The 288,358-nt window shown below is 28.4% G+C and overlaps 2 protein-coding genes across 6 annotated transcripts; one reads left to right on the top strand and one right to left on the bottom strand.

Moving 5' to 3' along the window:
- The first annotated feature begins 61,836 nt into the window (after positions 1–61,836).
- Positions 61,837–132,865, top strand: LOC129971239 (E3 ubiquitin-protein ligase lubel-like). 2 transcript variants are annotated; one of them, XM_056084833.1, is made up of 24 exons: positions 61,837–62,163; positions 91,025–91,092; positions 91,988–92,310; positions 93,620–93,797; positions 94,772–94,884; positions 97,412–97,551; positions 99,190–99,542; positions 101,503–101,840; positions 102,737–102,995; positions 105,742–106,073; positions 107,877–108,581; positions 109,598–109,726; positions 111,253–111,516; positions 113,308–117,330; positions 117,471–117,668; positions 118,746–118,919; positions 120,393–120,491; positions 120,927–121,016; positions 121,094–121,208; positions 124,224–124,342; positions 125,518–125,631; positions 128,008–128,156; positions 130,294–130,462; positions 132,232–132,865. In XM_056084833.1, the coding sequence occupies exons 2-24, from the start codon at positions 91,065–91,067 to the stop codon at positions 132,274–132,276; spliced, it is 8,457 nt and encodes a 2,818-aa protein (XP_055940808.1). In that variant the 5' UTR covers positions 61,837–62,163; positions 91,025–91,064; the 3' UTR covers positions 132,277–132,865. The 2 variants fall into 2 exon arrangements, with proteins under 2 accessions (XP_055940808.1, XP_055940807.1); XM_056084832.1 differs by having other exon boundaries at positions 91,967–92,310.
- A 2,137-nt stretch (positions 132,866–135,002) lies between these two features.
- On the bottom strand, positions 135,003–275,597 carry LOC129972117 (zinc finger protein Xfin-like). 4 transcript variants are annotated; one of them, XM_056086112.1, is made up of 7 exons: positions 275,395–275,597; positions 214,612–214,690; positions 177,419–177,489; positions 147,149–147,502; positions 141,986–142,998; positions 138,611–138,993; positions 135,003–137,073 (listed from the first exon to the last, which is right to left on the bottom strand). In XM_056086112.1, exons 4-7 carry the CDS (start codon positions 147,458–147,460, stop codon positions 135,983–135,985), a joined length of 2,799 nt encoding a protein of 932 aa, XP_055942087.1. In that variant the 5' UTR covers positions 147,461–147,502; positions 177,419–177,489; positions 214,612–214,690; positions 275,395–275,597; the 3' UTR covers positions 135,003–135,982. The 4 variants fall into 4 exon arrangements, with proteins under 4 accessions (XP_055942087.1, XP_055942085.1, XP_055942088.1 ...); XM_056086110.1 differs by having other exon boundaries at positions 275,399–275,597; XM_056086113.1 differs by lacking the exon at positions 275,395–275,597 and adding an exon at positions 275,224–275,304.
- Positions 275,598–288,358: the final 12,761 nt, after the last annotated feature.

Raw genomic sequence — 288,358 nt, 5'->3', positions numbered from 1 at the left:
CTAACTGCAATATTCTAGAAGTTAGGGGCTAAAAAGTGAATTCCAAGTCTTAATGTTGACTGTTTCTAACATCAACAATTTATGTTGCCACATAATAACTTAGATGTAATGAATCTACCCTTGCCTTCCAGTTTGCCTAGAGGAATTCTTTTAAGAGATTTAACCGATTACAAAGAGTTGATATTAACGAGAAAAGAATAGATTTAAATTATTTTGTTTGCATAAGAGTAGTGTCTGTAGATTATTATTGCATTTCTCGATTACACAATAATTTATTTGATAGTAAAAAGATTGTGGTCTGGGTGAAATGACTTGAAGACACATGTTGTCTTTTATGGGGTTTATTGGTAACATCAACAAGAAAAGGCACATGATTACGCCATAGTGTAGAAGCCATAGTGTTACATGATATAATAACATATAAAATTTCCCGGGAGAGAGAGAGCCAAGATCACACTCCCCCTAGTATAAAGTCAAGTACGCTTCTACTGGGAAAAAAATATACTAACATCAACAGGGAGACCACGTGATATTTACATGATTGGCAGCTAGCTCCGCACAGGAAGACCACGTGGTCAACTGAATTCTTAACAGCGTCATTCCATTTTTCTTGCAGTGCAGTCACAGAGCATAGATAACCCATGACAACGTGACAAAATTTCTCAATAAATAAGACTTGTTACATCGCCGATGAAGACATATATGGAAAACCAGACAGCAACATGTGAAATTTTATGACTACCATCACATTTAAATGGATTTAAAAGATAACCTATCAGATTCCAAGTTAAATTTTATTCGCATAGATTTGCATTTTCAATGTCTTTTCTACTGATAATATTTTTACTGTCTATAGAACGAGAGCATACTTGTCTCATTTTTAGAATGCGAACAAATAATTGTCAATTTAAAAAGCAATGCTTAGTGTTTTAAAGTGAGGGAAAGCTAATAAGCCAGCTAACAGCTATGATAAACGGACCGTTGCTTTTGTATTGTGGTCATGTCACTCGGCTGCGAACCACAAGGTTCCAGGTTCTATCCTCACCATAACAATCCGTCATATTGGTGACCTCGGACGATGAACCTTCATACAGTTGTTGTGGCGCCTTCTACCCACAGCAACCCAAAGTCGTCAGATTTACTTGAAGCAGCAGCATAAAAAGCCCGCAGCAACACAAAGCCGTCAGACTCATTTGGCGCAACAGCAACCACTCATCCACCACACGCTCGCCATAACGCTTGGCGCTACTCAAAATGGTATAGGCACACTAGACACAACAGCTAAATACACCACCACTCAACAGCCATATCGTTCGTCTCACCTCCGACTCACTGGAGGGAGAGTCTGTGGTGAAACCTTATAAGCCAGTTAACAGCTACGCTACACGGGCAATTGCTTTTGTATTGTGGTTATGTTACTGGGCTGCGAACCTCAATGTTTCAGGTTCTATCCTCGCTCGTAACAATCTTCCACAAAAGTAAACATGGATATTTTTCGTTTCTTTACAAAATGTTTGTGATAATATTCAGTGATAAATTTGCCTCAAATTTCTGTGTCGTCTTCCGTGGTCTTAATAAAGAGTAATATTGGAGATTGAAGTGATCCTATTCGATCCGGAGGCAGATTTCTGACGACACAGATGATTAAGTGCTGTGACCTAAGGTAATTTGGTTGAAGGAGGCAGTAGGTAGGTCGAATGAAAGCTGAAATTAGCATAAATGGCAAATAAATAAATTTATAAAAAAAATATGAATTCTATGAAGTATTGAAACTACAATGTGCATTTATATTGAATTATTAAAGTAATCTGCATCATTATTAATAATAAATATGAATGTATGTTGGCTTCTACAGGCTAGACATTTTAACTAGAGCCTCCTAAACTAGGCACATATGTTCTTTGGAAGATGTTAATGTGCACTTCGGAGCATTTTTTTTTACTAAAATTGTAGCTAGAATTTTAATTAATTAAAAACTTAGCGGAATTTTAAAGTTCACCCTAACTCCCGAAATATATTACCTAAATATGCCTAATTTCCAACATTCGATTACATTATCGCTACGAAATTCAAACCCTTTTCTTTTTCATCAATTATTCACACACTTCAAAGATAGAACACAGAAGAGAAGGAACCATGCACCCCGGGATGGGAAAGACGTCATGCCCAGATCATGGGAAAGACGCGCTACCCCTATGCCAGGGCGCCTGCTTTAAAAGATGTACATTTTCAAAAATAGATATATAAATGTATGTATATTAAAACAAACTCACAGAAAGAAAATTTAAACTAATATAAATCACTGAAATGCTGATTAAATTAAAGATGTTTTGAAATGTGAAATTATTTGAACTATTATTAAAAGAGGGGCCTTATAATGTACACTACCTGGGTAACAAAATGCCTGAATCTGCCACTGATTCAAAGTCCTAAATATCAATAAATAGGCTAAAAATAACACCGATCGAAGCAAACTTTCAGAGAAACTGTAAAAAGTTTAAACACAGCTAACTATATTATTCTTATATTTACTCTATGCCGTAGGACTTATCTTTTTTTCCGAAACTTTCCTTTCTTCTATTTATAATGAAACTTTTTAATGTCCATTTTACGATTACTTTTTCATAAAAATCAACAGTTACTGCCAACTTTATAACTCAAAAATAAACATCTAATGCGTCATTTCCCGACTGCAACCAGCCACTCTTGAGAGTGATTGATGGCGAACACAAACCATCAAAAATTTTATACCATACCTGCACTGCTCCAAATTTCATTGTGTAATATCTCAATGTGAAAAAGGAAAAAAAAATCCGAACTTCTTATGCAATCGCCTGGTATATAAAAAAATAAATAAAGAAACCATAACTATTTTTGCTGTTTGATGTGCTTTATTTTCAGCTGCCTCTTTTTCAGCAAACCCCCATTATTTTGGAATCGCAAAGAAAGAACAGCCACTATTTGCCTTTTGTTTGGTTTTGTTCCTGGCCTTCTTTTTTCCGTAGCTCCTATGACGTAGAATTTCCACGGAAGGCGGTCAAATCTGTCACAGGAGATTTGTTTGAACATTCGTTAAAATAACAGTATGCCAAGTCCTGTGTGTCTGGAGGATTGCCTAAATGAATAACGGGAAAGCGTGTTTTGTGTGACGTAATTTTCAAGGATGCTCTCCTTCGTTTTCGGTAACATTTTGCGAAAGAAAAGAGTATTTTTTTTTACTAAAGAATACTCTTCAGTCTTTCAGGTATCCAGTTTTTTTGGAATTCATTGCAGATGGGTGGTACTTTTTTAGCACTTCAAATTTCTTTTATTTAGGTTGCCATAAAAGGTAAACAATGCATCATGCTGTTATATAAAAAAATAATTTTAGAAAAAATATAAAAATAAACTTTAGGTAATCATAAATCTATACAATAAAATAAAAAAAATCAAAGTTAATCAAAGAATACACTGTGTGTGTGTTCTTTATTAGTTTACTAAAAAGTAGAATTTGGTGGATCATGATTTTTTTAATGTTCAATTCATAACATAATGCGTTATGAGTGTTTGTTTGAATTAATTTTCCCATGAATGTTTTCTTTTGTTTTCTATAACGTTTTGAGAAATAAAAGAATGCTCTTTAGCATCACTATTTAGATAAAAAAAATAATTTTAAGTGTAAAATAGTAAATATAAACTTTAAGTAATCGTAAATATATACGATAAAATAAAAAAAAATTATAAATAAATTTAACAACAATATTTTTAAAAAAATATTTATACTTTTATTAGTTTACTAAGAAGCAGAATTTGCTTAATCTTGATTATTTTCTACTTTTCAGTATTTAATTGATAATAGAATGCGTAATGTATGTTTGCTTGATGTAATTTTCCCAAGAATGGTCTCCTTTTTTTTCGGTAACATTTTGAAAAGAAAAGAAATTTTTTTCAAATCAAAGATTTCTCTTCAGCATCATGCTTTTATTTAAAAAAATAATATTAGTGAAATAGGAAAAATTATAATAAGTAAATCTACACAACAAGGTAAAAAAGGAATAATAAATAAATTTAGTAATAACAATTTTTTTAAATGTACTTTTATTAGCTTATTGAGAAGTAGAATTTGCTTAATCTTAATTATTTTCTGTTTCCTTCAATGTGTAATTGATAACATAATGCGTAATATATGTTTGATTGACGTTATTTTCCCAAGAATTATATTGTTAAAAATAGTTCTAAGTATAGTGTGTGTAACAGATGTTCCATTTGTTTGATCAAATTTTTAATCTAATCTATTTTGCATTTTAAGGTATTGTAATAAATAAGGTATGTAACTAAATAGTAATTGTTTGACTAATCATTCAATATGAAATACTGGGTAACAATTAAATGATTATTTGCTATGAAAATATTTCGAATGGAATTCACCTCCATAAAAGAATTTTTTTTCACGCGCAACGCTAATATTAGGAGGGGGAAAGTATCAAGCTTTTTTTATCTTGATCATTCGAATTCGAATTTATAATGCATTACATTAATTCCAGTCTCAAAAAGCAGCAAAAATATTCCATTAAAATTTTTTTATTCTATCCGAGCCTTTTAAATCACATAAGAGTTTTTCTTTTGCTTATAATAATTGGACGGTACTACGAACTTTTATTATTAATAAAATTTATCCCAGTTCTTCCCATTCAATTTAGTTTATAGCAATTCTAAGAAATCCATTAACATTTTAAAATACCAATTGGCTTTCATGCTGATTGTTAATGGAAGATAGAAATGTGACCTTTGGAGCTTATTTGTAGCAGGTCCAAATTCACGTTTTATCAGTCGCTGTTATGTTCAGTCACTGATATAAATTCAGTCGCTACTCACATGATTCACTTCCATTATGAAGATATTTTTTCATTTGTGTATCATTTAAAAATACTTTTCAAACGTTCATCGCTCGTTTTTTTAAGTTAAATACGATGTTTGCATTAAGAAAGCGATTTGAATTAAGGAATTAATCGAGATAGTTGAATATATAGAAATATTAAAATGAGAGAAAAATATTCATTTTTATTTTTATTATTATAATATTTTATTATTATAATATTCATAATTAAGTTTTAGTTTAGGTCGGAAGAATAAGAATTAAAAAAGTATTTTTTATTAAATTCAGCTAATTTATTCTACACTTTTGCACTCCCCGCTAATGGCACCTAATACCCTGCATTCCTCACCCTAGTTATGCAACTGAGTGCAGTTTATATGAGAATCTATCTTAGAATAGCTCTATTGACTAAAAAATATTAAAGAAAGTTCTATTTATATCAACATTCTAATTATATCAACATTTCTCTTTTAAGCTAGATAAAAATATGTTTCCAGCAGACTTCATAATTTTAAACCATGTTCAGTTGACGAGGAGAATTTAAGTCTGAAACTTCTCTTCAAACCTCCACGCCACACCAGAGGTAAATGCTTGATTATAATGCATAGGCCATATACATGGCAGTTCTTACGAGGAATCAAGTCCAGAACCCTTAACTCATTGTTGACGAAATCGAAAGGTTACTGCAAACATCACTATAATCTGATACATTAGATGTTAAAATTAAGTGCTGCGTTATTTGGAACTTGAGACTTTCCCCCAAGATTTTTTTAAATGCTAAAAGATTACAGAAAACGGGAACTAACATAATAACAAGTGATAACCTAAAAAATTAATGTTTGAGTTGTATTTATTTTGTACCGTTTTATTTTCAGGATTTAATGAAAGATTAAAGTAAAAAGTCTCTTTTTTTATTATAAAGAAAAATATTATATATGTTTTAAACCATTAGAAAATAATGACGTAAAAGGATTAAGAGATAACTGAAACTGATAGATATCTGTTAGAATTAATAATTTTATCGCTGTCGAGATATGTGTAAGTAAGAACAATAAATGGTATAGGCGGGTAATAGGTATTAATTCTTGCTATTTACCACAAATTGTAATTTAAATATGTTAAAGTGGTAAAAAGCATTAAGAGAAGACACGATTCAATTGTCGTCCAGTAATGATTCATCTATTGTCGTGACGGATATTAATTAAAAAAATAAATATTATAAAAGTGCAGTACATACAGACACATGCCATAAACATATAGATTCCGATTTATTAACGCAAATAAAATAAAGAATTCTAAAGTAAAAAAATAATTTTAATGCGCTGTTTCATTTCTGAATTACGTCTTGAATATTATGACATAAACTGCCGTTTCACCATGTTATTTAATACACTGAAATTTGATTTTTTTTATGAAAACTTTTTCTTTACCTTTAGTCGTGCTCTGCATAGAGAAACTATAATTTCTACTGTCTAGTTTTAATTCTAATCATGGTCCAATAAAACTTTTTTTCTAAATCGTTAGAGAAAAGTACACACTTTCATAACAGAAATATTTTCTATACTATGCAAAAAATTATATTTTATTTCGTTTGAGCCAATAAATTTTGAAGCTGTAATACTAAAATTTATTTTCAGTCTTCCAGTTTTATTAATGATATCTAGTAAAATATTCTCTAAATACAATAATTTCATGAAAAAATGAGTTTCACTAATCTATAATTAAAACTAATCGATTTATGTAATTTTTAAATTTTACACTATATCAATGGATACCTTAAGAAATTTCAGCTAATAAACTCTTATTGATTCTTTGAGGCTGCTGCTGAATGGCCTGAAATAATGAAATGTAAAACCTCATCACTCGTTCCATTTACAACACAGAATGGAATTTTTATAATAAAATACCAGTACTGCAATAATATTTTTCAATAACAGGAGATTGTATAAAAATGTAGATTTCCGAGTCTCTTAACAGCATATTTTTTTTTAATCAAACATGAGATATAATCTTTTAGGTTCTTTGACGGCTTTAATACTCGCTGCTTTGGAAATGAAATACTAAGTCGTGAATAGAGAAGATACCGTACACATAATCTTATAATATATATCTATCAGCTGACTAAATACAATTTAGAAATATCAGAATAACAATTCATATTGGAATCTATCATAAATTCCTACAATCTCGGAACAAAAATTAAATACAGTACACTTTCGAGTATCCTCTTTGCGACTATCCGACTTTCATATTATCCGGCCTAGTTTTCTTTTATCCTAATTAAATGAGGAAGGCAAGGCGTCTATAAAGTCATCTATTAAGAACTTTTCCAAAACCTGAAAACTGTAAGTTTTGACTCTTATCTTAGGGTTACCCTTTTATCTGTGTGATCATTTATCTGTGTAAATAAAATCATTTTGAGCCAATTTTCTTAAGAATTAGGCCTACGTTTTGCATTAATGTTTTGTTTATGTTTCCTGTATTTAGGTTGGGCTTACAGAGTTTATGTGAAAATATGAACAGTTTATATTCTTTAACTTACTTTTTTTCTAAAAAATTCTTGAAACGTGCAGTGCAGTATATAAATATATACAAACGACAATACAGAGCCTTCTATTTTAATTCGACACGTTACCGACCACTGCTTCTATCATTCACCATGCCGCTGCTGCGTTCACATTGAGATAAATGGTGGGCTTAGTACTCAATACGAAGTGAGAAAATACATATAATAACAGTGAGTTTTGGTATAAAAACTTTGTCTTCTGGTATTGGTGGACAAAGAAGAAATGAACTCGGCTTAGTACTCAATAAGAAAAGAGGAAATACATATTATAACAGTGAGTTTTAGTATAAAAACTTTGTCTTCTGGTATTGGTGGACAAAGAAGAAATGAAATTGGCTTAGTACTCAATAAGAAGTGAGGAAATACATATTATAACAGTGAGTTTTAGTATAAAAACTTTGTCTTCTGATACTGGTGGACAAAGAAGAAATGAACTCGACTTAGTACTCAATAAGAAGAGAGGAAATACATATTATAACAGTGAGTTTTGGTATAAAAACTTTTTCTTCTGATACTGGTGGACAAAGAAGAAATGAACTCGGCTTAGTACTCAATAAGAAAAGAGGAAATACATATTACAACAGTGAGTTTTAGTATAAAAACTTTGTCTTCTGGTATTGGTGGACAAAGAAGAAATGAAATCGGCTTAGTACTCAATAAGAAGTGAGGAAATACATATTATAACAGTGAGTTTTAGTATAAAAACTTTTTCTTCTGATACTGGTGGACAAAGAAAAAATGAACTCGGCTTAGTACTCAATAAGAAGTGATGAAATACATATTATAACAGTGAGTTTTAGTATAAAAACTTTTTCTTCTGATACTGGTGGACAAAGAAGAAATGAACTCTACTTAGTACTCAATAAGATGAGAGGAAATACGTATTATAACAGTGAGAAAAGCTTTGTCTTCTGGTATTGGTGAACAAAGAAGAAATGAATTCATAGAACTCCAGCCTATCCGGCTTTTTTGTTATCCGGCCAGACCTTCCGCCACATTAGGTTGGAAACTTGGGAGTGTACTGTACGATTTAGACGCTGGATTGTTAGCAGTCAGATATTATTAGACAATGGTGTAGAAATTATATATATCCTTTTTAAAGTTACATAAAATATATTTTAGTTTAAAATGCTTAATATAGCACCTGCTTAAGACAATGAATCTTATATTCGGAGATAGCTGATTAAACACTGTAGCATCAAGCCAAAATATCTCTCTCAAGATTGGCACCTATCATAAACGTTATTAATCTCGAATTACGAAGGAAATGGTACGATAAAAAACGCCTGACTGTTGACAGTCAGAGATCATCTCATTATAACAAGGCTAAAAGAAATAAAGAAACAAATAAAAAACATTCTTTTATGCGCTTCCCAAAAGAAGCCTTTCATCGGAGGTACTCTGGAAAAGTTCCAAATTTCGAGAACAAAGCTCGATCAGGAAACATTCTTCCCCTCTGTCCTCTGGCCGTAAAAGTCGGCGGAATCTTTTTAACGACATTCGGCGGTGGCATTGAAGACACTTCTAAAATAAGCATTAAGGTCCTTAATATCGTCTTCGGTTACCATCAATTTGTTTCATTTCGGCACGTTGCTCGTTTCATTCCGGAATTGATATCTTGGTTTTTTTGGAAAGATAAAATATCTATTTTACCAACTCTGATAAAGTTCGTACAACCTAATAAAGTGTCTGAAAGTTAGGGTTCTAAACGCTTCTGTTTCCATGTTATATTTAGAACCAGAAATATAAATGAAATTTTGCTATGCATTTTTTCATTGACTTTCTAGCGTGCTGATTTCTGAAATTTTATACTATTTTTAATCAATACTTCTTTGAATGATGTTTTTTTTTTCTTTTTTGTGAAATAATTCATGCTCTAGATTAAAAACAAATGTTTAAAAAATCCTAGTATAACATAAAATATTTTTAAAAAAGAGTTTGAGGGAAATATCGAACATCATGCAAATTTACATGTTAAGCTCAATACAAAATCTCTTCTAAATTTTTCAACAAAAATAAAAAAAATAAACATATTGTAAAAAAACATTTTGGTCGTTCATTAGAAGTGAAGCAAATACCTAGTGATTTAAATTTCTGGGATATTCGATATAAATTGCTCTGAAAATAACAAAAGCACAAAAACAAAACAAAAAATCCATTTATTATCGTTTTTAATAGCAAAACAATCTCAAATTAATTATAAAAAATATTCAGGAAATCGCATGCTTCTTCCAACTACAACAAACAGCGGAATGACAAGTTCATACACGCTATAATGATTGTGATATTTGATTTTTTTTTTCTTTTACAGCTACGTTCCTTATTACGCAATAGTCGTAAAAAAATTGCCAGCAACAACCAATTTATAGTACACCTGTTTTTGAGTACAATTTTTTGTTCATTAAATGTTATGATGGAAATTTCCATCATCATGCCAAGAAGAGTTCAAGTTTCGATTTTGTTCAACGAATACTAAGGTGAGCAGATGTTTCTCTATCAAAAACAGCTGTTAACTATTCTAACAAACATAAAAAGAACATTTGTCAGAGACAGAAGCATTCACCTGCCGCTGAGCAGATGACATTAAACCATCTTAATGTAAACAAAAGTCAGTGTGATTAAGTATGCTTATGTTCACATATGCTGCTTCACATAGACCTCCGATTCAACTTGATTTTCTGCACGTGTTGTTTAAAATAAGAGAAAGATACTGTAAATTTTTCCAGAATGCTGTTGTTAATTAAATATAAAATTAATTAAAAGTTAATCGAAATATTGTTGTTTTCTAGCAGCAACTTCGATGTAATTATCCCATGTGAAATATTTTTATATCATCTTAAAAATCAAAATTTCACCTTTTCAATTATATAGTATCATTTCCTTTCACTTCTTTATCAAACTTTAATATTTTTTTAAAAAATTTATCTGGAACTGAATAGATGAAAACGATATTTTAAACAACTCTACTTTATTTTTTTTCCTTTCTGAATCATTTTTAAAATATTTGTTGGCATCGTTTTGAATTTGTTTTAAATTTATTCCAAAGTTTATTAAAATAAAATTTCAAATGTTAGAAACATTTTATGTATTATAATATTTTATATAAAGTAAGAATTTTCCTTAAGAATAAATCTTTTAAAAAGTCTTTGTTTATTTAAAGGATACGTTGGGATTTCATAAAATGCTATTATTAAATAGAATCTTACTTTTTCACATATGAAGCATATAGTTTAAAATTCAAATATGTATCACAATCAATTAAATCGTAAGCTTGACATTAGAAAAAAAATAAGAAAATTTCATCACGAACAAACTGAATATTTCATTTAATATCATATTAAATTGTTTTTAAATATTTTCTGACGGCATGTTTGTAATGCAATGTGTATTTTTCTTATAGTTATTCTTTTCAAATGCTGATATTCATTTTCCGTTCATATCATACTGTTTTGCTTCAATTCGAAACTTGTATATGTTTCTATATATTGTTTAGTAAAAAATAAATATTCCTCTTACATTTCTCATGCCATGCTTATTTTAATGAAATCAAAGCTTGTATTTGTAAACAGACATCATAACAGTTCGTCAAAATAGCTCCTCAATGAAAACAGATATCATCACCGTCATCAAAACAAATTATTATTATTGACACTTTCGGATCAAGTTCTAAATTCCTAATTAATTTTATCATATGAAATTATATCCATCTAGATTAATTAACATAATCATATAATAGATAGAAAAAATTGTCCACTGCTGGAATACATCAGAAGCGATATTATAGTTGGGGATGTCTTTCTGAAACATTAAAGGCAAAAAAATACTGATAAAAGAAGACCAGACTGCTGCCTCATATGAGCGATCGTCAATCAGATTTATTTCTCCAAATTTAGAATCGAACTCGTTTTGTCACACATACCAGTTTATAAAAATTCCTAATTTTTCTTTTTTTTAAATTTTTTATTTAAATTTATTTATATTTATTTTATTTACTTATTTATTTCCTTTATTTCTCAAAACTTTACTTCCATTTTATTTTATTCAAAATTTAAGAATTAGTAAACTATGAGGTACTGCTTATGTGCTTTAAAAATTTTTTTTCTTTATTTTTTTTAAAACAGATTTCTATTTTTTTTTTCTATTTATTATATCAGCACACATCTTTATGTCTTCTAGGTTAGGAATATTCCTGCACTTATAAATTCTAAATTTGTCGTCATTGTTAATGGAATTTATTATGGTGTAACGCTGCTATTGGCACACATCATATAATTAAAAAATAATATACATTAATTATATATTCAAAGAGACTGATTAGACTTAATGAATTAATTAAATAAAAATCAACATTACTTTAACGCTAACTTTCTTTAATTTTGCAAACTATTTTTATATTCAAGCATATTTTAATTCTGAATTTTCGTCAGAACATAATCATATTTTATGCAAAATATTTTATAGGTAAAAAAAACACTGAATATTCGGAAATTTGTTAATATAATGTATAAGCAACATTGTGTATGTTTACAAAGAAAATAAAGAGTTTGGTCTAAATTAAATAATTTATTCCACATAAGAAAAATGAGATATTGATAAACCAGATTTAAAGATATATTTTACATCCTTTTATTTAATTTGACATGTTTTATGTTCGAAAAATGGAATTTTATTAATAATTAATTTTTATCTAAATTTGATTCAATTCGCGAAATACTATTTAATTATGATTTAGAGAAAAAAAAATGACTAAAAGATCTAATAATATTTGCAATAAAATAGTATGAATAAAATTAAATACTAAAAAGTAAAAAATAAGAAAATTGAGCTTATTTTTTTAGCATAATAAATAAAAAAATTTATTAAAAATTTTGATTCAAAGCAAAATTGCAAAATCGGTAAACTCTGAAAAGTGTACTAAAATGCCATAAAATGTCTCATAGGACATTTAAATATCAATTCAAAATATGTTATAAATGGAAATAAATTTCAATTTTCCCATCACATTTATTTTTGATACCTCACACTCTTATCGTTTTTGCTTTGACCTCATAATAAATGACCTCCGCATTTTTGAAGAAAAAAAAATCTGTTTATTTTCTTTGTATATTTATAAAAAGGAAGCTAAAAAACTGTTTTGTACTATTCATATTGCAAATTTTTTCTGATTAACATCAATCTCACTTCAGAAATGGGACTGAGAAGTTGCTATATAAGTAAGCAGGTTCTCGCTTCTCTGGTACTAATGGTATGGGGCTGTATCGTCTGCATACAGATGTGAGATCATACATCTTCGTAGACAGTGGACGTATATGAGATATTGTAATGGGAGCCATTTTGCACTCACCTAAGAGCCTGACTTATTGTCACAGCGATCTGATGATTCACTATCTCTGGATGCTTGTCAGTGCGAGGGGTGGTTTCGTTTAGGGTTACATATGAAAACTACTTTCATCTTCATGGATATGAAGGTTTTACGATTATTCATGAAAATGTTCTTAAAAATTTCTTTTGGATATCACTTTAACGAAAATCAGACTTTTCAACAAAAATTATTAAAATAAAAACATGTACTGTACTTAACGGTTTAATGCTATTATTAAAACATAAATTACTTTATTTAAATTTTAACTTTTTACATTTTAACAATTTATATATAGTATAAATTGTTAAAATGTCAAATCATTACTATTTATCATTTATGTAAAAAAAATATTCTTAAAACTTTATTAAAGATTGCATTAATTCATTGCTATATTCTAATTTGCTATAAAATTTAGAAAATAAAAATCAAAACACATTTTTTATGTATTTCTACATTAAAAAATGGTTGAATTTTCAACGATTCATATCGAATTTCAAAATGCTGTGTTGCTGTGGAAAATTGGTTATCAAATATAATTCCTGCAAAGAGAAACTAAAAGAGAAAAATGATATGAAAACTGATAAAGGTTAATATTGATTCATTATGTCATCAATACATATAGTATTTTACCAATGAATTTTTCAAAGTTCTATTAAATATTGACGGCAGATTCGAATGATTCTTTAAAAGGATTTGCATGTATTCGAATGATTTTCAAAGCTTTAATGTTTTTATATTTGTCTTATGAAGCCAAAAAAATCTTTTATTCTGCAGATATTTTTTCCCCTTCCCTTCGTGAACTCTCATGAAAAGTTCTTGGTAATCATTTATATCGATTATTTCTCTTCTTTCGACATCATTTAGAGAATCGATTGTTTCGAAAATTGCTGTGTAAGAACTATTCTAAAGTTTTTGTGTTCTAATGGATTGAGGGTTGACTAATGGATAGCAGTAAATGGATATGAGATTTAAACCGCATAATTCTTTTTTTTTTACTTCTCTATATATTTTAGTGCATAACTTTCTCAGAACTAATGTGTGAAATTAAGTATTAAATATATTTTAAGAGAAATTCAGGATTTAATTGAATTTACGTGAGATATTAAAAGCATTCACATTCAGTAAAATAAAATGCAGTTTTCTAAAAATAAATATACATTATGAAAACAACTTACAGACATAATCAATGAAATGCATTAGAATAACATAGTCTAGTTTTATAAAACATTTAATCATAATTTTTATTAGTGTATTGATAAATCTGAAATACGAATCCGATTTGTTTTATGCAATGTTAAATTATTTTCTACAAAATTCTATATTTAAATTATATATTATTTTCTCAAAATTTCGTCTGCATGTTTCACTTTTTTTTTTTTTTTGCAAATTAAAAAAAAAGTAATGAGAAAAAACGCTTCCTTTCGTAATATTATCTGAAAAGTAAATTCGAGATTATTTCCGTTAAGATTTTAAATCAGATTTAAGGAATGATGAAATAAAGTTTACTAGTCTTTATATTTCCAAACATTGCTTTTCTTTCTTATAATGCCCATTGATATTAGAATTTTTATTCGGTTTCATGGTTTGCTTTTCCTGTTCACTTCCGAGCATTGGTTTTCTTTCTATTAATGCATATTGTTATTAGAATTTTCTCCTTCTTTTTTTTTCAGTTTCATGATTTGTTTTTCCTGCCCATTTCTGAACTTGCTTTCCTTTCTTATAATAGACATTTTTATAGGAATTTTTTTTTCAGTTTCATGGCTTGTCTTTCCTGCACATTTCCGAAAGTTGCTTTCATTTCTTATAATGCCCAGCGTTATTAAAATCTTCCTCTTTTTTTTCAGTTTTGTGATTTGTTTTTCCTGCACATTTCCGAACGTTGCTTTCCTTTCTTATAATGCACATTGTTATTAGAATTTTTTTTCAGTTTTATGTTTTGTTTTTCCTGTACATTTCCGAACACTGATTTTCTTTCTTATAATGTCCATTGTTATTATAATTTTTTTTTCAATTTCATGATTTGTTTTTTCTGCACATTTCCGAACGTTGTTTTCCTTTTTTATAATGCACATTGTTATTAAAAGTTTCTCAGTTTCATGATTTGTTTTTCTTATGCATTTCCGAACATTGTTTTCTTTCTTATAATGCATATTGTTATTAGATTTTTTCTTCTTATTTTTCAGTTTTATGATTTGTTTTTCCGGTACATTTCCGAACATTGTTTTTTTTTCCTTATAATTCATATTGTTATTAATTCTTTTTTCTTTTTTTCGGTTTTATGATTTGTTTTTCCTGTACATTTCCAAACGTTACTTTTCTTTCTTATAATGCACATTTGCATTAGGATATTTTTCTTCTTTTTTTTTCGGTTTCATGATTTGTTTTTCCTGTACACTTTCGAGCATTGTTTTTCTTTCTTATAATGCATATTTCTATTAGATTTTTCTTCTTTTTTTTTTTGGCATTTATATGATTTGTTTTTCCTGTACACTTCCGAACATTGTTTTTCTTTCTTATAATGCATATTGCTATTAGATTTTTTTTCTTTTTTTCGGTTTCATGGTTTGTTTTTCCTGTACATTTCCGAACATTGCTTTTCTTTCTTACAATGTACATTGTTATTAGGTTTTTTTCTTCTTTTTTCCCAGTTTCAAGCCTCGTTTTCCTTTTGTAGTGAATTGAACTTTTTTAATACTGGTATATATACAAATTTAGAATATATATGAATTGTATTAAATATATTAAATATCCTATTTAATGGCTTTAAGAGCACGTTTGAACTTAGCAAACATTCTTTTTATATCTGAATTTTTCTTAAATTGTGTGCATAATTTGAGATTGACAAACAATTTTTGGGTAAAACTATCATATCAATAAAATTCAGCAAAACATTCTGCTCAGTAGCGGGCTGATTTTCTTAAAAGTCTAAGGGCTTGCTGAGTTTCGTGGGCTGATGGCGGTTTCTCTTCTAGCTCCTCTAATCATCATTGTTTTCGAGCTTCATATAGACATTTTTTTTATTCATCTATGTTAGATAAATTATTTCTTCTATAGATTTTTAATTGCCTTCCGGTTGATATCAGTTTTGAATAGGCCTCGCAATCAGGAAGGTCTACTGAAATTTCAATGAATCAGGGTCATTTTCTTGCTTCGTTCTTATAAAACTCTCCATGTCTAATTGCTTGATCGAAACTGATCACTATAAACGAATTATTGATCTCTACAACTGGAGGATTTTCTATTATTTATATGGGGAACCGTTCTTCGCTATTTCAATTAGTACAGCCTATTGATCTTTACATCCATGATCTACTATAAGGGAAGACTATTGTAACGCTATTAACTATATTTTACAAAGCTTAAAAATCAAATTCGATTTATTTTGAAAAAATTAAAATGGCTTTGTAAATGGTAAATAAAGCTAAAAACTATTTCAATCAATAAAAGAATTATTCTTATCGTTAAAAGCATCATTTGCATATTTTGAAATGGCGTGGGTTACAAAACGTCTATTAAATGAGAAAAACAAAATTACCCATTATCAAATTCTTGATAATAAAGCTCATAAAACGGAACACAAAACATAAAATATGAAGAGTTAAAAGTACATATTTCATAAATTCAATGTTTATCGAATATTCTATGTTTTGTTTGCTTATTTCCTGTCTCCATACTCATAGAATTTACAGGTACTATATTCCTTATACCAGAGAAAAAAATCAGACGTTTGTCTGGTTCATGTCTCGATTTATTCTATTCTAGTAAAATTATATTACGCTTTATCTGAAAAAAGAATTCTTGTATAACATATTGGTATAAAAATCCTGAAATCCTGCTTTTATAATTTTTATATGGCTGTAAATGTATTTTAGATGCCATTTTCTAGCTTTAAGCGGCATTCATTTTAAATGAAAATTATGTTAATTCTACAATGCTGGAATTTGGATATGATTTCAGCTTTAATATTTGCTAAAAAAAGTTCTATTAATATTTTAATAAGCCAGAATTAGCATCTAAATTTAAACAATTAATAATTATTTGGACGATTTCATTCGATCACTATGGCAAAATATATTAAAATATAATAAATTGGAAAAAATTAGGAGAAATTAGAAACTGTAGTTCGAAACATCAAAGAACAGTAATATTTCTAACTTCGTCTACTTTGATTTTATTTTTTAAATTTGCTTTTAAATATGCAGCAGCAATCATATGGATGCAATGAATGTATTCCCTATCGTCGCAATGCCCATATACATGAATGTAGCAACTAAAACAATGAAACATATTGTAAAATATACAATTTATTCTCATTTAGCAATTATATTTAACTAACATTCGCATGATTCATTATTACAAAATTATAAAGGCATTGAAGTAAATAGAATGAATTACAATTTAATTTTTCCTAATCATAAGAATTTTAATCAACATTTCTAGATTAATAAGCTATTTCAGCATGGGTGTAAAGATTAATGCAGAATTTAATTAATAATTAAATTCTGAATCGTTGTGCCCGTGTCTCACATATAAATTAAATTATCATTTATCCAAATTAAAATCAAATTATTTTAAGATGCTATAGTCTCGTATAAAAACTACAAACTAAATATTCTGTAGATTCTAATTCTTTAAAAAAGTATATATCTGAAACGGAAAATACCATCTAATTAAATTGTTGCTAAAATAAAACAAGTTTTAACATAAATGTTTATATTTTTCTATGATAAACAACAATTTTAGAAATTGTAGTTTATTAATTAATCTAATTAAATTGTTGCTAAAATAAAACAAGTTTTAACATAAATGTTTATATTTTTCTATGATAAACTACAATTTTAGAATGTCAGTATTCTTTGATGAATGTCGATATATACCAAATGCAACAGTTCAAGATAGAATATTTTATTAGATTTTTGTACATTTTGACCATTGCCAAAGCCAGCCGTCAAGCTCAAATAAGCTCTATGGGAGTCGAAAGAAGAACAGCCGAAGAAGTGAAGCATTTAAGAGGTTAAATATAGATATTAATAGTTTCGAAGGAAATTTCAATAATGATATGCCACAATTTTTTTCCGAAGAAAGGTATTGAAGAGGAGCTGTAGCCTTCATACTGAATCCCACCCGAACAACACTAATTTATTTATATAGAAAGGTAGGTCATTAAAATTATACTTGAATATCTAGCAGCAAAAATGTTACGAACGTCAAAAAGAAAAGTTTTTCTTGTTGAAATTGGGGATACATTCTGTGAATTTATTTCTCTTAAAATTTATGATACCAATTAAGGGGTTAAAATATACATACCCCGAGTATTGATCATGGTCGTATAAGTATGTTGTCGGTTGTTTTTATAATAGAAGAAGGCAAAAAACGGATATTATTACAAGCTTTAAAAAGAAAATTTACTCGTATTAAAATTGACGTTATCATCCGAATACAAGATTTATTGATATTGGCCATGGTCATATATATGTGCTGTCTGTTGGCAGTGGTTATTGAAATAAAAAAAAATCAATGAAAATGTTGCGAACTTCAAAATGAGAATTCATTCCTGTTAAAATTGGTGATACCAATTAGGGTTGAATATATTATCCTGATGTTGATCATGGTTATACATATGTTCAAATATGTTGGCGGTCGTAATAGAATAGAATAATGTGTGCAACAGAAATTATAACCACCTTTAAAGATTAAAATCCCGTGCTGTTAAAACTGAAGATACCGTTCGATTATAAGTTCCTGTTGTTCGGGCATATATATCTTCAAAGTCTGTTGGCATTTGTTGTTGAAATAAAAGGATGAAATCAACGAAAATGTTACGAACTTCAAAATGCGAATTTATTCCTGTTCAAATTGGTGTACCAGTTAAGGGGGTTAAATATACAAATACCTAATATTGAGCGCAGTCGTACAGATGTACGAGTAAGTTGTTATTGGAATATGTATGAGTATGTTGTCATTGGAATAGAAGATTGAATGCAGCGGAAATTATTATGAGCTATTACGACCTTTAAAAAAGAAGATTTCATCCTATTAAAATTGACGATATCGTTCGAATACAAGTCCCTGATGTTGACCATGGTTGCATGCATGTCCAAAATATGTTGGAGGTTATTGTTCAAATTGAAGAATGCGATCAACGAAAATGTTATGAACCTCAAAATGAGAGTTTGTTCCAGAAAATTGGGGATACTAATTAAGGAGTTAAATATACAAATCCCTAATATTAAATTATGGTCGTGTAGATGTCCGAATATGCTGGTGGTCTCAATGTGTTGGCGGTTGTTACTGGAATAAAAAAATCGATTTTTATAAATTTGCAAACACAAGTGATTTCTGTTATTGAAATAATTTTTTTATAGTCTAAAGCGCGCTATTCTATTTTAGCTTCAACAATATAGTATTTACTCATGCTGTAACTGAAACCTTCTCTGAATTGCATCATAATATGCTTTAATAATAAAGCATAACGTAAAAGGTTTCATTTTCTACCTTAAAGTAATAAAAATTATTATTATTTAGCATTCACTATCAGTTCACTCTGAATATCGATGGTTCCTAGTGTAAATACGAAATAATGATATTTAACAAATATATCGATCTTCTTCGGATGTATTCGGTATATGTCGGCAATTCCAAGGATTCGGTCATTCACAGTAACAGATATATACCAAAAGAATTTAAGCGCAAAAACAAGTAAAACGAAAAATAGAAAAATTCAGAAATAAAAGCAATGAAATATGTGAAGTTCAACATTCGTCTTCAGTCAGTAGATATAGACAAGGGTTCGAAATAAATGAGTCCTCTAGCGATTTAATCTCTTTCCGAAATGAGTTCCTAGGGTGGGAGGTCGTGTGGTCAATCATCATACTAAATTACTTGTCATCATGAAATAAATGATGAATCCCTTATGAAATCCACGCCATTTTCTTTTTCAGACGTCTGTTAAAATGTTTGCTTTTGAAATCCCATAAATCTATAAAAATTGCGTCGATTGAAGACAGAAATGACAGAAGACAAATTATTATTTGACAAAAATAATCATTTCTATTCCACATCTGGATTATTTGAAACTGAGATCTTTTTACTAGCCATTAAATATATAAAATTTGGAAGCAATTTTAGAAATAGGACAAGAAAAATTTTCAACTAGTGGATAGTGGTAATTTTTTTTTTCCATTTTAAAATTATGGCTGACAGATTTAGCATATGAATGTTTAAAATCAGTATGATGTTTTGTTATTTAATAATAGGAATTGAATATAGCATTTCACTACTGTGCTGTAAATCACAACAAAGCTTTCTTCGAAAAAAATGTAGGAAAACGGAACCGATGATAATTGGTCAAAAAAATACCAAGGTATTATTATATAATCAGGTTTTTTTTGTTGTTGTTATTGCCCTAATTATTTTTAAAAACATCGAAACTATTATTTGTAGTATAACACAAAGAATGCGGTCGTATTAAGCTCTGTAGAAGCTTTTAAGAAATGTAATATTCGGTGTTCCTTTTATCCATCTAATCATCGGAAATTTTGTTTCCTTTATTTATTTTTATTTCATCTTAATGTAATAAAATATAAACAAATAAAGGAAACAAATATCCAATTTAAATGTAGCATATGTCCATTTTTAAAGGACATAAATTTCAACAAACTGAAATATTAAATTGAGGATGCATTCCATCGAATGAGTTTCAATTCTTAGAAAAAAAAGTATTAATTAAAGATTTATTTATTATTTTTTTTTGTAAATAAAATTGCAAAAAAGTTACAGATCTTTTCTAACGCTTTCTAAATATTTAAATGCTTAATTTGTCTGAGCTGTTGATTTGAAAGTCAAGACACGAATTGCACCAAAAAATACATAAAATAAAAGAGAGTACTCTTGGAGATTAACATAGAGACTAAATGCATAAATAAAACAGAGCACAGATCTGCAAACAACTTTCAAAAGATTAAAAAATTTTTTAAAAAACTCACTGAGAATAATGTTCCAGCATTTCAAAATTACTTGATTTTAATTTCAATATGTCCAAATACATGAGTGCACAGAATTAGACAACACTGAAAATACACTTAAAAATAATGAAACATTCCAAAGTGGTCCTTATGTAGTTGCCTATTTTGCTTATTTGATAATCCGATTAGATTCGATGCAAATACTAATGTAGTTATATAGCATTGTAAGCCGAGCGATACATCCAGACATCCGGAAGGAGCGAGGTATTACTATAGAATATGTCAACATTTATCTGACCTTTGACTTTAAATCCAAGAATTTGTAAGAAGATTAAGTTTTGTCGATCTTAATATAGAAAAGTTAGCAGAAGCTCTATACGTCTTCTTAATGCATAGAGTAGTAGAAATCAGTAAAAACATGTACTGCATTCGAGCCTTATGCATGCTGAGCCTGACATCATCCACCAGATGATGTTGTACTCAATGGAGAAATTATGTGGAAGATTAAAAAATATTCCTTCTGAATGGAACGGGATTTAAAATTACAAAGTAAGCTCACAATAAATTTGCAAGATTTGAAAATTATATACTTGTCCGACAAAGCAGAATGATCTCAACTGCCGAAATAGACGTAATGTATTTTTTATCCGAGTTCTAATTTGGCTCCTTGCCAAATCAGCAAAAAAATAAAATTCCACTCAGCTGATTATCGATGTAGAAAAGCTTTTAATTTATGAGACAAAATAATTAAAAATCAATGAATAAAAAGTGTTTTGATCGTTCTTGATGTAAATATTGAAAAAATGTCTGAATAATGATCTTAGAAAAATTGAAAAAGATAACAGAATTAGAATGTCAAATGCCGGAATTCTAGATGCAATTTTTTAAATTTTTTTTGCAGAAAATGAGTAAATTTTAAAATTTTAAAAAAATCAATAAAATTAATCACTGGTGCAAAACAAATTTCTTTATAATGAAAATTATTTTTCTCTTCGGATGTACGCCGATTTTTTTATACAATCATTAAGAAAAATATTTTGGGGGAAATACGCATGAAACATCGTCCGAAACAACCTGAAATACTAAATAAAAAAATTTTGTCTTAAATTTTAAAATGCTACTTTCGAGTCACGTTGAACCCCTATGATTATTACTTATGCAAATTTCACGGGAATCTAATTTTGCATTGAAGACACATACACAAAAATGCTTAATTTATATAATACCTTCATATCAAAGTAAATGAGAAAAAGGCTTTTAAAATAAAATTTTTGATGTCAAGATTCTTGATTTACAATCGCAGATTTTGAATAACGATAGAAATTTTCATGCCTCTACTTTCCACATAACGGTTCTGGTCTTACGATGAAGTAAAAGAGGAGAAAGTGGGAGAAAATGTGTGGCTGACACCGGCAAGAGGGTTTGTGTTATTAAGAGCTCCGATGGGAACTCCGAGAAATGAGTTTAGATTTAAGATATAATAAACTCATGTTGCTAAGAAAAGTGTCAGCGCTTGTTTGAAGGCAATTATCGACACAAATATTGTTCAGAAAATCCGTCTGTGATTTGCATGATGAAAAAATCTGACTGGTTCAATAATGGATAAAGGCGCTTTATTTTACTCGAAAACGATAAATTTACAATAGCAAAACGCACCTGAAGAATAAAAAGAATAACACTTGAAGTAAATAATAAGTAAATTGCAGTAATAAACAATGGTAACAGCAAAAAGGTCTCAGAGAGAGGTTAAACTGAGCTTAATTGTTTAACGCATTAATGACTCGACCATTGACTGATGACTCCCATCTGCTCTATCCATCGGCTTATATTTATTTCCATGACAGGTAAATGAATATTCTAGAGAAAATATTGGATCTCGAATCCTAATAAAGCTATCTTCAAGATTCTCGAATGTTCTGGGCCCATCATTTTTGTCGCTAAAATTCGCAAAAGGATGCCAAATTTGTCACCAAAAGTGTGACAAATGCTGATGCGGTAAATTTTCAGTAACCATTAGACATATCCATAAAACTTTTTTACTTACAAGTAACTAATTGCTCAGGATAGCAATATTACAAATTCTTAATAATATAAAATACATGAAAATTAAATAATGTTATTAAAACTAAATAGGAGAAAGAATTACATGAAGCATTTCTAGATATCTCATACCAAAGCAAAAATTGCAATCTATATAAACCTACTTTTAAATTATTTACAGTAACATAATGACACAAATACTAAAAATTAAAAAAAACTACTTAATAAAGAAATTTAAAAGAAATAAAATGAATTTTAATTATCCTTTAACTCTAAAGTTTCAAAAAGTGACGGTAAATTAATTTTATATACCTTGCTTGGAAGTTTTAAATGTCATTAAACATAAATGACACAAACATTTGCCAGATAAATTTATAATTTTGAAGATTAAATTAATTAATTACGAAAACTTTATTCATTTTTACATATAACGTTATCAAAAACCAGCGTACTGTAATGTAATGCAGTAATATTTCACAGAAAGCGCATACTTTACTACACAATCCGTGTGCTAAGTAGTGATTGAAGATTAATTATCTTGTATGGAACGGTTATGAGAAATTCCATGAACATCAAGGAGCGACAAGCCGAAATCCGAAGACACTGCTGGAAAATGATTGGAATGCGAGAATTCATTAGTCAACGATTAGTCATGAAATTTTGCATTCCAATTCTCAGACTTTTTTATCTAAAAAGAATGTCTTTTTGACTTTTTTTTTATTTCAGGGAGCTAGTAAAAATTTTATAAATAATATAATTATAAAACAATATAAAATACTTTTTTTGTTAATGAAAAATAATTTCTTAAAATGCTATAAAGATTAACTTTTTCAATGAATAAATTTTTCATATGAGAAATTAATTTTTAAGATTAAAAAACTAATTTTATGCTAAAGTAATTGCTTCCTTTTGATGCTGGTAGCATTAATCTTTCAAATTTCATTTAGAGAAATAAGAAATTTTTATTTAAAAAATATTTAGGATTTATTTTTTTTATTTTTAAAAAGTATATTTAAGAATATTTGTATAAAAACAATATAGATATTTTTTACAAATTTTAAATATTAAATTTTTATTTAACTGCTTGATTTTCAAAATTCTCGAAGATTTTAGATATATTGCGTCATCCAAGATAAAAGAAATTCCATACCCCCCCCCCCCAACAAAAATCACAATAACAGCTCCTATTCTTAAGGGATTGATATAATGGAGGACAATATATAACTAATGGATATTATTACAATTTATGCAAAAAGCAATCCTGTTCTTCCTTCCTTCAGGGTTATCTACTCTAACGGACAAGGCATACTCCTTTATTATTCTGTCAGTAACTTTGAAAAAGAACGGAATCCCTGAAAGGATATTTAGGCGATCCGTTTATTGCTTTTCTTCAACGGTCGTTTGGGGTTGTTCAATACTAAAAGAGTTAATATTAATATAATTATTTTTCTATTAATTTCGTCATTCCTTTTTTTCAGAAGGCATGTTTTAAATCAGTAAAAATGCAAGATACATATCAAAATTTAACTTAATTATTTTTCCCCACAATTTCTCAAAGGTTGAATAACAAGCTTTTCTTCAGTGATTTTCATTTAACAAAATTTCTTACTGGACACGGTAATTTCAATTACTATCTCAAGAAATTTGGATTATCGAACACTGATCTGTGCTCTTGCAGCGTGGGTGGAGTTCAAAATGTCGAACACTTGCTTTTTGATTGCTCCAAACTTACTGAAAGGAGAAGAGATTTTATTGTGGATCTCGATGCCTGTAATATTGTTTGCACCTCCGCTTCATGTTTTGGTCGACCACAAAATGGCTTGTTTCTCATTCTGTAAATTTATTGCCTTTGCTGCTTCAATTTTTAATTAGTTTTGTTGTTTATTTTTTCCTGTTGTCTTTATCCTTATTTTTATATGTACATATTTTTATCTATGTATGTAGTTGTTTCTACTTACTTCTGTAAGCCTTGTGCTGTACTTTGTGGTGCACAAGGATTGACTTATTATTAATAAAAAAAAACCTAATTTTATAACTTACAACGCATTTATCTGTAGAATGGAAAAGGAGATGACATCATAGTACAGAGCAAAATTGAGTAGTTACGTTCCTTCAGGGAATACGACGTCTTTTTAATTAATTTGTTTAATGAAGACGCTTTTTTTACTGTATTAAAAATAGAAATATTTTAAATTAATAATTTATACTGATTAAACAGATAAGCTGGGAAATGGTATGCGGTGAATTCCAAACGAGTAACAATGTCTAAAAGTAATTGTCTTTATGAGTGCTTTATCAGATACGAGGACGTGAACTTCTACCGAGAGGGAAAGTTCATGCATCTATCTATATTGTATGATCAAATATTTGATACATTTTATCAATATCGTGACAGATATCAGACATCTCATAATTAAATCTGATACAAAATCATTAATAATTTGATTAATGCTGTTGAGAATAATGATTAGATTGCAATCGATAAATTTGATATCTTCTCGGAGATAAATATTGATCATTTCGCTGCTGACACGTTATCAAAATATTTGCTGCTTCTGATATTGTATAGAATTCACATTAATCCTCTCAAATCATATATCGTGTTTAATCTTTAAAATTATTTTTATTTCTGTCTTTTCTTTGATAAAATTTTTTTAAAAAGACAAAATTTATAAAGAAAATTTCTTTTTACTATACTTAATATATATATATTGGGATTTTTATTATCAAATATTAAAATTTTCTTTATATTTCTTTTAAAAAGTTGGCGATTTCCAAACGTAATCGTGACAATTTTTTATTGTATCATTAATAGATGTTTGTTACCATTTCTGCTATCCATCCAAGATGGCGGACTTTTGGCGAGTTTTTAAACGATTGGCATAATTTTGATGTATATTAATCTTAAGTCTTACCCAACACGTTTATCAAAAAAATAATTTAAAATAATTCGACAGTGTTTTACCAAAATTTTCAACTATGTCGTTAGTTAATTAACAACATAGTTCATAAATCTACACAAAATTAAATCAATACATTTACAGCTTGTAATTAATTAATTAATTTAGATGATATTACAAGAATAAATAAATCGTTTGCAACGTCACAAAAATAAAATAAATCCTTTTTAAGAATACAGAATTAATAAATCTTCTGCACTAACTTATGCAATATAATAATACATTAACATTTTCTGTAATGAAATTAGTTGATATGAAATAAAATATTATACAATCAAATAGATGAAATTTTCAATTCAAATAGATGAGATTATTTTACCAAAATTCCAAACCATGCCATTAATTAATTAATGGAACATTTCATAAATTTGCACAAAATGAAATTAATATTCGGGCAGTTTCTAATAATTAATTAATTTAGATGATATGACGAGAATAAATAAAACGTTTGCAGCGTCACAAAAAGTAAATAAATAATTTTTAACAACACGAAGAATCAGTAAATCGTCTGCAACAGCTTAAACAATATAATAATACAATAACATTTTTTGCAATGAAATTAGCTAATACGAAATGAAATATTATGCGATCAAATAGATGAAATTTTCAATTTAAGTAGATGAGATCTTATCAAAATTCCTAACTATGTCACTAGTTAATTAATGACACAGTTCATAAATTTGCATAAAATGAAATCATTGCATGGATTGCATGTAATTAATTAATTAATTTAGATGATATGGCAAGAAAAAATAAATCGTTTGCATCGTCACAAAAAGCAATTCAATCATTTTTAACTACACAAAGAATTGATAAATCTTCTAGAACAGCTTATACAATATAATAATACAATAACATTTTTCTGCGATGAAATTAATTCATGCGAAACAAAATATTAGAGGATAAAATAGATTAAATTACTCAAGAAAATACCAACGGTGATTATAAATAATATTTAGTTGAGCAAGTTAAGTTTGCGTAAAAACTTATTCTGCGCCATACTTTCTTTATCATAAAGTTAATTGCGATAAAGAAAAAACGCAGCTGTAGATTTTAACCGACAACTTACAGTACTAGCATGAAATGTTAGAAAGAAATAATTGATTTTATATTAGAAAATCAAGCAAGGAAAGAACAAGGTCATAATTTGTTTACTAATAATGGCTCAAACCGGATAAGACTTGCAGTGATTTCCGGTGTACAACTTAATAAAGGAAAACATGTATGGCTTCTCTAATGAGTTTAAACTGTATTGTATTAGTGTCTCTCTGTTTCTGTAGCTTTTAAATGTTTTAAAACTATAGAATTTGATATTAATACTTCTAAAATTTGGATGTTATCCGAAATTCATAAAAACTTTCAACGTTTCTCTAGGATAACCAATTTATTGCAGTTAATACAAAAGTATGTTTATTAATCAGCAGTTCTGAATGTAACATACATGAAATGATTGGATTAATATAGTATCACTTTTATATTCACATATTGACACCTCTATTTGAATCGTAAACAATACATATTACAGGGTTGAATTTGATACGGAACAACATGAAATTCTAATTTTTATTTTTTAGAAGAATAAAAAGTAAAAAATTATCCTATAAAATATAAATTAGACTAAAAATTCAGAAAATATCGTTTGCACATTCCTTAAACATAAAGTATTTTCGAATAATACATAAAGATTAAAAGAATATAAAAAACAAAATAATTCAGTTTCAGCAGAATTAATCAAATTAATAATTTGTTATAATTGATTTTAAAAACATAATAATTTGCTATAATTAATTTTTTTTAAAAATTAATACTTTGTGAACAAATTAAAAGGGCAAAAATTAAGTTATAATTATAAATTAGATCAAAAATTCAGAAAATATTATTTCCATACTCATTAAAACGTAAACAAAAAAGTATATTCGCGTATTGTATTCAGGCTAAAAAATTGTGAAATCAAAATAATTCAGTTTTAGTAAAATTTATCAAATTAATAATTTTTTATCATTAATTTTTAAAAAATAATAATTTTTAACAAAAAAATCAAAAATTAGCCTATAAATTATATAAAAAATTCAGAAACTATCATTTCCATATTCATTAAAACGTAAACAAAAAAGTATTTTAGGATAATGCATATATGCTAAAAGAACATAAAAAACCAAATAATCCAATTTTAGCGGAATTAATCAAATTAATAATTTAATTAGTAATTTTTTTAGTAAATTAAAAAGTAAAAAATGATCTTATAAATTATAAATTAGACTAAAAATGCATCAAATATCGTTTCCATATTCGCTTAAAAGAAAGCAAAAAAGTATTTTCAGATAATGCATTCAAGCAAAAAGATACGGAAAACAAAATAATTCAATTTTAGCGGAATTAATCAAATTAATAATTTAATTAATAATTTTTTGATATTAATTTTTAAAAAATAATAATATTTTAGCAAATTGAAAAACAAAAATTAACTTATAAATTATAAATTAGAAAATATCGTTCCATATTCATTCAGAAATTATCGTTTCCCTATTCATTTAAACGTTAAAAACAAGTATGTTCATATAATGCATTTAGGCAAAATGTTTATGAAAACAAAATAATTCAGTTTTAGTAAAATTAATTAAATAATAATTTTTTATTATTATTAATATAAAAAAAGATAACTTTTTAGCAAATTAAAAGGAAAAAATGATCTTATAAATTATAAATAAGACCAAAAATTCAGAAAATTCACTTCTCAATATTCACTTGAGCGTAAACAAAGAAATATTTTCCGATAATGCATACATACTAAAAGAATATGAAAAACAAAACAATTCAGTTTTAACGAAATTAATCAAATTACTAATTTAATTAATAATTTTTTATTATAATCTAAAAAAAATTAATAATTTTTAGCAAATTAAAAGGTTGAAAACTATCTTATAAATTATTAATTAAGCAAAAATTTTTGAAAATATCGTTTCTATGCTCATTTATACGTAAACAAAAAAAAAAGAATATTCACATAATGCATTCAGGCTTAATGAGTATGAAAACAGAATAATTCAGTTTTAGTAAAATTAATCAAATTAATATTTTTTTATTATTAATTTTAAAATTTAATTACTTTTTAGCAAATCAAAAGGTCAAAATATAGGTTTATAAATTAGACCAAAAACACAGAAAATATTGTTTCCATAGTCATTAAAACGTAAACAATAAAGTATTTTCTGATAATGCATTCAGGCTAAAAGAATATGAAAAACAAAATAATTCAGCTTTACCAAAATCATTCAACTCTCTTTTAACTGGATTCCAGGAATACCTCGCAGAAATTGCATTTATTTATATCTCTGGTATTATCACAAAAATAGAATATTGGGAAAAATTTCTAAACTAGATTCTATTACAGAAAGTGATAAATTATTTAAAAAATAAAAATTCAAGTGACTGAGTGGGTATTAAACAAATCTCTTTCTCGTGAGGAAATTTCTCTAAAAAACGATAGAGGGTCGTAGGGATAAATTGTTGAATAAATGACGTGCTTACCTGAATCATTTGCATTTCATAAATCCTTCTCTTCGTTTTAACAGCTTTTCATCTCCAACTTCTGAAAATTGTGTATAAAGCGAGTTTGGCTAAGCAAATATTTCATCAAAATGACTTGCTGATCAAGCTAAAGTTTCCACAGAAAGGTAAAAAAGAGAAAAAGAATCCAGGTATTACAGCCCCTCGTTTTTGAAAATGCTAATAGAAATTGCATATTTTATTAATGCTGATATGTCAAAAAATTTGCTAATTTCTTGAACATAATGGAAAGTAAATTAACATTAATTAAATAATAAATTATGCACATTTTGTTTTGCTAATGAAATTTCGTGAAAATATGAGTATATTCAAGTATGTGTGTGTAATGATATTTTTTAATCTAGATCATATTAACTACATTCTAAAATGTTCTCTTATTTACTGATTCAATTTCCACTTATTATTTAGTTTACGCGTTCTATAAAACTTTTCACTTCAGCATCTTCACACCCTCCAAGTGAAGAGAAAAATCCTTAACACTCATCACATTTTCACAAAGATACCTAAAATTTCCTTGACTAAATCGACAAGTGTTAAAGAAATCCTTATCAAAATCTCATTGTAAAACCACTGAAGGGAAAATTTTTTCCACTTTTACACTTGTATCGCAATGTAAACGAACGTCAGTTTTATTATCGCTTCTTGTAAATAATATGCCTCCCATGGTGAAATAAATCAAAGTTATAAAATTTCTAAAGTTTTTTCTATTCAGCCGCGCAACTGTTGAGATATATTTATATGTATATATCTTTTTAATATTCTGAATAATCTAAAGCCGTGCTGGATTTTTTTAAAATTCTATGATGGTTTTTTGGATTTTTGAAATGTGGTCATTAAGAGCTCTTATACATGGATTAAAGATTTTCAACATCCACATTAAGATGATCCTTTTTGAATCGATACATAAATGCTTTAAATCATTAGAGAAGTAAAGTTTTTTTGGTTTAGATATTCTCAGATTCGAACATTTTAATACTCTGTATAATCAGGACTCAAACTTAAGAGTCTTGGAAGTGAAGTTGATGTTCAGGCATTGCATTATTTTTGGAAATAGCTTTATTAATATATTCGCTTTCAGAAAAAAAAAATGTAAATATTTTTTACTTAAAGATTTTTTAAGTTAAATGCTTTTAATTTATTTTTAATCTTTCCGAGTTCAGATTATCATTTGATAAAAAAAGTGACTGAAAAGAAAATAAATACCTTAGTATTATTAAATACTAGCCGCCTTTGGCGACCAGCCGGTTCGCCAATCTTAATGTTCGTTAAAATTTTAATAATTAAATATTTTATGCAATTTCTACTTTAATAGCTTCTTCATCAAAATATTTTAAAACTTCAAATTTTGATTATCATATAATTCATTCATAATATTATAAAGGCCTTCAGTCATAACGTAATATGTATCTCTCTCATTTTCTGTTAGCACCCGTAGAATTTATGCTTTAAATTAAAGTGGAAAGAATTTATCTTCAATTAATATAATAATATTTTTTACTGAAACAAAGCATTTTTTTATAATCTGATTACTGAAAATAGAGTCACTCAGCGTTTAAACTTTATGGGCACTAAAGAATATTTTTTTAAATTTATGTAATATCTCAAGAGTTCTTCAACAAAATTTTCTTAGATTCATTATGAGCAGATCGATTCATTAACAATGTTTAAATTTAAATGCATCAAACACTAAGAAAATAAAACGAATCGTTTAAAATAAACGGTTGAAAACAGGTTTTAAAAAAACTACTTAAAAAACGTTGTACTTAAAACTATAAGCATATACATGTTGTCATGGCAACAATCAGAACAGAATGCGCATGCGTGAATTTTCTTCGCCGGTTACGTAACGCAAATACGTGATTTTTTCTACGCCAGTTGGGGTAACGCTATGCGGATTAGAAATTTTTAATTTCCTTTATTCTGTTTTATTTTAATTCAAAAGTACTTCAGAATGAATCTGAAAGATTGATTCATTAACAATGTTTAATTTTAAATGCATCAAACATTAAGAAAATAAGCAGAACCGATTGAAATAATCCGCCGAAAAATTTTAACCCTAGCCTCATTACTGTTGGGAGAAAAAAACAACGGAAGCCTTTCTCGTTTGGCGCTGGGGATAATGGAAGATTTTTTTGGCGGAAAAGTTGGCGGTGGGGAAAATGGAAGATTTTTTTGGCGTTAAAGTTAGTTTTTAATTAATAATTAAAATTCTAATTAAAATTTCAAAAAAAGGGACCCCAGGTGCACATTCCCGACCTCTAAGGTATACATGTACCAAATTTGATAGCTGTATGTCAAATGACCTGGCCTGTAGAGCGCCAACACACACACACACACACACACACACACATTGAGCTTTATTATAAGTATAGATTTAAAATTGCTTGTTTATTTAATTTTAATCAATTAATTAAAATCATTCAATCTTTATTCATTTCTATCCAGATCATGCTATCATATAGGTCTCATAAAACCGTCACCATTCCAAATGACAAGCATATAAACTTGCATATAAAAGCAATTTATTTTGGTAATGCCAAATGGCATGAAATGTGCCAAAAAAAATCAATAAAAAATATAATAGATCTTTTAAATTCTTAGTCGTTTTCCTGAACGTAAGCAATTGAACTTAACATTAAAAAATGCCTCTAGAGCATACTTAATCTGTTGCCAACAGCAAAAGGGAAATAATAATAATAATAAATGAGAAGTTTGAAAATTGCCGCAAAACTTCCACTCTGTTCTCTGTCAGCAAAAATGGAGCCGAACAATCAATATCGCAAACCATTATTTCTGCATGACATCCGGTATGGACTGAGGAAGCAGACCGATGACGTCACGTCGAACTTTCATTGCCGGAAGCTCCAAACGACTTTACATTTCGAAATCAAACCAAGAATTGACAGTGAAAAAGAATAAAGAGACCTTTAATTTTCAAATAAAAGTGATATCCTGAGTGAAAAATAGTTTCAAAGTTTATTTTAGTTCATACCGGGAAATGTCAGTTGTGCTGAATTAGTTAGATAATATGTCTAGTTAGATAATGCATAGATTTCTTTTTTGAATATAGAACTGTAATTGTCTTTTAAATTGCCATGGAAACTGAGAAATCTATAAAATTAGCTTGTTTCTTTTTTTGCTTAGAAATTTGAAAGTTTTTTATTAGTAACTTTTAATTACAATTTTATATAATAATATATTTTATTAAGGATTTGAAGTATGTATCATAAAACGGCTCAAAGGTATTTTTTATTCATTAACTTGACGTTTTTAACAACCAATCTGTTCATAGGGATTACTGATTGCTAAAAATATCAAAAATTTTTGGGCTACTTGGTTTTAATGACTTATTCGGCAAAATATTTTTAAGGATTAAGCTTTCATAAACCTTATGCTATTCTGTTCTTTGTGCCACGCAGTCCTAAAATATTTAATCTATATTTTTATGTATATAATTATAACTCAGAAAAGAGAAAGAAGAGGCAGATTTTCTGTATTTTGCAACATTTTTTATTTATTTTTTTTTATTTTGAAGCCTAAACCTTAATTGTAAGCAAAACAAAGTTTCAAAAATTTTATTAAGATCATATTGCCCTAATAATAACCCTACTGAACATTTAAAAATAAACCGAATCTTCATATTTTGACCATCAAAAATGGATATAACATTAGTAGCAACAATGAAAATGAGTTGAGATTCCTATCAAAAATTAAATGTATTATTAAATGCTTAAAGTAAAATATTAGTATACTTATATTAGTAAAATATGCTTAAAGTATTTTGTACAAATTTACTAAAAAAAAAATTGGAATCATTTGAAAGTTAATTTTTAAGATGATGTAAAAATTATTTTCTTTGCTACAGAATTTTCAAGTTTTACGAAAAAAAATTTCCAAAATTTTTCTTAATTTCGAAGTAATTAAAATTTTAAAAGAATAGCTCCAAGATGCACATTTTTACTTGTCGTAGCATATAATGCAAATTTAATAGCTCTAGGCTAAATTTTGTGACATGCAGACAGTCAAAATATACGCACAGACACACACATATTCATTTGTAATAGTCGTAGAGGTAGGCATCAAGTTTTATGAGTATCAACCCAGATCATTCTAAATATGGGCCTGGGGTTTTGATTCTGTGAAAAAGTCTAAAATTTGATATAACTGATAAGATAAGTATAAACAAAATGTCTTAAATATAAAAACACGATGTATTTATATAATTTTAATATTAAAATATGTCATATTATGTCCCCATAAGGCCCTATGCATAATAAAAAATGAAAGAGTGAACCTTATATATATTCTATATACAGTCAAACTTAGCCTAACTTTGCAAAATGGGTGATTTGCACATGGAACAAAACAGAATGTAAAAATGTGACTCGTTTAACGAATGATGTTTCGCAGAAGGAGTGACGAGTAAACATTGTGACGTGACATGTTGGATTGGCTTGTATCAATTTGTGTTCAGTGTTTCTTTGAATAGTTCTTATATCTGCATGGAAGAAATTTTTGCTGGATACCGTTGTGAAACTCGATTCCAAAGGGTTTAAGCAACTTCATATGGAGCTTTAATCAACGAGTTTTTTATCTCTGGCCAAGATTATGATATTAAAAGTAGAGAACAAAAACACTCATGAGTTGGTGGAAGAACATAGCTAGAACTGATGCAGAGCTTATGAAGCTTCATTCTGTGCCATAGTAAAAGGCTGCGGAAGAGATTTAATCAAGATAGGAAGAAATAATAGATATAACAGGGAAAGAATTTTCTAGTGAAATAAGAAGGATTCTAAAAGTATGGGAAATTATTGCATCGCATATTGAAAAGCGGCCCTCTGATAACGCAGTAACTATGCGTGTTACATATTCATTTAACAATGATTCCGTGTAGTTTTTTTGCCAAATTTTGAAGTCTAGCCAAAGACAGCTTTTAAAAAAAATGATGCATTATAAATAATAAATTACATTTGTTCGGTAAATATCATAATCTAAATCTGTTAATAGACATTTAGCAAACGATTCCTTTTCAGACATTTTATAACTGCTACCATTTTTATTTTGTTAAAATATTATTAAAAAGTAAAAGCAAACGATTTTTTCTTTGATAAACATATTTTGTTAATATTATTTCGTTTATTTTTTGTATAATAGCTGATGATCAATTGTAAACCTTCTGGAATCTGGCAATGTTTGTAAGATACGCTGTTATGTTGAAAGAATAAACAAACCGATGGAATTCTAAATTGCTTGGAGTATTATTTTACTTGTAAGAATTTAAGATGCTCTGCAAATTATAGTTTGAAGCTTAAGAAAACGGGTAGTTTTCTAAAAAGCATGCGAAAGCATTGTTATAAATTTGTTTGAATATTTCTTTCGGAATGGAACACATTGTTTTATTTAGCATGAATTTGGGTGGGAAAAAAATAATTTTTCTAAACTAGTGTTTTGCATTACAAATAAGATTCAAGGACGAATAATGCTCCTTAAGCGAGTTCAATTGCATTTAGTTATTTTATAGAGAACCATTCATTTATAAACATAAAAAACAGCCTTGGGAAATATATTAATAAATGGGATTATACTGATGTCTACTGATGTCTGTAAACAAAAAGAAAAATAACTGCGGGCAACACGGAAACATTTTAAATTAATGTAATCAGTATTAATAAGAATTTATTTTCAAATAAATAGGAAAAAAGAACATAAAATTGAAGTAAGAAAATATAACTATTAGTACAAAGATTTATTTTATTATTACTATTATTTGATATGAGCATGAGCTGAAATTAGAACTGAATCGTTGCCAATTCAGGAATAAATATTTATCTTCGGGCTAAAAAAAAATTAAAATTCTACCTTGAATAAGGGAATTATTTCTTGGATACAAATGCCTGGTTTTTCTGGCCATTTTTTAAAATGACTCGTACAAGATCATGAAGGTGAATTATACTTTATCAACTAAGAACTGGCGAATTATAATTTCTCTTCTGCTTTCCACTTATAACTTCATCCATAATTAATTTTTTATTATAATTTTTTACATATTTCCGAATTATATATTCATACGCAGTAGTTTATAGAATAAAAAGAAAAAATGAAAAAGTATAATCCTCACTGATTTGCTTTCCTATTAAATCTAAAATCGGGTTAATCAGCTTCAAAACTTTTTTGATATTATCTACGAGATATATCAAAATGAGATATATCGCCCCATGTGTCATGTATTCTCTTTAAAATAACGAATCTTCATCGTATTTAATGCAGTTAATTTTTACCTTTACTAAAAACTTATTAATTAACAAATTAATAATTAACTGGTTCTTGTACGTTAACTTTTTGAGCATCCTTTTATCAAAATATAAAAAAATAAATATTCCGTCAACAAATAATTTCAGATTTTAGCTTCATATCCTCTAAAAAATCACCACAAGTTATATGGTATCAAGTTCAACAACTATATCTTCGGAACAAGCTTCAGTGCGTAGAAAAGATATACCTCCGAATACTTGACACACCCTTATTTTGAACGCTGAAGACACCTGCCAAAATCCGGCAACGCACCCACCCTTTTATTTTCAGGGTCTTTGACCCCACCCTTTTCACGAAAATCAGAAATTGCTTCGGTAGGAAACCCCCTTTCTACCAGAAATCGATATCTTTTTAACGACCATTCCTTTTAGCAGTAATCATTTTCCTCCGCTTGTTTCTTGGCAAAAATTTTGACTTGATCAATCTGTTACTTCCTGGAAAGAAAAGTAGTATTTGTTTGAACACTTTTTCCATTCTTTCGTGTTTCGATCAGTTTTGGGGGAAGTTTTGTGATGACTTAAGAGATGACAGATTGAAGATTTTGATGGATTGAGCATGTTGACAATCGCATGCACGTGCTTATAAACAGCGGCGGATTTGCGTATCTTGTTGGCCCAGGAACTGCATATTGTGTGTCCCCTCTTTTAATGAGATGGCCAATAGAATTTCCCATTTCAAAACATTTCTTACAAGTTAATGATTTATTTTAAGTTAATATTTTTATTTTGTTAACTTTGGATTAGTTTAGTTTACTTATTTTAACGTTTCGTTTTTCAGCAATACTAGGGGCTTTGTTAACTTTGGAATATGTTTTCGTTTTTATTTATCTATTATACTGCTCATTTCAGAATCCTGAGAGGATAACTTTTCTACGATTCTATTTCACTAAGTGATGAGATGCAAAAGGATGAAACATTCCGAAACCGGAAACATTCCGGAAATTAAAGTCATTCTTTGACTTTAATTTCCGTCCTAATAGATACTTTTTCCTTCTATTTTTTTCACATGTATGTGAGCATCGTGACTTTTCTGAGCGCATCATTTTATTTTAATTCAATTCGCGAGTAATCAGATTTTACTATATTGTAAAATGTAAACATAATGTTACGAATCTGTGATGCTGCTTCCCAGCATAGCTGGTTCCATAGGAGGTCCCAGAGCTTGGCGACTTTGGCGCCAAAATAGATTATACCCGAAGCATTGAGAATTTTCCCAATCCGTCCAGTAGGAACCGAGTTATGCCTCGAACGTTCCTGATTGGTTAAGAGGCTTCTAGCCCCGCCTCCTGAGACCTATAAAAGGAATAGCCTGCAGCTGCCGCAGGGGTGGTGAACTAGATCGGAGAGTAGTCGGAAGCGACAGAGAAGAGCAGTCGGGATCGACGGTGAAGAGTGGCCTTCCAGAGATAAGCGGAGCAGCGACGGAGTCAAGCTAGTGCTGAACTAAGCTGTGCGCTACTGTCTGCAGTAGATTCTTGTTGTATGCTGCACTTCTCGACTGAAGATAATCATCTTCTGTGTTGTATATAGTTGTCGTCTTTGTGCTGTCCTGTGTGTCTTCGTGTAAATAAACGTCGTTGTTTCATTTTCTACTGTTGATTGAGCGTTCTACACACCATATAACTTCCACTATCCAAACGAACCCCAGGAAATTTAGTAACAATATCCTTTCATATTTCCTCTCACCCCTATTTTGATGAATTAAACCCTCCCTAACGCATGCGCAAAAGCGGGGAGGTTTTTAGAATCCGTTGGCTAACAATAATTCCAGACCGCCTAGTATTTCTGTTTGTACACACTTTTATTGAATCAGACGTTCAGTTTTATGAATATTCTAATAACTAAGAAAATGCTATGAAACATATAAAAATTTGACCAATTAGTGATAAAATATTAATATTATTCTAAAATTTAATCATTCATAGAATTTTTATTTTTTACAAACTTATTTATTTATTAACTAGGAAAATAAATTTTTCTAGACGACTTGTTTTCAGTCCCAGCTAAGCTTATGGATTCTAGGCAACTTCCTAGTTTGAAATCCTCACTGTTTATAAATAAGAAACCTAATCGGCCGATCTATGTTAGGGGGCTTACTTCGAATAACGAATTTTCAAGCTTTGAATATATAATATTTCAATCTTAATACAGTATGCAATTCTGAAAGGTTTTGAATGTAGATGGAATTCAATACTCTTTTCGAAGATCACACTTATAAAGTTAAAATTATATTTTTAGGATTACAGCAGGTACATGAATATGCATTTAGTAATGCTTTATACCATTTAAGTTACTCATTCAAAAAATTGTGTAAAATTTGTTCACTTTTTTTATGCCTGTTAATGTTTCAGAGTGGTAATAATGTCTTGCCATCTTTTCATGAAAAGGACGTCAGCAAACTTTGACTTACTGGATTGTTCAATAAATGTTAAGGGAACTAAAATAGGAACAGAACATATATTAAAGTTTCTTCATTGCATTAAAAGAAATCAACTAGGCTGGTCTCCCCTAAACTTTTTTGCATGCTCTTTCATATATCTAACATAATTAATAATCGAATACAGTTGAGGAATTTAGCAAAGCAATGAACACAAACAAGTTCTCAGATTTTCCCACATTATAGTAGCGTGCTTTATATTATACTAGCCGCCTTTGCCGACCAACCGATTCGCCAATCTTAATGCTCGTTAAATTTTAATAATTAAATATTTTATGTAACTCCTATTTTAATAGCTTCTTCATCAAAATATTTCAAAGCTTCAAATTTTGATAGTCATATAATTCATTCATAATATTATAAAGGCCATCAGCCATAACGTAATATGTATCTGTCTAATTTTCTGTTAGCTCCCGTAGAATTTATGCTTTAAATTAAAGTGGAAAATTGGTTAAATTACGATTAATATAAGAGCATTTTTTTTTAATATGAGAACTAAAAACAGAGTCGCTGAATATTTTAACTTTATGGGCACTAAAGAATATCTTTCTTAATTTATGTAATATCTCAAGAAGTTTTCTACAAAATTTTCTCAGATTCATCATGAACAGATCAATTAATTAACAATGTTTAGTTTTAAATGCATCAACCTCTAAGAAAATAAACACAGCCGTTTGAAATAATCGGTCGGAAACACGTTAAGCCTTCAAATCCAAGTCCGTATCCGTTGAAAATAGAGTTGTCAACAATCAGAACACAATGCACATGCGTGTATTTTCAACGCCAATTATAGTAACACAAATGCGGAATTTTTATACGCCAGTTGGGGTAACGCTATACAGATTAGAAATTTTTAATTTCCTTTATTCTGTTTTATTTTAATTCAAAAGTACTTCAGAATGAATCTGAAATATCGATTAATTGGCAATGTTTGATTTTAAATGCAATAAACACTAAGAAAATAAACAGAATCGTTTGAAATAATCGGCCGAAAATATATTAAGCCCTTCCTCGTTAGCGTGGGAAAAAAACTAAAGCCTTTCTCATTTGGCGGTGGGGAAATGAAAAGATTTTTTTGGCGGGAAAGTTAGTTTTTAATTAATAATAAAAATTCTAATTAAAAATTCAAAAAAGGGACCCCAGGTGCACATTCCCGACCTCCACGGTATGCATGCGCCAAATTTGATAGCTGGCCTGTAAAGCGCCAACACAACACACACATTGAGTTTTATATAAGTATAGATAGATAAAAGCGTATTTCGTATGGTGTAGACAATAGGCATTTGTGTATTATTAATATTAAACAACTTTGATTTTTTTGTTAATAACATGAAAATAAATTTGAATTTTAAGAAGAGATTTAAAACTTTAATTTAATCACAAATTATACCTATACTAATAATAAAGATGAATGTGTGTGTGTGTGTGTGCGTGCGTGCGTGCGTGTGTGTGTGTGTGTCTATGTGTGTGTATGCGTGCCTGTGTGTTTTGGCGCTTTACATTCCAGACTGTTTAACCAAAAGATACTAAATTTGGCATACTTTGGACGGTGAAAATGTGCACCTCAAAGCGATTTTTTTTTAAATTTTAATTAATTAAAAATTAAGTTGAATTTTGGAATTTTTTCTGTGATATCTTCTGAAAATATTATTGCAAAAAATGAATTATACTCCATTTCAACATTTCCAGAAATATATTTTTAACAATATAAGATTAACGATCGTGCGTGTAATTCCTGAAATTTTGGCAATTTTTTTAAAAATATTTTTTTGCTTAATTTCCAACTATAGACTACATTTTCGCCCTGAAATTCAAACCGTTTTCATTGTTTTATCAGCTGTCTCATGTCTTGATTTTTTTTTCATTGCAGAAAGCTAAAAAAGAAAGATTTTTATTTAATGTATGCTCAGTATAGGAGAAAGATAAAAAAAAATTAAGGTACAATATTGTAAAATTTTCAAGGTCCGGACATTTACGTTTTTAATAGTGCCATGATGTCATGTTATTGATCTTCTCTATAAATGTCCAGGTACAAAGTGAGCAGAGCATATGAACGTAATTAAAATAATAAGTTTTAGATCTGAAATTTTGGAAAATCATAAACATGAAGTTATATCTAACGATTTAATTGATTAAATATAGCAAATATCTAGATCTCCCTCATCGGTAAAAGAAGTATTAAGTAATATTACATGACCTTACACTAACAAGGACGAGTTCAAAATCAACGAAACCTCCTATAATATTGAAACCAGCCCTTGAAAAGATAAATCTTTAAACTGGCATTTAAAAACTTTTTTTGCAATAATCATTTCAGAAATTGTAAAATGAAGTAAATTTAAAGTCAAGCAAAAGTACTAAAATTTGTCATACATTTTGATTATTTAATGAAATGTTCGAAGGAATAATTAGTTAAAAATAATAAATCGTGGAAATATCACAATTACTTAGAAATAGACCCTAGTATGGCATGTCATGAATGCTTAGTAATATAAAACATTTCATTGAGGAAATCATTAAGTTATAGTTTCACAATATATTTAATTTTTAGCAACCCTTATTCCCGCCTAACCAGCTGGTCGCCAGAGGCGGCTAGTTTTAAATAAAAATAATTTTTCTCTTCATCCGCCTTAAAACGAAACGAAATATGAAATTTTGAATCTCATTATTTTAGCCCAATCAACAGCCACTTGGTGTATAAGCTATTTTTTGATTTTAAATCTTCCTCAAACCAGCCATTGAAATCCATTGAAACAATTTAACTCGTCTAAATGTGCATCTCAAGGCTTTACATCTATGTAAATTTCCTTTGATGAAAATTGAAACATCTTTTTAAAACACTAGTGTGAATACTTTTCTAAATATGATTAAAGAAATTGGGGGTGCTGGTTGAATCAAAATTTACATTTTTATTTTTTAGCAGCACATTTATTGACCCCAGCAACACAGAACATAATTCGTTACCTCATTTAAAGCATTTTTGCACACTAAAGTACTTTCCTATTTCTAACAGTTTAAAAATTAGCTGTCGAGCTACGATTAAAGAAAGTGTCTTATATACGCGGTTCTATCTGAAAAATGAAAAAAAAAATCATTATATCGATTTTAAGAGAAGTCAAAATTTCTTATCTACACAATTGCCAAGTTTTTCAAAATGAGCTTTACGACACGCTTTTCTTTTTAGAAACTAGAAATACACTTTCAAATAATATTTCACGAGCTTCCATCAATTTCTTTGCACGCTAAAAGTAACAGAACGAGTAACTATTTTATAAACCACATGCAATCCTACCATTACCGAAGCTTCGTTAGGTTTAGCACAATGTTTTTACGATTGTTGCCTGGTTATAATATTCATCTTCCCTTTGCCGTCCATTTACAAACCCGAAGGGTTTTTTTCTCTTTTCTTCAGTTATACGAACAAAGGTATTTGGATGAATAATTTAAGAATTTAATGACAAACTCGTTCGAAATATATCGATAGGTTTTGTTGACATAATTTTGCTTTGTAAATCGATTGTTGTTTATTTTGTGAATATTACGGTAAATGCCAATGCAATATTTTCAATATTAATTCTTACAAACTTTTTACATTTCATTTTGAACGTTTCCAGAATGAATTTTCTTACTTTCATTCTGAATTCTTAAAAATCTAATAAATTAAAAACTCTTTTTTTTTTCAAAGTGTAAGAATTTGTTTATTGTCGTATTTTTTCCTTTCTAACATTCTTTCTTACATTCTGATTTATTTTTCTATATATTGTTTACTGACTTTATCGATTCCATGGTAAATATCAATACTGCATTTTCAATGGTAATTCTTATAAACGATTTATATTTCCTTCTAAGCGTTTTAAGAATACTTTTGCATTCATTCTGAATTTTTAAAAATTGTAATAAATAATAAAGCCAATTTTTTTTTTAATTTACTGAATAGATTCTTTCTGAATTACTTTTCTTAGATATTCTTTAATGGCGTGATCCATTACATGGTAAATGTCAATGCAATACTTTCAGTGCTAATTCTTATAAAAGATTTATATTTGATTCTGAAAGTTTTCAGAATAAACGCTTTTACATTCATTCTGAATTTTGATAAGGACTTTCAAAGGATGTCCAATCATATAGTTGCTTAATAGCCACCAATTTAGGAGATCTTCTTTTGTATGTTAACCACTTAAGAACACAGGTCTTCACAGCGATTTATGTTGTGGAGAAGTAATTCTTCTTATATTTGAAATAGAAATCCGGACTTCCCAGTATTCTGAAGTACCTGATCTTAGAAAGTTAAAGGGTTAAATTTCTTTTTGGCCAAAACTATGTTATGCTTTTAATATGTTCGCTGAAATGATTCAAATTTAATATGCTAACCATCTACTTCATTAGATGACACTCCTTCATTATTGTTTAAATACTGTAAGAAGAAATAACCTTATTAAGAAGATGATTCTGTAATATTAGGAAGCAAGCGTGAATCATAGGCGAATCACGCGGTGGTCATTGTATTAAGATCTCATGCATACTTTCTTGCAATTCTATACTGATCATTATATTAAGATCTCATGCGTACTTTCTTGCAACTCTATACTGGTCATTATATTAAGATCTCATGCATACTTTCTTGCAACTCTATACTGGTCATTATATTAAGATCTCATGCATACTTTCTTGCAACTCTATACTGGTCATTATATTATCTCATGCTTACTTTCTTGCAACTCTATACTGGTCATTATATTAAGATCTCATGCATACTTTCTTGCAACTCTATACTGGTTATTATATTAAGATCTCATGCAAACTTCCTTGCAATTCTATACTGGTAATTATATTAAGATCTCATACATACTTTCTTGCAACTCTATAATGGTCATTATATTAAGATTTCATGCATACTTTCTTGCAACTCTATACTGTTATCATTGATTTTTTGCATACAAAGGAAAATTGCGCCATAGGTTTGAATTCAATATCAGTTCCAAATTTCCAAGAATTTAACTGCCAGAAATTTGCAATGGAAAATTAATTATTGAAATTATCAGATATTTCAAAAATCAGATGAAGTATGAAGCAAGGCCTGGATTACAAAATTGCTTTCGTCTTTACACTTAGAACTCGGAAAACTTCTTCTATTCCTTCAGCCTTATGCACTCAACTTTCAGACGTAGACTGCTGAATGAAACAAATTTGCTGCTTTGTCAATGTTGTCGGGAAAAACGTTTACCGACTTCGTTGTTAGTTCACCTGGTTGCGTTATTCTAGAATACAAAAGCAATTGACGATTATTAATGAATAGTCTTTGTATATCTGGTACCATTTTTAATTGCATAGATCTCGTTGCTCATTTATCTTTCTTTAATGCTGGTTTGCAAAATTTACTCCTTTTTATGTTTATTTTTATTATCCAGAATTTCTTTTATCATAAAAATTTGTTTTGATAAAAATATCGCAATGTTTTTCTTTCACTTATCATATAAAGTTAGTGGAATAAATAATCTAAGATTAGATTTACTTTATCTTGAGAAAACACTCGATTCCAAAACAAGTTGAAATTTCAAAAAATATTTTCGTATGAAACTTTGAAGATAACGGATTTTATTTCCGTTTATATAGCGAAACATAAAAGGAACATTTAAATTGTTATAATGCTAAGAATCAATAAAAAAATTTCTATAGCTTTTTTCAATTAAATTCTTCAGTTTATATAAGAATTTATCTTGATGCATGTGAAGGTTCGATCTGAAATTTTTCAAATATTAATAATAATGTGTTGCAATGGTTTTTATATTAATAACTAAAACCATATATCTTTCTTAATTTTTTTTTCATTAATAGAAAGTTTACATCGACGTATAAAATGAGAATGATTAGAATGTTTCTGATATGATTTTAATATACTTATTTACTTTACTTTAAAACGCGCGTTAATTTAAAATTCAAAGATACGTGTCTTTATATAGGCCAAACTAATCTGGCTCTGATGAAATTTGTTGGAAACTAAAGTAAAGCATTTTATACTTACTTATACAGCATATTACAGGCATTGATAGAATGTTATAATTACAAGGGCTTTTGGAAAAATATCTGACCTTGAATTTTCCTGCTTACAGTAATGATGCCAGAGCGGTGCCATCGTACACTGTAAAAGAAGACATCTTAATGCGCAAGGTTGAATTTTTTCTCCTTATTTGAGTGTGTCAGGTGCTGGCCGTTGAGTAAGAAGCTGTTATAAGTGTTCGTCGGATTTTTGATTTCTCTCAAAATGACTGATACGTACTTTCTTGTCGAAACACGGAATTCCAGTCGGCTCTCAACATCCCTATTCTCCAGATATGGCTCCTTGCGACTTCTGGTTGTTTCCGAAATTGAAGATGTCTCTGAAAGGACCCCATTTTGAGAGTAGAGAAGAGATAATGTAGAATGCGACAACGGAGATGAACACTATTACAACAGAAGTATTCCAGGAGTGTTTTCGGCAATGGAAGGATTGGTGGGTTAAGTGCGCAAGGGGCCTACTTTCAAGGGGATTAGGGGCCCAATTTCATCAAGTAAATAATATATCTTTTCTCGCCAAAGGTCAAATACTTTTTAGACAGCCCTCGTATATACTAATCATATAATATCAAAATTATAAACAGCATTCACTAAATATCTAATAGCCAATACCTAATTTCTAAACAGTTAGTTTCGAAAGTAGAGATATAGATCAACTGCAACCTCAATCCTTAGCATCTAGAGATTCATTAAAAGCATATTCATTAAGAAGATGACATTTGAAGCTTGCAGCGAAGCGCATGGATAAAATTATTCAAATAATCTTTCCCAAAAATTGGATTTGTATAAGGTTTCGAGGCACATCTCTCGATTAAAATACGTACTTTTCTAAAATACATGTTCAGTCTTCTATTTTATATTATAAAGTTCATAAAATTCAGTTGTATGACTTAAAACTGATGTCCCATTTTCTATTAAGCGCGACAACATGGTGTCAATCGCTCAAAGAATTCGCAAAAAAGTCGGCCATCTTGGAGGACTATTAGAAATGGTTACAAATTGCTTTTAAGGCTGTAATAAAGTTAATCAGGATTAACCACTATTGACAAGAAATCGCCTAAAAATTCAACTTTGGTGAACGATGATTATTTTGAAATTATTAGCCGATTCTACATTATTATTATAATTACTGAATTGAATAAACAGAGATTTTTAGCAGCAAAGTCTGTTGTACTCCTAATACCAAAGGCCATTTCTACATATTAATTATATCTTTTAATGATTACATTGTCATTTATATGCAGTTTATTTACGATGATTTTTTAATTGTGTATCGTCACTCTTAAAATGATTAAATGTATGTAATTGCACGCTCAAGATAATGGTTGTAATTTAATAAGTTTTTATAAAGTTGTAGAATATAAATACGGGTAAAAGGACAAAACAATCAAATTAAATCATTTAGCAGATAACTATTTCCTTATTAATATATAGGAAAAAGTTTGATAATTTTTGAAATGAGCAAGCACTTGAAAGTCACTTTCATACAAAAGTGTGATATGAAAAATTACAATAACAAAGAGTTAGGGGGAAAATGCAACTGTATATGTTTTCAAAATCAATTTTTTCAAAAGCAATGAAAAAATTAGTTTAATAATACACTGGTTCAGTCTTTTTTAAACATGCGTTATATGGAAATACTTAAATGAAAAGAAATATGACTATTCTTATTGTTAAAAATTTATTATTTGCAAATAATTATGAAGAAAATTATGCATATGTCATTATTTATATGTACACACACACACACACACACACACACACACACACACACACAAACACACACACACAAACACACACACACATATATATATATATATATATATATTGACATTCAGGAATTATTTCAGATTATTTTTTAAACTTTACTATGTTGTTTATGTGAAAAGTTTATTTATCGCGCCTATTTTTAAAAGCATTAAAAAATTAAAGAATAATCTCCGTCACTTCTTTTTGGATTGTACTTTTAAATTATGATTAAATCCTAATGACAAATCATAGTTAAAAAGATTCATAGCTTTTAAAGCATATGAAACCGTCTACCATTAAAATTAATTTAACTATTCACATCTCTGAGAATGACATTTAGTTAACTAAACCTTTCACCCTCTGTTTTTTGCATTTTGAAATGAATGAAGCGGCTTTTGTAACTCGTGCATATTTTAAAAAGGAGGAGTTGAAATATATGTTGAATGAAAAGATGTGAAAGAGAAAACAGCGGTATATCTTTGCAGTTAAAATAAAAGAAACAACTCCGAAACGGAAAAAGGTTATTAAGTTACGTCATTAGCATAAGCTGAGAAAAAAAATCCTTGACTAATATAGCTCACTATCCGCAGCTGCTCGATTTTCTTTACTGAATTAAATGTCGGATTTGTCTAGATGGATTTCATTTCGAAGCTATTAAAGACTGTCTAGGGTTTCATTCACAGTTTGAATGATGTATTGAAAATATTCTGTCAAAGTATTTAAATAAATCGTTTGGAATTTGGAAGCAAACGATAAAATTATTTTAAATTAAAATTTACATAAAACATTTATTTCTGAGTATCAAAAGATGAAATTAAGATGAGTTATTAAAAGATAAATTTAATAATAAAAAAGTGAAAGAATATTTAAATTTTTAATCTGAAACATCATCATCTGATAACGTTTTGAAACTAATTAAATTTTTGTTTTTATACTTCACTCCTAATTATATAGCAGTGATAAAGTGTACAAAATAAACTGTGTAACATCATTGCTGTAGGTTTATTCGTAAACGTAGTAGCTGAAACTATTAAAAGTATTATTGAAAAATATATTTAAGGATATTTTTAAATAAGCATTAAAATTTGTGAATTAATTATATTAAAATAATACTGTTGTAGTTGAAAAAACTCATTCTTTTCATTTTAAAATGGCACAAATATTGCGTCTTTACAATAAAATGCTTTGAAATTATTAAAGGAAAACGTAAAACTTTCGAGTGATTTTGAATTAAACTGTTCAACCTTTATTTTTTCTTCAATATTTATGATTCAATAAATATGGCAAAGTTAATAGCGATAGACTATTAGAAGTACAACTTTTAAACTTTTTTTAATGTTTGCATATATGGTTTGAATTCAAATTAACATTAATGAATCAAATTAATGAAGAAATGTTTGTGATTGTGCTATTAACATTGAATTCAGATTAACTAGGCCAATGATATTTCATTCGGTTGAATAGATATTTATGAAAATAAAGGGTGTCCCAAAATTAACGCAATACTTAAATTTGCCACCATTCGAGCATTCCATTCCATTTGTACCATTCGTTGGCAAATCTATTAAAAATCATTGCCTTTTAATCAATTTAATAATAATTCCAATCATTTTAATAATAATTCATAACATTCAATAATAATTCATAACATTCAATTATAATTCATAACATTCAATAATAATTCATAACATTCAATAATAATTCATAACATCATTTAGTAAAAATGGAACATTACACGATAGAACAACGTGTGTTCATTGTTGAACAATATTTCAAAAATAATGCAAATCTGGCGGCCACAATTCGAAAATTTGAAAACTGGTCCCCTAGATCGTGTGATTTAACACCATTTGACTCTTTTCATAGGATTGTTTAAAGTCAAAAGTCTACGCCAACAAGCACACAAGCACTAGTGCACGGAAGGAAGAAATACAACCCTGCATCAACGAAATTCAGCCACATTTATTCAAAATAGTCATGGAAAATTTCGACAAAACTGTGCGCATGTGCCAGCAAAGTGAAGGCCATTTATCCTATGTGTTATTCCATACATAACTTTATCCTGTGTACTTAACGATTCAATAAAAATATAACAATGTTTTTAACCTTTTTTTATTTAATTCAAATCTTGCGTTAACACGTTGTTCAATCATGTAAAGCTGTATTTTTACTAAGCTTAAACTATTAGTTGTCAAATGGGTTTTTTTAATAGAGTTGCCATTACTTTACTGCACGAATGGTGGCAAATTTAAATCTTGCGTTCATTTTGGGACATCCTTTCTAAAAGCTGCTGTATTCGTTGACATTAAGATTTTAAATAAATAAAAAAAATATATATGCTTTATTCGTATGCAAAGAGTATAAATATACAGTCTCATCAAAGAATAAATCTCTACAGAATGGATTCATTACGGAAGATAATATATAATAAGGAAGTACTTAGATCTCTAACCTCGTCTTACACAATCCTAACTAGATGATAGATACTTTCTGATGGTTTAGTTGCTTGTGATTAATGTGGGTAACTTTCTCTTGGCCTATGGAGAAAGAAGAAATAAATTATGACCAAGAAAGAAAGCGGAATCAGAGATATTAAGTTCCCATTCATCATATTCCTTCCCTACATGTTTATGCTTAGGTTTCCTCTTTAGATAAGATTGTAATCAATATTCTTAAATGATCTATTTATTGCAAAAATTCATAATGAACATTAAAAAAATTGAAAACTGAACAATGTGCAGATATACAATGCATGCCGATTAAACAAAATAGAAATAGTTTCTTAAAATATATTTTTATTAGTGTAGCCTTGGCGACTTTTTGTAGTAGTAGCCTTTGGCGACCATTTGGTTACCCAGGATTACTTCACACTAAAATTTTTAATTCATTATTTTAAGTAAATTAGTCTTTTAATAACTTCTCCAGGATAAATTTATTTAAGCTCCAAAATTCGACTGTCATATAATTCATACTATAATGGAATTCACGCTAAAGCTTAATATTTCATAATTACTGTACACCAATGGCATTCAGTTCGTTCTCTGAAATAATACCTTTATTAGAGAGTTTGCTAGAAGTTGTGGGGAAACCATTCCCGCTGGTTTAAATTTCATCTTATTATTTGACGCAACTGAAAAACATGAATTTAAAGGAATTTGTCTTCTACAATTTATTACCCATGCAAATTAAACAATGTATTTTGTACGATATAAAAGGGGAAGGAAAAATTCTACTTTAGAGTAAATATTTAGAGTATTGGAAAAATCTAAGAATTTTAATTAGTTAAAAATAAATACATTCCTTAATTTCAATTAATTAATTTTTAGTTACATCCCTTAATTTCAATTAAATAACTTTTCGATACATTCCTTAATTTTTGGATACATTCCTTAATTTTTGGATACATTCCTTAATTTCAATTAGTTGGAAAATTCTAGACTTTGCACATATTTTAGTTTCTTTGAATACATTTTATTATAAGTTTTATCTTTAAAGCGAAAATTTGGGTCGATTTGTCTCATTTTTATTTCCCCTTTTAAAATAAATTAAATTTTTTCTAAAATTGTATTTTATTCGTGAAACTATTCATAAAAGCGAGGTCGATCTTCACCTTCGGAAAAGCTTACAGGAGTTTGTTTTAACGCACTTCTACATTTTTATTATTTGTTTTATTGTTACATTTTTCAGACAATTGATCTTGAATGGATCTCTATTCACTTTAGAATCAAAGCATTTTATTCGTTTGATCAACATGTAAGTTAAAAATGCTGGTTTTCTCTTATTAAGGGACATATACTGTTAAATAGATGTCCAAATGGTTCTAAAAAGGAAAAATTCGAAAATAGATGCACTATGAAATCAGATTCATAAACTTAAATTACCCTACTTAACTGCAGTTAAATGTTCTTTTACTTTTTCACTACTTTTCATCCTTTTTCAAATAAAACTTTTTAGAAGACTGATGTTCCAACCAGTTTTTGTATATAAATACGTTTATATCACAGTTTGTCCTGGCGAAAGATTTAGAAAATATTGAATAAAAAAATTAATTTGGTTTTAACTATGGATCATAGATGGCAGCACGAAACACTTAACAAAGTATGCTTTCAAATGCCTGCGCACGAATTTCAATTTTTCTTATCTGCAGTAGAATCTTTTAAAGATCGAAAACGGAAATAAATTAATACCGGTTTTATTAATTTTAAGAAAAATTAACTTAAAAAAAATTCTAATATTATTTAGTTTCAGGCACAGAGAGAGGACTGGGATCATCCTATTAGATTTTATTGTTTAAAAATATTGATAAAAGTCATGAATATTAGGTAAAGAGGAGATTTTAAAGTAAAAATATTTAAATTTCTGATATGAATTAAAAGTAAATCTAGATTTCTACAGGTAAGATAACAAATGCTTGACATAAAAGAGTAAGAAATAAAAGAAAAAAATTACTTTGTTTATATACATATGTGTGTGTGTGTAATTTTATTTTAAAATATAATTTAAACTTAATTAATTTCCTAATTTTAACTGAATTTAGCCCATATTAACTTCATTCTAAAATGTTCTCTTATTTCCTGATCAATTCTACCTTTTTTATTTAATTAAATGTAACAGAAGCTCTGTAAAATTGCTGAGATCGGCAAGTTTCCACACTCAGAGTGAAGGTATAAAAAAATTGTCAAGCAAAGCTTTTAATAGATCCCTATGATTCCCTTAACTGGGTGGACACGTGTAGAGAAATCCGTTTCAAAATCTCACAGTATATGATCACGGGGATAAATTTTTCAGTAACTTTTCCTCATTTCGCTCTGGCGTCGTTCTGTGTTGAAGTGCTCGTCGCTTCTGCTTGTACATAAATCATGCCTCCCGGAATGGAATAAAACGAAGTTAAAAATTCAAAGCGTCTTCTCTATCTTAGTCTTCTCTAAGCGTCTTCTCTATCACACACACACACACACACACACACACACACACACACACACACACACACACACACACACACACACACACACACACACACACACACACACACATATTACAAAATATAATATTGTTGGTTACAATCTTAAAACATGGTTTTAATTTCAACAGATTTTAAATTGTAATTAAATAATTAAATACCTTTTATTTTTCCTTATACATAGTAAACAAGTAGGAAAATTGTCTGCCATTTCACCGTAGTTCAAAATTACGGCGTCTATCCCAAAATATACCTACAGTTGCTTTTAACAGGATGTTAATATAACTGAACTGAACTGTAAAGGAAAAGAAAAGGCTAGAGTTTCTGCTCCAGAAAAGTTTGCGAGCAGCTTGCTTTCTATTTAGATCCGGTGTGTACATTCTAATTATTTAAGTTAAATACTTGTCCGACATATTCCGGTATCGAAGCTGCCATAGGTGTACCTGTACTGCCAACTGCTATCAATGTTTTGAAAAAAAAATGAAGTAAAACAATATTCTTTAGAAATTCGTTAAAAGATATTTAATGCAACTTTAAAATAAAATCCATTCATAAGATGGCGTAAGGAACACATTGCAATAAAAAAAAGGTCATTCAAATAAATTTTGTAAATAAATAGTAAGTAAGTTACCAAGAGAAAGAAAATTAAAGCTGTATTTTTTTTTAATTTTCTTTCTTGGCTCCGGTATCTTGATCTATCACTTTTGTCACATGCTGAAATCTTTTCATTCTTAGAGTTAAGGTACTTTTTGGCATAAAGTGAATTACTACTTACAAATGTTTTCACTTAATAAAATCAACAACAATACAATTTCTTGTAATTACAGTACTGATGGTTCTTTCTAATTTATTGAACAAAAGAACTGAACTAAGTGAATAACAAACAATAAAAGATATGTATGATAATTTCTTTCAACAGGAATGACAATTGTGATCTTGGTATTTTTTATCAGAACCTTTTTTGAGATTATTGCTATTTTTAATATGTTTTTGTTTAAATTAGTCTGTTGTACTAATAAATATAAATTAACACAATCGCTTTTTCATTTCTTTCAAGCTGCAGCAGAGATTTTTAAAAAATGCACAGTTATGTGATAAAATTAATTCACAGTTACTCCAATGATAAAATAACATTTTAATAATTTCTGTAAATTAAATCTCTTTTGTGTTAACTGATTTGATAACAAAAGCACCATCTGATGGTAATTTAATACGAAATTACTAACAAGACTTTGCTGTTGTGACTTCAGGCACTTTACAGGCCCGCTGACAGAATGATTTAAGCCGAATGAGTGCCTCTTATTTTTTCAGTAGCACCAACTAGGGCCAAGAGAACGATTTAGCTACTTGATGCGTCACATTCACTTCCACAACCCTTTATTACAATGGGCACACTCACACTCCTCACAGATAGAACATAGAAGAAGAACAGCCATGCCCGAACCCGAGTTGCCCAGACAACGGGGAAGACGCGCTAACCCTATGCCAGGACGCCAGCAATACGAATTTGTAAAAATGATATTAATAAATTTTGGAATATATAGACCAAATCACATAAAAATAAGTGGAAAATAATAATAAAAAAATGGACAAGCATTTACTAGTGTACTTGAAAACCAATCAGTGTGGGGGGGGGGGATTGAAACAAATTCGTAAAAGTTGGAAGTGTTAGAAATTCACAATAAGATTCGCAATTGTACAGAATTTTCAATGTTCATAAAGAAAGAAAAATACATGTATAATAAATGTAACAAAAATCCCAATTTATGTTTTGTATTTTGATTTTTTTTAATATTATTTTTACTTCTTTGTATTTGGTTGATTGTTTATGGAAAGTAACAGATAAACATAGTCCAAAATTTGATTTTGAATATGGAACTACATAACGATTATCATTAATCTTTGCTTCTAAATATTCTTGTTCGTATATTCAATGACAGACAGACATAATTCAGAAAATCTCATCATTCATATTAATGATGATTGGGAGCATTAGATTACAGCAGACAATGATAATAATTATTCTGTGTTCCCAAATGTCGAATTTATTATTGTGCATAATGTAAGTAATAAAAATCATAATTACTACTAAATGTATTTTTCTTTTCATCATTTGTTTTTTGTTTACTTTTCTTTCTTATATCATTTGTTTGTTATTTCTTATGTAATTTGTTGTCAAATGCGTATTATGGAAATTTGGTGTTCCAATGACCATGTTCTTCTTTTCTTTCTTTTTTTTTTTTTATTTATTTTGCTTTGCTGAAATTTGAAAAAGAATATTTTAATTTTAATCCATCTGCCATTTCTTAATGATGATTATGTATAATCGGTAGTATATTTAGTAGTATATTAGTATATTAGTCTAGTGTATTAGTCTCTTTGTATAATCGGTAGTATATTTAGTAGCTGTAGGTCAATAAGTCTGACCTGTAGAATGCCGACACTAACAATCATTTTTATTAGTAGTATAAATATAAATTAAGAGAGAATACAGAGACCAAATATTTTTAAGAAAAAATAGTGAAAAAGATCCATTCTTATAATATCAAAATGTTCTTCTGTTAATATAATTAATATTTCTAGTTTAAAATGCATTACAATGATTGCCACCGAATTTTAATGGAAAAATTTCGCCTGCAGTTTCCAGGCTGCATGATAATCGTTTTTCTTGTCTTGAACTAGCAATTCTATTTTCTCCTACTGAAGTAACCCCCGGGGGGACACCTCGAAATGAGGATGAAATGCTTCCGGCATGGTGGTTGGATCTCGCCACCCTGGAGGGTACACTAATAAGTGGGGTATCTGACTCCTCCCATCGATGACGGGACGTACTCCCTTCGGGGAGGGTTGTACCGTGACCGGTGACGGCCCTTAGGACTCAACCACAGTTCCCGCCAACGTTGCTGTTGCGGCGGTCCGGTCATTCAGTTTTATGGTTTAAATCCGTGTACCTTCGCGGCGGGTCGGAGAGTTAGATGGTTGACTTATCCTACTGAAGTTGAAATCGAACTAAAAATTGAAATTTACAGTTGCAAAAACTCATCTAAGTTTTCAGTTTGCTTCTGAAAGTATAAAGCTTACTCAGATTTTTATTTTAACATCTCCGAGATATATGATATAGGCATGATCACCTACTCCAGGAAACAAATTTAAATTATTATAAAAGAAATATGAAGAACAGAAGGAGGAAAATTACATAAGAAAATAAAATGTAGACGCAGGGGAAAGGTCGTTGTTGCAGTTCTGTTATGATACTAAGGAAAAATTCATTATATTTGATGTCACTTCTGATCAAAATGCAGGTTTTTGTAGTAGTTACCCATAATGAGTTTTATACAAAAGTGCCTGAGGACAAAGAAACGAAATATAATTACAATTTAGGTCCGGAATATCTGGAATTACCAGGTAAGATTGAATGATTCAAGATTTCAATGTACTCACGTTTTATGTAATTTAAATTCTAATTATATTCAGTCACTCTCTTACTAATTCCTTTACTCTCAAGGTAATGTATCAATAGTGCAGCATGATGGTAATACGTGTTGTCATTCATTAAGAAAAGAAAATTCAGACTATACCCTTAAACAGCCTTGATATAAGAATCATGGACATCTGTTCCTGTATGTTCAATATTTATATTTGCAATAGTAAAGGTAGTCAGGGCAGCCATCTAAATGGATGACTTCCTACTTTTTGATACCAATAATTTCATATAGCTTCTTTTCATGTATCTTTTCAACTTTATTAAGCATGTTTGACTTTCTCCAGATAGTTAAACACTTGGAATTTCTCTCCAAATAAAAACGAGACTCATTAAAAAAGGAAAATAGATTCCAGCCTGCAGAATCCCATTGACGATAATGTCTGCATCTCTCCAACTAGGTTCAGCTAGAATTGCAAAGTTCTAGAGCACAAATCATTTGTTTCCTCTCAAAAAAACATCTTTTATGCAGTTTCTAGCTTACAGAGATACCTTATAGCTACAATAATTTGCCTTACAATCTGGTCTGACGTCAATCGTGTATTTGTTTTGGCAATCGTTTCCAAAAAAATGGTCTTAAAACTCTGTTATGGCATGCATTTGGCTTTGAATTGGTTGTCCGCATTCCTTACCAATGTGTTTAAACCCTTTCCAGATCGCTCACAATGACGCAGTTGGCCACTTTTAGGTGTTTTCAGATTTAATGCAATGCAAATGTTGGTCCTTGTTTCATTATCCAAATCTTTCGTCACTTCTTCACAAAGCAGCAAGTAATTTCTCATTACATTTCATCTTGCAAAAATCAAACTTTTGTTAAATTATTCATAAAACCCTTAAAATTAGAATCTTAAGCATCTTTTTACACGCTTTCACGCGCGATGAAAAAACGGGTACAAAAACGTGCAATTTTTTTTGTAACGAAAATAACTCTTAATGGATTATGATGACGTTGACTTTCAGTTATCAACTATCAACAACCTATTGGATTTTTATTTATCAAAAATAAACTGTAATATTTTAATGGTTATTTCTATGATTTTCCCTACCAACATATATATGATATGCATCGATTACTGTGGATATTCTTCATACAGAGAATTAAAAATAAGCATGGTATCGTCTGAATAGTGATAAAATATATTCTGAAGTAAGATAAATAAATTAAGGAAACAAAATGATCCACTTTTTACTGTTATGGTCGTAAACTTTTTCTGGAACTTTAAAAAGGAAAGTAAAAAGGTATTCATATAGGAATAGTCTGGGTTTTGAGTTAAAAATAACATTACCTTCAGGAAGCACACATAGTTTCTAATTTTGCAACTCTCTTTTAACGAGAGAATATTTTGCACAAAAAGAGAAAAAGGTTTTTGTTCTTTTCGTGTATGAAAAAAAGTCCATTTGCATCTTTGTGGCCTGATATTTAAAAAAAATTTGTATAATATTGAAAAGGATTTTTTTGTAGTTGTCACATGATTTTCTAGTTAAACTTATATATTTTTAAAAAAATTAATACTAGTTTTGATTTACTTCTGACTACTTATCCTTAAGCAAAATAAAAAGTTTTTTTTAATCCACCAAAACGAATTAAAAATTCGTTTATATGAACGAAAGATGACTATTACATTGAGAGAAAGGTTTTTATAATATTTGTATCATTTACTGAAAATATTCCCATTAATTACTTACTTTTAAATTTTTAATTATTACCTGGTTTCTTAACATTAGATTATTTAAATAATTTTTATAGCAGGAATAGATAGCAATTATGGAAATTTTATTTTATGCTTTACTTAATTATTAATATGGCTTGAACTGTGTCAACCGCCATCTATCGGTTGATTGATGACATAATACAGAGTATGATTTAGTCATTGCCTTTATTAAGGAATATACAAAGATATTACTTATTGCATATTATCCATAGGAAATTTTTTTCTATATATTTATAATGAAAATCTTTAACGTGGGTTTATTTGTTCTAATCTACGTCTGCTTCATGCTGATGGTTGATGCTATCATTATACTTAGTGACAAATATGATTTTTAAAAGATTTGAGCAATTTTCTTAAAACGGAAAGACATTTAAATTTGTAGCACATTATTTTTTCCTAATCAATTATCCCCTTGCAGAACCTTCAAGACAAAAATAATATAATATCTTCTGAGTAATTGAATATCGATTTATCTTTTAAAACATAACTAAAGTTACGGTCAAGCAAATAAATCAAATATGTCGTTAAATTATATATTTGCCCTTATGTTAATCTACATGAAAGCTAGTTTAGAAAGGTCTTCTAATTTCCAGTTGTAATAAAAAAGAACATAACAGTTAAGTTAGCTAAACCTCCAAAAACTACATCGCACAAGTGAAAACACTTGATTCATCATGTATTTACTCAGCGCTTCAATCGCATGCACTGTAAAATTACTGTGAAACTGAATCTCAGACTTTCGAACTAGTTTCGAAACCGAGATTTTGTAACTTGGAAACTGCGAATCCACTATACGCATATGTGTGTTTGCATATTCAGTATATCAAGAACATCATTTTCTCTCATAATTTTCTCTGCTTTAAAATTTTGGAAAATGTTTGAGCTATGTATAAATGAAGTACGTATGCGCCAGATCATCACATGTAGCAAAATGCCATATTTATGTAATTATAGTTCTCATAAAACTGCTTGTAACTAAATGGATTTGGCCACTGAATAAGGGAGTGCATCGCAGATTAATGAAATTCAAACCCCAGTCTTCCAAACAAAGAGCTATTTTTTTTAAAAGATTTCAATTTGTCCAATAATTATTTTAATCTAGTCGCCTTCAGCAACATAAAATAAAATGAAATTCCTCATGATAATTAAACAATGAATAACATCCCATGTTGAATTTCGGTTTGATAAACTGGTCCCGCTTTTATTTCTTTTCGGAAGTATTAATGACGGTTCCTAACCCATGCAAAGGTACATACAGTGCACCTATGAAAAACAATGTCAAATTGCATAAATTAGGTTTTCTCAGAGCCCAAAATTAGATCCAGAAGCGCCTATTATATGCAATTGAATAATTATTAAGAAGCATATTTATTTATGATTGAAAGAAGGAGAAATTGTAGAGAAAAAGCATTAAATTTATTATCAAATTTAAATGATCAACAAATTAAATAGAAATACTTTGAAAGGATGAAAATAGATAACATTAAAATCGAGTTTATATCTCCAACAAAATTTTCTAATCATGATATTCCTCTTAAAGATGGATTGCAGATCATGGTAAAGAGTACCCGGCGGGACATGCTGCCTGGGGGACAATCTACGATGTTTTTCTTTTATGCGTAGAGTCGATATCAAGTGGATCATAATTTTATATGAATAATATTTTAATCCTAATGACAGTTGAAGAATATGGAGAGATTAAAAAGAATGGCCAATCAATATATTTCATATGATCACATTTAAAGCCACTTTTGGTTTTGATACTAGAACATGTTTATATGCGAGAAATTGTTAAATGATTTTTTTCCCATATGGAAGCAAGTACCTATGGAAAGGGACAATATTCAAGCCCCAAGCGCATTACGCTTCCATTGACGTTAAAGAGATTCGAGATTTTTGCTTTTTACCATCTGTTGATTTCAATAAATAAATCTGTTGCCAACTGTTGATTTCAATAAATAAAATCTGATAGATGTATGATATTTGAGGACATAAAGATGTTACTTCTGATATTTGATTAAATTGGATAGATAATTGAAATTGCGATAATGTTTAACGATTTTAGTTGATGATAACTTTAATGCATTAATACAATTAAAGAAAAGAAATAAGATTAGTTAGATAATAGTCAACTATAAATGAAATAAAATAAGTAAATATTATAAAATGGATAGATACCTAAAATAATAAGTAAATAATAAAAAGAAAAATAATAAACAAGTTGGAATATGAAAGGATTTTGCGTTCAATAAAATCCAAATAAAACTTTTTGCTACTTGATCTTAGTATATTAATTTTGAGAAGAGCGAATGTAATAAATCAATTGTGTCAGACAAGGATGATACTCAATGAACATTCTAATGACAGTTTTCCTTCTTTGTAATAATCTAAAATTTCGAATAATGGGAATTTAATAAAAAATGATTGGAATTTTGTTTTCGAATATTTTTATCTTGTATTACAGATTATTAGAATTTGCAATTTAACAGAAGAAAAAAAAATCTAATGATTTCATTTCGGTTGGAATATCAAATGCAATAAAATTTTTCTCTTTCGTTTATGAACTGACTCTGCTATTACACTATTATTTATTTTTCCTTAAATAGATAAAATCCGTCTGCCGTGTAATTTGTAAAAAAAATTATTTTCCGGTCCTGTCAGCCTATGTATAATGGTAAAATTGTTTGAAAATAATAGACAAGAAAATTTAATCACAGAAATTTCCAAAGGCAGCCACATATCTCATGTTCTAAAAAATATAAAAATTCAGCTGCACTGGTGTTTTATTTTTTTTTTCGGAATTTTTTTCTTAAAAAGGAATTTTAAAACTTCATTCACCAGTGTTAAAAAAATGTTTAAAAACTTTAAAAAAATATTAAATAGCAGTTAGAAAATATATTTTCAAAGGAACATGTAATAGTGAGGTAAAATTTAGTATGCAATTAAGATTCGAAATGTATTTTAATATAATTGAAATAAGTGGTAATAATTGCACACTTTATGAGGACATTGTATTATTTCCGTAGTGAATAGCTCTCAAATTTTAGTACTTCATTCTACTTTCCAGTTTTTCAGCTGCACGTGAAAGAAGCTAATGAGTCAGTCTGAACCTCCACTTGTTTTTGAGGTTCTCATTCTACTTTCTGTTGTGTCCTCCTTGAATTTTTGCCAGGCGTGAAAACAGATTATTCATTTTGAACTAAGCAAATTAACTGTATAAGATGCTCGCAGTAGTATCGTTTTTAAAACAAGAGCCGTTATTACCTTTTAACAAGTTCTATTATATCTTTTAAATACCGAAGAGAGGAAATGAGTCACGTCAATGCCTTGATTTTCAATATTTATTGAAAAAATTTACAAACACTAAAAACAGAAAGGAGTGTATTATTTTGAAATATTTGGTGAAATTGATGAACTGTAAATATTTGTATATTTAAACCATTAATAGTGATTCTCAAACACTGCAGATAGAGCGCAGTATTTCACATAGACTTTCTCACATATTGCATAGCACATCAAGTGTTTTTCTTAAAGTAGTAAATATCCATGTTAGACCTCTCCCTGTTTCACCGATTGTGCCCGGTGATTTTTGTGATAATTTAATACATTGGCAACGAATTCGTATTCCATATCGTTTCATTTATGTACCTTGTATTTCTAAATAATCACGCTCACATGTGCTCTGCCAGAAAAACAAATGAAGTCTGTCATTTATGGTTTTAATCCAAAGTGTGATCTATAATTTTTATAATAAAAGTACACGCTAAAAGCAGGCCATTAAGTTTTTTCATTTTATTCAAATCTTAATATGAAACAGTAGATAATATGAAAAACATTCCTGTTGTTCATTTGTGGAATTTTTCTATACTCCTGTGTCATAGATAGGGCCATTGTTATTTATTTTTCAGATTCAGATTTCATATTTATTTTTCAGATTTTATTCGCATTTTGCTCATTTTGTATTGTTTGACACGCCTTATTATATGTAATTAGCTAGGAAATGCAACTAATATTTTATTGAACAACTAATTTCCTATGCAAATTTGCTGTAAAATCTAATATATCTTGTTAAGTCATAAGTGTAAAAGCCAGTGAAGGATTTAATGGATTGCGGAGTCCTTGGCAGGGCACTTTATGAGGTCCCTTTTCTAATAAATTGATTAATTTATTTTCGCATTTCAACACAGATTATATTTATTTTATATTAAAAACTACATTTTATTAACTTTAGGAAAATGTATCGGTTTTTGTTTATCTATTATTACACCAGGCTGCCTAGAATCTATGTTTATATTCAAAATTTTTGAAAGAAATGTTTGGTTTTATAAATAACTTGACAGTTATGGAAATACAGGGAAACATACAGGGACCCTGTACAATTATATTCGATGAAGTGTTACCATTATCCTAATATTTTGTAAATCATAGAATTTATATTTTTACAAGCTTATTTATTTGGTAAATAAGGAAATAAAGTTTTAAGTCGAAATTGGGGCTTCCTTTCACCTTAATCTGCGAAATCGGAAATCCGTCACAGTGTAAAACTTTTTGCTTTAAAAAGCTTTAAAATCACTGCTTTTTTTATGAAATTTAATAGATGAATTTTTTTCTCTGAAGAGTAACAAAAATAATATAAAAGTACCTTTTTGGAATTTCCAAGTTGAAATATAACGTTTATTTATTTTTATTTCTTTCGCGATAATTGTTGATGATAAAATAAAATAGAATAAATTGCCACAAATTGAAATTTCTGATAAAACTGATATCCTTAAAGCCATTGAATAGAATTATTTTACAGAATTATATTCTGTTAAATCATTTTAAAGTCTATTTTTTCTTAATTTCAATGCATTTTATATTTGAACGCGAGTAATATACGAAATAAATTTTCAGGAGAATATGAAACCCTGTCAATAATTTCCTAAGTCATACATTTAAAATTTATTACATTTTTTTTTCAAAACTCGTAATCGATTTTTTCAACATGCTTTCATTTTATGAAAAATTTGCTTCTCTTATTGCACTTTGTTTCACGATTATTTCATCTTAGAATCAATCGCTTATATTCGAAAACTAACATTAACCTTTTAAAAGGCCATTTTTTTTTCAGTCATGATATATTAAAATATTTCTGATTGAGATTGGGTTAAGAAAAGTGTTTAATTTAATTTATTAGATAAATTTAATTTGAATTTTTAATTAATCAAATTAATTAATTAATCAAGACACATCATTTTGAGTGAAATAAGAAATTGAAGCATATAGGATCTTGTCTTACTGAAAAAATTATGAGAACTGAAGACAACCTATATTACTTCATACAAAGATTGAGGAATTTGGAGGTACGTATACTTCCCATGGTCCTAGAAAGAGTTTACACATGATAGCATCCATACATAGTTCGACTATTGGTGGTGACTTAAAGAAGCGTCGCATAAGCCTAATCGGAATTGACAAACGCGTCCCTAACAGTTAATATTAAATGTAATTTAAAAAATGAATTGACCAAAATTGAAGAAATAGATGAAAATTATCTGACTGATATCATTCTGGATAAAATAAACAACAGATGAACTCATTTAAATCTTCATTTCGAGTTAAGTCCATTGCTGTACGTGCAACAAAATCGTGAGTCACACTGCAGTAAGCGGTACCTCGTTTTCCTGAGCACTTTTTCATTCGACTTATCGTCGAGTCCTTCTTGAAGTCGCGCCAATCTAAGTATATCCACAAAACCAAACTACCCAGGCTTCTTGCCTGCATGCGAAAATAACCCGTCTTTTTTTGTTTCTGTGTTTGCTTTGCTTACCTCAATCTTTCGCAGCCTGCAGAAGGAAGGTTGGCACGCTGGGAGGGAGAAGTAGCCACAGTCAAACCATCGACATAAGTCAAAGGTCAAAGAATCGCTCATAATCATCAAACCCTAAACGTGCTCCGTTTTTTGTTGCACTTCGGTCCTAGCTTCTGGAAAGACATAACAGAAAAATAACTTCTTTTTTTACTTTTTTTTTCTTTACTTGTGTGTGTGGTGTTGTCTGTGGATACTTCTACTTATCCAAACTGATTTGACTATTCTGTAATGACTTTGGAGATATTTGTTTTTAGAAATTTTTAGTTTTTTTTATACAGCAAGACGTTAAAAAAGGTAAGAGATTTTGGAAATATTTTTGCAAAATTTTCGAAACATTTAAGCTATTAACAATTTTTCATGTATTCTTAATTTTCATTTTTAATGCGCATTTTATTGTCATCAGATTTTATAAGCATTTGTACATTAAAAAAAGGAGAATGCCACAGAGAATTGCCCTACATCATGAAAGAAAATGCATGCCAGAAATGAATTTTTGTTTGTTCAGCAGTTAAAAGAAAGATTGCGTTTGAGCAGTTTGTTCATAAATTTTTAATGGGTTAAATTAAAGTATATGAAATATACACCTAACTGATTTTTAATAGAGATAAATTATTAATTATGGTAATTTAACTGCACTTTATAAGTTAATAATTGACAAGTTTTTGACTGTTTGGCACTATTTGGCAGAAAAATTCTTACAGTGCATTTTAGTTTTACGATTAAATACTATTCTTTTTACTCGTGAATATTACTTCTATTAAAATAGTATAATTTTACAATAACCGTAGGAAATGTTTTATTCGTTAAATTAAATATTTTAGAAACCATATTTATTACTTTATGCCAAAAGTAGGATTTTTATATAATTTCGTTTTGTTTACTAACCATTGTTATGCATTTATTTTTCATTTAGATTCTCAATTAATTTGTTTTATATTTTATTTGTTGTTCATATAACTGAAGTTTATATAAAAATATCTGGTATCTGATAGTAAAATTTGTATTGAATTTGAAGAAATTTTCATCTAATTATAAAAATTTAGTTAAGAGTAAAAATAGCGGTTCTAAAAATAGATGCTACTGAAGTTTATATTGCTATCAAGTGAGGTTTGGTAACGTTTGATTCTGATGACAATTTCAAATATTTGTTAGAAATGAATTTATGATGCTGCTAAAATATATTGATTGTATGCAAATGACTTTAAAAATTTAATCAATAAATAATTAGTTTTTTAGAATTAGTATTTAATTGACATTTTGATAGAAAATTTTATTTTAAATTAATTGAATGGACGTAATATAAAAGTTTTACTTCTCAGATATATGTTTAAAATTGTAAAAAGTTTAGACAAACTCATCAAATTAATAGGTTAAAAATGTTACTGCAAACTAATTGCTTTAATATGTAAATGTTTATGCACGGAAGACTATGCTAAATTGCTTATGTATCATACTTGATGAAGAATCACTTAATTGCTGCAGAACTCATTGAGTCTAGATCTACATTATTTAGTATGTACTTATTATTTCGATAGTAGACACTCAATAAATAAATTATTTTTCAAAATTTTAATATGATTTTTTATTAAAAAAATTAATCGAAAATTCACTATTTATCCACAACAAATTCGGAGTTTTTCAAAATTTAAGAAATTAATTTTTAAATTATCTAATTCTATTTTCGCTTATCTAATTTTTATTTTTTTTGTCTAAATTCAATAAAAAAATTTAAATTATAAATATATTTTATTATAACATTTTTCATTAGTTAGTCATTGCGTTTACACCCATGCATTTTCTTGTGCATGCATGCTATAGTTTCTAAAATTAAAAAAATATATATATTTAAAACGCTTTATAGATAGACGAATTACAATTACAAATGATCTTGTTTTGGTGTTTCAGATTAGAGTTCCAAACTTCTCTAATTTTTTATTAAATCTGGCACTGAATTTTCATAAAGAATTGTTTGATATTTTCATACCAAAAAACTATCAAATATGAAAAAAATTAATTAGCCATAAATGTCATCAAGTTATGAAAAAATTTAATTGACTAGTTAAAAACTCGTACAATTTAAATGCAGTCTTTTCTTATTTTATTTGCAGCCATAAAAAGTTATTTTGAACTATGATTTCTCTTGTTTTCTGATTCTAATGTTATTGTAACGTTTCGTAAATTTTTATCTGTTTATTTAATAACGAAATGGAAAAGAAAAAAAATTGTTTGGAACTTTTAACTTGATATTAATAAACTGCTTATATTGATAAAATCAAAGACTAGATTGCCACTGATTTATAAATATAACCAATTCTTTACTTATTTGTACAGATGATCTTCCAGATATTGTAATTTAACAGCATATATTATTTGTCAAATTCACTTAAATATAAAATATCTTACATAATATTCCCGGGAAAAGTTTCATTGCATGGAATTTCAATGTAATGCAGTAACATTTAATTTAATTTGAGTTCCATTATCACATCACTATTACCATGCATATATAAATATATCCCTTTAATGATGAAGTATAGCATTTAATGTTTATATTCGAGATAAGGAAAAACTATACATAAATTTTATTTTTTATATTCTTAATATTAAAAAGTATAAGCTAAAATATTATACTACACAAAATTTTAGAAAAAGGCTAAATTAGCTGAGTTTTTTTTTTATCCGTGATTTTTTATTTGATTTTACTTCAAGTGATGATTAATTCTAAGAAGGGTTTCACCTCTCGTAAAAATTAATACCATAGAAGAATAATTTTAAACAATTTAAAAAAAAATATATTTATTATTTTATTTCCGAATTCAATTTGTTGTGCAAAGATCCTAAGTAGAAGTAAATTAACTGTGTTTCTGAAAAAAAATCCTACACTTGGTGACAAAGAAGAATTTATACGCACCTTACCAGAACGTATTTACACTTTCACACATATAGCTAAATAAACAAATTTGATATAAAAAGTAACGTGAGGAAAACTTTTTCTTATTTAACTTTTTTTCTATTTTTTGAAAATAATTTCAAATAATATTTTTATATTGTGCAAAAAGAGGGAAAATATCAATCATGTTCATCAGTTTAATTATTAAGCCTCAATAATTCATTCACTTAATAATACATTTACAGTTATTTTTTAGAAAAATATCGCATTCCAAAATTTATTTAAAGGAAAGAAATTCGAATTCGACAAACGAATGACATTTTGGATTGATGAACGAGAGTTCCAATTTTAAGTCGCACCTTAGTAATAGCATAATGGCAAAACCAAGACCAATATTGTGTAGTGATAAAATGTAGTTTAGATATTTAAGAAAACCTAAGATATTTTTCTTTTTTATTTTTTTAAAAACTATACATTAGTTTTTAAAAATATAGTTTTTATGAATATAAACAGTACTGTTTCAAAAATCGTGAACAAGCAAATATATATTTTAAATTATCTATTCTGAGCATTAGAAAGAATCGTATTATTTTTAGTTTTGATTTTTTTATACTTTTAATAGTTCTCTACAACTTTATATTTTTCTCCTGTCACATATTTTTCTGAAACAGAAACATTAATGCCGCAATTTGCTCCAGATGGCATTATATACAGTCTTATCGCATAGAGCCTAGTCATTTTACTATACCTAGATACCACTTTTATGAATATATATGTAACCATATAATTTTTGAAGCAGAATCGTGGCCGAAGACACTTTGAATTTTTAATTTCGTTTTATTACATCCCGTGAGGCATGATTCATGTATAAACAGCAGCGACGAGCATACCAATACAGAACAACACAGAGAGAAATGAGGGAAAAGCCAATGAAAGATTTATCCCTGTGATTATATATTGTAAGATTTTGATAGGGATTTCTCTACACGCGTCGAATTAGGTAAGGGAATTATAAGGATCTTTTAGAAGAATTTGTTTAGGTCAGCAATTTTTTATCTCTTCACTCGGAGCGTGTGAAACTAAGTATTTTTACAAAGCTTATGTTGAATAAATTAAATAAAAAAAGTGGAATGGAATCAGAAAATAAGAGAATATTTTAGAATAAAGTTGATATGGGCTAAATTAAACTGAAAGTTAGGAAATTAATTAAGTTTAAATTAGATTTTAAAATATCATTACATACATATATAATAATCTTTAATGATAGGCATTAGTTTCAACCAGTTGGCGTATATAATTACACGGTCTGTAGTTTAAGCATCATTAAAACGATGCCATATGGTAATTCAAATATATATTCTTTGTATATAAACTGCGAATTGTAAGGTGCATGGCAATTGCATATATCCTATCAGCTATGTGACAAAGATTTTCTCCTTCAATCTGTATAAATCTACTAGAAATTATTATAAAGGTAATCATCCACAGTCGTCCTCATTCTATGTTTCTTTTCAAGTCAAAAGCACTTTAATACCTTCATTTTATATTAAAAGGAACCAAAAGTTTTATTCAGTTTAGAATAATTATTCAGGTTGCTTCATTATTGTCATAAAGAATTTTTAATTAATTTTTTAATGACAACTTCTTGATGCTAAATAATGAATAAAACATAAGTAATGTAAAATTTCCAAGTCAAATGTTGTTTGAAATTATTTCAGAGACCCTAGGTTTAGGAAATCCTGGTATATAATATCTATTTAATTATTTTGTAAAATGACTACAAATCAATACATTTAGTTTCTTCAGATATAAATGGTTTCGAAACTGTTTCATTTGGCATGTATTAAGACAATGTATTGCATGTGAATCTTATTGTCTAATCTGAAATAATCTTGAAAATAAAAAAAGAGCCACACAACTCACAACTGGCCAATAGAAAGAGATACTATTCCAAAATGCATGATTAAATTATTTTCATGTGACTAAGCTAAACACAAAATAAGCCGTACTCTGTCCGAAAATATACCTGCAAGTTACTTAAGGAATGCACAAACAGCATACAAAAACACCTATACAGCGAAACAATTGTCTCTTAGCAATTGTTCTGTATGGAAGACATCATTTTAATCGACCATTTCTAGAAGTTAACCATGGCTTTCAAAAAGATTTTGCTTTCCAAAATAATCTTGAATTTGCTGACCTGCATAATCAAAAGAAAAAGACATTTTGTTTGTTGTGGTTATTTTTTTACTACAAAATTTTAATTGCAGTCGCAAGATCATTGTGTCATTTCTCAGTAATCGTCGTTTTCTTGGACTTTCTTCAAGATGGTGAAATAGCTATTTTATGTTAAAAGTTATTCGGGCAGCTTGCCAGAATTAAAAACGTAGTTGTCAATCCGTAAAATTTAATTATCTCTCGAGTTATTTTTGAAATCTTTTAACCTATTAACTACTTTTGATTTAACATTTAAAGCCATACTTACTCAATGTTTTGACTTACATGTTTTTAAAAAGATCTAGAATGTGAAATACATTTGCATAAATTATTTAATAATATCTTGTTATAAGTGTGAAATGAAAGAAACCAGACGAAATATTGGTGGAATGTAAGCAAACGAAATTACAACTAATCACATACAATTGCGAAAACCGGATGCATGTATTTGCTTTTAATAATGAAATACAATAATTTCATTAAAAAAAAGTTGAAATAACAGGATTCTAAAAATAATGAAAGTAAACAATTTATGTGCTTCACAGTGCTGGACTGCGGACCAGGAAAAACGCATAAGTATAATGCGACATAAATTTATAATAAGCATACTCCAATACAAGTTTAAAATAAATGTAAGGCTATTGCATAATAACTTAAATCGAAGTGGCGTAATCGTTAGATTATTTCGAATCAAATTATGAAAACTATTTTTTTTACCAGGGAAACATGACCTAATGCACATGACCTTGAATTTTATGCATAAGAAGACTTGATCCTACCAAAAATTGCAGTCTGAAACTTCATAATATTGTTTCAAGTTTGATTCGATTATCTTTATTTCATTAAAAAAATCTTTTTATTTATCTTGCAACGATAATATGTACACAAAAAATGCATTTTTAATATTGTCGAATCATGAATGTATAAATGAGCTGTAAATTATATTGAAAAATAATTTTAATTATATTTAAAAATTAAGAAATAAAATTTAGGCTCTAATTCAAATGTTAAAGTGGTTTAAAAGTGTTTTAGGACTATAATGTTTTCTGAATGTATGGAAGGAAAATTAAAATCGAATTATTTTTATTTGAAAATAAGAACAAAATTGAGAATTCATTTTTAATAGATACCTATTACCTATGAACAAATTACTTACTAAATTTGGTTACTCTAGGTCCAACAATATGCTATACAGCGTCTTGAACGAATTTTTTGATCGTGCCTATTGGAAGCCTAAATTTACTAACAGTACGTCAGTCTCAGAAATTATCATATTAAAAACTGCGCAAAATAAAACAAAATTCGTATAAATACCTTGTGATATTTACAGCAACTTCAAAGTTCATAGCTGTCTGTAGTGAAGTTTATGTTTGGAATCAACGTTCTATTGCCGCTAATTTGTTGCCAATATAGAAAACAAAAAATCAAGTTTTATGAAAATAATAGTAATCTATCAAATTGTTTAAATGTATAAATACTAGTGCATTTTAGTAATTTGATTTTATTAGAGAAAAATTATTTAAAAATGATTTGTAAATAATTATTTAAAGAATAAAGTTTAGTTTAAATATGTTGATTTCAATTAATAAAAAAGACTTATTTTAAAATGAATTTAAAGACTGAAAATTGGTTTCTGTTTAATTATATTTTTCTCCGAATGCGAACAAATGATTTTTATTTATTTATTATTTGAGAAAAAAATATTTTGCATAAGATATTTTTATCGTTTGGTTTAATTTATATTTTTCTCCGAATGCGAATAAATGATTTTTATTTATTCACTATTTGAGAAAAAAATATTTTGCATAAGATATTTTTATCGTTTGGTTTAATTTATATTTTTCTCCGATTGCGAATAAATGATTTTTATTTATTTACTATTTGAGAAAAAAATATTTTGCATAAGATATTTTTATCGTTTGGTTTAATTTACAACTGCGCATTTCGGATGATATCATCTCTTTGTTATGTTATACATATTTTTTTAAATTGGTAGAATATGTATTCATAATGTTTTGCTTTTGATGCGATCAAAATATTAAGAGAATTATGTAAGTCTATGTTTTGTGAAATTTGTGTTACATTTTTTTTTTTTTTCATTTTGATATTCCATTCTAAGATGTCAAAGTCTACAATTTAAATTCGTTGACCTAATTAATTTCCCAATTCAATTCCATCGTTTTTATTATTCAACTAATTCAGTATCAGTTTGAATGGTTATTAAATTTTTGGCTGCAACTTAAAGAGCTTATATTCTTTTTTTATTTAATTTTTTAATTAATTTAAATAATAATTTTAATAATTAAGATGATCTTTATTCAGCAATTTAACTTAAGTCTGAATAAATAGTCGAGGAATATAAGAAAAAGTAAAACAAAATTGAGTATCCTATTTGTTCTTCTATTTATTTTTCTGTTGCTGTCTTCATGTAGTTTCTGATACAATAAAAATGGTAAGGAAAGATGCTAATTTTTTTAAAATATTTATTCTACTAACCTCAATAGACAAACTAACATCTATATTTTAGGTTTTTTCTTAATGTTTAAATAGCACTATGATTCTAAATGATGTGAACTAATGAATGCGAATGTTGCAATTAAAAATAGAAATTTTCTGAAAATTAAAAATAGAAATTAAAATTAAAAATTTTGTGACATAAATATGTTAATCTATTTTTGAAAATCACTCATAAATGATTATCCCATGGTTTACATGGTTGATGAAAACATTATTTTATGGAATCTTTATATTTTGTCGAAGAGGAGATTAATTTGTGGTCTATTTGATATTAATTATGATTTTTTTGTTTCGAAATTACATGAAGATTATCTAGGAATATATTTCAATATTCGGACCGTGGGCACATAAGTGGAAAAATATTTTGATATGACTGATAGCTCACTAGATTTGCTTACACTGCTATCTTTGATAAAATCTAGCCCATAATCTGTGTTTTTTTCTGTCGTGTCGCTATGCCGAGATTTGAATAACTGAGTCACAAAGATTTGGGTTATAGAATAATTCAGTGTTATAACTATATCATAAACAACTATATGTTTATCTATGTTCATTGTAATGCCAACATAGATAAAACGTACAATTGCTTACTTGTACAATCTTTCTCTTTTTTAAATATGATATTAAAATTTTTTGTCAAGAATAATGAATGCTGTATATAATAATTGTTTAAGCGTAATTATTGCAGAACTAGTGAACTCACAATAAAATAGTATTTAAAAAGTTGTCAAACTTAACCTGGTATCAAGTATTAAATCTTTCATAAGATACGCAATCGGTCATTTCATCGCTGTTGTAGTACTTATAGATGACATTGCATCATCATTAAAAATGAGCAAACAATTTTGAAATGACATTACACCCTCATTAAGGATGACCTAACGATTTTGTAATTAATCACATTTAAATTGAGCTTTTTCTCATTTTTATTTTGCAAATGTTGTCTCGAATAAAACCAATGACAGTTTTTAAATGGACAACAACATAGTTCAAAATAAAAATTTTACGTTCTTTAAATTTTATACCATTTTTACATTTTAATACATTACTGTATCTAAAATTTGTGTCATTTCAATCTTTTAAACATGTATTTTTTCTAAAATTTATTACATAAGATTCTAGGTATTCACAATTAACATTTATTTGAATGATTAAGAATGCAATGCGTCTACCCCCCCCCCCACGTTTTGTGATGTAGAAGTTTCGAGAAGGTATGCTGACTCAGATCTCATCCTCGTCGTCTTCAAAAGGACTAGGTCCGTTTCTAAATAGTAATCTTGTATTTCAAAACTATTAGTATTATAGTATGATTCAACTATCATAATTAAACGTTTGGGTCATGTGAGTATCATCGAGAATCAAAAGTTCTCAAATTAGCAAGGAATGGAAGTTTGAAGAGTGTGGTCTTGCTTAGGCGTAACCTTATTTATTTTTCCAAAAAAGATACAGTCATGTAGAAATTATCCGAACACTTCTTATTGCTCTCAATCTATCTGTAATAAAAATATGTCACTTAACTTGAGAGTATGCCTTCTTTAAAAATGTATACACTCCATTCCCAAAAAAGACCATCTGCTTATCTAGATTTGCATAATCTAATATTTAGGGGCTGTTTCAATGTAGTGCAAATGTAGTAAGAAAGTCCCTATTTTCTCATTAAACTTCATTCAAGTCTTCGTTTCTGTTGTTTAGTCATCGTATCTTTAGTCACCTAACGAAGAAACATAACTAAAAAAAATTCTATGTTTTTATTGGAGCGCTTGATTACAGAAAGTAATATTAATAATATAAATAATATTAATAATAATACTCAAACACTTAACTCCAGATATATTATTTAAAATACTCAAAATTCAGCATAAACTCAAAAATAAAATAAAACAAGTTTAAACAAAACAATTTTTGGTGTAGCTGAAGAAATAAAGATGGATATTTATTTTCTTAAGCAATCTTTTATAACTGATTCAAAATTAGAATCATGCTGCTGATTTGCGTATTCAAGTTTCTGCCAAACAATATTTTAAATAATTTTTATGAATGTTTTTAAATTTTTATAATTAAATACTTTTTTTACCAAAAGGAATATTAAATAATAAAAACTAGTTAATCAAATAATTTTCAAGCTTTTAAAAAAAATGTTTCACCAAAGTTTAATCAGATTATTTTATTAACAAAGAACATGCTTTAATTTAACTTTATTCAATAAAGACGTATACATTTATGAATTTAATAATATATAAGTTCATACATTGGACAGAATTTTGCTTTTTTTATATTTGCTCTTTTTGCCTATTTTAATATTTACTCTTTTTTATTAATTAAAGATTTCGCAATACATTTTTACAACAATATTTGGCTCTAATTTCCCTTGAGTTGTTAAGAGACATAGAATCTGTTATATGTGTGTATGTATCAATTTATTTATTTTTACTGTCACCTTTACATTTATTTTAAAAACATCTAAATCAATGTAATACGACATGCTTTATCTTCTATTTGGGTGTAATTATTTTTTATTACTACCAGCGAATCCTTTTGCAAAGTCGAGATGATTCTCTCGTTCTCCAAAGGAAACGAAAACAATATATATATATATATATATATATATATATATATATATATATATATATATATATATATATATATATATATATTATAGCCATATATATATATATATATATATATATATATTATAGCCACATATCTTAAAAACTGCAGAATGAAAACGAATAAAATTTAGAGTAGCGATGTTTTAAGTCTTGTTCCTTCAGTTAACATAATTTTATTTTGTTTTTATTAACAAAAATTTTAGTTTATAGATGTTAATAAAATTATGAAACACATTTTCATATTTCTAAAACGTCTCGTTTATTAAGTATTTTAATGTGAAGTACGAATTATCCTTAAAAAAAATTATTATGCCTTGAAATGTATTGAAAATAAAAGAGAATTCTCAGTGCTTACATTAAGAATTTTAATTTTGAACTTCTATAATTCATCTACTGTTTGCTCAGTATTTATAAAATATTACATTACTATTTTAATCTGGAGAATTCGTATACATATCAAAATTGGGTTTTGTTATTTGAAAAAACTGCATTTTTGTAAATCTAAATAGCAAGATGAACTCTTGCATGAAATTTTTTTATATACTTATAGGAAATATGTATCTGAACAGATATATATTCTGTACATATCTATATGAACAGATATTTGCAGTTTTTTTGGGAGATAATTTGTTTGAGAGTACTCAGTTTGTCGGACTGCATGTCGAATTGTTAAATAATTCCTTACACAGTTATAAAGATGATATAATTTAAAATAATTTTTTAGCAAACTTTATAAGAAATTTAAGAATAAAATTCATTAAATATTAAAATATTATTACTTTGAATGTAATTCATACTGTTCTGAAACTTTTCACGCTTATAACTTATATTTTCTATATTTTTTCCCACACAAGTGTATGAATAAAGAAAATAAGTGGAAGTAAAATAACCTCATTATGTTTAAATGTAAAAAAATTAAACAAGGGAAAAATCAGCATTTTTTTAGTGAAAAATAAAAGAATTATTTTACTGTTATTTGTTTGATTTTGGTAAATGTTGTAAATGAAATTGTTTTCATTAGTTTTTCTTTTGATTTGCTATTAATAATTTAACAGGGATTTACAGCTGCCAAAAGTTTTGTGACCTCAATTCAACCCAAGGTTAATGATTTACACGCTGCCGTGTAAGAAAACATTTAATCCTATAATATGTCACAATGACAGCTGCAGCAACTCGTTTCTTTTTTTAGATTGTTTGCACTAATTCTGAAAAATTGATAAGAATTTTTAAAAATATTCATTAAAATTTCTATAATACTAGCAATTTATAAAATGATATATGGTGAGCATTTAATATGAAAATGAGTTGGAAATTGCGAAGTTCTAAATCACTATCATAAAATAAATTTAGTTAGAAATTTTTTAAATTTTAAAAACGGTTATCAGTGAAATATTTTTAAAATATCAATATGCACGAAAGTCAAGCATTTATTTATAAAATATAAAGAGAGAGAAAATGTTGAAAATTTTAAAGAGCATGACTTCAAGATTTCGATGAATCTCTATGCTTCAAGATTTTCCAAAAATCCAAGATATCATTTTTGAAATTGAGTATAAAAACAAAATGGAATGAGTTATATGAATATGAATTGGCACGTAGTCTTCTCATAAATAAAATATTATAAATTTCAAAATTTGAATATTGAGTATTTCAAATTTTGAAATACTCAAGCTAGATAAATGAAATTTGGAAGGCGATCTGAAAATCAGAACTGTAAACTTTTACCGAGCTTTAATTTAATGCATCAAAAGTTAGGTATCTATAAAGCAAATTCGATTTTCTTCACTAAATTGCGAGACGCAAAATGCGTTATAATGAAGTCATATATAAAAAAATAAATAATATTACTGTTCGTTTTTTTAATCATTCTTCATCGAAACATACAGTGATTCCCAAAAGTGTCTGCACATCTACAAATTTTAATGAAATATTGTTCTATCCACTATTAAAAAATTAATATTTCATAGCTCAGTTCTGGAATATATGAATTAAATCCAGAACTTTTTGTTAACAAAACTTCTAAACAATTTTAAGAAAATACAATTATTTTTTTAATTAGTAATCACGCAGAAACAAGACTTTATCTCACAAAAGTCTCTTTACACTTTAAATAAATCTATATGCATTAAAATTATTACGATATTTTGGCCAATTAGTATTTCATAAGACATCTTGTAGCATCCTACTTTCAAATGTCTACGCTTAGAATGTGCCTGATTTTTTTTTTTTTGTTGTTGTTGTTGTTGTCGTTTTCGCATCAATATTCCTTTATTCTTATATCAATATTGTTTTTAGTTTTATTTTCGTATTAATGTGGTATCCTCATATTCAAACTTGCAATATGCTTTATTAGGCATATTAGGGATTGTCTACGATTCAGATTTCGTAGACAGTTATAAAGGACCAGAGGCGAACATTGAAAACAGGTGTTAAGGATCTTTATCGTAATAAAAATAAAACTATTTTTAATATCCACATTTTCAGTTGGTAGTTCTATGTTGTCTGTTAAAATATATAAATAAAAGGCGTGATTTATTATTCCATCAATAAAAACCTTAACTAATCCAGATGCTAATGTGCGCCCCCCCCTTCCACAGACATAAGAACAGATCCACTCCCTTCTGCACTATTCCGATTTTTTTTTTTTTTTTAAGATTAAATTCCTCGTGTTTTTTTTTTTTTTTTTTTTTTAATCTCCACACTATTATACCCACAGTGGAACCAAAAATGGTAAATTTGCTTTCATCTGAATATAAGAAATTATTCCAACATATTTTAAGCTTATTCATCATTGAATTCGCGAAGGAGAGCTTAAGTTCTTTTTACTTTTTCCTTTAATCTAAAAATCTCCATGCTGAATATCCCTAATCCAGCTGATTTGAGGATTCGTGAAACAGCTAAAGGTGAAATTTGAATTCAAAAACTCTTTGTGAGCTCTGCAGAAATCTTTGTTGCACTAAAACGTGGAATTTTCACAAAAAATTATAAATCTCCTCTTACGTTAAATTAACTTTGATGACTGACCTTTTCTTACCAAATTTTCGATTCGATTTTTATCTTTAAAACGTTTTATCTCATATCGCACTGTAGAACTAATTTAGCAATATACCGAATTGATACAACATATAAATGCTGAAAATTAATCCCTTTTCAATATTCTGTCTTCTTGCATTTTCATTTTTATTAAAAATAAAATTGATGTTTTCCCTAATAATATGAAAAGAAATTCACATGAAGATGATATAAAAAAATATTTGGCTGCAAATTCGAATTCAATTTTAAGATACAGCGCTTTTCCTTTACAATTTAAAAGTGTACGGACACTTTTGAGAGTCACTCTGCGCATTATCATTTATTTAGTCAATTTATGGCACTTTTTGAAATTTTCTATTAAGAAAAGAAAAAATTTCCAATATGAAGCTAAAAGTTTTCTTATAGCCAAAAAAGTATAGTCCAGATTTTTTTTTCACATTTTGTATGTATATGCGATCATATATTCATACCTGCTATGAAAAAAAAACTATAAATATTTATTATTGGTAGTGAAAATTTCTTTTTTTCTTCCTATAATGGTATTTCGAAGAGTGAGATCGACATTTTTGCATATAAATAAGGATATATTGATTTATTTGATATCCATATAGAAATTTTATCGAATGTAATTGTTTAAAATATTTAAGCATTATTTATTAATTATTACTGTGTTTTACATATGCAATGGAAATCGCTATCATATTTGTAAAAAAATATACAACCGCATATATTTGCAATTAGGTTATTTAAATAAATAAACAATGACTGTAAATTTATTATTTCATATTATTTCTGAATTTTGTATACTAATTTAATTTTTTTTCGCTTATAAGTACCAAATTTTATACTGATTTATCATTTACTTCCTTATCGAAGTAGAGTTTTGACATTTTTCTTGTGTTTTCTTGCAGACAGTTGATAGATATTGTCGCTTCTTTAATACTTTCAGAACTTAATCTCCAGTTAATAATAAGTATTTAAATCTTGACTTGTTATGTGTTACGATATTTGGTAATAAATTTGAAGAAAAACTGAATGTTAGACCCAACATTCTTTATCATAATATGAATGAGGATTATGAAATATAAATTAAATTATGAATTATAAATTAAATATTAAAAAGCTGAAATTAATTCTAATAACGTAAATATAATTCCGATAGATAAAAATGTGTATTTTTAAAAATCATTTTTAATTATTAATAATGCTGTATTTGATGAAAATCAGGAGCCGCAAAATATAAAATTCTCACTCAAGCAAACGTATCAAACTCTACCAGACAAGCACAATGAGAGCAACAACAAACAAAAAGATATATCACATTGAATGTCATCTAAAAATACTACTTCCAGAACCCACGTGTTTCTACATCCCATCAGTGTTCCTTTAATAAACGACTTGACGGGGGAGACAAACTTGTAAGTCGATCCCCTCAGATCTGTTGGGTAGGAGGGCATTATTCCCGAGATTCATCCAGACGTCTTTGAACTTTCAGTATTTCCTGCACTCGAAAAACGACAAGCAGAGAGATTCACACGTAGCTGCCGAAAATATGCTCGAGAGGGCTTGTCAGCAAGAGGGAGGTGATTGTTCTTTCAAAAGTTCGACGAAACTCTTAGACACACAAAAGATTGCCCTGATAATTTATGGAACGAATCGATGCCTGGTGGCTGATAGCCAGTCTACTAATGTTAGTTACGAATACGTTAAGTCTTATTTTTATCTACAAAATGGTTTTATTACCTATTCAACATTCAACCAACTGTAAAGCCTGAGACTTCTTGTCCACAAATTATTCTTAAATGTGATTTATAATGCTTATTTTTGTCTATAAAATATATATTCACAGTTTCATTAATGTTAAGACCAAGAACACTTTTTTGCTGCTATTAAACTCAAATATGCCTTATGACGTCTAGATATTATCTAAAAGAATCATTATGAAACACAGGCATCCTATAAAGCATCTTTGCATTTTATAGAATGCTGAGCATTTTGAGGCATTTTTGAAATAGAGAGTCATTATATAGGTATTGTATACAATATCTAATCATTTTATAGATTGACAAATACTGTTTAGGCAAACTGTAATACAAAAATGATCATGGCAACGAGATTATTTAAATCTTAGTTTAGAAATGAAGCGTGTATAAAATATTTTCATAATCTTTACTAGCTTAGCCACAAAAGTTATGAATTTTTATGACATTTTGGGAATGCATGCTCATCATTGATTTCTAACACAACACTCCCAGCAGGTAAGAGAAATGGAATTCTTTTCGGTAAGCATGCCATAATCGTGTTGATTCAACCACTTTCTATTGGCTCTTATTCTTGCATCGGAAGTATTTTTCATACTTAGCCGTTTTGACATTTGCATTCCACAGAATTCCTTCGAAATGTGTGAAATATTTAATAATTTCTATTTTCTCCATTCTGTAGAATGCCTACTTTCATACATTGACGGGAACATATATATTACATTCAACTGGTTATAGAATCTAAAAACCATTTTTTGTTCAGTCACCAAAATGTTTTATGGTGCCTAATTTACAATTACAAAATGTTTTTATTGGATATTTGGTATTCAATTACATCTGCAAACTTTTTTTTTCGTTGCAATCAGTGTGAAATTGCTTTGAGATATCTAGATTTTCTGTACAAAAATATTTATTATATATGAGACTTTCAATTGATTGTAGAGTCTAAGAAATATATTTTACTGTCATGAGTTTCAAATGTGTTTTTTTTTTTTTTTGCCAAATGTTTTTGTTATATTTTCAGATTTCAACTAACTTGAGAATCAAATTTTTGTTTTCATTCAATTTATTTTCTGTTCTCTAAAGTAGTTACCTTAATATTAAGACATTTAAACGCGACATCATCTGCGGACAAAACAATTGTTATGAGTAGTTTATTTACTGATTACTTTATATTTGCATTTTTTTAGGATAAAATAGACATTATTTTAATATCATATTTGTATATCATGCCTTATAATTATTTACTGCATGTTTTACCTATTATATTCTATAATGTTTTATCTAAAAAGAATAATTTTTCAAGATTGTAGTTTAAATTTGATATTTGTTGGATTCATTGTTGGATTATATTGCTCAGATATTGTATTTGCATTTGATAATAAGAGACAATTGTATATCTAAGTTTCCTTTTATTAGTTTCTATTTGATATTTGTTGAATTTGTTATCAGATGACATTTCTCAAATATAGTACTTACTTTTTTTATGGGAAGTCCAAAATCTATATTTTAAGAGATAATAGTTTTTTCAAACCATTGAAAAAATAAATGATACATAATGCTATATTTTTCCAAAATTATTTATTATATTGCTGCATTGATGTATACTAAAATATTTATCTTACATTCATTTATACAGACTTAAAATTTAACACTCCTATTTTCGGAAGTTTATAATGCATACCTGTTATTCATACGAGTCTTCCAATACCCGTTCCAGGGATAATGTACATATTACAATAGGTTATTTAAAGGGCTGAATCAGAAATTAATAATGCATTTATTAAATTTTAAAAAATAGTGTGATGATAATTAATTAAAGTGTTTACGAAACTTTTTCAAAATTAACATTTTCTATACTAATACAAAATTACATTCTTGTAGCAACACTTGCATACCCGAGCAGCTACATTACGATTAGTTACAGTTAGCATTTCAAAATAATTTTCGTTTCTAAAATACAATATTTATAAGGATAATTTAAAATTAAGTACATAAATAGGAGCAAAAAAAATTTACTTTCGCAGATTTGCACTACTTTTCTGAGGTACAATAAAGTTTAGCCTTTCAAGCTTTTTCTTCTTTTTTATTAAGTCAAAGTTGCAACTGTGGACTAAAATAAACACCACAAGACAAGCCATAATGATTGAACAACATCTCTTTCAAGCCATAATGATTGAAGGATTAACTGCAAGACAAATATTTGCATATCATAGTTTCTCTGAATTGAATAAATTTTTATTTCTAAACAAATGATTCCATCTGAATTTGTGATAACCCTTTTAATATATATATATATATATATATATATATATTGTAAATTCAAGCTTTAAACTTTATGTAATGCAACTTAAAGTCATAATATCGACGTAAGACGTTCATATATTATATTATGAAATGTCGATTTTATGAAACTTTTGAATGAAAGAAATTTTATTAACACTTTCATATTATAGCCATGTCTTATGAAAATTTAATTAATTTATTAATTTATCTGCACAGAAGCTAAAATCTTTACATGCCATTGCCCATTTTATTTAATGAAACTTTGTAATTGGAAATACATGACTTGGTGCAATATTTGGGAAAATAAATGCTTTTTATCCTTTTTGAACATCCCACAATTGTGCTACATCTCTGAAATTAAAAAAAAAATTAATAATTACAGTGACACAACATCATGTGTATTTTCAACAGTGATATTTCAAATTGCATCCTTTCTTATTTTGGATGCCTGAAAAGGCCAAATTCTTCTCTACAAGCGTTGGTTCTTTTTTTCTCACAGTGGCGTATTACCAACTGGCAGACAGGACAGGCCAATTGGCAGGCAGAAGGTTGGACAGTTGCTTAAGACCACTAAGCTGAGAAGGGGGGGGGGTAGTAAGAAGGGCCATTAAAAATGGTATTTTCATAGCTTCCAAATTTATAAGTTTGTAGAAATATAAATTCTATAAGTGATGAAACATTAAGATGAATTAACAATTTATCAAACATAATTGGTCAGGTTTCTTTGCTCCTTATAATAACTTAGTTACACAATATCTATAAAACCGAACTTCAATAATATTGTATGCAAACATCGATGCCAGGCAGCCTGGAATCATAGTCTATCTATACTTATAATAAAGCTCAATGTGTGTGTGTGTGTGTGTTGGCGCTCTACAGGCCAGATCATTTGACATACAGCTATCAAATTTGGTACATGTATACCTTAGAGGTCGGGAATGTGCACCTGGGGTCCCTTTTTTGAAATTTTAATTAGAATTTTAATTATTAATTAAAAATTAACTTTGTTAATGACTAACTAAACATTGTTAATGAATCGATCTGTTCATGATGAATTTGAGAAATTTTTGTTGACAAATTCTTGAGATATTACATAAATTAAGAAAGATATTCTTTAGTGCCCGTAAAGTTTAAACGCTCAGTGAATCTATTATCACTAATCATATTATTAAAAAAAATGCTTTGTTTCAGTAAAAAATATTATTATATTAATTGCAGATTAATCATTTACACTTTTATTTAAAGCATAATTTCTACGAGGGGTAACATAAAATTAGAGAGATGCATATCACGCTATGACTGAAGGCCTTTATAATATTATGAGTGAATTATATGACTCTCAAAATTTGAAGTTTTAAAATATTTTGCTGAAGAATCTATTAAAGTTGGAATTGCGTAAAATATTTAATGGTATGACCGGGGTTTAACCCCCTGCTTTGTGCAATTTTTAAAAATCGCCAACAACGGCCTTGCGAAATGTTCAAAAGCAAAGGAGCAGATGTTCAATTATAGTGCATAATAAAGATTGCCAGCTTTGGCTCGTTATCGCAACTTGGCGAAGAAGGGGGTTACGCTCCAGTTCAACCTATTTAATTATTAAAATTTAAACGAACATTAAGATTGGCGAACCGGCTGGTCGCCAAAAGCGGCTAGTAAATAAATAAAAGCAAATACAAATTCATTGAGCTTGCTGCGTTACTTCTCAGCAGGTCCAGAACTTTCTCCAGAAAACCATTGGCATAAAAATGATTAATATCCCCTTTTCACATTCTTGATTGTTTGAATCCAAAGACGACATTTTAAAGTACAGAATTTTGGGTCATTCTTATTGCTTTTTCATCAGTTTTTTTAACGGATTTTGAATCATAGAAATAGTTCAGCTTTGCTCGATTATCTCAGATTAGTAACAACAACATATTTACAGACTTAAATAATTAGCTACATTAATCTAAAATAAATCATTAATATATTTAAAATCGGGTAAGATATGAAATTAAATTGATCATTTTATTAAATGAGACTCCTAATATTGTGTACTACCTAGGGCCGCCAAGTATCTAAATCCGACATAACTTTTTCATTTATTTACTGACTTCTGAGGAATGCAGAAATATCTAGAGAAAGAAGTTGTGTATGTATTCTCTTATAATTTCGAGTTTTACTTTAAAAATAAAATTCTGAAATGATGCTTAAATAAAAATGATGGGAATTAAAATAAGTATTTGATGGTGAAAAAAAAGTTGAGTTATAACAAAATTTTAAATATCCCCCCAATCATTTATTTAACACAAATATTTTAAATATTTTATGTAAAGTATAACACGTCAATTTTCAAGCGGCATCTATTTATCATATGCTATAAACTGTCACTGATCCTCTTATAGTCAAACATTTTCAAAAACCGAGTTGAGAGTATTAATGTTAAAATGTTATTGTATCTAGATTTCAGTGAATTTGATATTATATAAACAATAGGTTACCTGTTGTTAAGATTTTGAATTCTATTTTATAGTATTTATTATATTATAAATATATGTCATAATTTGAATGTTTTTCTGTATGATTTGTATATTTTTCAGTGTTTTGTATTTATGGTTTTTCTATCAAAATCTAATTTTTGATTGAACCTCATCTCACCCGGCATTTTCGTTATCCTCCATATAATATGTACTATATTACTAAGAGTCTGCTGTAACTGAAAATAAATTATATTAAACTTTATACCATTCAACTAATAGAAAACACAAACATTCTCTACCTTTTCTGTTACTAGTCTAATTTCAATATTAAAGAAAGATGGAAAAGACAAAATTACAGAAAAATTAGAGACGCCTCATTTCTCACTTGCAGGCTATTATTGTATTTACTATAAAATCATAATACGATACACATATCTTTTCAAAAATTATATTTAATTCAGGCTGGGTTTGTTACTTAACCTGTGTTATCACCTGGTGGCACAATAGCAATAGGGGAATTGTTAATTTTAAAAAATAAAATTTTTAAAATAAAACTGTTATTTGTTAATCAGTTTTAAAGACTTTTCATAACTATTGAATTATATTCTGTATTTAACTTTAATTTTAAATGTGTTATCAAGTATGTTAAAGAACTGATGCTTTAAAAATATTACTGAATATTATTAATATTGCTGAAATTTGTTTTCATTTTGTGGTATGAAAATGTCTTTAAAATTTTAAAAATCTAATTTTAATCTTAAATTTTAATTATATTTTTAAAAAAATTTAATAATAATTTAAATTATAAAAAAATGAAAGGACCTAATTTTTTTATTTTGAATTTGTATATACTTGGCTATACAAATATTGTATTATTTGGCTTTTGTATATTGTTGGGTATATGTCGGCCATGCTTAAATTTTTCTATATTTAAAAAAATAACAATAATGTAGATATTCATTACTGATTTCAGGGTAAAATCGAATTATTTTTAAAACACATTTTTACTGTAAAATGATGTGCGGAGACATCGAGGAAACCTATTTAAATGGTTCATTCAATTATTGTTTCAGTGAAGTGAAAGACAAATGACGCCTCAATTAACCCAGAAGTAACAAACGAGCAAACTTGTTTATGTCAGCATGGTGACACCAATGCCTATTGTTAAGATAATACCACCACCTTTATTTCTCTCTCACTCTCTCACTTTTTTCTCAACCGTTTTTTGTGAATAAACACTTCTTTACTACAGATGATAAAATATTCTAAATATAACCTTTGCCCTTGAATGAGAATGTCAGGAGTGTGCCTTGACGGCCGAAAGTGTACTAAAAATAGATTCTTAAGAATGAGCTCACAGATATCCTCGGTCAATTTTATAAGATGCTTACAGTCATAATATTTAGATATTCGCAATCAAGAAATCAGACGAGTAACAAAATTAATAATTTCTTTTTTTATCATTTTGTGATGGTGATTTCAAATTTTTTTATGTCTTTATAATATATTTCATATATTATTTATTCATAAATATGAATTTATTAATTCATAGTGTAGAATAGATTCTTAGTTCTCGATAAAAAAATTAAATACTGAAAGTAAATTAAAATGATAACGCAAATAGTTTTAATATATTTTTTGCAATAAAATTTGTTTTCATTTACACATATACACACCATAATTCTTGGGTCTTAGCAGAAATTATTCTCGAATAAAAAAAGAGTATAAAATATGATATTTTATGTTATGGGATTATTTGCAGTATTTTTGAAAGATTCAGGTGTAATATAAATCAGATTTCTTCATAAAATGTCCTAATGTCAGTTGATTTTAATTGCTCTATTGAATTGCTCTTATTTTTCAGTATCATTCATCTTATACTTAATAACTTAACACTTTTATTCTTAACTATCATTAACTGCCATTCTTCATTATTATCATTTATTGTAAAAACAAGTATTTATAATTAAGAAATGGTAGTTTTATATTCCTCTTCTAAAGCTTTTCAACAGTCCACAAATTTAAATTAAGTATTAAGCCATTTCTTCACTTTGTCAAATAATTTGACAATATGAAGAACTGTTATTTAATTCTTTTTCCATCTCCCTTGCTTTCAATTTTCTATCATATGCAAAATAATTATAAATGCCGTACGAAAAAGTATTACGTAAAACTTTCAAGTAATGGCGATAGTCATTTATGATTGTGATTAATTATTTTTGGATATACAATTGTCCATTGCTCTTTTCTACAAGTAAATGCGCAAATTTATCTTCTGGTAATTTGGCAAGTATACGAGTAAAAATATCGGATTGATACCAGTTTCTTGTTTGCTTATTGTTTTCCAAAAATGTATTATGTATTTCAAAGCATAGCTACCAACTTTGTTTTACTCGAATACCATACGTATGCCATATGTATTCATGAGATAGGTAAATAAATAATATTTCTTCCTTAAATATTACCAATAAATATTTTTCAATTATTTTTATTAAATGAGGAATTTATTTTTACATCTTTCTTCTTCTTCTTCATACTTTTGATTTTCTTAGGTAAGCAAAACTTACAAACGGCTATAAATTTAAAAACATTTCTATGGGCGAAGTTTCCAAACTGTTTCCTCCTTTTACACGATAAAGTAAAAAATTTTTTTTATCACAACCGTTTAGAAATATCGAAATTTCATCTTATGTCAGCACTCTTCTCTTTTTCAATCACTTTTTTTTTTCCATTTCAAAATCGAAAACATTTTTTTAGAAATATTTTTAAGAGTTCCTTTTTTTTTTTTTTTTTTACCGATACATTTTTTTGAAATTTATGTTTTTTCAGTAGATTGCTAATTTTTGTATACCTTTACTTACCATTTACAATTATTCCCTTTTTATCTTAAAATGTTGACATTTTTATAAACATTCTTAAATTACAGAAAAAGAATATTTCTTCAGATAAGCCTGAAATGAAACTTCATACCTATTTTTTGTTAACAACGCCATTTTATAACTACTAGGCGTTTGCATGTATTTTAATCAGCAACTTCTATTGGTAAACATTCAAAGTATTTATATAAACGACAATGGTTTGGGTTTTACCAATTTACTATTACTTTATTGCTATCATTTTGAAAGTTTTCCATGTAGAATTATAGAATTATTAAATGTATAAAGACACCAATCATGGAACGCTCCAAATTGCATTTTTGACATTCATTGCTTTTTTCATTTGATTTGAAGAAATGTGCTTCTGAAGCCCATCAGACAGTTTTAGGATGATGCTGCCTCCATTCTATCCCAATTGTCAGTTTTGGTTTCAACGATATAAGAGTAGTGATTTCGAAGTCAATGACAAATAACGGTTGTTGAAAATGACAGAAAATATTTTGATTGGTATATATTGTACCAAATTTTCTCAATAAATGTCATTTTAAAGTGAAAGAATGATCAAAATGCATGCACGCACCTAATAAATAAAATGTTTCAATATTAGGTTATAACTTAAAATCTGAGAGAATAATTAAAATAAATTATAAGAGCTTAAGCTCTGAGCATCAAATTATTTTGGTCCAATATCTTTAAAATAAATAAAACTTTTTTTAATTTATTAAATTCTAAAATTTTAGGAATATTTTGATCAAGATTTTTTTTTAAAAATATATACATGTAAACATGAAGTATATGCTTTGAAACTTAATATTAGAAACATGGAAAATATATTGGCTACTTAGAAAATTAAACCAACCGATTCTTTTAAAAATTATTCACAAAAAAACACTTCTGAATAAAGGCTAAAATATATCGGCTCAGTAAATATGCAGAATGCAAAGACTTCTCCAAACAAACGAATTATTTTATAAGTTCCACGAACAAAAAGATATCTAAATTATCAATCTTTTAGCTCAAACATCTTTTACGCCAATAACTACATTTACGATAACTTGATTTAATCATTATTATATTGTTTTGCCGATCAAGCTTCTTCAGTTCTCGGCACCCTTTCAAATCTCTCAAGGCGCCTTTTAAAACTCTAATATATATATATATGCAAGAAGAACTTATTATTTTTTATAGATCAGTAAAAATTAAATGGCATATTTAAAGTTACAAGTGTTTATTAAAGTAGTTTTGATAAATACAAACATTGGAAATTTAATATTAACTTAGTTGTATTCATGAGATGAATTAGAATTAATTTGTTTTTGCAGTTATTTCAAATTAATTCTAATTCTAGCCTAATTCCCTATAAATGGATTTGTCAATTATAGTGAAAAGTTACGCATTCTGAGTAGCAACAGAAATTTATCTGTAGCAACTGATTTAAATAAAGAAATCTCTGCAATTTCAAGATGATAGTGATTGTCATGAGTGAATGTTATTTTCTAGAGTTATTTTGAGCATTCTATACACCAAAGACCAACTGCCGGTTCATTATATAACTGTCCTATTAAAGCATTCCTTGTAAGCAATTTTAGAAAAAAAAAAAAAAAAAAAAAAAAAAAAAAAAACGAACAACACTTCCTTAATAAATACTGTTTAAATGCAAAATGTCTAAATTCGCCTCTGTGTTGCGGCTATTATGAGTGGATATAAGATTCCCCAAGACGTAAAATCGCGCACTCAGATTACCACTCTCCTAGCATTTAATCCCCAAATGGATATTATTTCCCTAACATCTCTAATATATTTGAAAGAAGAGAAAAGAGTATGTATTATTCTGATATGGAAAATTGGAAATGAGTTGTCGGGAAATGATTCCATTGGTGTGGATTGTATTCGCGAACAGATATAGATTCCACGGAAATATAAATAGCAACAGTTGCAGTGAAGTATATTAAATTATTGCTATATCCCAAATTCCGAACATGAAACCTGTTGTATCATTTTCGAAAATATTTCTGCTCCGCGGTTCGGATGCTCCTGACGTTCGAGCTGGAAATACAAACAAAGTAATCGTTTCGACTTCCGCAAGCAACCTATATTTAGAATGGAACGGCGAGGGTCGGACTGCCCGTCATTGGCACACTTCCAGATTCACGGGAAGAATGTAAAAGACACAACTCTTCTTTTTCATTCAAATTTTTTTCTCTTTCAAAATAAATACAAAAATGAATGAATTGCACTTCAGCATTTTTTTTTTTAACTTTTGGAACTGAAACATCAGAAAATGTTACATTTTATATGTCGGCAATTATATCGATATCGTTGTTAATATATTAACTACCAGATAATATCTATCTGAATAGATGTGGAAGTTAAAAAAAAATTTCAAAATCTTTAAACAGCAGATTTGCTTATCTCTGTATTTTTTTCCCTCTTCAAAACAAATACAAAAATGTTGCTTTTCTTTTGGAACTGAAGCATAAAAAAAAAATCCATTATTTTAAATTGCAATAATCCTAAAAATATTTACTACCAAATTATATTTATTTACTACTGAGATAAAGGTTAAAATCAATTGATGAAGTCAATTGAGATCAATGTTTAATATCAATTGATGGAAAGCTTTCATTTATTTTTACATTTTAAAGAAAAATCTAATTTATGAAATCTCTAAATTTATATTTTTACTTAGATACTATTTATAATTGCATTTTTTCTTCAAAAATTACATTTAAGGCAGGCTATTCTTTTTGTAACGAACATCACATAATGTTACATTCAAAATTAAAACAGACTTATTTTATTTTACAGATTTATTTTTAGACTATTTATGCGTAATCGTAAGGTAACAAAACATTCAAGATGATGGAGGGACAGAAATCTTATTCTCCAAAGGTGCAAATTTAGTAAATATATTAATAAAATGCATATCATGCCAAGTAGAACTATATTAAATTATCAGCTTCTGGGGCCAAATTATTAATTTACAAATAAATATCTGAAAATGAGTCAATTAAAATGTAAATGAATATTGTTTATTTTCTTTATTTCTTCTTAAATATAAGATCCTTTAAAATCAGCTTATAATCATACTGTTACGAAATTTCCGGGGTTCGTTTGGATTGTGGAAGTTATATGGTGTGGAGAACGCTCAATCACCAGGCGGCAGTAGAAAATAAAACAACGACGTTTCTTTACACGAAGACACACAGGACAGCACAAAGACGACAACTATTTATAGCACAGAAGACGATTATCTTCAGCCGAGACGTGCACCATACAAAAGCATACAACAGACAGTTGCACACAGCTTAGTTCAGCACTAGCTTCACTCCGTCGCTGCTCCGCTTATCTCTGGAAGGCCAGTTCTTTACCGTCGGTTCCGAATACGACGACTCCACTGGTCCACGACGACTCTGCACCGTCGATCCCGACTACTCTTCTCTGTCGCTTCCTACTACTCTCTGATTCACGACCCAATTCACCGTCACTCCCAGCTGCAGCTCCTTTTATAGGTCTTAGGAGGCGGGGCTAGACACCTCTCAACCAATCAGGAACGCTCGAGGTGTAACTCGGTTCCTACTGGACGGATAGGGAAAATTCTCGATGTTTCGGGTATAATCTATTTTGGCGCCAAAGTCGCCAAATTCGTCGCCAAGCTCTGGGATCTCCTATGGAACCCACTATGCTGGGAAGCCGCATGAAGGATTCGTAACAATACAAAGAATGATTTGGGACCTCAAAAAATGATGTACTTTTATTATTAGTTCATAGTGATAAATTTAATTTAAATGACCCCTGAACCAGAACATTTTGTGGGAACTCCAATATTTTCTAACTAGAGCACTGACCACTTTATATCCTTGTCTTTCTTTATTTTAACAAATAAATTGTATTGATTGTTCAATATCGAAGGAAATTAACATTCAATGAACAAGTGTATCTTGATAATAATTTACAAAATGTTTTAGGGGAATTAATTCCTGTGATATGGAATCACTTAATTGCGTTTAAAGATTTTAAAAATGTAGTATAACGTGGAAAAAGTAGTAAAATATATGCAGTCTGCACAGTCAGCTGGAATACAAATGGCACAAAGCAATTTGGTTATCCTTGTATTATATATTTTTTTTAAATTCATCTTGTGATAAATTTTTGAATAAAAAAATATCTCTGATTAGACGAGGAATAAAAGTAGAAAAATATCACTGATGGGATTCATATTTCTAAATGTGTAAATAAATTTACAACAATTTATTTTTTAGAATATTTATATATGAATATTTGCTTTCATTTTTCTCGCAGCAGGATTGGCAAAATGCCAAGAAACCCAAGATCCTACTTCTCCCAAATAGAAAATTAATTAAATAAATATAATTTGTAATGCAATATTTCATGGATATTATGCAGTAATAATTAATCTTGGTGTGAATTAGTAAATAATTGTCTACAATATATAATACATATTCAATGTAAATGTAATTTGTTTTATTTAAATATACATAAAATGTATTTAATTCTAAAATAATTTATTTTATTTACATTATTTTTTTACGATTAAAATTAAGTAATTCTGTATTTGATTTTGAAATAATCTTGGTAAACAATACTGAAATAGAAGAGAATCTAAACACAATAAGTTGTTTAGACCATTTAGTAATATTCAAGCTTGCTATTCAGAGCTCAATAACGCGTAAATGTCAAAAAAGAAATTCAAAAGCGATTTTATTTTCATACAGTTAATAAAAAATAAGAGAATTTTATTACCTTTTATTTCTTTATGTAATTTGACTGATTTAAAATGCTAAATTTCTAACGTACATACACGCTCTAGAATTTAATTGTGAATTTTATAAAATTCTTTTAAATTTAAATGAGAAAATTTTATTTTAAATTCTTTCTCTTTCTATATGTAAAAAACTCAGAAAATTTCCTTTCCATTAAATTCAACTAAAAAAGGGGGTTGATCAAGCTTTTCTACACAAAAAGCAAGTATTTGATTCAGATTTAAAGAAAATGAATAATTCTATCGTCCATTCGGAAATGAGGCAATTCAACAAACTAATCAGTGTCCGTTTTAAGATTCCGAGAATAGCATTTTTCGACGATTCTACATCTCTAAGGGATAATAGGCTGAAGATGATTTTATTACGCCTCTTATTTCGCGAATACTCTTTCACCCTATTACTAAATGTAAACACCCCATCTTTCATCTTTCTTTCCTCTCCTTCACGAAATAAACAGTTCCTGGCGCATGTGCAAAGACGCGCAGAGTTTCTAAATCCGAGAATGAATAATAATGTGAGTTGTTTTTTTTTAAATAAGATAAAAATGAGATTCAATTTCATTTATTTATATTAACTCCTTTACCGGAACACCTGTGTTTTTTGATAACTAACATTCATGTTAAGTTTACAGAAATTTAAGATGTATTCAAATTAAATTATTGCTTTTTATTTGATGATTAGTCACTGGCAAAGCCAACACTTGACTCTCAATTACCTTCGCTCGGATTGTATCAGCTAGAAAGCATTTGAAATCTAACTTGTACCAAAGTAATATATACAAAATTTTTCTAAAGAATGTTGATTTGAACCTGATTCTGTCCGTTTCTAACGCTGCAACTTTACCAAACATCAAAACATCTCATGTGTCATGCATCAATTGAATCTTTCTTTTGCGTTCGGGCTTGGGCAAATGTATAAATGTTAAATGAGAACTTATCTAACTTGAGTTAATCTATTTGTTCTTACAATATGCATATACATCTTGAGAGAATTTGTCCTCGTTGCTCTATTATTCTGTTACAGCATGTCCAGAAATGACTAAATCAATCTCTACTAAAAAAAGGAAAAAAAAAAAAAAAGTTCACTGCAAAAGGGCGTCAGATATTTTTCAGTGATTCCAGAAGGAGGAATTTTGTGTATAAGAAGATGTGTTTTTGAAACCTTCATTGATCTTTATTGTCATAAAAAAAGTATTTCAAAATAATCGTGGAATTTACTAGGTATAAAACGATATTTTGAAACATAAAATGACACTCATTGTGATTAAAAGGACATTTTAAAATTTCGTCCATAAATAACTTAAAGATTAAAATTATTGCCATTATCATATGAAAACTGATATCTTGCCGCCAATATTTAATTTCAATTGTCATTACATAATTTAGCATTAAAAAATATATGTTTAAGCTAAAATATTTTCGCAATTTGTCTAAAAAATTTCAGAAAGATTTCGAGTTGTATTGTTCATTTTTTCAACAAACGATAGTGCTCAGCCAAAAAAAAAAAAAAAAAAAAAAAAGTATTTTATAGGCAAAATTTTCTTTGAAATGTTTGTATTGTTCATAGTTATAAGATCATAATTTTAAATTTCATATTACCATAAAAATCTGTATAAAATTAGATTATTTTCCATCGCTCTATATTTTCTAAATTTGGAATTTTTGAATATATTGTTGTGTTCTTTTAAACTAACGCATATGTTTTTATTTATTATTTATTTTCAGGACCTATATTCAATAAGAAAAGTGTTACTTTGCTTTCAAAATGATGCTTGGGAAAGTGGAAGCTCGTCGTAAGTACAAGAATTTTAAATTAAAATAAGTTGGTGCAACTCAGAATTTTAAGTTAGCAAGTTACTATAGAACGTATAGTTTTACATTGCACAACACGCATGAATTAAAACAGTTGTTTTCATTAGTTTGTTTTAGTTTTATTTAATAAATGCTAGAATAATAACATATCAGATATTTTAGCATTTTGTTAAATAAAAGAATACAAAATAAAATTAATCCTATTATTTATCTAATTTAGTAAAAACATATTATCAATTGATTAAATATTAAGTAGGTATTTAAAGGTAAATTTTATTTCTTCGTCTATCATAATTTTCTCACTCAATTTTTTTTTTTTTTTTTTTTTTTTTTTTTTGCTTTGACTGGTTTGGCTTGGTTTAGTTATATTAACGTCTCGTTTAAAGCAACACTAGGGCTATTTTTTTTTTTTTTTTTTTTTTTGCTTTGACATCTATTTTAAAATTTACTAGAAAGAAAACTATTATTTCTCTATTATCTAAATATTTCTTCTTCAAAACTTGCATTTTCATTTACTAGTTGTAAGTGTTTTAAGTTTAGTGTCCCTGTGTTTTTGTGAAAGATTACTATCCCTGTAATTTATCGAAAATTATTATTCGTGTGATTTATAAAACATTACTATTCGTGTAGCTTAGGAAAGTTTAGTATCCGTGTGTTTTATGAAAGATTAGTATCCATGTGAAGTATTAAATCCAAATTAGAATCCATTTATGAAAAATTAATATTATATGTTTTGTGACAAATTATCATTTGTATGTTTTATAACATATCTTTAAGTATTTTAATATTAGTGTTCTTGTATTTTATGACATCTTACCCTAAACAATTTCAGTACAGCTACTTGCATTCTTACAGTTTCTTTCTCTTCATCAACAGCCAACAGGCCCAGAGATGGTCGTCATTGCGATCTGTGCGGTTGCTCCCAGCCCGCTGTGCGGTGCGACAAATGCGGCTGCCAGATTTTCTGTCTGTCCTGCGATGACATGTACCATAGGCATCCAAAGAGGAGGTTCCATTTGAGGAAGGCCGTTGATCCCACCCCGCCCACCCCACAGGCCAGGCCGGTGCTGCCCATGAAAGTGTCCCACATGCCCAGTAGTCCCGGGGACCCATCCAAAATGCCGTTACCGCCTCCCAGGAAGAAAAAGCCAACCAAATCCTTCTTTGATACTTTCAGGAGGAGGAGTCCGTCAGCTGATGTAAGTTGTTACATTTCATCCGAAGTAAAGTAACATGGAAAAGCTTTCGGGTCGTAAATCGTGTTTATCCTATTCACATAAATCTCTAATGACAAAGATTTCAGAGACCATAGTATAAATAATGTATGTAAGGTGTTCAGATACTGCGGCTACAAAATCAAAAAGTTGCTTGTTATGGTCAGGGAAAGTTAAAATTGTTATGAGGCACTGAGCCAGAAATGATGTTTAATTGTAAGTATATAAAAGTATGCTAAGAAATACGTAAGAGGTATTTAGCCTAAAAATCCAGGTTGAAGAGAAAAATCTTCAAAATTGCTTTACAGATTCTCAAGGTGAAATTTATTAAAAAAAAAATATGTATTTAAAGCAATTTTGGGCAAATTATAAAAAACTGGAATAAAAATTTTAGAATGCAAGAAAACAGTAAGATGTCAAACCCAGTAGCGGATTTTCAACTAGGCAACGGCAAATCAGTTAGGAAATTTTTTTTTAGTTGCCAAACAAGTAAAGTAATTAAAAATACAAATTCTATGAATGCTGAAATATTAAGATAATGTTAAAACTTTATGAAATATAATTGGTTAGGTTCCTATATGTTCATTTAGCTACCAGAATATTTATAAAAACTGAACATCTGCTTCAATAATGTGAACAAATGTGGTTACCAGGTGGTCTGAAGTCATTACAAATAAATTCATGTACACGAAATTAATAAACTAAAATGTATCAACCTAAAATAAATCATTAAAATGTTAAAAATGTACAGAAATTTGAAACTAATTGACCATCTTGATAAAAGAAAGGTCTAATAATGCACAGTCATGGGCTATCCGCTAATTTTATTTTATTTCGTATTACAAGATGAGTTTAACTATGAAAATAAAATATAAAAAGTAAGCATTGAATAAAAATGCCTAAAAATATTTTTCACTTATTTATTTATCAGTCAAAAGACGTATAAAATCAGAATGCTTTCCTCTTAAATGGTGTTAAGTAAATGCCACAACACTTTAATATAATGTTCAATGATTACACGGCAATGGCATTGTGTAACCATATGACTACATGATATTGACAATGGAAAGCTTTATGATTGGATGGCATTGACATTGTGGATATTGCTTTGAACATTAGAAAGCCTGAAGTATTTATATAAAATTCTAATCTGCAAATCATTGTGGGTCTTGTGGTTCTAATTTAAGAAGTATTGCTTTAGATAAATTTTCTAGATCTATCATCCAAAATGATATTTTGAAAAAAATAATTTAGATAAAGCAAGTGAATAAATATAGACTTTCTTTAATTTCAGAATAGCCCACCCCTTCCGAAAAAGGAATATTCGTGGACGGATCGTCTGGGAAACATCAAAAAATTCATGAGCAACAGGCCTCTTCCTCCCCTACCGACGAGCAACGGAGCAGATGAGAATGACGAGAAAGAAAATACACAGTCTACGAAGAATGACCTGTCCTTCATACACAAAAGAGGTGATGTGAATTTTGATGTCATGAATTGATGATGAAATTGATGTCATGAACAAAAGCAGTATCTTTTTGTTCTAAAAAGATATATGGGGATTTTTCTCAATTTTTGTTTGGAAATATACCTAGAGTATTTAAAATGAAATGCTTAAAATAAAGTTGGCAGTACGTAACAACAAGAAATCCATTTATCCTAAAGAATTATCCTAATGATAAAACTTTTCATTTTATGATAAAATAAATTTTTCACTTCATGTATCTTCACCTTTGATTTTATGCATTTCTTTCTCAAATATGCTCATAAAATAGGTCATTATTATCATTATTATACTATTGGCGGTGGCTGACCTGATAAGATTAACGGTTAAACAACACCATACTGGCTTAAATAAGAACATAAAACATAAGATAAAATTTAGAAAAAAGGAAACTTGTGTTGAAAACGTGATTGTTTTAGTCGCTACAATGCCTTAACGTCATACTCAGTCATTGATAACAACATGCTTTTTTCCTTTTAGAAGATTCATAATCTTATTATCTCTACCACGGATCTTTGTGTACTAAAAATTATGCAAAAAAATATCGTGTATTATTTTTAAAAAAAGTTTTTTATTCTAAAGGGAATCAAAATTATATTTCAAGCATTGAAAAGTGAAATAATTTATAAAATAAATCAAAGCAATAATTCAGACAATAATAACTCCATCTAAATTATAAAAAATAATTATAATTCAAATAAAAATAAGTCCAAAAAATCAATGTTATAGATAATAATTTAAATGTTATATATTTAAATAAATTATAAAATAAATTACAACATAAATTTAAATAACAATGAAATAAAAAAGGCAGTAAATGAATCATAATTAAAATAATATTGAATTCAAATGACCATAAAATAAAATAATAGTAAAATAATAAAAAAATGGATAATTATTATTATTCAAAATACCCATGTGTTTACCTTCTTTATTTTTCAGTTGATGAAAAACCTCCGCAACTACCTCAACGATCTTTAAAGCCAGCAGAATTTTCTAGAGCTGCTCAAGAGAAAGAAAACCTACCCGGAGGAATACCTGAACACATGCGTGACGTAAGTCATACAGCTCACAATACTCCAATCATATAAACACGTCAGAAATTTCTAGACCTTTTTGGAATACTTTAAAATATGCAATTCAGTTTTATTGACACATTAGATTTTTTTTAATTGGTAGATCATTCTCATGACTTAATAAACAGCAATCACTCAACATTTTTTTTACTTATATAATATGGCCAGTTCTGTATTTTGCTTCATAGAGTACTGTTAAGAACCGATAATGCAATTTGAACTATTTCTTTTTAACCAGTTTCGATTCTGGTCTACAAGTTTATCTACATACCAAATTTTGTTTAATTTTTTTTCTGTATTTTTAATTAACGTGTTTATGTGCACTAGAACAGAAAAGCAGGTAAGTTATCTTATAACCGAAGATTATAATTTATAATTATATAAAGATCTGCATCTTTTGATTAAAGATTTAGCTAATACTTAACTAATTCGTCTAATTTTTTTAGAGATGCTTTCACATATGCAAGGAAATACTGATCGAAATATAATATACAATTCTCTAACAAAACTGTATTCTTTGTTTGAAAATGAAATTCATATCTATAATTTTGATGAAAAAATCTATACTAAAATTCTTTTCTTTAGCTAGTATTTTTTTTAATTTTATTTTCTATACACATTTGTAAGTGTTTGATCAAAACTTGTTAAAAAAAATAACAATTTTGGTCTAAAGACCGCCTACAGATTTAATCCATTTAATTCCAGGCTATCAAACGCTGCTCGTAACGAATATCTTTGTGATCCAATAAATAGAACACATTGTTGCAATAGTTTTAATAAACATCTTGTGGTTTAATTTTTTTTAATTGCTAATTATACATAATTATTAATAATAACCCACAACATTCATCAATGATCGATTCCTATTTTATCGTTAAAGGTAAGCCTTGTAATTGAATTTAAAACAAGTTTTGAAATCTTTGGAAGAATTTTTTTTTGTCACGGTTTTGTATTCATTTTCTTCATAAATATCGAATCGATACTTAAATCATATGCAAACAAAGGTAATCGTAATCGAATACTGTTCTGAATTATAGACAGAATTATATGAACTATAATTACCTAAATTTTTCCAATATTTGTCATCCGTGTTTGAAAAATTCGGAAATCAGCTATCGAATTTAATTTCATGTATAAACAATTTATCGAAGAGAGTAAAAAGGAATTAAATTTCATGCCTAATCTAGATTTGCCGAACAGTATTTTTGAAGATAATATTTACTGAAAAGATATTTTCTAAAGTAGAAATAATAGTTGCCTATATGAGTTGCCAAGCATCTGGCAGGAAACATAAATTTACCATAGTCTTGTTCTTATTTCATTTTAAGTTTTCAAAATAAGTTTACATTTCTATAAAAATTAAAGTTTTTTTTCCTCCACATAAGCTTAGATCTTGTTTATTTTTGCATATTAGCATTTAGATTTTTTACCCATGATTTATATTGTTATGATTTTGAGCTGTTGTGTTCTTAAAACAGATAGACATAGTTCAATACATTTTTTTTTCAGAATACGGGAAATATGAAAATTGGAGATTCTTTGAAATCATGAGATTAAATTATTTTTTATTTTTTGCAATACGTTATTTTTCTACTTCAAAAACAACTAATATCAATACTTCAAAAAAAAAATCAACATTTGTTAACAGATATCAACAATTATCAATACTTCAGATTGATTACTTTTATACTAAGTATTTATAACACGAAACTGTCCATGCGAATATTTAGCAATTCAAAATCTCTAGTAAAATTATTTAGTTCCTTTTGTTAAATTGTTGAAATTAAATAATCAATTAAGAACATTGAAAAAATATTAAAGTCAATACATTAGAGGAAATGAATTTACAGTTTACAATGCTTCTTTATATACAATATTGATTTCAAAACACTATCATTTTCCCCCCTGTCGTTTGTAACAAATTATTCAAAAAATGGTTAGATTTAGAGATTCTTGAAATACTACTACATTAGTTATTTGATTTATATTGATTACATTTTTAAAATTCGAAAGAAAAAAATATGTGGAAGAGCTCCACATTCATGATATTTGCGATATGAAAAAGATAGAAAATTTTTTGATGGAAAAGTGTATATATTATTAATAATATTCATTTTAAAAGATAAACATGGCAATTATGCTACGTTCATCTGCCTCAGAAAAAAAGCTTTCATTAACATGAAAATATTGCAACTAAATAACATTGAGAAAGCTCACATGCGCGACGCGCGTTCGATTTTCAATTCATCACAATATGAATGATGTTTTAATCATTCTCATGATTTAAATTTTGAACAAAAAATGAATGATTTTTGACATTTAATTGGTATTTTGTTTTTTTAACCAAAATTTCAAAAACATTTTATTGTAAATTGAATATATTCACCATAGAACTCAATAATAAACAATCCACAAATACTTTATGCATCAATGTAATAGTTCTTGAAAAAGGAATCTTGACTACATGTATCAAATACAAGATAAAGCAATTTTTTTCTCAACTTAGATTCGAAATGGCACCCTTGATCCTTCACAAATTAATCGCAGCCAAGATTTCAATAGAAGTCAAGAAAACCAATGGAATAACAATAATACGATGGGTAACCATCAGGTCAATACTCTAAACAGACAATTTTCACCAGGAGGGTAAGTTCAATGAAGTATTATCATTATAAAGTATTATAAGGTTCACATTTCAAACAAATCATTGAAGAGGGAATTTTTTTTTCAGATATTACGTTAAATTGCAAGTTTAATATTGTAACACTGAAGTCACATTATGATGTTATTTTAGTTTCATATATTATATAAAAATTTATACTTACAGTTGCTCTTTTAAAACAAATTTTGAATAATTTATATTAATTAAATAGCTAAATAGTTTATTTATTACAATAATATGGAATTAAAAAAAAGGATTTATATAAGAAATTTCAATTAATCACATTTTATTCATTAATTTAGTTCAATTAAAAATTATGTATAATCTATACTTTTTAATTATTTTTTTACATTATTTGAATTAATCTATTTAAATATTCTCTAAGAGCAATCAAATATTATAACCATTTTGCACCGCTTAATTTTCCAAGCATTTATAAAAACAGGACTAAACAAAATTTAGAACTATCCTTTAAAATGCATGTTTAGCCTATATATTTAATTTAGTAAAAAATATACGTGTTCATTTCAAATCAAAAGTGTTAAAATTCCTATTCAGAAAAAAAAAAAAAAAAAATCTTCAAACTCATCAAGGAGAAAATTATAAAGCCATCTACATATCATTATTGATAACACAGTCTCTTTTATAATTTTTGTTCTTAATGTTTACTAAATATCTTTAGTATAAAATAAGACTTTATTTGCAAATTATTGCAATGAATTTTGCTAAAATGTAACTAGTGAATGAATCTCTGTCATCCATAACATGCAAAAATATTACTTCCAAATATGTGATTTTAATGTTCATTATGAAAATAATTATTAATAAAATAAAATTGATTGAAAAAAAATATTTTTATTTTCATTCTAAAAATAGAAAATAATTATCTTTAACAAATTTTTAAAATCGTAAAAAGTGTAAGGAGATGACAGTAATATTCTAAGATCAAAATCATAGTACTAGAATATTTTAAAATCAGAATATTAGAATAGTTTTTAACGAATTTTAGGAAGTTTCTTTCTAGTGAACCTTCCTAATGTTAGAATGAATAGAACAATAATCTCTCTGATTGTCGTTCTATTTCAAGTGCCCCACGTTTTTGCGATTTTTATGTTTATCCCCAGCTTTTTGACAAAAATAACTATTTAAAACCAGTAATAAAAACTTGTTATTTAAAAAATCATTTAATTATGAATGATTTTTTTTATTTTTAATAAATTTCATAGTCCGTCAATGCAATTATTATGGAACTCGTTATCAATTTCTACTCAAGCTCAATATCAGATAACGCTCTCTAGATAGAATCAAAATTCAGTAAAAATTATCCTTGTTGTTTATAATTTAATTCTAAAATTACGAGTATTTCAGTATGAATACTGTCATCTATAACATAAAATTGTAGAATACTATCACCCATAGTAAGGGAAAATCCATAACAATCTTTAGAAATACAAAATTTGTAAATAGAAAAAAAAAAAAATCTAAATGAAAGCTTACGTAATATCTCCTTAAATATTACCGCTTCAGAAGCTATAATCACAGCAGTAAAATTAAATTTAATTGCTTTGTAAAGTGCTATAATAAATAGAAATATATAAAGTATTATCCCCGCCCTTTTCTAGCCCTGGATTCCCTGGTAACAACATGCAACAAAGCGTCAGTGCTACAGACCTTCCAAACTTGCCTGGCATGGACAGTCATCCTGGAATACCACCCATGCATTACCCCCATTATCCGATGAATCCCCATTTACCCCCTCATTATCCTTACCCTATGTACCCCCCTCCCCAGTTCCCTAATTACCCCCAGTATTTCGGGAATTCTTTCGCCAATCTGTCCAGTCAACCCACGACGACTGACGGCGACGTCAGTGACCAGTCGGAGGCTTCGTCCAGGCATCACGGCAGGAAGTATCCTTTCAGGAAAAGGGCGAAGAGAAGCCAGAGTGTGATGGTAGACAGAATGCAATATCCAGGTAAGAAAGATAGGAATCTCAAAATGTAAGAAATGTTTTACTTGTCTAATAAGAAGCAACTAGTTTCTCTTTCAATTTTATTTTTCTGAATACATTGGAGGATAAATAATGGACGAATTCCCCCCCCCTTTTTTTGTAAATTAAATTTTTGTTTCGTACAATAGATTCTAATATTTTTAAAACACTTTTATTGCTCTGTTTTACTGGGAGTTACCTCAGTACGAGAATGAGAAGCTTGAGTGGTTGTTTCTCGCTGAGCTGATAGATATAAAATTTTTGAAAAGTTGGCTACCCTTGCTGATGACGGAATGTAACTGCTACGGGTGAAGTTGTACCGTAGTCGGTGATGGATTTTAGGATTCAGTAATAATTCTCGTCAATGCTGTGGTGACTTCCATATCATTCAATTTTTCTGTATGCCATTGGGAGGTAGTAGTTAATTTGTGTATATTATATTGTGCTGAATGAATCTAATGATGATTTATAGATGTTTCTGTTTTGTTTATTTTATGAATCAAATGATTTATGATATCTAAATATATTTTTTGTATTTTTCTATATATAGATAAATCATGAAGGTATTTTTATTTTGTTTATCAGAAACTTGTTTGTTAAAGGTGATTTTAATCATTTTTTTTTATTTTATGACTCTGGATTATATCTATTATTTTAAGTATTCGGAATGAATAATATCAAAATATAAAAAAATTACCTCAGTTCTGAGCGCACATTCTTTCATTTTCTTGGACATTAAATAATCTATTTATCTTCTGACATACGCATTTAAATGAATTGCTATTATTACTGACTGATGAATACTGATTAATTTAAAAATCTTACACTGAAAAGGCTTAATAAATAATATATTTCATATTTATCATACCTTACATGAAAGATTTATTTCATATTTGAAAAAACTTAAGAAATTTTCAGAATGCATTTTATCAGCAGAGAGTTGAATGTATATCGTATATAGAAATCATTCAAGAGTTTGAGTACAAATCCCTTATTAAAATGGTACAAAAAGCGTTTTGTTGTGGAATCTCATTATATTCGATTCTAGACATATGTTATCAACTTTAATCTTTTTGAAATCCTCACATTATAACATTTGCCATCTTTTATTTTACTAACTGATTTAATTTATTATTTTCACAACATTGATTTTATGATAAAATGAAAATTGGTTACTGCAAACTAAAAATTATTTTTTGATCTAGTCTCAAAACTTTAGTGTAATTACTTTGATACTAGAAAATAGGTTGAAAATCAAAATAAACTCTTTTTGTTCATGCAACTTTACTTTTCAATATTAGATAAAACTAAATATTTTCATTAATACAATGTGTACCACGATAAAGAAAATAATATTTTACAGTGGACAAAAAAAAAGTTTTCCTTTCTTTCTTTTTTCCCCTCTTTTCTTTCTATCTTTTTTTTTTTTTTTTCAATTTTTATTTATTCGACATCAAATGTGTTGTGAGACATGATTGGTAAAATTATTTTATTTTTTATCAGTTTTTAGCATTTTTGATGTCGTTGACATGCTTTATCATTTTACTTCTATTAAAACTACACTTTGAAAGTATTTCCTTATAGATATCATATAAAATACATTGCATCGTCTCTCAGCACAATGCAACGTGGTTATAAAAAAAAAAAAAAATACCAATCGCGCACTTATGGTATTTTTCTTATGGTTTATGGTATGGTATTTTGGTATTTGGTATGATATTTTGGTGCATATTTGGTACATGGTACATATTTTCGAATGACATCTTTGGAAAATTTTAACGCTGAACACATGTCCCCCATGTGCACGAAATACGTTTATCAATCGTATGAAATTATTTTGCCTTAACTGAGCTCAATCACAAAATTTTCTAACAATGCCACCAATTACAATAATTTTAAAATATAATTATTTCCTAATTTCTCTTTTTTTTTTCTTAATTTCCAGGCCAATTCTATCCCTTTGGTCCTTTCCCACCTGGCTATGGTCCTGGTCCATGGGGAGCAGCACCCTTTCCTATGGAAGCTCCACCCTCTCCAGCAAGCTCGATTCGTTCTCTCAACAGAGTCGGGCGCACAAGACGCAGGAAAAAACTGACCAGTGAAGACGACGATGAAGAGTTCTCAATGTCCAGTTCGCCGCTTAGTCGACCTAAGTCATCGTCTTCGGAAAGACCAATGCCTGCCCAGAAATCCCCTTCTAAAGCTCCCAAATCCACGTCATCAGAAGAGGAAGAAAGTGATGAAGAGGATAAAAGAAGTGGAAGGAATAACAGAAAGGATAGGGTACGTAGCATTTATTTACTGTGTATTTTTGAAGTGAAAGTTATTTGGACATAAAGTAACTTATCATATTCAACATAGGAAATGAACTCAAACAAACAGTTTTAGAATATATAAATACTAATTTAAATTATGCTATCAGCAAACCATATAATTGTCTTTGCTCAGCTTTTAATATACGTAGAAGATGGTAATTCGACACATTTTACAATTTTTTTTATCCTATATGCACTCATTTCTTTATTGCGTTTTTATAAAAAATAATCAGGTATTTAAAATTAAAATGGAAGAAACAATAAATAAGCAAGCACAGATTTAGCGATATTAAACATTAGTTCATTTAAATTTCAAACAAAAAATCTTTTAATAAGTATAAATACTTTTGCTACTACTTTATTCATGTGTGGAATTTTAGCTCCATTTTTTTAGCTTGCTTTAAAATTTCATTTACAAAACAGAAATACTGAGAAATTTTACAGATATATTTCTTTATCATTCATTCCTACATTTTAAACTTTTAATATCTGAAATTTTAAAATTTTTCTTCTTTAATATGTGGTGGGTAAGATAATGGATAAGACGAACCATTTTGAAAAAAAAAAGTCTTTATTTCATGTCGACATGTAATTGATACTGAATGTTATTGCCAATATTGGCTTTTATATATGTACAATATATTAGAATTGCAGCTAAGATATATTGTCATAAGCAATATATGGGTATAAAAAAGCTAGTAGGGGTGATACTGGATAATCAATTAGGTTCGAGTCCTTATATCTCTTCAAATATTTTATATGCATAATAAATTCTTAAAAAAGAGATAGAATTAATTACTTCACTTTAAATGGTAAATGAAAATAAATACTCATAGAAACATTACTAGAACTGATTTTTTACAGACCTTGAGGAGAAATTCTGACCCAAGGAGGCTACCTTCTCCAGTTCCGAAAAGTCCACAGGTCGTCCACAAAAAGGTGTCGAAGCACAAACAGCAGGACACACTGAAACACGCTGACGCAGAAAACATTCAAGCGAGTATCAGTAAAATGGAAAGGGTGCCTTCTAGAGAGTCGAATCGTAGCAGGTACTCGGACGCTGAAGATGTACCCAGCAGTCCAATGAGAATGGACCGAAGATCGTCAAGGGAATCCAATGCCGGTTGGTTGAGATTAATAAAATCGTGTTTCTATAGTGCTGCATGAAAAAAAAGTTTAATTCTTTTATGCCAAAATTCAAGGTAACCTTAAAATGTTTTGATGGTACATGCTGACCTGATGGCTGGTTATGCAGAAAAAATTCGAACTGAAATGTCACAATTTTATGATGACTCTTGCATAGGCCGGTTTAGTATTTGTCCCGCCAGGTCGCACATTCTGTCACAAATGAGTTATGGAAGCCTAAAGCGAATAGGAAGAATAAAATAATCCATATTTTATGTTTTTCTTTAAATTCCTTAAATCTATTAAAGGAATTCATAAAGCATCAGAGCACAGAGCTAAAAACATGCTTTATGTAAAACAGTGCGCCTTTTTTATGGTTCTTGCAATGATTCCTAAAAACCTTTAATAGAGTAGAGCTTTAATTATAGGATTGTCAGAATCATTTTTCTGGGATAAAAAAGGAAATCAGCAAATAAAATCTTCAAAAGTAAAAACGAATAAAGAAGTGAAATAATTGATTTTAACCTATATGCTCAAATTTTGATATTTTAATTCATGACAAAATACAGGGTGTTTATAAAGTCCCGGACCCATTTTGATGTTTAATAACTCATAAAATAATAAAGATATAAACAAACTTATGGCATTTATTGATGGAATAACTCATATATTTTCCTTTTCAGGTTTGAATATTTTTACTTTTGTAAATATCGTCTGCGCGTGTGGTTAATTTCAGATAATTTCATTTTCCAGTCTAAATATCTGTACTTTTCTAAATATTGTCTGCTTATTAATTGCATTTTTCTCTCTTTTGTTTTTGGCAACTATTGCAATGTTATGTTTACTTTTGATGTGTTTGTTCTATGTAGTACTTTTGTATGTGATGTTTTATTCGAGCGGATATTAAGGAGAATGCATACATCACAAGAGAAAGCACAGATTTTATGGTGGTTCATAGAAATGAAATCGATAGTGCAAGCACAGAGAAATTTCAGAAGAATTTACCAAAAAGATCCTCCATCCAAAAACAGCATCTTGCGGTGGAAAAAGAATTTTCTAGAAATTGGAAGTATCGAAGATAAGAAACGTTCCAGACGTCCTTGCACAAGTGATTTTGATGTTGAGCGTGTCAGAGAGACATTTTTACACAATCCTAGAATATCTGTGAGATCAGCGGCAACAGAATTGGATATGCCAATTTCGACGGTGTGCAAGGTTATTAAGAAAAAATTAAGACTGCATGCATACAAAGTTCAAATTGTTCACGTTTTGGAACCGAACGATAGGCCTAGGAGGATGGCCTTTGCAACAGATATGCTAAGGAGGATAGAAGAGGCTGCTGATTTTCTGAAGAGCATGATGTTCTCCGATGAAGCATCCTTTCATGTTTCTGGCATTGTTAATCGCCATAATGTGCGCAAATGGCTCTGTGGATGCCGACATGCTTGCCGCTACCTGGCGTGAAATTGACTATCGACTTGATATTCTCCGTGCGACGAAGTGGGCACACGTGGAAGTTCATTGACAAGGGTCATGAAACTTTTTGAGTCTATTTAACCATTTATGTTATTAATTTAAATCTATCTTTATTATTTTATGAGTTATTAAACATCAAAATGGGTCCAGGACTTTATAAACACCCTGTATATATAAAATGTAAACAATATATTATTCTTATGAACATCAAATTAATACTCTATAAGCAAATTTCTGTTTCCCCCCACCCTAAGAAATACTCATGTTACCTAAATTATTCGATAATTAGCACCATTTATTCGGGATAATTACAATTTTACTGTAAAGGGTAATCGAATAATGAATCGCCCGAATTTTGAACAAACCGTATAATAAATGAAAATCTTTTGGAATTTTTTTCCAACAATAAAATCCTCTACTATTTATCACCCATAAAAAAATTTCTTTACTTATTTTACTTAGATATTAAATTTATCGATAAATATTTCATATTAAAATATTAACTAAATTTAATAGTTAAAAATCTATAAAAAATGTTGATTTAAAATTTCCAACTTTTGCTACGCATATAGAGTGACCAGGCGTCCCAAATAAGTTAAATTAATCCCCATTTCCAATTTTTCGTTCCTTATTAAAAATATATTCAAAATTTGAAATAGATACGCCGAAGTTTTACTTTTCTTTTATATAAATAAATAATTTATATCAAAAACTTTTTCTTACGTTTAATTTATTATTATTAATTTCAGAAACTTATTTTATCACAACAGTGTTTTTTGAAGAATTATGTTTCCCAATTTTATTGCACATAGAATGTAATTCCCTTAATATGACAAATTTTAAACGAATCGGTTTGATGCAAAAGTGGTAAAAGCATTAAGAAAATGTATTACTTAAGCTTCATCTCTTCGTACTTTTCAAATAAGTAATATATTTCATTCTTTCCGGATCATATTTATTAATTTATTTAACTATACGGATTTTTATTGATTTACTTTTCGGATTTCATTTTTCCTTCACGTTCCATTACCGCCTCGTAGTATGGGACATATCATGTTGAAAGTCAATTAATCTCATCATTTTGATTTTTCAGTCAATCACTCTATACTCTTACTATAACATAATAATATCAAATCATTCGGAATATCTTTTGTGGCGGGTTGTAAACAAATACAATAAATACTGTTGCAATTTTAACAAAGAAACAAAATATATTTCAAAATCAGAACATTTACCGATTTTGATTTCTGTTTCTATTTTCTAATCAGATGCAAACGATGCAGGCGTGTGGACTCCTTCGTCATCTTGGCAGTGCAAGCACTGCACCTTCATCAATCCTGCCGGCAACCGCATCTGCCAGGTGTGCTGCAAGACTGCCACGGTTGAAGACACTACTCTGGTGTCGAGTAGACCTAACAGTGCCAGTGCCAGTGCTAGTGCTAGTGCTAGTGCCAGTGCCAGCAGCAGAAAGCAAAGCCTCAGTTCAGAGAAAAGTTCCTCTTCTCCGGAGAAACGTCTGGAAGAAGAGGAGGAACGGGGTGTCAACAAAGAGACGCAGGATATGGCGGTGCTCAATACGGCACTGGATGAAGCAGAAAAAGTATATAATATAAATGGAATTCTTATTTTTATTTAACATTTTATCGACGAATAATCTGTCGTTCTCTGAAACATTGAGTCGATGGGTTTAAAAGTATATAGTGACCAATTGTAAGCGGATAGTGCAACTTAGATTTTTCGACACTTGGAATTTCGATCTAGATTAATTAATTGGACCGTTTAAATTGAAAGAAAAATTCTTAGAAAAACTTCTCTCACATTTATATGGAAAAACGTGTTTTATTGTTCAAAAAATTGAAAAACTTTTTGATTTTTAAATGAAAAATTAAGTTAATACAAGAAGCTGAAATAAATCAGTTTCATGTATATATTTTATGTTCTTTAAAATCCAGTGCTAACGATTAATACAGGATATTTTAATTATTTTAATTAACCCTTGGCACTCGGATGGTGCTTTTCAATCTCCATTCAAGACGGTGTATCATTTTGACGTTTTATTTGTTTATTTTTTTAAATTCTGCTTTTTTAAAAATACATAAAGAATGGTAAGAAGATGTAGATTAATTTTTCTGTAAAATTCAATTTAAAACTATAATAAACTTTTTTTTATGACAATAAGCAAGTCCTTGTATTAGCTGAATGATTTTGCATCGAATTACTTTTCCGAGTGAAAAGGGTCAATATGCCACATTCGATTTTCCAATGAACTTTGAACCCTACAAAATATCATGGTTTATTCGCCTTTAAATGATAAGCATCTGACGACTCGAAATTATCTGCATCGTCACTGTGCGGTTAAAATGTGACAGTTTCTTTGTGGCAGTCCAATGATTTTGATATATTTTTCAACACAAAGAGAAAATCTTTAATTGAAATTCAACACTAATTTTATATAAATAACAGTTTTAGTACTATCTGGAAAATATGCTAACCTTTTATTCCCCCGCCGACCTAGCTTTTTCAGAAGGGCTCAATGCGAGATGGCAAGGTGGAGACTTTCCAATGTTTACTAGAAATTGCACTTGGCATGAGTAGAAGTTAGTAAATAATAAAATCCAAAAACATAGAAATATAAAAATAATGCTTATTAATAAACTTATGTATATAATAAATAAATAAATATGCACGAAAAATATAATTTTATAAAATTCATATGACCTCATCAAAAAATATGCGAAGAATTAGGATGCGCATAAAACCATCACCAAGAAAGAAACCGAAGTTTGTAATATAAATTTAAAAAGGAAAAAGATAGAAAACAGAAAAATTATTTTGTACTTAAATAAAAAAAAAATTTAAAAAAAACGTCACAAATAAAATTTTAAAAAAGGAGGAAAAAATGAAAGTTAAATGTGTCAACCACTAGTACAATCTGGTACATATGGAGTCATTGATTTGAAATATAGTTTTAATTTTAAAGATTTCATTCTCATTAAAGACGAAATTTCTTTTTTAACTTGGAATTTTCAATTAAATATAATAATAAATTGAGTTATTTGCTGTGAAATGAAATAGTAAGAATGGGAAAATCAGTTCGGCAGTTTGTTCTAATCTTTTGTAGAATAAAGATACATATGAATACTATCCTAAATATTAATCTATATTTTTAAAGCATGCACTTTTTTCTACTTCCTTGCTCTTAATTTTTCTGCGATCTACTTTAATAAAAAAAAGAAATATAAAATTATTTTATTGTTTTCACTTTTGAAGGTTATTTCTAAATTAAAATTACCTAGTTGAACTGTATGTATCCAAATATAAGAAATTTAACACCTTTTTCATAGTATGAATGCTGAATTAATGATTTTTTGTAAAGTTTGTTTTAACATATTTCCATTTTCAGGAAATAACACGTGGACTCGAAGAACTAATGAAATTAAAAGAAGATTTCAAAGTTCCTAAATCTGAAGAAAAACCTTCTCACTCGTCCCCAAACAAACCTCCAACAATACCAGAAGCCTCTTCCTCCAAACCAGTTTACAAATCTTCTGGTAAACTAAGGACTAGTATATTAGATAAAATCATACCACCAAGCAAACAAACCACTGCATCAACTTCCACATCAACCGAAACACAAACTGGTCCTAATTCAAAAACTGACAGAATCATTGAAGCCAGGAGAGCATCGACATCTTCCACAACTTCTGATGCCTACAACTCTCCAATTGCCCAAAGTCCACAACTTGAACGAATGGACATAGGTCGCAACAGCCAAAAGGGTGCCGTCAGCAAGTCTGGTACACGCAAAGAAATGTCCTGTCAAACTCAACCAGACGATCTAATGGAATATTACGACAGGAAAACTGCTGAGGAAGAAGCCTTTTTAGGCAATGCCAGGTATGGGCCTCGTTACGGGGATAGGATGGACGTTGCACAGTCACCTACTTCATTTATGTATGATAGGGGTTTTGGTATGATGCAGAGGTCCCATTCGAGACAATCGTTGTTCACTGGACGGTTGAATGATTTTGGACCTATGGATTATGGGTTTGGTGCAAGGCCTATGTACAGAAGTGTGAGTCGAAGTTCTTTGACTGGAGACTATCCGGTAAGATATTTATTTAACAATATTTGAATTGCTTTCTTTAAGGGGGGATGTACATTTAAATTCAAATATTCTAAATTGGTTATTTGGTTAATTTGTGGAGAATAATCGAAAATTAAAATCATAATACTGACTTCTGATGAGTTTCAAAGACTAATTATATAATTAATTATTATTTACTTAACTAAATAGTAAACTAATTAAGGAAAATTCTTCATGAAATTATTTAAATATCACGGTGTAATTCAATAGTAGTAAAGTATAGATAGTCAAATTAGAAACAAACATTAATTTTTTTGAAAACATTTATAAAGCTCTTTCGATTAATAACAGAAAATATTACATTTTATCTGATGAAAATAGGCATGCAAATTTTCATTGTTCTCCTAATTAAAAACCTCACTTCGTTTAATAATATTATAACATTTTAGATTTAAAAGTACTTACATCTTTTTCTAAATTTACATTCGCTAGCTATGTGTCATATGAATTTATTTAAAAACCATGTTCTTTTAAATGTTTGAGAAATTTAATTCAACTAATGAGTTTCTATTAAACGCTTTATAAATATTTAGAGAGCATTTAACTCAATAAGATTTTATCTTTTCGCAAAAAAAAAAAATGTTTCTTGTAAAAGATATTTTAAAAGTACGATCAAATTTCTATTAAAAAACAATAATTTAAATATAATTTCAAACTAAATATATATATATTTATTATAATTACATAAAATATCTTTCATATTCTTTTTATTTCTTAATTAAAATCTAATAAATTTATTGTTAAATGTCCTTTAAAAGAATCTATTGTATAATTATGCAATACATTTTAGAAATTTTTTAAAAACTGAATTGAAAATAATATTGAATACTAACTTTAATATAGTAAAAAATTTATTTAATATTCAATAATTTATTATTAAATTCTCAAAAATAAAACATTAAATTACAAAGTAGTGTAAAAATGTACTGTATGTATAATAGGTATATCATTTAAAAAAAATAATTTGATGCTTTCAGGAAGGAAGGCTTTCCGAATTCAGCAACTTGAGAAAACCAGAATACTATCTCAGCATGGAAGAACTTGTGGAAAGACGTCGGCAGGAAGCTATGAGAGTCCAAGGTTTAGAGCTTGTTCGAATGATACGAGTAAGTTCATTTTTATTATGCAGAATGATTGAAAGAAACGAATAGGTCCATTTTCAAAATGTAGAATGCACCTCTTTGTGGACGGGATGAATAAATTCTCTTTCGAAATGTAACTCTCTGTTTGAATGACACGAATCAGTCAATTTTCAAAAGCTGAAAGCATTATTAGTATTATTTGAATGATGTTAGTACATCCATTTTCAAAGGGTAGAATGATCCTCTATCTGACTGATACCTGCACACCCAAATTTTAGAATGCTTGAATGCTACGAATTCAAATTATAGAATGAATGCTCGAATGATACGAATTATGTTCCTTTGTGAAATATAGAATGATCATCATTTATATTTATGTAGCAACATAAAAATGAAAGAAAAATTTTCTTTGCTTATCTGCTTTTTAATTCATGAAAAAAATTTAAAAAATAAAATATTTTTAATTAAGAAGTTGCGAAGAATTTATCTTTGGTAAAAGCTATGAAATAAAAGAAATAAATTCTCTTTCGAAATATAATCTCTGTTTGAATAATACGAATAAGTCAATTTTTAAAAGATAAAAGAATTCTTTGTTTAAATGATGATAGTGCGACCATTCACAAAGGGTAGAATGATCCTCTACTTGGCTGAAAATGCGCATAGAAATTATGGAATGCTTGAATGATACGAGCTTAAATTACAGAATGAATGCTTGAATGATATGAATTCAAATTATGCAGTGAATGCTTGAATGATACGAATTAAGTTCATTTGTAAAGTGTAGAATGATCCTCAGTTCATTTATATTTATGCAAAAACATAAAAACGAAATAAAGATATCCTTTGCTTTTTCTACTTTTTAATTCATGATAAGATATTAAAAAAAATATTTTTAATAAGAATTGGGAAGAATTTATCTTTAAATTGGAAAGGTAAGAGCTATGAAAGAACATAAACTATAAAAATTATCGAATTCTTTAAATTTAGATTAGTAAAAAAAAATGTAAAAAACAAAATTTCAAATACAAATCTATCAAATAATGCAAGATTTATTCAATTATTCTTCACTGTTGCTTCGATGTTAAATCTAAGAAATCTGCATATCATATAATTTCTATTCTTCTTTGAAATGGAATAACCACACTAGCTATTCTACTCAGCCTAATTAAGGCATTCGGATAAATCTGATTGACAGGACCGCCGCGACAGAACGCGGAACTAAGGTTAAGTCGGAAGGGTTATCACTGGGCATATTACAGCCCTTCCCGAGGGAAGCAGGTCCTGCATCGATAGGTGATAGCCGACCCCCATCATTTCTGTATCCACCAGTGTGGCGAGAACCAATCCCTATTCCGAAAGCTCATTTCTAAGATGCCCTCTGGTTGGGGAGGGGGGCGGAGTTTTAAATGGAATAAATGAGCCAGTGATATAAATCCTATATGTTTTTTTTTGTACAATTTTCAGCACAAAAAGCATATAATAAACAAATACAAATTCGCAATTTAAATTTTATTCCGCAATCAAAAGTTCACAATTTGTTTTCACTGCAGGAGGCTGAACAGCAAGGCTTCACTGCCGACGACATCCAAGTCGCCCTGAACAATTGTGGGAAGCAGAACCCTCTGGAATGGCTACAGGAGAACTGGAAGATCATGGTGGAAAATGTCATCGCTTTGTCGACGAGTTACGCGAACGACAAGAAAGAAAATGACATCGGCACTGTGAGCGAGAACGAGGCGAGGGAGGCTCTGAGGTTGCACAAAGGCCATATCTGGGCATCGGTCACGGAATGCGTGGAAACGCGCCAAAGAAAGGTGAATGCATTAAACAATTTTAACAAATAGTTTCGAATTCCTAGATTTAGATATATTTATGCCTGTGAGATCTCCTTTCTTTTCTCCTTTCATATTCTCCTTTTTTATATGAAAATTTAGTAGATTCCAACCATGAAAGGCCTTATGTATCTGTGTACGTGTATGCATCAGTGGACCTTAATTTAGTTTAATTAGGCGTAATTACGCAATGAAGAACCAGCCAAACCAGCTAAAACGAGCATTATATAATTAATTATGAAAAATTAAATATATTCCATCCTTTTGCTTAACAGATCACAGGGCAATGTAACTGAAAAATAAATCATTTGCAAACGCATGAAGATTAGAAAATCCCATTTTTTGCAAAACAAGTAGAAATGTTACTGGAGTTTTTTTTGTTTTGTTTTTTTTTTGTTCATGAAATAAAGATTTATGTTCAGCATATATTATGATTACAAACATACAGATATATTATTAGGAGAATAGGTTTATGAGTGTTCAGTATGTCTTCTTTCAATTAGGAGCTCAATTATCAAGCGAGGAATGATACTTTGACTCAGCACTAATTGACAGTTTTACTTCTTATATTCTGTCATACCATCAAAAATACTGTTTATTTTATGCAAAAAAAAATGTGATTCATTATCCAGAAGTTATATTCTTAAACTCACTGAACAATCATGAATCATTACTTCCCTCTTTTACATTTAAGTATAGTATAACATTATTCCGTCAACAGCAGAACAATAGTTAATGGTTTAAACTGTATATAATATACAGTTAATGAATACAGTCAAGGTATACAGTCAATAAATTTTGACATAATACAAAAAAGCGGTTTAATTATATCCACTCTTTCTGCGCATACATCATTCTTTTTTATACGCTATCTGCCAATTATTGATTAAAAAGATTGGCTTATTGATTTTTAAGCTGTCCCATGATTCCTAATCGTCCTGCATTTATTATGGAAAATATAGTATTCGAATTCTTTCGATTATGTTTTTCTAAAGCAGTTGTACTTCGAAATGTGTTCTTTCAGAATGAACTTACAATATCATGCTACAGCTTTCAATGGTAACAGTCAAATATTTTCATGCTAGATTGTTTCCAGAATTTTGGAATTTCAATTTTACTTTAGATATCATAATCGTTATAATAATGCGATTTAAATCAATTCGAAATCGATCTAAAATCCTAAAGTTATCGATTTTAACAATGCGCTCATATTTCAAATTTCTTATTTATTGAAAATTTTATTTTACGCAATACGACGTTTTTCAACGAATTTAGTGCCATTTGATATCAGAAAACTTCGCAAAATCTGCAAATAGTAATTTCTTGTCTCCTTTTTGGTTTATTTTATTCTAACTGCCAGATTTATAAAATTTTCATTCCTTTTAATTTAAATGAGAGGAAAAAATCAGTGCTTTAAAATTTTTTTCAAACAGTTCTCATTGTACTTTAGAAGTCCGGGCAATTAAAAGCTATAACCAATATTTTATTACATTTTGAAAGTTGCAGTAGATTTACATGAATTTTAAAAAAAATTAATTTAATTCTGTTTATATTATTTAAGAGTCGATAGTCTAAAAACTTTATTTATTAATCTAATTAAAATAATTTGAAAGGATCAAAACTTGTTTTGTATTATGTATTTAAAATAAAACAAAAACGATTCAGAAATTAAAAATATTAATAATTTTCTATATTTAAAAAAAATTGACGTTTAATCTTCTTCAAGAAAACTTAAGCAATTTAATAAATATTGACTTTTTGTTTTTATTTCAGTTTCTGGAACTCAAAGCCCGTGGAAAATTCAGCTCTAAAGATATCACTGATGCTTTGACTTCTAGTCAAGGTGACGTAGAGCTGGCATACGCTAAGCTCACCAAATCTACATCAAAACCTTTTTTAATGAGGATTTGGGGAGCAGGAGAGGGAGCTCAAAACAAAGACGGTGCCTTACCAAAGTCATCTGAATTTATCAGGAATCAGGTTGAGACATACCAAAAAGAGTACAATGATGCAGATGATGTCCAGAGTGATGAACTTTGGGACGAAGAAGAGGAAGATGTAGAGTGGGATGACGACTACGATGAGCAGGAAGATGAAGATGAAACAGAGGACATAAATCTTCAGACATGTCGTGATGATGGCTGTTTCACTTCTGACATAACAACGCCTGATAGTGACAGAAGTGATTACTGCGACGCCTTTGGAACGAATACGTTGGAAAGGAACCTCCCATCACCAGGTAGTGATACATTTTTTGTGATACCTGACACCAAGGAGACAAAAAAGAGTAATGGACTTCTGAGCAAATTGGCAGCCCTTAGAAAAGAGGGTAAAAATCCAAAGAAATCCGCGTCGAAGTTTTATGATGAAGAAATGGAACCTACATCTGATACTCAAGATGATGTTGAAGAAGAAGAGCAACAGAAGTCATATAATCCATTAAATGTAATCAAGAATACATTTTCGGCTATACGTGATACAGTTAGTGGCTCTTCTAAGAGTGAGAAAAAGTTGCCATGTGCTGCACCTGAGAGAAGGACTATAATCGTTAGAGGACAAATTGCTCATGAGTCTTTGAGTGATGATAAGAAGGACAAAGAAGAAAAACCGAATTCTTTTGAGTCATTGAAAGATGAACCTTCAAGCAGTAGAGAAATACCTGGTAAAGAGACTGGAGCGATTCCCAAGCATTCAAATGTAAATACTGCACCGAAAATTGCAGAAAAAACAGAATCAATCTCTAAAGAAATGGAAATTCAGAAAAATATAGCCGATACCGATAACGCTGTTAAAGAAATACGTTCTGCGCTGGAGGCAGATTCTTTAAAAGATTCTACTGGAAGTAAATCGCCACTTTCACGAAGTCCTAAACCTAAATTAAAAGAAATAAATCAAATTAAGAAATCGATTGAAGAATTGAGCTCCACTAAATCTAGTTCTGTACAAAGTCAAAATCTCTCAACCAAAAATAACTCAAAATTTATGAATATTGAAGAACCACCAGCAGAAAAAAGAAAAAGCCCCAGTCCTAGACTTGAAGTTAATTCTAATCAAAATCAAAATCTCTCATCTAAAAATGACTCTCTAAAGAAAATTGAAGCACCAGTAGAAAAAAGAAAAAGCCCAAGTCCTAGACTTGAAAAAGAAGATTCTTCTAATAAAAATATTGACAAACAAATTACAAATGATTCTAAATCGAATTTAAATCAAATATCCGAAGATAGAGCGACCACTAAAAACGAGAAACAAAATCAAATATTCAAAAATACAAATGTCACTATAAAAGATAATTTAATGCCAGAAAATGTAGCTGCAATTAAAAAAGAGAAACAAGTTTTGGAAAGTAACGATAGCAACAGAACTACGCCTGACTTAGCTGAACATCCACCGGTTTTTTCTACCGTAAAAAGTGACAAAACTCCGTTGATTAAAGAATCCGTTGAAACAGAAGAAAATAAACAGGGAAATAATAAAAAATTTGGGCTCGACAAAAAAGAAATTCCAAATGCACAAAAGAAAATTAATTCTTCTAAAGAAAGCAATGTAATTCAACAAGAACAAGAAACTAAAAATGATATTCCGTACATAGATTCTACTACAAATCTTGATGAAGTGTCCGAGATAGTTATTCAACCTTCGACATCTAATGATAAGAATATCTTAAAAGAAATCAAGAAAAATAAAGAAGAAGAATTAGAGTTACCGAATAAGCAACATGAAAAAACTGATCTAGAAAATTCATCGAATAAGCTTAATAAGATTACCCATGCTAATTCCAAACAACATTCAGATAAGAAACAAGAAAGCAATTTTGTTACGAAAGACGTACCTAATAAAACAGCCGAAGCCACCAAACCTATTAATGGGCAGCAATTAAATTCAGTCGAACAAGACCATTCTTCAGATAGGCTTAATCAGGCTTCCACTGATTTGAAACAACTCAAAAACAAGAAACATGAAGAAAGTAGTGCAAATGTCTTAAAATCTGAGGATATTACTGAACCTAGTACCAATGAAAGTAGTAAAAATTTAACTGAAAAAGTGAATAAAAAAGATAATAAAACTTCAAAGCAATCTACTTCAGAGCAAAAGTCAAATTTGAAAGATATAGATGACGCTAAATCCTCTTTTCAAAATAAGCAGAAGTATGACGAAGAAGATAATATGAAGTCTAATTTAAAAACAACTGATCAAAGTGAAAATCAGCAATCACTGGATAAAATCATGGCATCTTCCACTGCAGAGACGAAGGAAACAAATGAATCAAAAAGAAGCTCACCTGTATCTCCACCTTTAGTCTCGAAGGAAAATGCTATTGAATCTGACTCTACCTTACCTACTAGCATTAATTCACAATTATTAAGAAAGCAAGAAAACAATACAAGCAGGGATTCTAATAAAACATCAAAAATTGAAGTTGATCACTCTAATGCCAAACAAGAAGCATCAGCTCTAGTTACTAATGAAACTATTGTTGATGTACCTGTAATTAAACCATCAACTTCTCAGATGGCTGACAATAACTTAGAATCCAATGAAAACGTAATTAGTGCTGGGGCTTCCGAAGAAGTGAGTATGCCCGGTGATAAAAAATCTTCATCTACACAATTTTTTGATGATGAAACTTCAAAATTGCAAAATCTACAATATGGAAATGAAGAAGAAATTTCTATAGAAGGTAAACAGTCTTCACAGCCAGACAAATCTTCTAAGGAAGAACCATTAACTGCTGCTTTAGAAGGAACTAACAGACCTGTCGAAACGACTTCATCGACTGAAACTTCTTTATCTAAAGAAATTTCTGAAGAAAACTCTTCATCATCTGCTAATTCAAATAATTCAGCTTCTCAGGATAATGCTGAACTTCTTCCTCCTTCATCATCTGAAAACGATAAACTTTTGAAAGCTGACAAAAAGAAAACAGCAGATGGTACAAAATCACCAAATGAAAGAAGTACATCCCCATCCATAAAAAGTATTTCACCTACATCCACCGAAACACCAAAGGATGTATCTGCAATTGCTGATGAAAGTCAAGCTTCAGCAAATCAATCAAGTACAGAAATAATTTCTGATAAATCGATTGAATCAAAGGAAACAAGAACTGATGCTAAAGCCGTTCCTTTAGAATCTGATAAAAGTCGGCCCAAAACAATTTCTGCAGATATTCCGAATACTTCTAAAGAAGAAGAAGAAATTCCAGACAAACGCTCAGAATCAACGAAAGTAGATACTTCGAATATAGATTCTGCTTCAACTTCACAGCTAGATTCTATAAAGTCCACTCAGAACTCTGAAACAATAAGCAATGAACATTCCAAAGAATTACGGCAAGAAAATGATGCAAAAATAAATAGTACAAATGATTCCAAGTCTTCCATAAACGACGATGAAAATAGCTCTTATGATTCAAAAGACTCTAAATTGCAGTCAACATCTACTACCACAAAACTGGAAACAGATGATAATAATGAAAAGTCCACAAATGATGATGATGAAGAAGAAGAAGAGGAAGAAACTGAATCATCTGATAATAGTAGACAAAGTAGTTTGGAGCCGCCAAGTCCTGTGGAAGCGCTTAGAAATAGGTTTGAAGGACTAACGAATGGAAACGCTGGCACCATCCGACCTGCAAGCCCTTACCGACGTATGTCCTTTAGGTCAACGAAGGCTGCTATTGCCTTAGAAAGGACAAGGGACACAAGCGTTGAAAAACCATGGTTCGCTCCTAAGCCAGCGACAGAGCAAAAGAAACCTCCACCAAAGCGAAGTATCAAGCAGCAACTGGAAATTGATGTAAGTTCTACATGCAGGTATATGCCAATTCTGTATTTCTGGTTATACAATACAATTCAAAAATTATTCCGTAAATTTTCTTGATTGTCTAACTCATGACTCGCTTAAATATTCTAATGTTCCACAATTCAAATTTTCAGAGAAAAGTGCGAAAAATGGTGGCTGACAGGAAAGTTCGCACATACAGAAAGGCGGAGATCGTAGTGCAGTTGCTGGACTTGAATTTCGAAGAGGAAGAAGCTATCCAAGCAGCTAACGAATGTTCAACTTTGGAACTAGCCATTAGTTTTCTGCAGCAAGACTGCTTACTATGTGCCGGCAAATATCCAGTTTCACAGGTAATGAAAGGGGAAAAAAAACACTAAAATCACGAACTTAAGTACAGTGAAATTTTTAATTCAAATTTGTCAGTTTTTTTTTTTTTTTTTTTTTTTTGCTTTTTTTAATACTATTAATTAAAATACCAATCCTATTTTTGTTAAGCTAAAGACTGTCGTAATAAAATTTTGATTTTATTACTGAATAGTTTTTATTATTTAAATTCACCACATTCTGCGTCCTTAGTGATTATAAGTAAATAACTTTTCTGACATTTATTCGTTCGAAGACTGTATTACTTTAAAATTTATTCAACAAAAAATTAATTCAAAAAATATTATTATTTTTTTTTTAATTTTGAATTTATTACTAGAGAATTATATTGAATGCTTTATTTCACAATAACTATATACATAATACTATTTATCATTAAAATCATTTACTTATTTATTAAAATAATTGCTTTTTAAAATAAGCAACACTTCTTTTTAATTCTTAATAATGATTACAATACAGTAAAAAGTAATTATAATTATGAATTTATTTATTGATTACATATTGGAGCTGTTATTATTAACTAGATATTATTAAAATGATTTCAGATTAAAAATAAATCTTAGTTATTATTTTTAATTTAAAAGATCCAATTTTCTCTTGCATTTTTTTATTTTTAGAAACAGTTTTTCATATTGGAGCTGTTATTATTAACTAGATATTATTAAAATTATTTCAGATTAAAAATAAATCTTAATTACTATTTTTAATTTAAAAGATCCAATTTTCTCTTGCATTTTTTTATTTTTAGAAACAGTTTTTCATATTGGAGCTGTTATTATTAACTAGATATTATTAAAATTATTTCAGATTAAAAATAGATCTTAATTACTATTTTTAATTTTAAAGATCCAATTTTTTCTTGCATTATTTATTTTTAGGACCAGTTTTTCTTCATTGAAATTTTTGGAGAAATCAATTATTTTTTATCGTGGGTCCCTTCAGATTCAGAATACCTTAGTTTTAGTGCAATATCAAATAAAGAACATAAATTCGTATTGAATCAAGAATCTAATTGTTAAAGATTGATTTTATGTTCGTAGATGATTTCCATGGTGCACTGTCCTCACAAGGCCTGCCGAGAGTGCATTCGAGCTTACTTCACAGTTCAGATACGAGACAGAAACATCATGGAGCTCCTTTGTCCATTTTGTAACGAACCCGACATCTTTGACGAAGATATTGCGCAAGACTATTTCAATCATTTGGATATCATGGTAATTAAATCATGATAATCAGGGTATCAGTAAATTAGAGAAATTTAAGATATTGAAAATAGTATTTAGCACATTTTATATAATTACAGATAATTCAAAATTCACTTATATCGTACAATAAATGTTACTCATGTAATTATTAGAATGTCCAATGCAAGAAAATAATCAAGATGGCATTCTGATGAACATTTGTCATATTGATGTGAACTTTTAAGTTTGCTTACTTACCTGCCTAGCCAATACAACCTATTGATTCAGACATTGAAATAAACGCAATGCAATTCATGCAAATGCAAATACAAGCACTACATTAAATAAAAATTAATCAATTCCATTATTAAGGGAAAGGTGGTAACATGATAAGGTCCGGCTTAAATATTCGGCTATTATTATTATTTGTGATGAGATCGATATGCGTTTATGGACAACTGACGACAATATTTTTAATTTGGCCATGTCGGTTTCCTTATTAATGGAAAAGTATCAAGAAACTTCATAAAATACAAAAATTCAAAACAAATTCAAAAGACAAACAAGTGCCTACTGGAGTACTAGTGGTAACAATTATGAACCCTTGAAATGAGAAAAGAAGTAGATATCAGATTCTTATCACTACTGTTCTGAATTAAATCAATTATTATCACATGAAACATCAAAAGTGCCATGCTAGCTTTATTTTGGAATCCACTTCACTTCGATAATGATCTTATATCTGATGATAATTAATAATTTTATGATCTTGATCTGATCTTAATCTGATGATAATTGATATGCACAGTGATGTTTCTCATGGGGCTGCGATGTCACGCGAATTGATTATATTATATTATCTTTTACATATAGCCTGCAGTTAAATATTTAATTAACTGAATTTAGTCAGTTATGCAAAATTTAATTAATACTAATTCATTGCTCGTCTATTTGTATTTCTTAATTAATATTGAAAAAATAAAAAAAAATAAAAAAAAATCTTTTTTTAAAGACAGCTGTAATTTGTAGATGATTTCCGTTTCAAATTAAGGGTACATTTTTGAACAAATTATAAAAATTATAGCTCTGAAATAAGTCTTTGGACAATGGGCATTTAAGGTAAACAAATAAAAAGCTCACTAATAATATATATGGCGTAAAAATTTTTCAATAATTATATCTTAAAAAATATTGAAAATGTAGCCTTGATTTCCAAGCGTTTCCAAATAAAATCAAAATCTAAACTTTTTGTTGTCATTTTTCATTACATTTATTCCAATAATTTTTCATAGTTAAAATGAATTAAAAATAATTTTTAAAAGATATACGAATTCATTTTATTGACATAAATTTAAGGATATTATTAGTCTGATTCTTAAATAAATTATTTGATTATAAATCATGTAAACAGTATTTAAAGCTGCATTGTGATGATTTTTTCCCTAAATATTATTTTCATATCGATAAACTCTTAGTTTAATTAAAACATTCTCTTTATCGTAGCTGAAAAAGTTGGTTGATCCTGAAATTCACGAATTGTTTCAAAGAAAATTGAGAGATCGAGTGTTGATGCGTGATCCCAATTTCAGGTGGTGTTCACAGGTAGATATTTTTTATTCTATTCCATTTTACTTTCAATTAAACATCCTAGATGGCAGCACCAACTATAATACGCAAATCATGTTTGCTACAGATTCGTGAATGATATCAATTTTTTGTACCTTCTGTTCATTTAAATTTTAACTTTTCCTATTCTTGCTACGCTTAAAATAAAGATGTACTTTTTCTGAATTTATGAAACGTACTGACAATATATTTGACTCTGTGTCCATTTACAATACAATTCCACATCCTTTCTTTTAAAATTGTTTAGTTAATTTCGGTTCACCTGGCGTATGTAATTCTTGCAAATATTCTCTAAAGCTTCTAGCTAAGTTATTCTCCTACACTTAGTTGTTTGACGTCAGAGATTTGTTGAATTTTAATGAAATGTTTCGATTTTCTTAAAATAATGCACTATTTTATCCTTCATTGCAGTGTTCTTCGGGTTTCATAGCGATGGAGAATCTAGCGAGACTGGTCTGCCCAGACTGTAATGCTGTTATGTGTGCATCCTGCAGGAGACCTGTAAGTTATAGCATGCCACGAAACATTCTTCTACAGTATGCGTTGAATTCAGATTTGATTATTCTTTTACTTGACAGTGGGAGAAGGAACACAATGGTATTTCTTGTGAAGCTTTTGCCGCTTTGAAAGATGCAAACGACGTTGAAGCTCAAGCTGCTGGATTAGCCAAGCTTCTTACTGAGGATGGCATTGGTAAGATTATATCTTGATTATTTTATTTCCATGTTTAGCCCCCCTCCCCCGATACTCAAGGAATCCATAATGCCTTACGGGATATAATATACCAAAAAACGCTACTCTTGCAGCAGAGTTTGTGCTGTAACCCTTTTTTTAAGTTTTAGCTCTGATGTCTGCAATTGTTCTATTAAGCTGCAGCTCTGAGACCTAATAGACAAGCCGCCACTGTGTCTTCAGTATGTACATGATGCTAATGCACCAAAAATCCGACATCGCACTCCAAATCAAAGACCAAACACATTCCATCTGGTTTAGTTCGAATATTAGCAAAGAAAACTGCCGGTTCATAGCGTCGTCCTCATCATCTGAATGCAGCTTAAAATTATGAAAAGAATTATGAAATTCGCTCAGAAATATCAATGAAATTCGCTCAGAAATATCAATGAAATTTCTTCAGAAAGTGGTGTTAATATTATGAAATTAAATCTTTGTTATAATTTGCAAATGAACTTGATGAAGTGGCATGTTTGAGAAGTTAGGGTCAAAAATTTACTGAATTTACTGATATTACTCTCATGGTATCTCTTCGGACATAACAAACAAAGACAATGGCACATTCTTTTATATGCTCCAAGAATATTTTCTAATGGAAAAAACAAATTCGCCGACGATCCTAGAATCTTGGCTTCAATTCTGTTGTTATATTTTTGGGGATGAGTAAAGAAAGGAGAAACTTCTTTGGTATCATCAAAAGGTGACATTTGGGGAGGCAGAAGTTTGGCTTCATCTACAACAAACATTACATAAGCAAATCAACTGAAAAGAGAGAAATTTATTGTTACAGATACCTCATCTAATTGCGGAAAATGTCGCAAGTGAATAAAAAAATAAATATATGTTAAAAAAAACTGTTAACAATTTCAACATACGAATTATCAAAACATTTTTGAAGAGCATTTAAAATAATCTAAGCTGCTTATCGGCTTTATGAATTATAATTAAGGTGCTGGAAGTCCTTTATGGAGAATGAAGAAAAATATACATTCTAAAAATATAAAATAAAGTTTTGATTAGCACAGCAGGAAATAATAGACGTTTGCTTATACCATCAAGATTTCCATATCAAGAAATTGTTTGGATATATGGATATATGATTTTTTTTTAAGCTTACAAAAAGATATCGAATATTTAAAAACCAAAAAAAGGCCTTTATTTACTTTGAAACAGCTTTTTTTTACATCAAATTAAAATAATTTTAAAATAATTTTTAAATAATTCTTTTAATTCAATGCACACTCAAATTAATTCTTCAATTTCGATGCACACTTTTAAAGATATGTACGCCGTTTAAATATTTTTGCTGAAATTAAAAAAATCATGCTTAGCCTATTTATATTAACATCCCATTTTGATTCAGTATGAAAATAATTGACAAATTGGCTTTGTAATTTTGAAATATGTTCAAATAGGATCATTCTTATCTCTCGGCTCTCCGAGCTTGTTTTCTAATTCAATGAGAAGTTGCTTGATTGTACTTGATATTTTTGCACTGATCTTTGACACAAGAGAGATGTTTGGCAGAAGGAATTTCGAATTTACAATTGTCTACGAGGATGAATACCATCAAGCCACGGTGAAACTCATTGGTAAATAAAATGTTAAAGAGGTGTCTCCATTCTCAATTTTTTCTTTTTCGTTGAACTTTGACTGTAGTAATACATATAAAGATGACAATTAAATAAATTTCCTCGTTTGAAGTCATCTGCCAAAGTTAAAATTTTATCAATGTAATACAACTAAATTCCATATGAAGAATAGAAGGCATAGAGAGATAAATTCCACCCCCAAAATTGCCGCTGCGATTTATTATATACAAAGATTTTTGGTAATAATAGAGTAATTTGATAATAATAAAAGAATTTTGGTAATTTGATTAATAAATTTTTGGTAAGTTGTCAAAAATGAATGTCATATTCTATGTCATTCACTTCTATATGTACATATTTTTATCGACAGAATCCTAATGAAATTTTGCATAATTCATTTTCCATGTGTGAAAAGTATGTTAGTTACTATATAATAAAGTAGTTTACTATGTAATAAAAAGTACTGATTTCAGCACTTTTTGTTACGGCAATGGCGAAATAGTAGTGAAATCTCTCCTCTTTTGCTAGTGATTTTTGATGATTTTTTCTTGAAGAGTTTTTCTCTGTAAATTTTTAAATTTTTGTGTCTTTATTTATTTGAATTTATTTTCACAAGGCCATTAATAGTCTTATGTGAAATTTAATTCATCATCTCTATTAATTTATTTAATTTATTGATCTCTCCAATATTTTATGGCCATGTTATATTATATTATTAATTTTGATTAGAATTTTTCAACATTTTTTTCAAATAAATTTGATAAAAACTATTTAAGAAAACTCGCTTCTATTAGTTACTAAAATTTAATAATCTTTTACTTTTTCGCGTTTAATTTATAATCAATTATTTTAAATATGTTGAATTCCAGAAATAATTTGTTTAAAAAATTATTATCATGGTGCTATTCCAAATGTAGTCAAAGTTGAATTAAATGAATCGATTACCTGAAAACAGTGTATTGTTATCAGCAATATACTTATGCATAAAAAATTACGAAACGATAATACATAAAAAATTGAGGGAGTAATCGCTTACATAATTTCATTTTCATAATTATGAAACAATCAAAATAAATAAAATCGGTTGATAAAAATGCATGTTTTTTTTTTTTTTTATAAACAAGCTAATTTTTTTAAAAAAATGCATTCCCTCAATGGAAGAGAAAAGTAATTTTTCATTAAAAAGCCAATACTTCATGTGGTCATTTCAGAGTTTTTTTAATTCGGAAACAATGCTGATGTTACACGGAATGGACAATTATTTTCTAAATCATTGCTATTCCAGTTCATTAAATTTTTCACAAATTTGATGTCTCTAATGTCATGTTTCCACGCTTTGTTTAAATTGTTTTTAATACAATAACAAGAAAGCGCTTTGTTTCAGATTGCCCAATGTGTCACTTCCGGTACCAGTTGGCAAAGGGTGGATGCATGCATTTCAGGTGCACGCAGTGTCAACATGACTTTTGCAGCGGTTGTTCCAGACCTTTCAAAATGGGACAGGCAAGTTCCCTTTTCAATTTTACACTCTAAACAGACCTTTCTAATAATTAATAGACAGTAAAAGCTGCATATAGTAAAAAAAAAGTTGCTAAGCATGGTGCATGCACTGTTCTCTCTGTTTTCAAACAGGGGTTTTGTAAATTTATGTAAGCATTGTGAGAAATATGAGATAATGATCAATAATAATAATTTTGATGTAAAAATTTAATTAATAAGTGTTATCTCCAAAAATTAATTCTCTATTTAAATTTTAATTAAAAATAAAAAAAATTATAATAATTTTTGAATAAATTATTTATTATTTATTAAAATTATCCACAAATTAACTAAGATAAGAGTAAATAAGAGTAAACTAATAAGAGTAAATTTTAAACTTTGTAATTATATGTAACGGTACATTGTGAGATTTATATCAAAAGGAAGTATTTATCTTCAAATTTTAAATAGTTTTGTATGTAGTTTTTCAATCAAAAGACATTCATGGGAATAGTGAAGAATATAATTTTTTTCCTTGATTCGCAAAATTTAATAGCTTTTTAAATAAATAAAATTTAATAATTTTAATAATTTTAGAATAAGTTATTTATTACTTATTAAAATTATTTCTAATTAATTCTATAAATGTAAATTTTAAGCGATGTATATACTATAAATGTATGTATAAACTATATAAACTATAAACTATACAGGAATACTATATATAAATTATAAACTATACATGACTGTATATTTGTCATTAATAACAAAAGGAAGCATTTCTTTTCCAAGTTTTGAACATTTTGTATTCAGTTTTGGAATGAAAGACATTAATGGAATAATGACGAATGTATTTTTTTCCTTGATTCACAAAATTTTTATGAATGTAAAAAATTAAAATGCTCTATAAATAAGGTAATTACTGTTTCTATTAAAATAAATTCATTGTTATGAATGTAAAAAATTAAAATGCTCCATAAATACGATAATTACTGTTTCTATTAAAATAAATTCAGAAAAAAATTTCTGTCTCAATTTAATATTTTAATAGATATAAATTTAAGCCCTTGAATTGCTAATCTGGTGTAAAGAAATAAGGAATATGCGTCTAACTTTGGATTAATAGCAATGAATTGTTTTATTTATCAAGTGAAATATTTTAATTCAACTTTATCAAAACGAATTAATTATATTTTCAGAAATGTGGTGTATCTGAATTCTGTGCTAAATTGGGCTTACATGCTCATCACCCTAGGAATTGCTTATTTTATCTCAGAGACAAAGAACCTCAAGACCTCCAAAGGTTGCTGGATGTAAGTTTCTAAATATTCTTATTAAAAAAAAAATCTCATTTCGAATGACGGACAATTTTATCCTAATTTCTTTTATTTAAATTTATATAATATGCATGGGGCCAAAGTGAAGCGGGTATGTTTATAAATGCCATCAGAGATAAGAATTTGACTTGAGTATCATAAAATTGATGAAAAAAGGACGAAGAGTATTTGACGCTCAATTTTAAAAAAATCATATTTTTGACATAGGGATTCTACATTTTTTGGTGTGAACTTACATTTTCCTCTTCCATCTCTCTTTCCCTCACGTTCATACCAAATTTGAAATACGCGATCTCATGTTCATACCAAATTTGAAAAACAGTAACGTTATTGAGAGAAAAATCATCAGTTCATCCATCAGTTTCTTTTTACTTCTTTTTGAAAAAATATGAAAAACAGAAATAAATGGCGCGGATTATTAAAATCGCTGAAAGTGGTCACTGCTTAAACAACGTTTGAACTCGTTTTCAGAGCTGACTTTGTATATCGAGTCAAAAAGCTGCGCTATATTTTGCCCGCCCTCGTCCACACTGCATTTAAAGATTTTCAACCATATATATAGAAAGAGTGGATAAAAGTAACTTTATTAGATAACGTCCTTTCCAAAACAAAGATAAATTCTAAAGGATTTCATGTTGTCCGTTTAAAGGAAACATCTTCGAACGATCCATGCAGAAAACACAATGCCCTGACAACTTGGTGCACCAGAGACGACAAGGGAATGCAGATTACTACATTTGTACTTGACAAATGTAGACTTCGTAAGTACGATTGTACTTACGTACGATTATGTAGATGTACTCTACGATTATGTATACTTACACAACCGCAATTATTTTAGGGAAAAGTGAAGAACTTCCCAATTTCAAGTCTAAAACAACTATCCAGTCCCTTCAAATTTAGTATATTCTGGTAAGTGGGAAAGCTACTAGTCAATAATAAAATGGGTATCACACTGTCTATCCACTCAAAGAAGGGAATGAAAGAGTCTACAAGTGCTGCAAAATTTCCTAGTATACATGAGTCCATACACTGACAAAAGTTGGGTATGTTTCTGTTTTCGTTCCATCGAAACTAGAAATCCAGTATAGGAACAACTTGTTAAGATCAGGCCATTGTTTGCAGTTAAAGAGAATGTAAGAATTAAACGAGTGGGAGTGGCCTGCCTAAATCTTTCTCGAATACTCTCTTTTAAATGAGTTCTTCCCTATCTTCCGCAAAATCAGCGCGGGGGGCGGCACCTCGAAATGAAGATGAGATGCTGCCGGGATAGTCTTTGGATCTCGCCACCCTGGATGGTACACGAAAAGGTCGGGGTCTGGCTCCTCCCATCAATGAGGGGGCACACTTCTTAAGGGAAGGGTTGTACCGTGGCCTGTGATGACCCTTAGGACTCAACCACAGTTCCAGCCAGTGTTGCTGTTGCGGCGGTCCGGTCATTCAGCATTTATTATCCATGTGCCTTAAATATAAATTATAGACCTTTATAGTCAAAATTATAGACCTTTAATAAGTCAGAGAACTCTTTGTATGGCATTGGCGTAATAGTTAACGAAATATTACCCTTTCGTATGAATTTAGATTCTTGTAATTTGATGACTCTATCTTGTAATCTTGGCAATTAATGCCTGGCATGTGTTTAATAGTTTCTGAAAATATAATTTGTGTTTTAGGCCCGTTTTTCCCAATAGAATGAAACAAAAATTTGACGCAGGGCTACCATTGTAGTCACAAAATGACATGCCAAATTTGATATATTTAAGTCATTGCAGTTTTGAGTTATCGTGTTTACATGTTTCTAATACAGATTGATGGTAAACCCCTTGTTTGATTTGGCTGAAAACTGCACAGGTGTCTGCACTATAAATGTTAAATTTTAGCCATCTAGCTCTCTTTGTCTTGTAATTATCGTGTTAATTTATATTCGAACAGCCGAACACACAGACTTCCTCTAATGGATTTTGTTCAAAATTTGATAAAACTCTACAAATTTGATTAAAATGTATCCAAATTTCCACCATCTATCCCAAATTGCTTTTGACTAATCTTTATCATAGACAAACAGATAGACGCAATACCAAAAAGTTGTTTTTTAAACTCCGGGAAATATAAAACATGGAGATTCGTCAAAATCTCGAGTATGAGTGTTTTATCAATACTTTCTCGACACTTCAAATACAAGAAAGTAAAAAGGAGAAAGAAGGTAAGGTAAATAAAGGTTCTAAATGATTAGAATACCACGATATTGTCATGGCTCTTACCCTTTAAAAAATGTTCTTTTGTGGACAAAATGCTATTAAAATAAAAGTTATTTTCGCATTTTAAATTAATCTTTGGGCTTTAAATTTTCAGATGAGTAGCGTGAAATATGATCGTGATCCTCCAGAAGGCATGGACTTGAAGAAGACGTGTCAAGTTATGGAGCAGAAGGAGACAGCCGATGGCATGGTGGACGACTGCTGCGGGAAGGAAGTGGAAGAAGGATTTGCGGGTCTCTGCAGGTGGGTGGGGATTTACAAAATTGTTTATATTATAAGAATAGCAAAAACTACATTATTTTTTTGTTCTTCAATAGTTCTTAATTTGGAAATCAAAAATATTGGGGGGGGGGGTGAAAAGTTCTTTAAAATAACTATTCGATCTTAAATAGGGAAAGATGAATTTTGTTCATGTAAAGACGAAATATCACCATTAAAAAATAGGCAAATAAATAATAAAATGAAAGGGGAATTGTGATATTAAATATTTAATATTTTAAAATTTAACTGATAGTGGCATTACTTCAAAACTGTTGTAAGTATGCATTGAATTCAGGTAGGTATTGTATTAGGTCATTATTGTAGGAATTGTGGGTATGAACAAAATGGATGTGATGGATGTGACAGCTTGGATCCCTTATACTAAGGAAATTGAACATTGCTAATTTGATAGATTCTTTAAAACTATATATATCCCAAAGTGACCATTCGTTCAATTAAAAGAAAGCTCATTAATCATTTTAAGTAAAAGTAATTACAATATTTTCTATAAAAAATTGTTTACATACCTAAAACATTTAGAATTTGTAATACAACCGAGTAACTTAACTATTTACTTTCAAATAAACAGGAGAAAATTTAGAATTAATATCTGATATATTAAAATGCAATTATAGCCATAAAATATTGCTAGAATCTTTTGATAACTGGCAATATATGTATTTTTTAAGAAAATTATAGTATTATTGTTAGAATCTAAACTCAAATTATGTGGAAATGTTTATTTAATGGAAGAATGGAGAATTTATTAGTTAATCGTTATTGTCAAATGATTTAATAAGAGCAAAAATATTCTACTACTTCTTTATATATATATATATATATATATATATATATATATATATATATATATTATATTTATATTTATATATATATATAGAATGTTTCTTGGTATGTGCCTATTATATTTTTGTACAATTCTTTATATATATTAGTATTAATGATGGTAAATTAATTAATATTAATATTGGTAATTAATTATTGTCATTAAATATTGGTAATTAATTTTGGTAAATTAATATTGGTAATTAATATTAATGGACAAATATTAGTCGACACCAATTTAAGACTACAGCTTCGTAATCTTGTATTGAGAAATAAAAGTGCATTTTAAAATATATAATACAATGCTCTTGCTTATAAATAATGCTCTTGATTATAAATAAAATATTGATTTTGAAAATTCGGATTATTGATTATTAAACGCATTGATAAAAAAAATTGGAAATATATTGTAAAATCTAAAATGATCCCCTGCAGCTTAGATATTATTCGAAATATAAAATTTCAGTAAAAAAGCATTTGAAGCGTATGAGAATCTTAAAAAAAAAACTAAACTATTTTATGAAGTATCAAATCATATTAATGAGAACGTTGTATACTAAATTTATTTAAGAATGGGTAAAATTATCATCAAAGTGAGATTGGTTATTATCATGTGAGAACATAATGTTGTTTTGGTTTGAGGTTTTCGAAGCCTCAAAATACGTAGGTAACAAATAGGTGATTTATAGCTTTTGAGGTATCAATTTTTCGCTTTTAGGGTTATTAGAAAATTATGCAGAAGGTTGTCACATTTGGAGATTTATCGCCAACTAAAGTTGCAACTTGATTTTCAAGTTATTCATTCTCTGAATTCTTACGAATTGTCTAATTTAAATTAAGTCATTAACCAGCTTAAACCGGTTTGAAACAATCACGAGACTATCAGATTACGCATGCGTCGATATTTAGAAAATCGATGGGTTTTTTTTTTTCCATCTCAAAATTATTCGAGCTCCAAAACTTTGTTTGCCAGCTAGAAAAATTGAAAATGAAAGTTTAAAAAAATTATAATATATATATATATATATATATAAAGAGGGGGAGAGAGGTATAGAGACCGATGGAGAAGTCTCGTGATTTTTCAAATAATTAAAAATAATAATGTTCTCACGTGATAATTTGAAATTTGCAATCATAGATATCATTTTTTTATATATTTTTCCTTTTATTGAGCGATTAAATGAAAAATATTTTATTCTGAAATCTTTTGTTAAAGTTTATTGTTTTATGGAGGAATAAAATATAACATATTAATTTCTGAAATCTTTTATTAAAGAATTCATTATGTGGAATACTTGGGTCAACTGGTCAACAAGCACAAGGTGGATCCTATTCAGATCTTTGATGTCGATGACCTTGAGTTAGTGCTCAGGAGAGCAAACATTCGCTTGCCGTACAAAAAGTACAGAGAAACAGACGACCAGTACAGAGGAAGGTTGGTTCAGGTATGTAAACTTTGTTATTGTCGTTAACTTATTCACTGCCATTTGATATTTTTAGTTATGAATTTAGGTTCACAATAAATTACTCAAATACTTGAATTAACTCTTTAATAGAATTTGTTTTTATTTCTCGTATACGAAGTGTAGAGAAAGTTTTGTAATTATCAAAAATTCGAACTCCAGATTTTGACGAATCTCTACGTTTTAGACTTCTCTGAATTCGAAAAACTCATTTTTGGAGAGTCTATGAGAAAGATAACTTAAAACCGCTTTGAGATAAACGGATGAAATTTGGCGCACTTTCTTTACACCAAATTGTGGATTTCGATCAGATTTTGAGGAAAATCCATTCGTAAGAAGTCTGTCTGTTCAGTCTGTTCGAGTATAAGTTAACACGGTAATTACAAAACGAAGAGGAGATAGATAAAATTAGGTACTTAGATTTTACTTTTATAGCATATCAAATTTTGAGTCAAATCCAACTAGGGATTGATCGTCTGTCGATCTGTCAGACAACTCAAAAATGCAATGACTTAAATATATATCAATTTTAGTATAGGATTTTGTGACTACAAATCTTTGTTTCAATAGATTGGAAAAAATGCGTTTAAAACCCAAATTTGATTTTCGGATACTATAAGATGCATACAGTGAAATAAGTGCCAAGATACTGGCAAAGGATCACAAAATAGATTCATTAAAAATGGTAAATTCATGCCAATGGTTAATATTTCGTAACTGTTGCATGGCAATATCGTACTAAGCAATCTCTGGGATAACATCTTTAATAGAGAGTATGCGAGAAAATTTTAAAGAGACTACTTCCTTTTTTTTTTTTTTTGGTAAAATGATAAGAATCAGATCGCACGATATAGTTTTAACCGTCTTTACAAGGGTAAGAAATGTATCATGGAAAATTAAAATAAAAGTAAATTGTATTTAATAAATTTCAAAGCAATGAATGAACTATAGCATATTTATAAAAAAAAATTTGTTACAAATAAATATGTGTACCCAACTAATTTTTTCTTGATTTCTTGATTCATATGTTTAATTTAATTTTACTACAGAATATTTTTTTAGATGGCAAAATTAATTAATTTCACATAAATTCCAAATATAAGTAATCTAGTTGCTATAATATTGCTGTTGAAGCTTTAATAAAACAGCTTTTAGAATTTGAATTTTTTATTAAATATGTCATTACAATATTATGTATTAATACTAAAAATATATATATTTAAAAAAAATGTAGCCTATTAATGCCCTTGATTACATGAACTGAACATATAAAATATGCCCAATAAATGCAATATGAGTAAAAATTATTGCATTTGAAATTATTCCTACATTTTCTCAGTTTGAAAATCTTAATGTTTTTAACTCCTTATTTGTAGCATTTGAATAATCTTTATTGAAAAGGATAATAGAGAAAAATAACATAAGATTAATAGTTTTATTTTTAAGCAATCAATATTCATAACACGTGAAAGATATTGAAACAGTAATTAAAATAATTTTTGACTTCATTCGTTTTTTATTTACGCATGATTTATACTGAAATCCATTTAAGTATATGACAATTAAAAAGTATATATTTGTTAAATGTTCGTTAGACTGAATTCTCGAAGTATACTAAACTGTACAAAGTTAACGAAAGATTTTTTTCCTGCGCAATTTCTAGTTCATTACGAATTCAAAATATCTGAAACAGATTTTCATTTGTTTACATTTTCATATTTATAATCCTTGTGAATGTTTTTTTTTCCTAGCTTATTGAAGAAGAGTTACCATTAGACAAAATGGACGGAAGCTGATTGATAAAATAACCTCAAAATATTTTTCTACTCCATTCACGAAGTGCATCTGGCGAGGACAGAAAATGCATATCTCTTCAGGAAAGAGATTTACCTAGCCTCCTGTGGCTATATCGGAGAAACAAAAGAAGATTGTTAATCAGAACATTTTTGGAAATCGATTCAAATAGTCTTCTTTCCTTTTTTTTAGATGTTTTCTATTTAAATACTTAAAAAAAACATAATTTGAATCAATATTATAGTACAAAATCTCTAAGCAAAACACTTTTTTTATTTAATAGATATTTCCATTTCATGAATTTCAGTTTTGGGAACTTTTTTAATGCTTTTTGTCTGCTTTATTGTTTTAAATAATCAGAAAGTAATCAATAAATCGTGGGAGGATTTTGTTACGGCGATGTTTTTTAAGGACTGTATTATTTTTGTACGGAATTAGAAAGTTGAGAGAAAATGTGAGAAGTGTTTTTTATATGGAAAATTCTAGTTTTATCCATGCTACTTCAAATTATTGATTGTGAACGGACTCGTTTTTTGAACTTTTCCTGTATCATATTTGTTAGTTATAGTAAAGTTTTTGTTTACTATTTAATTATTTGGCATATAATTCATTTTTTATGTTCCTTTTTTATGACTTATTAAGAGAAAATTTTGAATTAGGATAGTTCGCATGATACATAAAATAAATGCTATTTATAATTTCCATAAAAAATTGTAGTCAAATATTTTAAAGATAGGGAACTATCTTGTCAAAAAAAATATACTATTATTTCTCGCGGAATAATACAATCTTCAAATTTATCTGAAAATAAAGAAAAAACATTCTCTGAATGCTTTTCAATTTTCTTTCAACATTTATATAATTCTTCTAGAATTATTATTTATAATTAATTTTTTAAATTTCAAAATGTTAAATAAATAATTTATATATATGCTGCTGGTAAAACACAACAATTTTTTCCTTAAATGTAATGCAAAAATTTATGCGCTTAATTTGTTTAAATATTGCTGTACAATTCTTGATTTTATTGTATAAATAAGCATTAAAATAAATTATGAATAATATTTAAATATCAAGATAGGTAAAAAAAAAAATGGTACTTTTCTTACAATATAACTAGGGCTAAATACAACACTGAAGGAAGATAAACAAATGCAAATAAATATCAGAAATATACAATTTTCAGTTTTGATAAAGCATTTTTCGTACAATATGGCGCAAAAAAATTATGATTCTGACATCATGATAATACACCATTATAATAAGAAGAGGAAGATCTTCATTTAGGTAACTTTTTCTATCATGTATAGATTGTGCATGCATGTTAGTTTGTTTCGCAGGATTTCGCACGATCGATTTAAGCGTTTTATAAGAAAATTTCGATTCTAAGATTCGGATGAAAGAATGTCAAAATTATGATTTAAAGTATTCTCCCAAGTGTGATCTGACAAATTTATATAACTTCATATATCACCAATTTTTCCGTCACTCAGTCTGGATTGTGCTGAATATTTTGGTCTGATTTAGCTAAATTTGAAAGCAATTAGAAACAAATTGATTGTATTATAAAAGGAATAAAAATATTTTATATATAATTGCAACTAAATTTTCCTAGTTAAAAGATTATATTTTGTTAATAAATAAATACAAATAAAATAAATGCTTGATAAATAATAATAAATGCACTTTAGTATAAAGTTAAAGACAATTTTATTGAGCATATAATATATATAGAAAGTACATAAATTGAACATCTAGTTTTTCTGAAAATATATAACTTTGATACATATATTAAATCACCGGTTCCGCAAAATCATTTGACACATAATGTTTAAAAAATTCTCTCTCTGTATCTCTTTCAAAAGGAATAAATATTCTCTTAAATGCGTCATTTTGAAATAACCTTCACAATATATGCACTTCGCCCTTATTTCACTCGATCACTTATGAAAACATCAATATTATCATCTTACAATAAAATCAATAAATTTTTATATATAAACAAATCATCGCACCACATTTCTGAGTACAACATCAAAATTGTTCCGCACAATATTTCACATTTTTCGGCCTATTTTAAACACAACAAAGAAATGATAATGTTTAATATGAAGAAAATTAATCCAAAATTATTCGTTACTGATATATTAAAAAATATTATACTTTAAATTAGATTTTGACATAAAAGGGATGATAATCATTTTAATTATAATAAAATATTTTTTGGTATAACAGATAAAAAAATTATTACAGATATAATTTTTAGAAATTAATCTTAATAAATCTAAACATTTTTACAGCACGTGGAAATTTATTTTCATGAAAGCTTTGAGTTAAAAGTGTTTATACATCAAGAGCTTCCATGTACAATTATTACCTGAGTAGTTTCATTTTAAAAGATCTAAGACCTACAAAAATGTCAAAGTAATACTTTAATTCTTCACTGTGTTTCACCGAGAAAAAATGATAACTTTCAAAATCATGCATGGCATCTTAAAAATTAAATTTTAATTAATAATTACATCATTTATTTGCAAAAACTCATATTAATTAATAATATTTCATTTGAAAGGAAATATTGATTTTACTATTAGCAATTTACAAAATAAAATAACAAAAATATTAACTATTTACTAGAGAACAGAGAATACCAAAATGTACAAAATTTTGATGCCTAAATTTGAACTGCAATTTATGTATTGCACTTTGAAACATAAATTTTGATATATACACACAATTAAATGGTTATAATAAAACATAATAATTTTTTGAAAATATAAATGGATCAAAACATAATTACAATAGATTGTATAGAAATTTTGAAAAAATAAATAATATTTAGATATGTTAACAACAATTCAATTAGTAAAACTGATAGAAACATCAATCGTATTATAATAGAAATAAATTTAAAATTATTAAAACATAAAATGTGAAAATTCTCTTAAACGTTTTGTAATAAACAATGATTTTATACAATGACAACAAAAATAAAATTTTGATCTTTAAAAAATAATTATTAATTTTTTTTCCTTTCAGCTGATATAAAGGATTTTGCACGATTCCATTTCATATGCACTATTCAAAATAATTGAAAACAGATAATTAAAATTTTAAAAAAAGAAACTGAAATATTTCCATATTTATCTATTATAAATTTTCTTTGACTTTTTAAGATTAAACTGGAAAATATGACATTTTCACAAAGAAATGAATATAATTGCAAAATATATGTCAAATATTTTTGTAATTTATGACAATTTTTAATTGAAATTTCAATGGTTTGTATGTTCAATTATTGTATTTTTTGTGATTCAATGATTTGTATTACCAGCATATCAGCTCAAATCCAAACAGCCGTTTAAATTTATATTAAATAAACAAGATCACAATGTTACTTATTATGAAATCGCTCTTTTAGTTAATCTAATTCTCAATATACTTCACACCAATATAACATCTAATAACGGTATTTTTAAAAAATAAACGAAAATAAATGAAACTTCGTTCCATAAAATACAATCTTCACAAAAACCAACAAAACACTTAGTGTTTGGGACACATTTTAACCAAAACACACTCCAATTATTATACTTTTCTTATATCACAGTGTTAAAATAGAATCATATTTATCATAAATATTAACATTTGTTTCTAATAAAATTTTCCCAACATCCAAAAGTTGACAAAGGTGCGTTAATACAAATATTAAACCTTCTCGTGCTCTTTTCTTTGATGCAAAAGAACCTGATATTCGTGTCTAAACCTTCTACTACATTTCTTACAATGATATTTCATCGCGTGAAGACACCAATAAGAGTGGCGAACATAACTGACATTGTTTCTGAACTGGAAAGTGCGCACATGATTCAAATTGCAACGCTTAGGAGGCATTTGTTTTGAATATTTGAGCAACTTCTTCCTAAAGCATGCGAGGGTCGGACTTAGCCTTGGCCTCTTGATGCTTTTGTTTTTATCACAGATAGTGTCCACTTTTTGGACTGCGTTAGTCTCGGGCTTGTCAATGGGCAGCAGCTTTCTTGGTGCCGACTGCTTCCTGGACTTGCGTTCCCGATGGTCCTGAGATGAGATTTCTGCCACAATGTCATCTGCAGTTCTCTGTAGCGATGGCGGAATAGCAACAGCCACTTTGGACATGGCAGCATTGCAGTGGGCATAAGGCGTTATACCATTTGCCTTCTTTGAATACGGATTGCGATGCAGATAGGGCAGAATTTCTTCTGTAGATGATTGACTTTTGCTGGTTTCCAACAACTGGGACAGTTCTTCGTTGCGGATGAGTTTGGGATCGAGGCTGTGTTTGATGTCACGGCAGCGACTGCAGGACTTTGAGTGGTGACACTTTCGATAATGGCGAATGAAAGGAACCCTTGCGGTGCAGTGGTAGCCACAGTGAGGACATCTTTTCAAGTTGTCGGTGTGTTCTGTCTCTACATGCTTCTCGAGGGTGGAATCGCAGACAGTTTTGAAGGCACATGGTGGACCAGCTTGGCAATGGAGAACTTCTCCCGTGTGGAACCGCATGTGTTCGATGATGGTTCGCTGTTTGTCGCTGTTGAAATTACAAATGGCACACGAGAACTTCTTGGTCTTCTGTGGGGGAGGATCAGGAGTGGCTTTCTTTGCAGAATCAGAATCTTTGAGTTCATCGCGGTGGTACAGTTCGGTGTGGGTTTCAAGCGAAGAACGATTGGCAAATTCGCAACCACAGTGATAGCAAGTATAGTCCTGATCGTTGTTGTTGTCGCTGGCAATATCAGCAACTCCACTGTCACTCGCTGGAAATAAAGAGAAATCCATAAGAAATTTTTGGGTAGTGCAAACATAATCAAGTTTTAAATTTTAAAATAATATTTGACATTAGTTTAAAATTTCATAAAGTATTTATATAAATTTAAAATTCATATAACTTACTTTATGTGAGCAGAATAATTTTATATTACAATGCAAAATAAATAAGATTTCATCTTTCTTAATTTATTATGAATAAGAAAGTCGAAATGCTTCAGATATTTCAAGTAAGCAAATTAAAAACTTATGGCAAACTATTTCAATTTATTTCCGAAATAAAAAGACAAATATTCTTTAATAAAATATTCGAGATGAATATTCAAACATCATCACACTAACTTAATCTGAATATATTTTTAAAAATATTTTATGAAAAAAACTGAATAAAATTATTTAAGCAATGAAATTTTTAAAATATATTTATGCATTAACTATTAAAAACGTTTTATTTCTAAGGCAAATTGCTCAGAAATTCAGAAATATGTGAGATTTGTTCTTGATATAACTAGTAACAAAATATTGCAATATAAATAATATATTCCATAAATAACCCATAGGTCATTAAAAGTACAAACAATTTATCCACATGGAGATTTTTCCTCTCTGTTATTTCATTCATTTGTAGTTTGTTTTAAAATATAACAAACTTCCTAAAGCACATTATCATGGTAGCAAATTTCATGCTTTAAATAGAAGCAAAAGATATCATATGAATTTGTTCACAATTCTTATATTAATTCGAGCTTTCAGAAACATGTTCAACATTTTTTCTTCAGAGAAAAAAACCCATAAGAAATAACATATAAATCCTTTAAAAAAAAGAATATTAAAAGCGAAAGTTTGCTGTTAGATATTGGAACATATTTTTTAATGATAAAGCACCATCAATATCCTACTACTTAATTAAAAAATATTCTGGAATTGGAATTTGTATTTTTATGGCGCAAGAGCCAAGTCTGACCATTTGCATCAAGACAAGCGGTATGTATATATTCCCATATGATATATTAAAGAAAACATTTCCTCAAAGTCAAAATTAAAAAACGTTTTATGCTTGCAAAAACAAAATAAAATAAGTTTAAAACAGGACGAAGATCTTAAAATTGTGACTCCAATTAAGGAAAAAAAATTCCACGAAAATGTTTAAAAACCTAATAGTATTTATATAAAATGGCTACAATTTTTAGCTCTTAAAAATTCAAAGATATCCCTGTGAGGGTGTTCTCCCACCAATTCACGCATCTCCAATGTTAATGAATTTAAAAAAAATCGCATATGATGAGAATGATATTTAAGACAATTGAATTAAAATGTGTAAAACTATAAGATTAACATCGCAATATGATCACATCAATACCCGATCACCAAACAAAAGATGTTTGTGAGAAAAAATTTTGATAGTAATTTTAAAGAAAAAATATCGTTCTTGCAAACTTCTTAATATTTTAATGAATTAACATTTTAGTGGGATAACTGTTTTTTAACATATAATGAGATGAAAGATACTATAGTCTGGTTGCTTACAACTTTGTACAGGTGACGCCAATTCTGGTTTGATATCCACTTTGCATTGGGTCGATGGTGACGGCTTTCTGTTGCCATTCATGACAACATCCGGCATGGCAGCAGTTAAACCGTTCAAATCGTGGGTCCTGAATCCCTGGGGTGCCGGATAGCAGTAAGAGATGCTGTTGTGAAGCGGCATCAAGCTGACGGAACCCTTGAGATCCAATGGAATCCGGGCGTCGAACATCTTGGTGGTATCTGGAAGTGGGAAAGGTGTCGCCTGACTGACGTCTGAATTACCGTTGAGTGATTCCAGTTTGAGTTCAGGACTGGCAATATCGCTGTCGTCATGGCTGTCTTCGGATATTTTATCGAACACATCACTGACGACCATTTCCAAACTAAAATTGAAATAAACAAGTGATTACTATGAGTTATTGTTATAGTAATTCTTTGGAATAATTTCATAGAAATTAAGTTAAAACGCCTATATGTTTATTGATTTTGTTTGATTCGTCAGGAGGTATGGATTGTATAAGATTCAAGAGCATTGAATATATATAAATTTCTGATATATTTAAGACCACAAAGAAATCTTATTAAATTCTAAAGAAAAAACTAATTAGAATTAATTATTAGGAATCTAAATGAGATAAAAGATAATACTAAAATTGGCTAAAATATTTGTTCAAAATCATAAAATAACTCCATAAATGCATACAAATAAGCATTTATTTAAAAAAATTTTTGAAGCATAAAAGTAAATGAATGGAAATTTCAAAATAGCACTAATTATTAGGTTCAAAAATGATACAAAATTTAAAAAAAACCCCTCTGTTATCATTTTTATTATTTCAATTCATCTCCTAAATGTTATCATTTAGTTTTGCTGGAAACATATTTTAACTTCCGATGCTTAATTTAGTTCTACTTCCAAATTTTTCTATTTGCCTGCAAAATTCTTTTTAGACAGATGATTTTTAGCTTAGATATACAAAACAAATATAAATTTCGAAAAATATTTTTGGTTAAAAACTAATTTCTGAATAGAAAACATGATCTCTCTCTCTCTCTATCTATCTATCTATATATATATATATATATTATAAACACAGATATAAAAAAAGCATCGTCTTGTAGGTGACCTTTAACTAAGCTTATTTACTTATTTCATTGAAAGTCTAATGAAGATTTTAAAATAGATTAGAGATTTTATATAAGTCTGTTGATGAAATTTCATTACGGGAATTGTAATTAAAATAATTATATATTATAATCATTGCTAAATAATTAACTTCTTTTACCGTTTGCCTTAATTTTGCCACATATTTTAGCACTTACAAATTTTAATGTCACAAGTGGCTTTTTATTATATCTGTTTCTGAATTTGAACTCAATGAATAAGATGATTTCATTTCAGTCGATACATTTCTCAGTTTTCATTGAAACATTATATATTTTACCACGCCACAATCTCTAAAAATAAAATATAGAGCCCAAACATATAAAAAATAGATGCATCAAGCTGTTTAATTCTTTTTGCTATTTCTATTCATTATATACGCTAACAATTACATATGCTAATAAAGACTAATCATTATAAAAACCTTTCATGCAGTGAGCATTTCAGTGAACTTAAACTAAATGTCTGAGTCATAGAATTAAAAGGCAGCTGGTACATAACAAAACTCGAATATATTTTAACATTTTGAAGTTTTTTCAACGTTTCTAAATATTTTCTTTCTAGAAAAATCCTCTGTTATCTTGGTTTCAGTGCCTCCGTATTTGTTACACCAGAGTTTGAGCTACGTGGACCATTTGTGTGGGACATGCTATATTGCCCAGGTGTCAGGTCGGAGCACATCTTTTTTCACCGTGGGTGGTAATAAACCTTTCCTTGAAGCGGGGGTGAGCAATGCTTTCATAATGAGCGGGTAGAGGTCGTTGAACGAAATAATGGGATTCCTCATGAACCAGCTGCACATTGGGAGGGACTTGCCAACATAATATTCGGAGCTCGTTAGAGCAATTAGTCCTGTTTCATTATATAATGCGAGTGATTGATGCTGCAGGTTGAAATGTGAGGGATTTCTTTGTTGAAATATCATTTGCAGTCTTGTCTCTTATTTTTATTCTTAATCAAAAGAAAGGCGAAAATGAGACAATCTCATTTTTCTTTCTTAACATTATTGAAATTTCTTTAGTACGTCGCTTGTTCGTAAGTCATTTAGTCATAATCATGTTTCATTTTTATTAACTTCAAATTATGAGAAGCAAATATATAACAATACATATATTCGATAATGCACCACCATAAATGAATAAACTTGCAAGATCATAAATTCAATTCGTAGTTGTTGTTTTTAGATTACTGGTTAATGGATTTTAAATAATATATTTTCCAAAAGATCTTCGAAATTAAGATTTAATCAGTCAAGATATATGAGTTTGTCAATAATGAAAGAAATTCCGAAACCCCCCACATAATTTAATAAAACTTTGCACTATACATTTTCAGTTTCACGATAGTTTCATCAAGATGACTGTATTGAAATTTGAGTTTAATTTCGAAAAGCAAAGAAAATGTGATCGATGACACTGTAACTTTACTTCAACCATATGATTCCTGATTCTCAAATAGTGCACCATACAAACATTAAGAAAAATTAACAAATCAACCAAGTCATTCATTATTTAAAGAGTCGCTGATTAAATGCAACATTACATAATTTAACTGATAACAAATATGAAATAAATTAATGTAGGAAACTGATTTTACTCTTTCTTTCGTACCTTGACTAGTATTTTAACAACTTTAAAAAGTCGATTTCATTCTTTTTTATGAAAAAAAGAGAGCAAAAAACGACAGAAAAAATCGGTGGTTTTGTATAATTAAAACTCATGTAAAATATCATACTTTTTTTTATATATAAAATCGGAAGTTAAAAAAAATTATAGACATTATTTTGTAAATTTGGCAAGAAAGCACACAACATATTTCGTTCTAATCTTTTTAATTTATGGATTTTAATATTTAATTTCATGCATAAATTTACCTCGGAAATGAAAAGCATTGTTATGGAAGGTACTAGAAAAATATTTTCTAGAAACTATATTTTGCACGGTGAAAATAAAAATGTATTAAAAACAGAATCTTGAAAACTTAATGGAAAATGGATCCAAAGAAGGAATATTTTAATAGGAATAAATGACAATAGAAATTTGAATATATAGCATTTCAAAGGTCCATTGTTGAAGATTAATTAATAGGGCAATGTTTTTCTGGAGAATTTCGAAGATCATGAACTTTTATAAGTTATTGGATTAACTTATGTAAATTAGAATATTAAAGTAAATAACCTGTGTTTAAAAGAGAATAAAGGTTTCACTTACCAGCAATCCTTGATATGGACTTCAAAATCTTGTGCAAGATCGGTTAAAAATTTGCATTTGGTGCAAATAAGTTTCTTGTGAGCTCTGTAGACATGAGTAAAAAGTCTTTCTGCTTTTGCTACTTTGAATTCACAAATAGGACACTCGAAAGATTTCAGATGTACGTTCATGTGACGCCTTAAGCACCAGCTATCTACACCTTCCCATTCACAATACGGACACTGGAATGTTTTCATCTGCTTACCATTCGAGCCTGAGTCACTGGGCGATGAATCTCGTCGACTCAAATCAATGACATCGTTCCCAGATTTATTGTCATTGTCGTTGGATATTAATTTGTCTACTGTGAAGTTATTGGACCCACTCTTCGTTTGGCCGTTGTTGGAGGTATTGTTCCCGGACACAGCAGGAACTCTTGGTGGTCTCCTCCTTACCAAACTGATATCATACGGATGACCTCTGTGAATCCTCAAGAAATGCTTCTTCACGTGATCAGCTCGATTGAAAAGTTTGAAACAAATATAACAATGGTAGGGTTTATCCTCCTTATGGATATTTTCGTGTCGTAAGTAAAGATCCCGACGATCGGTAGTATATGGGCATTTAGGGCAAATAAATTTCTTGTCACAGAGTTCTGGATCGAGTCTCTCCCTTCCTTGACTGTCCACTGTTGTCTTCAGATTGGTCAGAAGTTGGAATATTTCTTCAAGTAAAGGTTGGCCTTTCCATAGTGAAGGCGGCGCGTTGGGAACACCATGGTGCTTCGCCATGTGCATGCGTACACATCGAGACCATGTACTGCTGTAAGGGCAGTGTAGGCACTGGAATACTTTCGCACTAGTGTGCGTTCCGAGGTAGTGTTCAGCGATTCGGGAAAGAAACCCAACGGCATTGCAGACAACGCATCGGAACATCTTGGTGTCCGGGTTGTAGCTAGCTACTGTGGAATTGTCCCAGCTCAGTTTCTGCTTTCCAAGAATCCATGTTGCATTCTTTGAATGACCATTTATCATCTATCAAAATAAGATTTTAACAATTAGATTCTTATAAAAAAATTCATAAATATGCAAAATTCAAACAATTAAAAACACTAAAAATTGATGATGTTGAACAATATTTTAAAGATAATGAAAGTCTAGAGGCCACAATTCGAAAATTTGAGAATTGGTCCCTAAGATCGAGTAATTTAACACCATTGGATTTCTTTTTATGGAGCTATTTGAAGTCAAAGGACTATGCCTACAAGCCCACAGGCACAAGTGAGTTGAAGTAGGAAATTCAACGCTACATCAATGAAATTCAACCACATTTATGCAAAATGTTCATGGAAAATTTCAACTAAAAAGTGCTATGTTCTAGCAAAGCCATGAAGGCTTTTCGCCCTATGTTATATTATTACATGTGAATGAGCATACATTGTAAACCGAAAGACGTATATTAGTCAATGAATATAAATAATTCAATTCCCATATCATATGCTAACAACCTCATTAACATAAACCATTGATGATATGCTTTTATAAGCATTCGAAGAAAACTATCAGACAATTTTCCTTTCTGATAAGCTCCATTAATTGAATGGAATTTTTGAAAAGTAAGACATATCATGCTTTCTGTCTAAATTTGTATCTTTCTTAAAAGTTACACTTACATCACAGTAATAACACCAGCCTGCAAAAAAACAATTTTTTTTTTGTTTGTAAAATTCTAATTGATTTATATCAGCAATGATGATGCCATTCCAAAATGCAAACTAAATTTTATGAAACACGTAAGGATTTTTTACAAATGACGATGAAAAAATTAACAAAATGCAGTATAATGCATACAGTTGCAACTGTAGTTACTATTAACTAAACACAATAATGCTGTTCATTTACAATATTATGATAACTTTTGTGTTTTTCTTGAAGTCAAGAAGCTTCTTTTTCGGGTTTTTCGTTTATGGTCCACATCACTGTCTCTTTTTAAAGACCAATAGTAATCGGCCATCATGTTAACATCCCACCGTCCTCGATATCTGCGTTCCATCTCCTTTATATCCTAGTGGAATCTTTCACCTTGCTCGTCACTCATTTTTCCTAAATTGTCTGGGAAGTATTCCAAATGTGAGTGAAAGAAGTGAATTTTAATGCTCATATTGCACTCCAAAAGATGATAAGTACGTAATAACTCAGTTACAAGTTATTTGTAATTTTCTTTTTTCTCATTTCCCAAAAAACCTTCTACGACATCTTTAAATGCAACCCAAGCCTACTTCTCTCTATTTGTCATACATTGTTCAAAATTGGAATCTTTAACTAATTTCTTTATTTGTGTTCCATCAAATACATCTTCTTTAATTTTAGCGCTAGACAATTTTGGGAACTTCAATATAAGATACTCAAAACATTTTCCACCTTTATCCAAAGCTTTCACAAACTGCTTTCAAATAAAGCACGGAAATTTAGTAAATCCAATTTGTTGCCCGAAAAGCAGACCTATAACCTTTAAATCACCACATATTGCCCACTTGTGTTCAGTGTGTTTTATTTTAGTTAGAAGCATCTCCATACTTTCATATGTTGCTTTCATGAAAACGGAATGTGCAACTGGAACTGATGCAAGTTTAGATTCGTTATGCAATAAAACTGCTTTTAGACTACTCTTTGAGGACTCTATAAATAGTCGCCAATCATTCGGCTTATAAGGAATATTATCTTCTAATTCATGTAACAAACCAGGTATGTCAGCACAATAAACCAAGAAGTTATCAGATTTGAAAAATGATAAAAATTGCTTTTCTCGATTCCTGTGCCAACTAAACGACGTATGTGTCGTTAGTAAACTTTTCTCTTTTAACCGAGAGCCTAATAATTCTGCATTTTCTTTAGTTAAACCTAAATCACAAATTAAGTAATTTAATTCGGCTTTATTAAATTTTTCAGGTACTTCATTTTTCACGGTGAAATCCAACTGCCATCTATGTTTTGAATTTTAAAATAAAAGGTTTTTTAAATACAATTATAAGTATTTATTCAATATAAATGTATTATTTAATTTCAATAAAGTAAGAGGTTTTCAGAATTTATTTAAACAAATAAACATACATACTTTATTAATTTATCCTATCCAAATCGCAAAAAATCTGTGTATATTTACTTATTTAAAAATTTTACTTTTCAAAAAAACTGTACGTGATACGTAAAAACTGATATTATTTTTGAAATAAGCATGTGAAAATACATTAAAAACAACTATTACTTTTAAAACAAGAAATTGTTGCAGGCTGGTGTAATTAGTTTATCAGAAACAAAGTAGCGCAAGATTAAAGCATAAATAAGGAAATCAGTACTAGGAAAATATGGTAATTTTCAAATATAATCAATTAAATTATAAATTTTCCACGGAAAAGTAAGAACCTTTTAAAAAGGCTTCCAAGAGAAAATATATCTTAAATTTAGTAATTCAGGTTAAATTTAACGTGAATTTACACATTTTAATGAGAAAGGTGATTTTAGTAAACGTAAAGAAGTTACGTATCATTTAACAATAGTTTAATGAGTATATTTTTTTAGATTTCCAGTTCAAAAAATATTTCGCACTATTAATCGTACATATAAGAAGAAAATTTAATGATTCATTAACCAGTTCCAGTACCAAAACAACGTTAAGTTAAATAAGTTTATAACATATTTAATTATGTTTGAAATCAGCATAACTTCCTGAATTAATTTTACTTACTAATATTAAAGAATGACAAACAAAAACAATAACAACAACATTAAGTAGCAAAAATTACAATGGATTCTCCTCAATAATATATAAAACCAAAAGAAAAAAAATCACGTATAAATCTTTTTATATCCGAGTAGTTTGGAGTAAACCCACTCTAGTTTGCTTTATTTTATAAGATTAATGTTCTACTTTATAAAAGAAGCGCAGGGGCTACTTCTTTATGTATATTTTATGCATATTATGCATATTGTTTCATATGATAAGAATTACACCTGATTTTCTGTTCAAACATTATACTTTAGATTAGTTGGAGCCATGGAATATGCAGTCGGTCGGTTACCTAGAGGATCTTCGTTGGAATCTAGTTTCTAACTCGACACCAAATATCAGTCCACCGTGCCCCGATAGACTTTAAAGTATCATAAAGTATGTCTGTAACTTGAATATAATATGCTTAATGTATTGGGTATCCCGAAATATAGTTACTAGGCAACAGAGGGTTAAAAGAGCTTCAACCATCAGTCTTAGAGTGCTGTATGAAGACAAAATTTAGAGCATTTTTATCACTTATTAAAGGCAAATTTGATGAAGGGACATAAAACTATTATATCCTAGTCACCATTTCCACTGATGTAGATTTGGAGATAAAAGGAAGGGTGGGTGGGGAACAAATTTTCTACAGGTGCAACTTATCCTTGCTACACTATTGTATATCTTTATACATCTAAAGATTGACCCAAATTTAACGCATGATTTGAATTTGCCATCATTCGTGCAGTAAAGTGTTGGCAATCCTATTAAAAAAAAAAACAATTGATAGCTGATAATCTAGGGTTGGTAAAAATAGAGCGTTACACGATAGAATAACGTGGTTTCATTGTCAAACACTATTTTAAAAAATAATGAAATTCTGGAGGCCACAGTTCAAAATTTTAGGAATTGATCCCCTAGATCATGTGATTTAACATCATTGGATTTCTTCCTATGGGGTTATTTGAAATTAAAGGTCTTTGTCAACAAGTCCACAAGCACGCGCGCATTGAAGGAGAGCATTCAGCCTTGCATCAACGAAATTCAGTCATATTTATGCAAAATGGTCATGGAAAATTTCTACGAAAGAGTTTGTATATGCCAGCATAGCCGTATTGGTCATTTGCCCTATGTGTTATTCCGTACATAATCCTGCATATTATATAACAATTTAAAGGGAAAAAAGTGTTTTTTTTAAATTTATTTAATTTAAATTTTGCATTGTTCTATTTTGTAAATATCTATTTCTACTAAACCTAAATTATCAACTGTTAAATGGTTTTTTAATAGAGTTGCCAACACTTTACGAATGATGACAAATTCTAATCTTGTGTTAATTTTGGGACACCCTTTAGAACATGTAGAGGGATGGGTTTAAATGCATTATACAGATAATAAATTAAATTTCTAAAATACCTGCGTCGTATCTTGCGTAAGATCCGTGGGGGAAGGCGATTTAAGGGGTGTAGGGGATGTGGATGCCGGTGGCGTGGGTGGTTTCTCTTGCTTGATGGCGAAGTTGAGTGGCAGATCAGGCTCCGCCACCTCGCATTTGAGATCTTTGTACATCTGAAACCTGGCAGATTCGCTGATGGCGGGATACACGAATCCATCCGGGTGGATTGTCGGCTTCATGAAGAAATTGCCGTGCTTCAGCAAGTAGTCGTTGGTGAAAGGGGAGTGAAAGCCGCCAAATTTGGCGGAGAGGAATGTTTCGCTATGCGTCATGATGATGCTGGCTAATCAGTACTTTTCTTTCATCTCAGGAATCTAAAATGAGAATTATTACGATTAATTGCTGAATTTAGTACAGAATTAATTAATCTTTTTTTTAGTCTTTATTATATTATAAAGGAGGAACGTTTAATACAAGAAAATGAAGGAAAAAAACAAAAAAAGATAACTTTTATAAATAAAAATAAACTAAAATCAGAAATGAAATTCAGTTTAAAAAAAGCAATATATATATATATATATATATATATATATATATATATATATATATATATATATATATATATATAATTTTTAAATTAAAATTAATATTGTAAATCATTACATTCAAAATAATAATGTAATTATAAAAATTCATTCGCAAATTATTAAAAATTTAAAATACAATAATTAAAGTTTAAAGTAACTAGAGAACAGATTTAAAATGCACTTAAATTGTCTATTTAAAATTTTTAAAAAGTGAGAAATACATTCAAAGAATAATATGAAAGTACTAATTTTATTGATTGGAAAGTGCTTTTAAAGATTAAAATCACAATGCTATAAGACACTTCTTCAAAACATACAAAAATGTGCCCATTTATAATTGCAACATTCGTACATATTCATTTGAAACCGACAGGTTAAATCTCGTACAATTAACACCTTTAAAACGACGGTACTATAACATTTTTTCTGAATTTATAACATAACCATTCGCTTAACGCTTATTTCTGTAAATCCGAAAAAGATATGATTTAGCTCGCTATAAAATTAAAAAAAAAAAAAAAAATTCAAGAAATGAAAACAGAGAAATTTTCGTGCTGCCATCTGTTATCAGAAGTTTGTACTACATGACAGACAAAAATTTGACAATGCTGCCTTTTTTAAATTTTGGAAAATCATCACAAGGTATCATTTTCAAATAAAAAAATCAATATATAAAAATAAATAAAACCTCAGTGGAAGAAAAACATCTATGCATTTATTAATATTTTTGATGCATTCATTTCTTTTAAATTTCCTTTAATATATCCTACAATTAAAAAAAAATGTATGAAAATAATGACAAAAATTTGTATACAATGCTACTTTGTATACAATAAAATTGCCGCAAGTGGGTGTATGTTATTGTTCAAGATAATTAAATTTTCATCTAAAGTTCTTAAAAATTTATTTTCAATGCCATTTCTAATTTAAAATATAAATATATTTTATAAATTTATATTTATTTACATAGGAATTTATAATATAATTACACATCATCTTAATCATGTTTATATTATTACTTATACTTGTACTCTTTATAATTAATTATACTTATAAATATAATTTAAATTCATACAAGGATACTTTAAAAAATCAAAGTTTGAAATTTTGGGTGCAATTTATAATAAATAAACTCAATGCAGTAAATCAGTTTAATTTCCGAACTTTTAATAAATAATTAAATTTATATTGAAGTGAAATACAGACTGTGAGATTACATAAATAGATTCTAATGTACTTGAGTATAATTATTGGGAAAAAAAACCTAAGCTATGTAATTATTGATGATGATCAAACCTCGAAATGAATGCCATTTTTGTGAAACAAAGTTATAAATCTACTATCGCTTGTCAACAACATGGTAATGTTATAAATCAGTACACCTTAATAAACAGATAAACTCACATTTGTAACCACTTTTTCTTGCGAAAAAATAACTCGATAAACCTGAATGCTTTTATAAAATATTATAAAAAATAAATAAGTTGTTTCTTCTCACCAATTCTGATAAGAAACCAGCTCAAACCAACCCAAATTTTTATTCGATATCCCAACTAACAAACAAAGATATAATCAATTACTCTACAAATTTTACTTTCATAAATCTTGAGGGGAAAAAAATCAAAATAATATAAAAAGCTCTGCTCGTTTCTTGAGAAGACCTCTCTTGTCCCTCACAAGCCCGACTTTATCGTCACTTATATCACAAGAAAGGGAGGGAGAGAGGACATTGGAGAGTGAGAGAAGGGGGAAATGCTTGAATGGCTTTCAGTGGAGAGGGAAAGAGGAATTTCGTAACGGGGAAAGCGAGTGTGTTCATGTGACGACAATTTTCTTTGAACTGTTTTCACTTTTCAAGGAAACATCCTCCTTTTTTTTTTTTTTTTCTTATGAACTTATCACGTTGCTTTTTTTCCCCGCGCTGAAAGTCTCAATTAAGATTAAAGAAAAATTATAACGGGATAAGAGTTAGATGTTGAAATCCACACTTAAGCTATTTAAGAGAAAAAAGCATTATATATAGTATTTTATCTATTTTTTCTGTTTTCCATTTATTTATTTTTTTTAATATTTTAATTAATTTAATTCTGCTTGACTTAAGTGCTGATATAATAATAATAAAAAATTAAAATTAATATTTCATCACTTTAAAAAAAATAATATTTAACTATGCTATTGCTCCCTCTTTTTACTAAATTATTTTTTATTCATTTATTTATTTTATTTTCTCGTATACGTAGTATAGAGAAAGTATAGCATTCGCCAAAGAATTCGTACTCGAGATTTTGATGAATCTCCATGTTTTAGACCTGCTGAGTTAAACGAACCTATTTTTGGAAACGTTCGTCTGTCTGTCTGTGACAAAGATAACCAAAAAACTCTTTGACAAAGATGGTTGAGATTTGGTATACGGTCTTCACACCAAATTTGCAAATTGCTATCAAATTTTGATAAAATCTTCTCAGAGAAACTCCGTTTTTTTCAATAACTAAAAAACGAAGAGAGCTACATAGATGAAATTTGGTGCATAGGTTAAGCATTTATTGTGTAAATGCCTATCAAATTTTGAACTAAATCCAATAAAGGGTTAACCACCTGTCTGTCTGTATTTTTAGAAACATGCAAACACTATAACTCAAAAACAAAATGACTTAGATATATTAAATTTGGTATGGGATTTTGTGATTACATGTGTAGCTCTCTGCCAAATTTTGATTTCAATCGGTTTGGAAAAAACAAGTAAATGCGTCTAAAACACAAATTCGTACAAACAAAAACTACATATAACTCATACTATTTTAGAAGCCTTATGCAAGTTTGAGTACTCTGCATTTCTTTTATTTTCTGTCAATACCCGAAAAAATTTGATTAATTTAAAACAAATGTGATTAAATTTCAACTAATGTAAAAAAAAGTTTTTGCTGAAACCAAGGATATATTTTAAAAATATGAGTAAATAAAAAAAGGTTCAGCATTGAAGTCCCATGTGTACTGCAGAGTATTTTTTTAATAGTTTATGCAATATCTCAGAAGATTACTGAAGTTTTTTCTCCGATACGACATAAAATTTAGATTGCTATTTTATGAAAGCATTTATTAAATATAGCTAATACAACCGATGGTTTGTATATGAAAGTTTAAAATTTATAATTCATTAAAACATTTATTAGATGCACATGCCTAATACTAACCATTTATAATTTAGCTGTTGGTACCTGATTAGAGATGATATTCTCTCTATATAAACTGTTTTTGCGTTTAAAGCTACAGAATTATTGAATTAATAAAATAGATATTTTAAAAGTCCATTGTAACCTTTTATTTGCACTTATTTTTCTAGGAAATGCCGTATTTCATATTTATTTTCTTTCATTAGAAAAATGCTGAAAATTACGCTTATCTAAATTTAATATGTATTAGGATTTAACATAATCTTTTAATTTCAGTTTTTTCCAACGTGTTGGTAGCATGTTGATGAAACTATTTTTTTTTTTCCATGGGAACACAACGTATTCGTGTAGATTAAATTTTATTTTTATTTTATAATTATATTTTTGAAAAATATAATTAAAATATTATTAAAAAATTGATTAAAAATTTAAAACTAAACTATGCGTCAAAATAATAAGTACCATTGAAAATATAAGTTTTGAATTTTAAGATCATGTAAAAATAATTTTTGTGTTACAATATTTTTTGTGCATTTTCGCGGAAATACCTAATATATTTTGCTGAATTTTTAATTAATTAAAATTTTAACCCTCTAAGTTATGTGTGTGCCATGTTTGGCAGCTATTGATCAAAAGGTATGGGTTATAAAGCGCCAACATGCACACATGCTCATCTTTATTATAAGTAAAGATTACACATAAGGTGCATAAGCTCTATACATCAGTTCTATGTAAGTGAAAGATGAGAAATATTTTAATGATTTAACAACTCATTTTGGTTCTTTTCTTTTATTGCTGCTAGTGCCCTTTCAGACTTATTTAACTATCATGGAACATGAATTCTATAAATTTAAATTGTATTGAATTATGTCTAGTGCTTTCTACAATTATTAACATTGTTTTCAGATACTTCATATTATTCTGTCATGCATCTCTTGGAGTATACATATAAAAGGCGGAAAATGTATGTATATTCCGTTTCTATGCAATCAGATTTCACAATTTTTAAAAATTTGTTTAATAATTAAATACTTAATTGTTCATATTTTTTAAAATTATTTTTTTATCTATTTTAATCTGTTTTTATTCCCGATTTATTTTCCACTTACTAATACAGTTCTTCTGCCAGGAGATTATTTAACTGTTTTCTAATGCATAAATAGCCCATCCCTTCTAAATAGGTAGGATTTTACCATTTTTTTAATGTTTGATAATTAGCTATTTAATTTTCTTTACTGAAACTGCTCTTTAATTAATTTATTTTTTTATAAATTTTTTCTGAGATATTTGTTTATGTAATATTTTGTTTTTTTAACGCTATTGACAGGCATTCTTTTAAAAAATGAATTTTTACGCTTTTTTTTTTTTTTTACATAATTTTGCATATTCATTTATGATTACTACTCCGTTTGTCTTGGAATTTTTTCTTTTCCAGCTTATTTATGTCTTATCTACAACTCTTTTTCCAGTTTATCTACAACTCTTTATCAGCTTATTTATTTCGATTTTTATCTTCATTTTTATGCATTTATTTGTAATTTTTTTCTCCGTTTTTCCAACAAGCATCAAGTATTGAAGTCTGAAAAAATCTAGTAACTACTATTAAACTTCCTCAGCACAAGTTAATAGAACAAAGCAACCTCAATCGAAGTATAACAGCCCTCTGCGCTCCTACAAGTTTGATAATAACTCTTCCCAGAAAAACGCATACCTTTCCACCTGTGGGACGCACCAGGTCATCTTCCTGGAAGCCTCGGATTCCTGTCTCACCCCCCTTTATTTAAATGACCCTCCTCCTAACGAACCCGCATAGTCACGCTATATTGGCCCGCGACATGCACGCAATTAGGACGATCGCACACCAGCACAGTGGGAGGGTTGGGGAAGGGGGGGGGAAGAAGCCCTTATCGTCTACTACTAAATACTTCCCGTTCCAATAACATGTGTCTGTCCATTTTTGTCGGCTAATAGGCTGTACGATGGTCGGTTCATTTAGCTCGTTCTGGTTCTGGATGACAAGAAGTGAGGGGGAAATGGTATAATGAGTTTTAAAATAGTTAAGGGGATTTCTTATTATAGTTAGAGCGAGTGGGAGTCTTGAGCTTGACTTTTGATGGGAAACACAAAATGACAGCATTTTGCTATTAAACTGTATTTGAAAATAATGACCTCGATTCGTTTCCTTCCACCCCCACCCCCTGTAGGTTCTCCGAGAAAATTTTGATTTTGTTTAGTACTTAAAAAGCCAGGTAGTTGGATAATGAGAGTAGTTTCCGAAATTTTAAGTAATTTTCAGATGAAGGAGATGACTCATAATAGATGATATAATACTTCTAAAGTCTTACATTAAAAAAAAAAGAACTTTTCAGTACTTTTTCGATTTTGTAACATATATGCTATTCCTTTTAAGCACAGAATATTTTTTTCAAGCCTTCACTTTATTCATGAATGTAAACAAAATAAACAAGTGAAGTGTACTTACTCATATAAAAAATTTAATTGCAAACAAATGATACGAAATTTTAATAAATTGCTTCAAACTCACATAATTCCTTAATTATTTTTATATTTATTATTACTGAAATTTCATTATTTTTAGGCTCTATTCATGCTGTACGCCTATATATTATACAATATTGTGCGATATTAAATAACATTACGCAGTATTTTACAATATCATATAATATTGTTCAATATTGGTTCTAGCACCGGAATATTGAAAAATGCTACACAACTGCGAATATCACGGGATATTGCATAGGCAATAATTCCTAAAGACTAATTTTTTTAATATTATAAATTCTGGTATAAAGCTATCAATTTTAAGTCGGGAATTATTATAACTTTCATTAACAATGTGAATTATCATAATTATTATAACTCCGGAAATTAAGATATTATTTAAAAATAACTAAAAAATAATTTTCCAATAAGATGCCAAAAATTACATAATATTAAACAAAATGCGCCTAAAGAGGAAATTCGAAATATTTTCACGATTTTCATAAAAGCCGTATAATAGCAAAAAATTTTGCATTCCCCATTTTAGAAATTATAACAATCATTCGACTATTTCTGAGATTTCTAAGCACTAAAAGGAATCTAAACACTAAAGGAAATGAAACTCATATATGTATATTAATGCATCTCATTTCCTTTTGGATTCAATACCATAAGAACTGTTAATTTTTAAAATATTGAAAATACAGCTTACATTTTTTTTGAATATAATTATTGTTAGTAAAAGAAAAAAATGGTCGTATAATTTTCTTTTAATAATAATAATTTTATAAAACCCTGCTAACCATTTTAAAAATAAAAAATGGATATAAGAACAAATTTTATATCTTGGCAATGAATATTTAATGGTTATTAAAAGAAGCAGAAACACTGATTTTTAATAAAGGTAAGCAAGAAAACACGTGTTATGAATTTTTCTATCAAGTTGTCCTTTAATTTCGATAGCAGGTTAAAAAGTAAATCCTAATAATCTTTTTTTTTCTGTTGACCTAAATATCTGTGATTTTATAAAAATATAAAAAGAAGAATCATAAAATACTACATATGTTAAATATTTGTTAAAAAATAATAGCATTTATATAATACAATGTTACTTTATTATTATACTTTTATTAGCATGAATGCATTTAAACTTAAACATTTTACAGTATCTGGTTCTGATTGGTAAAACTATGATCAATTTATAAACTTAAAATACATGTTTATTTATTATGCTTTTATTAGATTTGATATTACATTTATCTTTAAAGTTTTACACTATCTGGTTCAGAATGACAATATTGTGATTGGTAAATAAACTCAAAATACATGTTTATTTATTATGCTTTTAATAGTATGATTATATTTAACTTTAAAGTTTTGTACTATCTGGTTCAGAATGACAATATTACGATCTATAAATAAACTCAAAATTATGTTTATTTATTATGCTTTTATTAATGTTATTACATTTAACTTTAAAGTTTTGCACTAACTTATTCCGAATAACAATATTTGGATCGGCAAATAATCTCAACATACATATTAAAAGCAAACAATTTCAAATTATTTGATCACCATAAGATAAGCTTTATCTTTTCTATAAATAAAAATATTACAACAATTCTTGACATCAAGAAGTATAAATACGTATTCACATATCGAAAACCCAAAAACAGAATCGTTCTTTAAAAAGCAACAAACAACTCATATCCATTCACAATTATGGTACAAGAAAGTGCTTATGAAAATAAATAAATAAAAAAAATCCTTCACGCGCCTAAAAAGAAATAAACAAAATGTTAACGTAAATCTCCGATCGCATTCCTCGATTTGAGCATCGAAGCTTTCCCATTTGTTTTCATTTAAACGGTCAGCCAAGTTCTCTGAAGAAACGGCGGGGAGCAACCGTCTGCACGATTTATTTAAACAAATCCCTCATTCGGCTAAGACCATATTTCCTCGAAAAAGTCAATGAACCCTTTTTACCCCTTTCCTCCCAAGAAGAGAAACTCCCGGTTAGAAAAATGATAATCCCCGTAATTTCATGGACAGGTTTTGGCGGCATGCTGGTGCAAACGACAAATACACAAATTTGAATAAAAAATAATAATAATAAGTCTTATCTTCTTTTTTTTTCTCTCTTTTTTTTTAGTTGTATTTTTTGACAGACAGTCAGCTGGAAATGATGAAAGATTGTTGGTAGTTGAAAAGTTAAAGGATTTTGATATCCTTTGACGTGATAAGATTACTCGCATTCGCTATGGTTTCAGTTGGTTAGAGATAGTTTGAAGTGGTTGCCAGTTGGTAATGAATTCACAATAACTAGACAAATAAATACAATTGCGCATACAGCGCCGTTCTTAGGATTTTGAAGTCACGGACACATGGAGTGGTATCTATAGTCAAGGCTGGATTAAGCCTTCTAAGGCCCTTTGGGAATGCAAATATCAAGGCTATTTTTCCCTACAAACTTTTAAAACCAAATATTTTGCATCGATTTTAATTTAATATTCATACAAGTAATTTTAAGTTTAAAATTTTTACAAACTAAATTATTCAAAAGGCTTTGTTGCAAATCACTTTCTAAAATATTTCAGGTACTTTCACTTTTCAGTATATCACGCATAAAAAATACACAAATGAAATTTAAAAAAATAAATGAAAAAATTTTTTTTGACATAATCTAAATAATATTTAATAAAAGAATAGGGCCAGACATCGTTTAAAATTATAAAACACCGCATTTTCTTAGAATTATAAAATAACATAATAAACTAGTAAATGGTAGTAATGTTCAAAGATTAATTTAAACAATACTCAAATTCAATTTGAATAACTTCAGATTCATGACTTTTATTATTAAATGAAAGTACAAAATTAAATAATTTTCAAAATACTGCACACACACACACACACAAAAAAATAAAAAAAAAATCGAGAATTCGCTTCTTACCCCCAATCCCTACAGTTGTGATAACCGAATAAATAAATAAATAAAATTTTCAATTTTTTTTAATAGATGAGTATATAATTTTTTTGAAATAAAAGAATTCTTATTTAAATAGTAATACATAGCAAACTAAAATATTGATACTTAATTTACTATAAATTGATAAAAATTCAAAAATGACTGGGGTTAAAATAATTTTATTTTCTTAGGTTTAAGTAAATTTGTTTACTGTCTAATTTAAAATTCTATTTTCATTTAATTTATTTTCTGTAGTTGAGAATCATTGTTAAATAAACTGGATTCTATATCAATAAAAAAAAAAATAGAAACGTATAAGAGTTGTATATAAAAATAAGTCCACAATGTTTTTTTCTAAAAAAGACAAAATAAAAACAAATTTTTTCTTTGAAAATGAACAAAATAATGTTAATTTTAAATATATGATAATCTATGTCTATTAATTTAAATATTTATTGGCAAATGATTTTTAAAAATAAAGTAAAACACAATGCTACATTTTTATATGAAATTAAACTTATTATAAATTTCTATAAATACTGAAACACGATCTTTAAGAATAATCAGCACCTAATAATATCCTATTTAACAGTTTAAAAAAATGCCTCAAAAAATTTATAACCAAGCAAAATTATTAATAAACAATTAATTTCAGGAAAAAAAAAAAACTAAACATTTTCTTTTCTATTTATGTCAGTGCAATCGAGACAGAAATTTCTAATCCAGAAAAATGGACAAAAATCTTTTATCTTCAAATTAATTAAATCAAATCATACTGAAGCAAATTTACAGTAAGGCATATATATGATCAACACTTGAGTTGATCGTATGCTTTCTTTAATGTTTTCTTTCCCACAGAAATGTGAGATTCAACAAAATGTTAAATTCCAAAATTTTTATTAATTCACTAAACTATGAGCAACATTACGATTGCATTTAAGAAACATTTTATTTTAAAGACTACACGGCGAGAATTCATTAAGATCATATACTATATTTCAGTAATTCTTAATTAATTCGTTACTGGAATAATTAAAACAATCAATGCCAAATTATTCGTAAATTAAAAATAAATTCATTTGATTCATTATCTAAAGAATTAATTCAATTAACGAGCCTTTATTCGTTAATTAAAAAATCAACTAATTTTTATCAATTCTAATTAATTCTAATCTGTGCTTCATTATTCAGTTTGCAATAATAATATGAAAGGTTTTTTTATTATTATTATTGTTATTATTTCTTGTTTGCTTAAGAATAATTTCAAAATTCTTCCAAAAGTTCGAATTTTGAAACACTAATTTTATATAAAATTATTTTATTCTCCCCTGTAAAATATTTATATTTTTTTAAAAAGATTATTAAACTATGGAATCAACACAGTATAAAAATACATTTGTAATTGTAAAATATTAATTTTCTATTAATTGAATAACATTTGGAAGATCAATAAGTTAATAAAAAGAGTATGTAGATTAGCTGTAAGATCGTTTTACTTAATCTCATCATTACAACTAAGCTATGTTAAATTTGGAAAAAAAAAAAAATAATAAGCTAAAATAATGCACGGCAATATTTCAGAACTGCAGATTTTTTTTGGAGTGTAATTAATATTCGTATTTTTAGAATACAAAAGGGCAATTAAAAAATGTTTGAGCTCAACTAACCTCATTATTAACAAACGATATTAAATTAAAACAAGTTGAGTTTTAATATGTTAAAATAACAAGTAAAAAAACCATTGCTGCAGTCATAATTGCACAAGAATTCTTTTTTATGAATGTCTAATTAAAAGCAAGAATTTTTAGAATAAGTAAGTATAAAAAAAAGGCTTAACAATTTTGCTAAACTAAATCTTATCATTAAAGTAATATTGAATATTAGAAAAAAATGAAATAGCTATAATGATATACAACAATAATTTATACTGCGTTCAAAATTATTTTTGTAAAAAAAGCTTTTATCTATGTAAGTAAGACTAATTGAAATTTTTGTGTATTTGAAATATCATAAGAGAAATAAAAAAAAAAAAATGTTCCAACTGCATTAAATCACATTAAAATTAACAAGGGTTGCTGAAAATGAAAATAAACAAACAAAAACAAGTTAAAATGTCAAAAGTATATTTAAATAATGTTTCAAAATTTAGTTTGAATTCTTCCTACTCTCGTCATTATCTTAAAATGGGTTCGGAAAAAAACAAGAAGAAATCAAGTTTTTAATAAATTTTAAACAATATATAGAAATATTATTATTGTGTTATGATCGCATAAGATTTTTCTACATAAATCTAAATATAATTAAAATCCTGCATTTTTAAAAATACAATAAAAAAATATTCGTTCAAACTTCTCAAAATCTCCTCATTACTATCAAACGATACTCAGCTTGAGGAAAAAAAATCTTTTTCTAAGCTACAATAGCACGTAGTAACATTACTAACTCGTTCAAAAATGCGAAATATGTCTTTTCTACTTGAATTTGTCAAATTAAATTTTTTTTTAAATAGAAAAGACAAAAAAAAATATGTTCGAGCTCCATTTAATCTCTTCAAGATTAAAAAGGGAAGACAAAAATGAAATTAAACAAATAAAAACAAGTTGAAATGTCAAAAGTATATTACAATAATCTTTCGAAATTTATTTCGAACTTCACCCACTCTCATCGTTATCTTAAAATGAGTTCGGAAAAAAAAAAATGAAGTATTTAATTATTTTTAAACACTATATAAAAATATTATTATTGAATTCTGAATTGCATAAGATTTTTCTACATAAGTTTAGGTATAATTAAAAGCCTGCATTTTTGAAATACCAAAAAATACAATGAAAAAATCTCCAATTACTATCAAACGATACTCAACTTGGGGGAAAAAAAATTAAAAGATATTTTTCTGTGCTACAATAACATGTAATAACATTACTGCCGCGTTCAAAAATACGAACTATTTCTTTTCTATGTGAATTTGTCAAATTAAAATTAAAAAAAAAAATAAGAAAGACAATAAGTTTGAAAATACGAAAAAAAAAAAAAAAATCACGTTTTCAATAATTTTTAAACAAAATATAGAAATATTATTATTGAGTTTTGAATCGCACAAGACTTTTCTACATAAATCTAAGAATAATTAAAATCCTGCATTTTTGAAATACCAAAAAAATACTCGTTCAAACTTCTCCAAATCTCCTCATTTCTATCAAACGATACTCAACTTGGAAAAAAAAATGTATTTTTCTACGCTACAATAACACGTAGTAACATTACTATCTCGTTCAAAAATGCAAAAGATTCCTTTTCTATGTGAATTTATCGAATTAAAATTTTTTTTAAAATAGAAAAGACAAAAAAAAAAAAAAAAAAAAAAAAAAAGTTTGAACTCCTTCAAATCTTATCATTACTATGATTGGACTTACCCTACTAGTCACGTGAACGACTCATTTAAGGCATATTTCTGTTCAATCGTTGCTGTCGAAGAAAACGTGGCGAGATCGACAAAACGTTTGAACTTAACGAAAATAGGGGGGTGGGGGCAGGAACTGAACGAAGGAAGCAGCTGGAATTACGAAATGCAGTAGGAGATTATGAGGAAAGGGGAGGTAGTAGGAGACCGAAGCATTAAAAAAAGCTGGTTCTACCTGTAGTAAGAAGAGGAAATTCCTGGTGTTCAGGTGGTAGTGGTACATTTCGCTGTGCACTGGGTGTGTAGACTTAGAAGTCGTAGGTGGGCGATTTGGGGGTGGGTCGCGCGTTCTGATGAAAAGAGGAATTTTCTCTCTTTTTTATTTTTTTCGTTTGCCTTTCCTTTCCGCGCACGCGGTGACAGTGAAGAGAGGGAACGTCGATTCCTTCCTTTCCTGGTAGACGCCTTTTATTGTGGTGTGTGCGTGGAGTTCGTTGTGTGGTGTAGCATGCGCGGGGGTGGTTCAGAAATGCGGGGTTCGAAAGAGGTGAACGCGTAGAGTGGTCGCTCGCGTGTGGGAGACGGGTTATGATGAATGGAATGAAGTGAAGGGAGTGTTTCTGGATGATGTGTTTTTTCACCCGACGGCTCTTTTTTTGACGGTTATTCATATTTTTGTCTTGTTTAGCTGATGGATGAGCTATGTTTTGGTTCTACAGTTGCTAAGATATTTTTTTTAAAATTCGGATAGAATAAGTATTAGATGGCAACAGTAAGAGCTAATAAATTTTAAAAGGCAACGAAAACTATATGCAGAAGATTTTAAATAAGAAAAAATATTAATACAACGGACTTGTGTCATTAGAAATGAAATGTTTATTGCCGAATTCATTTTCACATCCCAAAAGCGAAGTAATTAATATAACAATTCAAATATTTTTAACAAAAACAGTTTTAAAAATCAAAATTTTATATGCGAGATAAAAGTAGATTCTTTTTATTTTATTTATTTTTTACATATTTTAATCTTTAATTCAAAATTCATTAATTTTTCTATTATAAAATTTTAAAATCATTTTTCTATTGATAAATTTTATTCTAGATCAGAATAAAATTTGGTATTCTAGGTGTCAATTGTATGAATCAAAATTTACTGATAATTAAATTCCAAAAAATTAAAATGGTTATTGTCATTGAGAATATACATATAAATGTACAAAGATTGGCAACTCAAGTAAATTTTAAAATCAGTGAAAAATCAGTTACAAAATTATCAGCGATGTGTAAACATAAAACAAGTCAAAGTAAATAAAAGTATGTAAAAATCGAATGAACTAGAAGTGTGAAATAAAGTGTGCTGTCTTAAAAACAAAATTGTTTATATATAAATAAATTTTGAATGAAACTCATCAAAGTCCAAATCCAAAGTTCATGTCCATTTATTTGCTGCGAAAGAAATCTAACTCAAATGTCTTGCTTTGTGGGAAATAAAACCAGAATCTGTCAACAACTTATGCTATTATGGACAAACAATTCTTCCTTTAAAAAAATCTTACCTACAACTACAACCAGAAACAGTTGATTAAAATATATAGAGAAGCTTCTTTTCTCTCTCTCTATCTCTCTCCTTTTTTTTTTTTTTTTTTTTTTTTGACAGTCGTTTCGAATACGAAATGTACCGTTAAAAAATCAAACACGAAATTTCGAACGTTTTGAAACTCAATAAATAAATAAAATAAATAGTAAAATAAACAAGTAATCTTTGAACAAAATATAATAACTTAAAAAACGATATGACTAAGACGAATAAAATTTGATATATTGCCTTTACTGAAATATTTTACTTTATCAAAATTCGGGCAAAATTCCTTATAGAAAAATATGCTTATTTGTTCCTCTGTTAAAAGTGAATATGACGATAATAAATAATTCGCCAATAGCTTGATTAACTGTCGTCAATGACTGTCAGTGATTTAAAAATGAAACTGGACTTTAATTTATGATTTCTTTACTGAAATTTAATATGTGGTCATTATACTAAAATTCCTGATTTATATTGTATTACTGATCCTATCCATGGGAAGATTTCCAAAATACATTATCAATTTTTTTTTTCATTGTACTGTGAAGTAAAACACACACACACAAAAGCCACATTATATAGAGAAACGAGAACATCGAGAACGTTCTCGCAAGTTAATTTTAACAATTCTAATAACAAGAAATCTATTAAATTGCATTTTACAAATAAATTAGAACGCATTCCATAACAAATACATTATTCTTTAAAAAGATTAAACTTTAAAAATCCATTTACTTTATTTATGCTTTTTTTAAAGAATAGAAAAGTTTGAAGTCCTAAATTAACATCAAATTGTGTAAATATTGATTGATTATTAATAAGCAGGTACTAAATCGTAATTTCAATGATTACTAGGTTATTAGATGCAGGCTACGGTTTTAAAAATTTTCATTACAAGCCAATTAAAAGTAAAAGTCTTTTAGATGTAAAGCAAAGTAACCCAAAGCTTTCGTTAAAAAAAAAAAAAAAAAAAAAGGAAGAAAGAAAGAAATCGTTCCTCTGATGAAAATATGAGAAACGTCAAAGCATTAATTTGTATAATAGACTCTTAGAGCGTCTTTTATATAAACAATTTAAAAAAATCGACTGAACCCCTTAAAGGACTATAACTAAAAAAAAAAAAAATTTTTTGTTTGTTTATGAAGAGTCCAAGAACACAAAAAGGTTTATTCGAATACAGTTTTGTACCTTAATGATAGTACGACACTTGAAAAGCTATATTCACTCTTAAGAAAGAAAAAAAAGAAAGAAAAAGCGAGAGAAAAAGTTTTTCTTTTTAGCTTTTGTTGTGCTAAGCAAGGTCAGCGACCGGAAATCACGTGACGTGGCTGCCAAATCTTTCTTCGATACTAATTGGGGAATCTCGCTCTGTTTGATTTTTTTTTTCTCTCTCTTCTTTTTTTATTTTGATTCGTATCTCTGCATATGAGTTTTTACTTTATTATTTAAAATTTTTATTCCGTAACTAAAGTCAAGTTCCTTTGAATTTTTCAAAATAAAGTGGAAATTTAACAATAAATAAAAATTTGGTTAATTCGAAAGAATAAAAAGTAATGTCTGCTTAAAAAACGAATATATGCATTTTTCAATTTTTCATGGAAAGTATATACTTCAACTTATAAATATTCCATAAACACGCTCATAATAATACCTTTGAAATGTTTAATTTTTATGGTCTCAATACCAAGACACTTTCAAAACACCATTAATAATATGTAGCGACAGATATTTATCACCAAAAAACAAACAAACATATATTTTTAAAAGCCACCTCAGATACATATTATATTACAACAAATATTTTTTACATGCTTCACTAGATACATATTTTTTTATTTTATATATGTTTTTATTTTCGTGTGTGCATATTATAGCAGATTAACCATATTAAAAACAACTAATAATTTAAAAGACAATAATCCTAGAAATATAATTTTCCTCACTCGAAAATTAAAAATCAAGTAAATAAAAAAACTAAAAATTAATAATAATAATAATAAAAAGAAGAGTTATTTTATTACAATGTTTGCGTTTTGATTGCTTGGTTACGTTATAAAAAAATAGCTTTTGTGTGTGATTGCGATTGGCTTAAGATTAACAAACAGAATTTTTGTTTAACTTTACTGGGGGGGGGGGGAGAGCAATTGTTTTGATCCAATGGAATTACTTTCTTAAAAATGAGCTTTTATTATAGACAAACAATAATTTTTGAAATGTTATCTGAATACTGAAGTTTCAAGAATACTTTACAAGACAAAATACATAGAAAAAAAATGGATTAAGTTATCGGAATTATTTTGTTGTTGAGCAAAATTTGAAAATCGGAAAAATGGTGCGGCCATCTAGACGATTAAAATAAAAATTATGTGTAAATGAACACTCGATAAAACAGAAATTAAATAAAATCTCTGAAAGTAAATTATACTCTTGTTATTCATTATTCACTGTTATTGTTCACTAACTGTGCCTCAGAAAAACGACCATTACTGTTTTTAACGCAAGCAGTGTAAAAATAGGAAATGAAACGAATTTGTATAAAATAAAATAATACCAAACATTTTTTAAAAGAGGAAAACTGTAGAAATATCGTTTTATTGATGAAACAAAAATATTTTAAACCAATTTCCCGATTAAAAAATTTAAAAATATACGCCCAATCAATTGTTTTAATGGTTATAATTTATCTTAATTATTTCACTTTCTAGCAATAGATCAAAAATTATTTACTTATCGATAGTAAAAGTTCAATTTTAACGAACCTTTGCAACTGCTTAGTTTCCATTACGACTAAATAAGCTATCAATGTATTAAATAATTTAAAAATAAGTTATAAATTTAAATAATCAGTATTTATTTAATGAAATGAGGTAATGTTTTTTAATGCAGATGATCACTACCGAAAAAAATAGTGTTTATGAATATGAATTTTTAATAATGAAATTATGCTCCTCGGGTGACTAACAGATTGGGAAAAGGTGTAAATTACATCAAATAACGGCCTTTTACACTCTCCCCCATTGATTGCATTTGCAGTGACACCTACTAAGGCTGTGAGAAGTTATTTCAGACCAAATTTGTAGGCTTATCAAAATTCATCCAGTAATTTGTTAGTCAATAAAGATTTTTATACATGAGATAAAAAATAATAATGTATTCTACTCTACAGTATTTTTCAACATTTATGAAAAAATATCTAAAAAAATGAGAAATATATATATTTTTTTTCATAAATAAATTTTGCGAAAATTTCGTCAAATCTATATAAATTGCAATAGAATTTTTTCAAAGTTTTCCCTCTTGCAGTTTAAAACTACTATTTAAAAGAATAAAATTTCTTAGCTTCCTCTTGAAAAACCAGTTTCAGAAGCACAGCAAAAAAATTTCAACTTCATGCTCTAAAATGATATTATTAAAATCAAAGTTTTTCAACTCTTTGATCATGGTATGTAATTCATGAATTAAACTCGCTTTTTCGATATTTTCAATGTTTTAATTTCACCATCTAAATAATGGACAAACTGAAACATTTTTTAGGCAAAAATATTACATACTTTTGAAAATTTATTCATATACCGTTTTTATCGAAAAATGTATTTTCTTTTTCTCTTGGACCTAAATAGAATTTAAATGCATCGCTTATTACAGTGGAAACTGGTGAACTCAATTTTATTCGTTCAGAATTTTTTTTTTCTTATGAATTCCATATAAATAAAATAGTTAAAACATTGTAGATAATTCGAATTTCTTTAGCTATTTTAGTTTCAAATTCAAACTAACATTTGAGAATAAAATCGTTTTCGTTTTTGAATTGTTTATTTACTTACGTAAGTTTGGTACATCCTTACTTCGTGCCCTTAATGATTAAAATGGAATAATTGTTTTAGATCATTAATCAAGGATTAGACAGCCATACAATGCATTCAATAAAATAAATAAATAAATAAAAATCAATGTCGATTATTCGTTTTCTTTTCTTTTTTCCCTTCTTCTTCTTCCCCCTTTCTTTTTTTGGGGGGTGTAGAGGGGGAGGGAGATGGGATTTTATTTTGTAGTTGCCGTATTCAAAGTTCTGTAAAATATTATTTGTTAAAACTGCTTATTTATTTCTTGAAATTACTATTTTTCAATTATTTAAATAATTAGTTTTAATTATTATTACATAATATACCAATATAATCTTTTCAATATTACCATTTATTTATTGTTGATTACGTATTATGCATTAAATCAAAATAAATTTTTTAGCCATTTTTAGTCACAAAAATGTCGTTTCTATTTAGATCTTTCGTTTTCCAATTCAAATATTTGAATAAGGCGAATCTTTATCATGGTCCATCGTTTCAAATTAGCGAATCTTCTTTGGTTTCAGTTTTAATGTATTGTTTTCGAATACCTCCAATAAAAGTGCCATTGCACTTCTCTCAGAGAGCCTAATTACGGAAGATAAAATCTTGGGAAAAAGAAACTCTTGATAGGTGTTTTTGAATTCAATAAAATGGGTTCTTTGCACAGAAGACTACCACTTAACAGAAGTAACAATAACAGCAATGTCTGGAAAAACTTGGCTGAAGTCACACGAGGCACATTGTTAGTGTTTTTAAAACTCATTCGGAAATGCGAAAAAAAAAGGAACAAATATGGCTGCTTCTGGCCAGACAGGGTGCGGGCTGAGGTTAGAAGAAGGTCTACTGCTGCTTGGTTTATTTATTTATCAGTTGGCGCACCCTCCCTCAAACCCCTCTGCGCTGCAATTTGGTATTCAGGTAACATTTTGGGCGGAGTGGTTGTTTGCCGGTGGGTGTCGTTTTCCTACTCCTTTTTTTGAAAGGAAGGGGTAGTTATGTCAAGGTTCTTAACTTGCCTGCTGGAGGGGAGGACTCGTGATTAATCCATGTGGGCACGCGATCTTATTTTTCATGCATTCACTCGTTTCCCTAAAGTCGCTCTGAAGACGCAGAAGGTACTGGATGTTGTGGTTTCAAGAGGTTTTACCTTGATGGTGAAATATATTGTGGTATAGTCTTGGTTCGTTTTTGTGAATCAGATCCTGAGCATTAAATTTCTGAATGAATTGAATATCGGCCTCCCTTACAATAGTCATGATCTCAAATAAACAGCTTTTTTATGTTCACCTGTCACATAAATTGTCCGCTCTAAAAGGCCTCGGACGCTGTTTCCTGTCAAGAAATTCCGCCCATTTTTGGGAGACGGTTTGCTTTGTGTTTGTCACAGCACACGCAGGTTGGGATTTTGCACCATTAAAATATGTCCAACAAATTTCTCTGTATTGATTTTTTTTTGTATCATTCTAATCATCATTAGAAAAATTATTGCATAAAGAACATTTTATTTAAAAACACATATTGAAAATTATTTATGTTTTCTTAATAATTTTTAGAAAAAATTTTCAAAAAAAAAATAATAAAATTTAAAAAAAATGAAGAAATTTTAATTTTTATATCATATTTATTCTACCACTACTTTCACTAATTCAAAATCGATCAATCCTTTCATGTAATGGTTTTATTCAAAGCGACTGGCACTAGTTAAATTTTATACAACATAGCGGAAATAATCATTCTATCACATGTTCATTACAATAATGGAATTTTTCTAATATTTAAAAAAAATCTTTCAATTTATTTAATTGAAATTATAGATATTTTAATGAGCTATCTTAGTGTGGCCATATTAGTGTACAATTTTACTTAATTTCAGGGCCATTTAGTAGTTTGTGAGCTTTATTTTTTCTTTGACTTCCTTATACAATTACGATATTTCATATTTTATGTTTAATTCTGTTTAAATCGGATTTTCGTCTTAAACGCTGTTGCAAGCAATGATGACCTAAGGACCGGCTTTACAACCGGAGGTTTCCGTGTTCGATACTTGATAGTATTAAAGATCTGTCTTGAATAAATTGGATGTCCTAGATCAAATATCCTCCTGTTGTTAAGGTGCAGAAGTTTGGAGAGGAGGAGCAGCTGTGGTGTCAATTCTATCATTTAACTGTGATTTAAAATGACAAAAAGAGGGAGTATCTCAGGTATCATCTCTATCATCTGACCACGGTTTAAAATCACAATTGAAATTTAATCACGTAATACTTTGAAATGGAGGTTAATTTAAATAAACTAAATTCTGATATAACTCGATTATTGCATCAAAAATTTGATTTTGACAACAAGTTTATAGATTAAAATAGACCAAATTTAATTTACCTTATTGTGTTTTTGAGTTTTTAAGTTCAAATGCACAAGAAAGAACGGATTTCCCTTTAATGCATTTAGGTGAAAAACGGAGAAAAATCTGAAATTTTCTCACACACATGTTTTTCTTTCACATTTCATTCTCCTAGCTTATTGTTTATTTTAGTTCTCGTTATCACAGATAGACAAACGAAATTCCAAAACTAGCTTTGACAAACTCGGGAATGTCTGAAATGTGCAAAAACCATCTAAATCTCTTAACTGAATATTTAGCCGATCTTATTTCATTCATGGGTATGCTTTTTCTTTAATTTTTCTTACACTTTATAGAAAAAATAATCAACACTCACACATAAGCCACAGCCCGTTTAATGATGAATCAGCATCTCAAGATACGTCTTTAGTGGTTTTACACACCGAAACCCAACTTGACATTGAAACAAAAGGCCCCATTGTTTGCTGATTCTTTTCAAGCCCCTCTAAAAATAAAAAAGGCACGGCGGCAAATAAGAGTTAAGTTGATGAAAGAGGGAGGGGTGAGACAAAGGAAGGTCGGAACGTGGGCGAGGGTGTGCGGAATCCTGTGGAAACGCGGCCCCCGGGAGCGAGGGAGGGCGGATTGAAAAAAAGGACTACCACCACCGCAGGAAGGTCATTGTGGGAGAAAATCACCAGCATGACCATATTTGGCCTCGTTTATTATGCAACAAGTGGTTTCGAAATTTGGACTCGTTGCCGAGCTGAAATGCATTTACAAGGCTTTAAATCACTTCGCGAAAATTACATGCGCGGTCGCTCTTGTTTGGGGGAAGTTGGCGTCGCAGGGTTGGTTGTGAGGAAGTAGAGATATTGTTCTTAGTTAAGATAAGATAGTTTGACACTGCTTTCCCAAACGCTTATAATTATGGACTTTTTAATAATAGAATAATGAATTGCATCAGATGTGGACAGGAAATATGAATCGTAGAAGAATCAGTCCATCGCAAAAGTAAAGTTTTATAGATCCCGCAAATTAAAGCATACAGAAAATTCCATAGCAAATTTGATATGCATACAGAATGTTTCAAAAATCATGAAACGAACCTTAAAAGCAAATTAGGTATGAGAAACAAGTCATTTTTAGATGATGTAGTAATTATAAGTGAAAATCATTATAGATGGCTTTTTTTTTTAAATGAATTTGAGTCATTATAGGAGAAACTTTGAAGTTATATTAAGCCTGTCTTCATACATGATGAAATTTTGAAAACACTTGGAAATTTTTTTGAAATATACTAAAATGATTTATTTTTATGTTTTTATTCAATATTTGCTGCTTTCTGTTCTTAGTCTAGCGGCAATGATTTCCATGCAAAAGATTTTTTTTTCAAAACCATTTATAGTGTTTTAATGTGAGTATTATATACCACTAAAATACAAGATATTGTCGTTTGAAATTTTTTCGCCTTAACATCAAAGATCGATGTTATATTCCATATTATTCTTGAGCGCTTCCTTTACAATACCATATCATTCAAAGATTTCTGCTATTCGTTTGCACGATATGATCAACGGGTTAACATGAGTTCATAAAATAAGTTCCTGTTTAATAATACTCTGTCTTTTTATAATCACCATTGGACAAAGAACTCTTCCCTGTGGTCACCCTTTGCGCAAGTCCATAATCACTACAGTATGAAAAAAAAAGTAATATCTTTAGATGCTTCATTTACTTTTGAAATTTAATCCATCATTTTAGAAATATTCCGTACATCAAGATGGCTTATGAAAAATGCGACTGCAGCCTACGTAACAAATGTCTGAAGAAAAGTCGTCTAGCGACATTATACTTCGCAATCTAATTAATTAGCACATGTACTTTCAATGTTTAGTTTAAATATTAAAGTGGTTATAATCTAATATACAATAACGGATAGACAGTTTTAAATGAAAGAAAAAACTGAAATAAAAATTTATTGAAAAAAAAAAGCGGAGAAGCATCTTATTTCATCAATATCTTCTTAATTACAATAATATATATATAAATTTATTATTTCATGGTTATACAAGAAATATTACATGAATCTAGTTAATTAATAACATATTATTGGATAATTTTTCATTTATATAGTATTTGTTTTATAATTATCCATCTTTAAATTTCTTAAAAAGAGAAAGGTGACTCAGGTTGGAGGATTTTAGCATTCTGTTAGAAAAGACTCAACTCTGGACTGCGAGTTGCGGTTTCCAGAAATAAGTTAATTCAAGTAATACCTGCCATCAATTACCAAACCCCCTTTACAGTACACTAGTTTGATGAGGAAAGAGAAGTTAATGACGAGCCTGATATGTCTACTTGGTCGTCTGTATTTGGATGAGTAACACTCGAACTTGATACTTTACCAAAGTACTCGTCTGGCTTTAAAACGGGACATTAATCTTAAAAATAAAATAAAATTTCTATGTTTATTTAGTACTTAAGTTTATTTTTATGTTTACACTACGTCTACGTTTATTTTTATATTTGAACAGAGTGCTGAACAGACATCACATGATTGACTTAACTTTCTTTATCTTCTAATATACAACTACAAATACCGTTGTGATGTGACGATACACATGCGCGACGAACTTAAAATTAAATTATTATAGCACATTTAAGTATGAATGAATCTAATACTGGATTAGTTTAATGTAATTATATTAACTTTCCGTTTCGTTTCCACAATTCAATGACCATTTAGGAAAGGACTTCGCAACTTAAAGCATGCTCAAAACATGAAGACAATAATTGATACGCCTTTCCTTTTCCAAATTTCTGTGCCAAAAGACATGGGAGGGAATTTATCCATCGACATCACATCTATATATAGAAAACGTTAACGTATGCGGCACAGAAATCGCTTTTATTACTTAATGTCAGATGGCAACCATACGAATTTCAAATAGCTACATTGAACGTTTTTATAGCTGCATTGAATTCAACACTTCGCATAGCTGATTAATGAAGGTACAACGTATTATTAGAAATATTCTAAAGAGGATTTTTATAAGCATTAAAAAATCCATTCAATCAAAGAAAATAAGATATAAAAGAAATCTAGAAATATGCTTCGAACAGGAAGTTTAAACCAGCTGAAAATTTGGCTTCACCGTTGCTATATAGTGAATCACTATGATTTGCCTTTGGAAATTGATGTTCATGAATTTGACATCAATTAACTTACATAAATGGTCTTTGCATAAAGACTCCAAAAATTACCTTTGTAATGATATCAATTTCATTTCGATTTAATTTTTTAAAAATTTTAATAATAATTTTAAATTCTGTTTTATACATAATAAGCATGTTATGATGAAATTCAAACTCATCCATCAAAACATTCAATTGCATGCTTTTGCCAGTTATTAACTCCATTATAGGCTTTTTAATTCCACTTTTAATTCGCAATATATATAAATTTTTTTTTAAGTTTGCGTAATCCAATTATATGCGTAGTATTTGTATATACATTTTTTTTTTAAATTTTCAGTAAAGGGATTCGATTGAACTCATGTTTTTCAATCATATCAAATCAAAAAATTCTTCTCGACAAGTTGGAAGGCAAAGGTAGATTCTTTTACATCTAAGTGCCTATTTGACAACATAAATTGTTGATGTTAGAAATGGTCAAAATTAGGGCTTGAAAATCCCGTTACAGGACCTATCTTCTAAAATATTGCAATTATCGAAAAACTTTAAAATACAAAAATTGTTTGTCTTAATGAGGCTCTAATTTGGGTAACTAGATTGATTTTTCTATCTTCAATATTAAGAAAGTTATAGGGAAATTAAAATCCCCCCTCCACTATTTACACCCCGTTTGAGCTAAATGAGTCCTTTATGAACTCATCTGTGAATTTTGCATTTCTAACAACATATTCCGAGTAAGTTAAAATCGAAATGTAATCACTGCTCTTGTTCACAAGATAACATGGAAAAAGCGTTATACGCTTTTATATATATATAAACTTTTGAACGAATCGTGCTTTGGGGGTTCTAGGGACTATGATCGGTAAAAAACTGAAGAAATTTTCCTTAAGTCTTGTCATGAGAATAATTGCAATGGGTAGTTTTCCTATAGGAATCTACTAAAATAATTTTAGAAAAAAAAAATACATTTCATACTAATCATTTAAAAGCCTAAATGTCAATAATCTAAACAAACCAAATAATATATCAATATAGATATAACACCAACAAACACCTAACTCGTGACAAATGTCAATAACTAAACAATATTCAAGAAAGGCGGCTAATTTTAACATAGCTTTACATATGCGATGCATTTTTTTGTCTAAATTGAGTTTCAAATCTGGAGACGATCGGAACCAAAGCCTTAGCACCAAGTTATAAGGGTTGCTCTGTTTTTGGAAAAGAGTATGCAGAATCAAATAAGAAAAGTTGAATTTTCTAAAACTGACTTCAAAAATATCTGCGTATATAATATTGATCAATTGAACAGAATGCAAACAACAGAATTAAAACAGAATGCAAAGTAAAATGAAGACAGAATTGAAGAAATAGTTAAAAATTTGTCCTGCCTTTCATCTTGATCTTATTTGGTCCTTCATGTGATTGCAAGTTTCGATTCATTGCGGCACGCACTGAAGCATAATTATTGCAATTATGATTGCACACTGAAATTTGCAAGCTAGAGAAGGGGAAATACAGCCGGGGATTATAATGAGATCAACAACTGATGGCGATTTAATGACGCGGAGTTCGTTTCTTTTTAATACAATTTCATAGATCATTAAATTCCCCCTTTTTTTTCAGTTCAATAAAAAACACATTTTTAGGATTTCCTCTTTCTAAATATTTAACCTTCTCCAAAGACCATTAAATGGAGTGTTAATATTGACTCAGTTTCATAACTGAGTCGTAGCTAAAGAAAGGAATTCTTAGCGAATAAAAAAATGGAGAAAGAATATTGGGGAAATTATTTTTTCCGTTATCCATTGTTATCTTGAAAAGAGGACTACAGTAAAATTGAAGGATTATTTAAGCGGATTAACTATCCCCTCTAATATCCCACTTTTCATTTAAACGGACGTTTTTCTTTATAAAAAAGTTATTTCACATGTATAAATGAAATAATCTAAAAATTTCTAAAAATATTTAGTAAAGAGTGAACTGATTTTCTAAATTTTTAGCATTATACAGTAAATCTTAAAAATGAACTGAGGAACGAAAAAAAATTCACCATATTTAACTACATATTGATATTAGAAATACTTATAAGATTTATTTTCTTTGTATCGGATTATGCATATTTTAATTTAATAACAAATTTTCCAAATGAATGTTTCGGATTACGAACATTCATGCTTTTGAAAATAAATAACATCCTTTTAAAATAATAACATTGCACTTTCACGGAACATTTTGTTTACATCATCAATAGATAGGTAAAACTTTTTCCTTCTTCGATTTTTTTAAAGAATTTTTCTTATAGTTTTTGTGATAGATTTAGTAATTTATATCGATCATTCTTGCTAAGAATTTACTCACAGATTTATATTGTAAAAACATAGAAAATGCAATCAACCTCAAGAAATATCGCATCAAATTCTACAGATCGACTGCAATAGTATTAAATATACATATTAGGTTTGTTTTATCTTCAGTAAGGATTAACAATAATTTTGAAATTTATAGTATAAACCTTATTCATAACACTTTCAACAATTTAGAAATACTTGTTTACCGATTCATTTACTTACGAAAAAAAAAATTATTGCGATAAAAGTTTCGATAGTTTGAAAAAATCCATTTTCAAAACAAATTGGTTTTGATAGATAGATATTCTAGACAAAACACTACATCACCAAAAAAAGCTCACCAATCGATCATGTCATCCATAACCATGCACGCGAGGCCATCTACTTTGTGTAAAAGAGGAAAAAATTAGATGATAGTCCCTTTCCTAGTTGTCCAAGGTCCTACCTTTATCTGTTTTTAATAATTACGATAACAAATTAAGCAACAAAAACAGTTCCTTTAATAGTTACTTAACCCCCTTAGATGTTTGAGAAGATTAACGTATGATCCATTTTAATGTTACGAATAACCATTAGGTTAGAAGTGATGCTCTTTTCGTAAATGGAATACTTGTTAATGGTATTGAGAAAATCGGAGAGTCAGTGAAGGTCTTCAACTTGAACATTAGTTTGATTGCACTCATATCAGTTTGAAAACTGATTATTGTCTAATAGTTTTTATTAAATATTCTACAGATCATTAATGGCTATATGCGAAAAATCACAATTTAAGTTGATATGTTTAGAAAAGATAATAGGTTAATTTTCTGTTACGATTATTTATCAAGAGAATTTTAACTAATTTATTTATTAGATTCATGTCTAATTTTGAAGCTTCCTTAGCCCTAAACTGAAAATTACGAATTTTAAATCAAGGTCAGGTAACATTTGAAACCATCATCAAGTATGAGATCATTCAGCGTTTTATAATGTAATTAATATCCATTAGGCTCACAAAATGAAAAGTTTCGGTAGAAACAAGTACCGAGCCAGTGATCCTAAAATCTTGAAGTGGATCATTAGTCGTGAAATGACTGATTTCCTCGGTGAGAGAAAAAAATTAGAGATAAATCTTCATGACTGAAATCTAAAGCTATCATCATGTTTCCATTATTATCGAAGAAATAGGTACTTGTTAAATTGTCTGCTTATTTTTAATCCATAGTTTTAAAAAATAATGTTAATCTTACTAATACATATATACTAAACATGTTTGAAAATGACATCATTAAAAAAAAACACCGACAGTTAGAAATTTAGTAACAACAGCCCCACAATTATCTCCAATATATTATAGGCAATACATTATAGTACAATATAGAATAATAATATAGGTTCAAACGTTTTAAAGAACTTCGACGTAGTCAGTATAGATTCTTACCCAACTTGTATATATCAACAATTTATACTATATATACTTGTTTATATAGCTCGCTTCAAGCGATGTAGAATTTGTAAAACATCTGAAGCAACAATAGTTCTTTTATGGTTCGAATGGAGAGCTTTAGTGTTCTAAGAATCTCTAGCACCGTTCTGTAGCAAACAATCTCTTATTCTTTTATTAGATAGGCTGGAAGTAATACAATTCTTAGTACTTCCCATATTTAAGGCTTAACGATTATTATTTGATTCAAAAGATGACTTTCGGGTACCTTTGGAAGCAACCGCATCACGGTATTCACCACCATATTATTCCATAGATGCTTGTTCAGTAGATAAATTAATTATATAGATAGATATCGATTAGGTTATACATATTCCATAGATGGATAAACTTGTTCATCTGAACCATCAGCAGAGCTAGTATTGCTTCAGGTGGGCGTTCCAGGACTTCAGTATTGTTATAAGATGTATGATACTTTGGAGACAGCATCGACAGACTAAACATTTTTCGTCATTCGTCATTCGCAATTATAGGATTACATTTATTAAAATTCTAATTTCCTTCTACGTATATATCGAATATGGACTCAATATTTCATTCCTTCACACTTATCATCCCTAAATTCGAATTTCATCTCAAATGAAACCACGTATAATCATTTTGAAGTTCTCGAGAATTTTATAGCAAATACTTACTTATACAAAAATAGTATTCGTAATAAACAAAGAAACCATCTACAATAAGAGTCTTCATTAAGATTTATCTTTGAAAACCATTAATTTTATTATCATTTAGTTTGGGTATTCTACGGGCAGTTAGGGTCGTGAAAAAGTATTTCTTCCAAAAATGGACTCATGGACTTTTCGCCATGAAAGATCGAATTATAAAAAGTTTGTCTTAAACAGTAAAATAGATACATTGTCGAAAGGATATTTGCATATTCTAAACTGATATCCTCCGCCCTTCGTACTGAAATAAAAGGAAAGTTTCATTTTGGAAAGGAAACAGATTGTTTTCTTATTTCATTAAGTACTACCTAATAAATCAGACACAAGAGACTTACTTTTGACACACGTCTAATTTTGTTAAAGCTTTAGGTTCATAAAAATTATTATTTAATGTAGATTGCTGTAATTATAAAAGTGTGAAGTCAGATTCCCTTTTTGTTTTTATTCATAACATCCATGGCCACAATGCATAACTTTCAAGGACGGTGCGAACCAGACCGTGTAAAGAAGCATTCCCTTCTGTGTCTGAAACTGAAACAAAACGCTCACAAAAGGAAAGTTACTACTCAAAGAATTAGGCAATTTTTCGTCCTTGATATTAAATGGCGATACAACAACAACGATAAAAAAAAAAGAAAAAAAAATCATAAACAGAAAGAGAAAAATCTCGAGAAAATTTATGAAATCACTTACCCCAACTTGAAGAACTTATCAGATCTCCTTTCCTCCCAAACCTGTGTCACACGACTTCATAGGGGTTAGGCGGGGAGGGTGCAAAAAATGAATCGTTCCAAAAGCGTACATCACCCTTTTTCATACACATTTCCCTAATTCATAGCGCCTAACACAGTAGATAGATACAAGAGCAGAATTTCTGAAGAACTGCCATCCCCCCTTTTTTATACTGTTGTCCCCCAGGGGGGAAGGTTACATGTACCACAAGTCAAAGTGAGTTAAGATGTTCCTAAGGCAGCGCAATAATTATGTCATCTTTGTCGGAGGCTTCTCCACAAGGGGTGGGGATGATGGACGGGGGTGATGAAAAAGTAGTGATAAAAAATCGGCGCTGGAACGGGTGGTGTGGGGCACTGGTTGCTATGACAACAGCTAACAAGGTCTAGAGAATATTAGTGTGAGATCTTTTTATTTTTTATTTTTTTTATAGATATTATTATTTCCTTGTTGAGAAATATATGCGATCGATGAGAGATTTTTTTTCCTTTCCCTACCACTGAATGATTTTTTTTTATAAGAAGTGGGCGATTCTCCTCCCTTTTTAAGAGAAGGGGTGGAAGATCTGAAGAGAAGGGAGGCCAGTTGTAAGTCACAATTCTCCGTTTTTTTTTTGTTTTTTTTTTCTTTTTTTTTTATTGTGTCGTTCCAGGTATGCTTTCATTCTGATTTTTTTTTATATCTTCTTCCCAGTAATATTTCAATGACAAATAGAAAAAAGAAAACTGTTTGAATTTGAAATTTTCTTAAGAAGGACGTTTATTGGAAGAGAAATTATACCTATGAAATGTTGAAATGTCTTTCGCTCATTTTCCACTCATTAGGAAATAAAAGTCTGAAGTCTTTTGAATATAAAGCAGTAATTACTTTTCGAGTGATCGTTAGTTTAAGCGATATAACAATTTCTTTATAAATCATCATTTCTATACATTTTTATTTAATTTGATTTGTTTCATATTTATAAAGAGGATATTTTGTAATCGAATTTTTCTTCATCTCTTGGTGTTCAAGAGTTTTGAGCTTTTATACACTAACAATTAAAACTTGTTTCGGTAACAAGACAAGTTTTAATTTTTCAGAAGTTAATTTTTATCGATTAATTTTAATAAATTTTGATTCCATATTAGTAATATTAACAAAGATTTAGGCAAATTCCGAATCCAGGATTATCTAATATTTCTAACAATGAATTATAAATTAAAAGCTAAAAAGTAAAATCTCTGTTTATAAATTTATTATATAAGTAGAGTTAAAAACATAAAAATTCTATTTATATCTTAATAAAAGCATTTTAATTTTTTTGATAATTTATTTAAGAATTGAATCCAATGAAGAATCGAGGTGCAATCAAATAAACGGTTTTGAAAAACAAACTTATTTTTCAAATACTTAAAAAAAAAAATAAGATATTCAAATATTTTGTAAAACAAATAGTATTAATTTATGCCATGATAAATTTTACTCACATTTGTACCCACACTTGATTGTATTATTGATGGCTCTATCTCTGCGGTTGATGCTGAACTTGTACATAGATCTGGAATAATAAAATTTCATTAAAAAATTATTCAATATAACATTTTATATTCCAATTTCAGAATTAAATTGAAATTACATAGTTTTGTATACTTGATAGACCTAGTACTATTGATATTTCTATATTAAAACAAAATAAAAATTAATTAATAAATTTTACAGTTTTTTTTTTAATGTTCTAAATCAAAATACAGTATTATGAGGAAGGAACTTAAAAATAAGGTTTAATATCGCTTGTTTTATCTTTTCAAATTTCGCATGAACGTGAAAATAAATGAATGCTAGGCAGATTCCCGGAATTCTTTACACAGAATTTGCGTCATTTAGTATCACAGTATCAGGTAATATGCATCGTAATATGAGATTAAAATTTTGAAGAAAATAGAACAACTCGCTGATCGTGAAATTTGGTCAGTTATCTAGCTTTTGATAAAAAGAAACATGAAAACTGTGAATATTCATTTTCAGGTATGTGAAAGTTAAGGTAATAAAGTAATGAGTGGTTATAAAGTTGAGATAATGGTAGAAACTGATGAAGGAAAGTTGTGAAATTGTCCACATTGAATCATACAACGTAATATCACATTTCTCAACTCAAAATTTGAAAAAAAAAATATGTATATATTTAAGCTGGCAGATATTCGATCATCTACTATAAAGTCCAGACCTTGCCCCTAGTGATTATAACTTCTTCTCCCTTCTGAGGAATTTTCCCAGGAAGCAGTCAAGGTGCTTAACACTGACAAAGAAGGTAAAAAGCAATGAATAATAAATTAATCTCGCTGTAGAAATCTACGACCAAAAATTCAATGTCCGTCATTGTAAATGTTTAGATCGACAAGGAAAATATGTATACACTTAGAAGATTGTATGTAACACCAGAAAATTAAACGCCTTGATATATTTACTGAATGAAATATTTCGGTATTGATGAAAATATTTCGGTAAATGCCAAATACATGCAAAATGTATTAAATAATTCGCTATTCTTTTTTTTTTTAATTATTGTGTTCAAAAATAGACGTATATAATTCCAAAATACAGTTTTTTCGAATTTGAGTACGTCTAAAATGAAAAGAATCTCGACAGATTCAAATTTTTGCAGCTGGCAATACTTTCTCGTTTCATTCTTTATATACAAGAAAGTGAAATCAATATACACTGCTATATAGTTTAAAATGATGTAATAAAAAAAATTAAGTGTTCTTATTTTAAAATGTCTTTCTGTTGCAGAGAAAATCACATATATCAATATATGGAATACGCTGCTCATATATCGATAAGCACAATTTTGCCCGTTACAGAGAAAATATTTTAATTCCTTCCTTACCTGTGGCATGTCAATATAATTCATATATCAAATTACAGTGCTTTTAAACTTTTAATCTGAAATTAAGTTATTCTAGAGCCGATGCCACTTTCAGACAAGAGACAGCTTTCGCCGGCCCTTAGCAGAATACTCCATAATAACGGAATTTATATAATTGTAATGTCCAATGGAGTGTGTGATTTTGTTTATCATAAACTTAAAATTTACGGATGCTATTAATAACGAAGAATTAATTTTATGATCCAAGAAGCATTGTTCGTTTTTGTTATAAAGTCAGATCTCGATCCATAAATGATAAATAACCTATGAGCAACAAAAATATTCTGTCTTCTGATTCGAATCTATATAAAAACATATTCTCAAACCAGAAAATGCCGTCGAATTAGAGAAAAAAAAAACATAGTTAAGGAATCTGAACAAAAATAACACTCTCACGACTTTTTTTGTCTTTCTTTTGACTTAGTCATTTTTACTTATTAACTGACAATTTTTTTTTTTTGTAATTTTTTACAACGAAAATCACAGCATCTATTATCCTGAGAATTTTCTCCACGGTATTTTAACTTCCAGTTTCTCCAGCTGTTGAGCAAAGAAAAATAAATCTGTATAAGGACTTTCATAACTGAGCACGTGGGAGAAATTTCAATTACAATAAATACACGAGATCTTCCAACGACCGCAGACTCTGTGTATTTAACCGTCTAGTCTAGAACATTTGCTTGGTTCACAAAGTGAATTCAGACGATTGGTTTAGTTAGCTTAGGGGATGCAGTACAAACATTCCATCCGATATGTCACTTATTATGTCTTTACTCAGTATGGCACGCAATGGTTCGTCTTCGAATGAGAGGTTCTCACAGACAATATAGAAAGTGCTTGCTGGCCACTGGAGATAGAAAGTAAAGGTTCCTTTACTATTACTTTCTCAGAAGGAATTACAACGCATTTGTCTCAGATATAGTTGCAGAAAAATGTTTAATGCAGTTATATGCAATCTTTTTTTTTACTATATTAATGCCGATTATAACATTGTCTTATATCATAGACAAACTAAGGGGAACTTAGTTTTCGCGATTATTAAGTAATTCGTCCAGTAGTTTATGAGTTTATAAATTGAAATCTATTACAGATTAACTGGAATCCCCGGAATTGTTGAGAGCTAAGACAATCTTCATGGTTTATATTTAAATGCAAAAATTACTTTTGATAATAAATAATATTTTTTTGATAATAAATAAATAATAATTTCTTTAATAAATTATTTCTTGATAAATCACTTATAATATCATAATATATAAAATATTTTTATCGTTTGAAACATTTATTTAATTAAATGAAAATATCGTATGACTTTTAAAACCATCGATAGATAAATTCTTTATATCATTAAGTCAAATCAATAGTTGATCCTGATAGTAAATAGTTAATCATTTGCTTTTAAACATTTTCCTCTTAGTATTCCGGTAATAGATCCTGCTTTACTTTCTTGTTTTTTAAAAAAAAGTTATTGTTGCAAATAATATCTTGCACAAATTCTCTTTTAAAACCAATAAAAAAAACGTTTCCAAAAGTATTTAAAGAACTCGAGAAATATCAAAAAATAATGGTAGAGTTATTCAAAGTCTGACAATTGTCTACCAATGAAGTATTTACAATTTCTTTCTTTCTTTTTTTTTTTTATCAAACTCGTCTGTATATATTAAATTTTTCATTACATTTTTGTAAATTAAAAGCAGTTGAAGGGGAAAATATCAAATAAAATTGATATTGCTGAATAGGTAAAGTTTTGAAAATAACGTGGCATAAAAATATTTTTTTCCGAAATAAATTACTCCAAGCAACTGCGGAAAAAAAAGCCAGAACTTTGGTTATTTTCCGGTTAATAGCACACCTAAATAACTTTTGCACTTTGAAAAATCAAACAGGAGCTATATTATTTCTCTTGTTTGAAATAATAAGTACGCAAAGTTTGAATGAATTCCGTCAAATTGTTTAGAAAAGTGGAACATACATATATACATACATAACGCCACAACGATTTATATTTATACTGGAAAGTATATTTTGAAATGAAATTTACGGTATTAGGTTATTTTTTTGGCAGAAAAATAATTAGATGTTTATTGGCATTGTTACAGAGTACAGTAGGACTCAAATTATCCGAACTTCAGTAATCTGGATTCTCAATAATTCAATGCGCTTTAGGAGGGGATGGGGGACAAAGAAAGAAGTCCGCAAACAAAATCTCCTCAAAAAAAAAAAATAATAATAATAAAATAAAATGAAAGGGAAACAATTGACCGTGACTGATATGTCCGAGCAGTGATATTTTTATACAAAATATAAGTGTACAGTATGCAAATAGTATTATTGTAGTGGTCATAAAATTAACAAATATATAAGTAAATCTTGCTCTATGAAATAACTTTTATTTTCTATCATTTGTCGAAATTTTTGAACATTTGATTTTTCAGATCGGATCTGGAGTCAATTAATACGCATACTTTGAAATCTGCATTATCAGTCCTAAACATGAGTTTTTGTTCGGACCAGCATAATGAAATACGTAATACGTTCATAATGAAAGCATACTAAAAAAAAGCTCTTTGATTTCATTTTTTACTTTCGCCATTGCAAGCGTCTTCAGACTTTTTTTTTAAATTGTAGAATGCTGATAGTGTGAAATTTTTTGCATACCTATTTCTTTTATAGCATTTTACATGTTCTTTTTTTTTTTTTAAGTGCAAAACAAAAAAAATTAAAGGACTGACATTTACTAATTTTTACTTTTTTACATATGAAATATTAAAAGAGAACGTATCGGAACTGTTAAAAAATTCTGCCACAAGACTTTGAAGAGTCTCCACATTTTAGACCTTTCTGAATCTAAAAAACACAGTTTTGGTAATATATCATATTTATCGGTCTGTGGATGTGACATCTCAAGAAGCGAACGAACAAGAGAAATTCGGTATGTGGTTTAAGCACCACAGTATAAAATTCTTTCATATTTTGGAAGAAGCCACCTGTTTGTCAATCCGTGAGGATATGAATTTTAATGCAAACGGTTCAAGCCAATGACATGTTATCTTTACATTAAAATGGTATATCTCTATTGAGCATCGTATTTACAATGTCTGGGTCAGTTTGGCGGAGTTTTTTTTTTGCCAAGAGTCAATCTTCGTTACACTGCGCCATGCTTATGGTTAAAAGTAGATGAAGTGATATTAATTAAAATGTTTAAAACTCACCAACAATTGATAAAGCAAATAAAATTGTCTCTAAAAAATTGCTATAAATGTTTAAAAAAGGAAAGAAGAATGAAAGAGATTTTAACCTTCACCGGAAGCTAGATTTTTATACTCGATATAGCAGACAAAGCACTTGAGAAGTGACTTATGACCGTTAAGTATTAAGACAAAACAGGAAATGACAAATACAAGGGGAACAAAGAGATGACTCTTAAAAAATGAAAAAGATTTCGATGGTATATTTCACGCACCAGGTAACCAAGATTATAAATGTAAAATTAATTATGTTCTGGCAATCATATTTAAAAGTGGGACATTCGATCAGAATGTGGTTAACTGTAAAATCAGTATGACAAGTGTGTTCTACCTTCAAAGACCAGATACTTATGAATGAAATGGGTTCTATTCAGGTGAGTCAATTTGGCATCGAATTCTCATATAGGGAGAACAAGCCACAAATCAATGGAACATTGCATGGAATGCCATTTATTTTGGATCTGCAAAATCCATTTTTCCTGTCATGTAGGAAAGAGAAAGGCGCCAAACAAAATACTTTCTAACATCGCTGCATGGAAACCCAGGAGAAATAAGAGAAGAAGCAGATCATGCAGCTACTTCATTAATATAAATTCCCACATAATTCAAACCAAAACAAAAAATCATTACTAAACCCTTTTTTTCTAAAAATCCAAACAGCCAGCGGAAAGAGGTTAAAATTGCAAACTCATGTTTCTTTACTATTCAATAAAGGAATATGTAGAGATATATAAGAAAGCCGAAGGTTTCCTCGAAATTTGATTTCTTATATACTTCAATTTCTCTAACTGTTTGTCTTTCTTAAAACAAGTTTCAAGAAATCATGAGCATAAAAATGGAATAAAAGAGGTACAAAAAATTTATCTAGAATAATTCCTTTCAATTCTATGTCTTATTCCTAACCATAAATAAGGATTTCTTCTTGAGATTAAGAGGTCCCTTCCCTTCACAGAATAAAAATGCTAATGAAATTGGTGCAATTTTGTATCAAAGAAATTTTGGTCATTGAGAATATTTTTTTTCTTAAGATATTTTTAAATTTCTCAATTAAGGTTTTAAAAATTGAAAATTGATGATGATTGTAAACTGCATTCACATTTTGATTGTTTACTTTAAAGAAGAAAAAAATTGTTCAAAATGCCCAACAAAAGGAAACTATAATCATAAACAGATTTCGTGTGCACTTTAGAAAATGAGGTATAAATAACAGAAAAATGTTTTTTTTTTTTCAGAACTTTCTAAAATGAGCATTTCAGTTCTTTTATAAACACTTGATAAGTACTTTTTCTCCCAAGTCTTTGAAGCTATAAACATTCTTTCGGTTTATAGGTGTTTTTCTCCTGAATAATTTTTTTTGTAATACAAAAAATATTAAAAAGATATTGTGGTTTTTTTAATTAGTTTTATTTACTTAACCCAAGATATCTATTGAAATTACAGGATGCAGGTGGCAGAATAACATTTTTTTTATTTCTACAATCTATTATAATATTGGGATGGTTTAGATTTAAAACGATTTTATTGCTCAAAATCTGCTTTAAATACATAATAGGGCATTAAAAATAAGATTATATTTATCAGCATGAAAATTGAAAATCAAGTATCATTATAAAAATGGAACAGTTGAAATTTTTAAAAGTAAAAAAATATATGAATAAATAAATAAATTAGTCAAAGCGAGAAAATGCGTATCAATATTTTTATAGTTAAATCATTTCCAAATCTGTATGAAAAAAGAATATAAATATTTATAGTATATAATTTATAAAAATCTACATTTTATGTCCGATATTTATGCAATCTAGCATAGTGCTTTTCAAGATAAGTAGAAAATTACTATTAACTTTTCAAAATCAAAATGTTAGCTAAAGTATAAAAAATTAAGCAAATTTTTGATTTTCGCACAAAATTTATTTTTACAGCATCTTAAAACTCGAAAGATTATAATTTTAACAATACAAAAATCATTTCCTAACAACCTTTCTTTAATTTTGATCTTTTAAAAAATTATTTTGATTGACGGCTTCAAACATGCACTTTTGCCAACGTTAAAATTATAATTATATATCTAATAAGAATGCGTAGTAATTTGTAGTAAACTAATTCCATTATATTCATATTTTTTTTAAAATTTTATGAAATAAAAGAATGGCATTTTAAATAAGAACATTCTATATTAACAGTTCAACAGCCACGAAAGCCATTAGTAGAGTAAAATAAATTGGTAACCAAATATAGTTAGTAATAAGAAAAAACTGATTTTTTCGCAAACAATAAAGAATATTTCCTATATTTTTTATGTATCTAGTATAAACATGAAAGTGCATGCTCATGCCTAATTAGAAAAAAAAAGTCTAAAATATTCATTATTATGAAAAATTTAATTTTTTTCTTCCTCTTACAAAATTTTGAAAATGAAGATAGTTGTTATTTCTTGTTAGGATATGATTTTTCTCTTTGCTAGTATAAAAAGTTTAGAATCCAAATGCCAAAAAGTTGAAGCTAGGGTTTTTATAATCACAAGTTAAACGAAAATAAAAAAAAAATGTTCTATGACTGAATATCCTCAGGAACTGCAAATCAAAAATGGTCGAACTTATTTGTTTATTGCTTCCTTAGAATTTCAGAAACTACATCTATGAAAATTGTTGATTTAGTATTCAAAATAAAACAATATTTTATCACGGAAAGTACACAAATAGATCAATTGTATCTAATACAAAACAAAATTGGCCACTAACTTTAATATATATATATATATATATATATATTGCTCATTTTAGGAACATAAGTCTGGCACTTTTCGACAATTGTACTTCGCCTAAGAGATTGAGCTCAGAAAGATGAGCAGTTCTTATGCCTCCTCCGCGAATAATCCCATCAATTCATGTTATTGCTAAGTTTAAACATCTCCTACTTTCATTTTTCCTCTTACTTTTTTTTTTCGACTAAATAAATGCCTCCTGGAGTATGCGCAAAAGCGCGAAGGGTTTCCGAATCCGAAAATGAATAGTGCATATAAATAAGTGCATGAAATTTTCAACAATTATATTTATAAAAGATAGATTCTATAAATGAGCTACAAAAGAATAATTAAACTATTACAGAAATTTCATACATACTCACAAATCATATACATTATATGTAAAGTAATACTGAACAATGTAAACATTAGAAATAAAGAGCAAAATAATTTCAGTAATTTCATCTATGGAAAACCAGATGATTAATGGTAAACTTAACGATTAAAAATTCTACAGCTATTAGTTCGTAAATTAATTGTCCTGAAAGCAAAATAAAAATGGATATTGTAGTTTGAAATAAAAATTACTTCTTTCTTTTTCTTGCATAGAAAATTCGAGTAAAACTAGAAAACAGTAAGCATCCACTAAGAATTGAAACTTCCATCTATAAAAAGTTAATCTAATAACCATAGCTTTAAAAAATTTGTCATAAACTGCATCAAATTCATAATAAAATTTATCAAAGCAGTTAGGCATGCATGTATACAGTTGCCGAAGACACATAATGTCCAGTAGCTACGTTTCTGAGCAGTTCGGACATAACGCATTACTTCATAGAGTCGGTCAATCAAACAAACTGAACTTGCTTTCGAGAAAGTAAGCGAAGTGGGCGATTAAACGCATTCGGCAGTGCTGATGACCGATAATCATATGTTTTCACCCTTCCTCGTTCTGCAAACAACAACCTCGGGCATCGAATCACCGTTGACAAACAAAGCAGAATCTTAAAATGTGGGCTACATCCCTAGAAGAATCAGGCAGGATTCCTCCCCAACCCCTCGGCTAGTTCTGTCTTCTCTCTTTAATATAAACTTTTTTTTCTTCTTTTCCGTGTATCAAAGAGCGACATTCTTATCTGTGGGTGTTTGTCTACAGGCTGCCATTATTTCTTAGGCATCGCTTTCGCAATAACAATCTCCCTAGGGGTAACGTCATATCGAGGTCCCTTTTGGCTTAAGAGAGAAAGTTCCCTGTTACTACTCTGCTTCCTTCTTTTCTTCAAGCGACACAAGGGATTGGTGGAAGAGAGGGCGAAGAAAAAAAACAGAAAATGAAATGTGTCGACCAGTCTTCCTTGTCCCTTAGAAAAAGGCCTGGTACGTTTCCGTAGTCCTTTTCTCTTTTTTTCCTTTTCTGTCTTCCCTTTCTGTCTTGCCAGTTTTTTTTTTGTTTTTTTTGCTTCTTTTTTTGCTGTTGTATTATATTCTCCACTGACGGTGTTTTTCTAAAACATAACCCTTTTCGAGTGGGGGGACATTCAACAAATGCGTTTCTGAAACAAAACCAGTCCTTCTTTGAGGAAGCACAAACAATTCGTTTCTCTCTCTCTCTCTCTCTTATTACATGTTATTAAAGTTGATGGGTGTGTTTGGTAAAAAAAAGTTTAAGTTTTTTGGAGGAGAATGGATATTTGGGATGGTAAAACTTCAAAGGTCAACCACTCGGGAGAAATTAGGTTCTGGTTATATATTATTAGTAAATGAAGCAAATCAAGTACTTGAAAACTCGTTTTCAATGATACTACTACAAATTTTGTTTTAAGACTAGAAAAATTTCGTATGTAACAAGTTGTTAAAGAAATTTGATTTTGTGAGTCTGAAATTAACGAAAAGCGTTCAAAAGGTAATTCCGAATTGTACTTAAAAAATTGAAGGATGTCAGAAGGCCATGCTGTAAATGGAAATTTTCTATTTTTGCTTCAAATTTATATTGTAACACCATTTTTAAATAATTTCATATATAAATCGCTTGTATTTATAATGCGTTCGACGGAAAACATCATTTGTACAATATAATATGGAAATCTCCAAATTTTTAACCGTTTTCTATGGATATGGTTATTTTCAAATCCTGTTAAACGAAAATAATATTTTCTGAATGTTCTATCATAATTAAGTTGTCTAGAATACTAAAACTTTAGCTCTATTTAATTCGAACTCAAAACCAAAATTTTATGAGTAAAATTCACTTTAATTTACCTATTATTTTCTTTTAAATTGTGAATTCCAATATAAGTGCATTTCATATTAAAACGATTTTACTCTCTGCATATTTGCAGTTAATTTGATGGAAAATTTCATTTTCTTGTCACATGTTAATATATTGTTACAAAACTCATGACGCTATCCTATCTAAAATAGTTGATTACTGCCTTTACTGTTTATTGATTATTTTATCAGATTAATATATTTCACGACAAGAGATAAAAAACATTGGACTTTCTTTGGAATATTTATAGTTAGTTGTATTGTCAAGAAAAGAAAGATATTTATCTGATATTTAACGAAAAAATAAAAAAATAAAAACTTCGATTATTGCAATTGGTAATCTTATGAAAATCTTAGATTGTATTCTATAAAATGAAAATGCTAAATCGATTGAATAAATAATAGATTAAGGGAATTTCCAGAATTTTTTTTCACTGATTGAATTTTGCTCATCAAATATGAAAAACAAAAATGGAAGTTTCAAAAGATTTTAGCATTTAGTAAAACTTTTAAGACAAATGCGCGCTTTAAAAAAAAGTATAAAAATCTTTTTAAGAAGATATTAGAGCTATCTATAAAGCAATTACGAAGAAATAACTTCAAAATGCCAAATTTGATTTTATTGAAAATCGTGTCCCGTAAGTAAAAGAAAAAAATTAAAGAACGCAAAGAGGAAGTTTCAATCCAATTTTAAGAGCACAGAAAAATAAAATCAACGAACAAAAGGAAATACTTTTAGACACATTTTATTTCATTGTAAATGTTTTACTTTTTCACTGAAAAAAATATCGCAGTAGCTTAACTTAGCAGATTCATTCATTTTAGTTTGGAATTATTACTTATAGCACCACATTTTGAATATTTAGAATAACGGAAGTTGTAATAAATTCATTTCATTTCATAGTGCGGCTATCAGAAAATTCAGAGAATTATTATTCAAATTATTTTTAAACCATATATCTAATAAAATCATGATCATAACTTTCATGAAATGTCCTTAATTGCTTTTCAGCTAATCAAATTTATATTGAAATTATGTCAAATATTCATATCAATTAGTAACGGCAAACCAATTGCAATTCAATTGCAGATTTTTTAAATAGCATATAATAATATAATAGTATAATCTGTGCATCCTGATTCAAACTTAAATAGAAATAACTTTTAGAAATGCATCCATAGTTTAATTAATATCATCTATAGTTTATCACATTAATATCACAAACTTTAATATAAAGGGAGATCGGTAAAGTTCTTTTCAGGCGTTTAAATTTAAAATAGCGTCTCGTGTAACAAGAGGAATGACGTGTACCTATAGTAAAAAGACAATGCTTAATTTATTGAGACAGGTTATAGCGCCCCTAGAGGCGAAATAATGAAGTTACGAAAATAGCTCAAAAATGAAGATCAGACAAAAATGTACGCTATACCTTAATAAAAACATATAAAAATGTTTTATTGAATTATCTGTAAAATTTCATTTCCGATTAAAATTATGAGCTTTCTATGACTTGAAAAAGGATTCGTCCTAAAATTGAAAAATGTGTCATCAGAATTCTTCGGTTATTTTAATGATTAATTTGAACATCTATGAATTTCTTTATCTTAGGGCACTTTAAAGCACGATTTAAGAAATTCCTATTAAAAGTAGAAAAATTGAAACGACATAAGTTTCAATATCTATCGGAAGTACTTGATATGTCCTGAGATTTTTATTAGTGCTAGCTAAACCTATGTGATATTTTTACGTTTCTAGTAGCGGTCATAATCTCTCTCTTTTTTACTCATTTGTTTACCATACTGTTTTTATATATCACCATTAAAACACACTTTTTTTTCATCATGCATTCTATTACAAAATCTTTTGATTTCAATTTCCTGTATTTGCATTTAAATTTGCTATAGATATTTAAGAAACACAGTATACTATCATAACAATTGCATACTTATCAGCCTTTATTATCATTAACAAAAATTCGTTCATTTATTTACCCTTTTGCTTGAAGAAACTACTCGTTTAGAAGGGTAAGTATACTTTATACTGTAGACAAAAAAAAAAAAAAAAAAAAAAAAAGACACAGAAAGAGAAGCATATTAGCTTTTTAATTCTTCTTTTCATAAAATCGACTTTCAGGGACCATTCAATGATCCTAATAGGATGATCCTGGCAGTGTAAACTTTCCTTTCTCTCTCTAACCAGCTTATCATTTCGAAATTCAATATCAACTGTACAGCTGAAAATTTCCACTTTGTGAGCTCTCCTGGCACATTTCCTTGTCGCTCTTTCCTTACACTTTATTTTTTCGAAAACAACTATCTCCCAAATAATCCTGAAGGGTCGAGTTTTACTCTCATACTTTTTTTTTTTGTTTTAAGCTGCTCAGCTGATCTGATCAGCCTTATTTTTTTCTCTCCATCCCCTTACTCCCACATCCTCCGGCCAGACGAGACTCAGGGCGAAAATGTACGGGTAGAAAGATCTCATGTGGACAAACTATGCCCTCCCCCTCCACCCACGGCAGAAACTAATCCAGTTTCTTTTGATTCTGTTGCCCCTCTTCATTTTCCCCCCTTTCGTTATTTTCGTTCCTTTCTTTTTTTCTTCTTGTCTCCCCTTTTTGTCCTAAAGCGAGCGATTCACGATCAAACAGCCGGAGTTATGGAGCACTTTTCCTTCTTCTTCTTCATCTTCCTCCTTCCTCCTTTTATCCCCGAGCAAGTGTATGAGATGTTTTAAGAAGACGAACACCCGAGGGGTCTTCCCAGTCCTCCTGCCGAAGACATCTAAGCGCAAATGGAGAGTAAAATGCCCCATCCGTGCCTCGCTATTACAGCAGTAAGTCCGCGCGTTAATAGAGCCCAGTTCTAGGGGACACATGCAATGTTGGAATAGGTTTTTGTAAGTCCTTCTCCTTAAGTCACTTTATATTTCTTTTTATTGAGAAATCTGTAGAATTCAGTAAAGACTGAAGATAAACGCTGGAAAGCAAAGTTTTACGTAGCTAACGAGTGATTCTAGTAAGGGATAAAAAAAAAAGTAAAGAAAACGTAGAGGCACTTTTGGGTTGTTTTTTCCAGCAATGGGCAGGAAAATGAAAGGTAAAGTTTACATCAAAGGGGTTGAAGGTAAAATAACTATTCCACTTAACTTTTTTTTTCTTCCATGAATACGTTTTACAAAACTTTTTGGATAAAAATCATCGAGGAAATTTAGTTAATACGTGATACAGAAATTAGACTGGGGTAGATAATTAGCTAAAAACTAGTTATTAACTAGGGAATGATAATTGCTACAAATTGATAATTGTTCCATACAAAAGTATGAAATGGCATTTAAAAAAGAAGTTTCAATATAAAGTTTTCAATTCTAACGTGGATGTGGAATGAAATACTTCATCCATGTCTGGTTATTACAACAATATACTCCGATTTTAATTGATTTCCCATTTTAAAGAAGACAAATGATATGTGGTAATAGATTTAAGTATGTTTCGCACCTCATATCTCAACAAATATAAATTTATCGAATTCAGTAAAGACTGAATAAAGGCACTGGGAAACAAATTAAGAAATTAGACGTTAGTAGGAAGATTATAATCAGAGATAACAAAAAGGTAAGAGCACTAGTTGGTTATTTTTTTATAAGGCAATATGAAAAATAAGAAGATAAAGTTATCTAATGTAAAAGAGATGATGGGTAATTTAATTATTCTATTAAATTTATTCTGATGTGAAAACGCTTCACTAAAAGTTATTATATAAAATTCGCAGAAGAAATTCAATTCATATCTGTTTAATATGAAGGTAACTGTAGTTATACAGCTAAAACTTAGTTTTATATTATAGTTATGTTTTCTTAGTACACAAATAAGAATTGGGATAAAATGATTCAATCGGAATAAAATTGGTATAAACAGTCTTTTTATTATAGCAGTAAGTTCGTGCGTTTATAGAGTCCGATTACAGGAGACACATCAGTACTGCCACATGTTTTTGTAAGTCCTCATACTTAAAATCACGTTACTTTCTTCCATTAAGTAATCTATAAAGTTCAATGGGACCATGAAAAGTATTGGAAAATAAAGTTCTAGATAGCTAATAGAGATTTCAAACAGGAATAATAAAAGGTCTAATTGATTGTTTTTACAGTAAAACTTTAAGTTCTGAGGATGGTAAAAGAAAAGTTGACATTAAAGGGAGAGAGGGAACTGAGAAATAATGATTTATTTCATTTTATTTATTAAATATTTAAATATATTCTATGGCATGCTGTATATTTTTCATTAGTCTTTGATTTAATCCCTTCATATTTGTTGGGAAAAAATCAGATAAATTCAATAAAGTTTGATGAAAAATTTCGATGTATATTTTTTTTGGCAATTAAAGAGTAACTTTAATGAAGTATAACAAAAGATATAAATAGACTTCTGATTGTTTTTCCAGTAATGATAAAATTGATATAAAAAGGTTGAAAACAATTTTATGCAAGCTTAATTTTACTGAAGTATAACAAGGTTTTCTTTTTCACTGTAACGAATGACAGAACACAGGAATTTTTATTAAACAACTTGAAAACTATGCAATGGAAATTAAAGTGTTAACTAATTTGTGCTATGTTACAAAAAAATATATGTTCACAAAATACAGGGCTGCTGTAAATTCAAGTTTCGAGGCTGTTGATTTGACACCTTGATTGATAAGTTCCAAATGCAAAATGCGGCAAATACCGCTGATCTAGAAATTTAGAGAAGGGAATATCGGTTTCAATGCCTTTCTGCTACTTGAACACCATGAAATGGTCTCAAATGAATCCTCTTGTATTTTCGAAATGGTGAAAACAATACAGAAACAGACAAAACTGAAATAATAAAACTATTTTCATTTCTTATAAAATTAGATAAAATGCGAATTATTTTTTCGAATAAAATTTTTTTCAAAATCAAGGGGAAAAATTACATTTACATATTTTTAAAAGCCGATTACAAAAAGCATATGATTCGCTTTATTATTACTTCATTCGAAATGGCCTTAACTATCATTTGCCAGAAAGAACAATAAAAGTGTATAAAACGAAATAAAACAATAAAACAAAAATGGAAACGTACTTAAAAAGAAAAAAAAAGAAACGTATGCTTCAATGAGAATTCCTTTACTTGATCGATTCAAAATCGACGAATTAATCTTTATATATATTTTTTTATTTGTTGGATTTCAAATATTTACATCCTTTGAAATTGAAAATCTCTGAAAAATTAAAATCAAAAGTTAAGTCAAGAGAAATAAAAAAGTCAAAAGAGAAAAAATTTTCAAAACTATGACAAATTTATGAATTTTGCCTTTTCAAATTTCGAAATAGATAAATATTTTAAGTAAGAAAATATTTGATGTTAAGATTATAATTTGCAGTAATATTTCTTTAACTTTCTCCTTGAGTCAGCCCTTTTAGTTTTGAAAAAAAAAGGAAAAAGGAAAAGAAATCTGATATCTGATTCATAATCCAAATTTTCTTCCAAAATATGCACTTCTGGTATGACTAAATTAAATAGGTAAAATTAAGAAAATAAGGGAAAAGCTACATCCATGAAATAAATTATCTAAAATATTTTAGTATAATATTTATTCTGTATCTCAAATTTAGATATTTTCTGAATTCTTCTTCTTTTTTTAATATTAAAGAATGTTAAAAAAACATATCTGATAAAGTTTTTTGTGTCCCAACATATATGTTCCATAATTTAAATAACTCTCTTTAACAGATATAATTTGAAGACAGGGAATTTCTATTCTAGCGGTTGTTGCTTCAAGACTAGTTGCAAAGCCTGAATTCGTGTAGCATTTGAATGTTTCAAGAGTAACAACAAACACTGGTTGTTTTAATCGATTCATTGCACATACCTGTATATTCTATTTTAAAAAGACAATTAAGCATTCTTTCCTCTCTGAACTTTCTTACTTAACTGGTCGGAGCACGTTTAAATTCAGTTAATTCCATGAAAGTAATTTTATTTTAAATCGTCACGTATGGCAAATGTTTTTTGAAATCGAGTTTGAAATTCTGAAATTTCCAATTCGAAACCGCGCCACGTGCCACCCCCTCCCTCCCCCAAAGATTTGATTACAATAATTCATAAATTTGTCATAGTTCTGAAATGTTTTTCTCTTTTGACTTTTCTATTGTAATTCTAGTAACTAACATCCAAAGATGTCTTCTAAAGACAAATCCTTCGATACTGTTAGCTTTGACTCGGTTCTGTTTATGGATTATAATGATGAAAGTTCTCAAGCTATAAATAACATCTTCCATACTGTCAAAAAAAATTTCGGGTTTTCCTTTCTTTTAAAAAAATGGTGTCATTACATTTGGGTTATCACTTAGATTTTTTTTCCTTAGAACAAAAAAATAAAGAATCTGTGATCGGACTACCTTTTTTGCAGAATATGAAAAAAAAAAGACCCCTATATTATTAAATTAAAATTCATCATAATTTCGGATAAAAACGCCTACCACATATAGTAAGTCCCTACTTTTTACTTTTTTTAAAACACACTGAAAATAGTGGTGTAACCCAGGAAATAATGTAGATCGAATAAACATACTTATATTAATTAATACTTCAATTTACTCTTAGGGAACCAATAAAAAATTTTATAAACGAATTTTTAAGATAAGGACGTAAATGTGTGAGAATACTGAAACTGTATGTCTATAATCGCATTGAACAGTTTGTGAATATGGTACAACTTAAAAGCAGAAAAGCAGATAAGTACCATACCAAAAATGATTATTTCAGACTTTACGAGGTCTAAAGAGGTTAAATTAATTCAAATACTTATATATAATTTTTCGATGATTGCAATATCTTTTGAATGAGCACTTCATCTACCAGAGAGTGAAAAGTATCAACATCCTGAAACATCAGGAAAATGATCAAAACCAAAACTTCCTCTTCATTTGTTGTGAATGCAAATAAGAATGTCACTTTAGCATTTTTTTTCCATCTTGATGCAACAGAAGACTAAATACTTAAGAAATGATGATTCAAAAGAAACCGCAGACAATCGATGTTCACGAACAAGGAATGATAAGGTTTCATTTCTCATGAATAAACGAGTCAATCGATTCCTCGTTGGACAAAATACATGGAAAAATATCCAGAAGTATACCGCAAAGAACTTCAAATTTTTATGCGAAAAAAATATTTTTTTTCCGTCAAAAATTGATAGTCGTTTTAACTCAGGAGATGGTTGAACAGGAAAGAGAGAGGGAGAAAGAATAAAGACATCCATCAAATCAAATCTACACAATTTTAATTGCAGTTATCAGAAACGTTATCATTTCTTTTTCTGTTAAACTGGAAATTGGAAATTAAACATCTAGTTATAAATACTAATAAATATTCATGCAATGATTAGTTTAATACTAGTAATAGAAAAAAAATGATTACCAAATTATCTTTTCAATCCATGTGGATAAAAATGATTGTTATCACAGAAATACAATAAACTTAATTGCGGGTCTGAATACAAAGTGATGTTCGATTCATTTTCTGTCGTAGAATCAGTAAGTCAATCGTCATTCATAGATATTTGTTTTAAAGATATCGACATGCTAAATATCAGCATGTTAAATTACACTTTTTTCAATGGTGCTTTTAGTCGATATGGTAAAATAACACTTCGTCTAGATTTACAATTTTTTTTAACCTATAAGGTTGAAATAAATTGCAGATTTATTGATGGGAACATTATAATAATATCTAATGAAGCGGAATTTTTGTGAAAATCATAAAAATATTTGTTTGAAAGTTAATTATACTATATCGTTTTTTCAATTTTTTAAAATGTTAACAAACTTATTAGATTATGTTGCTCATTTCAGCCGATTCAACACATTCAAAAATTTTTAGCTACACTTATACTCAACACATTCAAAAAATTTTAGCTACAATTATACTTACGTTCATTATTAAATTCAGCAGTGCACATGGTATTTTGAATGCAGCAAGATTAGTTTAAAGTTTTTAAATTAGACATGAAAGGTATCAGATGACGAAAAGAATGCAGAAAAATGTAGGAAAATAATTTGTTTGACAATTCTTCATATCTATATAAATCCTATTTACAAAAAAATACACGGTAATTGTTAAGGAACAAAGAGAATTTTAATTGAAGCTCTATATTAGTTAAATCAAAAGCACTGGGTTGGCTTACATTAAGAGATTTCTTCTTCGTGGATGTTTTTATTTTGGAAAGAAAAAAACCATTCTGATTTGAAATAGTTCATTGGTATTTACATAAGAACAACTGATTTTGGAAATTATTTAATTTATTAATGAGCAAACTTTCATTCCTAATTAATTTTCTAGCTTTCAGATCATGAAGAAACCTTTGGACAGAAAAATTGGCCGTGGAAATTCATTTTTTTTGGTTCATAAAATCTTCAAAAAAAAAGTTTAAGGATCTCTGTTTTAGATATTTTAAGACACAAATATCTAACATTAATCGAGAAATATATATATATATATATATATATATATATATATATATATATATATATATAAGTTCTTTCTCATTTCTCCATCAATTCATAATTACTTTTATGTATTAAAGCGAACCTTCCTTTTATGTAACCTTCATTTCCTTATTATTTTTAATTTGCAGATCACTACGAAACTTTTAAAAGAAAAAATTGATCAAATTGGACTTGGAAAATTTTTCTCCGTCCCTAAAAGGATCAAGAATAGAAAAAGTGTAAAGTTCAACATTACACTTTAATCATAGCAGCATTCGCCTAGAAATACCGAAAAACAGTTCTTAATCATTTCTTCATCAATTTTATGAATGAAAAACAGATCGCAGTCTTCCCAGAGGTAATGGACCCCAGGAATACCTCCTCGTTGAAACAGGAAGTCAATCAAACAAATGGACCTGTATCGTTTTTGCCTGCAATAACCAAAGCGATGGTACTACCATAATTGGCGACTGGTAATAAATATTCACGGATCGTCCCGATGAATATTAATTATAGAAGAAGCATCGAACAAGTCGAATGGGGAGGGGGGGTCGAATAAGGTAATCAGGCGTGTGATACTCACGACCCAGAATTCCCTTACCTTGTCAAGGTTGTCCGGAAATCGGCTTCTTTGATTCACATCAGATCCGTACCCAAAGGCTCGGCCCCGCGTGAGGTCGTCCCGCAAAGGCTTGCCCCGCAGATTTCACCTGACATGGTTTCATGAGAGGTCCAGCTGACCACTGATCGTGCCGCGGTCACTCCCATTAGACAAGTCTCCAATCTACCTGATTCGAATGCAAAAATCTTTTGGGGGTAGGTATATGAAATTTAGTTGGGGAGGAAATATGCAAAGTGGTTACTTGTTTGTGGTACCTGGCGCCAGAATATTACAGCTTGCTCGCAAAGTTTCAAGCGGTTTCCCAACTTGTGGATGGTTTGCCACATAATGGCGTTTTTGGGTCAGTGGGAAGTTTCTGGGTACGTCCCCCGAGTTTTGTGACGTCAAGAAAATTGCAGATTTTCTGTTCTTGATTCTTAGAATAAGAACTTGTCTATCGGAAATCGTTTCATGTTATACACAATTGGTTAAGATAACAACAAGATTTGGTGAAACAGTTTTTCTCTTCCTCCAAAAAATCTGGTAGATACTCCTTTTTTTGCTATGAAAATAGCTGCAATTCATGAATTTAATTTGTCCCATAATAATAACAGCAAAAAAATATTTAAAAAATATAGAACGGAATATTTATTATTAAAAAAACTATATTAAATTAAGCAGTAAATTAAAAATATTATTTCTAATTTTCAATTTGAGCTTTTAGATAGTTTCTGGATTTTATCAAAAATTTATTTTTAACTTGCTATTGCATTCAAATTTTATGATCAACGTTGAGATTCTTATTTTTTTCTATAAGAAATTATTTGATGATGCCTGAAACGTTTTATGGTTTTCTTTTCTTTTCTTTTTTTTTTTAATCTGTAAAATGTAGATTTGGAACCTCGGTGTCGTCAACCACGGATCTTTTGGTGAACCTTCTGCTGTGTTATATATATATATATATATGTATATATTCCCAGATAAGAATATATTTGACGTTTTCAAATTTTTCTCCATGATGTCGTTCATAGTTTTGATTTCTCAAAGAATCAACATGAGCATAAAATGCATCTTGACAATTATTTCCGAAAGCACGTTTCCAAATCCTTGATATGCCATACTGTTGCATTTAAATTGTTTTGAAGCAAACGTAATTGGAGCTTTCGGTAACTTTTCTTTCTTCTTCAGATATATCAAGAACTGGACAAACGCAATTCAATCTTTGACTGAACAATCTTTTTTTTTATTTTTATTTTATTTTTGCAATGGTTTGATATTCAACTAAAATATAACAGTTGATTTCGGTCAACAAATGAAATTAGAAAAATAGCTATAATTCTTAATAATTAGGTTAACCCCAAAATTGAAAAATGACTGATGTCATGGAACACTGATTTTGATTGAAGATTTCGTAATTTTACGCTATAATTTAAATTACAACTGCAGTCATCAGTTATCCGCACCTCAAAATTCACTTACTACTATTATTATGGGACAATGGAGTATATGATTTTTTTTTATGGTTGCATTTTATCCAAATTTACAATCATGCTGAATACATCTTGTATATCTGCAATCGATTCGATTTAAAATTAAAAAAAAAATGAAACACAAGGGGAGACGTTGATCCGAATATATAAGATTGACTTTCTAAAGCTGTTTATTGAATTTTAAAAAAAACATTTTTGAATTTTTAAAAACTTTTTTAATTATTTCGAAGATATTGCGGAAAACCCCAATATATTATATTGCTTTATTAAATTTATTTTCCTTAGTCATACTAAACTAAATATCATTTGTTGCGTATAAAACAATATAATTCAATACTCAGCTTTTCTGAAAAGGTTATACTAAATTTTTTACATCAATGTTTTGTGAAAATATTCATATCACAAAGTTTGTAATTTGGAACTAGTTCACTGTTGAATAATTATACCCTTTAATTAAATCATAATAAAACGAAAATAAGTGGGCTTAAAATTTTTGTGCAAAGATGTTAACGGTTTTGATGCTTAATATTAAATTATTTTATGAGAAAACATAAAATGTCTGACAGAGTACATGCTGTACTATAGAAAGTTCTTCATGTGTAAGTGGAAAGCTAAAGCACATATCATTTAAATGACTGCAATAGCTTTGTATTTATTTAAATAATATTATCAGATAAAAACTTTTTGATATATGTACATATATATATAGAGAGAGAGACAGTAAATATTCTGTTAACACTATTGTGCAGTACCTAACAGCAATTCCGGTATGAACAAATATGAATGCTATCTTGCAATAAACAGACCTACAGAATATTAATGAGCATTATATGCAAATTCTCAATACAATATGCACGTTTCTAGTTTTATAATGTATGTTTTACACCCGAGAATTGCCGAGATGTTCATACTGCTTATTGTTTCAAAATCTTTTTACGTGTTTTTATAATGCTTATTGTTTCAAAATAATTTTGTGCGTGTTTTTCTCGTAAGCAAATAACTTTTAGGAAAGTCATATCATTTAATTTTCACTCAACATTTTGACCTGCTAATTTAATTCTTTACATTCTGTAAGTGGAATTCTTCATTTTTTTTTTTTTTTACTGAAAATGCTGTAAAGCGTTTTAATTTATTTTGAGAGAAAATGGAATTGTTGCTATAGGTTTTTGGAACAAGGTTGTTTTGAATGTTTTCTGAAAAGTAAAAGTTTATGAAATAAAATATAAATTATTTTAATGAATATTATTATTGGTTTCAGCTAACTTCTTACGTGCATGCACGTTTTAAATGAAAATAAAAAAAGTCAAACTTTCCATTTCTGTTGATGTGAAATGGAATTAAAATTTCATGTTTTAAAACCACGAATGTTTCAGAAACATTCAAAAAAATTAAAAGAGATTTTAAAGGGCAGTTTTTTTAAAATCATTATTAATCATATATTTTTTTTTGTTCAGAAAAATATATGATTATTTAGTAATGAAGTTGTGAAATGTTGCCATTCCTCCTTCTTTTTTTCAGGAGGATTTTAGATTAGAATGTCAATAATAAATTTACAGCATTTTGAAACATTTTTTTAAATAAAACATTAAATTTTATTTATAAACCAATAGCTAAATTACTACTTCGTTAACAATAATCATTAAAATTTGTCAAGGTACATGATTTACCACACATTTTAATTTTTAATGCATTATGACAAAAGGATGTAAAGTTTTACATTCGTTTTCCTTAGCATTAATAAAGCTGATCAATCATTTTTCTTATTTGTAAGAGCTTTGATTGATATGACACTATATTATAACTATTCGATAATGTTAAGACTTATGGAATAATTTATTATTTTTAGGCATGTTTATTTATGAGTTGTTACCATTTTTCATAAATAGTTAAAAGTTTTTTTATAAATAACAGATAATTTTGTATAAAATAAATAGAAGGTAAAAAAAAATATTTTCTTTCAGATCCATGATTTCGTGTTCACTATTTTCGTGCCCACATTTTAAAATAAATTCAATTTGAAATTGAAAAATAAAAAATAAAAGTCTAAACTGAATTTTAAACTCGTTTCAAAGTTTGCCACACACTTAGGTAAACTTTGTAAAAATGGATAATAACATATTGAGTTTTAGTCAAAAATTCATTTGGAAATATGATTTTTTTAGCAAATTATGTGTTCAAAAAATGAAATTTAAGAATTAGTTACAAAAGAGAAGGTAATAATTTGCATGAAAATATAGCTTAATACAAATTAATTTGCATTAAAAACTCTATCATAATTAATTAATACATTCAATATGGTTCATATAATGTTACATATTGTTACAATGAAATAATATCATCAAATTCATCAACAACCCTCAGGGGATTTTATTAATTCGCAATACTTAATTTAATTCATTTTTCTTTTCATTACCATATCTTGTAAAGCATTAACAACAAGAGAAAAAAAAAGTCTCGCGATTAAATGAATAAAATGCAATTCCTGAAACTGTATGTCTAGATCACGAATTTGAACAGTAGTTGGGTTGTAAGCGAATTATAAATCTCGTTTAAAGCTATAAATATTCATAGTCCATTTAGACGTTTTATTAATGTATATGCGTTATGAGAGGACGTGCGAAGGATTCAAAGCATTTTTTCGCCTGATACATGAGTAATAAGATGTGTAAAATGACGATATCCGCATGCAAAGGCTGCATTTTCAAGAATTTGTTGAACTTTGCTCACTTTGTAAGCTACACGAGCAAAATAATTTCTGTTGAAAAATATGATAGAACAACAAAAATTTTTAAAAAACCCCAAAAAAAGTTTAAAAAAATGGTATGCCTTAAAACTTTTACTAATCTATGAGAAAAAAAATCCCTTATATTTATATGGTTAAAAAGTCGTGCAAACGTCGTGTGTATATAACCGTAGTGTTGCACTCAAACGAAATTTCATTTATAATTAACACGGTCCACGAATCAAATAATGTTTAATTTTTTAAATAACCCTAATGTATTATTTAGAATGATTTTTAAAATTAATATAAGTGACAAAAGTTATTTAAAAATATGTGTAAAGGAAGCACTTAGAACTTTAAATTTAATTTGATTTAAGAATAATAAATAATTCGCATTTTAATATTGCTTTCTATTTGATCAAAAATGTTTTTAATAAAACTAATTTATTACGGCAGTGTAACTGATTATTGACTAACTGATCGAAAAACGTAAATATGTGAAAAGTTCACATATTTTTAAATAACTTTTTGTCACTTATATTAATTTTAAAAATCATTTTAAGTAATATATTAGGGTTATTCAAAAAAATTAAACATTGTTTGATTCGTGGACCGTGTTAATTATAAATGAAATTTAGTTTACGCGCAACACTACGATTGTGGATGATTGGATCAAAATTTCTGGATTGACGATGATTGGTATTTTAAAATTGTCAGCGTTTTAAATAGCAATTCAAATAGTAAACATTTTGTTCCTTGAAATATAATAATCTCATTTTCGGAAATTTAAATTGCTTTTTAAACTAATGCATATAAAAGTACTTTAATTACTTTATTCTAATGCATCAATAATAATAATATTCCATATTAAGTCATTTCTATGAGTATTTTTAAGTAATATCATATTATAATGAAATCTTTTTATTAAAATCATTATTTTTTTTATAAAAACGAATCACTAATTATCAGCCAAATCAATTCATATACTAAATTTTATTTGTGAAATATTTTGAGGTTGAATGAAAATATTTTGTTTAAAATAAAACAATATATGTACATTCCTATATTTCTCTAAATAATATACATTTGCAACAACTTAAACATTACACAAGAATTTTTTTTCTTTTTTGTAAACGTCTTTCAATTTTTTATTTCATTTTATGCTAATAGCGCAATTGTATATATATATATATATATTAGCAAATGGAATAACCTGTTTATTACATATTCATTCGATTCAGTGCAGAAGGATTGTAAGATAATAGCTCTAAAACCATGCTATTAGTTTAACTGAATCTGAAATTACTTGGAACTACGACCAAGTATAATAAAGCAATAACTTATACTTTTGTTTTAAAAAAAAATCGAAACTTATTAATGCAACATTTTTCTGCACTTAAAAAAAAATGTTTTTATAAAATGTTATCAATAAGATGAAATGAAGCTTTTCTGGACAACTTTTATATTTTCCCTCCAAAACACGCAATAAATTAGCTGTGATCCGGTAAAAAAAAATTCTGTGAGAAAAAATTTTTCTTTTTTTAATTGCTACGTATATTAGTTATTCAACGCAAAAATACTGTAATCGTCAAAACATTCGATCACAAGAATTTGATGTATATCTGCGTTTTATATGTCCATGAGTCCAAACCCCCGGGGAGCACTTCGAAATGAGGATGAGATGCTTCCGGCATGGTGGTTGGATCTCGCCACCCTGGAATGTACACTAATAGGTGGGGGATCTGACTTCTCCCATCGATGACGGGGCGTACTTCTTTCGGGGAGGGTTGTCCCTTGGCCGGTGACGGCCCTTAGGACTCAACCACAGTTCCCCCAATGTTGCTGTTGCGGCGGTCCGGTCATTCAGTTTTTATAGTTTAAATCCGTGTGCCTTCGTGGCGGGTCGGAGAGTTAGATGGCTGACTTGTCCATGGGTCCGAAAGAAAAATTTTCAGAATTGTCAATCTAGCACATGATAACTCCAAAACGCAATCGGTTAAAACAAATGAAATTTCAGAAGTAATTTTATAACTATAATTGCAAAGCTTAGAAAATTTTGGATCAAATTCATCAAAGGGTTGACTGTCAACCAATTTGTATAATTAAGGATACAACAAGACCTACTGCTTATTTGTCGGTCTTTAACGAGTGTTTGTAAACACGACAGACCAAAATATACAAAAAAAAGGAGGACAAATTAAATTTTTAATTAATTTTTTTTATATTGTATCAATACTAGGAGGATAAATCCAATTTTGATTTAGATCTAACTAGTCAAGATCGATCGATCTAAGGTACATTATCAATTATTTTGAGAGTACTAAAAAGCTAAATGCAAAATATTTAATTGTGTAAGCATATATGTGCAAGCATACAAGAATATCTAGGAAGAATGCTGCAGTTTGTTTTATATAATTAAATGATGATTTGGATTGTATAATTTTGTAAATCAGTTCCGATTAGAATCGTTATAAGTAAATCTGTAAATCTAAAAATTACCCAGCTTCCAACAATCTGTAAATCTAAAAATTACCTAGCTTCCAACAATCTGTAAATCTAAAAATTACCCAGATTCCAATAATTTGTAAATCTAAATATTACCTAGCTTCTAAAAACAGTTTAACGGCAATCATTTGATACAAATACTAAGATTTATTTTAAAAAAATTGTTTATTTATATCTCACATATTTACTTCCCTCAATATGGCTTGAAAATCTATGGTTAAAAATTTCATATAAAATCCAACAATCTGTAAATCTAAATATTACCTAGCTTCTAAAAACACTTTAACGACAATCATTTGATACAAATACAAAGATTTATTTAAAAAATTGTTCATTTATATATCACATATTTACTTCCCTCAATATGGCTTGAAAATCTATGGTTAAAAATTCCATATAAAATCCAACAATCTGTAAATCTAAATATTACCTAACTTCTAATAACACTTTAACGATATTCATTTCATAAAAATACTAAGATTTATTTAAAAAATTGTTTATTTATATCTCACATATTTACTTCCCTCAATATGGCTTGAAAATCTATGGTTAAAAATTTCATATAGAATCCAGCGACTGCCCGACAAAGCATGAATCCAGAACCACTTCGCTCCTAGGTAATAAATTTTTAATACCCCTAAGCACGCCAAAATAAAATAAGCCATCAGATGATCAATCCTTCCAATGAAATAATAATTTTTTGATCTATACGCACCCTTCTATTGAAATTCTCAAATTTTATTTCGGATGCGTAGGTGTAGGAAGACCCTGAACACTCATGGCACCGTTTGAGTGACACCTGTATGGCCTCCCCGGTTTTACATCAATGAATAGGCCCATAAAACGACACATGCATGGTGATATGCCATGCAAAGAGAATAAAATCCGCTTTTTCAATCGAGATTTACGAGAGACATACTTTCACGCTGATCTATTATTCCCTTCGATCTGCTGGAGCGTCGGCGTTGGATGAACCTTATAAATTGAGTTTAAGTGTGTCACATGTTGACCTAAGCCTGTTTTCGCTTTTTAAAGAATTTCCCTTTCGTTTTTTTTTTAAATATGCGTCGTTCCAATTTCTCTTACCTAGTCTTGAGCAACGGCGGTTGAACTTGATCTGAATAGCGCAGCGAAGGTTCGGATGAATTTTGAATAGGATCTTTTTTTTAAAAAAAAAAAAAAAAAAAATGAGATGACATTTTTTGTACCCAAAGGGAAATGAAAAGTGTTAGGTTGCGAGAGAGATAAATGGGAGTTTACTGAATTAATGCAGTTGAGTTAATTTAAATATCGTGCTGCATTTTCATTTTCATGAACTTCCCAGTTACAATTGTTTGGGTGTATGCGAGCATTTGTTAAAACAGAAATAATTATTAGATGAAAAAGATATTTAAATTATCTGGGTTGTAATTAACTGAGTGGCATTATAAATTTAAATTACGATTTAAATGGACCAAAAACAAGACTAATAAAAGCAGACTTTGGAATAATTTTATATTCCAAACTCTGAGAAATAATATTTGCCACGCACCAATGGGATTGTCAGTGGATACAAACTTAGATAATGAAATCCTTTGTCTGATTATTCCAATAAATCTCTGATAATCTTATTTTCAGTATAATAATGTTACTTTAAAACTTGAATTATGACTTAAAATAAATAGAAAAATCCCGAGCAAACAGGAAAAAAATATCATGTAGAAATGTGTAAATAATTTTTTTTGCAATTAAATATTGTACACCACATAAAAATTTAGTATATATACAAAGAACAACTATTTTCATTATAAAACCGGAAAAAATATTTCTTGTATTTGTTTTTAATAGCGAATTAAAAATGAGTTGCGATTTGATCATCTTCAAATTTTTAACTCCAAATAGGTGCGTTAAAAGAATTATGTATAAAATTATACAAAATAAGCATATTATATAAGCACAGATTTAATAAATACAGAGTGAAATTGTTTTCATTTTAATATACTTAAAATAAAAATTTGATAGAAACACTGAACGTAAGGTAATTTGAAAATCTAAAAAAAAATGTTTCATATTTTTCGTTATAAATAGCTTCTTAAAAATATATATGGTAATAAAGATATAAGAAGTATACATATAATGTTTGTAAATATTGTAATATAAAATTTCATGTAAATGTAATGAAAAAATTTTGCACATGCGTACAGAAATCTCAAAAACTTAATTAAAAAAAATGAAAAACATGCGCACATATATTTCTATTACAGTTACAGTCTACAACTACATTTTTAAAAGATTATAGTTGGGCTTTGAGATTTTCAAACCAATATATATATTTTTTGAAATATGTGGAATATTCTCTAATTTATGAGAATAAAGTTTAAAAAAAAAGAATAAAATTTTTGAATGACACATTTTTTCAGCTTCCTTAAAAATATAGATTATTTTAGAATTAGTATTAATTCACTAGAAAATAGATTATATTTCATATTCATCAAATAATTATTGTATACTGATTGCAATTATACATCTTTATTTGCTTCTGTTATCATCATATGCATTTATAAATAAAGTAAATTGGTTTTCTCATTTCAGAAATCAAAAATTCCCAAACTAGAAGCTCCAAATCTATCATTTGATTTCTTATTTGTTAATAGTAATTAATGTTTCTGACAGAATGTGTTACTCGAAACCATTTATGAGAATTGATTTTTTTCAAACAATTCTCATTTCATTCTCATCATTTTTCAAATGATGTATTCGGTAGCAAATTTCGATATTTATTTCCCAAAAGCCTTAGAGAATTATCAGATATTCAATTTTACGAACAATGACATTTTTTTAATGACACTACTTTATTCGTGATAACTATTTGTAAATAATTTCAAAATATAAATAAAAGTAAATGTCTATAAAAATTAACTTCTTTCAAACGAATTCTGAACATTCAGTGATTTATAAAAGTATTTGTAATCATTGAACTAACTCAGTTTAAAATATTCATAAAATTATTTCGGATAAATATTTAAGATTGTCCATCCATTATTTGATATGCCTTTCAAAACTATTACCAAATCTGAACAATGAACAAGTGGACATTTCAGAAGATTCTCTGATATAGGAACCAAATTTGGGAAAGTTTTGATTCAACAAGATGTATTACTAAACAATTTTAATATACATTCATGTTTATAGTTTTATTTTATTTTAACATAATAATGATAGAAGGCTGGGATATTATTTATAAACTGAGACATGCGAATGCGACGAGCATGATGAAAAGCGTACAATTTGTTCTGATGGAGAGATAGTTAAATCTAGGGTTACTAAAAAGGCAGGGTGTTAATTCTTCGGTAGCGAGTCCTCATTAAGGAAAGGTTTTATAAAATTTTAACTAAATTTTGAAATTTAATCAGAATTTAAAAATTCTTCTAAATATATTTGGAGAGTTTTTTTTTTTCGTATAAAATTATTTTACATCATTTTATTATTCAAAAATTAGGCCTCTAGTTATATAAATTTGATTTCAAAATAATGTTTTACGAAAGTTCTTTTTTAATGTTTATGTAACTACGTTTAGGCATACATGCGTAAAATACATTTTTGTATACACTTTACCGTTGTTGTAATCAAGTGTAATTTTAAATATTGAATAAAGATAGACAAATCAACCCTAAAACGTTGCATTGCTATGATGTTTCAGATTAGAGGTTCGAATATACTTTAATTAGTTTATGGTCTTACGCATGCTAAAGAAAGCAAGAAATCCATGGAAATGAATTTTATTCACTTTAAATGTCCATTAGCTAACTTCTTCTTTCAAATTTATCATTACTTTTTATGACTACATAGAGAAAAAAATATTGCAAGTTCGTAGCAACTAATATATAATTTTGTGCAATCCTTAATTTGATTACGTTATCAATGATTACCCCAATTCAATCCATCCACTCATCATAAAGTCATAAAAAAAATTATTTCCAAAAATAATGACGACGAGATAGCTCGAGTCACATGTTTACTTTGAAACCGCAATAAATCTTCACTTCAAAGCGACTCACTGAAGATAAAAAAAGAGCACAAAAAATGGAAAATCTAACAAACAAGAAAGAAAAAAATTGCTGCCTCTAAGTGGTTGCAATTTCTATTCCGCAGAGAAAACAATAAATCACTTTATCAGCTATCAAGCCTCCCTGATGCCCAGATTGTGGCAACTCTTTAAATTTCCAATCCAGAGCATGTCCCACAGCAACAGACCCAGCAGTGATGAAAATTCTTGCACGTCACCACCCTTGAGGAAAAGTAATAAACATCTCCTCAGAGAGAGAGAAGAATCCCTTTCCACCAAAAAAGAAGAATCAAAAAGCACAGCAAGAACAAATCAAAGAAGAGTGTGTTTTCGAAAGAAAAGGGTTCGGGCGTCGAGACATCTTTTGAGGGCTTTTCCCAGTCCAGCCCACATTTGAACCACCGAGTGGGTCCTTGAGGTTGACGCCTAGGACACCGGGTTCCTATTACGGATGTAAAGGGGGGTACACTCGTGCATACCAAGTCTAGAAGAGGGGTGTGGCTCCGATTGCACCTTCCGAAGAAGGTAGGGAAGTATCCAGGTGATGCAATGAGGGGATGCGGGAGGGGGGAGGGAGTGTGGCCTCGTAGCTGCAGAAGGGTGGGAGCGAACTGGTGGGAGAAAAGGCAGGTCCCAGAAAATATTACATGTAAACAAGTGTTTTTTCCCCCTGTTAGAATGATTGTGTCGTTAAGGTGCTCATAGAGAAGGCTTAAAAATTTAAACTTTTCCGTTCTACTTATCATCTTTGCAGAAAATATGAAATGTGCCGACTTCTCATGATTGGTACATTCAAGAAAATTAAAATGGTTTTAAATGCTTTTAGTTAAATAAGTTAAAATCATAATTTCCATTTTAATCAACAAAAAACATTTTTTCACGCATTTTAGATTTATTTTCACTGTTAATTATGTTAGCTTTAGAAACAATGGCCAAACTTATTCATAACAATTAGCATTCTTTTGTGCAAAGACAATTCTTTGGAGCAAAGCTGGTGCGAAGACTACAAATTTAAAAATAAATATTAATTATGATAACTATTCGAAATTTAAAGATATTTATTGAGCTGTATGACGGAAAATTCACCATCAAAAAGTACATATTTAATATAAAGAACTGTTAGGTGCATGTTACTGGAAACAAGAATTACTCTAAAATCGAAAAAATGTATCATATTCAGATTCAACCATTTTTCTGTTATTATTATTTGTGAAAATTCTTAACACATTTTTATTTTTTTCTATAAATCAAGGCATTAAAAGTAGAAAAAAAGACTATTTCATGCTTTTGTTGGGAAGCAAATTAAGCTGATGGTAAGTTCAGGGCAAAATTAGACATTATGAAACAATCAAATTTCGATTCTGATTTTTTTTCCCGATGCAATCTACATATCAATCGTTCAAATGGGTGAATAACAGTCAATATTCATCAAAAAGAAATTAGAACGCTACATTTTTCTGAGCAAATGATAACGTACAGCGTAACTAATGCTTTTTACAGAGACGTGAAAAAAATATTTCCTCACCTTTAGAGAATTATAGTCGAGAGAAATTTCGTAGCATTTTAAAGGGAAAAAAAAAAAAACTTACTACATACATCCAAAGCTGTGTTATTCAAAGATTTTAAATAGATTCAGAGGTAAAGGATTTGTTTGATATTTTTTTCTTCTTTTTTTTTTTAAAGTTTAGCGTAATTATGTTATAAGTAAAAATTGTCGGTTGCCTTTGATAAAGAAGTTATTCATCTGTCCCCAGAATAATAGCTGAAAATTGAACTTCAAACAAAATTTCCAAATAATATATCCAAAATTATATTATTTTATGGAAAACAAATATATTCACATATTTAACACATAAATCTAATTTCATAAAATTTAAAAATTGTTTAAAATCTACCAAACTTAATAAAAAAATTTCTAACTATAAAATTCAATTATAAACAAACGTAATAGATTTAAAATAATAAAAATCTGACACTTCAATATTTTAAAATATTTTCTCATATTCTAATGAAAAAAAAAAGATGTACTAAGGATAATTCTCATAATTAGCTAGTAAGTTTGTTTAAAACGCAACATGTTTTCATGGTCCTATGACATGTAAACATACTATCACGTGATTAACATATTATTATGAGCTTTAATGTTCAAAATGACAACATTTCAAATTCTATTAAAAAGTTTAGTCACAAATATAGATTTAATAATTATATCATCATTTATAATTGCATCGTAATCAAATATTTGTAATTATATCGGACCTAATAGAAAAATCTCAATTGAATAATTCAATAATCTTATAAATAAATGTATGCTAATTTTTTATCATTATGTTCACAAATGATATTTTTAATAACATATGTTATGTAAATTAAAGAATTATTAATTTGGCAAAATTTTGATAAAACCACAAACAAAAGGGATAGTTTAAATGATAGACTTACAAAAATTATCTATGCATAATTTTGAAATAAGGAAAATTTGCTTTAAGTTCGAACTTTCAAAAATATTTACACACAAACAACTCAAAGTTTTTACGTTTAAAAGAAATTTAAGTTAATCATTATGTTTTAAAATGATTAAGCAATAGAAGAATAATTTTAATTAACAATTTCAAAATAACAACAACCTGACGCATTGATTGATAACTATCAAACAAAATTTTCTCGGTAAAAACAAATTATTCAATATCCTTCAACAATTTCTTTGAACTTCATAAGTGAATTCAACCTTCAATATCAGGCAAAGAAGAAGAAAAAAAATCATTACATTCCAACAATGCACTTTCCGTATTTTCGACGAAAATTAGCAACTTATCCTTAAGATAAAAGAAAGGAAAAAAATCTTGATTTTGATTTGTACTTGGAAAATCATGAATAAAGATCGCAGTGTTTTACAAATCATAAATTAAAAACAGTTTATAAATCTTTTTTCGCAATATTTAGTAGATATGGCTAGAATTAACAGCGTTAGGTCTTGAAATACTTCATTAATGCTATAATCAAATTGGCTCATTTTAAATTAATTCTTTTAAAAATTGACTTTCACTGTCAGCCTAAGGGAATTTGTATATTGTTTCTATTTTAATTAGTTATATACCGGGTCATTTAAAAGTATTATTTAAATTATTATTAATTTTTAAAAAAAATCTTAGAATGACTTAAAGAAAATCCAGGCAAATATAAATTATTCGATTTCATTTTCACTAGTTCTTTTTGACTTCCAAATTTTTTACGATTTTGTTAAGATAGACGACTAATGGAAAATAAAATATTTAATTTGTCTACATTATTTCCATGGTTTTACACATGCTTTATTAAAAGGTTTGTTTTTTTTTAACTTTTTTATGTAAAAAAAATTAGTCAAAGAAAAGTAAATGTTCTGCGATTACGGTAGTGAAATTTATCAGACGATAACAATTAGTAAGAGATAATCACAGGGTTTAATTTTTCAGACGATAATAATAAAGAGATGACAGTAGGGTATAATTATCTAGAATTTAAAATTCAGTAAGAGGTGATAATAGTGTAACTTTTCAGACGATTATTAGCAATTTTTTATGTCGTTTCTTCATATGAATAAATAAAAATATATTCATATGTATTTTGAATGCATATTAAGATTTCTTTTTAAACTGCAGATTTCGATTATAAAAATTGAAGTATAGATAAAAAAACTGAAACATTTGGGAGGGGGTGGGGCAAAAATTAAGTGAACCTCTTCATTTCCAGTTTCTTCAAAATTTATTAACACGTATTATTAACATAAAAAAACCTTATTCATAATCGAAATATTTCAATAAAATTTGCTGTATTTTTTTGTTTTATTTTCTGTAAATATTCAATTTAATAAAATTCCTGTAACATGCCCATCAAACCGTTCAGTGACGAGAATTGATACGGATATGGGGATATGAGGCGGCGTTCTGTATTCCAATTTTAAATTTATTATCTTTATAAAGCATAATAAATAACTATGGTGGAGAAATTGTATGAGATAAAATGAGATTACCATATTTTATGCCGTTAAAAGGATCATAGAAGGAAATATTTTATAAAAATACAGATATGCATTTAAAATATTTTGCGCGTATATCAAATTTTTTTTTACTTTCGTTTTTAACAGTTTTCCCACTTTATTTTAAATAGGTTTCTATGATATAAATTTGAAATATGTGCTACTCAAAGGATTCGAAAGCATGGAACAACTTCATCTTGACCATCAAAACGCCACCATCCTGCAAATTCTGCTCCTTGCTCGCACAAAACCAGAATAACGAACACACCAAACCACAAACCCGCGTAACTAATGGGTAGGCACTGCCTTCTTCTGTCAGAAACTCTTGCTCAATGATAGAGAAGAAGTGAAAAAAGTGGGCAATAAAAATTATTCCATCTGACCACACTCAATGACTGTAACCGTGATGGGAATGGGTAATCAAACCAAATAAGTATGAAAAGGGGTCACTTGGTGTATTGCGTTAGAGCAAACGGACTTAGATATTCAGAAAAGATCTTCCCCTTATGCATAAACGCCAACCATTTTGCCTGAAATTGCTCAACTAATACTTAGTTTCGGTTTCAGAGGAAGGCTATGCGTATAAAAAAAATTCCGTCGCCTGACCAGGGGCACGCCTGACCTAGAATCCTAAGTTCTCCTCATCTATTTGTCAGCAGAGGCAGTTAACGGAGTTCGTGAAAAACTTTAGCCCGAAAGGCTGAAACAGATAACTACTAGCAATGTGCTTAAGTATAAGGTGCAGTATTCAATTACTTGTTCTTTTTGACGACATATGCACGCAAAGGAACAAAAATGTTCGAATACTTTTTTTAACTTGATGATGTCGCTCCACGACTTCTTTAAAATGGATTTCTTTATGGATGTGATCGAATAAAAATTAGGATACCTGTTTTGTTTATTATTTTCATGAGATAAATCAGTAATGTAACACAAACAAGATATTTTTATACATTTACAGCTCTCTTTAGCGCTATTTTTAAGTAAACCGGCTTCCTCTGCTATGATGTTTAAGTTAACTTCCAAAAACTTAGGCAGTTATTCTGACGACGAAAAGCTATTAAAATATTAAAAAACGATGAATTATCTATGATTTCAATTTACATTTCATTAAACGATAATCTTCTTGTGATTGTTTATTTACAATTTACACAAAATTTTACAAGTGAAAACATAGAAAGAAAGCATTAATTTTAGTCAATATATGCAGTTCCGTTGTTATGGCATGAATGTTTGAAGCATGTATTCACGTCGTCATCTGATCACGGTTCAAAATTACATGGTCTGCCCTCAATTGTATTTAAATGAAAACTCGCCATATGATAATGTATGTGCATTTAAATAAAGAATATCCAAATTACGCTAAATCTTCGTTAAAGTTTCAATATTTAAACAAAACTAAATTTCAAAATAATCTTTTTTGAAGTAAAACAGTAAAATAAGACGTTAACCCTTTTTTGCATGATGATGTAAATTTTCATCATAACATTTAATGAACCAAAAATTGGTTGTTTCTGGCAACTATTTTCAAGACTGTTGCTTAATAAGGAAGGAACGTAGCTGTTAAAAAAATAAATGTCACAATCATTATAGCGGGTTTGAACTTGTCATTCCACTGTTTGTTGTGGTTGGAAGAAATGTGCGATTTCTTGAATATTTTTTATAACTGATCAGAGATTTTTTTGCTAAGAAAAGCGATAATGAGTGTAGAAATTTAGAAGAGAGAGACACTAAAGATTTTGTACTGAGCTTAACATGTAAATTTGCGTGATGATGGATTTTCCATCATATTGTTTTTTAATTATTTTATATTATATATTTATACTTGGATTTTTTGAACATTTTTCCTTTAATATAGAGCATGATTTATATCACTTTGATTTAATTCATGATGATTAAATATATCAATGAATGAATTATATCACTTTGATTTAATTCATGATGATTAAATATATCAATGAATGAATTATATCACTTTGATTTAATTCATGATGATTAAATATATCAATGAATGAATTATATCACTTTGATTTAATTCATGACGATTAAATATATCAATGAATGAATTATATCACTTTGATTTAATTCATGACGATTAAATATATCAATGAATGAATTATATCACTTTGATTTAATTCATGATGATTAAATATATCAATGAATGAATTATATCACTTTGATTTAATTCATGACGATTAAATATATCAATGAATGAATTATATCACTTTGATTTAATTCATGATGATTAAATATATCAATGAATGAATTATATCACTCTGATTTAATTCAATTTAATTCATTACACACAAAACCGTGTAAAGAAGGGTTAACTTTTCCCCATTTCTAACAAAAATGCTTACATACTTTGATAAAAAAGAATTCTAGATAGTTTTTGTTTTGTATTTTATAGATGGCACGCACACAAATATTACAACTAATATCCTTACAGTTGGGAGAGCCTGAAAATTAAATCAATGACTAATAAAGGAAAAAAATGAGAAACTGGACTGAAAATAATTTCATTATAAATACAATTGTAATTACAAAATCACATGCAAATTCGATATATTTTAATCATTGTGGTTTTGAGTTATCGGGTTTACATGCTTCTGAAAGTACAGACCGACAATCGTTCAACTCTCTTTAGGATTTGGTTTAAAATCTGACAGGTGTCTACGCTATATATTGTTACGAAATTTCCCGGGGTTCGTTTGGGACCACTTTTTTTCATTATAGTTTGCACAATGGTTAATGATGTAATAAATAAATAATTTTTCACATTTATTCTCTTCAGTATCTTCGCATGTTACAATGTATTGATAATTGACTTCGCAATTGATCATAAGGTATTACTATTCGCTCAGGACATTTCAGAATTTGCGTTAAAAGTTTGCAATGAAAACCTGCTCAAGACCAGTTTCTTTCGTATACTAAAAGAAACAACAACTTCCAGTATGCGACAACTCCTACCTTTTCTGAAGGGTACGCACACCAAATTGGAAATGACATTAAAAGCATATACTAAAAAGTGATACGGCGGATCTTCAGCGATACACCCACTGAACAATTTCTCAACCTTATTTACTGAATCCAGATTACCTTATAAACAGCTTAAGAGAGAACTATATTTCAGAGGCTTACATCTAATACCATGGAAAGGCAAGATTCCCCCCTCCCCACAACTGTGCACCAGAAAAAAAAATTCTGCAAAATAAATAAAAATAAAAATAGAATTGAGAACTAAGAACTTTTTTTTTTTTTGCGCAGGTATTCGAAAAACAGAACAGGTCCCCCTTTGAAGTCGTAAAACTCTTCGTCTTAAGATATTGTATCTCAGGTGAAACCGCTATTTTGACTTCAATGCACGTAGAAGCAGAAGATTACTTGACATGTTTAGATCTTACACTAGTCGAGAAGGTGAATAAAAGAATGAAAAAAAGGACTGCTTCTATCTCAAAAAGGGTTACAAGTTTTCCAAGGGCACACACATCTGAATTCCCCCTTGTCTGAGCCTCGCTGTGGTGAACCTTAACAACAGCTCAAGAGATTTGGGCTAAAATATATTGCTACGGTTAAGAAACAGAAAACAACAAAACAAAACTCACCTTACAACATCGTCGTTGTCAAAAAAAGGAATGTCGCACTCTTGGGTAGCGTGCCTTGAACTGAAGCTCTCTTCAACAACTAAATAGAAAAAGATAGTTTATTTTAGAATTCATGGAACTCTCAAACAGTATCGAAAGAAACGGATATAATAAAAATATTTAAAATGCATCTTAGTAAAATAGTTTTGAATTCATTGTATTTAAATTATCAAATTGCATTTAAACAGCCAAATTTTATCTCATTTGCTATTATACTGAATGAAACCATAAACATTATAATTAAAAGTTATTTTTTAAATTTATATAATAAAACTAGTGACAGTATTAGGTATTTTTAGATTTATTAATAATATTAAGTGCTATCATATCTAATATGTATAGTTTTATTTGTTGTTCAAATTTCATTTAAACAACAAATTTATCTCATTTGCTATTATATTGAATGAATTAATTTTTTTAAATTTATTTTTGAAAAATTAGTGAAAATATTTTGCTTTTATAGGTTTATTAATATTTTTAAGTACTATAATAGCTAATTGATATAGTTTAAAGTAAAAATAAATCAGATAATTTCTATTTATAAAGGCAATATTTGGTGATTAAAGCTTAAAGGAAATAAAATTCGTAATTTAATTATTTAATTACATCATTTGCGAATCAAGTGTGTTAACTTTTATGATGGAAATTTTATTTTGGCTTTAATTCTTTTGTGCCAAATATAATTAAATTTTACATTAAAAAATAACAATAGAACTAATTTATTAAATTAAAATAGAAATCAATGGAATTAATTCATTACATTACAATAGAAGCCAATAGATTTAATTTATTACATTAAAAAATAACAAAGCACGAAAACGCAATTGAAAATAATTCTTTAATCGAAAATAATATCACACTATTAAACTATTCGTGCTAAATTATTAATATAAAATTATTATAAAAAATTCGTATATAACTTGCGCAAACATAAGAATAACTATTCCCAAATGCTAATAAAATAACTAAGTAAAATACATATATACATACGCTTATGATAATATCATACCAAAATTTAAAACTTTTAGTAAAAAGAGAATACTACATATTTCGTAATATATAAAAAACTAATTTTTTATAGAAAAAATAACTAAATTATAAACAAAAATAAAGTCATAATTGTAGTTATAATTAAGAGTCTTTGTTAATAACAATCTTCTATTAACAATGATTAACATCTCAGTTTAAAATCTTATCATTAAAAAAATATTCACAGCATATTAAAAGATTAGAGTTAATTGATTAGATTTCAAATATAAAAAGTAAGAATTACTTAAAAATATTTTTAAAATTAATTCATTCTCACTGAGATAATAAACGTATCCATCCGGGCAATTTACACAAAAGAATGCGCATAAGATGAAATAGCCTCATCTGTACAGCTAATCACTCGCAATGTTAGTATACAGTAATTGCGACCAGTAAACATAAAAAGACATAAATTTCACCTTTCACTTGAGACTATATCCCACGGGCTAAAAATAGCCAATCAATGTTATAAAAAACAAACACAAACTAAAGAACATCGAATCTCATCTAATTTGTTCTAGTGCATTTTTCAAAACAAATGGTAAATTAAAATTCCTTCGACCATTAAAGGCATATTGTTTACTTATTCAATTACCCAAGAGGCAGATATTTTTTTCGGTCAGTTAGGAAGGTGATAAGCACCCACACACACATTGCTCTTCTCTGTCATCCCCCTTCGATCCCGATGACCAAAAGCGGCCTGCTGCACGCCGAACGGTTGATAGAGTAATCTCGGTTCTGCCAACTGCTGATAAAAACCCTCCATCAACCACAGGCGGAAGGAACGAGATATTCTTCCACGGTGGAAGTCCAAATTTGCCAGAAAGCGAGGTGCCGTTAAAGGAAGTTTGCTGACCAAAGCTAGACAATGAATTATCTCTGTGTATATAAGTCACTTTGAAGAGGCGTTGAATGTGATTATAGAAAATAATCGTAAAAACATCTTATGGATGAGATTATCATAGCTCGAAAAAGTTTTAACAATTTTTCAGTAGTTTTATAATTTTTATTTATTTATTTCCTTATATTGAATTATTTTTTAAATATAACTTTAATTAAATGGAAATCAAAGATTAATTAGTAGAGATAAGGGGAAAAATTTCTTTTTTTTTCATCGATTAATCATTTGACTATTTTACAAAAGAAATTAAAACCAAATGTAGACAAAATGTGCTTTAGCCATCAATTGTTCCCAATTAAAATAAAATTCTTTATGCATTGACCAAAATGTGACTATAAAATTTTTTTAAATATTTAATAAATAATTTTTTAATATTTATTTTTCAAATTTGTATTTTTGTGAAGTCAAATGAGAAACGATTTAATCGTCCGCTGGCTTTTTATCAATTAATTCAATTTTTCCAACGTTTGGCAGTTTTTATTTCAATTTACCTACATTTTCCGAATTAAATAATGAAATTAGTTTTCATTAGCTTATTATGAATGCGTTTTCAATCGTATTTTTAATTTTCTTTCCATTTTAAACATTTTTGTGTGCACATCGGAATTTAATTTTCATGCATGCATTAAATGCATTTTTCTCAAAATTCTTCACAAATTGTGAAACTATGATTTAATCAGTTGACCAATGTTCAGTTGAGACTAAATTTTAAAATTATCGTTTTTGCTTCGCTTAGATTAGTTATATTAATGCTCCGTTATAAAGCAACACTAGGGCTATTTTGGGATGGATATTCTAATTCTGAACTGCGGTCAGATGGCGAGGATGGCACCCCAGCTGGCACACCTCAGAAGGAGGACATTTGATCCGACAGATTCAACGTGCACCAGACCAGTTTACATGACGATTCTTCGATGAAAACTGGTCTCAATCCTAAAACCCTCCGGCTCCAAAGCCGCGATCTTACTATCAGGACGACGCGGCCCTTCCTTTGCCTTGCAAATGATTATATAGAAATCTTATTTCATAAAATTATGTTCATGATACTTATGTACTTCCCAGTTTGTACATAAAAAATAATTTGACTATCTCAATTTTGAAATATCAAAGACCGAAATGCATATGGAAATAATAACAGTAAACTAATTAAATTGAAAGACAATGTTGTTAAAATAATTAGAAATTTTTTAAGAATTTCATTAAGTAAGCTAAAAACTGCAAAATATCTTTCATATGACAATATCTTTATTACCAGTAGATAAAGAAATAAAATCACAAATGCACAGACAAAAATAATTTCACGAATATTGTCTATAAAACTCAATAATTTTAAATTCTGGCAAGATTATATAAAATTTTGTTTCGGAATGAAAATATTTTATGAATTCCGGTCATTCACATATTTTATAATCATCGTATCGAGCTGAATTTTCATCATGCTCAGAGAACAGTAGACGACACATTTAAGGGACTTTAATTCGTATATTGCCAGACGTTGTAAAGTAATTACAAAACCAGAAAATGATCCTCATTTATTGACATTTGAATTTTATTTCAAAATTCATTATTTGACATAATGATTAAAGATAGTAAGAGCTTTAACTTTTAAGAAAGATTTTTTACAGAATCAGAATCGTTAAATTAATTTATATATGCTTAAATATAATACATATATTATTCTGAAAACAATTTACTCGTGTTATTTTTTTTTAAACATGATGCAAAACAAAAATTTTTTTCATTTTTTAAAATTAAAAATCTGTATATTTTGTCATTAAAATCGAATATATCTTTCTTTAAAAAAAACATTATTTACTTAATGCTATTTTAAGGAATTAAAAAGTTTTTCAATGGAAAATAATTGATTTGGCACAAATTAACAATCATCCGAATTCAAACAGACATAGCACCAAAGGAAATAAATGAATAATATTGTATAATTAAAATAAACTATATAGTATAATCAACAATAATTTCAATAGAGAGTTTGCTAAAAAAATATGGGAATTTTATGATACGATAGGCTTCCTAATTAGATCTTCAGTAGATTATAAAAAGGAGATCATATAATATATTGATGCTAAAAAAACAATTTTTTTTATTGTTTACTCGACAAAAAAATTAAATATTACTATTATCATAATCACATTTTCCGCTAAGAATAATCTCCTTTTCTATCGTTTATCTTTGAACTAACAAATTAATATTTACTATGCTGAAAGATAAGAGAAATAAGTATATAAATTTATTTTCCTCTATTCCAAATACTGTTTTATTTTGTATCATAATTCAACAAAGCTCAAAAGAGCAAAGCTTGAGATAACGGCAGAAGTTGTGAGATAAGAAATATTGAAAAGTAAACAAGGTTTCAGAAAAGAAGATACAAGAAAGAATTCATATCATGTTGCGTTTATTTAAATAAGCAATTTTATAATTCAACTGTACCATTTTTATAATAAAGAGGCCGAGATTGGAATGAATGATTGTACTCTAACTCTTATTGTATGATTTGTACGTTAAACATCAATCACAACTTTCAGTGCCATAGAGCATTTAATTTTTTTTTCTGTATTACCATTTTTGTTTTATAATTAACAAGTAAAAAAGTTTTGAATATGTGCTTATTTTTTTCATTTTACAGTTATATCAGAATTTGGAACAATAAATGCTACCGTATTTGTTTAAATTGCCAGTTCCATAATAAATTCACAACAGCAATGGTAAAATGGTTTCTTTTATTTAATACATTATTCGAATGTGTAAAAGTTTCTACAGACTTCGAAGTCATGCAGGTTATTAAATTATAGCATTACGATTTTTTTGTTATTAAAAGAAATGTTATAATTACAGTCAATTGTTTCATATCATAAATGTTTTTAGAAAAAAATGAAATAGTATATAGATATTTAATTCTAACACTTTCATTCAACTTGTCGAAAACACATTTTCAAAACAGAGGCAGAGAGAAATTTGGAAGTATCATTTGAACATAGCGAATGAAAATCATTCAATAGATTGAAATAAATGAACCACACATAAAAGAGAACATAGAGAAAAAGAAAATAGACGAAACCGTAACAAATACTAAAATTATTCTGAATTTCATAGATTTTTCCAGATACAAAAGAATAACTAATAATTGCAAAGATTAAATATTTCGGAATTTCATGAGTATTGTCAGATGAAAAATATAAATTTAAACAATATATTTACAGTTTTCTTGCCAAAGAATTCCATTTCAGATCAAATGAAAACATATAAAGAAAAATATACATGAAAAAATACGTAATTTTAATCCAAAGATAAATATTTCGAATTGGAAAAATTTGTTTAAAAGAGCCTACTAAAAAAACTGGAAATCAAAAAATCCTTGCAGATAAATAAAAAAAAATTATATCAAGGAAATTTTCATGTTACAAATTCTCTTAACACTTAAATGTATAGCGATATAAATCGGCATCGCATGTTTAAAACTTCATATATCTTTATGTAGCAACCATTTCATAATGTTTTTTAATATTAATTTTACCAAAACTATTTTATCGTTTCCGAACGCAACTGAAATCTTTGAGAGTTTATTTCTTTATCTGAGATAATTTTCATTTCGGGCACGCTATCTGAGTACAATTTCATTTCAGCGAGTGTTACAAATTACAATTGTCATCATTATGATGTGGTGTCCTCATTACCACAGAAAGGGGGTGCAGTACCTTCTGAGGATAAAGACCCCCGAGCACCCGAGGGCAGAAGTCTCACTTCTAGCTCATACGAAGATGACACACACACATTCGCTTGCACAACCCCTTTTTACAAGGGGGGGGGCACATTCACACACCTCATAGATACAACACAGATGAAGAACAACCACGCTCGAACCGGGATTCGAACCCGGGACTCCAAGATCACGGGGAAGATGCGCTACCCCTATGCCAGGACACCGGCACAAATTACAATTATTTATATAAAGAGTAATTAAATCATATAGGAAAAATTATTTTCGGATAGAAACAAGGTAAGAGTAACAAATAATATTTAGTAGATTAGTAGAAATTAAGGAGTGATTTTTCATGGTAATGTAAAAATACATCAATATGTTTTTTGTTTTTTTTTTGAAAATGAAAAATAATTCTTATTATATATATATATATATATATCCCATTAACTACAGTTATTTCCTGGTTGATTTTAAATTTTATTTATTAAGTGTAAAAATTCATGCATTTAAGGGTTAAAAAATATAACGCTTTTCGTGGAATATTACGCTGACTGAAATAAAAATTAAAAAAATAATAATATAAAAAAAACGTGCATTTTTTTTTCGGAGAAATCTCAAATTTCCTGAAACAAGCTAATTCTGACCCTTCTAGTTTTCAGTATTGTTTTACCGATTGCAATCAGAAAATCTGGCAACAACGAAATCGTCAACCCTAGACGAATTATTCGAAATATTGTAGTTTCCAGGCAATCGTGCTCGCTCCAGTGGTTCAAAGCACGAATATCTGCTCAACAAGGAACGCCTTGCAACCAAGCAGAAGTAAGATAAAAAGAACAAAAAAATTAAAGAACTTAATTTATAAAAAAAAGAATAAATAAAAATTAAAAAAAAAAAAACCTCGGGTCATGAGGCACAACTATCAGCATAAGTCATAATCTATTTTACAACATTGTCACGTACTCACTTAACCGTTTACCACGCGAAAGGGTGTTTACCATCTTCGCAGAAAAGAGCCAGGGCGAATTTATTGAATGGTCCTGTTTTTTGTAAGTGTTTCTTATTGCTTGTTTTTTATTCAGCAAGATTTGCGACTACGATGGGACGTCAGGTTTCATTCATTCACTGGGTTTCGGTTTAATTTCATGGACCTACGTTTGAATATGGATGTTGGGTTTGCATTAATGGGCGAATAAATCAAGTTGTTGAATAAGGGATTGGTTATAATTGCTAGAACATGACGAAGGCCTTCTCCTCTCGTTAATTTTTCGCATTGAACTCGCAAAATGTTAGATGGAATTATTAATTTTGATTTAAACACAAATATTTCTATTGTATTAATATTTTAATTTTTAACGCTTCTTTGCATGTTGATGGAAATTTCCATCATAATATTTAGTGAACAAAAACATTGTTGTTACTAGTAGCTTTTTCACGACTATTGCATAATAAGGAATGCAGATATCAAAAAAAGAAAAGAAAATGTCACAATCATTATAGTGGGTTTGAACTTGTCGTTCCGCTGTCTGTTGTGATTGAATGAAATGTGCGATTTCTTGAATATTTTTTACAACTAATCTGAGATTTGTTTGCTAATAAAAGCGATAATGAGTGGAGAAATTTAGAAGAGAGGGTCATTGAAGATTTTGTACTGACCTTAACATGTAATTTTGCATGATAGTGGATGTTCCCATCATACTTTTAAAAATTATTTTATATTATATATTTATACTAGGATTTTTTTAACATTTTTCCTTTAATCTAGAACATGAATTAGATCACCCTGATTTATTTCACACACACACACACACAAAAAAAAGAAAAAGAAAGAAAGAAAGAAAAAATCATGCAAAGAAGGGTTAAACACACCATCTGGAATACTACCATGTTACACAAAAAAGAACATCCAGTGGTTTAAGCCCAGACAAAATATATTATTATTTAAATTTAGAATATAATTATTTTCCATCATTTATTTCTTAGTGATAAAATTGACAGAAAAATGATTTATATTGAACTTTAAAGTACTTTTTTAACAAGCGAAAAATTAAGATTATCAAAAAATATATTTCATTAAATATGCAAAGATTTTAACACAATAGCGTGGATTTATCTGATAAAAAAATAAATGCAACAAATACTGTGGCTGTGAAATAGCATTTAAGTAATAAGCGAGGCTCAAGAGGCAAATGTATTAACTCCTAATGTTAACAACACGTTGTTTTACGCTTTGTTGCAGCATTACATTGGTTATCTCCCCCCCCCTTAATACGATGACTGAAATATAACAAAAATTAAATTGGAGCGATATATTTCATATGCATCTCTTAATCATATATCATCTATAATGAAAATATGAGACTTAAAGGTATACTATAAAATGAATTTTATCCTGAAAATTATAAGGAATTTTCCTAATACCAAATAAACAGCTGCCATTATTAACATAGATGTAAACATAGACGATACACTTTTCTAGAAAAGCTTTTAAATTATTAACAAACAACATTCAGAAATTTCTATGCTTTTTGAAACAGATTTAAAATTTCTTTCAAATGTTATCTTTTTATTTTTTTCCCATATGAAAAATAAAGCATTATTTGTTTAATATTTTCAAATCAAAATTGCTTTAAAGTAGTTAGAACTCAAATAGATCCGTTGTTTATCAAAACAATATTTTCAGTTACGAAACTCAGTTATTATTTTCTTACGAAAGTAAAAAAATCTCATCTCCTTTTTTATTTTTATAATAAAAAAATTCATACTTCCTTTTTAGAGGATTCATAAATTCTGTTTATACATTTTTTTTGTCTGAAACGGAATATGTCAAATAACGGCATACAAAAATCACAGCAATAAAAGCAGCAAATTTTTAAAGTACAGTAATTTAATTTATCGTCTGTAGCGCCAATTTTATTAGGATGGGAGATTATGTACATTTTACACTTGAAATTGTTTCAATTGGATTTCTCTATTTTAGAAGAATATAAAAAATAATATATCAATACGATGTCATATTAATATATTATTTTTACAGATTTTTTTACTATAAAAATATTCCAACAAATCATTTAATTTTAAAATGCTTTTACTAGCTTCCCCATCACTATAATCAAGAAATCATTTTTACGATTTAAATGGCATTTACTCCTACCAGGATATTAACTTTCACTTCACCTCGTTTTATGTATTGTGGGATATTACAAAATATGAAAATTTCTATTCGTTAAAGACTTGTAATTAACATTTTTGATATTTTGGGAGAATAATAATAAGAACTTTTTTTTAACGGCGTTTCTCTTAAATGAGTTCAAATGGATACGAAAAAACAACAAACTTAAAGCACACAGAATAATTCTAAGAAATACTCATATAAATTTTAACCACAAACCTACTTCTGACACATAATTTCCCGCTTTCCAATAATAATTATCTAAACGAGATCATACCTGAAGCAATATTTTTCTTGGAAATACATTTAAGAGCCCTAAGCAAGAGACAGTTTTCACGTCACCTCTATCACTTAATCTACAATTATCTTCTGTTATCAGTTATTAGACATAAAAATTACATTCAGATCAGTAGCATAAAATTCTCTGGTTTGAATAGGAAAATAGCATTACCATAACAGGAAATAATATTATATCATATTAAAACCTCATCAAAAAAATAATAATAAATGTAGACTTTGCGTTGACGGAAAAATAGCTTTCGGCAAAAGTCGCTTTGTATATATCTTAAATTATCTGTTTGAATTGTCGTATTCAAGATAATGAAAGTAATATCTATTGTGTTTTGTTTACATTGACGTCGAAATTTACTTACTATTTTAAATATCTTTAGCTATAATTATTGCTCATTAAATAGACATATAAACAATGCATGTAAAAAAATGAAACACTCCTGTTATACCTTTTGAGCCTCATTTTCCCAGTTAGTGAAAAGCAATTAAATTGAAAAGATTGTACTTTAAGGTATGATCTCCTGATTTAAATTGCACTTATTAATGTTTTATGAATAGTGCATATAATAACCGCTGATAGATGCAATTTCAAGATGAGTTTATAGTGTAGAAATAGAGTAATATTAATTGAGGAAAATAACTTGGATACTTTATCCTTTTTTTTTACAGGTGATATTTTCTTAAGACCAGACAAATGCTATTTTTATTGGTTTAAGCAAACCACTATACTTGAATTTCTCAGATTATTTTATCACTGTAAAAATATCATTGAGGGCATTATTTTTGCGAGGATAGATCTAATATATATATATATATATATATATATATATATATATATATATATATATATATATATATATCTTGGATTATTTTCCCACAAAATAACAGAAAAAAGAAGTGATTAAAAATTATCTTTGTTATATAGGCAAATTTCTTTCAAATATGTTCAGTAACTTCAAAGGAAAATAAATAAAATTACGAATTGCAGAATATATGGTAAAGCGCCGAAATAATCGGGTTTTATTTTATTGGCTTATTTTGTTGATTTTACGTTTCTATTCATGAAATTAAAATTTTTAAATTTCACCTTTAATATTTCAAAAGTTATTTCCTTTTTAAATTAGAATGGCGTTTTTAAACATTTTCGGACTTTCTTCATTTTGATATTTTAAAATTGTTTTGTGGTTTTTTTTTTTGTTATTTAATTAATATTTTTGGTCATTTTTATCATAATCAATAATTCTGAAACATTGACTACAACATGTATTCAATTATTTATTTTTCATATCTAACAAGATATGCTTTTTAAACTTAATATAAAACTTGCTTTTTAACTGTAATGCTAATTTCCTACATTTCTTACTATATAAAATTCCAATTTCCCTTGTTTTTAGAAAGTAAGATATCGTAAATGGCACGATATTATTCTGAGACAAATTTTTGTAATACCACTGCTTTTGGTGTTTGCGAATATAAATTTAATATAAGGATTGTATCGAACAGAATGTATGCATTGTTTATAATTTTAAGCTGAACTTTCTTGGGAAAAAATGACAAACACCATTATAACCTAAATTCATCGATATATAAAATAAAAAAATATATTTTGAATTTAACTTTAGATACATCTTGAAGCTCACGCACAGTTTTATGTAACATACTTTTATAAATTTGGAAATAAAATTCAAAGTAAAAATATTTATATTTTTTTTAAAAAAAGAAGAAAACTTCGATGAGTTTTTTTTCAAATTAATTAATTAAATTTAAATTTAAATTAAATTTCTTCTGAAGAAGGCAAGTAAAGATATTTTTTTCAAGATCTAATTTTAATGTTAAATTGTTATACTATAAAAATTTCAATAATACTTAAAAAATGATAAAAAGTTTTCGTGTCAATTAAGTTGTTGAGTAATTACCATGCATGTGAGTCATTACAATTCTTTAAAGTGTTTCTGAATATAACTATTCATATATCATAGCACCGCAATATGATATATTCTGCATAAAACTTCCCAATTCTCAACGATATTTAATCATAATAAATTAAATAACAATTCATATGCTTTCATGATTAAAATGTATGGTTTTAGGAGGAAAAATTTCAATATATATATTTTCTTCTGTAGATAATGACTCAAAGACAAGAAACATATTTTTTTCAATGAAGCTCAAATTTCATTTTATTTTGGGCAAGGCTAATTTGTTCATACTTAAATAAAATAGAACTTAAAGACATCCCTTAAAAATAATTTTTTTAAATGTAGTTATTAATTAATACAAACGTTCGAAAGACATGCTATCCTAAAATATATAGTCAAAAATTAATAAATAAAAGTTTAAATTTAGGTATACAATTTCAGAACTGTCATATTTTCGAGTTTCTGACGTTGATCCAGCAATTTTAATTTCAAAACACAGTTTAAGCTCCACCAAAAATATCTTATTTTGGTGCAGATATTTTTTTCCTCTTAAATGAAGAACTTCACTACACTAAACTTTAAAAAAACACTTTCGAAATAAGTTCTCAGATAGAACTCTTAAAGTAAATTTTCCGAAAACTATCAAGTACAACAACGAGCTTCTAAATTAATAACAGGGCAGTTGAAAGATATAGATATCAACTTTTCGAAAATAACAAAAGTTTTTAAAAACAAACAATTGTTAGAAAATGGTAAATCTTCTGTAAAAGAATCACAAACAAGATCTTAGATCATTTTCCCCAAGAATACGGATGCAAGTATTATGCATGGCATATATCATTTCAGCCACACGGAAGCTAAAATTAAAACACGGTCTGGAAAAAAAAAAAAGTGTAAGAGGGGAAGGAATTAAAAAAATAAAAGAGCAACCTGCAAAACAACCCGCGAAAACTCCTGTTCCATCTCACGGGTCGGAAACTCCCACGCAAGCAAAAATCCAACCCCCATCCTCGTCTTCCTTAATAACAACCAGAAGCAATTAAGAAAAACAAAAGGAAACTTCCACGGCAGGCGTCCAAGGGAAGGAACATGGTCATCCGAAGCCAAAACAAAACAAGAGCCATCAGCACTCATCCATAAGCGAGAATTAAAAGAAAGAATAAACGAATGCAAAGAAAAAAGTGCACAGTTAGCTGTCTTTGCAAGGATCTGAACCCTCTTTCTCACCAATCCACACTTCTTAGCAGCATTCTCACGTTAGGGTACAACAGAAATCATTAAAAGTTCATCAAGTCCCATGTGCCTGAAGCAGACACAGCAAACCTCTTCCTGCCCCCCCCCTCTTTCTCCCAGTTCGTTCAATCGCTAATAGCATACTGTTTATGGGATAAAGGACTAGGGACTTGGAACAGTGGAATGGAAGTTGTTTTTCTTCGGAAGGATGGTTTGTCCCCTCGAAGCCATCATGTCTCAGAGAACAAACTCGTTTAAATAAGTTCATATCGTTGCTACATTTTAGAGGCTATTAATTAGCCAAACCGGTAATGAGGCACACATATAATTTACCATTTTAGAAGCGTACGGCGAATTATTTTCAGTCATCTAATTACTAGTTAATAGAAACTGGTTCTGAAATTATTATGAAGCCTTCACTACATTAGGTCAAGCTTTCATTTTGTTTTAGATGTGGTAAGAAAGAATCATAAGATAACTAAATTATGAAGCTTAAAAAATAATTTCCATTTCTTCTTTCCAGCTTAAAGCGATGTAATATATAATTATAACGTGAGTGCTATTTTGCAGTAGGAAAATTTAGATGTAAAAACATCTCTATTAAAATCTTGCATAAGTATGTTTAATGAACCACAGGCCAATGATTAATTCTCTTCTGAATTTCGTAGATTTTGCATGCAATTAAAGACGCATAAGTATAATAGTCGAAACAATAGGAATTCTAAACTTCTACAAGCATTTGAAAATAAAAGCAATAAAGCTCGAAATATAAGTCAATTTGTGTGTTTTTTAAATAAAAGATTTTCAAATCAGAATCTTAATTTGTAATTCTTCTTAGATTAAAAAAAGTGAATTTTGGTTATTTCAGCATTAAATTTATTATAAAGAATATATGATAAAAAAATTCCGTTTGTATGACGTGACATTGAAATGAAATAAAAAAATAACCATCGGAAGAGGAACGCGATTAAAACTTTTACGGAAAAGTGTTTCCTAAATACTAAAATGTTGAGTCATTTTCCTGTTTTTCTTAATTTGACCAAATGGATGATAAATTTGCGTAAATGCAGTCAATCCATGGGTCACATAATACATTCTGATATTAATAAAGAAAAAAAAATGTAATTATTTACGTGAGAATAATCGTTCCGTAGATAATAATGTTTAAAAGAAGAAAAAATCGACATATAATTAATCTCCAAGAATGTAAAAATAACTAAACAATATAAAAATATATGACTGATTATTGTTTTTTAAAATTTCTAGTTTTAAATCAAAAGCTGAAATGTAAACTATTTGGTGACAAACAGCGCTATATAAGTATTTGCTTAAAATGAAGTAAAATTAATGGACCTGAACAGATAAGATAGTTCAAGATATAAATATTAATAAAATATTGCAGTACATGATATCGTTTCGGAAGTTACAATTTCGGATGCAATACGGCATTGAAAAATACATTTAAATTAAAATTGAAATCTTAACAAACTTAAAGTAAATAAAATAATAATATAACATAGAAGGATTTACAAAAACTAAATCAAACAGAAAATAATTATGAATAAATTAATAAGCAATTTTGTCACAAAATACTGAATAATTAAACACAGGTGACAGCCTAAGATCGCATTTATTGTTTCATTTTATGATTTTAGAGCATACGACTAGGCAGAAATATGTAATATTTATTGCCTCTTATTTGACCAAAATGCTTTGAAATATATATCTCAATAGATATATTATTCAAGAACATATTAATAATGAATATTTACTTTTTATTAATGAAAGAACTATTTATATTTTCTCAAAAGGTGGTATCCTCAAATACAATAATTAGATGTTTCCAATGAGGTCATTGTTGCTCAATTTCTGAAAGGATATATTAAATCTATGGAGATCGAATTATCCCCACTTACTTGGAAAGACGTATCTCCTATGAAAGGAATTGTATCGTAACAGACGATAGCCTTAAAACTCAGTCTTAGTTTCTGCCTCCGCACCTGTCATCCGTGTCATTCCGTTTCCCGAATGTCTCGGAAGGATGAGACAGCACGATTATGGTATGTTGGAAAATTTCTATTTATAATAATAATTTTAATATATTATAATAATAATTTTAAATATATATTTAGCAGTGTAGAGATAAATATATGTTTCGAATCATGTCGTTTAAAATTCTAGGAAAATTTAAAAACACAATTGAATAAAACGTATCTTTTGCATTTAAATTAAAAAAATAAAAAATAATAAAAATAAATAAATAAATATTCGAATTTAAACAAAAAATTTTCATTCTAAATTCTACTACTGCAAAACATACTCACATTAGAATTATATTATTTCTTTAAATGGATAAAAAAAAACAACACAAATTAAAAAATAAATTATTTAAATTTAGAAAATGATATACCAAATCATATTCTCTATGAAATTGCAAACTTAATAAAAATACCAATTCATAGGTTGGAACGAAATAAAAAGCTACTATTTAGGTTATAACGAAGGATTTTTTTTTCTTTTTTAATAAATAGCACGTAACTCCTGAAAATTCTTAGCTCTGATTGCTTTGGACAAAAGGCGTAGTTTCTACGGATCAAAATATTTTCTTTTTCATTTATATACAAATTATGCACCTTCTGTAGAAAGAGAGACAGGCCTCTGAGAGAAAAAAAATTAATAACTGTTTATAAATTTAAAAGTGGAAAACGTTAACTACACAGCAAATGTATTTTGATAGATTGATGGCAGTCTAAATAATGAAGCACTCATAAGTAACAGATGTTGCTTCTGGTTTCTTTCATATTAATTTATAGAAAAATAATTTTTTGAGAGACCACAAATCATGAATAATTCAGAAGACAGTAGCAATAAATTAGTAACTCCAGCCAAAATTATATAACTTATATTAACAATAATTCAGATAAGTCAGTGTTAATATGTTATAACTAAGTTAATCTAATAATAACAAACTTTTATGCCCAGCTACATTTTCACTATTAATTTCTTTAGCATTCGTTTGTTTTATTTCATACAATACAAATTAACAAGATAGACCTATCTGTGAAAATAGAAAAATGAATTAAGATTTTGTAATATTTTATCTACATTTTAAAAGCCTTTATTATATTTATTTAATATTTTACTTCCACTTTTTATTTCTTTTATTTTTTTATTATAATTATCAAATCAAATTTTTTCTGAATATATTGATATTACACAATTTTTTTTATGAAACAGAAAGAATAAATTTTTGAATAATAGAATTCAGAATGTTTCTAAAATTTTAAAATAGAAAAGCAGTTTGAGAAATAATTAATTAATTTTTGTTATTATAATGAAAATAAGAAATGGGTTTTTTTATTCATTTATTGTACATTTATATATTATAAACTGAAAAATAAAAAGAAGGACACTCGATCTTACTCAATTAAAGCATATTTAAACCAATTTTCTTATGATCAATCAATCAGAAAACGTTAATATTTTCATTGAATATATGATTTTAATAATTTTTTATAAATGAAAAGATTTTACTTTATCATGATTTTTCTAAAGATCCGCAATATAAATTGTCAGAAATTTTAGTTATGGAGCTTTTTTAATGAACAATAAAGCATATAAGTTTTAAAAGTTAATTTAAATTCCATCGCATCCTTATATAGACTATAACTCATCAAATAAATTTGAAACTACAATTATTATTTGTGATATTTTCTTTTTTTAATATTATTTATTCAAGATATGATACCTTTCATAACATTTGTAAAGATCCGCAAAGTAAATAATCAAAAATTTTAATGAAATAACTTTTTTTGATAAGCAATAGCGCATATTAGTTTTAAAAGCCATTTTAAATTCTACTGCCTCTTTTTTATATATTATAATTCATCGAATAAATTTAAAACTCAGTTGTCATTATAAATTTTTAATTCTTTTCATTATTTATCTGAGATAGGTTGCCATTTACTGATACCCATGATTTTTCAAATGATTCCCAATATAATTAGAAGTTTTTGCAATAGATTTTTTTAGAAGCAATAACGCATATTAATTTTAAAGCCATTTTAAATTTTCTCGAATTTTTTTATATATCATAAGTAAATCATAAAAAATTTAAAATAGTTATCATTTTTAATTTTTTCATAATTTATTAGAGATAAGTTGCAATTTACTGCTAATTTAAAATGTATTACACATAAAAAATACAATTGCATATTTATATATCATTATCTGTATGAGAATTAAAAATAAACGAATTTTAATTGAAATAAGACAACTTTACTATTTTATTTCCCTCTCTTCGCAATTCCTTCTTTTAAAGTAAACAGTATTTTGCGAAACATATATGGTTCATTGCATGTCGCGCAATACAAGAGGCCGTGTGTACCAGTGCGAAAAATCATTCCCCTACTCAGTAAGTCTTTTTACTTTTGCTTTAAAATAACAAACAGAGAATACCCAAATATTCACCAGAGACCCACCACAAACCTTTTTACGCTGCCAACTCCCTTTTTTTTATTATTTATAAACCACACATCCACTTTAAACTGCTCTTTTTAGACACACACAAAAACACCTGAACTTCCAAACTCCAGGTAGGACCATAGATGGAAGGCAACACACAGGGAAAAAAAAGTTGCGAATCTACTTTCAATTTATTTTGTTGCCTCGCCTCCCTCCAAGCTTTCACTCCTTCCAGAAGAAGAAGCGTTTTCTTTCTCTGTGGTCAGAGTGGAGTTTATTATCCCATGTCGTGGCGCTAAGATCTCGGCAAGATAATGGACGTGGGACTCGCCGGCAGAAAGGGTCGACACTTTTGGGTCTTTGGCCTCAACTGCACTGGGGGCAAGACTTCCTGGCTAGGACGTTACCCGTGTTTTTCGGCCCAAAAACGCATTCCTTGTCACCATGGATGGTGTAACCGATTCCTCGGATGGCTAAAGATACTTCTTTTTTAAGTGCCAATTGGGAAAGAAGGGGTCTATGAGATGGCGCAATAGCTGCTTTCCTTCCCAATTAACAGCGGTTTAAGAAGAGGTCGGAATCAGTAATGATCGTTTGGAGACGTCAGATACATGATTTGTAATCGGTAAATGAACTCTTCGAATAATGACGAAATTGGTCAATTCATACAATGAAACTTAAGATAAATTTAATTGATATCGTAAATCACCAAGCCCAGTTGTAATAAAGTTCTAATATCAAGTTGAAATCTTATCTTAGATTTCAAAATAAAATTGGTTTTATTAATAAAATTTTCCAGGTGCTCACTGGTAATAATAGTATTCACAATTCAATGAAAGGATAACATTGTTTTCCTATGCATATAATTCAAATTAAAACCTGAAAACGACGGAATATCTTTGGCTTTAAAAAAGTTTTTGTTATAAAGTTTTTCTGTAATAAATAATTTATAGCAAAAAATAGAGGCGTCAGTGACAAATAAAGGTTATAAAACATATCGTGTACAAAAAAAAAAAAAAAAAAATACAATAATTCTTCAGAGTAGCATATTTATACGAAAATCGCCTTCAATCTGAGAAAATAATACGTCTTACATCTGTCGACTGTTCAAAATGATTATCATATTTATAAAAGCAAAATTCAAAAGTGAAAACTATTTAATTTCAATTCGTTAAAAATAAACTCAAAATAAATATTAGGAATATGTAGGAAATTACTTTTAATTGATTTGTTAGTGTCTTTCATAAATATAAATAACAATAATTATAATAAATTTAAATAACAATGCAGGTATTCAATTTACATGTAATTACACATATGCAACAAATATTAGAGTATTAGCATAAATTATAGGAACAAAGACTCTTTCGTCGTTCAAAATGTTTGAAAATCATAGAATCTATTAATTTCAGAAAAGTATTATATGAATTTTTGCTCTTTGAACGATCTCGCTGATATCTTTAGGGACAGAAATTAAAATTTGTTTTCAAAACTTGTAAACCGATTACTTTGTAAAAAGTATAAATCGCTTATTCGGAAAGAAAAATATTTAAGTGCGCAATTTGCAGCAGGTGCAATGCCTTCACGATCTCAAGTCTTCAAATATTTCAAAACAATTATATCTTTTTTTTTTCCTGCCGGAAGATTCAGAATTTCTTATCCTTGTGAATATCGTCAAAGAGTAATAACATACATATCTGAATAAATGCTACTTTATAGCGTTAATAAATACTTATTTTATTATAATAACCGGTTATCAAAATGTAGTTTGTCTGATCCAGAAATTAAATTAATAATAATCTAGATTTTTGAATAAATACAGTTTATAGCATAATAAATATTTATTTCGTTTTATTTGGTTGAGGTCATATATACAAAATGAGGTGCATAAAACGTTCTTTTTGCATATTTCTTTTAGAAAGGTATTGTCAAAATTTTCAAATTACATGTAAACAGAAATAAATTTTTTAAATTTTTTGGAAAGTCAATGCATAAAATACTTTTTCTATTATATCAATTTGAAAGGACAAAAAGAAATATGATGCATATATAAAATCTGATGATAAAAATTTAAAAGAACTATTCATTTTTCAAAAGAAAAATGATTATTTAACATAATCTGATAATAATTAAAATTGAATTCTAAAAAGTCTTAATATTAATACTTCTTTTTAAAAAAATAGTAACTACGCAAATAAATTTCAGAAGCATTATATAGTTTGATTTACGTTTTTAGCGAAGTAGTACATCTGTAACAAATACTAAATTTGTAACATGTAAAATGAGCAAAATGTAAAGAAAAATTAAAAGCATGTTATTATCTGCATGCATTATATAATGAACAAACTAATTTTATAAAAAAAATATTAACAGTTTTTTTTATTTAATATTAAAAGAAATAGTTTGGAACAGATCTTGTGGAAAAAAAAATATTACTTCGGTTTAAGAATACTTAATATCAATCAATCAATTTCGGATTCAAAAATGTTTTCCCCTGGTTATTTTTTTTTTCACTTTTTTGAATATGTGTATTATTTATGATTACTAGTTTTCAAGCAGACGCTCAGCGTTTACAAATATTGAAATAGTACATAATGAAGTAGATAGGAACCTGATGTAGTATACTTAGTAAAGGGTTAAAATTACCTTAATATGTCACAATTCAGATAATATGTATTTTTTAGGAAATTATTAGTTACCAAGCTAATAATATTTTATTTAAAACTGCCTTGTCTGTGTACCCCTCCATCAAACGGTCCACAGACAAGGCCCTTGTCAGCTGCCTGTTCGGAAATCCGCCCAATTTCATTCATTTAGCCTGTTTCAAATTTAAATGATTGCGTTTAAAGATACGCATCGGCAGATAGGTAAGCCTCGGTGTTAATTCCATTTCTTTCCAACACAAGCATCTCTATGACACGCATAGCAAAATCAGAAAGCCTAATTTTTATGAGGAATCTGATAATTTGTATAATTTGCGCAAAAAAAAAAGCATAAACATACATTTAATAATGATCAGTGATGTTTTTCCCTTTATTTTCCCCCAAGATGACAAAAGCGTGATGCTTTATGTTTTAGCTTCATAATGAAGTGAAATGAATCCAGTACACATTTTTTTTTACCTCTTTTCCTTGTCCGATTTTGTCCACATTTTAATATAGATTTACAAATTTAATGACAAAACCACAGCCTTAATTATGTTTTACCCGAGGTTTGTGTAGTTAAATGAATGAGTTCACAGAAAAACATAGATGTATCATGAAAAATCATAATCTTCCGATGATTATATGATTGTAATGGCGTATACCTCTACCTATAAAGTCACAATTTAAGAAAATTTAGCCCATATTCTTATTCCTGTATTCATTGCAATTACTACATAGTTAAATGGGTAAATCTAATAGGCAAATAGACATTTCCACACACACAAAATTTTTTTTTGAGGGAAAGGTATTTAGGTAGAATAAAATCATAGAAATTCATCATAATGCAGACGGAGATTCATTTGACTATTTCAATACTTCTTTATTATTGGCATGATAGCACCGGATGGGTCCTGGTCTTCCTTAGAATTCCATTTTATGCCGTCTTATTCTTGGCTAAGATTTTCCAATTTGCCACCTTAATAGTTTTCAAGTCTCTTTTCAGATAGTCAATTGACTTAAGTTTTGGTATCCTCTTTTTCGGGTAAAAGATGTTTTATCCAAAAAGACTTTTTTTAGCAAAAATGATCATTTTAGTACTTTTTCATACAGTTTTATTAAGCGTTCTGTCCATTTGTATCGCTATAAATTTAGCAATACCTGGTTCTTTAAATAGTTCATAAATTTCCGAATTAAGTTTTTCCTCACAATAATTATCATACTTAATTCTACCAGATATGCATCTCAGAAAATTCCTTTTTTAAAAGTCTCTTTATTTTTCTTTGCCATTGCCCATGTTTCAGTAGCGTATGTAAGAAACGGTATTAATAAAAATTTTGTAATCGGATAATTTGATTTTTCTGCTGATGAAATTAGATTTAAAATATTTTTGTTGTAAAAAAAAAAAATCTGTTAACAGATGTGACTTTGTCGCGAAACTCAGACGCCATATCGTCCAATGTGTTCAGATAGCTAAAATTGTTAAAATTAATTTCAATAATACCTTATTAGATATTTCATATACCAGAACATAACGCTCAACTAGTGGATATAATTGAAAGCTGCTCACTTTAAACAAAAAGAAATAGCGTGAAATAATACCGTAAAGACGGCATAATCGTAAATTTTCCCATATTAGAAGCCACCTAATTAAAACAACCAACTGTACTGGAATGAAGACTCGTAATGAACAACAATGCGTCCAATCAAATGCGAATTAAAAATACTAACATCGAGCCTCTTTTTAAATCCCACATTTTTTTTTCCTTTCTCCGACCAACAATCTAAATAATTCGTTGGTAGCTAATTTGTTTCTATTGTATTTCTTCATGGCGATGTGATGGGTAGTGAGCAATCAAGTTAATTTATCACCCAGCTTAACGACATGTTCTGGGTTTCTCATTATTTATATTTTTTTGCTTTTTTTCCATAATAATCCGCTGCGGCTCTTTGCATTGTTTATCTGGAATAGTTACACGTTTTGCACGTGAAATATTTGCTAAAGCGAAATGCACTCGTGCATGAAAAAACGAGCATAAGATACCGATATAAACAAGGAACAACGTTGGTTAGTGGTCGGTGACTTTGAGGAATAAGGGATTTTACCTCAAGGTAGAAGTTTTGATTCGTATCTGGTAATGGTATTTTTACAAAGAAGTAGATTGTTATCCCTATGGGATATCTGGGGATTACTAATAACTAAATATTTCCCTGTGATAAAAATGATTTCCAGTGAAATAAGAGATTTTCGAAAAGCATTTAACAACAAGTAAATTCATGTGTTAAGTTAGGAATAAAAGAAAGAGCTATTCAGTTTTTCGTTGTTAAGTTGCTGTTTAACATAAAGTTTTTAGATCTAATCGGAAGAAATGTCTGAAGTAAATTATCGCTTAAAGTCTATTTATTTTGTGGATTATTTCATGATATATTTTTATAAGTATAAACTATTTATAATTCGTAAGCTAAATTTGTAATAACGTTTTAAAGTTTGTCTCTAGTTTCAAATAAAATAAAATATTGTTTATTTTTTTAACTGAATATTTATAATAAATCATCGGCGAATTATTCTTAAATTGAAGCAATGTTTCGTGGCATATATTTAAATTGTAGCACTATTTCATGATATATTTTCATTAAAAGAAACTATTAAATATTTAATATAAAAAGTTATTTTCTTTATAAATTATTTATAAAAAATTGTTTAGTTCTGATGAAAATATTATAATGATTACCAATAGAAGCACCAATAAATAATGAAAAAATTCTTACTACAGCACTGAAATAGTTGAAATTAAGAATAAAGTAATTCCTCTTCAAATATAAAAAAAGTAAAAGAAGGGAAATAAAGGAGGGAAGAGACATTTGTGAGAATAGAATTAAATTTTCTTATTTAATTGAAATTTAGCGACGATATGTATATCCTGGTATGACTAAAATCTTGAAAATTATTAATGGCGATCAAATATCAAATAATTTTGATATTACCTTGTTAATGTTAAAACATCTCTAATTTTTATTTTAAAACAAAAACAGTATATTTTTTGTTTAGAATTTTTTAAAAAAATATTGCGTTTTATATTGTTTTTATTAGAGCTTAGAACCCAATTCATATATATGACTGAAATTCTATTCTATTTTTCTTATAATCTATTTTATCATTGCCAAATAATAATCATAATAGAGACGATATACACTCATTTCTTCTCTTAAGACAAAAACCGATTTTTAGCCCTTAGTAAATTGTAGAAATTATTAAAGAAATCATTGTACATCAGATATGTTTCAGATTTTTTCTTCAAAAACGCAATTTTAGACAAAAGTTTTTCTTTAAAAGAATATTCTTGAACTTTGATGTTATATTTATAGAAATATTGAATTGCGTAAAAGAATTCTTCGTACCCCAATTTAAGGTCACAATCAAACAGAAATATGGGATCCATGAAAGAGGTCTCTTTACCCTTTAGGGCGCTCGAAAATCCACGTGTGTTGCCTACAGATCAAAAGATAATAATAAAAAAATTAAATAGCACGAAACCCCAACCGATTTCTACTTCTAAAAGTTCTCTTAGAACCGCCCGATTCGCTATTTTTAACTCGTCTAAGTCAAAAGAGGTTTCCGATTCAACAGTGGACTTTTAAATTCGATAGCACCAATTTCCCAGGTCAAGTCGGCCCCAGATACTACAGAGAGCGAGAGAATTAAAGAGAGAAGGCCCTAAGGAAGACGCATGAAACCTCCTTGACCTCAAAAATCCCCGTTGCCCCTTCCCTCTTGGTTGGAGGCAATGTTTTTTCTCATCTAACTTTTTTTTTATTAAGTTGTTGCACAAGCCTTCTTGCCCCAACCCTCTCTCTCCGACTGGAATCAAGGAGTTGCCAGTCTAGCACAAGTAGAGGACTTCAATGGAGGTTCTTATACTCGGGGCCAGTGGAGTGTTGAGTAGTAGAATCCTTACATGGACAGACTATCTTTTTCTCGCTCAAACTTTTTTAGGAGGAGAATATCCAGGATGCATGAATCATCTTTTGACAACCCCCTTCTTTTTCGTGCGTTTGTGACCGATATAGACGCTGTTCTGTCGTGTGGGTGACCCCACCCCGTCCGCTCTTTCATCCCCCCCTTGCGTCTCCCTTTTGATTGAAGGGTAGAGGTATGATGTAACATTATGTATTGAGCACTGTATTGAAGGAAAAATGGTGGGTGGGGTTCTGTTCGGGTTTCGCGTTTTGTGGCAGTGGCGTAGCGGACAAAGCGTTATCGCTAGGCTGAGTGATGAGAAACAAATTGTCATATGTCTCTCGTTCTGTCTTTTTTTTTTATTTGATAAAGAAAATCCTTGTGAATTTCAGGGTTGCGGCGGTACTTCAAAAAAGAGGATAACCTTATTTTCGGTTTTTATTAATAGCCAAATGACCCGTAAGCGGAACGCGAAATGTAAATAATATTATTTTGAATAAGATAAAATTTCAGAGTTCTTTGAAGATAACACAGTTTGAAGCCGAGTGATAAAGAAAATATAGAAACAATAAATAATAAAAAGAAGGGAAAGATAAAAGTTTAAAGTAATTCCCTAACGACGATATTCAGCACGTGTCAAAGGGAAAAATCGTTTTATCTCATTTTTTTTTAAACTTTGAAATGGCCTTAAGTTTGAAAGATTATTAAAAGATCATGCATGATCTAAAAATGAGATGGTTCCTTTTGTCAGCAGTTCTTCGTTAGTTCATGAACAACAACTTTAAAGAAAGGAAAAAGACGCCAAAACTCATATCGTATGCATAACATGCATTAAAGGATTCCTTTATAAGAGTCTAGTCTGCCGGTTTCCCTTGAAAATAAACAATTTATTCTAGTTTTGAATAAGTAGTAAATTTCAGCCGAATTTATTTATGAGTTTCAGTTAGATTTAATTTATTACAAATAATCCTTTTTCATCTTTTTATATCTAGTTTAAACGATTTTCAAAAAATGATGGTATTGAATTAATTTAAATTACTAATTTAAAATAAAAAATATTTCAAGTATGCAAAGCATATATTTAAACAACATGTGTAACACAGTCTGTATATAGCTTTTAAAAAAATTCAGCATCTGGGAATTTATGGTTTTTAAGAATCACTTAACTTTGAACTGTAAACTTATCAAAATACAGAACTTATTTATATTTCTATGTTTCGAAACTAGAATGCCATATTGTGAATACCAAACATTTTAAACAAATTTATTTTAATCTAGAAATAAACTATATAACGCTTAATTAAATTTTTGAAGGATCGCTATTTTTATTGATATATTTTAAATGCTAATAATTTTTAAATATAAAAAAAATATTAAAAATGCACAGAAATTTCAATTTTATAGTACTTTGTTTATAATTTTTCAAAAAAAAAAATATAAATGATTTAAATTAAGTTACTTGATTAATTCATGAATAGTTTTAGAATTACATTTTATTTTAATATACAATAAAATATATTCTTATATAAATGATTTTATAATAATAAAAGAAAATTATTTAACTTGCAAAAATGATCCATGCAATCATTTACGATTAACGCTTTTTATACCTAAATTTAATCAGGCTCAATTTAAAAGATGTAATATTTTTTTTTATATTTTTTACCAATAAATTGCGTTAAACATTTCTTTTGGATAGGGACGATAAAAATTACTGAAAAATAAAATAAAAAAGAAACAATTTCAGTAACATTTAACTTTTGTTACAAAAAATAATAGTGACCAAACATTTTATTAACATGAAAATTGCTATTAGTTATAACATAAAATATTCCATTTTATGAGATGGGAAATAATGAATAATTATTTTATCACAAATGTAACTATTTATTATTACTAGTAGATATATATTTTATATAATTAAAGAATTATGTTAATAAAACAAATGAGCGATATGAACTTATATTATTAGATTTAATACAGTATATAATAATGTTAATGATGTAAAACTATTTCATTGAAATGCAAAAAAGACAAGAAATATTTTATACTCTATTTTCCTCAAAGTTTTATGTTAATTTATACTTATCAGAAGAACAAATATATAATTTGTTGATACTAATAAGCAATCACTATATTCAAATCTTTCTTTTTAATTTCCATAAATAATTTTAATAAAGAATTATAAGGGCCTTTAAATAAGAAAATTTACTGATCAAATTTGAAGAAATATTTTACTTTGATCGTAAATTAGATAATTTCTGATCGACATTTTACTGAAACCTTTTATGCTTCGCAAATATAATATAAATTAATGTGAATCAATGATTCTATCACCATCCAATTATATTCATCTACGCATAGATAATAAAAATGTCAATTTATACAAAAATTCAGAAAAAAAATGCATAAATATGAAATGCACACTTAGTATGATAATATGAAAAAATATGATATGCGTGATAGTAAGAGTTTTTTTACTCAGTAATTTCACAATGTATCAGGTGGTACTATTTGAAAAAAGACTCATTCCTCTAAAGTGAATATCAAGCATATGATTAATGGGAAGTTTATCTGATTTGAATGTAACAGAAATGGTCTTGAACAATGATACCTGATTGAAATAACATGCACAGATATGTCATATCATAACATATACCAAATGCGCTATTGGAATTAATATTATGTTTAGATTTAAAATTTGTAAGATTTTACAAAGCGCAACTCCAACAACTTTAAAATTTAATAAGATTAAAATTTAAATTACTGAAATATATAAAAATATATTCACAAACAAGATTTTAACTACCTAAATATTTATTATTCAATTAATTTAATTCTCAAACTAACATTAAGTAGATTTAACTATCATTGTTCTTAATCAATCAATTATTTAAACTTTGTATTCCAAATGCATCATTCATTCTCTGTTTTATTTTAAAAGTTAGGCTATTATGACGAACCAAAGATAATGAAAAGAAATCATGCACTCTAAGTTAATTTCGATATAGAAAATAAAAATTACCCTATAAATGCACTTCAAAATTATTCTTTTTACAGAAAACAAAATTAAAATGCTCATTTAGTTTTATACTGTATATCAAACATTTACATTAATTTTTATTCCTTTTTCACTGCCCCCCTTTTTTTACTCTATTAAAAAAAGGATTATTTTTAATAAAATTTAGAAGGAATAAAAAAGATAAACATTAAAAATTATGAAGTATTAAAAATACTTAATATGAAGATTGTTTAAAAATAATAATAAAATGAATTTAAAATATATTTATTCATAAATGTAATTTTAAAAATCATAAAATTTATTTTCTATCTTTCTCTTTCATTTTGTAATTTTCTCAAAAACTAACATTTTTTTCAAACATCCAGTTATTAAAACCTATTTATACAATATTTATAAACAAATATTTGTCATATTAATATCAATAAATATTTATTGATATGGCAATGCTGTATCTATAAATAAATAGTTATATAATCAATATTTATAATATATATCTAAATATATCGCTACCGGTCATGTGACCACTTTCTAATCATAATTCCAGTGCATTAACCGCATTTGGCATGTTGTGAATACTTAAAATTTGTTTTTAATAAGAAAAGTTATCGTACTTGATTCTTTTTAGTAAGTAATATTAATTACTCTACATCGATATACATTATTTGTATTGATAATTCTTATGGATTAATGTTTTAAATTTCAAAAACGTGAATGGAAGATGGAGAAGTTTTCAGTCTTTATTTACATTTCTTGTTTTCCACCATTAATACCTTCTTAAAACAATATTTATCAGAAGAAAAAAATTCAAGGAATTTTTTTTTCTAATGTTACTTATAGCCAAAATAGTCTGATTCTCCACTCATTGTCTTGGTTAAAAAACTACCTAAATTAATCCTGAATTTGCATGAAATATCTAGTCACAAAATTAACAGAACATAAATATATTATAAATAACAGGAATGGAATAAAATTTTAATTTAAAATGTTAGCTTCAAAGTAATTCTTCTTGCATAAAATGTGATCATTATAATATATCCATGCAGATGATTTATCTTGAGTGAAAAAAATAATGAAATAAATAATAAAAAATATTTTTTTTTTATTTTCCGGCTTTAAAAAAGAAATTATAGCAATTACCTTTGCATTGTGTCAGGAATTCTTAAATTCATTTTATCTCTTCACCAATGTTTATTTATTGTTAGTCTCGCTCTCTCTCGCCAGAATCCCAATTAGAGTTCAGAATATCCGATTATTTTAGTTTCTTCTGTTACTAACATCAAAAATATAATCACTTTTTTTTCATTTGCCAAAAATATTTCAGCTTTCTTAAAATAAACACTCGTGAATATCATAAATCGTATCATTCTATGCTTATTTTGAAAGAGAAACACCTGCCAAATACTGAATCACCAAACAAGAAAATGTGCATTTTTGAAACACTTCTTTATGTGCAATAAAAAAAAGAAAGAAAGAAAGAGAGTGGTGTATAATTAAAAGTGGGTGTGTAACGTATCGTGACACACAATTCAACCGGGCATCTTTTCTATTCATGAATTTTTATCGTATTCATCGGATGACACATAAAAATTTACGATGTAATATCTCTCTACTGACAACACAGAGCTAATGTTTATTTATAAACGATTACAGCTTATAAAGTTTCTTGATAAGAATGGGTGAACTTTCTTTCACGGAATGGATCGCGTTTTTGAACCAATTGAAAGAGTAACCCCAATTCTTTTTGCTTTTAATAAATTAAGTCATGTCTAAAATCGTGCAGAAATCGAAATAATACCATTTCAAAACTGGGTATTTATATTTTTATGTGTCTTCTAATGTGTATTATTGAAATAGTGCAAGTTTTTAATCTTTAGTATAATTATTAATATTAAATGATATGAATGGAAAAAAAATCTGTGTTTTTATTAAAAATGTTTTCTTGAGCATTATTTGTAATTCTGTTTGTGTCATTTGTATAATAACTAGCTTCATCTTTCAAAGCGTTTACTTATTAATTTGTAATTTTATTTAATTATTTCATAACATAAATTTGAAAAAAAAAATGTAAATGAAAGTGGAATAAACACAAAATAAATCATGCAAATAACTCATACCAATAAGGAAAAAAAAACTATTCCAATTAAAAATCTCAAAAACAGGAGGGGAAAAACTCAAATAAAACTTCAGAATGAAAAATATGGTTCTATAGAGTAGTTACAAAAAATCAATACATTTTCAGAATGTGAACAAGCTTCTTTATTCACTGGAATAACCAATTTCATTTTTTTGCTTTTTAACTCGGAGAAAAATATTATCAAGCTGTTATAACTGAATCACTACATTAGATAATGTCTACAAGGATTTTAAATAACAAAGAGATAATCACAGAAAAAGAAAACTACTGAAAGAAAAACATAGTGATAGCGGCTGATAATTTAATATCATTAAATAGCATATAAATCAAAACTCAACAGTGTCTTCTTTATAGATAACTAATTGCAAGAATTTTCTATTAAAAAGCAACATTAAAGGTATGAAAAAAATCACTTATTGCCCTTAATAAAAGTCTAGCATTATTATCTAGGCTTTTTAAGTTTCAGAGGAAGCGTTTTGTCTCTGAATTACTAAACAGTAATTACAACCTCCATACACGTCTCATTAAATTCGGAGGTTGCAAATCTGCTTAATACTTTTGCAAGAAATTTTTCTATTTTAGTAATCTTAAAAGATAATCCTTTGGTCAAAGCAACCTCATTTGTTCAGAAGCTCCGGCTTAGTAACTAAAAGTAATATTAAAGCTGGAAAATGAGACTGAATATGGTTTCTTATTAACTTTTTAAAATTTACATGAAATACAACAAGAAAATTTTACTCGTTCCCTTCCATTATAAAACCAATAAGGTTTGCAATAAATGAGAAATTATGAATGGAAGCCGATTTAGAAGCCCCATTTTCTAATATAATGTATGCTTAATTAAAAGAAAATTGTAGTTAGAAAATTGATAGTGCGTTTTGAAAAGTTTAACAGGTTTTACATTCCATATATTTTATTTACTTTAGTATTCATTTTAAATGCATTAGTTAATGCTGTGAAAAATGCAACAGAGATCATTTATGCGATAATTATTGATGTGCTAAATTGCGAATATTATTATTCGATTTATATGTTTAAATGAAGTCTGTAGAAAGAAACTCAATAAATACAATTTTTTCCTTGGATTTGGCTTATTTTGAGAGCTGTGACAGTGTAATTTTTTTTTCTAAAGACATATTTTGTGTTGCATGATTTATTATAATTTAAACAGTTGCAGATTCCGAAACATAAGTTTTTCGATTCGTTTAAAATATGAACAGGAGAGATTTTCAAACACAATAACAAGACACGAGTATGAATTATCATATCATTTTTACATGCTATAATTTTTTTTAAACATCTTCATCAGTCAAATTCTCAGATTTTGTCTGGCAAGTCATCAGTTAATAAACTATAAATTTTGAAGTGTTATCTGATTTGACAATAAACAGAATGATTTTTTTTTTTTTTTTTTTACCATTCACGGGAATGCATGAATTAAGTGTGAAGACATTATCCATAAATGAGTAAACACTTTAAACGAAAAAAAAATTTTTTTTGAGAAAAATATTGTTTAAAAAAATCCAAACCGGTTAATGTTTTAGTAGGCGAATGCATCTGCGGAAACAACGTGTTATAATTACAAAAGACAGCGTGCAATCACTACCTCTACGCTAAAACCTTAAAAAGTTCATAGGTCACGATTCCACCTAATACTTATGCGTCGGATTCTTTTCCAAATTTACATACCTCAATTCTGGAACAGAACCCCTTGGACACAATGGCCTAGTTTCAGCGGCAGCAGTAGCCCTGGCTTATGAATTATACACCGACAGACACCAGCAGTGGAAGGCCAGAGATGCACTGCATTATTTACTCACGAACATCCACATAAAAATAGTCCTTGGCAAGGCGGAATAAACGAGTGACATTTATTTTCCTAGAAAGGACAAGGGATGGGAGGGTTCCATATCTATTCCTCCCAAGTCTTCCTGTTTGGCAGTTTCCATGTCTCCCTTTCCCCCCGTGCTTTTTGCCGGAACTTACTGGGAAATAGATGATTTGGAGCTTAAGCGAATTCACCACTTTTGAACATCCTTTTGGCCCGATTACGTTTTCTGCCCACTCATTTCCTGCTTTGTATCGCAGTGTGCCTGCTTTTTATATGGTGCCTTTTTTTTTCTTTTCGTCTTCATCTTTTTTTGCCCCCCTCAACTACTGGCTGCTGGTGGTTCCCCTTATAATTTTTTTTTCCTGCTGCTCTGGAAAGCGTGCCATGAATGCCATCCCTTTTTTTTTTCTTTTTCTCTGTCGCGGCTATCCGCCAGGAAATTGCAGTGGACACAAACGGAATATTTTGTAATTTCTGGAGATAAGGGGCTTAAGTCTGGTCATTTTCAACTAAAGAGACTTGTTAGGATCATGCTTCCTAGATTAATGTACGATGTCCAAAGCAGGTTTGCGTTCATCACTCCAAATGATAGGAGAGAGTGCAAACCAAAATTTTTATTCTATGGGTACCGGTCTCAAAAAGGGTCGCATAGGAATATTTTTGGGCTTCAAAAAAAAAAACCCGTCTAGAAATGCAATATTCTTTTAAATATATTAGTAGTGTAAAATAATCCCGAAAACTACCATGTTTTGGAATATTTCATGACTTTCAGGAGAATAAATGATATGTCTTATTTTCTTTTTTAAACTTCAACCTTTTTAAAAAATTTCTTTTGGTTTCCTCAACAGACGCTCTGGACAGTAACAACTACCTTAGTCCCGTTCTTTTTATTCTTGCTACTACTGCTTAGAAAGTAAATTCATAAATATTAACTTTTATTTTTAATTTTCAATCCCCTTCAATTTATCCCATCGGGAAAGAAACTAGCAAATTCTTAATATGGCCATTTCCAGTCACATCGCTTATAATATAAAAGGATCTATGCTGTTAAGAGGCTAATCAGGACCATGTTTATTAAAATGATGCATAATATTCGATGCTTATATAAATTCGTTTTTCAGTGGTAGGAGACAGTGTATTGGAACTTATTTGAACATTAAACTCATGTTTCGGTTTATCATTAGATTTCAGGAAATATTATTTTGATAGAATATAGGTCTTGAAAATATTTTTTACGATATATTATAGTAACTAAAAGATTAAATGCACTTAAATGCATAAATAAAAATCAAGGGACAAAAAAATCAAGTTAGTATCTGAAATATTCTATAATCTTTTTTTATCTATTATTTGATATAAGAGAGTAACAAGAAACAATAATAAGGGCAGGAAGGGAGGTGAAGTCCATTGCGAATTGTTATTAGAGATTTCTCTAATCCTAAATGACAAATCAAATTTATTTCAGTTTCCCAAAATTTCCTTGTAATAATTCAAACATTTGAAAAATACTCATGACAAATGAAATGATAGCATTTAGTGATAATTCATTCTTCAAAATCTACCTAAAGACAAAAAGAAAATCCCTTCTGAAATTTCATGCATTCTTCAATAAATCATATTCAATCGGTCGATTTTTTTTCTTCTTCTTTTCTTTCTTTTTCTGATCACCACGAGTAAAACAAGTAAACAACAACTTTAAGGTAGAAGTATCAGAAAGTTGTTTCCGTAGTCAACAAGAATAAGCATGAAGAGATAAACATATCAACTAAGGATATAACAACATCCGAATGTGCAGGATGCACTTTCCTGAGAAATTTTCAGCGCATCGAAGGTTTTTGATCATTTCAACTTTTTTCTGCATAATAAATAAGAAATTTTAATTAGCCCTTAAAAGACGCTAACTTTTTATTATGATGACATATCTTCAATGAATATTTTAAAGTGAAATAGTCGGCAAACCCTTAAACTACCTTTAATTTTTTAATCAATCAACAATACATCATACTTAAAAAAATTATCAAGTTTTCGTTTAGTAAACATAAGATAAAAATACATATTGTTTGTTTAATATATCATATGAATTTTAAAAAAAATTGATATGTCTTCGAAACAAAATTTTTCCAAAGAAAAAGTGACTGCATTAATATAAACATTATAAATTTAAATATTTATGCAAATAATTAAATGCATGGAAATTCATTATATGTAAATAATGAATAATAATGACAAAAATATTTCTTTAGATGCAGAAATTTATCTGTTTATTCTCTCGCAGTCAAAAGAGATTTTTAGAGGGATGATTTGAAAGGTATTTGTACATTTCTGGTAAAGAAAATAAATAAATAAATATATATATATATATTTAAGAAGCAAACTTTTCTTAGTTTTACAGCTAAAAAATATCAATAAAAATGCATGACATAAATCATAATATAAATAAAAGTCACTGTGACTATGCATATATGTTCTATATCTCTTTCTGAGCAACTGAGGCAAATTCTACCAAACTTTGCATATTTATTATTTAAGACAAGAGTGAGGTAGATGAAGTTTCAACTTTCAACTTTTCAAATTTTCGTAAGTTAATCAAATATTAGATTAACTAGATGTTAAAGAACGTTGGACCTTTTTTTCTCAGTAATCTCAGCAGAAACGATTCCAGAAAAAAATGTTTTTAAATAATTTAAAATTCAAACTTTTAACATTTCAAAAATATTAATTTCATTATTACACAGTATTTCTTTCAATTATTACAAATTTCTTTTCAAAAAATGAAACATATCAAAATTAAAGTTAACATTGAATTACTCTTCTATTATTTTTTTAGCTTCTGCCAAATTTTAATACATATCTTTTAACAGGTTTTCAATTGTTTCAAAAAATTGATTTAACAAATGAACCAAAGCAGGCATAAATCAGTCATTCAAACGACGGTAAGAAATGTAAAACTCTTGTAATCAAATGAGAAAAATATTTGACGATAGTAGACGATTTAAGGCTATGAGAAATCAACAAGTGTTTTGCCTTTTTCCCACAGAAGCTTCAGAGAAAATTATCCCCCCCCCGCAAATAAATGCACTTTCTTAAAATTAAGAAGCTTTCCTTTTCAATGATGGCAATTTTAACTTTCAACAATTTTTCTTTCAATTGTCAATAACATTTTAGAAAATTCAAAGCAGATAACATTTTTAGGTTCTTCTTTGTTGGGTAAGATTAAGATTTTGAACAACTCAACTTCTATTTTTTTAATATCTCTTTTATTTTAATACAAATATCTTGAAAAGCGTGTTATTGTATACTATATAAAAGTAGTGCCTACTTAAAAATATTATGCGTGAAAGGATTACGATACCGAGCAATGCCGGGTATATTAAATAGTACACTTTTAAATAGAAGTCTTAAAATATTTCTTCTTCTTTGGTGTCTTTTAAAACAACAAACTGCTGTTAACTAAATTATTTAATACCTGATCATAGAAATTTTGAATATTTTTATATTTACAATTAGTATTTGTATAGTGTTTACTAATGGTATCGTAAAAAGGATAAGTGGCACTAAAAACAAAATTATTTTTTTGCTCCAAGAAAGGAATAAGGGTACATAAATTTAGTTTCCTCGATCTACCCCGATCTCCTTCAGCAGAAGTTTCATGTATAATTTCTAAATTATACAGGATAATCTTTAATAACCGAATAATAAATCATTTTATAATTTCAACTGATTTGCACCAATCTTGCAGAAAAAGCTTTATGACTAATGTTGATGCTGTCGCAACGGTATTTCCAGAGATATTAACATTTCAATCGTCAATGTAGTTCATTAAATGCGTTAAAAGTTTTAATATTTCTGTTTTCGGTCTGCGGTTAGAAATATCCTTTCTTGCTCATGAAGAATAAGAAATGCATCAAAAAACAATCTCAACCAAACCCTTTTCTATTCTCCACTCCCACCCTCTACTTTCCTCCGCCGCCAGAATGAAAGAAGGCCAATTAAGTCCGAAGGCAAACCTCCACAAAACAATGCCTTCCCAAATTGGCCGATTCGAAAGGAACGTGAAAACGTCCCTAACAATCCCCGAGAACAATATCCATCCGATAGTGTCGCCGAAGGTCCGTAAAAAAAGTGCAAGCACCTATACACTGCGGAGATAAAAAACGAAGATAGACGAGACCAGGGTAGAAGAAGATTTCATTTCTCTCCCGCGGCGCGCCTCCCTTGCGCCATCCTTACCACCCATTGTCCCTTTTTCCTTGATTTGACAAAGCCAATCCCGCCCCGCACACACATATCTTCCCGGAAAGGCCTTGCCAATGAAACAACACATGCTCTTGCGAGAAATGCGTCCTCCGTGTCTCAACAGAGTGTACAGGTATCAAGGACAATGAGGGATGGGGAATCCGACAGAACAGTCCGAATCTCATGTTTCGGGGTTGGCTGGCCACCTGTTAAACATAATCGATTTAATGAAGGCTCTCACCGTTTGATATCTCGAAGTTATATTGACCATAAAACACATTTAAATGAAAATAAAAAAAAATACAAACAGAAATGTAATTAGAAACTCGAAAGTAATCTAATTATTAGCATTGATTAGGTATTCTTTAACTTCAACCACGCGCGACCCTTTTTGAGGTAAACAGAATTACTGTAGCCACAAAATCGGAATACAAATATAAAAAAAGAAACAATAAGTGAAAAATAACTAAAAAGAAATGTAATTAAAAATATTTAGTCAGCAAATTGTAATAAAACCTTTAAATCGAGACAATTTTTGCATCATAAGCCAAAACTGTTCTTCCACTTATTTAACAAATAAAGAATATGTAATATGATTACGTGAAAGAAATATGAAAGGTTACGATGCTTTGAATTATTTATTAAAAATTAATTAATTATTGAGAATTAATTTTTAATCAGAATTATTTTTGAGTTTGTTTCTTTATAGTAATTAATCGTTTCAACGTTTAGGCAAAAGAAAAAAAACTTAAAGTTCCATTGCTAAGTAAAAATAAATTTAAAAAAATAAGAATAAAAAAAAAGATATTAGTAACTAATAGACATTTTTTTAACTGTAAATAACGAAATTCTTAAATGAAAGCAAAGCTGAGAAAGTTTTTATTCCATTTTTATTTTTCCCAATCCAACCCTAAAATGTTCAGTCTTTTATCATAATAACTCTATTATACATATTGAAATTAACATAGCAGCATTTCAATGAATTTCGGAATTTTAATTAACTAAAATAAAATATTTTTTGATTTAATGGAATATATTTAAAAAAATTTCAATTCCAAAAGAAGTCATTTTCCACGTGTTATGAATCACTGGGTTAAAAGAACGTAATGACCACAGAACTAAAATCAGCACTGCCTTGAATAGACTTTGAGCATTATTAAGATTGGAAACTGTAACGTTATGGATCTGTAAGAACAGAAAATTTGCTTACTCTGGTATAAGCAAATTTAAATGAAATGAATGTTTTTTGTTTTATCATAAAGACAGTTTTAGAATGTTTCATTTATTAAACATTATTATTTATATTTCATTAGTTTAAGCTAAAAAGTTTAATAAAAAAGTTAAATAAAAATAAATAAAAACCATGACTGTTTGTTTTTAAATGACAGATTTTTGCAGAATTCTGGATGACTGTTATATATTTCTGGTTTAATTTCCCCTTAAACTGGATAGAAGCATGGACAAAAAAAGGACAGAAATAATATTTTACACCTGATCTGGATAAGAAGGTCTTATCAGCTTACTAAATTCCTAAAGGATAGGTGCAAAAATATCTATTGCAATCAATATCACCTTACGAAAGATAAATACAGATACCTCTGATACAGAAGCCAAGAAGCATGATTTCATCCCTGTTTATCATTATCTTTATACGAGGAACTACCTTATCTAGTCTTTAGATTTTGGTCCACAAGTTTGCTACTAAAAGAATTTAAAAACCTACTAAGTTTATTTAGAAAATAAAATTTATAATAATAAAAAAGATATGCATTATGCACTCATGATAATTTAGAGTTAGAAGATATATAACAGTAAATAATATATTTTAAAAGATAATTTCCACTGTAACAGATAAAAAAAATTAGATAAATCGTAGTTTTACCTTAATTTGATTGAAATAAAAAAAGGTAATTCTGCATTCTTTCTAAATGCTTAAAAGTTAATTACAGAAAACAGATTCCGATTTTATGATCTAAGTCTTTTTTTATTATTATGAAATTACAACATCGTCAACAGGTGATACAACCGTACATTACTTAAAGCAATGTTTTTTTTGTTTTTTTTTGCATTAAATAATGAGTACCGATTATTTTGAAACGAATAAAGAATAATTAGGATATTAACAAAGCATTTAAATAAAATTTAATAAATAAAAATTTAATAAACTAACTATGTTTGTAGCAGCATGAATATGTCATTCCATCAAATTCACGTGATAATAGAGTCCATCAGTAATACAGTGGTATTTAATTGTCTAGTAGCACATTCCCAGGACAATCCTGATTTTGGCACAATAGGTGACGTGATATTGTCTTCTAAGAAAATTTGATTTCATTTTCCATTAAATTTTAAAGAAATCGACTCACGGTCGCAAGATACAAGTGAAAGAAGGTTAGACAAATTTATTTTAGAGTCAACCGCTCATCTGAAGAAAAAAGATGTGGCAACACGAATCGGCATAACGCAACTGGATCACGCAATTACACTTTTCAGGTGATTATAACAACACGTGAATTTACTGTATTAGAACTACGAAATGCTGTATGTAATAATTCTCTACAATAATATTTAATAGCAAGCAGTTTTGAGAGAAAATTAAATACTAGAATTTGAAACTTCTAGTATTTCTCAAGTTTCTCTCCTTCCGACGGAGAATCCCAGATATTCCAAGTTCAGGGATATTCTGTGGTAAAAAGAAAAGAAAAGAAAGAAAGAAAGCGTTTCCTTTTAATTACAAATTACATCGAACAAATTTATATATTTTAAAATTTTAATAAAGTTTTATTTTAAATAATTTCAAATAACTTAAAAAGATGCTTCTATTATAGAACTCTACATGCTGTACATCTCTTCTTTAGAAACACTTCAATTGCGCTTCAGTAGTTCAAAACAAAGTTCAACAACACATCCCACTCTATTAAGTGCAAATCCATGCATGTTAATATATACCAACACACATAAGCATAAAATGTGTTAGTAAACAAAACGAAATTTACTATGACCCCTAAGAAAGGGACAGGGGGTAAGAGAGGGACCAGAATATGGAAACAAAATCAGAATTGCATAGAAAAACCTTACGAAAGGGAAAAGAAGGTTCATAATTAATTCTCAGAGTCTGCATTTTAATAGAACTCTACATGATGTACATCTCTTCTTCAGAAACACTTCAATTGCGCTTTAGTAGTTCAAAACAAAGTTCTGGAAAAACACATCCCACTCTATTAAGTGCAAATCCATGCATGTTAATATATACCAACACACATAAGCATAAAATGTGTTAGTAAACAAAACGAAATTTACTATGACCCCTAAGAAAGGGACAGGGGGTAAGAGAGGGACCAGAATATGGAAACAAAATCAGAATTGCATAGAAAAACCTTACGAAAGGGAAAAGAAGGTTCATAATTAATTCTCAGAGAGCTTAACAGTTCTATTTATTGATTTAAATTTGAATAAAACTTGAATTAATTGTTAAAGAACTTTTTTATGTTCAAATGTTTCTCTTCTTTTCCTGAAGGACACATCAATTTTACTTAGACAGACAGAAGCATCTGTTCAAAATAAAAGATCCAGAGAAACACATCCCACTCTATTACGTACAAATTCATGCATGTTATATATCCATACACATAAACATAACGTGTGTTAGTAAACAAAAAAATTCCCGACTCCTACTTCTCAGAAAGTAAAGGTTTTACAGCGATAGGGTTGAAGAGAGGGGGGCAGCAGAATATGGAAACAAAATCAGAAAGAATCGCTTAGGGCGGTCTTACGAAAGGACCAGGAAGAAGGTTACCGAACAAAAAAGAAGCAAAACTAAATAAGAAAAAAGAGAAAGAAAATCGGCTTGAGAGAATAGGGTGTGCTTGCTGGCCCGCCGCCAAGTCAACCAAAGGCGCGCACTCTTCACTGGAAGACAGAGATGTCGAGAGTGAAAGAAAGCGGAAAAAAAAGAATAAAAAAAAGAATAATAATGGCGAATACTGAGATGGGTGTCATCAAGCAGGTTGCAGCGAACCGGTATTGAAATTTTTCACCCGGCACTTTATTTCCTGGACTTTTTATACATTCGATTTTAAGTTGGTATTTCTGTAGTAATTTTGAGGTGTAATTCTCACAGATGCGAAGTCTGGGCAATTTCTGCGCAGAGAAGTTATTCTGGCCAAACATGATAGTTTTGAAATAATTTTGAGAATTAGTTGGAAATGTGGTTTTTTTTTTTTTTTTTTTTTTTACTATGTTGAGACGCCAAATTTTGTTTTCTAGTTGCGGATCAGTTTCAGTTTCTGTTGTCACGTGTCAGAAAAACTTCACAATATTTTTTTTTGTTTTTGTTTATAAAAACTCTTAGTCAAATTTAAATTATTTCGCTCCAAAAGAGCACAGTTTTAGCTTTAAAACGATATTTATTAAAATAACTTAAAAGTTTGAATTTTTTTAGAAATAAGTTGATTCTTAATGGACACGATCATATCAAGATTACATATTTATTTATTAGCGCGTCTTCCCCGTGATCTGGGCGTCCCGGGTTCGAGTCCCGGTTTGGGCATGGTTGTTCTTCTGTTGTTCTATCTGTGAGATGTGTGAATGTGCCCTCCTGTAAAAAGGGGTTGTGCAAGCGAATGAATGATGCGTGAGTGGCAAAGTCGTACTCTTGGCCCTAGTTGGCGCTGCTATAAAAAATAAGAGACGTCCCCCTCAGGCTTAAATCGCTGTCTTCGTAACAGCGGGCTTGTCAGTGGCAAGTGCCATAAGAAACAAACAAACAAACAAACAATATTTATTTATTAGAAATATGTGATATTTATTCATTTGTAGCATTTTAAAATTTCCTTTAGTCAAGTTATCTTCATATTTTTATTTACTTAAATAATTCATAACGTTTACAGATTATGTATGAGATTATTCTTCATCTCCAACTGGATCAATCCTGTTAGATTTTAACGCGTAATATGGCTCCCTTGTTGATATTTTCACAATTTATCTTTAAGGAAATCAAAATGTAATTGGCAGTGTTCAATGCACAATTATTTAACTTTCAAATTATACAGAATTTTCTTCTGACAGATTCAAATTTTAGCCAACATAATTGCTTTTGATTTGAAAAAGGCATTTCTGTAAACGGGAACTACACTCAGGGTACCTAGAAAAACCGGAAAGTTTTCATAGTCATCGTATTCATTATAAAAATTAATATTTGAGTAAATTTTTGATAACTGGAAAGTTTTGAATTTGAAAACTTAAAGATAGGAATTTTAAAGAGAATAAAGCAGTCCTCACATTTTTAGTTTTTTAAATTTGATATAAAAGTCATTTAGGACTGAAGTTTTTAAATCGAAAAAATATTTTAAGAGTTAAAAATAAACACTTAATAACTATTTACTTGTAAAAGTAAAATCAAATTTTATTCAAAATTTTAACATTTTAGATTTGATACTTTGTGTTATATATATGCAAAAAATTAATATTTAAAATATTCAATAATCCCCCCCCCCAAAAAAAAAGAAGTCACACGCACAATTAGCAAAAATACAAACTAGAACTTATAATGATCATTTATTCAAACTAAAATTATTGTTTGGACATAATTGTTTATTTTAATTAGCATTTTTCAGAAAAAAAGGGGGAAAATTCCCCCATGAGTGCATTTTTAAAAATAATAGAACCAAAATTCATAAAAAAAAAATAACCAAAAATAAATCAGACACGCAGTGACCGATAAATATGCGTCTTCCATTTTTCATACTATCTACGAAAACAAAGTAATTCTTCTTCTATCTACAACTCAGAATTAGTTTCAATCACGCTTCAATCATTACTGCATTAACTTTTCCACAAAAGCGGAAACAACTTCTCGTGATCCCCAAAAATGAGTTCAAACTGAAAATATACATTAACTGTTCCACCATTCCAATTTTATTCCAAATTCAAAAGCGATTTCTTCTTTCTAACCTAGAACTTAACTTTCTCTTCAGTCACAAGGCAAGAAAACTTGAAGTTTTCCTGCCACAAAAAGATAGAAGCGAATTTTGGAGGGGGAAAGTTGCTTACCCCTACCCAAATCGGTTGCTAAGGATTAGGGTTAGGAGAAGACTGAGCCTAGCAACGGCCCAAATCGCTACGGAAACATAAATTCTAATCTCTTGAGCAAACGACGCAGCTTGCCTTCATCCTGTTTTATGTCTTCACCAGGAACGATAGAGCGTGTTCCTCTCAGTGGACTGTATGCTCCTCCTTATTAAAGAGGGCCTTTCTTTCTTTTTCTTCCTCATTAGGATCGGAAGACTTTTGCCTGACTCTTGTGTGATCAGCTGGACTGCTACCTGACTGTTGGGACTGAAAGCTTCAGGTGAAACAGGTGCTGCTGTAGCAGCGCTTGTGTGTGCCATGTCAAACCGCATATAAGGGTTCTCAGCCAGAGATATGCAGGTCGAGGAGGTGTAAGAGTTAAGTGGAAGTAGCAAGGGGGGATGTAAAAATATTGAGTGTTTCTCAGAGTTCATATTACTGGGAAACTACAAGGGTAGTTAGTAGTTTTTTTAACCTTTCTGATCATCGGTTGGTATTTTTCCAAAAATATTTTCACTTTCAGACACAGTTTTTTTATTTTTCCCTTTGCAACCATTTCTTTTAAAGATAAAAGAAATAAATTAGCGAGTTCAAATGCTCATTTAAATTATCCAGTAGAAGAGCAAAATCAAAATACAGTTCACTGATGATAAACAAATGAAAATTTGGTTTCTTTTCAGCTTTGAAAAGGAAAAAAATATTTAAATATTCAAAGATGGACTTTTGATTAGTTTTACTTATTTGTATCAACGGATTTGTACAACGCAGGTTATTTCGAGTGCTTTCGGGGGATTCTTCCCAAATAACTTTTCAAACAATTATTACTGGAAACTACTTCATTTCTGTTATAAGTTTTAATTTAAATATTTGTGTATGATAGATTAATTTCAATCTGAAGTGTAAGTTATTTTGTTATTTAATATAATTTAAAAAAGTAAAATTTCTTTTCATTTCCAACCATATGATAAATTATGATAATTCATAATGAAATAAGCAAATTACCGAAATTTTTATGTCATTAAGTTATGCAATTATAAATTATGCGTTTATTTGCTGAAATTACTATATTTGCTTTTATGCTTCTATGATACTTTGAAATATCAAATAGCCAGTAACATTAACACGAAAGTTGATTTAAAGATTGAATAATAAAAGATCAATGAATTTTGAAGTTTAAAAATTAATCGTAAATTAAAATATGTATGAGCAATAAATGGGAAAATTTGCACATCCAGAAGAAAAAAAAAATGAACGAGTTCGGAAATATTGCCAGAAGAAATACAAACACACTATTTCATTTGAAATCAGACGGTAATTTTATTTTTATCAAATGATATATAATTTCTAATTATCTACGTTCTAAAAATAATTTCTTAATCATTCGAAATCCGGCTTCACTTAAGACTTCAAAGTTGTGCGGGTTAACAGTTTCCTACAGATCGAAAAAGTTATGTCAAAAATTCCTGTCTGAAACTATTAAGTTCAAAATAACTTCTCACGATCTCCTTTTTTCCAGCTTTCAGCCGTAATACTCGGTACGCTGTACTGCGCTGGTCATAGTTTAAAAAAGTTAATATTGACAAAAGATAATAATTGAACCATTTTTCTTTAAAATCATGAAGAATAAATATCATTAAAGAATTCCACGCTTATTTTTTCAGAAAATGAATATATAAACGGTATTCAAGAAAAATAGAGAAATAAAGATATATCATAATAAAAAATGCTTTCAATCAAACAAATAGATATTGCAACGATATGATAAGATAGAATTCAGTATCGACAATTTAAATTAGTAAAGGCGATATGAAAATTACGTAGATGATAAAAAAAAAAGTAAATAAATAAAAAATAAAAAAATAAATAATCTAGAAAAATAATATTTCAAGTCATAATGAAAGTTGATTCTAAATGCTCCTGAAGTTACGTTTTATGCTTGCAAATAATGATTAATTAAAAAATTTCTTTAACATATGTTAAAATATTATATATTTTTTTAAAAAAAAACCTCTTCAAAGGATTTTAATTTCAAAAAATATTGGCATTTTATTATACATGTAATTTTTTACACGTACAATAAAATGTCATAAATAATAAATACTCTTAATGAACAAAAAATATATATTTTAATTTTTATAGTTGCCGCATGGAGACTTTTTAATTTCCATTGCGGTATACATAAAAAATTTTTAATTATTAAAATACTATAAATATCACACCTTTTAATTTTTCATTTAAACATTGTAGCAATCAAAATAAAAATGATAATTATACTTTTTAAAATCCTGTTTCTTAGAGTTTCTTAATATTTCACAACCAGGACAAACGTCAATCGGATAAACATAATCAAAACGATTACTTTTTCTGAAAATTAGTCAGTCCAATATCATATTAATAATTTTCTTCCTTCGAAAAAAAATATGATTGTATTGCTTTAATTCAATCCAAAATAATGTCCCATCATTGATAAGATTCTTAATTTAAATATCTGAATTTACAATAACTTATTTTTTTTGAATTATCATTAAAATGAACAAATCTGAGGCGGTCATTTATATTTTGTTTGAGAAAAATAAATTTAAATCTAAGAAAACAATACCTATGACTTGTAATTTTACAGAGGCTGAAAGGTTTGAAAAAATTATTTTTCAATTAAATTATTATTTCCAGCAGTTTTACATAAGTTCATGGATTTTGCAATCAGAAAAGGCACGAACAAATGATGTCTAAAACTTTCTCAGAATTAAAGGAAATGAATCATAGTAAAGATGATTAAACAATAGAACAGTGGTGAATAAATAGAAGTTCATAATGAAACAAAAAAAAATATTCCGTAGAAGTTCCGGATAAACGAAATACGAACGAATTAAACTGTTTTTAGTTTTTCATTTACAAAATCCTCCTCAATGACCTTAATTCTACATGAAATAATTTAGTTATTGAACAATGGCCCTAGTGAGAACCAAAATGAATTTTTTTTTAATAATATAGAATATGCTTATGTAACATTTCTAAATTGAAAATGAAATAACATTATTATGTAACAGGAAGTAAGAAACGATGGTTACATCATATCAGAAATTATATCATTTTTAATGGTTTGTGCTCCAATATTAATTGCATAATATGTAACAGTAAGTGAATGATATATATATATATCTTAGACGAAACAGGTCTTGGTTACAGAATGTTATTTAAATATTTATAACACTACCGGTTTTACTTACAGATCAGTTACTATGCCTAAGCTTTTATCAATTCAATTTTAATTTACCACAAGGAAAAAGCATTTTTAATAGAATTCACCTGTCATTTTTCTTTTATAAATAGTAACTCATGTATATTAGTTTCATCAGAGACTAAAAAGTAATATATGTATTCTCTTTATACATCCCCCTAATAAAATTGATTATATATTTTCCTATTAAATATCATTGTCGCTTATTTCTATTTGTATTCCTAGTCGGAACCAAGGTTAAGTTATTTAGACGGTATTTATTTCACAAGAGGAACAAAATAATAATATCCCAACAGTTTTTCGATACAAACAAGGGTAAAATTGAAGTTAACCAGATTTTAAGAATCGTATTCATAACAGTGTCATGAAACAGAAAATTAATTGAAGCCAAATTACTTTAGTTTTCTTAACATTTTGATTAGTTTTCTTGCAAAGTAAACTAAATTTTATGTTTTAGTTACTTTTAAGACTTCAGTAAATCTATTTTTTTATTATAATAAGTTATCTTTCTTTTAATTATATATATATATATATATATATATATATATATATATATATATATATATATATCCTTTTTAATCTCACGGGAACTTATCTTAAAAGATAAATTTTCAATAATTTACAATGAAAACATGAGAAAAACAATGACAAAAAGTTGCATCTAGCAAAATACATTTCATTCTTTTAATCAAAACACATTTACTGCTATTCAAAAAAATTACCAAATTTTCCCAGTATTTACAAGTATTTTTTCAGAAAAAATGTTTAAACAGGTGTATTATTATTATTATTACGACACTCAGTTTCAATAGCATTTCGATTTAAAAAGTTTGAAGTGTCTTATTATTTTTAATACGAAAAACAAAGTATTTTACAGAATTTGAAAATAGCGAGAAATTGTACAAAAGTGTCAAACATATATTATGCTCATGTATATATATATATATATATCATATACATTACTATTTAGAAATAAAAAAAATGATTGAGTTATATAGTCTAGGTGTTTTAAAAGAGCTGGCTCTGAATCGTTGAATTCCAGAAACTAACAAATTGTTGTCATGAAAAATATTAGAAATAAATGGAAGGTTAAATGAAGAATTTCAACATTTTATATCTAACTGAATGCAATAAATTTTAAAGAAACATAGTGGGAATATTTGCCATTTAACAGAAACCTAGAATGACAGTACTTGTATCGCCATCTAGGCTTTCTAGGTTCAGATTGGAGTTCCTCTCATTTAGAAAGGGAATCTAAAGAAATGTTAGATCAAATTGGGCAATAGTAAAAGATAAATATGGCAATTAAAGTTACAGATATATTTTAAGAAGGTAACCTTACTAAGGTAGGAGGGGGAGGGAACAGACGACCACTGTTGACTTATATAAGGAATATAAGCTTTCCCAAAAAATAAAAATTGCCAAAATTGGTATAGTGGTTGTGACTGGAATATTTTGTCAGGATTTTTTCATACAGAGAACATTTAACGGAGCTCTTGAGATTAATGTCGTTCCTGGTGGGTGGCCAGTGATGATGTAACTAGGTGTCATGGTGTGTCATACGAAATAAAAATCGCCTGTTTCAATTCAGTAATTTTGACTAGGGAACTCTGTTAAGATTTTTCCCAAAAGAGGAAAGTTTTCTCTTTTTGAAATTTTTCTAAAAAACAGAAGGTATCGGGTAGCAGGCGACCATGGGTGGCTGCATCTAAATTTCATAAAGTTTTATATGAATTAAAAGTAAGCGAAATAGGTACGGTCTTGAAAAGTGAATCGTATCCCCCCCCCTTTAAATAAGCATGATGGAAAGGTATTTTTAAGATTTCTCTGGAAATTTGGTGATGATGAGGGACAGAAAACAATTCGTGATAAGTCTAGGAATAAAGAGCTGCTGTATAAGATAAAAAATGTGGAAATAGGATCATTGATTGGCAGTGGAGGATTGTTTTTTTTATTATCCTAATAATATTAAATATAAAAATTTGAAATATAGTGAAATTTGTTTGAAAATAATATCTTTTTAAATAATCTATCATTTTGGCCCTTTTTTTCAATTCTAGATCCCTGGCGGTTGTATGTCTATTACAATTTGTCTTAAATCCACCCTATAAGATGCACTCAGCTGGAATTTAAAATAAGACTGACATAGCGCATTTCTTAAAAGTATAATAGAATTCAGTTTATCTTTTAATTTAGGGACATAAATTTCTTATTCCAAAAGAAAGAAAAGTGCAAAACCGTAGACTTAAATTTTAGTCTCGGTTTAAAAAAGAAGAAAAGATTATTCTACCTGAAAGATAATTAATTGTTATTGAAATATATTTGATTATTTCAGCATAATAAGCAATTATAATTTTGCAGCCATAGCTGATTCTTTTTATATATTTTTATCATTTTTTTTTGCCATTCCTTTTAGGACAAGAAAAAAAAACTTATCATCCACAAACAATAACTTGGTAAATGTAGAATTCTTGCTTTCATAAACATAATCTGAAATTGTGTCGAATGGTGTTCACGCTTGCATAATCAATGCCCATAACTGAAACCAAAAAAATATATAAATATAAAAAGTATTGATCCAAGTTCGATGTAGAAAAGCATATAATTACTAGATATATAACGGTTCTCTATTGATTTCTTTTAGGAAAAATGCAACGACAGGGTAGGAAAAGAAAAATGTCACTACCTGCATGATGTTGGTGACAATAAACAACGGTATGAAATCAATACTCTTTCCTTTGCGCTTTTATGAACACCATTTTATTCTTCAAAAGTTAGATCCCTGTCCTTCGCAGCTTGTATAAAGGAAATAAAATCTTGAAAGATCTGAGATATAGTAAAAGGAAGATTTGGAAATAAATTTAATAATAAAAGTTTCCATAATTTCGGGAATTTAAAAGATCGGGAAAAAAACCCAATTTTTTTTTAGTATAAAGAAAACATTCTTTCAATAAAAGTTCTAGCCATGTGTAGATATAATTTAAATCATTTAAAGTTTCTTTCTTTTAACAGATAATTATATATAATGCTTAATATTTCTTATTTAATGAAATTTTTTCTCTAAGTTAAAAGCAAAAAATTATTTTCGAAAAAAGGGGCTAAATCGACATTCAGTTAATAGTTGAAACATGAATAAAATTTCTTTTATATTTTCGTGTATACGAATATATATAACAAAGCATTTTCAAGCAAAATTCAATCTGAATTTTGAAAGAAGCTACACATTTTAAATTTCCATTAGTCCAGAAATTTTTTTTTCATAAATTATATCATTAAATTAAACATTATAACTTCAAAAAAATCAAAATGATTAAAATTAGGCTTATGGTTTTATCTGTAGACCTGTAGATTGTGGTCAAAATTTTGGATCTTTTCCACAAAATAGTTGACTGCATTAATTGCATTTATGTGAACGCAATAGATAAAAAACACAACTGAAATAATAAAAGTTGTATGAACTTAACAACAAAATTGCAGATATGCCTCAAATTTTCGATTTAATCGATCAAAAGGAAGATAAAAGAAATGCATACTCGATCTTCTATATTCTACGAAACTTCAAAACAATAAATTCGTAGAATAGTGTACAATTTATTATTCTACGAATTAATATACAAAATGATATGTATTGTTTATATTTTATATATAATTATTAATATTAAATTATATAATTTTTAATATATCTAAATATATGTATATAATATTTTTATTTCTGAATTCTTTGATCAATATTTCGAAACGATTTGAATGGATCAAACACGTCGGAGTAGAAGGAATATAAAATTTTCCTCCATGCTTTCTTAATATGAAAACAACACTTAAGTAATGATTCGTAATTGTCCAGCATCTTTCTCTAAAATATTTTAAATTCATAATATGATTAATTAGTTCCCAGACGTGTTTATATACATATATTCATTTATGATTTTTTATAGTAAAATTTTGTAGTACATTTCCATTCTATAATCACTGACAATTGCTATATTGTAAGTATAGCTAAAAAAAAAATAAAATATGACTAGATTGGGATACGATTAGTTTGAATTTAAGAATTATTCACATTTCCGAATTTAATAGCAGAACGTGTGCTAACTTTCTATACATTAATGTTCTGATCTGTAGGAATACGAGGGCAATTTTGTGGTGGGCCTTACAGAACTAAACTGTGATGAAGAGAATATCTAAACCGTTCAGTGTATTCAGTTAAAAAAAAATAAGCAACAGGAAATAATAATAATAAAAGAAATATTTAATGTGGAATCAATGAAATTCTTCTTAAAATTATTTTCAAAAAAATGAAATAACCGAATACTAGGAAAAAATTTGAAAATAAACAGCAGTCGTCTTTTTATATTTTTTGGTTAATCAATCGATTTCCGAAGTTCTGTTCCTTACCTTCAAGTCTAGAAATAATTTGTTCGGTGAATGAATTGGTTATGTTGTTACTTTGTATCTCATCCCTTCATTTACATAAATAAATGCATAGGGAAAAAAGTAATTTTCATTTTTTTCCTGTTTTGCTGAGCCCTAACAACTGGCGTTTTGCAAATCGGTTCCTTAACCATCCTCAAAGAGCACCAAATTGGGTTCGTCTGTTTCATCAAATTTCCAACCCAGAGATCCTTGTACATTAATTCGCCATGTAGTTCGCAACCAGAGCGGTCGCCTTTTCTTTAAATGGCAATACAAGGAAGACGCCGCGACGCACGAAACAAACTCTTTCTTTATGTCGTCGTTAAGAAGTGCTGTAGCAGTGAGTGAAAGCGACGTCCCCGACTCGCCTCTTCAGCCCTAGCAGGGGGGTTGTCGAGAGGCAGGGAGCGGGGTGGGAGCAGCAGCAGTTCGTCCACTTACATGTAAATGATAGGGACGTCTCCAGCGATGCGGGGAGAATTCTAGGAGAGGCCTCTCAGTTGTTGGAGTCATCCACTCCTAGCTACTTGTTGGCTCGCGTGTGCACATCCTTTTTGGGGCCCCAGCGAAAGGGGTTTTTTCGCTGGGAAAAGGGTTAGGGCTGGTTTGGCCGGCCAACGCATGGCCTGGGGCTAAGATGCGAGGAAATAAATAAGGTCGTCGGCGAAAAATTCCACGGAGGACAAAGTATTTTTAGACCTTTCGGTTGCTCAATCGCTAGGGGGAAGAAAAAAAAACTGCAAAGCTTCGTGTGTGTTTCGTAAGTTCGATCTACCTATCTATCTATTTACTGAAGGCTAGATATAGGATTTTTTAAACCTGTTGTTGTCTTAGGGGTATCGCTCCGTAGGTGTTCTAAAGGGTTGGCCATAAAGAGCTCCTCGGAGAATCAGACTGGCATACCGATATGGAAGAAGCCATTTAGAGGAAGTTTATGGGACAGAATCAGTGTAAAAATATACTTTATAAATTTAAAGAACCAAGATGCCTCTATACATTCGAATAGCTTGATAAGTAATAATATTTAGAAACCTTAAATTATTAAAATATTTTTAAACCTAAATTTTAAATTACGCCCTTGAATTTAATCAAATATTTGTTTAAATAAAACTATTATTATAATTCACGTTCATTCTTTATTCATTTAAATTATTATCCTCCGAACATAAGTGCATAAGTAGAACGCGTAGGATTCAATTTGCAAAATTAATTAATTATTTGAATGTACGTCTAGCTAGGATATTTACCTAAGAGAAATAACTTTTAATGATACTGCTTTTTCTTTAAAAAATTTTTAACATGTGAACCACATCCTAATTTCATTGAGAGGCAATAGTAAAAAGCAGATTATTTTAGCTTAAAAGAAAGTGTTAAGCTGTTAAATTTAATTTACAAATTTAATTTTTGCATTTATTTCTATTACCACATCTTTTTAGAAATAAGGAAGTCAAATTATGAAAATAAACTTATATGTTTTTTAAGGGACTTCCAATATTAGATTTCTGATAAGTAATTTCGTACAGTTGCCAAGATTGAATTACATTAGGTGCAAATTTTGTTATTTATAAATGTTTCAAGTATTTCATTATTTTGTATTATTTCAAGTACCATGAAAACTATCAACAAAAAATATTTTCATAAAAATATTTTTAGCTGAAGTAATAGGAATACCTGTCCGCTGTTTTACAGAGAATGAATATTTTAATCATAACAGGGCCTTCCAAATAACAATTTATTCGGTAAACCAAAGAGAAATTTAATTTGTTTTAATTTTTATTTACTATTTTCTTATTTTTATTACAATTACAGATGAAATGAATGTTTTTTTTTCGACTTAATATGATAGCTATAAAACTACATTCGATTTACGTTATTTTCAATAAATAAATAAATAAAAACCTAAAGAAGTTTCTGTAATGATCTGCTCCTATTCATACTTAAAAGTTTTCTTTTGCTGTTAAAAAAGTATCTTCAGATGAAATAAAACTGTAAAACACAGATACCTTCAAAAATATTCTATGAACAAAAAAAAAAAAAAAAAAAAAAAAAAAAAGATTTAAGAAAATCATACGATACTATTTTCTAAAAATTGAGAAAGAAAAATCTGAAGAAATGAACTGTGAAAACAATTACTTTCCTTACAAACGGATGAAGAAATGTTTAAAGGAAGTAAAATACCAAAACAGCACAGAACGTTGTAATTACAGGAGCATTACAGCAAGTTGCATACACTAATACGCAATATATCTTACACACCTCACTGTCCACCAGTGGATCTCAGGCATGGACGGGAATCCAGTGAAAAATATCCTTAAAATCCCACAAGAACTTGAAGCCAAAATGAGGTGGGAACGATGACGAAATTGCTACTCATAATTTATAGTTATAGTCGTTTCTCACTGAGTTTTTTTGCCTCCAAGGCCAACGTCAAATCATGCCCCTCACGCACGTAGGTTATACAGCTTAGGAAAGGTCAACAGATTTTAAACTCATAAGTGTACAGTAGAAAATTACTTCCTGGCTTTTTGCTAGTTTACAACACAATTCAAGTTCATAGTGCGAAAAATTTAAGAGGGTTTTATATCCTGCAGCACTGACTGGGATCTATAGAAATGTTTACGATCAACGCTTTTTTAATCACTTTGATAGAACGCTTTTCAGATAATTATTAGATGAACATAGATGGACTTCAGTAAAATATATCATAAGAAATCAGCTCTAAGCACACAAGCATCATTTTTTTCTATTTGTGAATCGCTAATGCGTATATTTTTTTATACAGTATTATAAAAAAACTGTGAAATAATATGTTTTATCCAAATTTAGTTTATTGTATTCATAAATTCTGTTTGAAATAAAAAGAAATGCCGAGCTTCACATTTTCATTCATTTTCCATTTCCTTTCAAGAATAGTTTACTTTTTTTATGGTGTAGTAATGGCTAATACCCAGCGCGTTGTTGCCGTTAAAGAAATACGTTTGGAAAAATCTATCTCATTTAATTGGGAATAATAGAAAGAATGATATTTATTTTCTTATCGGCACTATATACGTTCATTGAAATTTAATTATATATATATATAGGAGATATATAGGTATATATAATATTTATTCTATTTTTTTTACTTTATTATTCAAGTGTTTTAAGGTGCTCACATTTTTTGTTTTCCTGGTTTGAGAAATTTTTTCGCTGTCCGACTCGTGACATCGAACATACAACTGGCCATATGGAAAACATGGATTTTCTACGTTAAAACCAATCAGGCAGAGTATAAAATACGAACAAGCAAAAATTCATTTTTATATACATTTGATATTATATTTGATATGGATTTTTATATATATTAGATGACATATTTATAATATATAGAAACTAAGTTAGTATATGGTCGTTAATGCGTATAGAATACTACGTTATCACTAAGATTCATCATTGTTCAGCTGTTTATATTATCAGCATTCATTCGATTACTTATTTTAAGAAAATTTTTCACAAACTTTTATTCTAGCATCAACAGCTTTCTAGCTTTAAATTAAGTTCTACACGTACATACAAATGTAGATTAGATTAAATGCTGTCTATATAAGTAAAAACGGAGAATGAAAATTTTAATTCATTGGTTATTCAAAACAATTACTCCATTTAGAAATAGTTATAACTTCATTTCAAACAGTTTAACACAATACAGAAAGTTATTATTAAAAAGCAAATAATTTAATTTAAGTATTAAGAATTCCTTTATGTGATTTACTCATAAAAGCAGTTTCATAGCGATAATTTACTTCAGTAGTATGTGAAGTATTCTTTATGCGTGCTTCAATTTATTAACTATTGCCCACAAAGGAGGCGATAAAGCAGAGGTTATGATACATTGCATTGAAGGCACAAAAAGTTATTCAAAAAGCTATACATCTCTTCTAGAGCCGCAGAACATGTATGCGGCTCTCGAAGCTAATACTACACAGAATTTCATCTAAAATGGAGTACCCCATGGACGTTACTCAGTTTAATAAAGAAAGTCGCATCGAGTAATAATTATACACTGAAACAAACTTTAATCTTTCATCTGTATTATGTTCAGTTTTCTGTATCCTAACATCGTTTACAAAGAAGTTATAACTATTTGCGATCTATCTAAATACAATTCTACATTTATAATATAAATAAAGGCTTTAATGTATTTTGTTTCCCATAGTTGTAGATGAGCATAAGTTTAGAGCTTGATAATAAATAAAATGGTAATTTAAATAACTATGTGTAGATATATATGAAGCTAAAAATAATTTCAGATTCGATCCCAATTATTTAGATAAAAAATTCTTATTGGAAATGAAAATATTTATTATTTTAAATGATTGATTGTTCATTATAAGTTGTATCTATAAAACTTAATTTCGAATTCAGAAAACACATGCATTGATTAAATTATTCGTTTATCAAAATAGGTCATTTATAAATTCTCTTATTTCAAGAAATCAAAGTTGAGTATCAGTAAGAAATAGATTAGTAAATTTGCAGAAATAAATAAGGACAAATGCACGAGGATAACAACTGTATCACACGCCCTGCACGAGGCGAATTTGTAGAGAGTAATTATTATACGAAGAGTAATTATTTTAAGACTACTAGATATAACATTCACAGAAAAACTTTTCATTCATCAAAAATATCATTGAAAGTTGATCTGGATTAACTAAGAAAAATCGCAACTAAAAAAAATTACCCAGCAATCGAAAATAACATCAATTATAAGGCAAGGAATATTTCCAAACTAGAAAAAATATTTTTATTCACTTTTCTTTTGCAGCAAAATAACTCAATCCTCTGAAGTGAGCACCACCATGATGGTAATTACACCTAAAATGCTCACTAATTAGAAGGAAAGTGGTCTGATGACCTCATTCAATGGAAAGTGAACTAAACGCCCTTTTACTAATTGAGCTTCAGGTAGTGACACCTTTTGGGCTCGGGTTTTGTCTTTTTCCTGTCTCATTTCGATGAGTCTGAAAGTGCTCCACGAGATATAACCTCAATAACCTCCCAGAAAAATAACATCAAAATGGAAAGTAACATTCTTTAAGAAATGGGAGAAATGAATTGTATTTGTTATGATTTGTGTAATTGGTATAATGGTAAAAAGTTAATGACTAGTAGAATTTATGTTTTTTCTCATCATAAACGCCAAAACTAGAGATTTTACTTTATCATATACTAGATATATCAAGTCAATGCAATGCAATTGCCACAAAATTCGATCACGTGAGTCTTTTCGTGAATCATGTAATCCCTTCTGAATCTTCTTTCGTGAATCTGAAAAACACATTTTTGGAATTATGTCTGGCTTTTAGATTTTCTGTGTACATGAAATTCACAACCGGAAAGAAGTAAATGAATGAAATTTGGTATGTGATTTTTGCTTCGAAAAATGTAGATCTTAACAGATTTTGGATGATTCTATCTAAGATATGTCTGTGTGTTGGTTTTTCATGTGCAAGTGAACAGCATTACCCAAACACACAACAAGCAAGATGAACACAATTCACAAGATTCACAATTTTACACTACTTCCATCAATTCGCTGATTTTCTATCAATTTGATAATTCAGGCGAATGTAATCGTTACACAATAATTGTTGCATCGAATTTAGATCCAACTAAGTCAATGAGAAGAGGTCGAAATGTGTTTAGACTTTCATCGCTATACAGTAACTTTAAATTCAAAATTGAAGTGAACAAAAATGATGAAAACTGTCATTGATTTGGATTTATAAATATAAATGTTTATTTTGGGGAAATATATTAAGTCTGGAAACTTTAAAAAAATGTATTTTAAAGATGGAATTGCATTGATTTATTTCATTTATGGAATAAAAGTTTATTAAAATAGCTTTACGCAGTACATTCAATTTCAGAGCGAGTTCGGATCGTTTGAAATATCCATGGGTTGATCTACCCAAAAAAGGCAGGTTTTGAGAATCCGATTTAAAAATATTAAATCGTTAAATTCTTCAATCCGAAAATAATTAAGTAAAATAAACATTGTTACAGATGACAAACATCTTCGTTATTTTACTGTTTTTGCCAAATTTTAAAAAAAGGTAATACAAGAAAATGCGAAAGATTGAAATAAAAAAAAATGACAGAATAAATTTAATCTTAATAACAAATTCAATATAAATAATTTAGAATTTAGCATAATTAGAAATAGAAATTAAAATTTACAAATATAAGTATCATTTGTTAAAATTTGTTTAAAAAAGGATTTTCATTCTCTGAAATAAATTTAATCTTACAGAAAGCGGCATATAAATTTGCAATAATAAATAATTTCCATAACTTCGCATATTAAATATGAAAACCGGATATAATTTTAGAAACAGTTTACATTTTGATGATAATAGGCCTATTAAAATTTCATTAACTGAGTGAGTATCTTATTACAAACACGATAACTATAAAAAGAAGGAATCCTACAATAATTTAAATAATGCACCTTATCTGTATCAAAATTGCATATTTAACAAACTGCAAGGCCTAGAATGTAATTGTAATTATACATTTAACAAGAAAAATCTAAAATATTAATATTAGTGAATATATTAGTGTATCTTTTTGATTTGACCGGAAAGAAATTGAAGAAAACCATTAAAGAAACAGCCTAATACCAAACAGTTGATCTTATTTTTACATATTAATTGAATATTTATATTTATGTTACTCTGAAATAAAGAAACGCGAAATTTTTGCTATTTTCTTTCATTTTTTGTTGTATGAAAGTCACGCTGTTAAAATTACCACATTATTAGCATATTCAGAAGAAGACTCATTGCAGGCGGACCAGGTTATCTATAATATAATCAAATACGGTAGCAGGAAATTTTGCAACTTTGAAAAGATGATTACACTTTCAACAAGTTCAAACGTGACCGTTTAAAACACGTGATAAAAGGAATGTTGCTAAATACAATTTATATTTTTTATCATTTGTGCTGAAGTTGTGTTGCAGAATTTTTTTATTTACATATTTCTTAAGACACTCAATAAGATAATTTTAGAACACTGAAATGAATGACATGGCATTTATTCCATAACAAAGTCGTGTGCAATAAAAATGCTTTCAGAAACATTAGAAAGGAAAAAAAGTTTTTAGTAAATATCTAATATTAATTAATGCAAAAATTAATTTTAATATTCTGAGGAATTCGGCACTGCACCTATCTGACCTCTCTTATATTCGACATTTACAGAAAGATGAATAAGAAGGATAGAAGGAGAGAAACAATTCATTGCAGGCAAATTTTCAGTGATCTTGGTGCGAAGTAAACAATGAAATTTCCGCTCATATGTTGCATTGTTTATTACATATGCCATAATTTTCTGTATAATTTAGCACATTTTGTAATATTTTATGCAATAGACTTAGGCTCCTTTATTAAAATGTTATTTTTAAATGAATTTCTACTGATAGGGCTCGTTCGTTAATCTGATAGTCCTCTTTCCGATCTGTTGGATTACTAAGAGTCTAATGTAATAATTTACGTAATAAACTTAGGCTTCGTTATTAAGATTCTGGATTTTTAAATGAACTTCTCCTTACTGGGCTCGTTTGTTAATCTGATAGTCCTCTTTCTATCTGCTGAATTATTAAGAGTCTATGAAACATTTTAGGAATTAAATTTAGGATTCGTTATTAAGATAGATATTCTGGATTTTTAAATGACCTTCTACTGATTGGGCTCTTTCGTTAATCTGAGAATTCTCTTTCCTATCTGCTGTATTACTAAGAGTCTATTTGAGATTTGAGATTTGAGGTAAAAGGAATTTAAGTTTTCAATAAGTGCTTTGATGCATTACGAAATTATATTAAATGCACGCCTACCAGCAGTTTGCTGCTTATAAAATTTCATATGAATGACCAAAAAGCTGTAGGTTTCAGTTTTCTTGCTATGTATTTGTTTTCGATTTTTTTTAACAATTACAACTATTTAGAAAGATTTATTAAGTAGGAAGAATTTGGATCAAATCCAATTTTAGCTAGTATGCATGCAGAATTTAGTTATGTAATTTCTAACCTACATTAATTTAACAAATCAAATCATCATGTTAGAATTGTATGTGAAGGGATAATAAATGATTATCCATTATAATTTAAATTATGGATTAATATTAATAATAATAAAATAAAGTTTTTTTTTCTTTTCACAAAGTGCGACAGGACATAGTAAAATTGATGAGAATGCAATATTCACCGTAAAGAAAGACATTTTGAGGAAGTAAATATGAAACAAGAAGTAATAACTTCTTAAAATTGCATTCTACGAATCCTATCCGTGGTGTGGATGTATCCAGGGTGTAACCGGGGAAGGGGGAGGGCGACAGCAGGAAATAACTGCTTGCTGGATCAGGTGGGTGGTGTGGAGGAAGACATCCTTGACAGCACAGTGAGATCCTGCCCGTTATTTATCTTATCACTTCATTGCAGGGCACTACTGACAGATATCCACACCACTACCATGTCTCACTTTCTCTTATTAAGTTCTATCATTTCTAGACAAGAGGGTCAGACTATGTTAACTTTTAAAAGCAGGTTGTTATCTGTGAGGTATCGGTGTACGGGGTGGCCTAGGATGTAATTGGAGATGAAACCGGAAATTCTGTGCCATAATTTATTGGATGTTAGTAGTTGATGGAAAGTGAGGAATTAGACAGTTATGGAATACAAATAATTCGAATAAGTCAGCTGTCACTTTCGTAGAGATTTATCATAGTAAGCTTAACTGACAATTGAACGCTATATAAGCAAGAATTAGAAATTACATTATTATAAATATGAAGAGTAGGTATTTGTACAAGATGGCAGAAATGGAAGAGATATTTTGAGCGCGATGTAATCATCATGTATGAAACGAAATCATACAAATGAGAAAAGTAACATGATAAGCATACACATAGATGTCACACAGAAGAATGTGACACCACATATCATCCTACATATTACTCTGCGTTGATTTCTTGTCCTTTTTTTCTCCTACAATTGCTTCAGAGATTAAAAAATTAAATTGATTCAGAACAATTGAAACGTGTTACATGAATACAATTAGATTTCACATGTTTGGATATTTTCAATAATAATGCAGTAACCTACGCTTATTAACCCTTTAATTTGTAGTCTCATGACATCGAATTATCATGTTTCATATTTATAAACTGAGATGAATTCATTCAAAGGTACTACAGCTCGATATAAAATTCATACATAATCCACAAACATTTAAAGTATTCTAAGGCATTTTTAAATGAATCTTTAAGGTAGCACATTCATGCAACGGAAAGTGTCAACTTATCAGATTACGAGCAATCACAAGGTAATTAAAGAATTAAACAACAACTTCAGTACCAGTACGTTATATTAAAAACGAAAGGATGTTATATCTAGTATCTTTTGTAGTCTTTACAAAACATTTTTACATTTATTCATAACGTAGTTATAACCTCAAGCAAATAATTTGAGAGTCAATATTTGAGATATATGGTTAAGTGGCACCGAAAACTACACTACCCTGCGCCGGAATCAGAATGGTCGATTCTTTAAGCAGTTGAGCAAATGTGACGAGTCTTTTTATTTCTATACATTAAAAAGACTAGAGATGACTAATTTAAAAGCAGGAATTTTTACAATAATTTGCAGTTATAATATTTTTGGATACAGAAAACACATTTGGACACAACTTTATAAGAAATAATGTTATTGAATGTTTGTATTCAAGAGTTCGATTCTTTCTTGATTGCACAATAAAAGATTTAATATCCAAACATGTTTTTATAACTTTCAGATCAACTTGTTGATTTTAACTAACTTTTTTTAGTTTATCCTTTAAATTATTCATAATACACGATTAAGTATAATCGCTGTATGTATTTATAAAAATTATCGCTCAAGAAACAGCCTTAATTTTAATGTGTTAGACTATTTCAGAAAAGTTTTTGAAGAAAAACTGTACTAAAATATCACTTTTTTAAATTGATGAATTAATAGCATAATACATATTGTATAAGAATTTTAAAGTTACAAAAATGAGGATGATAAAGATTTGATATAAGTATTCATTTAATAGATTTAGGAAAATAAATATAAAAATTAAGAAAAAAACATTAGTTGAAGAATAAAAATAAAGCGAGAATTTCTTTTAAAAATCAAACAAGTAATAAATATATTTCTCATCCTCACAATTAAAAAAAAATTGTTACATTTTAAACACGTGTTACTATGTATCATTTTTTTTTTTTTTGTGAATCAATAATATAAAATGCCAATTAGTATTCGACTGCGATCCACGTATCTGAATGGTAATTACAGATCATGGCATAAAAGCATCATTTGCGCTGAATATAATTTCCTTCCTTATGGATGTTGTAATAGATCTATTAACAAGTCAGCAACCATTTCTGGTACGTTTATTAATTTGAAACGATGTAAATGAAAGATCATCATAAAACAACATACATTTTATATGGAAAAAAGGTAATCGAAAACATCTTTTTTTTTAAATTTAATCAATTAGAATATATATCATTTTAGTTTAGAAATAAAAAATAAATTTTATCATCAAATCGATTACGCAAAATGCATGCCATTTCTATGAAAAAATAATGTACAATGATGCATTTCTAAAAAATGCTTTAAAATATTTTTTTATAGAAGAAAATAATTTTAATAAATAATACTCATCTATCTTAAATTATCAGTATGCATACTTTTACATGAATACTTACGTGATATAAATGAAATATCAATTAATTCCTGATAAATGATTTCACTCTTTACAATGTCACTTAATGGATTTCAAGCGATGGTTTGTTGGTATAATTTCATACAATCGTAAAATGTTGACACAAAAATAATGTTACAATAAATTGAATTAAAAAAATTTATAATTAAAAAAAATTTAATCTTTCGAGGTTTTTTATTACATTCATTTTATATTCCGAAATACTTACGTTTTCGTTATTGCATGAAATACCCTGCCTCTTTCTTACATTCTTTTTATTAATTAAAATATTTATAATGTCATGTAATTTCTAATTAGATTTCTATATTATATTTCTTCTGATTTGCTATATTTGAAACAACATTTATGTCCGTTTATTTCCTTAACTTAAATCAAAATACTCCAGTTTTCGATAGCAGACAAGACAAGTTTCATATTTTTGTTTTCGGTTCTTTCACGGAACCTAACGTTGCACCATTATTAAATTAACTTTACAATAGAAGTTGGAAATGTAGATTTTAACAAGCAATTGACAGAAGAAAATTGCATTCCTAATTTTGTAGATAATTTCTTGTAAATTTATTTAAACTTGAAGCAACCGTTAAGTGTTGATTTTAGAAACCACGTGCATAGTACAAACAGTAAAGTACAGCAGCGTTTCAAACGCTCCAAATCTGAATTGTATTGCATATCAGAAAACGATTTAGTTTCAATAGAAGAAACAGATATAGGATTTAATTTAAAATTACATTTTTATTCAACAACATTTAAGGTATAATATAGACATTTAATTTTTGTATGTTTATTAATAATTAAAAATACAAATTTACTACACTTTCGAAATTTTATAAACGGTAATATTAATGTTAATTTCTCGTTTCAAAGAATGCAAGATATTAAAAAGCGGAAAAATGACTCACTATTTGTAATATTTCTGACAAAACTACTAATATTACTTTATTTATTTATTTTATCTTTTATAATATAACATTCTTTTTACTTCTGTGTTTTTTAAACAAAAAATATTTGCTTGAAATAAAATACATAAAAAAGTTATTTAAAAAAGAAATAAAATAAATGATTAAAAATGAATAACATTTTTTTTTTAACTGAACAGGGATTCTAAAAATAACTATAATAAAGTGATGTTATACACCTTCGAAATTTTTAAAAACTCTAGTTTTCTCGAAATACAGCATTAAATCTATTATCAACTTTTAACGTATATAATATAGTTCTAAAAGAAAACAACTTCTTAATCTGTCACCATAAATTAAAATAAAATATAAATAACAATAACCATTAATATTATTATCATTATATTATTAACAATAATCATTAATCTTATTGTTACTGAAAAGTATCGGAAATAATTATGATAATTTTGTTTCAAATTATTATAGCCAATTATCTGGCTTTTTTAGAAATGCACATTAAAAAAAATTTAAAGTAAATTTTATAAAATATTTATAAAAAAACAAAAATGAACTAAAAATAATGCTTAAAATGTATTCTATTGAACATAAATTCGAAGCCTTACCATTTATTTGACTCTCTTTCGCGTTTTACTTTTTCTCCACCAAAACACAAACAGGAGAAAAAAGTAATAATCACAGAAACAAATTATAAATATTACGAAAGTGCCATAAAACTCTTAGTGTATCAGCAAAAATATCACCTGTACACAGTCTTCTACGAAATAAAAACGCACCTACCTTGATGATCCTTCACAGGTGCGCTGAGGTTAACAGGTGTGTCAAAATATTTTCCCCCTTTTCTATCACTCCAACGTCATGATGAGTATGGCACGCGAATGCACAGTCTTCGTGTTCGAAACGGGAAAAAGTCACCACAACACACTTCCTGCCGTGCGAATTCTGCGCGATCTAAGAACTCTATGAAGAGAAGCGAAAACTTAACGGGTCTTCCTTCTCAGCCGATCTTCTCTCGTGCTTGGATCACGCGCTTGGCAGAGATTTGGCGCTCATTTGGCGAGTATTGACTTCCACAATTGGTAGTTCAACAAGACCACTACTTAAAAGAAAAATACGCACATTATCCTTTCAATATAGCGTGGAGAAAGTTATACATAGTTTTCGATTAAAATGTCTGTTCTTTTTTTAAAAAAATTCGATAGATTCTTACTTTTTGTTCCTTTTCATTCTTAATTTAAAAGATAACATTTTAGCTTTGTTTGATTATTATCTAAATTCTGCCAGAGCGAAATTTTCAAAATGAAAAACTTATTTAAATTTTTGTTTCATTCTATTTAAAATTTATTTTACGTCTGTAATAATTTCTTCCACGAGTCAGGATCTTTATTCTTTTGAATTTTTACCCTATATATGTTTTTTCTTTCTTTCTTTCTTTTCTTTTTTTTTTTGGTGTACAAAGTAAAACTTAAAAACTGAAAATTATCGCTCTCGTGATTTTCACAAATCTTTACGTTTTAGACTTCTTGGATTCTGAAATAAATTCTTTTTAAGTAATTATGTCTGCTTGTCTTTGAACATGAAAGCATAAAAATCTAACTAACTAGATGGGTGAAATTTGATATAATACTACTCTTAATACCAAAACTTTAATTTTCTAAATTTTGATATAAATCTATGTACGGGAATAATCTGTCTGTCGCCCATAAGATTGTTAACAAAATAACCGAAAAACACCACAGGCTTTGTTTGCGCAGTTTTTACCACCAAATCATAGGGAAAGCATTTTCTTTGAAAGAAGTAGCCAACCAAATTTTGGACCTACTCTTTCAAAGAGTTCGCAGTCAATCGATTTGTCTATTCGTTTGTAAATCAAATCAGTCACTTAAAGCTGTAACTATTTAGATAAATGAGATATAACACATGATTTTTTTTTATTAAATTTGTAGATTTGTGTGAAAATTTAGATGGAAAGAAAAATACCCAAGATGTATACTTTATTAGATCGTATTTCAAAACACAAAATACAACATATTTTGTAACTTAGTTCTACGGAGAATATTTCTTTCAATTGCTCTTGGTAATTTAAAAAAAATAATAAAAATCAAAGCTATGTTGCATATTTACTAGAATCTTTGAAGATCTTAAGATATCTAATAACAGTTTCCCAAGCAAATGACAGAAATAAAAATAGAAGGTCTTCACATTTTTTAAATTTTTTTTTTCCATTCAATATTATTTATAAACATTAATTAATTTTATTTTAATTTAATATTCATTTTTATTTTATTTCATTATTTTTTTATACAATAAAAATCATGTGGCTCCACCAGAATCGAGCTGACATCCACCCCACCATTCTTAAATGTAATAACAGATTATCAAATAGACAAAGAAGGCAACTGCTTAAAGGTCCCATAACATTAAGAATATCCGAAATTTCTTTTTTGCTACATTTTTTAATCATATTAATAATCATATTGCTATATTTTTTAATCATATTAATAATGATATTGCTATATTTTTTAATCATATTAATTTTATTCTTTCATTTAAATTAAAAGGGCCATATACTTGAACTGATTCAAATGCTCAAACATTATTTTAATGTTCTTAATTAATTAACTTTTTTAAGTTTTATATTTTGTTGCTTAAAATTCCTGAAAAAATATATTACTTTATATTTAAAAAAAAATAATTGATTATATAACTAAATGGTTTGTAGACTGGGTTCCAAATTTTTTTCAATACTATTTCGTTTGAAATGTTTTAAATTTTACTTGATTGTTTTTATATAATGAATAGTGAAATCAGTTCTCGAAAGGGCCCCGTAGCTAAATATTTTGTACGATTATCAAAATTTGCAACACAGAAGCCATTAAAATTATATATCCTATAATTTTAATGGCTTCTCTCATAATATATTAACATAATATAATATATTAACTTCCTGCTATATATATATATATATATATATATATATATATATATATATATATATATATATATATATATATATATAGCAGGATATTAGATTTGAAATGGGGGCGCCGTAGATTTGTATTGCCACCCTAGAGGGCATAATCCGACCCTGTGCCTATGGAGGACGAAGGATAATCTTTCGTCTCAATCATCTTATGCGAAGACTTTTATTCAATGTGCAAAATTTTAATGATTGTATAGATTTATGTGTATCTGGATTATTGCCATTTCTATTTAGTTCATAATATCTTGTCGTAAGAACCTACAAAAAGTTTAATGATTATTCTTTCCCAATGATTTCTTTCCAAGTGTCAATCCATAGAAGAAATAACGATGAAGTGCAATGCTAGTTTAGTAATAGTTTTGCTGTTGACATTTTCAGATTTCGCATGTTGTAAATACAATTAAACCCTACTAAATTTTAATTCATAAAATTTTAAATACTTCTTCTATTTTCCATTCATAAATATTAGAAAAAGTTACTCCAGACTTTACCTGTCACATATATCCCAGATTTTGATCAAGAGCTACCTACGCTCTGTTAACGAGGATGACTAGTAATAGTAGTAGTACCAGAAAAAGCAAATTTTGATTTATTAAATAACCAACTATATTATTATGGCTTTACGTAATCAACATGAAATTTATTTGGTTTGACCTTGGTAACGCAGCTGACGGAGTAGCAGCTGTTTTAAAAAGAAAAACTAAACAAGCTGGTAGCCTTTGGTCATTTTAAACTGCCAACCAGTTTTGTGAAGATACCAAAAGAAAAGTGCTTTGGGTTGAGAAATAATAAAGAGATTTTATCTCTCAAAGTTTATCCCAAAATATAACACAAAAAAATTATCAAGAAAACAATTTTATAAAAAATAATTTTTCTGACTAATGAGTTTTATAAAAGAAAAGCAAACATAATTTAGTTATTACTTGCATTCATGATCTCTCAATTAGTTAGCTCCCTAAAGTATTTGAAAAAAATAAAGGAGCCCATCATTCATACTAATTTAATTATATGAGATATTTTTACCATGTATTGATTCTCTGTGAATAATTCTGAAACTCTATCTAATTTCTCTTTTATTCTAATGTAAAATTATGTGACATGTAGACCCCTCATTCAATTTCTTATTTTTGATATCCAAAGTGTCAATTGAGCTCGATGGTTTAATGATCAAATTTTATGATTGGGGCCTCTCAAATTCAAAAACCGATACTGTCAGGTATCCATTGCGTATGTTATCTTGATACACTGTAAATTTAACCCTGAAAGTCGAAGCATCTCACGTCAGTTCGGTGTGAAATCTTTGAAAGACTCTTTTGATGACAGTGCACCTTTAGAATCTGTAATTCATGATCACAGATTTTAAAATTTCTAATATTGAACAAATTTAACAGAAACAGTTAGTCATTTGTTTCATTATAAATCATTCTAGTTCAGTATAATTACTGCGTATCATTTAAAACTCAACATTGGGGAAAAAATTTTATGAATTATTTTATTGTTTGTTGAGGAATTTCTTGGTAAATTATAATTATTTAATAAAAAGTAATGTTTGAAATCAACACTCGATAACAAAACCAATCATGATTATTATCTTGTGAAATTTTATTTTTTTACCAAGATCAAAAAATTTAACAAGCAGCGAATATAAATTGTAACGATTGTAATATTTTTGGTAATGATTACAGAATCTTAGATTTTTCGTTTTAATCGACATAAATGAAACTGAACTTCCACTTTTCCTATTCACAATCTAATCTGCAAATTTGTTCAAAAAATACTAGGAAATAAAAATTTTAGTAAAGCTTTCATGACGATTAATTGATTAGTTAATTACTTATTAACTAAAAACTACATTATCTTTTATTTTACAAGATTTATTTTACAAGTATTAAAATAAATTAACAATCAAAACCGTTTCTTGAAAATCGTTTTGAAGCTTCCTCTTTCTTAAAAAATGATACAAAACTTCATGATGTTAAATATAATGCAACTCACACTGTTTAATTAAATTTTAGAGTCATTCTTTGAAAAGTAATAATAACACATATCAAAAGACTACTTACTGTGGTTCTTTTAAACTACTTGGAACAATTGGTTGTTTTTCGAGAAAATTATTTAATCTAACAGTTCATCTCATTTTAATTAAAAATACCTTTGCAGAAGGTATTGTGATTATGTAGGTTTCAAATATTAATACCTTTTTATATTTTCGAATAACACATTTACAACCACTTAAGCTTCAATACTTAATTTGATACGCCATAACTTTAATCTTTGCTTTCATTATTTTTTATGTTATAAATATTTGAAATTTTTGTATAAGAGGTTTTTTAATAATGTTCTTGTGATAATAATTTAACGATTCAATTTATCATTCATAAGAAAACAGAAAATAATTTCATCCTGAGAAATATAGGGTGCAGTACCTAGTATTTAAGAAAATAATTCAACTGATTGATAATTTATATTCACAATTTAACAATACTCTTTCAGGTTTGTCTAGAATATTTTAATTTTGACTTTCAGAATTAAGTAGAAAGTAGTAGATAGTGATATCGAGTATAGTAGATATTTTTCTATAATCTTCCAATTTAATTTTAGGAAAAAAAGAATCATGAAATTTTATGTCAAAATTTTTAATGTTTTCATAAAGATGTTATTAAAAAATAACATCGGCCCAACGTTTCAGAAATAAGAACAAAAAAATTAAAATTTGAAACGAGTTAATTAACTCCAATTATCGCCCCTCTAAGTAATGCGTATGATGATAAATATCAAAATTCAACTCAAGCCATAAAATGAAATCAAATATCAAAGTGCACTTTAAAAAAAATACAAAACTCTTATTAGCTTTAGAAATATCATAAAATAATGACTGATCAGAAATGAGCTTGTAATTTCATAAAAAAAGTGTTAAATAAAATGTTATATTTTATCCAATTGAAGCATCCAAATCCTTTCGCATTTGTTTTGGAGAAATTTGAAATTGAAATATATATCTTAAATTTCCTTTCACATTAACTTTATTTTAACTGCGATTCAAAGAGCATATGTAACATTTGACTATAGAAAATCATTTTCAAGCATTTGTTCTGGCTAGAAATTTCAATAAAATTATAAAAGCATATACAGATAACGAATATTTTCAACAGGGAAGTAAAGTTATTTGAAATGAGAATTGTTTCATAATATTGGAAGAGGAATTCAGGTTATGAGGTTCATTCTATTTAACATGCAGATAAAGTAAGAAATTTAATAAAGAAATCTTGCAATGTAATTTAGAACGTGAGAATTTATTCAAATGTCTTTCTGTATCTTGTAAAACCTGGAATTTTCTAATCGTTCGATTTTATTTGCTTACTTTGTTATAATTCATAATAATGAATAATAACAAATATTTTTCAAACCATGTTTATGTATTAAAAAATGTTAATTTTTCGGAAAAACTTTGAATAATAAATTAATTGCACATTATTTGAACCACTTAAATACTAGAAGTAGTGTTTCATTAAATAAAATATAAGTAATAATTATAATTAGTGATTACATTATACCCATTTATTTATAAAAAAATTTGGCACAATAGTTCCTACAAAATATGATGCTTGAAAATAAATTCTGAATTATATTAAATATTTAATTAGAAGAACTGAATCATATTTTTATTAAAATGGCCGAAATATAAAAAAACGATCTTGAATTAAACGTTTGAGTGCAATATGTTCAACATATACTATATTGAGAATAAAAAAAAGTGAGATTAATACCACCCTTATTAATAAATGCCATAATTTACCAAAGCCATAATTTACCGAAATTATGGCTTTGAAAAGGTCACTGATGAAGTACTGATTTGTACTGATAAAGTTCAAATTTGGAAATTCTGAAGTAAATAACTAATAGTAAAGACTATTTTGGGTTCCAAAGACTTTTAAAAATACGATCACAATCTTCATAAAAAAAGATGCTTTATAAAATGTTTATAAAAGATTGCATTTCTACGATCCTTTAAGGATAACATAATTAAGTAAAGATTTAAACAGACAAAATAAATATAGAGTTATCTAGTTTAGAAAAGTTTCTATAAGTTTTAAGGATGCGTCAGATAAAAAATTAAATAAAAAAATATAGCATGAAATTTCATGTTTGCAAGCAACGGAGCTTGAATTAGAACAATACGACACAATATACGCCAGTCAGAGAGATACTGTATATATTCATATTACTTTCATAGCATCTTTAGAAGAATGATGGATTTCTAATCGAGCAAAGTAACATTCGTTATATAGCAGGGGCAGCACGGTTTTTGTTTTCTTATTTAAAAATAATATGCCTTATATACTCTTAAGATTTTTTGGAACTTTCTGTACCATGTTTTGATATATAATACTCTTATCTTTTTCATACTGCCTAATTTGAAAATTCGTGGATTATGTATTTGGGCAATTTAAACTGGTTCTCTCTATATTTCAAACACATATTTTGAAAAAAAAACAACATAATAACTAATGGTCTTTTAGCTCATCTTTTATCAAATGCATTTTATTATGAAATGAGAGGTACCAGACCGATTTTACTTTCTAATCGCCAATGACGAATACTGCTACTGTTGATTTTAAAATGTCCATTATAAATTTTATCAAACATATTTGAATTAAAAAAAATTGCAGAATATTATTTGTGTTTTGCTTCACGAGATTTCATTTGAATAAATTAACAATGGAAGTTAAAGTTATAAAACTCACTTAGAAATCATAATAAAAATAATAGAAAAATTATGTTTATTATCATTATTATTTTGTAGGACTATTAAATGATTCTTTATAGCATTATTTTAACTTATAAATCTTCCATTTCTTTGTGAGCCAAATTCTTAAATGTGGAATATTTTTGAAATTTCCAATACGGAAATAAATAACCTTTTCTTGAATAATTTTGAATTCAAGCATGACATATCAGACCTTTGGCATAATTCCACAAGATGTTGTTAAAAATGTTCAATAACATCTCCTGAATATGATAACAAATAAAATATAACTAAAAAAGTTTTGAAAAATTATTTATATTCATATTTATATATTTATAACTTACTGAACATTAGTTTTCTATATTCCTATCTCTGTGAATAATTTATAGTTTACTGAAAATATAATTTCACCAACAACTTATATATAGTAAATTATTTGTATTAATCTAAATATATATACAGGTTAATACAAATAAATTATCACAGATAAGGGAAATATCTTTTTTTTTCAGTTTGGCCTGAAGAGTTGGATGATTATTGGCTTCTTAAATTTGGGTGCCCATCCCCCCAAAAAATGGCATTATGTTTCGTTTGACATAACTCTAAAATTTTATGTATATTTACATTTTAAGAATTACATGCTAAATTTCTTTAGCTTAGGTTGTTGTATTCGAGTTTATACAGCGAATATTTCCAACCACTCATCTTTATTTTAGAAATCCCAACATCTCCTTCTAATCCTTTAGAAACTACTTACATTTGCCAGACTTCAATTCAATCCCTTAATTTTAACAATTGTATCGGAACTGTACACATATATCGAATTATTATTTTCATAAGTTTTTAAAATTAATTACTACATAATCAAATTGGATTCAAACTTCACATCAACTTTAATTTCTAAATACCATGCTTTTTTATTTTCTCACGTTTCTAAAATTCTTATTTCGGCAACTTGGACTATCCAAAGAGAAGTTAAAATAACAAGTGAAAATCGTGTGTCCATGAGCATAAACTAAAACACTTTCTGAGCTAACGAGAAATCCATTAACATCTAAATTGCTTTAGGGTTTCTTAATTGTAGAGGTTAATATCCTGAAGTATATTCTGAATTCCGAATTTCTAGTTAAAAATAGTAGAATCTTCTTCAATAACTGGAATTTGTAAAGAATCTAAGATTTATCTACAAAATTAAATCACTACATGAGTAATATTTAAATTTAACCAAAAAAAAACGAGTTTTTATAATTTGCTGAATTCGAATTACAATCTCGATGCACATCTGAATTATCTCTTTTGAGAATTCTTATTTCCTGTTTGGTTATAAAAGATCGCTGAAAGGCGGAAAGTTCTTGGGAAAATAGGAAACTTTCTAAAATTTTCATAAAAATGATTTCTAGTGTAAAAATATATATCTAAAAGAACATTGAATTTCCGCTATGAAATTTTTAATGAGTTCCTTAAAAGTTTTACTTAAACAAATACCGATATATATCTGAATAATTGAAATATAATTTCATGTAAAATAAATATTTATCAAAAAGAAAAAAATGTCCAAATAATGGAAAAAACATCAACTTTCAAGATAATAAATACTGATAGCACGGCAAAACCAACCTTTCCTAGTGATTTTTCTAAAATTATTTTATTTCTTTTTTTAGCTAGCTTTTTAGGTTGTAAATGGAATTCAAAATTCAAAATATATATATATATATTATGAATGCTAAGGTAGAATTATGCCACAATCTTACGTCCGTTAATAGTGAGATTTTTAAAAAATAAAGTTTCGTAATTCTGATCTGTTAATAATTTCTCGAAATTAATTTATGAATTTCTATAAATTGGTCTTTTTTGGTAAATAATTTGCTTTCAGATTGTTCTGAACTTTTTATTAACCATATATCTTTGATGGAATTTAAGTTATTTACATTCTTTTCTATTATAAATCTGCAGAAAATTCATATTTATAATAGATTATTCAAAAATAAATCAGAAAACTCATAAAGGTAAAAACTGTTTTCCTTAATTTTTATGGATGCTTTTTTATAATGAGTTAGTTGTATTCAGAAGTAAATAATTTTTAATAAGTGCATATTTTTGTTAACTATACGAAATTATTTTCATTCTTGTCTTATATGTTTTAAGATAAAATCGAAATGATTATAGTAAAGTCAGTCAGTTCTGTGTCCTTATCTCAAACTTGGGAGCATAATTTAGAAAATGTATAATTAGTAATTGGTTTCAAATTTTAGTAACAAATTTATTTATTCAAAAAAATCAATAGAAAAAAAATGAATTGAAATTGGAAAGAAATATATTTGTTACAAAATAACTGAAAACCAATCAAACACAAAGAAATAAATAAAAATAAAATTTTAAAAAATTTTGTGAAATAAAGGAAATATTTTTTTTTAAATATCCCCAAACCAACAATAATGAAATCCCAAAACCAACAATAATGTATTAAGAAAGTTATGAAGTTAGACATTACTTTTTACACTCATTGATATCAACATTTCACTCTCATTTCTACTGTCAATAAAAATTAGAGCAAAACCTTCTGGAAAACCATCTTTAGCAGGAAATAATAATGTGAAAGATATTGCATTTGTTGCCAAGCCTAAAATACGAAATATTATAATTCTGCAGTTTAATTATGATTTTTTAAAAAATATGTTACTTTATGAATTCTTTCATATACTTTTATTTGACTTGATATGCTTCATGCTTTAAAGATGGAATTTGTAAACTTTATATTTTTATGACGATGTATTTTTTTTAACATTTTCAAAAATAAATTAAGCGATTATTTTTTATCAAATTTTTACTTTTCAAGCGAGTAGTGTAGTGCCATCAGGTTTTAAATCCGAAAAATTTTGGATTTTCTATCATTTTTTATAATGAATTATAAACTAAAAACTAAAAAAAAAAAAAACAGGAAATAATTTTTTTAAAAATTTACAGTGCGGTACAAAAATATAAGTGTGGCCCCCATTTTTTTTATATCATGATTGTACAAAATAAAGGGAATATTAATAAATAAATTCCTATATAAGAGAAAAATGGAAATTCATAAACATGCCGAATTTTGATTGCCACTAAATAAATATAAGGTTAGACTATTTTCAAAAGTTCAGTTGGAATAAATATTAAATTTTTTTTAGATTCTCCTACATAGATAAAAATAATGACCCAAATCAAAATCAGATGTTTTCAAGATTTTACTTTTATATCAAATGAAGAAAAATATTTATTTTCGTGTGAGAAAGCGATAGAGCACTTATATCAAAAACGGTCGTTCATGAAAGAATGCATTATTCCTTCATTTCGAAATCAGATGAATCGAAATTTTTCAAGCAGTTCTCCCAGAAAAATCATTATTTTTGAATTGTGCCATCACCCTTTGAACAAACATCTTTTCTTTTGTTTTATAACGCGCTCATAGAAACAATATACTATGATGATCGAAAAACTCGATCTTTATGAATATTAAGAATACTTTTCTCAAACAAAAAAAATTCTAATTATGCTTGCGTGTATATGGCATGATACCTGAAAATGCAACAAGAAAATAGAGGGAAATTTAGCATATATAATAGTTGTTTTATTCAAATTATGGATTTCCACTAGGTGTGTGGTATCCGCAACTCCGTCTGTGCTTATTGCTATATACGCTATATAAGTAAACGAAACAAATATACCTCTAAATCGTAGAGTTTTTACATTCAATCCCTAAGAGTTTTAAACGAAATTAATTATTACTGTAAAGTATTCAGATAAAAAGCACTTTTAGTGTCAGCTTTGGTTTTTACATCTAAAAGCTTTTTTGAGGGTCCCCTTCAAGTCCCATCTAGATTCTGGCTACATAGAGTTCCCATACAAGAAACGTGAAGTTTTTAAATTCATAACAGCATTTTTAAGAGATTAAATTAATAATTTTTAATTTAATAGATGAATAATATCAAAAATAAGCAACTTAAAGGCGCTAGCTCAAATATTTGATAGTTTCTTTTTTTTAAGTGTTCTGATTAAAAAAATCCTTTCCTTTAATAAAAAAGGCTATTCTTTAATGCCAAGAAATAAAAATTATTGATCGAAGAAGAATATACGAATGAAGCTTATTAAAAATTGTTTTTCGAGAAAAATGTTAACATGTAGTAATAGTTTATGATTAAAAGTGAACTATACATTTGTTCTATGAGTTGAATATATGAAACAATTGAAAAAGAAAGTCCTTTTCTTGGATGCAGGAATGTCAGGAAAGTTTATCACCTAGTTCAAATGCATTTAGTGGGACCATCAATTATTACATCGATCCTCCATTCATAATTACAGAGTTATTAGTATGCTTTCCCTTTTTATTTTGATCCAAAAGTAATAAAATGGAAGGAATATCTCCTAAAGTTTCTTGACACATGATATTTTGCTAAATTTGGTATATATTTTGAAGCAAAATTTTCTAATATGTGATATTTCCAACTGCAATCTTTTTCATAATATATGTTTGACTCCATGGCAGTTTTTGTAAAAGAATCCACATTTTTATTCCAAAAAACATTGAATGTCCTTGAGTCCGAATCTGATACAAAGTCCTTGAGTCCAAACATGATCTTTGGCTTAGTTTTGCACTGATTAAGATTTTTTGAGATTATTAGATTTTAGTTTTTCTCGGTGAATTGAAACAGAAACTCCCCAAGGCTTGAAAGACACAGAGAAACTGCCTTTCAGCAATAGTATCTTTTTTTTCTGGAACTGAGAGATCATTAATGGCTTAACAGATCGCTAAAGATTCCTCCATAAAGACTGAATTAATGAGATGAATTCGATAAGAGAAGGATTGTAACAATAAAACGTTTAATTGCAATAAATGATCATTTTAATTCCACCTTCTATTCAAATAGAATTCCTGGATAGAATTACAAAATTTAAATAATTTCCATGTAAATAATTTTTACGGAGTGCGATGCAAAGTAAGCTTTGGAGATATCAATGACCATATAAAAATATATTTTGAAAATATTTTAAATTTTATTTAATTATTTCCAAATGGATTTCAAATTAATTAACTCAAGCTAAAATTAAGCAAAAGAAGACATACAGTAAGCTAATTGAACGCATTAAAATTTTAAAATTGCTAAAATATGAAGTCAAATGAGCAAAATCACACAGTTAAAAACGCTCCAACAAATTTAAAAGACAGATTTTAAAACATATATTCAAATTACTAAGTAAAACATTCAACTCAAATTAACTAAAAAAGTTGCATAGTAAAAGTAAAAGGAAAACTGCCGGAAAAAAATAATTTAAGTTCAACATTGGCGAAAGCACGAATGTAATAAATGTAATTAAACTTAAATAGGCTTAATATATTTAAAAAAAGACATTGTTATAAAATATGTTTAAATTAATTTGTAAAAAAATGAATAAAAGGAGAAAAATAGAATTACATATAAGTTAAATTTATGTTATTAAAAGATAATTTTTGAAATTTTGAGGCGGTGAAAAATAATTTTGGTTCAATGATTTATTCAGTAGGCGAAAAAACGTAAAATATTTCAATGCTCACTTCATTCCGTTTAGAAGGTAATATAAACTATTTTATTAGTACGGTAAATCTTCCTAGGTGCTAAGAAACTTGTGCACCAAATTTCGTTTGAATCCACTAAGTGGTATGAAATTTTATAAGATTCAAACATACAAATGAACAGACTAATTTTCATATTATATTATATATGTCATTGATAAAAGGTTTTTTTACGTTAACATGTCACACAGTGAATTTACTTTATTATGTAAAATACACCATAGTAAAAAATACCATATTTAAAACATATCAAAATATGTTTTTGATTTTAGGACAGTTATAACCTTGTTAGCACTCCATTTAGTGGGAATATGAATTTAATGCTATTTAAGGTAGATTAAATTATCCAAGCATTAAAATTCAAGTTGAAGCTGCTTAAAATGTGAATAGAAGTAATGCCTATATTATTTACAAGTTATTATGTTT

Source organism: Argiope bruennichi, chromosome 6, assembly GCF_947563725.1.
Source record: "Argiope bruennichi chromosome 6, qqArgBrue1.1, whole genome shotgun sequence".
Taxonomy (NCBI): domain Eukaryota; kingdom Metazoa; phylum Arthropoda; class Arachnida; order Araneae; family Araneidae; genus Argiope; species Argiope bruennichi.
This window is presented reverse-complemented; position numbering and strand designations above follow the sequence as displayed.

What these genes read in the sequence shown, in the direction of transcription:
- LOC129972117 (XM_056086112.1), bottom strand. Translation starts at nt 147,460, where the DNA reads ATGACGCATAGCGAAACATTCCTCTCCGCCAAATTTGGCGGCTTTCAC. An exon ending in TTACGCAAGATACGACGCAG is followed by an intron (nt 142,999 to 147,148) that starts GTATTTTAGAAA and finishes TTATTTTGATAG; the next exon opens with ATGATAAATGGTCATTCAAA. An exon ending in GTCCATATCAAGGATTGCTG is followed by an intron (nt 138,994 to 141,985) that starts GTAAGTGAAACC and finishes TTTCAATTTTAG; the next exon opens with TTTGGAAATGGTCGTCAGTG.
- LOC129971239 (XM_056084832.1), top strand. Translation starts at nt 91,065, where the DNA reads ATGATGCTTGGGAAAGTGGAAGCTCGTC. An exon ending in CACTGGATGAAGCAGAAAAA is followed by an intron (nt 106,074 to 107,876) that starts GTATATAATATA and finishes TTCCATTTTCAG; the next exon opens with GAAATAACACGTGGACTCGA. An exon ending in AGCTTGTTCGAATGATACGA is followed by an intron (nt 109,727 to 111,252) that starts GTAAGTTCATTT and finishes TTTTCACTGCAG; the next exon opens with GAGGCTGAACAGCAAGGCTT.